At 43.7% G+C, this 288358-nt stretch overlaps 2 protein-coding genes across 4 annotated transcripts in view; one reads left to right on the top strand and one right to left on the bottom strand.

Moving 5' to 3' along the window:
* Adam10 (ADAM metallopeptidase domain 10) overlaps window positions 1-93709 on the top strand; it is a 95317-nt gene extending 1608 nt beyond the window's left edge. Inside the window, exons 2-16 of the mRNA XM_021657435.2 lie at window positions 21692-21842; window positions 36380-36498; window positions 40275-40433; window positions 57089-57189; window positions 57467-57616; window positions 59646-59738; window positions 63377-63560; window positions 70335-70498; window positions 76169-76352; window positions 81547-81697; window positions 82484-82667; window positions 83386-83494; window positions 84211-84431; window positions 89462-89588; window positions 91456-93709. Of these exons, the coding sequence (XP_021513110.1) occupies window positions 21692-21842; window positions 36380-36498; window positions 40275-40433; window positions 57089-57189; window positions 57467-57616; window positions 59646-59738; window positions 63377-63560; window positions 70335-70498; window positions 76169-76352; window positions 81547-81697; window positions 82484-82667; window positions 83386-83494; window positions 84211-84431; window positions 89462-89588; window positions 91456-91550 (2192 nt within the window). The 3' untranslated portion in view covers window positions 91551-93709. The remainder of the gene's footprint in view (window positions 1-21691; window positions 21843-36379; window positions 36499-40274; window positions 40434-57088; window positions 57190-57466; window positions 57617-59645; window positions 59739-63376; window positions 63561-70334; window positions 70499-76168; window positions 76353-81546; window positions 81698-82483; window positions 82668-83385; window positions 83495-84210; window positions 84432-89461; window positions 89589-91455) is intronic.
* A 17840-nt stretch (window positions 93710-111549) lies between these two features.
* Window positions 111550-255776, bottom strand: Lipc (lipase C, hepatic type). 3 transcript variants are annotated; one of them, XM_060384812.1, is made up of 11 exons: window positions 255758-255776; window positions 238328-238460; window positions 134002-134192; window positions 132154-132201; window positions 131673-131855; window positions 130126-130243; window positions 128718-128951; window positions 125588-125830; window positions 117770-117887; window positions 116169-116387; window positions 111550-111800 (listed from the first exon to the last, which is right to left on the bottom strand). In XM_060384812.1, the coding sequence occupies exons 2-11, from the start codon at window positions 238410-238412 to the stop codon at window positions 111689-111691; spliced, it is 1551 nt and encodes a 516-aa protein (XP_060240795.1). In that variant the 5' UTR covers window positions 238413-238460; window positions 255758-255776; the 3' UTR covers window positions 111550-111688. The 3 variants fall into 3 exon arrangements, with proteins under 3 accessions (XP_060240795.1, XP_060240794.1, XP_060240796.1); XM_060384811.1 differs by lacking the exon at window positions 255758-255776 and adding an exon at window positions 241490-241508; XM_060384813.1 differs by lacking the exons at window positions 132154-132201; window positions 255758-255776 and adding an exon at window positions 241490-241508.
* Between the last annotated feature and the right edge of the window lie 32582 nt (window positions 255777-288358).

Genomic DNA, 288358 nt, shown 5'->3' with positions numbered 1-288358 from the left:
GCTAAAAACAGCCCTCGCTGGCTGTTTTCACTTTTTGTGATTACAGTCAGGAATTAGACCCTGTTCTCTGTGAGGTGATAAAAAGTAAGACAGACATGAGACACTTTGATAAATAGTGATATTAAAGATAACTAAAACCAATGTAGCCTGATGTTTTGGGGAAAAATGTACATAAATTAACAGTATAATTATTGTAGATGAAGATTTTTATTCAGATCTCTGGATTCTTTTACTGCACCAAGTGATGGTTCAGAGGACAGTTTTCGTTGTGCTTCTGTTAAAAACTTAAAAGAAAAAACAAAAATCAAAGCCACTAAAGTTTTCACTTAAGCATTAATACAAAGATTGTAATACTTGAGTAGGTAGGTATGAGTTGCCTAGCAAGGCCCCATGCGAGGCTTTGGATTCAGCACCCCTAGTTTTAGGCAAAAAAGAAAAAAAAAAAACAACTATCCTGCATTTATTTGTAATTTATTGTTCTATATGTTTTATCTAATCTGAACCAAGTATAGCTAAGCCTGTCAATTTCTGTGATGCTTTGTAGGCTAGTGTGCTTTCAAGCTTAGTAGATGTTGGCTTTAGTGCATGGGAAAGTTGAATGTAAGTAAGGTTAGGGTAGGTTGTAGAAGTACAGAGAACTTTAAATCATGTTGAGGTGCAACTGAACTCTGTTGATTGCTTTCATCTTGCCTGTTTGTTAATCACTGTTGTGTGTGAATTTTTTTCTTACTCCACATATGTGAGGGGTGGAAAACTAGAAGGGGCCAAGGAAATGTTTAAACACATAAAACAAACTTTCCTAGTTTTCCCTTCTGCATTAGCATCTGTCTTATCCTGTGTTGTATTTGTGGAAAGATACCATGACAGTTTTAGAGTTTATGAATTGTCTGAATGGAAGTACTCAAACATACATTCAAAATGCTTCTAAAAACTTATTTGTGGTCTAGCAAAATGGCCCAGTGGGTGGGAGCAATTGCTTTGAAAACCTGACTACCTGAGTTCTAGCCCCCATCCCTTGGTTGAAGGAGAGAACCAATTCCCAGAAATTTTCCTTTGACTTTCCTGTGCATGCCATGGTTTCTTATGGCCTTACTCATGTACACCACTCACAACAATGAAATAAAGTAATTTGGAGACATGTTAGGAACTCATTGGCACTATCTTGATTAGCCAAAGAATTTTTATGTGTATATGTATGTGATTGGTTGACATGTGCACTGGCTGTGTCGCTAGGCTCTATAACTCCTAGGCTGAGGCGATCCTCCTGCCTTCCTAGTAGCTAGGACTACAGGTGCAGGCCTTTATGCAGTGCTGTTACTTTTAAGCACAGAAAGTGTGAAAGTTAAGGTTTTTGCTTACTTTTGAAAAATTATTTTGTGGGCGGTTGGTGGTGCAGCTTTTAATCACAGCATTCAGGATGCAGAGGCAGAGGCATCATTGAGTTCAAGGTCAGCCTGGTCTACAGAGTTCCAGAAACCCATGTTTCAAAAAAAAAAAAAAAAAAAAAGGAAAAGAAAAATTATTTTGTTTGCTTGAGAACTCAGAAAGTATTAGTTATAGCAACAAATTAATCCTATGTTTCGCTTGATGAAGTCATCCATGTAATGAACGTTGGTATGTGGTGTGTGTTTGTGTTTAAATCTAAAACGCTGGTGTAAATGCTTTGTATGATACACATTCTACAGAAACAAACTTCCTGGACACTGAGCCCAAAGAATTTAAAAGCTCAAGGCTTAAGCTTTAACTCTTTTTTTCTAACTTCTGCCAGCAAGTGGGAGTATGGGGAGATATTCTCTTTTTGTCTTTGACTCAAAGGAACTCGACTTTTTATCTTTTTAACTAGAGTTTGAGAGTCCAGTACACTCTGTCACCTAACCAAGGCCAATTAATTTCAAGTAGTCCCCAGCATTAGCAGTGTCTCTTGGGCTTGTGCACAGGACCTCTATTGGCAGGGTTGAGAGGAATAGCCATGGCACGCACTTCTTTGTTTCCAATGTGCTTTTAATAACTTGCTGTATATATTCTATATTATTGGATCTCTTTAACCCAAAGGGTTGGATGGAGGAGTGCAAAGGACATTCCTTTGATGTTCATCATTCAGCTAATACTGCTTAGGAATTTCTCCTTTAAATTTATAAAAATTAAACAAATGTAGGCTTAAAGGGATACTTATTCTAGTATTTGCTAAGTGGTGAAATACTCAAACACAAGCCAGTGTTGTTGATTTTTGTTTTTGTTTGTTTATTTGTTTTGTTTTGGGTACTGGGGATTAGATCTGGGGTCTCCCAAATGCTGGGCAAATACTGTACTACTAAATTACATTCCCAGTCTTCCCTGCCCCCAAACACACTTTTTTATTTTAGACAAGGCCTCACTAAGCTCCCAGGCTGACCTTGAGTTTGGGATCCTTCTGAGTAGATTACAGGTCTGTACCAATAGGCCTGATTTACCTCAAACAAGAGCACTCTGAAAGGTTAAAGTTTTAACCTACTACTCTCTGTACCTCCATACCTGCCTTTTGTTTTGGTTTTCTTTTCCTTCTTGAAACAGGGTCTCACTGTGTGGCCCACACTATTCTTGAATTTATAGTCTCCTGCTTCAGTTTACTGAGTGTTGGGATTACAGGTAAACTCCACCATGCCAGTCTACATAACAACTTTGTTTCTTCTCGGTGTGGTGGTACAACTTTAATTCCAGCACTCAGAGGCACATGGGTATCTGTGAGTTTGAGGCCAGCCTGGTCCCTATAGTGAGTTCCAGGACAGCCAGAGCTACTTAATGAGACCCTGTCTCAAAAAACCCAAAAGAACACAAAGGGAAAAAAACCCTACAACTTTCTGCTTTCTTTTTAGTTGAAAGAATGTCTTAAAAAAAAAAAAGATTTATGTGTATAGGTGTTTTGCCTGTATTTATGTCAGTGTGCCACATGTGTGCTTGGTGAGCACCAAATCCAGAAGTGGGTGTAGATTCTGTTGGAACTACAATTATAGACAGTTGTGAACCATCATGTTGGTGCTGGGAATCAAACCTGAGTCCTCTGAAAGAGCAGCCAGTGCTCTGAATCACTAAGCCAGCTATCTCTTCAGCCCCTAGATAATAGCTTTCTCAGCTGCATTACCTGTTTATTGTCTACAACAGGCTGAATTCAGTCTTTTTCAAATGAGAAAAATCTTTCGGGGTGGGGCTTTCTTGTAGTTTCTGTGTATTTTTCCAGAAAGTATTGAAGTGGCATGTTTACTATTCTATTAAATTTATTGTAATTGATGATGTTTTATAGTATTATATTTAGTTTTAATCATATATCCTTTTGGTTACGTTTCTTGTGAAACTTGAGGATGTTATATTTAGGGTTGGGGAGTAGGGGCCAGGCATGATCTTACCATGAAGCCCATTGCTGGCCTTGAATCACCTCATAGTCCAGGCTGGCCTGGGGCTCTTAATCCTTCTGCCTTTGCCTCTGGAATGTTGGTGTTACAGGTGTGTATACCTAGCCAGGCTATCATCTTAAATTAGTTTCTAACATTCCCCTTGCTCCCTCCCACCATGAGAAAACTAAATAAACATACTTAACACTTGCATTCAAAGTAGCAGTCCTGCTTCTGTGGGATAAAGTAGATGACCTGTTGGTAGCTTTATCTCTTGTAATGTATGTTTGGCTTTGTAGAGTTTAGTGCTGAGGCTACTTTGTTTAGTTTCTGAACAATTGATATATTGTACTAAATGTCTTAGTTAAAGTTAGGAGGGTAGAATGGGGAAAACAACAACAACCACCCATGAATAACCCAGAAGGCTTAGCAAATACAGTGCTCATTCATTTAGTTAGAGATAGATGGTATCCTCGGTCTGAATGGTGAGTACTGTAGCTTTAAATTAATTTACTAGATTACTGATAGGAAACACATACTTTAAAGTGTTTATTATAATATTCCCTGTAGTAATATTATAAACTGTAAATTGAGAAAATGTATTTTCTCTACTTAAAGGAAACTCAGTAAAAGCTAGATGGTAGAAGCTCCCATATTTGTTTTATTTATTTAATGTAAGAGCTGTGCTAAAGTAACAGTGTTATTTTAGTTTTGACTTTTTATTTGTATTAAAGTTGCATTTCTACTTTCCCTTTTATCCTTTTTTTTGTCAGTGTTGAGAATTGAATATCTTTGCCTCTGCTGGGAAAGCATTCTACTACTGCTGAGAACTATATCCCAAACTCTTTTTAGTATTTGAACTTTAAAAAGTGATTCATTTATTAACTTTGTGTGTGTACGTGTGTGTATGTATCCATACTTATTTGCATGTACATGTCATAGCACACATATGCATGTCAGAGGACCTTTTGGAAGTTCTTTCCTACTTTTGTGGGTTCTGGGAAGGGAGCTCAGATTGTCAGCTGGAGAGGGAATCATTTTCCTTTACTGGGTTGTGAGCCATTATGTGGTTGTTGGGAATTGAACTCAGGACCTCTGGAGGAGCAGCCAGTGCTCTTAACTGCTGAGTCATCTCTCTGCCCAATGGCCCTTCTTGATTATTAATTTTGAGACAAGGTCTTTCTCATTAAGTTAATCAGGCTGCCCTGAACTCTGTCTGTAGACCAGGCAAGGCTTGAACTTGTAGTCTTTCTCCCTCAGTACTGTGAGTAGGTAGGATTATAGTAGGCCCAGGTAAAGATAACTTATCATCCGCACTTTTTTTCTCTTTGGTGTTAGAAACTGGACCCAGGTCATTATTAATGTTCTACCACTGAGCTGTATCCACAACCCTGTGTTTTAATTAAAATGTTTAGAAAAATTTTGCTGAAGTTGGTTTTTTGTTTGTTTCTTTTTCTTTTTCTTTTTGTTGATACAGGTAGGGCATAATCACTCTGTTGCCCAAGGTGGCTTAAAACTGCTGGACTCAAGTAATCTCTTGGGACTATAGCAGTAGGACTTATAGGTATTTGCCATCGTGTGGACATATATTTTACAGTGGTCTAGCTTAAAACAAATCTGTGTGAATCCTAACAATATAGTTTGCCAAATGGAGACTGTTGGAGAGCAGGACAAAGGTACTTACTTGCCATCTTGACTGATGCCTTTCAGTGAGAAATTGTGTGAATACTAATTGGGGAGATAAATTATAAAATAAGAAAGCTTGTAGACAGAGAAATACACGGTGGTTTCAGGTTGGAGCCCAAAGCTCAGAATCAGGGAGGCAGAAACTTCAGACAGCAGGAACTGATTTGTATTTGGTCTGCTTTTCATGAAGGCAGCACCATGTGACAGAGTTGGGTTAGAGCCTCAGGATTGTTTAAAATGTTGTCGTTGTGTAAGGAAGAGTTAATTTATTTAATACTTACTACTACTTCTTCCACAACATTCTAAAAAGGTGGCTTGGGGCCAGCAAGGTGGCTCAGATGGATGAACAGTGCCTGCCAGCACGTCTGAGAACTTAGGTCAGATCCCCAGAACGTGCACAGTGGAAGGAAAGAACTGACTCCCGTAACTTGTACTCAGACTGTACATGTACAGAGTTGGCTTGTTCTGAAAAACAGCCTAGCAGTGGTGAGTCTGTCTAATCCAGATGTCAGTGTTTTTTTAAAGGGCTATTTTACTTATTTGTTTATTTATTTATTCATTCATTTACAATATGTGGTATTGATGTGATTATGTTGGTTTAAGCACCGTGTAGAGGCCAGAGAAGGCCCCCAGGTACCACCCTGTGTTGTGTTCCACCTTATTCCCTGGCATAGGGTCTCTCACTGAAGGAGAAGTTTGCTTTTCAGCTAGGCTGACTGACAGAGAGCTCCTGGGTTTGTATCAGGAGCTTGTCCTGTACCTATTAGTACAGGAATTACAGATATGATCATCACCCCCCAGATTTGTATCTGTCTGCTGGGGATTTAAGCTCAGGTTCTTATGTTTTGACTAGCACTCTTACCCACAGAGCCATTTCCCATCCCCCATCCCCAGTTGTCAATTTTTATACTAGGGACAATGCAGCAATGTCAATGAGAAGTGGAAAAGCTGAAATGTTTCCTATCAGTTGGATCCCTTCATGGTCAGAAATGTTATTCTCCAACAGTGAGACTGCCTTGAGATAGTACATAGGGCATTGTTCTGATCCAGGTAGGCTGCAGAAATAGTCTCAGATAATATGTGCTCTTCCTTTGCTACTGAAAGAATTCATCCTGAACCTACTATAGTTCTAGCTAAATAATGAGCAAAGTGTCCTGTGAGAACCAGGGAATTTTGGGTTTCTGTAATTGGTAGGAGTTGTGGAGCCGTAGTTTGAGTGAGAAGAAAAGTAAAATTTATCAGAGTGGACGAAATGCCAGCATGTAAATGTACAGTTCCAATTATGTGTTGTAGTTGCAAGTGAAACAAAAATTGATGAAGCTGTAGAAATGTCACCCAGCTAGCTGGGGCAGTTTGTGAGGTAAAAGAATGATGATACATGTAGATTTAGAACTTAAGTTTGAGGAAACAAACAATTGTTCTTAATTTTGTTAATTTAACATGTTGGAATTAATTTCTTTGGTTCTAGATTGCCTGGTACACCTGGTATATGCAAATTGTGAATTTACAGATTCAAGCACTAGTTGGGGAAAATAATCTGATCTTCGAGTTTTAAATGGCAGTTTGGAGAGATACTAACATAATGACCTGCACTTGCATTATTCATATTCTGGGCTATTACTAGCAGGTAGAATATTATGGAATGAAGTTGGTATCCATGTTGGGTGACTGGGATACAATGCAATGAGGAATAAGTTAGATGTTTGATAAATTGTGTGGCCTAGTCTCAGGTTAGTCTCAGGTCTAGTCAGCTTAGTCAGAGTAGTCATTGTAGAAATAAAGATTTAAAAAGTAATGAGGGCTGGTAAGGTGGCTCAGCAGGTAAAAGTACTTGCCACTAAACCTGACAACCTGAGTTTGATCCCTGGGACTTAAATAGAAGGTATGAACCAACTCCCATAAGTTGTCTTTTGACAATCACATATATTGCCCCACAACACACACGCACACACACGGTGCGTAAAACTTGTCGAATGTTTAATGTTAAGTTAACAAAATGTACTAGGGCTTACTGTTGAAATAAGAGCTTTTATATTGAATAGTGGCTTCGTAAACCTTTGAAGATCTTAGTCTTTGAAGTTGAAGTCTTGAGATTTCTGTTCTAGATAGAAGGTGGGGTGAGGATCACAGACTGGGACTTCATACTACCATGCTTCTTCCTGGGGACTGCTTAAAAGTTTGCATTGCTCCTTAGTTTTGTGTGGCTGATGATTTGGGAAGTAATGCTTTAGAGAGTTGGATGATACGAATCGAATCTAATGAATTGGAATAAAGGGGAGTGATTAGCTTTGAAGAAGCACTAACACATTTAAAAAAAAAGTGATGTATTTTTATTTTATATGTCTGAGTGTTTTGTCTGCATGTAGGTATGTATGTGTACCACATGCTTGTCTGGTGCCTGTGAGGACAGAAGAGGGTATCAGATCTCTTGAGATTGGAGTTCCAGATGGTTGTGAGCCACCTGGTTGGTGCTGAGAACTAAACCCAAATCCTCTGTTAGAGTAGCTAGTACTTTTAGCTGTGAATCCATCTCTGAACTATCTCTCTGGCCTCCATTTTTGTTACTGATTTCTTTTGTTGGAATTAGATTCTAGAATTTTAGACTATGTCTGGTACTCTTTGTTAAATGTGGATTGTGAACTTTATACTTCAGAAACAAGTGGGGAAAACAAGATTATCTTTAAATTTTAGGCAAATGGCTGTTAGTTTTTGTGAAACATCTTTCCATGTTTTTGCTTACATTGATAAGAAACACATAGTCACAAAATAGCTGAACTTCTGATTTAGCTTTTAGAATAATACATATATCAACCTAGAAGACCATCACCAGATGAATGGATAAAGAAATGTATTTGTACACAATGGAGTTCAGTTCAGCCATAATGAATAACCAATTTTTCAGGAAAATGGGTAGAACTGTAGATTGTCATGTTAAGCAAATAAGCCAGACTCAGATACATATTGAGTGTTTTCTGTCATTTACAAAATCTAGATTTGTTGATGTGTGTGTGTGTTTGTACATGTATGTATGTATGTATAAAACCTTACTGGGACTTGGGGCTTACTGAGCAGGCAAGGCTGGGTGTCTTAACTAGTGAGTCTCAGGGATTTGCTTCTCTCCACCTTCCTAACACTAAGCTTTCACGCATGCACCCCATCAGGTTTTTACATGTGTCTGGGATTCTGTTAGTGTGGCCAACATTTTATCAACTCAGCTAGCTACCCAGCCCATGACTTTATTTCTAGTTTGTTTTTTAGGACCTAGTACAAAGCCTAGCTCACATCAAGATTTATAGTAAATGTTTTATTAAAACCACAGAATTAGGGCTGGTGAAATGGCTCAGCAGGTTAAAAAGAAAAAAAAAGAGCCTGGTAAATTGTATTCTGAAATCCACAGCAGAAGGAAGTACCCAACTCCCCAAAGTTGTCTTCTAATATCTACCATGGCACATTAATATGTGCCTGCATTCATAACATCCTATACACACATCATACAGTATTAAGTAAAGTTAAAACCCCATAGTATTATTAACAACATTGCTTGGTGAGTGGACTGGATTTATGAGTTCATGATACATAGCCATTTTCATTAAGCAAGGTTGTATTTTAGTGAAACAACTTTGGATTTGCTGTCTGTCCACAGTGTTATGGAAATAGCTTCATTACGCAAAGCTAAATGTCATGATGATTTTGTTAAAATGGAATATTCTTGCAGTACATTAGAGATATACACTCCAATTGATACAGTATATTATCAGAATTCCAAGTGGAAAATAATAAGGATTAAGCATTTAATCCAGAACCATTTGGCTGCTAGCCTTGGAGGTAGGTAGTCATCTGTATTTAGAAATTGGCATGGAAAATGTACTTACAAAACTTAACTTTATTCTGGTTAAGATGTTTAATTTCCTTGATAACCTATAAAATCTGATTTTTTTTTCCAGGCAGTGGTACAGATCTCTTTTTGGTACAAGAGTCTTTTTCCTTCATGTATAGAATAAGCTATAGAATAGTGATTTCCAGCTAAGTGTGACATGAGTGGAAAGCGAGGTAATGGGTAAGGGTTTAGAGTGAAATGTAAGATAGATGTACAGCAGCAAATGGAAACAGTAGCTGGAACTTCTTATGTCTGTGTGGGAGAAAGATGTAGGTAGGTTGAAAGCTACAGTCTTTTATGTAGATTACCATCTGTACTACTGGTGGTATTTATTTGAAAGTATATAAAAAAATTCAGATATCTGCATAAAAATCTAAATGATATGTACACAGTTCCATTTTGGAATTTTAAAACCATTTCTTAAGTGAGTGGTAGAAACAGAATAGTCAGTAGATTTTAGTCATTCGTGTTCTGTGCCCCGTGTGATTAATTGATTTGTAATCTGTGAAAGGGTTACTTAGCTTTACCTCTGATGCAGCTATCTATTATTTTATTTATAAGAGTCTAGCTTACTTAAAAAATAGATATGTCGAAATATGCTTTTAATTATAGACATAACCTTTTTTGAAGTTTTGCTTGTAACTGTGAGGTATAGATTGTCAGTTCTAGGTGACCAGACTGATTTCTAGTGAAGAAATGGAAACTGGTTTTAGTTTGAAGTCATGGTGTAGAAATGGTTTGTCTAAGTGTTAAAATACTTCGCTATGTTGCTGAGGTATAGGACATAGTTCCTAGAAGGCTACTTTTGTCATACAAGAGAGCAGTTTTCTAAGTGCTGTGTAATATTTCAAGATCAGAGTGAATATATATGAGCATAAAGAACATTGATCATGGATGTTCCTTGAGGAACAGTTAATCGTTTGAAAAGAAAGAAAATCTGCTTTTATGTTGAAAAATGTTCTTGAAATCAATGTTGACCTTATTGTATATTTGCCTGAATTTGGACTCACCTGGGATACACAACTCTGGGTGTGTGTGTGTGAGGGTGTTTCCAGAGAGCTTAGCTGATGGGGGAAGATCTATCCTGAATGTGAGAACTGACCTTCTTATGGATTGGGGTCCTGGGCTAATTGAAAAGGAAACAAACCCAAAACCAAAACAAACAAACAGAAAAGAAAAGGAGACTGGACCAGAACTCCCTCTCTGCTTCCAGTCTGTGGATGTAGTGTGACCAGCTGCCTGACCTCCCTGCCGCACATTTTCCTCTCCATGGTGGACTACACTGCCAGGCCACAGCAGTGAGAAAAGTAACCAATAAATACAGTATTAAAATTTGAAATTAATGTAAGTGAAAAGTGTTGGAAATAACTTGATTGCAGGTAATTCTTTTGAGGCATTAGAGACATACCAGCTTTAATTTGTCCTTTATCCTTTCCTGTGTTGTTTTCTATATGTAATATTTATAATGTCAACAGTTTTGTAAATTTTCTTTTCCCATTTTTAAGATTGTGTAATCAACTTTTTTTTTATATAGATAGGAAAAAAAATGATAAGTAATGTTGCTTTTTGGTCCAAAAAGTGATGCTATTAACCCACCATCTGTAAGCTAAGTAGCCAGGGTTACAGGTGTGCACCATCACGCTTGGTTTACTTATTTATTTTCATAATGTTTTGCAGTACTTTGATTGAACCCGGGGCTTCCTCACACATGCTAGGCAGTGCTTTACTGCTGAACCAAATCTTGAGGCCCTAATACACTCATTAAGAATCCCTTGGTTGTGAGAGATAGCTTATTACAGTACACATCTATAATTGTGGTGGAGGATGGTTTTTTAAATTATTTTTTTACTTTTATTCCTTTATGTAGTTTGCATGCCATGGCAAGTATGTGGTAGGCAGAGATGGGGAAGATGGTTCTCCTCTTCCAGCCTGTGGGACCCAGTGGTTGAACTCAGTTTCTCAGGCTTGTTGATAAGTGCCATCCTACCATCCTTACTTGTGTGTGTGTGTTTTAAATGTGGGAATGTTTAAAATTACTGTTGGGCCTTTAAAGTGTTAGGCTCTGTGTGCATTTATTGAGTACTTCATAGAAGTTCACATTTCTGAAATCTGCGAGCGCAAGAAGGCAACCTGCTGCTAAAAGGCTTTCCTGTGTAGGTGAAGTAAAGTAGCAGAAGAGAAAGATACCTTTCTTTGCAACCAGAGTGCAGAGTAGAATGATGTAATACAGAAATAGTGCTGTGGTAAAATAGCCCTGAGATTATTGCTTCATTGCAGCCTCGCCTGCTGAGGATGTTGATAAAAGTGAGCCTGATCAAGATGTTAAATCATGGGGAGAAATTAGTAATAGTTCAAGTGGAAAGATATATATGCACACAGAAAAACTTGGGTTGTCTAGAAACTTTTGTTCACCAGAAGCAGTCATTTTTTATTGACTCTGCACTCCAGGTTAAATATGTTACTTGTGCCTCACACATGAATACCTTTAGTAGTCATCTCTGTGTTGGCAATAAAAGGAGTCTGGGGTTGGCAAGTTTTTCTTTTTATTTCTTTTTCAGTGTTGGGTATCAAACTCTAGGCTCTGTGGATGTTAGGCAAGTTTTCTGCCATTGAGCTCCATCCCTGGGCTCTGGTTGGCATCTTCTGAGCCCTTCCTGTTAACTTCCCGGTTGGTCGTTGGGCCTTGCATGGTAATGCATCAATAATGAAAAGAGATGCCCTAGCTCTGTGCCTGTTTGCTTTTGGTTTTACTCCTAGTCTTTAGAAGATTGTTCTTTTGTACAGATGCACTTGGTGTATTTAAAGGGTTTAGGACGGGAGATTTTCATTGTGGGCTATGACTCAAAATAGCAGCAAACTTTTGAAAGACATGCTTCTTTGCTGGTGCTTAGTAGGAACTTTTTTCATAGCCCAGAAAGGCTTTAAACTTGTTATTCTCCTGGGTACTTGATTTCAGTTGCCAGATCACTGCTGCTGCCTTACTGATTCAGGTTAAAGCCATCTTCATCAGTTTCTGTCCTATGTGCTCACTTTTCTCCCTGCATCTGTCCCACTAAATCTCTCTTCAGCCTAGAGTCAGCCATCATCTAAAGCATGGTCAAAACTAGCCAGTAACAGACTGTATACTTTATAATGGCTGATGTCATGACATTTATTGTGGGAGTTTTATCTCAATTAAAACTACGTCAATTGAACAATAACATACCTGTCAAGTAATTCACCATTATAAGTAAAAAAGTCAAATTTATAAAGACTCATATAAGTGCCTTTGTATCTCTAGTTCATTTCTGTTCCAGCCAGATTTCTGTATATAGTTGTATTGTCAGTTTTTTTTTTTTTTTTTTCTTTTCCCAAGACAGGGTTTCTCTGTGTAGCCTTGGCTGTTCTGGACTCACTTTGTAGACCAGGCTGGCCTTGAATTCAGAGATCCATCTTCCTGAGTGCTGGAAATACAAGCTGGCCACCTTTTTTTTTTTTTCCTTTCATCATTGAGTCTTTTTTTCCTATGTTAATAGTCCAGATTACTAAAGGAGCCCGTGTTTCACACCTTTAATCCCATTGCCCAGGAGAAGAAGCAGGCAGATGTCTGAGTTCTGAGTTCAAGGTCAGCCTTGTCTACAGAGCAAGTTCCAGGACAGCTAAGATTACACAGAAACCCTGTCTCAAAAAACAAAAAACAAAACAAACAAACAAACAACATGACAAAAAAAGATTTAGATTACCTTATATAAAAATACCAGCTTCTTCCTTGGAATTTTTTGGCCACCATTTTGCTATACTTTTCTTCCATTAATAACTTTCATATCTTTGTTTATTGTTCATCATTTTAGAGCAACGCTCCATGAGATCAGTAGCTATTTCAACTTTTTAATGTTTGTATTTTCAGCACCCAAAGTAAAGCCTAGCACATACACTATTAAATGTAGAAAAGAGCTTATGGAGATTCACATTTGTCCTTTTCCTTTAATTGATCCTCTTACTATTTTGAATGTTACTCAGTATCAAACTTAAGACTTTGGTGTGCTAGCTAAGCACTTTACCACAGCGCTGTGCCTTAGCATACTGTAATCAACTTTAAAATGGAACAGGGTTACCATTTTTGCTAATGTGTTCATTTTGCTCATTAAGTACTTTTACATGGCCCTGTAATTAAAGAGGTAGTATTAGTTAGATTTTTTCTATAAGAACCAAGTTGCTGTTTTTTTGTTTTGTTTTGTTTTTAAATCTGTGCCATACTGTCTGAAAGTATATTTTATTTTGTGTGTATGGGTGTATTTACTGGAATGTATGTCTATCCACTCGTGTGTCTAATGCCCATGGAGGCTAGGTGTCAGATCCCTTGGAACTAGAGTTACAGACATATAAAGCTGCCATGTAGGTACTTGGAATCTAACTTGGGACATTTGAAAGAGGAGCTGAGCCATCTCCATTTCCTGAAAGCATGTATTAGTTCACTGCAAAAATAGCCTAAAGAGATAAGTATGTAGTTGTATTGAGACAATTATAACCAAGGATGGTTTCAAACTCATCTTCCTCCCTCAGCCTTCTTTATACTGGGATTATAGGTATCTGTCATCATGTCCAACAGTAGTGTGTGCTGTACGCCATTCTAAAACACTTTATATACACATTTAATCCATATAATATCACTTTGAGGTATATGTACTGGTGGTATCCTAACCCTTTTTCAAATGGGGAAATGAGGCATAGTTAAGGAGGTAGTTGAGACAGTTATGACAGCTGCGTGGTTATTTCATATGGAAATTTCCTGAAATGTACCCATGACAGAAATTTGATAACCCTTCCTGTATCTTGCAAACAGATAGAGAAAATTTTAAAAGATTAGATTTTGTTCCAAGGCCAGGTTTCTTGAAATTCTGTTACTTAGTTCCATAGGTTCACAGGTTTTCCAGTGATTTGTTTATGGCTCTTAATCTCTAAAATATAGCTTCCATTTCTATGGAACATTTGAATAAATTCATTCATTAATTATTTACATTGTTGTTTATTGATTACCCTTTCTGTTCCCTTCTTTTCTTTTCCTTTTTTCCTCCCTTTGGGAGATAGCTACAGGCACCTATAATTAAAACTAGCTCGGAGACTTAGGTTCTGAACTAAGCAGACATGCTTTCTTGGTGAAGTTTTGGCATTAGTGTGCATCTTTTGGTACTTTTGGAAAGTGTTTTTCCCAGATTGCTTTTAAGTTAAGTTTTGGGCACTAGAAAGGCTGAGGGTGCAGCTCAGTGATAATGTGCTTGCCCCAGTACACATTAGGTCCCTGTGTTAAGTCCTCAGCACCACAAACAAATAAAGGTGACATTAGAAAAGCAGCACTTATAATATTATTACTTATTTTGATGGTAATTATGGTTCATGCTGCTTGCTTCTGGGAATTACCTGGGTAGTCTTGAGGATGCTAGTGGGGAGGTTTGATGCTGTTTTAAAAAGTGGAATTGTATGAGAAGTGTAGAGATTGAACAAAATCACATTGGGAAATGTTTTAGTATTTATGGAAACAGTTTGCTTGAGGATTTATAAGATGATTTGTAAGAAACACAAAACCTTGGATTTCTCGTTGAATGTGATATTGCTTTGCCTGATTGATGGTTTCTCCCTCTCTTGATTAGATTGATATTATAGGAAGGATAATATTGTTAGTCCCAAGGCATCTATGGACTGATAGAATCTGGACTGGAAGAATTGCATGTGACAAGGATTAGGACTAGAGTAGGTGGTAAAGAACTGGAATAGACAGTTGGCACATTGGCGTTGGGGACATGAAGAAAGCTATGCCAAGAAGGGCTGGATGCAAGTGAGAGGGCTAGAGGCTGTGCTCTGTTTACATAGAGACAGGTATTTAACATATGTCTGTGAGACCTGATGGCACTCTGTTGCTGACCAGTTGCTAAAGTGTAAGAACAAAGCTCAGTTGAGTCAGTTCAGACCCTGCATGTAGAAACAGGCAGTTCTGTGGTGTCTGACTGAGGTAAGTGGCACAAGGGTTGGGGATTGGCCTGGCTTCTTGTGGAGTAAAATCATGCCAGTTTCAATTACTAGCTGTGGAAATTAGGGTATACACATATATTTTTGATCTATAAAGGTACATTCCATTTCTCTTTAGTATTTCATCATATGTGGCTTTAAAAATATATCTTAAAGGTAGATAGTTTTGAAGGCCATGTGCTGCCACCCGATATTTTTTTTCATTTCAGTTTGTAGTCATATCAGCATCATGAATTGTGCCTGATTTTATGAAGATAATAGAACTGTTATATGTTATCATGAGCTCACTTAACCTCCTTCATATTACTCCTGATTTGCTCCATGCCCTTGGGCTTGTTATGTATCTCCTAAACCACCAGTTTCTTTAACATTGCCTTATAGTTTTTAATTAAATAGATCCATTTGGTGGATCAAATAGAAAAGTTCAGAGCAGTGCATTGCCTGGTAAATGGCACGTACTCAACAAATTTTAATTATTACATTCTACTTGTAAGTGCCATTATTGTGATGGTTAATCTTGTTTATCGTCTTGATGCCTAGATTAGTAGTCTGGAGAGGATTAATTAGGTATAGGGGGTTAATCTCTGCTGTGAATACAGGCAGTCTCTACAATCTGGTATGTTGAGGCCTGAGTGAAACAAAAGGGAAATAAATAAGAAGGAAACATTCTACTTCCTGGCCACTGGTGAGCCACTTTGCTCTGCCACACTGTCTCTGCTGTGGGACCAAACCTTCTTTAACATGTTGTCCTGAAAATGTTTTTGTAGCTGTCATTAACAAGCTTGCATAAGCATTTATTTTACTTAACCTATTTTTAAATTAAGTGCTAACTTATTTATTTAAAATTACATTTATTTATTTATTTATTTTTGGTGGTGGGGGAATAGGACTATGAGCCTGCTATGGTGTGCATGGGGGTCAGAGGACATTTGAGAGTTGAGAGTTATCTTTTTCTACCTCATGGGTTCTAGGGATTGAACTAAGGTCACTGGGGTTGGTAACAGGCAGTTTTATATACTAAGCCATCTTTTCTGTCACAATTCAACATTTAATTAAACAAAAAATTTGCCTAATCAGGATAGTCTCCCCTCTCTCTATATAGTAGGCTGTTAGTGTTCATTAAAAATAAATAAAACAAAAAACAAAACAAAAACAACTAAAGAACTTAAAAATAACTATAGTTTTGAGCTTTTAATTTTCCTCCGTAAGATGTAAAATTTTCACATTTATACATGTAAAATATACAAAAAAATTTTATAAGTATCTTCCAGCCAGATTTTCATGTGAATTTTAAAATACTAGATTTCTAAAATAGAAATTGGAGGAAAGCATTAGCATGATTTTATGAATATGCAATGAACTAAAAGGTATTCTCACTAAAGTTGAGGGGAAAGTAAAAATGCCCTCACTTCTTATATGGTGAATGGTTTGGGGTAATCCTAGTAAGTATAGTAAGTTAAATACATAAGGTTATAAGTAGAGAGAGATTTAAATAGAAACAGAAACAAAGCCAAGAAAGAAAATAAAAAATATTTTCAGAAGTTTTCGTGCATAATCATGGAATTCAAGGGTTTTCTTCAGAGGGCCTCAAGAGACATAAAACCAGTAAGAGACAGATAAATGGATCTGGATGATCTAGGTGTACGAGGAGGCGTTTATTAGAGGAATTGACTTGTGTTTATAGAGAATGAGAAGGCTCATGGTAGCCCATAAAAGAGAGAGAACTGGAGAAAAATGGAAATGCAGGATTGGTGATTTGGTCACTCACGTTAATTGGTTCCGAATGTTTTATGTTCCCCACTCACATCCCTAACTCACACGGCAGTCTCCTAGACACACCCAGAAATAACAGTTTGGCAGTTATTTTATTTTTTAAATTAAATACAAAAATAAAACATTTATCTATGTGTATGAGTACTTGCCTTCATGTATGAATGTGGATCACATGGGTGCCTGGTATCTCTGAAGGTCAGAAGAAGGCATCGGATGCCTTGGAGATAAAGTTACAGATAGTTGTGAACTGCCATGTGGGTGTTGGGAGTCAAATCCCACCCTCTGGAAGAACAGTCAGTGAACCGCTGAGCCATCTCTCCTGCCCTTTCTCTAGGTATTTGTTAATCTAGTCAGGAAGACACTAAGATTAGCTACACAGAGGTTTATTGATCTTAGGTTAGTGTTATTATTGCAGCAGAAGGAAGGATGCACTATAGTTAAATCAACACTAAAGGAATGTAGTGTCTTCACTGACTTCTGTAATGTTCCACCTGTCTCAGCCTCCTGAGTGTTAGGGTTACAAGTTTATTAGCTATGCTGCACAAAAACAGAGATAAAAGCCAAGTAAGTTAATGAGCTTATCTGTGTTAAAAAGCAGGTCCTGTTTGAAAACTGGCTTTTGGTTATAGGTTGTAGACTCCTTCATTGTTTGGTAAATTGTTTTAGCAGTTCTTTTACCTAGAAGCATTGGCTGGTCCCTAGCCTTGTTAATACTCTGTGGACGCTTAAAGTAGTCCTGTAGACATAAAAGGGAAGTAGAGCTGCTGCCTGGAGCCTGGAATGTCTTCATGAAGGAAAATTGCAATGCTTCCTTGAATGTGCGTATGGATGACTTTGGAAATCCAGTCTGGGCTTAGACTGTCTTTCTCTAGTTGTGACAGGTGCCTGAGAAAGTCAGCTTAAGGAAGGAATGGCTTTGTTTGGTGCATGATTTTAGAGGTTCAGGTCTATGGGCTGATGCTGCCATTGTTTCTGGGCCTGTGGTGAGGGAGGGCAGAACATTCTGATGGAACCAACCCAGTTGCTCATTTCACAGTAGCCAGTAAACAAGGAGGGGTAACAGGAGGTTGCAGGGCCATGGTAAATATACTTTTCAAAGGCGTCCATGCCCCTAATGACCAACTTCCTTAGAATAGAGCCTACCTTCCATGGCCCCGTCTCCTTCCTTAGTCTCCTCAATATTTTACATCTGTCGGTAGCTGAGAACATTGATTAGGTCAGAGCCCTGATGATCTTATGGTATCTGGAGATGCCCATAGATACCATACAGTTATATACCAATCTTCTGGATGTCTCTCAATCCAGTCCAGGCAACATTCAACATTACTTATCACACTGGGTTATTTGGGGTGCCAGTAGATATTGTGGGGTGCTCCAGAATCTACCCTGTTAACAGTTTCCCAGTGTGTACTCATGCTCTAGCCCTTGAAACAATTTAGACAGTGAGGTTTCTTGTGATAGAAAAATGCAAATTCTGCTCATGGAAAATTATGTATTTGCTTAGGATTAAAACATCCACAGAAGCATATTCTAGTCTTGGTGCTAAGAGTTAATAAGTTTATGCTGCTAGAAGCATATATCTTTCTGTGAGTACAAGGATAGCCTGATCTATAAAGAGAGTTCCAGGCCAGTCAGTGAGACCCTGTCTTAAAAAAAAGAAAGTTAAAAACAACATCATCAATCATCAACAACAACAAAAATCCAAAACAAAAAGAAAAAAAAAACATAAATAAATAAAATAAAAAAGTTAATGAATTCAGCGAGTGGTAAATAGTAGGTTTTCTGGTTTTTCATTTAGCTGTTTATCTTAAATTATCTTAAATGCAGAGTAAGAACTTCAGTGTTCTAAGAAGTTCTTGGTTGAGAGCAGAGAGGAACATAGGTTTTTGTTTGTTGGTTTGGTTTGGTTTTTTGTTGTTGAAAATGACCTAGTTGTTATGTTCTTACCTGATGCTTTCTCTTGAAGTTGTTTTCCTAAAAATGTTCTCTTCATAACTGGAATTGATTGCTACTTGGTCTTTTATTTTTGTTTATTTCTTGCTTTGTTTTGTTCAAAATGGAAGTATTTAGGAATGATAGATTATTAAGAGATGGGCATATAGTTTATTGGAATTGATTAGAATGATATTATTGAAATTTCTGAGAGAACAAATTGGAATATTTGCTTTTTGAGTTGTCTCTGATTTGTGTTTTTTATCTTGTACTTTTTAAAAATTATGAATAATTTAAAACATTTGAGATGGGCATGGTGGCATACTCCTGTCACCCCAGCACTTGGGGAGCCAGAGGCATTCGGATCTTTGTGAGTTTGAGGCCAACCTGGTCTACAAAGAGAGTTCAGGGCAGCCTACACAGAGAAACCCTGTCTTGAAAAACCAAACCAACTAACCAAACCAAACCAAACCAAACAAAACACCCCTCAAATAAAAAACAAATTTAAATTTTGTTTATTTTTATGTGTATGTCCATATTCCATGTGCATGTCTGGTGCTGTTGGAGGACAAAAGAATGATCAGGTCTGCAGGAGCTGGGGTTATAGACTTAGCTGCCATGTGAGTGCTGGGGACATATTATACAGTACACATATGTACATATTATATACATAGTACATAAATATGTATACAACGTAAATATGTGCACAGTAATTGTTGGATAAAGAACATTCTGATTTTTTTTATTGGGAGCTGTTTGTATCTTTTTCTAAAACATTCAGACTTTTCTGGCAGTTAAGCTACTTGGGATCAGTTAAATCCAATTTGTTATTTAAATTTGGTAGAGTGTTTATTTAAGATAGATCTAGAACAGCTGTTTGTCCGTGGCTATTTGTACCCTATTACTATGGAGTTACTTATTGGAGGATTAAATAAACTTCGTGCTTCATATACTTGTAGGACTTGCTTTTCTTGATGATATTAATATGCTTACTAGTCCTGTGTTAGATGTGTTCTGGCTGGCCATGGTAGTACATACCTTTGATTCCAGAACTGAGAAGGTAAATGCAGGCAGATCTCTGTAAGTTCAGGGCTGAACTAGTCTACAAAAGTGAATTCCAGGACAGCCAAGGCTATATAGAGAGACTTTGTTAAACAAACAAACAAACAAAACCCACAAAAAGAAAAAAAACAACCAAGAATTATTCTCCTTCTTGTAGTTCTCATTTTCTATAGTGGGATTTATTCTTTTACATTTAGATCATTAGTCCTCAAACACTCTTCTTCCTGGCAACTGTTCCACAGATCTTAAATGTTTGGCCTCACTGAGCTCAGCTGTTAGGTTGCCTCTTGGAAGTTGTGGACATTTGGAACAGAGCTCACCTCATTTGTTGCTTTGTCAGTTTTCTCATTATTAGGGTGGTTTGTTATATTCAGTTTGTCTTTTATTTCATCCTTGTTAGAACTGGATATTGGCTTAACCATTTGCTTATTTTTCTTTGTTCTGGTATCACTTCAGTGTAAATTATGGGTACCTTGCCATTTAACTCCCCAAATACTTCAAAAACTTGTCTTTGAAAATTCAAGACCTTCTGTTATGTAACCACAGTACTGTACTAAAGAAATGTAACAAGAAAGTCCTTAATGTCATTAAAGACTGATTCTGTTTTGTTCCAAATTATTTTCATACATCTTGGGTCAATTTTTTTTCCTTCTTTGATTTTGTTTCTTTTGTGATTTTGCCTTTATGTGATTATGCAAGGTTATATTTAAGTGCACTTGTAATGTTCGGAAGAGATTTTATTCTGGATTATGAAAGAAATTTCAGCTTATTTGAATGGATAGCCTACAACCTGTAGTCTTTGCCTGTATGAGAATTAAGCTAGAAGTCAATAACTGAAATAGATCCCAGGATGTGCTCGGTGGTAGAGTGCTTGTTTAGCATGTATGAGGCTCTGGGCTTGATCCCAAGCACCATAAAAGCAACAAATTAAATAATCAAAATACAGTTGAAAAATACTCAATATTTATAAACTAGATATTATTAGTATTAGTGTTTAAACTAGCATATGGATCAAAGAATAAATTAGAAAGAATGAAGAAGAGTGAAAATAGAAATAGACTATAACAGAATTTGTGAGTTAATTCTGAGGCAATACCGAGAGAACGCTTAACATGTACTGGATGCCTAGAAAGTTCATCCAGGACTAGTTTTTTTTTTTTTTTTTTTAAATCTATTTGTTGTTGTTTAAGACAGGGTCTCTTCACTATGTTGCTTTAGCTGTCCTGGTACTTGTTTTGTAGACCAGGTTGGTTTCTAACAATGAAATTGTAGTTAAGATGTCTCCCAAAACATTTTTAGGCCAAGATGATTTCATTGTTTAATTTTGATCAAATTTGAAGAGGAAAATGATGCTTATTTTCTTTTGATTTATCTAGAAAATTGAAGACATACTATTTTTTACTCATCTTTTACTCTGAAATTCTTAATAGATACTGAGTGGAATGGATGACAAAATTGGCTTCTATAGTGATAATTTTTATCAGCAAAAATGTGATTAATATAAATTTGTTCAACCTGATAAAGCATATCTAAGACAGGCCTACTGAAATGCAAAAGCTTTTGGTGTGGTTAATGTCATATTTATAATAATTTTTTGTTTGTTTTTGTTTTTTGTTTTTTTTTGAGACAGTGTTTCTCTGTGTAGCCCTTGCAGTCCTGAACTCACCAGGCTGGCCTCAAATTCAGAGGGATCTTCCTGCCTCTGCCCCCCAAATCCTGGGATTAAAAGTTTATGCCACATCTGGCTAATGTCATCCTAATAATAAGTTTAAAAGTGTGTGTGCAAAAATAATGTTAGTGGTTTAGATTAATCTGTCATAGTAGTTAATATGTTAATATTAATCCATCGTAGTAGTTTAAATTAATGAGATAGTTGTTATATACTTATTCATAGATATTTGAAAATAATGGATGAGTTAGGATTAATTAGAACTAGATGGGACCTTCAAACTTGATACTAATTCAGACTGTTACCTGTTTGCTTGTTTTATAGGTCAGTATGGAAATCCTCTAAATAAATACATTAGACATTATGAAGGATTGTCTTATAGTGTGGATTCATTACACCAAAAACACCAGCGTGCCAAACGAGCAGTCTCACATGAGGACCAGTTTTTACTTCTAGATTTCCATGCCCATGGAAGGTGAGTATATTCAGTGCTGACAGTGCCTGAAGTCTTTCCCTAATAGAAAGTTTCCCATTTGAAAAATCATCCTCCACTGGAATTTGGTATATATATTAAAAAAAATGCCATCTTTTAAAAATGGGTTCCCTTTTCATATATTTGAGTCACATGTGAATGTTTTTGAATTGTGAATGTGAGGTCCAAGCTTGGGTGCTTGTAAGGATATCCACAGGAGGTTGCAGAAAATGTGAGGAATCAGAGACAGGTAAGACATACTTTAATCACTAGCTTTCAAGTGGCTGGATAGTGAGATGCTGGCAAGTACCATACAGGGGACATACATATGCATGTACACACGCTGACCTGGCACATAGGCCACACAGAAGTAGGGACAGTGGCAGACACACAGGTTGCTAAAAGAGAAGGCATTTGCCTTTGATCTAAGGTCATATATCACACAAAAGTGGCAGTTTGCCAGGAATAGTTAAATAACAGATGACATCACTGTCTACTTTTGGGGTTCCTAGATATCTGTGTTAGCCATTTTGTGCCGACTCATAGCCCCTCAGATGTTGGGTGGCAGCTATGTTTCAGCTAACTCATAGCAGATATCCACAACAGCAACAAGTCTTCTAAACATAAGCCAACCCTTATGGCCCCCTGTTCTCTACAGTGAATCAGATATGATAACAGAATGATAATGCCTTTTAGAAAGATCTTGTTCTTGTCTTTCCACTTTCTGGATGTTTCATGTTTCTTTTCTGGTATCAACAAAGTAGCTAGTTGTTTCTATTGAATAAGTCACTTAATCTTTTTATTATTTTATTTTTTAAGACAGGGTTTCTCTGTGCCTTGGCTGTCCTGGAACTGGCTCTGTAGACCAGACTGGCCTCCAACTCACAGTGATCTGCCTGCCTCTGCCACCTTAAGTGCTGGGATTAAAGGCGTGTACCACCATGCCTGGCCACTTAATCTTTTATTAGCTCAATTTTATTAGTTCTGTAATAACAACCAATGGACAGATTACCAGCCAAACTGTTTAATTCTGAAACAGAATTTTGAAGGGATACAGAAAGGAGTGCTAGGAGAGAAAGTGAAAATAAATTAATTACTAAATAACTGTTCTACACTTGGTATTTTGTTTGCATTTCCTTAAGAAATGTTATTATTTGTTGTTGTGCATATGTGGGCGTGTACATACAGTGGTTAGAAGACGACTTTGTGGCATCATTTCTCCTTTCACCTTTATGTGGGGTCCAGGCATCAGGCTGTCAGTCTTCCACAGAAATTGCCTTTATCTGTGGAGTCAAAGGCCCTTTATGTGCATTTTATTGTTAGTCTTCTTAGCGCTGTTGAGTTTGATTCTCCCTCTCCCAGGGGTAAAACAAAAATGACCAAAAGCAACTGAAGGGAGAAAAGGTTTATTTTAGCTTACAGATCCAGGTCACAGTCCATCACTGAGGAAGGGCAAGGTAGGGAGGCCTGTTTGCTATTCCATACCTCCTTAACTCCAGCTAAGGACTCACTTCATAGGAAAGAAGTACAGCTGCAACCATGGAGGATGCTGCTTGCTAGGTGACTTGTAGTCTGGATTAGACTTTTTTAGACAGCTCAGGAACACCTGCCTAGGGGTGCTATCATCTACAGTGAGATGGGTGCTCTCATATCATGAATAATCCAGATAGTTCCCCACAGCCATGCCCACAGGCCAATCTCATTTAGATTTAGCCATTTCCTTAATTGAGGCTCTTCTCTTGAGGTGTTGTTCTCAGTTGTGGCAAGTTGACAGAAATAACCAATATACACTTAGACAAAGGTAACCATGTCTGTAAGCTGAGGAAACATAGGCTCAGGGAAGTTAAGTAACTTAGGCAGACTTGCCTAAAAATAACTTTTAACCAAACTTGGGATGGCTAAAAGCTGCATTTTTTTTTCTTTTGTGCTCTTGGTCAAGCATTCTATATTGCTTGCTATAATTACATTTTGAGCTTACTGTAATGCTGTAGCCTTGATTGAAACCCAAGTTACCTAATTCCTCCCAACCTGTTGTCATTAATATTATTCTGTATATAGCTACAATGTGGCTCTTAGCGAAATGCCACTGTCCTCTCCTTCCTGGTGAGGGTATAGCATCCAGAGTACCTTGTACCTGCTGACAAACACTCTGCTGAGCCCCTGATGTTTTCTTTTTCATGTCAGCTTTCTGCTTGCATGCTTTGAAACCTTCCATTCACAAGTTTTAGCCAGATTTTTAAATATGCCTCTGAACTTTTTCTGTAAACCAGTCATAGCCTGTTAGTCTAAGCTAGCCTCAAGGTTGTTTTCTTTTCTTTTTTTTTTTTTTTGTTTGTTTTTTCCCCAGTCACAATGGTCTTCTGTTTATCTGAGGTGCATATACAGTTTGTTCTTTGTGACATTTATCTTGCATTTGGATAATCTTTTAATGTGCAATTCAGTTTCTGCCTCTTAGAACTTTTAAGTTCCTCATGGTTTCATTGATATTTGATTTGTGCTCTCTTCCTTTTTATGTATTTCATGCCTATTTTTCTTTTCTTTTTAAAAATTATTTTATGTATATAGTTATTTGGCCTGCTTTTGTGTTTGTGCCTGGGACCCATGGAGGTCAGAACTAGGCATTGAATTCCTGGAACTGGAGTTACAGGCATTTGTGAACTGCTGTGTGGGTGCTGGGAATTGATCTGTGTTCTCTTCAAGAGTAGCCATTGCTCTTAACCACTGAGCTATCTCCTTAGTCCTGCCCGTTTTCTATATATGTGTTTTTTTTTTCTTCACAGGCAAGCACCTTGTTATTCAGTATTGCTCAGTACATTACATATATGATCTAGACGCTTTGGAAAGATGTTAATACTCTAATAAATTGATTTGTTTCTTTACATTAAAAAAATTAGGGCCAGCAGTTTACCACACTAAATAAAATTTTATGACTCAGTTTAAGGTATTATTAAAATTACCTATTCTTTATTAACACCATAAAATAATAATGTCATTAGCTTTTCTAACTTTAGTTACCTCTCAAAATTAAACTCACTACTTTGTCCCCAAATGTACTTACTATTGTATTCCTTACTATCAGAAGGTGAGGTGTCAGCTGCCTCTGGTTTGGACGCCACATTGTTGTATAGGTAGATTTTTATTATTTAAATTATGAATTTTATATTTGACAAATCAAATCCGTAGTTCTTTTATGTGCATGTGAATAAGAAAGAAGCACTTCATGAGTAACCATGTAGGTATACAGTCATTCACAAAATAATTTGGTTGTTGGCTGAGGGGGGAGCAGCCTTACCAGGCCACAGAGGAAGATAATGCAGACCTGATAGGCCAGGGTCAGATGGAAGGGGAGGAGGACTTCCCCTATCAGTGGACTGGGGGAGGGGCATGGGAGGAGAAGAGGGAGGTTAGGGTGGAATTGGGAGGGGATGAGGAAGGGAGCTCACAGCTAGGATACAAAGTGAATAAATTATAATAAATAAAAAATAAATTAATTAAAAAAGTGACCTCATTTAAGCCCAGGATGATAGAAACATAAACATAGAACTAAAAGAAACAGTAAGTGTTGGAAGTCATTGTGAAGAAGGAAAGCTTGCTGTGGTATTTTAGAGATGCGATACTATGGAAACTTATAGAGGGAGGGCTTCCTGTTGAGGTGATAGTTTGATGATGTTACTTCTCCCTCTGTTTGAAGTAGGAAATACAAAGTGATGAAATTGTCTAAGAAATTATAGATTTCTTACTAGAAATATTCCTCTGTCTTTAAAAAATACTAAACACAGATGTGATGGTGCATGACTATAATCCATCCCCAGTACTTGAGAGGCTCAGGCAGGAGGATCTCATGTTCTAGAACAATGTAGTCTACATAACAAGATCCTGTCTCAAGAAACAAATTGAAATACTAGCTAAGTATACCAATAGGACATGTATCTGTGTGTAGATTATTAATTCGGGGATTAAAGAATAACTTGCATTTAATTTTTACAAATGATACTTATTTATTTATTTATTTATTTTGGTTTTTCAAGACAGGGTTTCTTTGTGTAGCCTTGGCTGCCCTGGACTCGCTTTGTATACCAAGCTAGCCTCTATAACTCACAGAGATCCACCTGCCTCTGCCTCCCTGAGTGCTGGGATTAAAGGTGTGTGCCACTGTGCCTGGCTCACAAATGATTTCTTGTATATTTGTGTTTGTTAGTGAGTACACTATAATGAAAACTTTGGGTTACCCTTAACTATAGTCACATCTATAAAATTTGATTGTCATATGCATTGTGGTTAGAATACTTACCTATTTTTCAACCTTTTAAAAATATCAGTAAGAGTTTGTTTGTCTTATTCACAAACCAGGGCCCAGTCCCTCAAAACCAGCTAAATCTACTTAAGTCAGTTTTTGAACATGTTGAATACAGGAAAATTAGCTCAGAAACATAATGAATGTGCTTGTACAGCATTATAATTAGACAATTATGACTTAAATTTTGAGAAGTTTCCCAGACTCTGTGTGTTCAAGTATTAAAGTCCTCTTTGTATTTCTTTTATAACTAAGCAAGCATATGAATAAACTTTCAACTTTGTTCAATATTAAGGTTTCTTTTTTCAGGCCAAGCATAGGCATGGTGGTGCACTCTTTTAATCCCAGCACTCAGGAGGCAGAGGTAGGTGGGTCTCTGAGTTTGAGGCCAGCCTGGTCTACATAGGGAGTTCAATGACAGCCAGCGATATTTAGAGAGATCCTGTTCTAAAGAAAACAAACCAAAATAAAACACGTGTGTGTGTGTTTGTGTGTGTTTTCAAGCCTAAATCTATCTATCTTTTCTTTCTTTCTTTCTTTCTTTCTTTCTTTCTTTCTTTCTTTCTTTCTTTCCCTCCCTCCCTCCCTCCCTCCCTCCCTCCCTCCCTCCCTCCCTCCCTCCCTCTCTCCCTCCCTCCCTTCCTTCCTTCCTTCCGCCACCATGTCCCCATTGTTGGGTTACTCGAGTATAACACCATACCTGGTTTATGCAGTGTTGGAGCTTGAACCCAGGGCTTTGTGTATGCTAGGCAAACACTTTACCAACTGACTTATATACTCAGTCCACATCTTTGAGGTTTTTTGAGACTGGTCTCACTGCATCTCAGGGTGGCCTAGAACTGATGATGTAGACCATGCTGGCCTTCAGCTTATGGCAGTTCTCCTTCCTTAGCCTCCAAAGTGCAAGATTACAGGTGTGCTCTGCCTGGATTCTAAACCCAAATTTAAGAATTCTACAAAAAAGTATTGCTCTTGAAATAGAGTTAAAAGTTTGTAGAAAGTGTGATTTAAGCCAGTATTACAGTTCTTGAACAAGGTATTTTAAAAGAATATTTCAAATAGGTACTAAGGTAAAATATATCAAAAATAATTTGCTTAGAATAACACATTTTCTGGATTTCTGAAATAGCTTCATTTAGATAAGTGGGATTGCTTAATTAATTCTATATTTATATAAGTTATGATTTTTCTTTATTTGGTTACTTTTTTTTTATTATGTCCACATGTGTATGTCTTTCCTGTGAATTTGAGGTATAGATCCTAAATCTTACTTAGGTTTTTATGTGGATAATAGTTATACTGAGGCAACGAAGGTGGGGAGAAGAGGGAAGGAAGTAATACAGAAATATTCAGAATATACAGAAAGGGCAGATATATCATAAGACATAAGGTTTTTAAATAATTTCAGATAATTTGTGTTTCTCAATTCTTGTCTTCATGTAATACTGTATAATGTACCAGGAACTCTTTTCCTATATTCCTTTTAAATGCTAGCCAGTGACATGTTGCATCCTGCTATAACTATCATACAGCCCTGCCTTAAATATCATGTATCCATGACTTGACTACCGTGCATTTTAGGCTTCTATAATACCAATGTGCTATAATTTCCTGAGGAATTTAGTTGATGTGGTTTGTAAAATACAAGTTTAATCATTTTTAAAGTCTGGGTTCTGCTGTTCTGTATTCTGTGATGTAATATCTATAGCTTAGTTTGGATGTGTCTTGGACTCTATTTCTGCCTAATAAGGCACAATAGTGAGTTGGGTAGTAGAAGCCCCCTTCCTTTTAAAGCATTTATTTATGCGTTGTGTTTGTGTGTGTGTATGTGTGTGCACACAAGTGTGTCTGCACATGTATATGAAGGTAAGAGGACAACTCTTACGGAGTTCTTTTCCTTTCACTTTTATATTAGTTTTGAAGATCAAATTCAGGTTTTAGTAAGATTTGTGTTTTAAGAACCCTTACCTGTATATGAATCTTCTCACCAGCTCTTTTTAAAATTTATTTTTCTTCATTTACTTACTTATTTGTTCATTTTACATCCCAGTTGCAACCCCACTCTTTCCCCTCCTTCCAGTCCCATCTTCCCACCCTTTCCCCTCGTACCCCACCACTCCTAGTACCAACCAACCTTGGACATCAAGTCGCATCAGGGCTAAGTGCCTCTTCTTTTACTGAAGCAAGACAAGGCAGCCCTGCTAGGGAAACAGGATCCAGAAGCAGGCAACAGAGTCCAAATCAGAGATAGCCTTATCCAAGTGTTGGGGGACTCATATGAGGACCAAGTATAACCCATCAATTTCATATGTGTAGGGTCCTAGGACCAGTCCATGCATGTTCTTTGGTTGGTAGTTCAGTCTCTATGAACCCCCATGGACCAGGTTAGCTGGCTATGTAGGTCTTCTTGTGGTATTTTTGACCCCTTCAGCTCCCTCAGTCCTTCTCCTAACTTTCTCAAGACTACCTGAGTTCTACCTAATGTTTGGCTGTGGGTCTCTGCATCTGTTTCCATTATCTGCTGGATGAAGCTTCTCTAGATTCCTGTCAGCAAGGATAGTAGAGTATCATTAATAGGGTCAGGGATTGGGTCTCCTATGGATTGGGTGGGTGTCAAGTTGGCCATTCCTTTATTTTTATTTTTTTAAGAAACAAAGTTTGGCCTTGAACTACTGGTAATCCTTCTGCCTATGCCTCCTACCTGGAACTTACTATGTAGCATGAGCTGGTCTGGAACTCACCTTGTAGTCGAGGTTGCCCTTTAACAAGTGTAATATTATCTCAGTTTTCTAAGGGCTATACTTCTTTTGTGTTTGTGTGTTTGTTGGTGTACACATTTGTGTATCCATGTTTGTGAGCATCAATATAGAAGTGAGAAGACAGCCTTGGATTTTGTTCCTCAGGTGCAGCCTAAATCTTTTTCAAGGCATGTTACTTGCTGGTTTAGAACTTGCCAAGTAGGTTAAACTGGTTGACCAAGAATCCCAAGGGATTCTCCTGTCTCTGATTCCAGTGCTGGGATCATAAGCATGCATCATCAGGCCCAGCCTTTTCTTGTTATATAGATTCTGGGGGTCGAACTCAAGATTTGATTGTGCAAACCTAATGGGCCAGTGTAGGAGGAACTATCTCTATTAATTCTGTGGTGATTCAGGGACCCAGTTACTTTTGATTTGGATAATCTTCCTTATTGTATGGTGTAAAAAAAAAAAGTATTTAGCTTGCCTCTGGTAAAGGGGTTCTATGTATATATTTTATTGACCCTGAATATTTGTTTGTTTGTTTTTTGTTTGTTTTATAATTTCACAGAGAACATACTCTTACTTGTTTGAGTAGCTCTTCTATTTTCTTTATCTTGAAGGCCCTTGGTGGTTGATGGAATAAATGTGGTGAAGGTGGGGTACCTTTGACATGCCTTTGCCTGGGTATGCTGCTAAAAACTATGCACACAATAGTGTAAGGGGTTTATTGGGGAGAGCGAAAGGCTGTCTAGGAGGGGGACCAGAGACAGAGACAGAGACAGAGACAGATACAGATACACAGAGAGAGACAGAGAATGAATAAGACAACGAGGGATAGAGAGTGTGAGTGAGACAGACGGAGAGGAATGGGAGAGAGAGAGAGAGATCTGGGGTGGCCTGAGCCTTTTATGAGTTGCACCTGTCAGTTCCTGGAGGCGGTGGGTGATGACATAAGCTGCTGGCAGGTCCCTGAGAGCAGGCGGGTGGAAATGCCTGATTGCTAACATTGGTTTTTTTGCCCAGATTGACACTGAATGACATTCTAACATTCAATATTAATGACATTTTTTGATATGCTTCTTTTAGGTTCCCACCATTGGTTTTGCTTTTTCAGTCAGTCCTTTGATTTTGGTTTTTACCAGAAGGCCTACGTTCAACCATTTGGGCTTCTTCGTACATGCTAAGCAGGGGAGCTTGGTATGGTGAGGTCATTGGCTGGCTAGTTAAAGACTGATTCAGATTTAGACTTTGTTTTATTTATGTGATATTTATGTTACTCTTCTTTTTGACTTGTGAAACTATTAAACTTACATTTTTCTGTTTAATTTGTGGTTGTTTTTATCTTTTTCTTTTTTCTTCAGTCTGTAAAGCCCTAGAATTCTCATGGATGATGCCTGGGGTGCACAGAGCTGATTTTATCTTCCTCAAAACTCTTCTGCTTATTATTTGTTTGTGTGTGTATGTGTTATGCATATTGAGGTTCTAAAAGGTGACCTGAGAAAAGGACTTTTCTGTTTTTAAAAAATATGCTGGCATACTAGTAAGATGGCTCAGTAAAGACACTTGCTGCCAAGCCTGGTGGCCTGAGTTCAGTCTCTGGGACCCATATGGTATAGGGAGAGAACAGACTCTCAAAACTTTCTTCTGTGGTACATGTGTTCTTTCTCTCTCTCACATACGCAAATAAATGATATAAAGCAATAAAAAGCATACTAGTGAAAGCAAACTTTATAATCAACCCATAATACTTGATGCTCATATTGGCAACTTATCTTTTTTATTTTTGTTTTAAAATTAGCATGTAAAATTTTAAGCTAAAACCTTTACATATGCACATCATATGTGTTACTCATGTTCATTCTCACAATAGTAATGGGAAGAAAATGTAGATGGAGTGACTATTTCACACATCTTTGTAAGAAGAAAGAGGAAACGAACATCTGGAGATATCAGGCATCTCTCTTGAATTCGTTGTCGATTTAATGAGAAATGTCTTCCATAGGTTTATGTATTTGAATACTTGGTCCTAGTTGGTGGTTCTGTTTGGGGAGATTATGACTTTTTGTTTTCTTCTAGAAATTGCTTTGTTGGTCTAAGTCCTTTGCATTCCTATCAATGTTAGAGCTGCCTTGTTAGTATCTACAGCAAAACTTGCTATTTTGATAGAGGCTGCTGTATCTTTAGACGGTTTGAAAAGTTGATAGCTTTTTGGAAAGAGTGCTAGTCTTGAACTCAGGACCTCATGTCCTAAGCCTACTATGTGCTAAACACGAGTTCTACCACACTGTACACCCAGCCCAACAACAAACACTAGTCTTCAAATTTTGAACCTGGTACCTCCATTTATTTAAGTCTTCCTTGGTTTCTTTGAACATTTTTTTTCCTAAATAGCCTTTGTGTAGAGACATCATTTTGTTGAATTTGCTCCTAAGTACTTTTAAAAGTGTTATAGTACAAAGAGTGGAATGTCTGTCTTTGGGTTGTAGCATTTGTGGTGTTGACCTGGGAGTGAATTAAAATGTGTGATGTTGAAAAGGTCAAGGAGATTTTTGTTCAGAATTGTGCCCAGTGAGCCAGGAGCAGTGGTGCATGCCTGCAATTCCAGCACTTTGGGAGGCAGAGACTAGAGGATCTCTGTGAATTCGAGGTCAGCCTGGTCTACAAAGTGAGTCCAGGATAGCCAGGATTACACAGAGAAACCCTGTCTCAAAAAACAAAACAAAACAAGACAAAACAAAAAGAGTGCCAGTGCCATACTGTAGAAAAGGGAGGAAAGCATAAAATTGGACCATATCTTCATAGTCATTTTGGGTAGAAGACAGGTTATGCTGCGGGAGTCTCTTACACCGATGCCAGCAAGAACAGAGGCATCACCTTGGGAGAGGATACTCTGAGGGAGTATCCCAAAAGTACATCCCTGAAACAAAAATGATTTTCATGGGGATTAAGAAGGAGAAAGGGCAGAAACTACTAAATGAGTGATCCACTGCCTAAATGTTACAAAACAGATGACTCAGGCTTGTAATGTGTACCATAGTTAATGCTGCACCAAAATTCAGACCACTGTTTTTAGACTTAGATTTATATAACTGGCCGTAAGTATCTTTAAACACTGGTAGAATTCTATCACTGTCTCAGAAACAAGACTGACCTGTGTTTCAATTTGTGTTCTCTGGCCTGTTACAGGAAGCAACTGTCTATTCTTGACAATGCTGATTTAATTAGAATTTCCTATGTCAAGGACGCTGCCCTTTATTACTGAAAGGCTCTTACTGTGGTTTATATATGATATCAAATAAAGAGTATTTAACATTTTTTTTGAGTATTTAACATTTTAAAATGTACTATTTTAATTGAGAATGGTGACACATACATCTTGAATTCCTCAGCACTTGGGAGGGAGTGGCAAGTGAATTGCTTGATTTCAAGGCTAGCCGGGGCTATAATAATGAGACTAATAAAAACAAAACCTCCATTGAAAAAAAAAAGACAGATACACACACATACACATAATACACGCTAATTAGGATTGTTTCTTAAATTTCATCTTTCAGGTCCTTGCTGCTAGATATAAAAACAGGCTGGTGGAGTTTGTTTTGGTCTTTGTATGCTAGTTCTGTGTTCTGTGACTCTGGTATGTTCACTGTTTCTATTAGTGTCCAGCACTTTTTTTAGGATTTTCTACATAGATTTTATGTCATCTACAAATAAAGGCATGCTTATTTATTTGTTTATACATTGAGTTATTGTGCTAACACTGACTTTCATTCAATGTTGAAGAGAACTAGCAAGTGCAAATATCTTCTTATTCCTACCTTAGAGAAGAAATGATTGGTCTTTGATACTAAAATATATTGGAGATATTTTGTTAGGTTAAGGAAGTTCTGACTTCCTTGTTTGCTAAAAAAAATTTATCTTGATTGGGTGCTGAAAATTTCAGTTGCTTTTTCTGCAAGTAATATGATTGTGTGGTTTTTCTCCCCTTTGAATACGGTGGGTTAAAAATATAAATCTACCTTATTCTTGAATAAACCAAATTGATCATGAATTATTTTTATTAAGGTACTTCTCTGGTTGCTCAGAAACAGCTTAAGGGAGGAGGCTGTCTCTGGATTCATGGTTTGACAGCACAGTCCATCAGGTCAGGGAAGACACAGCAGTAAGAGTAGCACATGACAAGTGATGGCAGGAATGCCAGGTTGCTTGCTTATACCTCTGAAGACCAGGAAGCAGAGAGCTTGCCCCTCAATGACGATGCCCTACAACCCAAAGATTCCATTCCTCCAAAATAGTAGCACCACCATAGAAGTTGGGGGAAGGAGGCACATTTCTCATTGAAACCACATTATCAATGTTTTACATTGCCATTTTCTTCTTGTCCTTTTTCTTATAGCTTGTTTTCTCCTAATTATGCTAACACGATCTCACAAATTCAGTGGTTCTCAACCTGTGGGTCACAATCCCTTTAGGTGGGGGAAATGACCCTTTCCCAGTACTCACATATAGGGTATCCATATGTACTCACATATGTAGGGTATCCTACATATCGGATGTTTACATCACGATTTATAACTAGCAAAATTATAGTTATAAGGTAGCAATGAAATAATTTTATGGTTGGGGTCATCACAGCATAAGGAACTGTATTAAAGGGGCACAGCATTAGGAGGGTTGAGAACCACTGCTCTAATTCTTGAATGTGTTTATAATACATACACAGTAAAATTTTCTTCTAGTTTCAGCATCCCTTTCTCCTTTCTTTTTCTTCCTCTTTGTTTTTCTCTTTGTTCCTTTTTCTTTCTTTCCCCCTCCCTCTTTCTTTTCTTTCTTTCTTTCTTTCTTTCTTTCTTTCTTTCTTTCTTTCTTTCTTTCTTTCTCTTTCTTTCTTTTTTTTTTTTTCCTGATCGGTTTCACTGTGTGACACAGGCTGGCCTGGAACTTTATATGTAGATCAGGCTGTCCTTGCTATCACAGAGGTCTGCCTAATGTGCCTCCCAGGTGCTGGGATTAAAAGATATGTGCCACCACACCCAGCTGTCATCACTTGGAGTCTGGTCTGCCCTCCCAGCCTGCTTTGCTTCTGGGGATTAGACCAAAGGCTTTAGACATGCTGGACAAGTGCTCTACCACTATTGAGGTACTGGATCTTGACTGGACTTCTTCTCTTATTTAGTTCATGATTTTTACAGTTTGGAGGTAGGGGCACAGGTATGATGACATTTCTCTATATAGACCAAGCCTGGAACATGTTATACAGCCATCATGTCTGGTGCCTTGTGTCATTATTTCTTCTTTCACCACGCCCACCCCTACCACTACTTCTTCCTTCTTCTCCTCCTCCAATTCTTCTTTTTTTTTTTTCTGAGACAGTGTTTCTTTGTGTAGCCTTGGCTGTTGTGGACTCGCTTTGTAGACCAGGCTGGTCCCTAGCTCACAGACATCCACCTGCCTCTGCCTCTCCAAATGCTGGGATTATAGGTTTGGCTGCGCCTCTTTTTTAATTCCTATTCTTCCTACATTAGTTTGTGTTTACGGGTGTTTTGTCTGCATACCATATTCATGCAGTGCCCTCAGAGGCCAGAAAAGGAGCATCCCTTGGGACTGGAGTTACCGGTGGTTGTGAGCCGCCACGTGAGTGCTAGGGATTGAACCTAGGTCACTTGGAAGAGCAACCAGTGCTCTTGACCAGTAAACCATTGCTGCAGTCCCATTGTTATTTAAGCTTTTTGTTTACTTGTTTCTTCTTGTTGTTCCTTTTCTTGTTCTTGTTGCTCTTGTTCTTGTTTTTCTTCTTGTTCTTTTTCTTGTTGTTGTTGTTCTTCACATTTCTGTGGTGATGAGGATAAAATAGAGGGCCTTTTGGGCCCCCTTGGCCAATGTCTCAACAAGATGCTACCCATCCTGTCATTTTGAGGTTTTACTGGTGGCATTGTCTTGCTTATTATAAAGGATACAACTTGGGAACAGGAAAATGGAAGAAATGCAAAGGACAGATGGGAGCACCACGCTTCCATGCCCTTTCTTTCTTTCTTTCTTTCTTTCTTTCTTTCTTTCTTTCTTTCTTTCTTTCTTTCTTTCTTTCCTTTCTTTCTTTTCTTTCTTTTCTTTCTTTTCTTTCTTTTTCTTTTAAAGATTTAATTATACAACATTCTGCATTCACACCAGATCTTACTATAGATGGTTTTGAGCCACCATGTGGTTGCTGGGAATTGAGCTCAGGACCTTTGGAAGAACAGTGAATGTTCTTAACCTCTGAGCCATCTCTCCAGCCCCTCCATGCCCTTTCTTGATGTATCACCTTTGCAGTGCTTCCATGTGTTATACACCGGTGGATGCTCACCAAGTTCACTGTCTGTGACTGAAAACAGGACACCCCCCTCCCCCATAGTGACTGAGGGCTGGAATTCTAGCCCCAGAGATCAGGGATTGCAGAGTAGATATTAAACTCTATAAAAACATTAAATAGTCCCTGATTGGTTTACCCTGAGGCTGTGTGGGAGTTCCATGTTCCTTCACTTCTTCATAGATTTTGGTGTGATTGGTAGTGGACCATTGAATAGGGATGAGGACACTCCTGTCATTTAAGAGATCCCAGAGTTTTAAGGGCTTTGTTATAGGAATTAGAGACATAGGCCAGTTTATTGTAGTCTGTTGTACTGGCGGTCATTTCATTTTGTACAAGCATGGTAAGAATTCTAGAAGAGGAATTTTTGTACTAGAAGCCACTGCCACTGCCATTGAATCTTTTGATCAGTTTCCTAAGGTGATACTGTTCTAATTTATTCATGTCACAGATGAGTATAGTGACTTTGGTACAAATTTGTAATGTGTTTCAAACACATTCTGGTCTACTATTTAAAGCATGCTTGAGAAGACAAATTGTAACAGCATTTTTGTTGTTATATTTGTCATAAAGATAATGGAATAGAAATTCTATCATGTGCAGACTTCTGTAGCAATTATGGAAGCATAATATACTTATTTAGTATTTAATATAAATAATATACTTATTTAGAATTTAGTATGCCGGGTGGTGTTGGTGCACACCTTTGATCCCAGCAGGCAGAGGCAGGCAGATCTCTGTGAGTTCAAGGCCAACCTGGTCTACAGAGATAATCCTAGGACAGCCCTGGCTACATCATTGAGAAACCCTGTCTTGAAAAAAAAAAAAAAAAAAAAAAAAAAAGGGGAGGGGGGTTAGTAATGACAGGTTGTTGCCATTTATCCACATTTCCTGCAGGCCAAGCATTTATGTGCTGACTTTACATTATAATCTCTAATCCTTAAAACAATTCTACAAAATGGACAGAATTTATAATTTAATTGTTTTGCTTTGATACATGGTCTCTTTTTTTAATAGTCCTTCCTAGTTTGGAACTCACTGTATTCCCCAAATAGACAAATTGTGTGACACAGTCCTTGCTTTGTAAAAATTTTTTTTAACATTAAAAGAAATCATTTAAGATTTGGATCCTTTTAATTTCTTTTCCTGTCCCATTTTGCAGACAATTCAACCTACGAATGAAGAGGGACACTTCCCTTTTTAGTGATGAATTTAAAGTAGAAACATCAAATAAAGTACTTGATTATGATACCTCTCATATTTACACTGGACATATTTATGGTAAGTTGGACTTTCATATGACATTTTCTTTGATTTTTTTCTATTTCTACACAAGTGAGTGTATATAATAAATATAGGCAGATATTCCAGAAAAGATTTTGTAGATCCTGAGGAGAGGGAAGAAAGTAGCAGAGAAAGAATATCTTGTCATTTGACTGTCTAGAGTGTCAAGAATTCTAGAAGACTCTCTGATCCTTAATCAAGCCTGCCAATTGGCCCTTTTCCTTAGAGATCCATAAAGGATGGACAAAGCATTCTACTGGCTCTCTGGTCCCTGGTTCAAATTTGATTTGTTCCTGGTGATGAATTCTGGACAGAAGTCATGCACCTATGAGAAAGGGGAGAAGAGATTGGCATCTGATCCCAGATGGCTGTGACCGCAGTACTTCATCACAAGACATTCTAGGGAGAGCAACAGAACCAAAAAATCTGGGCACAGGGGTCTTTTCTGAGACTGATGCTTCAACCAAGGACCATTCATGGAGATACCCTTGAACCCCTGCACAGATGTAGTCCATGGCAGCTCAGGGTCCAAGCAGGTTCCCTAGTAAGGGGAACAGGGACTGTCTCTGACATGAACTCAGTGGCTGTCTCTTTGATTACCTCCACCTGAGGGACTCTGTTTCTTGAGAAGCCCATATCCATATTTGGGTTTCTACAGTCCTTTCCCTAATGTCCATTCCTCAAATAAAACCCTGTTAATGAATTTCCAACTTTTTAACACAAAAACAAAAGAAACTCAAGATGTGCCTAGCCGTTGGTGTACATTCTTCCTGCCCAGCCTTTCATAGCCTTGACCACCACATTCAGCAGAGGCAAAGGCCTGGAAGAGATGAGAGCTCTACATAGTCACCCATCTGCCTGTCTTTGAACCTGATAATCCTGTGCCCAAGGCATGTAGGGAATTTTGTGGGTTTTTTAATTTTTTAATTAACTAACTCAATTTTTTTTTTTTTCCAAAACAAAACCTGAGGAGATAGAGCAAGTCATTTCAGACAGTGATCTTTGAAAATGAAGTTATCTATGGAACTACTTTATATGATGTTTAATAGTGAATTATGCAATGTAGCACTTCTGAGATCTCTGGCACTTTGACTCTTGGTGCTTCCAAGTGTTAAGAGTTGCTAGTTGTTTTAGCCTCTTGTTTGTTTTTGAGACAATATCTTGCTATGTAGTCTAGGCTGGCCTGAAGCTACTCTCCCTCATACCCTCCCTCCTAAGTGATAGGACTGTAGGTATGTACCACCACATTCAGTCAGAGTTTTCAAAAACTTCTCAGTGATTTTTACCACTTTCCAATTTTCCAAGGAAGAAATTAGTGGTAACTTCTGCGTTTTACACAAACATAAAAGGAAACTGACAATAGAGATCACATTAGCTCAAAACAACATAATAAAGTCACCTAAGAAAAAATTCCCCAGGCCCTTTCTTCATAAAATTTATGTGTTTTTCTTGACACTTGGTAATATCTCTTACCAGTTAAAAAAGTTGCTGGAAGGCACAGCTTTTAAGACACATACTTAACCCAACAGGAAGTTCATCTGACAGCAAAGTGAGACAGACAGATAGGGAGGGAAGTCATAAAGAGGCTAACATAATTCAGTCTTCTAGGCTGTTATATCTTTGCATTAGTAATTACTAAAGACAGTCCTCAATTATTAAGCCAAACTATTCAAAAATTTCCTTTTTTTTTTGTAAATAAGATTTTTTTTTGCTCAATGTTATAACATTTTGAATATGCTTAAAGAAAAGCTTTTAATATTTTTATTATATTAGATAAATGAGGCGTTTTTATACTTAACTTACCTGGAAACCAACCCAAGTTACTAAATTTTAGGATTTTTTTTCATAGTCTTCTAATTGTAACCAAACGAAAGTATTTTTTCTGGCAGTTTATAGTGCTCTCTTACTTTCTTGATCACTTGTCTTGCCAGGCAAACTATGCCCTTTTGGGTAGGTGATGGTCATAAGAAGTAAAAGTATAAGTGAGTTTTTAGATAAAGTTGATGTCATATAAAATATACCATAAAATTACAGGTATGATGGCACATACCTGTAATTCTGGTACTCTGGAGGCATAGGCAGAAAAGCATGAGTTCAAGGCCAGCTAGGTCTACAAAGCAAGATAGTTGGGCAGTGTGGGGAAGCCAAAACAGGGGCTGGGGGGAACCAGAAAAAAAGATCTTATTTTCAGTTTGTGATTTATTGGAAAATCAACTAATATTAATCTGTAACTTAGAAACTGTAAGACACTGGGTCTGGAGTTATTTTACGTGGGTAGCATGTCTATATATAGCACACGTAAGGGCCACTGTTTGACCCCTTCCTCCTCACAAAATTAAGGAAAATCCTGTGAGTTGATTCCAATCTTATCTTCCCCTTTCCTCTCCTTCTTCTGTTCCTTTTTTCTTCTTTCATTCTTCTCTCTCCATTCTCTACTGCCTTCCCTTTTCTTCCTCTTCCCCTCCCCCTTCTTTCTTTTCTCTACCCTCACTTCTCTTTCCTTTCACCTGCTTTCTTCTGCTCTCCCTTACTTTTCTTTCCCCTCCATGTAATGCTTGTGATTGAGCCCATGAAAATTTATTTTTAGTCAGAGATGAATTTTTCAAAAGTAAAATTTTGGGTTGTGTTGTTGAAGACAAAAGCCTTGTTAATAGTGTTGAGGCTGATTTCAAGTCCTTCTGCCCTAGTCTTACGGCCAGCTTTGATAACTTTTTAAAGGCTGTGCCTGTGGTCTTGGCTGCTTGGGAAGTTGATGTGGGGAAGTTTGATGTCAGCTGTTTGAGGCCAGCCTGAGCAACTTAGCCAAGTGCAATATGTAAACAAAACCAGAATGGTTGGTGCTGCTATAGGCATGGCTCAGGGTTAGCATTCTTCCTGGCACATGGGTTCAGAACCTTCAGAGCAAACAAAGTGAAGCAAAGCCAAAATGCTGTGCCTCTATTATTTAATTTTGGTGCTTAGATTTTGTGACAATATTTAAATAGAACTGAAAGTACTCCCTTTTTTGCTGTTATTTTTCTCTTTAGAGAATAATGAGATAGTATTATAAATATGTCATATATATATATATTTTTTTTAATAAAGACTCATTTTTTTTTTAATTGATTTTTCTAGGCTGGCTTAATTCTCAGTATGCAGTTCATTCTCACCTTGAAATTGCAGGCTCATCTTGCCTCTAGTTCTTGAGCACTGGTATTATAGGATTGAGATACGACATCTAGCTTCTTTGTCCAGCATTTTAAACAAGAGTGTAGAAGTGCTTTGTTTAAGTTACATCTGAACTGTTTTGTCCTTTCCTATTTAAAAATACATTTATAAGATTTGTAGGTGGCAAGGAGCCCTAAAAACTGTACAATATCAAGTTAGAAAGAAGCTCTTCACTTGTGGTAAATTAGGAAAAGTTTCAAAAGGTACTTTGAGGATCTTTATTCTGGAAATACATAGTTTATTAGAGGATCTGTTTGCTTTTTAAAAGTTTAAGTTAATGTAATGATTATTGAATGACTGCTATCTGAATGTCAGGCACTGTGCTAGGCATATGATTGTCAGTAAGATAGATGTTCCATTTTTATTGTAAGTAATTTTATTTCTGTTTTAACTAAATACTGATTATTATTCATATCTCAAAATAACCTGATATATTTTATGTGAAAATTAATTTCCCAGTACATTTGTACTCAGAATATTTGAAAGAAAAAAAAGTAAGAATGGCTTTTTTAAAAAAGGAGAACATGCAAACTAAAACTTCAAGAATTTGTTCCTTTGATCAATAGGTGAAGAAGGAAGCTTTAGTCATGGGTCTGTCATTGATGGAAGATTTGAAGGTTTCATCCAGACTCGTGGTGGCACATTTTATATTGAGCCAGCAGAGAGATATATTAAAGACCGAATCCTGCCGTTTCACTCTGTCATTTATCATGAAGATGATATTAGTAAGTACTTGTGGTTTATATCAGGTGTTTTTTGCAAAGGCTTAGTAATCCTCCCAAATGTTTGGAAACAAACGTAGCCTTGCTGTTTTCTTTCCTAAGGTTATTCAGGTTAAACAACCAGAGTGTAATAAGCAAAGTCTTCATGTAGTAAATAATGGGTCTTTATGGTATGACAGTTGTCAACACAGACCGATCATCCTCTGTTGGTATAAAGCAACCAGTACTGTTTGAACTGTGAGTCAGCCAAATCCACTTGAACTGGAAGTCTTAAGTTCTGGTATCAGCCAGTCTGCTTAATTATAACATCTCATTTTTGTGGCTTGCTGAAGGCACAAAAATGTCATGTCTTTTTATATCCATTCTATGTGAAATACCATAGGATTTTTTTCTAACTTCTAAGTCCACTGAGTGCTTGCTTTTAGAATCTTGAAATAATGGCTTGACCATAGCCTTGTACGACTCTAGGCTTACCATGGATTTGTTGGGATAATTCTTTTTCTTTGTTTAAGGATAGGAAATTCATTTAGATTTTATATTTTAATTCCGTCATTGTCTGTGTTTCTGTGGTTATTCAATCCTAAGAATGTGCCGTTAAAATAACACAGAAACACATTCCTGTAATTTCTATGCATCTTGAATACTTTTCTTTCTTTTTAGTGTAGCTAGGTTAGTTCCTCTACTTTTGCCTATTTCCTGCCTTGGCAGCTTCCTCTTGGTTTCATTTTCTTTTCTACAGATAGGAATTATTATAATCTATATTTCATTCCCCTGCTTAGTAATATACTGGCACATGTGAACTATTTTGCTTTTTTGCTTCATTAGCTCTGACTTATTTCTGTACTCCCATTTACCCAACTGCTTGTTGATTCTGATGGTTAACTGCTATGGGAGAATAGCCCAAGTTTACTTGAGGATGTGTTTATGACTGTTGCTTGCTGTCTCATGGATTTATTAATGCTGCTTGCTTGTGGTTTTAGTCATCCTTATTTGATACTTTTCCCACTTCACTTCCTAGTATTTCAGGCATTTATTATTATTTTTTTAAATTTTTATTATTTTTATTATTATTATTATTATTTTGGGCTCTAAGCCACAGTCCTCCTCTATAAGTAGGAGTATAGATTCCTTTGCTTTCCTTTCTGCTAACAGAATTTTCCTTCAGTGGGTTTGTGCTTTTCCTTGGAATTTTCTTATTAATTTAGTCTTTTTGCAGTTTTATCTTCACTCTTAAAATGTGCTTTTCTATAAACACAGGTCCTGTGGCATTTGTTCCTTTAATATTCAAGTAATACTTACCTATCTGTGAAGTAGATCTTGATAAATTCCTAATAAAATGTTTAAATGTGTTCCCTAGCATGTGTCTTCATACTCAGACTAGGTCTTTCTGGACAAGTAAGTTGAGAAGAATGATTGGACAGGCTGCTTTTCCTCCCTGTGACACTGACAGCTGCTGCATGAGCCATTTCTTGCCATCAGCTCCCCTGTGTTTCGTGCTGCTTATGACTCTTGAGACCTCTTCCCTCTCCTGGTCTCTTCTATGGACCTCTCTCTCTCTCTCTCTCTCTCTCTCTCTCTCTCTCTCCATATATATATATATATATATATATATATATTTTTTTTTTAACATTACATTTCCCCCTTGTTAGGTACATCTCATTGTAACATCTGAATTTCTTCTTTATGTCAACATTTCTTATTAGACATCAGTAGTATTAATTTAATCAGTATTAAAATGCAAAATGTAATTATATTTAAGATGATTTTGTTTATAGCTTCTCTGTTAAGTGGAAATGTAGTGATATCAAGATGGGCATATAGGAAGCAACAGTTTATATATTTTTTATCGCTTTTGTTAGCATAAAATTAATAGGTTTGTTTTAACATTTCATACAATGTATTTTAAACTTTATTCATATTAAAAACAGAGTTGTTGTAGCAGGAGAGATGGTTCGGTGGATAAAAATATTGCAGCACAAGTGTGAAGGCTAGCCCATTACCCACATAAAATAGCAGCATTTGGGAAGGAGAGATAGAATCCCCAGAGCAAGCTTGCCAACTAGACTCTCCAGAATTGTTTACCAAGAGACTTTGCCTCATAAATAAAGTGCAGAGTGATCAGGAAGACACCCAGTATCCAGTTTTGGCTTTGATATGCACCTGCACCTGCCCCACCCCCCTCCACCACATGTGTATCACACACAATATAAAAACCATTCTAGCAAGCCTGCCAAACAACTATAGTTTACCTACTCCAATTATAGGGCATTGACAAGGAAATTTACTTTTAATTGACAATTTAAATTCTGTTTGGGTGTTGGCAATCCTAAAAACAACAACAAAAACAGCATTAGTAAGACGGGTAGTTGTTTAATGTTGCCCGGCACTAGATAAAATTCTTTATGTGTGTTAATTATTTCATCCTCAGTGGCTCTGTGAGGTATAGGCAAATGTATTATTCCTACTTTTTATAGATGAGGAAAGTAAGATTTGGAATCCTATCTGACTTGTGGATATCATCTTCTGTGCCATGTGCCCATGGGAAGAAACTGTAAATCTCATTATCTTTTACTATTGAGACATCTGGCTCTTTTCTGAAATCTGCACGCCTTCCTAAAATTACACATTTGTGTCTATTGTTGTGTTTAGACCAAATTCTATCCTTGGGTTTGTTTTTTTTTTTTTTTTTCTCAACTAATGAAAAAAAAAAGGTATGCACTTTAATGCACGTTACTATTTTTACATAGCTTGCTTAGTGCCAGTAATTTATTTCCACAACTGAAGAGTTATATGATTGTTTATATACTGTGGATATGTAGAAGTGAACTTACGTAAAGATTCTGATAATTTAGCTATGCTTTCTGAATACAGTTTTTGCAGCTATAAATCCATGTGGAAAACGATGTTGTTCTGGAGACCGTTAGGGGATGCTTTTTTAGCAGCCTCTCCAGGTGCTTTGATACAAACCTGGATGTGATGTTGCTCACTATATAGAGGTACTGTTTAAAAGTCATGTATGTTCAGTTCTTTATTGCAGCAGTAAAAATCACTCTCCTAGTATGACAGTTATGACAAGGTACAAATGCTACTTAGCTCTCTGCCTCCTCGCACAGTTTATTTTGAAGAAACAAAACCACTGTCTGGTAAACTCTACGAGTAGTTTTTATATGTGTAGATTTTAGAAATGCCTGACTATTTCCCCTTGGAACTGTCTATGTATCTGAGGCAAAGGTCTAAGTCATTTTTTCCCCCTGCTCTACTTTCATAAAAATTCTTAAACTTGAATTAAAAAAAAACTTTTAATTAAACATATATAGCTATATAGAATATACTTGATTTATTCTTTTTTCATGAACTTAAAAATTAAGACACGTAAAACTTTGTTTTACCATATCAAGATGGAAACCTTATATTGCTTTTTACCATTAAAATATCAGTTAGAAGCTGAATGTGGTGGTACACTGTTCCTGTCATCTGAGTAAACGCTAGACATAGGAGAATCAGAATTCAAAGTCATCTTCAACTGTGTAGCAAGTTCAAGACCAGCCCAGGCTACATGAAAACCTATCTCAAACAACAAGCAAACAATCTGGAAAGCAAGCAAACGAAAATTAGTTAATTCCATATAATTTTTGAAATTGTTGGCATAAAAGTTTTGATGGTTACTAAGGATTCCATATCTTTTGTATCACAATGAGATGGTGATATCAGTGGGAGAAAGAATTGAGTTGGGATTAATAGCACTGTTGATATCTTATGTTGTTAGATTGTAGTGTCGTTTTTATAACATGAAATTCTGAAGATTGCCTTTAAAATATTCTAGCCATGATTAGGGCTAGTGTGGAGTTTGGAAATCTACTTAACATAAATTGATTGTGACAAGCATAGGTAGACAGGGAAGGAAAACAATGATGTCTGAACTTTATGTGCCAGGGTACTAGTTACAGCTCTACAGTACAATTTAACTTAGAGCTTTTCTTTTGTGTTAGTTTTCAATATTGAATATAGGCACAATAAAAATATTTGAAGCAAATATAAAAATATAGATTTTTTTTAGCTTTCAAAAATATTTTTTTGCTTTCAGGTAAATATATATTATCATTGGCAGGTGTAGTAGTTAGTGTTATGTGTCGGCTTGACAGAGGCTCTTTTTTGCTGTGTTGGCCCACTCCTCCAGTTCACCTGTGGGAAGTATAAATTTCTCCAAAGAATTGGCAGTTATTTTTAAAATGATATCTAATTAGAAATCTAATATTCTTAAATAAGATAAGAGGAAGCCAGGAATATGAGGAACATCTGCAAAGTTATAAAGAGGCCAACTTTGAAATCCAACCTGTGTTTCATGGAAGTTCTGGCCAACCTGGGCAACAGAAACAAGACCTGTCTCGAAAAACTATAAACACAACAAACAAACTACAACACACAAGCAAAAATTAGGTAAAAAAAGACTTATTCAGTGGAAAACTATTAAGTAAGATTTGTTGGGAAATTTTAAATCAAGACCTTTTCTGATTTGTTGCTGTATATATCTATGTCTGTATATATATTTACCTTTATTATAAAATAAAGTATAGCTACAGTGAAATATAATACATCATTGCAGAATCACAAGATGATTTGAAAACATCAAAGATCTGTTGTAAAACAACTCTAGGAAGTAACATTGAAATTTTTGTTCTTCTGAGAATGTCTCATGATTCTGTTTTGAAAAGTATTTATTTTACAAAAAGATTAAATTAGCAGGGCATGGTGGCTCATGTGTGTAGACTCTCACTCAGAAGGCTGAGGCAGGAGGATTGTGAGTTTGAGGCTAGACTGGACTACGTAGTGAGTTCTAGGACAGTCTGGGTTATGTAATGTGTCCCTGTCTTAAATAAATAAACAACATCAACAAAAGAACAGAAATTATTTATTGTACAATCTAGATATTATAGTTGGGTGTTGTTAGTATTTATTTAAAAATAATGCATGCACACAACAGTTATTATATGAAAGAGATTTTTTGGATGGAGGTGGAGAGATAGAGAGAAAAGGAAAGCGATAGGCATGGTGAGGGACCCCCAGGAAAGAAAGCGAGGCAGAGAGAGCTAGAGAGGAGAGTAAGAGAGAGAAAAAGTGGTGGGTTGGTCCTTTATAGCTTGTGCATGCCCAACTGACCCACACCTGCCACACACCTGATGGACAACACATGATGACATCATAGGTTACCAGGCAACTCAGAAGCAGACTGCCTAAATGCCAACAGGTATAATTTCAAATACAGTTTCCAGTACAATGTGGTGAATGTTTGTGAACATTTGATTTGTTAATAAGAAGATGGAATTTAAAAGATCTTAAAATTTTACAACTGTTCATTTTAAAAATCAGTATTTTCAGGGCTGGAGAGATGGCTCAATGTTTAAGAGCATCCAAAGCACCTAGCACCCAAATGGAAGCTTGCAACTGTCTATAATGCCAATTTCAAGGGATCTGACACCTTTATACCAATGCACATTAAAAAAAAATAAATGAATTATTTGAAAAAAAAAAAAAAGGAAAATCAGTGTTTTCTTTTAGAGTATTGACACATAAGTTAGTACAACTCATGGTAATATTGACACATTAATTAAAGCATTCTGGCCTCTTTTTTTTTTTTTTTTTTTAAGAGTAGCTGCTGTATGTGTTCTAGACAAGTTTTATTGGACCACATTTCCAGCCCAGGCCTTAATTTTCAGTGTGTCTTTTGTAATAGTCTGTAAAACAGCTAGAAATTTAAAACACGTTTTGTGGAGAAGCAACTTAGAAATGGTAGGTAATTCCTAGTCATTGTTGGTGGAATGAACGCCAGCAGGAGGCTGTTGAAGCTGTGTTTTTGTTGTTACTGTTGTTTCTAATATATGTCTTAGCATGATACATGCCTTTGAGAAAGGGCCATAAAAACCAGCTGCTGGCTGAAGACTAAATTCAAATATTTTGGTTTATGAATGTACAGGAAAGATTACATCTTAAAAACATACACCTTGAGGGCAAATTCTCACTTGGTGAAAGAATGTGCTAAATGCTGTAACAAAGAGGGTGGAACAAATCCAGGAATCCTCACTTGGATATAGAAAGGCTTCTTGGGGATTGTGACATTGGATTTGAACCTTAAGACAAGAGGTCACCTCTAGACTGCCAGAGAAAAGAATCTATGATTAGCCAGGCACGGTGGCGCACACCTGTAATTCCAGCACTCAGCGAGGCAGAGGCAGGTGGATCTCTCTGTGAGTTCAAGGCCAGCCTTGTCTATAGAGCAAGTATAGAACAGCCAAGGGGCTACATAGAGAAACCCTGTCTTGAAAAACAAAAACAAAAATAGCTGTTGCCTGCTTGTAACAATATATAAATGTATGTGTGTAAAAATTTTTTAAATATATATTTATATTTAAGAAAAGAAAGGAAAAAACCAAAACAAAAAACCCCAAGAACCACATTGGCTTTGTCTTGGAGGCATCCATTGGCACCATGTGGACAGGTGCCGTCCAAGTAATATAGATGGACATAATCAACATGTTAAAGTATTCTTAACATTTCAGTTGTAAGTTTTACAATTCACAGCTTCTGTGTTAGTTTTGTGCTGCTACTTGGAATTTAGGGAATCAGTTTGTCTTATGTTCTGAGTTTGAGTCAATGTTTTTTGCTCTCTTGCTTTGGGCCTCTGGTGGCAACAGTGACTGCACCATTGTGGGGAGTCTGGTGAATATCATTATCTTCTGTCCTCTGAGAATCCAAAGTGACAGGAAAACACCTTTCCTGGTATCTTTTTCAGTGCTTGTTTCTAGTGAACTAATTCCTGCTAGGTTTGTTTCACTGCTTTTGAGCATAATAGGTGGTCAGGCCTTCAGCAAAAAGTTCATTAACAGGTTTAATGATTACTTTATTAATTGACATTATTTGAATGGCTCTTCCCCTCTAGTCCTTGTATACAGTGATGAATACTGCAAAAGTTTCATATTTTTGGACTTCAGAGTCTAGTGATTCTGTTTATAATTGGTCACAGTACAGCAAAATTTCCCCTGTTGCTTTGACTCTCGTGATCCCCTGCCTGCCAGCACTAAGCTTTTGTTCTCAAAAGCCAGGGTGAGGAAAGACATGTTTGAGTCAGCTCTTCTGTGTTTCCTGGAAGGTGAATGCTGTGTGTCTGCAGTTCTTGCCATCCTTCAATCCTTCCAAAACTGGGTTTGGGGTTGGGGATAGATCATGGGGAGAAGGGCCCCTCTCCACTGGAATTGCAGAGAATCATTTGGAGTCCTTCCTACCTCCACATTTTTCATCCCTTCTCTTGGTTCTTGTTATTTGGACAACTTTGGGATAAATGGAAATTTTCTTAGTTAAGGAACATGTCCTGTGATATGGCAACAGTTTTCATGTATTATCTGTCTGTGGAATTACTCAATTTTAAATTCAGTTCATATTAAGGATTGGATTATTTGAGTTTGTTGATCACATTACCATATTTTAGAACTGCTGTTGTCTACTAGCAAGCCATGGTGAAGACCCTAGACCTTAATTGTGTAGATGTGCTGCCCTCGTGGTGAAACTGCCAGAACTGGGTGTTTGGTGGCTGATGGTGCTGGGCAGATAATTCAGAGTATAAATATCCTGCTTTAGTAGAGTAGAGAATTGAGAGTCAACTACATACTTCTTGTCTGAGGTGGTGCTATATTGTAAGTGTGTATGTGTTATTTATATTTGTGTTTCCTACAGCAAAACAAAAGCAAGAGGTTTGTATGCAGAGGAACTGGAGGAAAGGCAGGAGCTCTAAAGAAGATCTTTGTTTTAAACTGGCTAATGTTCTCCACTCATTGCTCATTCTTTTGAAAGAATCACTGTTTGGCCTTTTCAGAGAACTGCAGTGCATCCTATGATTTTGCATCTCAATGAGGGCTTATTCATTAGTTGAACAAAGGCTTTTTCTAGAAATGGGGATTATATTGTCAGTAATTTTAGAGAGAAAATGTCATTGTTCTTTTTTTTTTTTTTTTTTTGTACTTAATGTAGTGGCCAGGGAAAATAGTCTCTTAGAATTTTGGAAGTATACAGAAAAAAAAAAGTTATATTTGGCCTGTCTTTTTTTTCTGTCATGAGAATTTTCTGCTGACAGGATTTGAAGCATATAATAGTGTTTTGTTGCTTTGGAATTTTTCTCTTACCCTAACAAGCTTTCAAAGTAATTTATGTCTTTAATTTATGTAAAATAATTAGCAAAGAGATAAAACACTACTTGTTTAAATATCAATCTTTGTTTATTATAAAATTACAGTATATTAAATAATAAGACTTTTATTGTTTTTCAGCCCCATATGCATTGGTATCATTAGAAAGTTTTAGTCTTTTGACAAAAGTCTAAACATTAGAACAGTTAAAAGTTTTTCAATTGATTATTGAGGTCATTTTGCAGAGTTTGAGAAGTTTGCAGGATCAGTTTTATGGCCTGTGCTACTGTACAAAATGAGGTCTCTGTGTTGCTGAGTATATGTAAGTAAAACTGAAAATGGACCTTGGAATAAGATGCAGGTTCCAGGCTATGTTAAGAGCTTAAGGTTTCAGGTCATGACTTTTGAATAAGAATAGTTCTTGTTACCAGGGCTGTAGGTAAAGAGTTGATTTTAAAAGGGATTTGGTTGGGAGTCAACAGAGTGGGATAGGGGACAAGGGAATTAAAGGTATATGTAGTGAGTAACTATGATCCTTGATGGCATATAAAGTGAATAAGTAGGAGGAAACTGTCCTATGAAAGTGCACAGGACAGTAGGCATTGGTGAATTAAAAGATTGTTGATTTTGAATGGCTGTTTGGTCTGGAAGGATTGGTGGTAGACAGGTAATGGTGGACAGAAGATAGCATGCTGAAAGTTGAGGTTGAAAGAGGCTTTTTAGTAATGGGTTCAAAAGTAGAACTGTGGACTAGAGAAAAGATATACAATATCCCAGAGGGATCATCAACATGAATGTTTTGGTTTCAAAGAATTATTGTAACTGGCCTCTTTTACTTTATGTTTTTTTTTCTTTCTTTCACCTTCTCCACCCCTTTTCTTCCACCCTTTAAACGCTCTAACACTTGGTAAGAGTGAAGAAAGGATAGAAGGAAAGGAAAGAGATTCCTGAATAAGGTCAGCGACCGGAAAGGGGGTGACATCTTTAGACTACTTCCTGCTGATTAGGGGCATCAAGTTCCTTTGGGCAAGTTTGATCTTCACCCCCAGAATATCTTAATTTCTTCTTGTTGTTTCTTCTTTTGACATGACTACTTAACAAACTACAACAAACAACAGTCGGCAACCAACCAACAACCCCCCCAATACCTCTTGGGGACCTCCCATTTATATACCCTCTGAAAAGGTCCCAGAATTCCAAAGGTCACACAATCACAGAAACTATCTGCACCTGGAAAAATCATACCTCTGCTGGAGCACAAAGCAAATCATAGTTAGCTGCTGTGAGCAACCCCATACCCCAACACCTGGGATTAAAACAAAAACATTTTTTTCTGTGTTTTTTAAAGAAATCAGTATTTCCAAATTGACACTATAAATTATCATGGGTGATGTGAGAGTGAGTCAAGATCTAAAAATAAGAAATAAAGGGAAGTGACTTTGAGGGTCTTCAAATTTCTGTGGTATAAGGGGTAGTCAGTGGTGTAGTCTAACAGCTATTGTTTTTATAATGCAAGTGGTAGATAGCCCTGAGTGCTTTATTGAAGTGAGGGGGAAGATGATATTTTTCTAACAATAGGTTACCCTTGACTTCATGATCAAGGTGAAGAGTCTCTTGACCTTTGACAGATGACTTTAGAGGAGCTGATTTTATAAAAACATATTCTTTTGATTATAGATAGTTGTAATCTTTTCACAGTCAAGAAGGGGCAAGACAGTTTTATTACTAAGTCTAGGTAACCTTTCACTCTGGGAAATGACAACCTGTTGGATATTGGTTCTGATAAGTTTCTATTGACTTCCTCTCAATTCCTGCCGATGTTAGCTCATATAGGCAATCTGATATACTCTGAACATTGGCACATACTTGACTACTATATGGAGACTAGAAATCCACTCTAATATCAAGGATATGTAATTGCACACAGTGTAACAAATAGATGTGTTTATGTGTATAAATGTTTTAACTTGAATCTTTTATCAATAGAGGAGAAGGTAAAATACCCAGTAGATATTATTTGTTCGATTATTTTAGAATTAATGATAAAATAACAGTGTATTGGTGAAAACTAGTGCTGACCATAATCTCAGATGACACAGTACCAAACACTGAAATATCCCTAAATATTAAAATCCTTAAATGGCAAAAAGTTATAAACAAGGCACAGTAACGTATAACAGGTAATCCTAATTGCTTTAAGAGATTCAGGTATGGGAGCCCAATTCAAGAGTTTGTGCAATATGGTGAGGCCCTGCCACTTCCTTCCAAAAGATTAAAATTTCAAATGTTGAAGTCTCAAAAGATGAAATCTCTAAAGCAAATATTCTTTTAAATGTGCATGCATGTGTGCGTGTGGTGTACAGGGAACTATGCGTGACGGGTAGAAGGGCAGACTCTAGGGAAGTGATTAGTCTTGCGCATGGCAGTCCCACAGGGTTCATCTTCAAACAGGTGTGATGGCTCGTGCCTGTAATCCTAGCACAAAACAGGCGGAGGCAAGGGTACTCATGAGTTTGAGGCCAGCCTGGACTATGCACTGAGTTTTAAATCAGCCTTAACTACATAGGAAGACCCTGCTTAAAACAACAAAGCAAAATAAGGCTGTTTTGTTTTTGTTTTTTTCCCTTCATCTGCATTCCTTTCAGCTGATTAAATCACCAGAGTTTTAAACGAATTAATGTCAGTGTTGTTATTGGAATGGGTTTGAAAATAATTATGTGCAGTGTAGGATGTGAAGACGTTTGTTGTACAGTGTTGCACTTTGAATCACCAGTATATCAGGTGCCAGTTTTGTTATTTGTGTATGAGTGTGTTTCAAATGGGTTTTCCAGTCCCAAAAAAGAGTGTTGGGGAGATGATTCAGTCAGTAAAGTGCTTGCTATGCAACCATCATGACCTTTGACTGAAAGAACAGACAACTTTCACGTCTATTTCCAGCACTAGGGAGGTGAGGCAGGAGGATCTTTGGAGTTTGTTGGATAGATGGTCTAACTGCAGTGAGTTCTGGGTTCAGCAAGAGACTCTTTCTCCAAAAAAACCAAGGTGTATGGTGGTGGTGGTGATGATGGTGATGGTGGTAGTGGTGGAGTCATCAAAAGAGATGATGACTCAGTGTTTAAGAACACTGGCTGCTTTTCCAGAGGACCTAGGCTTTATTCCAGTATTGACAAAACATCTCACAACTGCCTATAACTTTAGTTCTAGGAGAGCCAGTACTTTTTTCTGGCTTCAACAGGCACCAGACTTATAAGTGGTGCATAGACATATATGCAGTCAAAACACCCATACACATTAAAAAAGGAAGGAAGGATGGCCAGGTGGAAAACGATTGAAGAAGATTATTGACCTCTTGTCTTCACATGCAAACACACATACACACAAACCACCACTGCTACCATGAAACAACACAGAATCATGGCATAACAGTAGGTGCCGAAATCTAGTGGTCAATGCTCATGTCTACATATATAGATACAGAGGAATTTCAAAAGGAGTGGCACCACATAACCTAAAAGACAAACAGCTGTTCGTCCCTATGTCATACTTCAGCGTAAAGCTAATGCTGTGAAAGTCAGCCAGCTCTCATATACTTCCCCTGTACAGTTGCTAGTCTTTCTCTGTAGTGTACTTTTTCATGTGTTGAACTTTGAGTATTTTTTCCATTGCTTAAAATTTAACATTTTCTGTATTTTGCTATGCTATTTATTTCATCCTTGTGTTATTTATAATACTGAGAGTAAAAAAAGAGTTTTAGACTAGGTTCAGTTTTGTGTGATGGAGTTTTGCAAGTTTGACTCCATGAAAATACAGTATAAACCAAGCATGGTGGTTTAGTACCTTTAATCCAGGTGCTTGGTGGGCAGAGGCAAGCAGGTCTCTTGAGTTCTAGGCCAGCCATCTCTATATAGCAAGTTCTAGACCAAACAGAGACATGTTATGATCTTGTCTCAAAACTAACAAAACCCCCTAGCATTAACATATTATATGTAAACATTGTGTGTATGTCATTACATATATACATGTGTGTACATGTATATCATTGAACTATCATTTAGTAAAAATTTCTGCATTTGTGAGAACTTGGCTATTTGAGTAACTATATACATAATGTCTTAGTATGCTTTTTTTTTTAATTGATCTAATCAAAAGACTCAGGCTGTTTGTCACTGTATTAGATGCTTTGGCTTCTGAAGCTGTATACAGTTGCCAGACACAGGTATGAACTTATATATATTCTTCCTTCTGACATGCTTCTCTATAAATAATTCATCTGATTACCATTCTTAGACCTAGTGATTCTTATCAGTAATGCATGTTACCAGAATGCATTGAGTAAAATAGTTACTGCTTGTACATGTAAGTATTCTATTGCCTTTTTTTACTGTCCAAAGTAGCCTGTTTAATACTCTTTCATGTTTTTATGTTTCTTTAAAAAGTTCTCTTTTGAAAGTGTAAATAAGTGACCTAATGAATTAAAAAACATTTAGTGGCGTGTGTGTACATGGAATTTATATGTGTATGCATACATGTAGAGGCTTGAGGATGACCTCAGGCTCTGTCCATCCATCCATCCATCCATCCATCCATCCATCCATCCATCCATCCATCTCTATCTATCTGGCAGAGTCCAAAGTCTCTTAGATTATAACTTTCTTTTTTGAAAATATGTAAACTGTTTTTATATCTTTACAGTTGATAGTGAAGTCAATGACTGTTGACAAGTACAAGTCTTACCAATAGAAGCACAGCTAGAAAATTTTCCATTTAAAATTAGTTGGGTCATTACATGTTTCATAGCTTGGGAGTATTTTTTATTCAAACTATAGGATCATTCTGCTTTTCCAGGTTGGAATCTATTGGCCATTCAGGGGAAAAAGACCATGGAGAATCATGGCTGGTTACCTCGGCTAGAACTTGATTGTGTGGGATACCTTTCTTGAAGGGAAGCTACGTAGTTCAGTCTACAGACATTTTTCTAGAATAATGAGTAGTAGTTTGGTCAATAAGTTTCAAATTATTATCTTCAAAAAATAAATTGTGAAAGTTTAGTAACATTTAAAAGGTCTGAATAAATGATTGGTATGCTAATATAAAAGGGTCTTTAAGAAATGTGTATTTTGTTGAACAGATTTTTTCCTGCACAACTATAGTATATACTTTTTTGTTTTGATGGTAGGTGGTATTGAGTTATAAAGAAAGGAACTGGGTGTGAGGGACATTTGGAGAATGTTATTGTGAAACTTGCTGCAAGTGATTTAATTACAGGGATTGTCATTTGCAACTCTTAATTTTAGTAGTCATCTATGTGTTCCTGTGTCTGAGAGAGTAGTTTTGAATGTGGCTGAGGGTGGGGGCTAGGGGTGGGATATAACAATTTTAGAAACTTCATAAGAAAAGCTATAAGCATAGCTCCTTAGAAGAGAGATTCTAATTCAGTTCAGTAAGAATTGTATCAAATGTTGAATATTTTTCTTTGTTAAGCTTATAAGGTAATATTAAAATAGAATCTTAATAACTGAAGTATTGGTACTTTTATTCTTATAAATTTATATGGAATGTCACAAAGGAAAAATAAGAATATGGCATACTAATTGAATAATAATTTATTTGCTTCTCATAATGGAACAGAAATTAAAAATTTTAAATACCACAGTTTATGTGGAAAACCATTTAGTATGTCAGTACTCTTAGAACTTTTGTTTTTCAGTTGCTTCTATGGTCACCAGCTGTCATAGTTACTTTTCTATTGCTGTGAGGACACCATGACCAAGATAACTTATAGAAGAAAGAGGTTATTGGGGGCTTACAGTTTGAGGGTGAGTCCATGACCATGATGGCAGGGAGCACTGCAACAGACAGGCAGACATGTCTGGAGCAGCAGTCAAATGCTTACATATTGAGAAAACAGCCACAAGGCAGAGAGAGCTAACTGGGAATCTTAAGGGCTTTTGAAACCTCAAAGCCAACCCCCTAGTGACACACTTCCTCCAAATAAGGCCACACCTCCTAGTCCTTCCTAAACAGTTCTACTGACCGGGGACCAAGCATTCAAACATAAGAAGCTATGTGGATCATTTTTTTTATTCAAACCACTACATCAACTAAGTCACCAGCAGAATTCATCATCATCTATATTGTTTTCTTCTGAGAAATAGATTAATCTTTTTTTACTTATATTTTAATATTATAAATGCAACATTTTTCTCTTTCTTTTCCTCCCTCCAAATCTTCCTATATACCCCTCATTGTTCTTTCAAATTTATGACCTCTCTTTTCACTAACTGTTATTTCATGCATATACATGTGTATATAAATATACATTTCTAAATATAACCTGCTTTTTATATAATGTTATTTTTATGTATGTTTTCAGGACTAAGCATTTGGTACTGGATAACCAATTTGTGTTTTATTCCTTGGAGAAGACTGTTTCTTATGCTCTTAGCATTCCTTAGTTGCTTGTAGTTCCTTGCATAGGGCTGGGACCTTGTAAGCTTTTTCTCTGTCCACTTTAGCATATGTATTGGTGTTGTCCATGTTCAGCTCATATTTGGACAGTTGTGTTGTGAGACTATGAGTGTAGCTTCTGACATTACTAAGAGACACAGTCTCACAGCAAACTCCCTGATCTTCTGACTAATACACTCTTCCTGCCCCTCTTCCACAAGGTTCCCTGAGCTTTAGGTGTGGGAGTGTTTTGTAGATGTATTCATTGGCAGTGGGCTTCAGCTCTGCATTTTGATTGGTTGTGGTTTTTTTGTAATGGTCTCTGTTGCAAAAAGATGTGGGGTGAAGACTATACTTAAGGGTTTAAGGGTTTAAATTGTTGCTAGGAATTATACTGATTTAGTAAAGTAGTAGTTGTAGAGTTTCCTCAAATATCCATGAATTCACTAGCACTGAGTAGTTAGCTATAGCTGTCTTCAGTACTAGGCATGATTCCTTCTTGTTGAGCTGGTCTTAAGTCCAAGTAGAGAGCTTTTTAATACCTCCAAGGTATGTGTGCTCCTGCTACACCCTTAGCTCTGTGCCCCTGTCCTTTGGAAGCTGCATGTTGCATGAAAGCTAGTCCTTGCAGAAGAGACGTTCAGGTCAGTTGCAGTTTAGGGGTCTCTAGATCTTGTTTCTGAAGTGCACCGTATCTTCAGCAATAGGGGTTTTGTTTCCACCTTTGGAGCAACTAAGGGCAATAGCAATAGACTGTGTATGTGTTGGCAGTCTTTTGTACAACCCTGTCCAACAACTCAAAAGTGGGCTTCTTATGTCAGGTGTTAGGGTTTTTGTTAGGTGGTTTTGGCTCTTGAAGGGAGCACTGCCAGCCCAGAAGAGAAAAGTTCACTGAAACTATTTCAGTATATTTATACATGGAATTATATGTATTATGGGTAAGTAGTTAATAGTGTGATTCCTTATGGCATTTTCAGACATCCTTATTTTTATTTTACCTTTCTTCCTTCTTCTATATTTACCTCCCTCCTCATTTTCTAAAAGCCCCCCCCCCATTTTTGTCATTTCCCCATCAAATCTTTTGTATCCTGCCAGTCTGCTTTACAATCTTCCCACCTTCTATATTTATTTCCCTTTTCCTTCCTGATGAGACCCCTAGTCCGCGTCATTCCCATTTCCCTGATCAGACCACTATACTGTACTATTCCCTCTCTATTGTTTTCCAACCCCCCAACCTTGGCAACTGTCCCATTTCAATTTCCTAGTTTCTGCAGTTACTGCTCAGGCACTTTTCAGTGCATATTATCCTAACTGTGTCCTGATGTTTTATTTTGTCAGTTCTCCTATTGGATTGGATTGTTAAATATGTTCATGAACTAAGGAGACTCTTAATGAGAAAGAAAATTTTAGAATATTGAGAGAATAGAATAAGCATTTAAATGACTTGCCTAAATTAGTGTATTTGAAAACAAAACCAGCTTAACTGAGGATAAATTAATATATAAAGGGAAAAAATGATAAAATAGTTACTAGTTTGTATAGCATTCAGGTGAATTATACATGGGATAAATTTAAAATCAATCTGCTTTTTAAATACTATGAAATGTTTTTGAAAGCAACTTTATCTGAGGTCAGTTAGTATTTATAGAAGGACTTAAAGCCAAAGTCCTTATATATCGGCCTTACTGTGTTCAAATTGATGGAGTTTGTACATTGCAGTATAGGAAATTTAATGCACTGACGGGGAAGTAATAAATATAAAAGTGAGGAAAAAAATGATTATTACTCTGTGTTTGCATCATATTTGTGCCTGGTAGTCACAGAGGCCAGAAGAAGGCATTGGATCCCCTAGAACTGGAATTATAGATAATTGTGAGCTGTCATGTTGGTGCTGGGAATGGAGAACAGGTCTTCTTGGAAGAGCTACAAGTGCTGCTGCACCATCTCTCCAGCCCCAAGTTAGGATAGTTAATGTTTTATTGATAAGATGCTGGCTCTATCTAAGCATGTAACATTGATATTTCTTCTCTGCTTTAGACTATCCCCATAAATATGGCCCACAGGGGGGCTGTGCAGATCACTCCGTTTTTGAAAGGATGAGGAAGTACCAAATGACCGGTGTAGAGGAAGGAGCACAGGTAAGGATTTCAGTGTTTGTTAAATTTAAGAAATGGAAATGAACTTGGGCAGTCTGCTCTTCTAGGTTTTTTGTGTCCGCTAACCACCCCTCACATTCCTACCTTTCTCCTGAACTGGAGTGGCTCCTATTATGCTCTGAAGTGTTTTCTAATGACTTTAGAAATACTTGGGGTATTGCATAGTCACATGGTATGAAATTGTCTAACATGTGTTCTTGACTATAAAACTGTAATTGTAAAACAAACTAATTATCAGAAATGACACTTTGACATACAGGCACGTCAAGAGGAACATGCTAGAATTGGTCCCGAGCTCCTGAGGAAAAAGCGCACAACTCTGGCTGAAAGAAATACTTGTCAGCTCTATATCCAGACAGATCACCTGTTCTTTAAATACTACGGAACTCGAGAAGCTGTGATTGCCCAGGTACTTTAACTTTAAGGACCTCACTGTGTTATGAGTTCTTCTGTTGCTTAGTACATTATATTATTGTTTTAGTTGTGACATAGGAAGTCTGTAAACTAAATACAGAGGAGATGGAAAGATCAGTTTAGATTTTTGGATTGTCAATCAGAAGAGAGAGAAAGAAAACAATTTCCTAAATTTGCTTGTGACATTTAAACTTAGGCTTTTGTTATTGTTTGCTTTGTTTTGGGGGGAAAGTGTTTTGGACTTGGGCATGGTAAACAAGTATGACACTTATCTTTGAAAACAATTGTATTTTCATTTTGATTTTGAAAGAGAGGAAAGAATTTTCCAATTAGAAGTGTATAATTTCTGTTTTGTATAATTTTACATGTTCCAAATAAAATTATTGTTTATAGTTTATTATTTATAGTTTATTGTTTCCCTCTGAGAACAAGGTTTTACTTTGTGGCCCAGAGTGGCTTGAGCTCACTTTGTGCTGAGGCTATCCTTAAATTCCTGGTAATACTTCTGTTTCCTAAGTGTGCTGGGATTACAGGTTTACTCTACCACACCTACTACAGTGATATCTATTAATCTTTATGAAAATAGACATATTTTTAGGGTACTCTTTAAGATGTCTTTTTGTGTTGAAGATATCTAGAGAAAGTTTGTTAAATTTATTTTTGATGCAAAGAATTTGAGCCTGAGAAGATGGAGGTACTGTGTTATAAATGATGATTGCATTTTGGTGGGAATAGACTGAATATAAAGAATACAATAAGCTTTAATTTGGGAATAATAGAATAATAGGGCGCAATGGGCATATTCATAGGGCAGGAAACAGGGAAACAGCTCTGTAGAGAGAGACAGGATAAGCTGAGAGGGACGTGGGTATTCTTAAACATCCACAGTATCTTTCAGCGAGAAAGTGCTTTTAATAATCACTAAGGATTGGTGACATGAAGAAAAGTGACCCTTTAAGGAAGAAGAGTCATCATTTGAGGAAGGTAGTGATGGGTAGAGATAGGAAACTTAAAGGTAAAGAGGGAAGGACTCCAAGTAGAGGAGGTGATGTAATCATGCCTGGAGAAACATCTGAATCACTACAGGTGAGAGTATAGCAGAAACAGAAAACTGAATTAGGCATTGGGAGCCACCAAGGCCAGGCATGTGAGTTTAGGATGGACTCTTCAGAACTTCTGTCCTGTTCCTTGCAGTATTTGTCAGTGTAGAGCACTTTTGAAACGTTCTCATTAATGCTACTTCTTGAACAACTTTTATGCCTTCTCAACGAGTGTTGCATGTGCACACAGACATATATTTCCACTTAGGTGGTAATCAGGGTGCTCTTTTGTGGATGCAGTTGAAAGGTTGCGTGCAGAGTAGTTAGCTCCAGTCCTTAGTTGGTAGTCAGCTAAGGAAACAAACATTTCTTGTGTTCTTTTACTGTTTTTTTTTAAGAGTTTAAATAGATATAACCATATACTTTTTATATTCAGATTATCTCCCTCCCATATACAATAAACCTATTAACTTATAGGAAACTTCTGTATTTTATTCACCAGTTCATTCCTGACTCCTGAAACAGTGCCTCGTATATAGAAAGTAATCAAATCTTTTGGAATTCGTGTCAGTGCAGCAACAGAAGGACTATTGTTGCGGAAGGAATGCACGCCCTGATACTGTTATATTCTTGTAGAAAGTGTTTGAGTCTTAGGACAAATAAAGACATTCCAGGCATTAAGACATGTGAAAAGGAGAGGCATAGGACTCTGCAGGCTGGGTTGATGAAGCAGTTTTTAATAGGACTGAAGTAGCGGTGTACTTACTGGTTAATTGATTAGCCAGAGCCTGGGAAAGACAATATCCACTCTCTGCCCTAGCTCACTCACCTTTTCCATTCTGTTCAAAATATGGCATACACATCTTAAAATTTAAATGTGTAGCATAAATAACATTACGAAGAAAAATCAATAATCTTTTTCATATTTCAGCATTACTCCTAAAATGTTTTGTGTTTTTTTTTTTTTTTTTTTTTAATTACTAGATATCCAGTCATGTTAAAGCAATTGATACAATTTACCAGACTACAGACTTCTCCGGAATCCGTAACATCAGCTTCATGGTGAAACGCATAAGAGTAAGGAACTCCAGTAAAGACATTTTTAAAAGTCTTAAGAGGACTGGGAAGATGGGCTCAACAGTTAAAAGCACTCATGTTCTTCCAGGGGACTTGGGTTTGGTTTCCAGCACTCATATTGTGCTTCACAACTGTAACTCCTTTTCCAGAGGATCCAATGCTTTTTCTAGCTCCCATGGGCACCTGCATGCATGTGATATATTTACATACATGAAGGCAGAACACACATAAAATAAAAATAAATCTTAAAATTAAAAAGCTAGTAAGGATCAACTTTACAAAGAAAGAAAATACTCGCTTTTTTACTTCTTTAGAGCAGAGATAGGCTGATCCTTGAAGCTCATTGGCTAGGTTTGCTAGCTAATTAATGAGCTCCAGGATTAGGGTGCATCCATGTCTCAAAAACAGTGGAGAACATTTAGAGGAAGACACCCAGTGTCAACCTCTGATCTCCACATGACGTGGTGCATTCACATGCATGTACCCACATGAACATGCACACACACCACTACAAGGCTTTAATCTATACTACAGTAGAGGTCAGATGGTACTGCTTTTTTGTCTGATAAACATTGCTCGACTTTCTCCCTTTTGTTACTAGTTTCTTTTTTTATTAATTACACTTTAATCACTTTGTATCCGCCTGTGCCCTCCCCCATCCCACTTTCCTTCCCCCTTCTCCACCCATGCCCCTCCCCAAGTCCACTGATAGGGGAGGTCTTCCTTTCCTTCCTTCTGATCCTAGTCTATCAAGTCTTATCAGGAGTGGCTGCATTGTCTTCCTCTGTAGCCTGGTAAGGTTGCTCCCCCCTCAGGGGGAGGTGATCAAAGAGCAGGCCAATCAGTTCATGTCAGAGACAGTCCCTGTTCCCATTACTATGGAACCCACTTGGACACTGAACTGCCATGGGCAACATCTGTGCAGGGGTTCTAGGTTATCTCCATCAATGGTATTACTAGTTTCTTAAGGTTTGCTTTGTGTATGTTATTTTGGGTGTGCCCCACTTGCTATTCTAGGTCAGATGAAAAAAAAAATACAGTTGTCTAAATAAAATTAGAATTTACACGTTGTGATAATTCTGAAAATTCACAGCTTACAATGTCATATATCAGTTTTGAGAAAGAAGTCCTTCAAGAAAGAAAACCTCCAAATGTGGCCATGTAATTCTTTTCTGTGGTAACACTATTTGTAACATCTCAAAACTGTTAAACAGACTAACAGGGTACTGATTGCAATTTCTTGACATTTCTGTTATAATGGGTGTAACTAAAGACTGAACCTAAATTTTAGCTATATTAAAAATGGGCAGTTAATATTTAAGTGCTGTTGGTTTGAACTAAAGTTGCAATCTCAGTTAGCGATCTTTGAAGTTGCCTTGGTCTTCACTGACACATCTTCAGTACCAGTCGTCTACCAGATCCACCCTTCCCCAGAGCTGACAGGCATTACTTTCTGCTGTTAAATTTTATTGCTTTGGAAAATTATGTTATAATTTATATGCAAATGAATATCAAATCACTGATAATTACGCTAAGTAAAGAATTTTCTGAATTTTTAAAATATGTGCATATGTTAATATTCTAAATTCTAAAATATTCTAATATTCTGAATGTGTATATCTTCTAGTATTCTAAGTTTTTAGCTAGATATACTTGAGTTTTAAGAAATTCACCCTCAGCCGAGCATGGTGGCTCACACCTGTAATCCCAGCATTTGGGGAGGCAGAGGCAGGTGGATCTCTATCAGTTTGAGACTCTATGAGTTTTGGTCTACAAAACAAGTTCAGGACACCCAAGGCTACACAGAGAAACCCTGTCTCAAAAAAAAAAAAGAAAGAAAGAAAGAAAAATTCACCCTCTTACAAAAATATTTGCCTTAAGTTTTCTTTATTTTTCCTATTTTTCTTAAAATGACTCAACAAGAAATAAATATTTTATATATATATGTGCATATATATGCATACACACACACTAGACATTTTAGTACATATATAGTAAGTATATCTAAAATTATAGCTGGTGTTCCTTACCTTCACAGGTAGTGTAACTAGATCTTGCATTGATTTAGCTCAAGGTACAAAATAATTTACATTATAAGACTCCCTCATAAACAATAGGAATTCTTAAATGTGCAGGAAATTTGAAAAGTGGTTTGAGTATTGTATTTCCTGGCAAAGCAATAAAATGTAACATAATACAAATAGTGCATATCTAACAACCTCAGAGGAGAGGTAGAGTTTAGTAAGTGATTGATACTCTGAAGATGAGTGTATATCAGTAAGGAATATGGCAGCTTGGAAGATCATAACTGAGGTTAAAATTTTAGTTTAAATCAGTAACACTTAAATATTAACTACCCATTTTTTTTTCATAGAGCTGACTAAAATTTAGATGCAGTTTTTAGTTACAGTGAGTATGATAGTCATGTCGGGAAATTATTTCTATATGAAGTGGATAAAAGGTACTTCTATGCCTCTACGCATAGGTTGTTATAATATGTACTTGCCTGGTTTTGAATAGTTTTGTATTAGGTTACTATAACTGAATGTGTACAGGTAATAATTTGCCTCCGAGCCTCTTGGTTTCTGGAGGGTGTGGATCCTAGAAATCTATAGTTCTCACTGTATCAGTTATATCTGGCTTTTCAGATAGACTAAGTTTACCTTTTAGAAAAATACTATCATGTACATAATTTATATTCATAAGAACTGCCACCTTGCTCACACTGTGATTTCCTGGGAAAGGAAACTGCTCTGGGACTTAAGAGGATAGGTGGCATCTGTGGAAGAAGCAAGGTTGACACTTGAAAGTGCTGTCTAGTAAAGGTCTGCTGTTGATTGTTTTTCAGGTTATGAATAAGGGACTATGGAGGAGAACAGTAGCTAAGTATCAGATAAAAGATTTGCAGGAACTTAGCTTAAAATAGTAAGAGAAGTTGGGTGATGGTCGTGCATGCCTTCAATCCCAGTACTTGGGAGGTAGAGGCAGGCTGATTTCTTGAGTTCGAGGCCAGCATTCCAGGTCAGCCAGGGTTACACAGAGAGACCCTGACTCGAAAAAATAAAAAACAAAACTTAACAAACCACTTAGAGAAGTGAATTGAATGTAGAATTCAAAATTCTTATATACACCCAAGAAAACACTGAATTAAGAAGTTAGTTGGGTTTTACTCACCTGTTTTCTAGGCAAGATGAACCAGGAAAATCTGGCAAACTCAGTCTTGGAGTCCATATTTATTTTATGTTCTATTTATTAGCTAATGATAAGGTTTTGTATCTTTATACTTATCCCTATTTGCAGAGCTCCCATAGAGCCCTGCTCAGACGGTTAAGTTTGAGAAACTACACTTCCTTTATTTGACCTTGTAGAGTAGAGTGTCCTTTTGCCACAGCTTCTGTTCAGGAATCTGGCAGATCCTTGCTGAGAAATTTAATATTAGCAAGTCATTTTCCCTGCCCTGCTTTCCTTTTGTTCTTCTTGTTTGTGTACTATGGTTTCTGTGGCCAGTTCAGGACTGTGTGCAGTGAGAGCATCTCTAGAACCCACTCACGAGAATGTTGGCCAGGTCTATGTGGGAGGATGTGAATAGAGAACATCTAGCAGTAATTGCTTATTTGAATTACTGTTTTGGATTTTAGATTAATACAACTTCTGATGAAAAGGACCCTACAAATCCTTTCCGGTTCCCAAATATTGGTGTGGAGAAGTTCCTGGAGCTGAATTCTGAGCAGAATCATGACGACTACTGCTTGGCCTATGTCTTCACAGACCGGGATTTTGATGATGGCGTTCTTGGTCTGGCATGGGTTGGAGCACCTTCAGGTAGATTGTGTAACAGTGTCTTAAAGTCTGGAAGACAAAGTGAGATTACATTTTACTCATTATAGGAGAAAACAATACCTGTACATAACTTTAATCCACAGAACTGAGGTTAAGACCAGGTGCATAACATAGTGCAAATGGCAGAATAGATGAAGCAGCTTTTTATGTGAAAGGGCTGTAAGAGTTGACTGTGTGGGGCACACACCTGTAATCTCAGCCCTCAGCCTGAGTCAGGAGGCTTGGGAAGGTAAGTTCAGAGCCACCCTGGATTGTCTCAAAGAACTAAGGAAGGAAGTAAATAAATAAACAAATAATGTAAAAAGAAAAGAAAAATACAGGAAGTACCCTGATTTTGGGATTTCCAGAAGCTGACACGGTTTTGTGGGAAGAAGTAGTATGTGTGACACCTGGGAAACCTAAGTTTTCCTGCAAAAGCTAAATGCTACTAATTCCCCCACTCCTTGAATAGGGCCTGAAAGTCAAAAGGGGAAAACTGTGCTTTTGCTTTGTCAAAAGGAAAATAAAAAAACAAAATCACAACATAATCTTCTTTTCTGTTCTGCTGTGAGAGAAACAAACTCTGGTCAGGAGCAGCAGGTAGCAAAAAGGAAATGCATTTTCATTTTACTTTCCTCTGGTCTTTATTTTAACAGCAGAGATGTGCTACCTGAAAGGCAATCCAAGCAGCAGGGCAGTTGCCACATACAGCCCTGTTGGCATCCTCCATGCTCACTATGGAGACGGGGTCCAACATTGAGAAGGATGAGATGGGTAGTCCCCTTCCCATTGCAGTGGGTTTGAGGGAGCTGTTGACAAATACAAATTTATACACTGAAAGATGGGTAGAAAGGACCTCAGATTCTTTGGATATGAGTGTGGCCATGTGTAGCGTGAGTTGTCTGTAAACTTTGGACCCATAAACAATGATTTCCCCTTCTGGTGCCTCATTTTTATTTAAAAATTGACCATTCTTTACCTGCTATAAAGCACATTTTTTTGTCACCCTTTAGTTTTTCTATGATTTATTATGTATATTTTACATTTTTAAATACTCTATTTTATCTTACATTTCTTACTTTTTAGAAGAAGCTAACAGCAAATACTCTTATTTCAACTTTCAGTGCTTTTGTTTTTTAATTCATGTTGTAAAATGTGCTTGATTAATGTATCACTAAGTTACAAATTTATGTCATAGACTGCTTATCCTACTGTGGTATTGTTTTAGTCTCTGCTCATTGGTAGTCCTTTTTTTATGCCATGCATTTTGACAAGTTGTTCAGCTCTCTCTTTCCCAGGATGTTTCAAGTTTTATAAATTCTATTCTTTTTTCCCCCCCTCAAATTGCCGGAAATTTTTTTCCACAAAATTAATGATTCCTTTTTCCTATTATTATTATAAAAGCTCGGCCATTTATTTGGATTTCCTTTTCATATTTTCTAGATAGTCTAGGTAAGTAAATGGTTCATCCTGTGGACCATAGCCAGCTTGCAACACCTGGGACCTGAGAAAAATGTTATGGTTCATAGGCTCCACCTATGGTCCTTTGAATCAGGAACTTCTGGTATTAGTCTCAGCAGCCTTTGAACAAGCCTTCCAGATGACATTGCTGCTCACTAAAGTGTGAGACTAAGAACCACCAGACTGTTTTTGTCTCTAAGGCTTACTCACCAAATACCTCCAGATGATTTCAAACTGGGAACCTGCTACCATTTTGCATTTTCATTTACAGACTATTGTTCATTAAGAATGTGTGTAATCCTGGCAGGATTTTTAAATATGTGAGTTCAAGGTTAGACTTCATTACTTAGTAAGAGCTTGTCTCCAAAAGAAAGGAGTGGGAGTAGGTGGATACTATAGGAACTTGGCCAACTTTGTCAGAATCTTCAGATGCCCTCATGTTTTTTATACACGGGACTGCTTAATTTCCTTTTAAAGAAACTTTGTTGCTTTTTTAAAACAATTTTAGCGTTACAGAAAAATGAAGCAAATTCTATAGAGAGCCCTTTTCCGCCCCCACCCACACACAGGGGTTTTGAAGAGTGCTTTTTGGCTGTATTCTAGGATGGCTTGTGCTGAAGTCAGATGATTTTGTGGTTAGATGGGGCTGTGGGCTTAGTGACACGTAGTATTTATGTTTAGATTTAGGGATATCTGGGCCATTACTGCTCATGGTACTGCATTGAATTTCAGGTTGAAAAAAATGTGATATTTGACTTGTGTTTTTATTGTTAATTTTTTTTTTAAATATGTGAAACAGGACTCTACCTTGGATTTTTGTGAGCAAAGAAAAACGATTGAGCAGTCAGAGTGGAAAATATAACCTTCCCCTAACCCCCAACATCTTCTCTCATTTCCCCTTATTTCAGGTGTGAAATGCACTCTAACTTGACTCTTAAAGCCCCAACTCTGGGTCTTAGAAAACTTTTTCTAAAAGTTTTTATAGAGAGATTAGCGGCCAAAATAAGGGAAGGAAGAAGTCTTTTCTCTCTTGGCTTAGTTGCCTTCATACAAGAGTCCTGCCTTGCACCAGCAGCTTTGTTTTCAGTAGCTGAACTAATTTTGAGTTTGATATACATTTTCTATTGTAAGGGATGTTACATATGTAATCTACTTGATTATCCTAGAGTAATGATTCCTGCTTTCCAGTAGATGTTATCTTTTATTGACTGCATTTCCTTTATTTCTTTAAGAGGAAGGTGGACACAGGAACTTTGTTATCCCTCAGCATTATCAGTGGAGTAATTGTTGAGGCTCTGTGGGAGTTGCCCTCGGCTCTTACCTGCTTTTTAAAACACGTTCCAGTAAATTATATCAGATTAAAATTTATTATAATTTTTTTCTCTCCTTCCCTTGAGACTCCACCTTTCTGCTTATAAGTCTTAATTGTGTTTGCTGTTATCTTCTTCTTTTTAGATAACACTTCATAGCTGATTTATTGAGTTTTATAGTCTGTTAATATTTCTTAATCGTTCATTTTTATTTGGTCTAATTAATCTTCACTAATTCTTATCCTGCTGTATAATTTGCCCTAAATTTAATTCATTAAATTCTGAAGTTATTTCACTACTAAAAAATGTTTTAGTAGAATATTTTAGTAGAGAAAACTTTATTACATTATGCTTAATTATTACAGAATATATATGTAGATTATGAACTGTAGTCCTCTTTGCTGACCTAGTTGATGCAGGAAAAACAATGAAGGTTGAAATATCTTAATATTAAGGTTTTTTTGTCTTTCTGTCTTTTGTTTTTCTAATAATCTCTTTTTCTATTGTGCTGGAATTAGGACATCATGTACACTAGCCACGTACTCTGTTTCTTCTTTCTTAATACTTTGTAGTTGAATGCTGTTTCAGGTGTTTTTGATCAAGAAAAACAGTGTCTACCCAGTGAACTGAGTTGACTTGGAGATTTCCACGTAAAATTATACTGTGCCAATAGTGGAGTCATCTGAAAAGAGCCTGGTTCCCAAACAGATGTACAGGGTTGTGGCTCAGTGGCAGAGTACTGGCTTAGAATGTAGGCCTAGGGTTTGATCTACAACACAGAGGTGGTGGGAGGAGTAAAACAAAACTCAGGAAAGATTACTACTGTATAGTTTTCTTCAGCCTTAAACAGATAGCTTGTTATCATTTGATACAATGGTTTTGTAACAAAGTAAATGTTATTTTGAAAAGGAGGGCTCACTATATAAAGCTGACCTTGAATTTGTGTAGAACCTGGGACTTTCTTATTTCAAGTTCCCAAGCATTACAAATAAGGCTTTAGGTTACATAGCCATGGCCTTCATTCTGTCACATTTCACTTGTTGAATCTCTTTAACACACCTCTGAAATATATTTCTCTGGCTGGTTCAGGTATGTTCTGTTCTGTATTAACCTGTCTCAGTGTTATCAGCTAAGTGAACATAGTTGAAGCTTGCTCAGTTTACTATTGCTTTTGATTTGAATAAAAAATATTTCACTCTTCTCATTTTATTCACAAGTTTTATTTCTCTGTGATGGCTGACAGCAAAATCTTATATAATGTAAGGTAGTTACTAAGCTTGACTTACAGTGTCAAGCATTCTGTCATGCAGTGATTTTCTGGTATATCAAAACTAGTTACAGTATTTATAACCATAATTTGTAAAATAAATTTAGTATCATTTTTTTTCCTGTGTGATTTGAGTTGTTCCAATGTATGCAGTTAGGCTATAGTTATATTAAACTTAAAACTCAGAGCAGTTATTTAGGAGGTTAAGCAGTATATAGATCACAAAGACCATATTTAGGGAGAATAGTCATATGCCGTAAGTTAGCTAGACCTGAAAAATACAAAAATATGTCAGAATTTTTTTAATGTGCCTATTTACTCTTTTTTCTTTTTAACTGTTAAAGATGTGCAGTGTGGAATCTTCTGTGCCTGGTTCAAGTTTGACAGGACTTATTTTGGACCAGTTTCACATGACAAGTCTTCACCGAGGCAGGATATTCATTTACTACTTGCTTCAAATTAACATGTGCTATATAACTGTTACAGAGTACTTACTCATAGGTTTAATTTCCTAGTTCCTAGAGTGATTTAACCTTCAGAAAAGAACAGAAAATTAAACATTCATAAATCAGTTTCTATTTTTTTCTATTATTTTCTGTGTAGGAAAAGGAGTACGTAAAGGCTTGTGGGCTAAATCTGCATTTGGCTTAGTCTTTCCTTTTCCATGAAGTGCATTATGATTTCAGCTTGCTAAATCTAACAGTTTGTCAACTTTATGTTGCCATATATTTAATAGGAATAAAGCATGGGGGGGGCATCAGGACAAAACCAGGTCTTGCTATATAGACCAGGCTACTTTTGAATTTATGATTCTCTTGCTTCAGTTTCCTGAGTGCTAAGATTACAGGCGTGTTCTACTATGACTTGCTGTAATCATGCAGTTCTGTTTTCAATTGCTTTCTATTACAGGTTTTACCAGGAATTTCAAACATTAGACTTTTAAAATGGTTTCGTAAAGTGGCTATATCTTAGTGTGTTGAAACTAAAGTGAAATCTGATTTTTTAAAATCAGAGTATCTTAATTCATTTTAATTTGTCTTTGAAATATGAAATAAAAGAGAGAGGGGGAAAAGCAGAGAGTGTGTGTAAAGATAGCTGAGTGGTTAAAAATACTTACTGCTCTTGCAGAGGACTCAAGTTTGGTTCTCAGCACCCCACATCAGGTGTCTAACAGCCACCTTTTAATTGTAGCTTTAGGGGATCTGACACCCTTTTTTGGTTTCTGTGAGCACCCATAAGTACACATACCCACTCCTACACACATAATTAAAAATAAATCTTTAAAAATATATACTAAAAGCTGGGTGGTAGTGGCACATGCCTTTAGTGCCAGCACTCTGGAGGCAGGGACAGGTGAATTTCTGAGTTCAAGGCCAGCCTAGTATACAGAGCTGTTCCAAGACAGCCAGGGCTATACAGAGAAACCCTGCCTCAAAAAACCAATATACATATGTACCAAATAGGAAAAGCTGTTTATTAAATAGTAATTTTTTGTGATGCTAAGGGCCAGATCCAGGACCTTGGTTTCTAAAGCAAGTATTCTTCCACTGAGCTATGTTCTTTTAAAAATCTGAGAATATAAAGAATTTCTTCAGAAAAGTTTATAAAAGTAATTAAAAGAAAGAGTAGGCATGTTGACATATGCCTTTAACTACAATGGGAGTCTGAGATGAAGAATATGGCAAATGCTGGGAACTGAGCATTTTCTGGGAACTGAACAGACCCTCTCTTAAAGCATAAGACAAATACAAGGAACGTTCACTCTTATCAGTGCAGAAGTAGTTGGGATTTGACCAGCTAGTTGATTTTTTTGGTTGTCTATTATTGATTTTTTTTGTGATTGCCTTGGGCTGTGAAAGTGTTGTCATTTTGGTCTTGGACTCCAAAATTCTTTTTAATGAACAGAAAACTACAAAATAGTTTACTATACTTACTTTAAGTAAATTGGAAGTGATTTCAGGGCACATTCCAAAATCATAATTTAGTTGTTTTTTAAAAAAAAACTTTCACAGCTGCTAAAGAGTTGTATGAATAGTACAGCAAGCTCCTGCCAAACCAGATATTCAGGTTCTTCCATATTTGCATTCCTGCCCCTTCTCTCTTCCCGCCTTCTCTCCACTCTTCTTCTTATCATCTCTTTATCCCTTAAGTCCGTGTCGCTTGGTTGGTGTTTCACCAACACAGTGCATGATGTGTGCGTCTCAGGGCTGTACTCATGTGCTGAATGCTTATCACTGGAGAAGTGGCTTGTAGGATGTGAAATATGGAGGATATTTAAACTTTTATTTAATTCATAAGTTTTCCCTTTAAAAGATGAAGGGGTATAAGCTTTGATTAAATATACATGTGGAGTTACTCAAATTTAAAGGAAATAGAAATGTTTTGCTATGTTAATAACAGAAAAAAATGTGTTTTGTTTTTTGGGTTTTTTGTTTGTTTGTTTTTTTGTTGTTTTTTTTTTTTTTTTTTTTTTGATGCTGAAAACCTGTAAGGATTATGTACTCCATCCTATGTCTTCTTTGCAAGGACTATTAACATTTTATTTTAAATGATTTTCAAAATCTTGGACTAAATGAGTTTTGTAGTATTTCAGTCATTTAGGTACCAGTTGTATTTTAAATTGAAAAATTTAAATGTTTTAGCTCTGTGTAATGTTCATTTACTGTTTGCCTGTTATTTGGAGTGGAATAGATAACTAATTTAATCTTCTAATTTCATTATTTTTAAAATCTGAATTAGGAAGCTCTGGAGGAATATGTGAGAAAAGCAAGTTGTATTCAGATGGCAAGAAGAAGTCATTGAACACTGGCATCATTACTGTTCAGAACTATGGCTCTCATGTGCCTCCCAAAGTCTCTCATATTACTTTTGCTCATGAAGTTGGACATAATTTTGGATCTCCAGTGAGTACTGCCTAATTATTAAAAATTTAAAAAGTGATTAGCTTGATTTTTTTTTCTCCAGTGATATTTTGCAGTACAAGTAATGTGCGTATGAGTGTTTAGTGTTAATATATGAAAGTATTGTGATGCAATTGATTATACTGAAAATAAAAAGAATTCTGTGAAAGCACAGAATTAGATCTGGCTTCTTTGTGGGAGGATTGTTTTGAGATACAGTCTCATGTACCTAGTCAATTTTGAGTTTCTGGCCTTCCTGTCCCTGCTTCCCAAGTTCTGTGAATATCTGCATGACCAACCATGTCTGGCTCTGCCTGCTTATTTATGCAGAAGGCTATCTATCTGAATTTGCTGGTTCTGAAACAGTCACCGTTATATAATACCTTCAAATATTTTGAATGAGTCTCCTTTTAGTGATCTCATAAATTGTGTGATGGCTTTTTGGCCTTGTTTCTATTAGAGCAATGTTGTGACTTACTTGAATATATTTTTCTACTGTGGAAGTAGATTGATATTTTACATTTTTTTATAATAAATTTCTGACACACAGAAGAAAGTAAACATACAGGCCATGTTCCCATCACCTAGAACAGGAACTGGCAAGCTTTTTCCAAAGAGACCACTTGAACATTTTTGTTAGGGTTTGGAGAGCGACATTTGTTTCATGTTCCATGTTTTTTGGTTTTCAATTCTTCAAATATAGAAAGCCATTCTTACCTTAGGCTGTGAAATAGCAGCTTACATGTAATATGGGCTCATTTGCTGACCTCTGAGTCAGTTAGTTATTATCAAGGTTTTGCACTGTCTGCTTTTTCTATTCCTTTCTTTTTTTCTTTGTTAAGATGTTTAAATTAAAATATATGCTTTAGAAAAAAAGATTTCATATATAAGTACAAAGTGATTATTATACTTACACAGCTGTCTTTGGTATCCTCCAACACTTGGTCCATTCTGATGATTTTAAAGTGATCTAAACATCAGTTCAGTCCAGAAATAGGAATAGTGAAAGATTTTGTCTGCTTTTGGTGGAGCTTATCAAATATGTGTTTGGGAAAAATCTACTTGAAAACTGTGTAAATTCATCTTATTTGAACATTATTTGTAAGCATGGAAATGTTTATTATTTTAAGAGTAATTTGTGGGTGTTGAGGGTGTAGGTCAGTATAGTGTATAGGTTTCATGGTTTAATCTCCAGCACCAAAATAAATAAACTAATAAAAACATACATGAGCTTGTAGTATAAAATCTTAAAAGACACTTCTAAGTCTCTATCAGAAATTAAGAGGTTATTTTCATAGCTTCACATATTGACTTCTTTGGGCTTCCATGCAGGAACACCACTGATACACTCCTGGCCTTGGTGGCTTTCCTTAGTTGCAGAGGGAGATTCTATAACCCTTTTATTCAATGCTTGACTCTAAAGCCAGAACTGCATGGCTGAAGTAGCCAAGTTGTGCTGCTTACATGGCTCCCTTGTTTAGTTATAGCTCATTAACTTTCTGTTTTTGATGGTTTCTTTTATTGCTAAGTTTGGTTGTCCTGAAACTTTATTGCCCAGGCTGACCACCTTGAACTCAGAGATCTGCCTGCCTCTGCCCCTGGAGTGCTGGGATTAAAGGTGTGCACTATGTACCTGGCCCTGAGCTTTTAATTCCTTTTCATAAATTGGAAGCTTAACTGGGTGGGATCTTGCCCTGGGGTCTTCTACCTTTATCCATTTAACATCAGGCTTTCCTTTAATCTGTTTGTCTCCTTGAACACCGGACTTAGCTCCATTTCACTTGCTGGTGCCCCCTTTCTCCTTGAACTGTACATTTTGTATCTTTCCTTGCTCAGCTTTCTCCTTTTCTTCATAAATCTTCATAAGAGTGAACAGTAATAATCACACAACAGAGTCAATACTAGGCTGTTTTGAGATTTCCTCTGCCTGTATAATTAATCCAAAACTCTTCATTTTAGCCCTAGGCAGACTTTTGGACAGCAGCTAAAAGCAGCCACTTTCTTCGCCAAAATATCACAAAAATAGTCTCTAGGCCACAAATTAAAATTCCTGTCCTCTGAAACCCCTTGAGCCAAGCCCCCACAGTTAAAATCACCCTTAGTACCACTGTCTTCCTTGTTCCTACCAGAATGGCTCAGTAAGCCCCACCTAAAATGTTCAATTGCTTTTGTAATCCAAAGTTCCAATGTCCACATTCCTCCAAACAAAAGCATTATCAGGCCTATCACAGTAATACCCAAGTCTTTGGCACCAACTTCTGTTTTAGCTAGGGTTTTATTGCTGTGAAGAGACACCATCACCATGGCAACTCTTACAAAGGAAAACATTTAATTGGGGCTGGCTTACTGTCCCAGAGGTGTAGTCTATTATCATCATTGTGAGAAAGAAGGCAGACTTGGTGCTGGGGAAGATGCTGAGAGTTCTACATCTTCATCCATAGGCAGCAGGAAGTGTTGACATACCTGCTCCAACAAGGCTATATTTATAATAGTGTCACTCCCTGTTCGCCTATGAGGGTCATTTTCTATTTATACCACCACAGGTTTTCTCATTCTGTATTTAGGCCTTGCCATATTCAATTCAAAATATATATCTTCTGTCATCTCTCACCTTTCAAATCTTATGAATCTCTTGCTTCAGCCTAATTTGCTTTGAAATCTTTTTTTTTTTTTAATTATTTTTATATGTATGGGTGTTTTGTCTACAAATATATTAGTTCACAGAACAAAAGGTGTCAGAACCCTTGGGATTGGAATTTACAGATAGATGGTTGCGAGCTACCATGTGAGTACTAGGAACTGAACCTAAATCTTCTGCAAGAGCAACAAGTGCTTTTGACTGATACTATGGAATGCTCTTCAGCCATTTGAAAACTTAAGCTTTTCAGTGCTTATCTTACACAGGTAAGCTGAGATATCATAATACACATACCAGATTCCAAAGTTTATATTCAGATATGATACAGCCAATTATAGTCATAGGAAACAGACCAAAATGTCAATAGTTGTGGGCAGTAGATTATGATAGAATTTTAAAATACGTTCCTAAATTTTCTATAAATATTTGTTCCCATCTATGTTTCTTTTGTTGCCACCCCCTCCCTCTTTTTATTTCTTCTGTTCTCTTTGATAGGTTCACACTGGACAGCCTAAGCTGACCTCAAACTTTTTTTGTGTGTGTTCTGTATTTTTTTAAATTTTTTATTAATTACACTTTATTCACTTTGTATTACCCCTGTAGCTCCCTCCCTCCCGCCTCCCTTCCCAATCCCTTCCTTCTTCCCTGTTCTCCACCCATGCCCCTCCCCAAGTCCACTGATAGGGGAGGTTTTCTTTTCCTTCCTTCTGATCCTAGTCTATTAGGTCTCATCAGGAGTGACTTCATTGTCTTCCTCTGTGGCCTGGTAAGGCTGTTCCCCCCTCAAGGGGAGGTGACCTCAAACTTTTGTTCTCCCTGCTTCAGCCTTTTTAATGCTGGGATCTGTGATCCAAATGTATCATATTATGAACTTAGAAAGTAGTTTTTGTTGTTTTCTTATCTATCTAAAGTTATAGTATACTTGTGAGATTTTTCTCTTGAACTCTGGGTTCTTTTTGGCATCCAGTCGTGATAGTCCTTCATGTGTAAGTGTGTATTGGTGGGAGGGTGGTGGTTTTTTAATTTTTTTGTTTGCCTGTTTTGTTCCTGTATCTGAAATGGAAAATAGTAAGCATCCTTGTCTATAATCCGTTCCTCCTTCTATAACCATTGCTGAGATCTGTTATGCCATTCCTGAATAAATAAGACTAGGTAGATAGGTCATAATTTGCTATTTTTAAGAATATAACTCCATTGCCAAGTTTGGGACAATGCTTATTTAGTCTGTAAAGGTTTCTATATTTTAGTACTTCCATGTAGAACTGTCTACTCTAATATTTACAACTTTGAAAGACAGCAAGTGATTCTCTAATCACATTAAGAGTCATGCAATATTGGAACTTTTTTCTTTCTGATCCTAAATTTGAATGATGAGATTGTTGTTGGTACCCACACTTAAACAGAAACCAAATTGGGTATAAAGAGCAGAAATATATATCAAGGTAATACTGTGTACAGAGCAAGTAGTTGCCAGTGGCTGAAGCTGGGCTCAGGAGAAAAACAGGGCATTATCAGGAAGTATAAGATGTGAGTAGAGACCTCTGAGAAGGAAATATAAAATCAGAGTGACTTGGTATTTTTGTTTGTAGAGAGTAAAGCTGTTGAGTATTCAAATCAAGATTCAGTTAACTGTAACTGCCATTCTAGTACCTAACATTTTTGCTCCTCAAAATGATGGGTACCTTAATTACTTGAGGACATTATGTGTGAGGCTTCCATCAGGTGTGTGTTGTGTGTTAGAGATGTTGTGTATGTGTATAGAACATGTACCTGAGTATGCACCTTTGTGTGTACACACAGAAGTCAGAGGAGGATGTTGATTGTCTTCCTCAGTCACTCTTTGCTCTAGTGCCTAGAGACAGGCTCTCTGAATTAGAAGCTTGCCTTCTGGGCTAGACTGGCCGTCATCTAGTGAGCTCTTGGTATCTGTTTTCGTATTCCATTGATGGGGTTGGTGCAGAAAAGCACAGCCATGTCCAGCTTTAAAATATATTTTTTAAATTGTTTTTACGTTTTATCTATTTGTGTGTATGAGTGCGCTCTCTCTCTATGTGTGTGTTCATGTTCATTTGCATGCCACAGCAAGTGATTGGAGGTCAGAGGACAACTATTTGCATTTGGGTCCTGGGGATCAAATATAAGTTGTCAAGTTTGGTGGTAAGCATCTTTACCCACTGAGCCATCTCCCTGGTCCTGTGCCTGGCTTTTTTATGTGGGTCCTGGAGATTTGAACAGAGGTTGTCTTGCACGCACAGAAAGTGCTCTTTCCTACCAAGCCATCTACCAAACCCTGGCTTTGTTGTTTTAATGCATATGTGCCAGGAAGGCAAGTGCCGATTTATTCCAGCTTCATAAGTGTGTTTTCTTTGAGAAGGTTCAGAAAGCTCTTGCTTTAGTGCGTCTGATGCCTCTGGTTCCTGGGTAAATTACCAGAATCAAAACCACTTCTGTGCATGTGCTCATACACAGAACTCCTGTCTCCTTTTTATTCTGTAAAGCACTGTTTTGATTTCATGCCCTGAGTTTTCTTAATTTCATTTAAAAGTAAAACTTGCATTTCAGTCTCTGGTCAGCATTTTACTCAGCTGTCTTTTGCAGTGACTCATAAGGAAGCGCCACTGCTTTGAGTTCTTACTCTCTGCCTTCCCCAGCTCTGGTCTTGGGTTTCAGTTTCACTTTTGCCTTCCTGAACCAGTTTTAGCATGTAATTTACCATGTATTTTAATGAATGCTAAATAATCCATATTATTACTGCCAGCCTTAAAAGCTTTTCAATAATCTTTATGACAGTGTATGCTCAGTTCTAGTCCCTAATTACAAACCTCTACGATAGATTATGTTGTTTATGTTTAGACCTTCAGTTTTCCTCTGTGCTGCAGCAGTAGTCTTTGACAGAGCAAGTGGTTCTCCTAACTCCCCATTCTAAGCAGTATGTGACTTCCTGTGTTCTTCTGATGAGAAAATTCCACGTAAGCAGATGGTTGGGAAACCCTATTTTACTTCCTTTTAATGTAACATCATATTCTGTTTGGCAGCATGATTCTGGAACCGAGTGCACACCAGGAGAGTCTAAGAACTTAGGACAAAAAGAAAATGGCAATTACATCATGTATGCAAGAGCAACGTCTGGGGACAAACTTAACAATAACAAATTTTCACTCTGCAGTATTAGAAACATAAGCCAAGTGCTTGAGAAGAAGAGAAACAACTGTTTTGTTGGTATGTATATTTCCCCATATTTTAATTAACTTTTTCTTTTATGTGTGCACACAAGCCACAGCATGTATGTTGAGGTCATACATGCTGTATGAAGACAACTTGATGGAGTCAGTTCTTTCCTTTCATCATAGGGGTTCTGACAGTTGAACTCAGCTTGTCGAGCTTGGTGGTTAAGCACCTTTGCTTGATGAGTCCTCTTGCCAGCCCCAAATATTTTAACATCAGAACGCTTGAAAGAATCCACTCTGAGTACATCTCCCACTCACCTGTACTTCTAGTTAACACTTTGCTGTGTTTGCTTTATCAAGTACTTAGGAATTTATTTGCCTGTTTGAAACTAAGTTACAGATAGCAGAGTATTTTACTTCTAAACACCTTAGCTTATATCTCATTAGCTAGAGTTCAGTATTGTTTGAGGTTCTCTTCTTTTCCCTCTCTTCCTCCCTTCCTTCCTTTCTTCTGTAGGTGAATAAAGGATCAGTCAATCAATCAATCATACATACATACATACATTCATACACAAACACACTGGGGTTTGTTGGGGGGGGCATTTGCACTTAAATGAGCATATTCCCACACACTTCCTATCCTCCCTTTCTTACCCTGTCTTCTCTTGTTAGCTCTTCTTCTCCTAGGTAGTTTTGCTTCTACTTTCATGTCATATATATGTGTATGGTTTTATGGATCTGTATAAAATCTAGGAGCCAGAAATGAGAAGACAGCATGATACTTGTCTTTGTGACATTGACGTAATTGCACTCCTCATGTCTGAAACTAACTCCATTGTGTATGTGCTGCATGGGTGTAGTGATGCACATCTTTAATTCTAGCAGTTGGGAGGCAGAGGCAGCTTGGAAGGTTTGAGTTCAAGGCCAGCCTGGTCTATAGCAGGCTCCAGAACAGCCAGGGCTGCACAGCAAGCCTGTCTCCAACCAACCAACCAACCAGCCAGCCAGCCAGCCAGCCAGCCAAATAAAAAAAATAAACAAACAAACAGAAAAACAAAAATCCACAAACCAAAAGTGTATGTGTGTGAGGTTTCCTCAGCTGACCCTCTTGTTAGACACCTAGGTTAGTTCCAGCAGCTTGGCTGTTGTGGATAGTGCTGTAGTAAACATGGATGTGGGAAGTGCACAAGTCTTAATTGCACCATTTGATAAATTTGGCAAAATTACCTATGTAAACCAAGCAATTGTGAAGACATGGAACATTTCTGTCAGACCAGAAATCTCTTCATTCTGCTTCTCAGTCAGTCTACTGCAACTGCTAACTGATTTTTTAACCAGAGGTTGGTTTACCTGTTTTAAGATTTCAGACAAATGGAATTCATAGCTTTTTTCCTTTATGAAAGTTTACTTTTAACTCCACATAGTATTTTAAGATTCATTGCAGTGTTTTGTTTCTGTTGCTGAATAGCAGTGTGTTACAGGACTGAATGCAATTTACTCATTGCTTCTGTCACCGGCCGCAGGGGACTCATAATAGTATATGTTCCATTATGTCCAACTTGTTTTACTTAGCATAAGATTTTCAGTGTTCACCCATGTAATATCACAACTCCATTCCTTTGAAAGGATAAACAATATTCCACTGTGTAAGGATATCAGAGATTTTGGTCTTATATTCAGCTGTATATCTCTCTTGTGACATTTATCAGATTCCAAATAGTTTGCCTTATCTTAAAGTTGTTTTGTGCATCCTCTTTTCCCACAAGATTATAAAATACATAAATGCAAAATTGGGTCATGGTCACTTTTGTCTATAAAGAATATTCAAAGAAGGGTTGATAAATTGAGAAAGACTTCCAGATAAGCCTGTCCTTTTGTTTTTCATACAGCTTTTACTGGGATAATTGTAAATGTGCATACAGGTACGGCAAACAGTGGGAGCTCAGTATCTTCATTTAGTATCTCCATAGGTGATAGCATGCAGGCTGACAGCATCATCAGCATGATGCTGCCATCAATGCACACTCCATACTCCCTGCTCCTATTTTCTCAGAATGTTGGTTTCTTTTTATACAATCTAATTACATGTGTAGTTTTACATCTACCACCACAGACAAGACCCAGAACAGTCCACGAGGACAAGGATACTCAGTGCTATCTGCTGATAACCACACCTACCTGTTTCTTGCTCTTCCCTACTGCACTAATCTCCTCCTTTTCTAAAATACTGTCCTTTTGAGAGTGTACAGATGGAGTTGCACAGTGTATAACTTTTAGGGAATGCCTTTCTTAGCAGAATTCCCTGAAGATTCAGTTTTTATCAGTAGTTCATCCATTTTGTTGCTAAGAGATACTCCCTGATATATAATGGGTTGTTTAGTCATTCACCTGCTGAAAACAGCTTGGCTAGCTATTTGTAGGGTTTTGCTTTTATCAACTAAATATCTGTAAAATTCGTGTGTAGGGTTTTTTTTTATATGAACATAGTTTTTTTTTATTCTTTGAAAAAACACCCCAAGTCTAGTTAACAAAACATATAGTGATCACTTATTTTGTTTTCTACAAAACTCCCAAACTGCTTTCCAGGGTGGCTGTAATACTTTACCTTCTCATGATCTGGTTATGACCAGTCTCAGTCTCTTTATAATCATCAGAATGTAGCATATTCACTATTTTTGGGCTGAGCCATTCGGGCAGGCATGGCGCTATAGTTTCTTGTTTTATTTTATATTCCTCTGGTGACAGTGGTAACCTCTTTCACTGCTTATTTGTTTTTTTCTTCTCTGAGGAAATGTCCACTTACCTTTCTCAGCAGTTTTTAGTGTTTTTTGTTGTTATTGGATTTTTTGTTTATTAATTTTTGAGATTTATTCATATAATCACTGGTGATTTGTCAGATACCTTGGAGAGTTTTTGGTTGTTCTTGGTACAGCACACAGTCTTTCTGTGTTTGTGTTCTGAGTGCTGGATTATAGGCGTGCACCACTATGCTGGACTCAGATAATGGTTTGCAAATGTTTTCTCACAGCCCGAAGTATATTTCTTTCTCCCTGTCACCAAGTCTTTGGCTTTTTCTTTTAAAGCTTCCCACCATTGGTTAGATTGACATTACATTTATGCTATTACTTATGTTACTGTCCTCAGTTGTCATTTTTCTGTCACTTCTTAATGAAGAAATGCTCTGTGGATGGTAGAGTTCTCACAGTAAACTTAGAAGCTGATTGTAAAAATGAATAGAGCAGTCAGTTGGTAGCTGTTAGGGAGAAGATTGTGTGTCAGATGCTGCACATGCATTTTCAACCTCTTCTGGAATTACATGTCACAGGAATTAGGAAGTTATTACTAGCTGTTTAAAAGTCATTGTTTTACTTGAGTATGGATGTTCTAGTTGAAGAGTCAAAAGACATCTTATAAGATAGTGGGCTGGAATTTCAGTGACTGTTAAGATTTTCCTTAATGAATTAAGAACAAACTTGATAAATGTAAAGGCTTTCTTTCTGGTTTTCACTCATCTGTGCCATAAGTGATGTTTCTGTGCTGGACTTGTGTTCCCTTCTGTTTATTCAGTTCCCATTTTAAGGCATTAGAAAGATTCCTTAAAATGGGAACTGAATAAATATTTTATTTTGATGCATTAGAAAGAGAAAATCCTAAAATTTAAGACCCAAGAACCCCTGGCCTTCATCTGTTTGATCCTGTTGGGGTATATGGCCTCCAGCAAGTCATAGGCTCCTTGTAAGTTAGTTTTGCTTACTAGAAAATGAAGGCATTTGATTTTTTGTGATTCCCAATAAATGATAATCTCCTGAGGTCATTTTGTGATCTTACAAAGAATAGCATTCCTAGTCTTGATTTTTTCCCCCATCATTTAATTTAGTGATACTGGGGATTGAAGTAAACCCATTATTCCAATTTTGAGTTTCAATGAGAACTTTAGGAAGTTGAATAAGTATATTGAAATTATTCACCAATATTTAGACCAGACTTTCTAATTCTGTTTATCTTAGATATTTCCTTTTAGGAAATATTGTTAGGTTGCCTGGGACTATGAGGAGTGTATTAATAATTCATACATATTTCTTTTCTTAAGGAGCTTGCTCTAGCAAGAAATAGAATAAAGTACGTTAAAAGTCCTTATTGACACTATTATGATCACTTTTTAAAAGTGAGTTATTTATAGGACAAAATAATCACAAATAATTCACAAATAAATCATATAAAAATAAAAAGGTAGAGCAAACCTATTCTATAGTAAAATAGCTTAAGAGATATATCAACTAAAGCAACTGTGGTAGGTTAGGAGAATCTTTTTGGGAACTTAATTCAGTGACCAATTGAAGAAAGATAGTTCAGGAAATTTGAACATGGGTTGGCTAAAGATGGTTAATAATTAAGCATCTTGCTGATTTTATCAGCTGTGATAATGATACATAGTTAGGTTCATGAAAGGTACATCATTTAGACATGCAGCCTGAAGTTTTTACAAAAGAACATATTAGGCGTGGTGATTTTAAAATGTTAGAGAATTAAGAGTGGTTTGGAGTAAGTAAGAGAAGAGAAGTATACATCGGAAGTCATTGTGATTATCTTACTACTTTTGTGTATGTTTGAAATTTGCTATAACAGGTTTTCCTCTTTTCTCCTGGTTGAGAAACACTAACTTCATATGTGTGATATACATTTGTAGTCAACAAAGCTCAATTGTGATGTGGTTAAATAGCAAGCTACTAGTTCTATAAAGGAAATAAAAAAGATCCGTGAGGTCAGTCTTCTCACTGTGCAGAAACAGAGGTTCCCCAAAGGGAGTGGCATTCTGAAGTTGCAGTTATGGGTTAGTAGCTCTGCCCTTACTAAAAAAACAGGTCTTCTGTTTTTCAGATTCTGTTTTTTGCCTTACTTACTCATCAGAATTTCCTTTTTTTTTTTTTTTTTTTTTGTAAAGCTCTAAGTATTTGTGAATTTTATTTTATTTTTATATATATGGTGTTTTGTCTGCATGTACATCTGCAGCTGTGTAAGCCTGATTCCCCAAAGGCTGAAAGATAGTGTCAGCTATCCTAGATCTTTAGTTACAGACATTTGTGTGCTGCCGTGTGGGGTGCTGGGAACTGAAATCCGGGCCTCAGGAAGGGCAACAAGTGCTCCTAAATAAACTGTCAGGCCCTCTCTCCAGCCCTGAGTTTTTAAATTTTGACGAAAATTAATGTGTGCATACAGTGCTTACCTTGTCCTGTTACTTTCTTCAGAATCTGGCCAGCCTATATGTGGAAATGGGATGGTGGAACAAGGTGAAGAATGTGACTGTGGCTATAGTGACCAGTGTAAAGATGAGTGCTGCTTTGATGCCAACCAGCCAGAGGGGAAGAAATGCAAACTGAAGCCTGGGAAGCAGTGCAGGTACCTGCCTTGCCAACTCCAGTTAATGCCAACATGCCTGCAAGGTCACCCGCAGGCAGCTAGGACAGGTTTAATGTTGATATCAAGAGAGCCTTATAGCTGTGGAAGTTTGTCTTGCTTTGTTTTATTGTCATTTGTTTTTCTGGAATGACAGTATTTTGAGAATTAGAGCAATTTATAATTTAGTGATTTGGGTATTGAAAAAAAGATTGTGAAATGCTGATCCATAAAATACATATCATTTGTTCCTAACTTTGAAAACATGACCATCTTCTGTCCAAAAAGAATCTTAACTTTAAAATATTTAGGTAAAGTGGGGCATGTAGGCTTCTGTGACTAGTGTCATATAATTATCTCACTTGACAAATGCAGTTGTGATTACAAGTAATGAACTATAGTTTACACAGACTTTTTAAATGATTAGTCTGTGTATCCAAGTTTGATTTTAGTACAGAAATGTTTAAATTGATTAATGTGTTATATTGCTATGTAGAAAAAAAAAATAACACTGAAAAGTTCCCTAATCCTGAGTTCACTTCACAAAAGGCAGAGTAAGAATGCTGATTAGTAGTCTTTTTGACTGTGGAAACCAGATACTTAATCATCTTCTTAGACTTGCTAGAATGTTCAAATAGAGTAGCTTGTTACTAGTAATATTTGAAGTTATATTTCAGTAAGTCCTTACCATTTAAGAGATGAAGTTTGTGATGAAAATCAGGTTCATATCTAAGTATATAATAAGTAGCTGGTGATTTACTTTATCTGATCATTTAATGCTTCTCCTAGTCCGAGTCAAGGACCCTGCTGTACAGCACAGTGTACATTCAAGTCGAAGTCTGAGAAGTGTCGGGATGATTCTGACTGTGCAAAGGAAGGGATATGCAATGGTTTTACTGCACTCTGCCCAGCATCTGATCCCAAGCCCAACTTTACAGACTGTAACAGGCATACACAAGTGTGCATTAATGGGGTAAGCATTTGATTGAAGATGTTTTACAGAACATCCTTTTTCAAAATAATGGTTGATACTCTTGGGCTCCTGTTCAGTAATGTCCCTGTTTGTTCCCCCACAAAGCCACAAATGTGTATTGTGACACAGTTGTGCAGTGGCATATAGTTAGCTCCTGACTCACTTTTCATGCTGCCAACTATGTGTCTTTGGTTTTCCTGAGAGTACAACTAGGTGTGTGGTCTTATCTGTGCTGCCTTTAAGTTATATGAATTAATATTTCAGGAGCTGGAATAAAAGAGCTCATCTGCTCATTTTCTCTGAGTATGAAATCTTCTGACTTTCTATGGCTAAATGTCACTTCATTCTGCATGAGGAAGACTTTTTCTCTGCTTATAGAGAAACCATAACTTGCACAAATGTGGAACTGCTTTTTTTTTTTTTCTTTGTTTCATGGCTTTAAAAGTTGTACAAATTACTTTCATTTAACCTTAGATCTACTTATATGGTCTGATTGGCTCTAATATTCATCTATGTTTTTGTTTTGTGGTGCCGAGGATCAGACCCAGGGCCTTGCATATGCTAAGCTAGTGTTTGCCATGGAGGTGCATCTCCAGCCCCACAGTTTGTAACTTGTATTTCCACTTTCTTACTTGACACCAGAAGCTTATACCTGCCTATTACTGTGAACAATAGTCTTGACCACACAAAGATTAAATTAAGTTTGCTGTTTCCCTAGCAATGTGCAGGTTCTATCTGTGAGAAGTATGACTTGGAGGAGTGCACCTGTGCCAGCTCTGATGGCAAAGATGATAAGGAGTTATGCCATGTTTGCTGCATGAAGAAAAGTAAGGCTTTTCAATACCTCAGCCTAAAGTCTTCTTCCAAAATCTATTATTTGCCATTAATTGTTTGTTTGTTTGATTCTTTGGGAATGAAGTTTATGAGGAAAAAGGACATCAAGACCATGATTGAACCTTGAGTTGGAAGAGCATGAGAAAGAAACAGCAATATCAGAAATAGCTTAGCAGGGAAGCCTCTTTCCCTTTAAGACCTGGAGAGGAGCCTCTTGGAGTTGAGAGAGAGACAGAGACACATAGACAGAGTCAGAGAGAGAGACAGAGAGAGTTGCCATGAGAGTCATGGCAGGGGTGAGGTGGTATGGGGCAGAGAAGATCCCTGTCTTTAAGCTTTCATTGTTAAATTGATACACAGTTTGGACAGATACTTTATAGTTAAATTAGTTCTCTAGAGAAAAATTTAAGTGTTGCATTGCATTATGGTCTTTACAGTGTTGTTAAATGATACATTAGAGCAAATCTTGCCGCTTTAGGCAATAATTTATATAAACATAGTTCTGTGGTTTTAAAGCCATTGCAGACACTAAGTCAACCCTTGATGTTTGTTTATATTTTAGCATTTAAGGTAAAGGATTAATGAAGTTATTCCGACAAACTAGTATAGATCTGTGTAACATGGGAAGGAGTTTAGATCTTTCATTTTACTTCTAAGACCATCTCACCAGGTACTGACTTCTGTTTGTGTTTGGCACTGCTTTTTCCAGTGGTTCCAGCAACTTGTGCCAGTACAGGCTCTCTGCAGTGGAGTAAGCAGTTCAGTGGTCGGACGATCACTCTGCAGCCGGGCTCTCCATGTAATGACTTCAGAGGCTACTGTGATGTTTTCATGCGGTGCAGATTAGTAGATGCTGATGGCCCTCTAGCTAGGCTGAAAAAAGCAATTTTTAGTCCACAACTCTATGAAAACATTGCTGAGTGGATTGTGGTAAGTATAGTCTCCATTCATAAAAACCTTAGCTTAAAATGTTTGATCTTAATTTGGGGTGGGGGCAGGGTTCACTAATGTTGGGATACAAACACTTTGCCTGTTTATACTGGAATAACTTTACTCTATGTGTAGATTTTTAATGTTTAAAAGTATTCCTGGATCTCCACCTGAATGTATTCAGAGTTCTGCTAGGTGGTAGGTGTCATTCTTTTTCCCTCTGCTGCTGTGCTTACATTGTTTCTTGCAAGTGACTTCTGGTGGTACATATGTTAGTGTTTCCTCTGGGCTTTGGGGAAAGTACTGCTTGGTTTTTGTTATTTCTCTCTTGTTTCAGTACAACAGCTACAGGTCCTACCTTGCTCAGTAGTAAAATTGAGTAAGAGATTGATGATTTTCTAAGGCTTTTCATGGTTCTTCTTCTTTTTTTTTTCTTTTTCCTTCTTATCTTTCAGTATAATTTCCGGGTCTTAATCTTGCCTGTGATAGGAAATACTAAGCAATGTAAGAGCAGATACAGAGCCAGTTGCAGATCCTTAATGATGCTTATTTAGTGGAAGGCAGAGTCAAGCAGATCTAAGAGTTGGAGGCCAGCTCAGTCTACAAAGCAAGTTCAAGGATAACCAAGGCTACACAGAGAAATTCTGTCTTGAAAAAAGAAAGATCGAGAGAGAGAGAGAGAGAGAGAGAGAGAGAGAGAGAGAGAAATTTCATTTTGGAGGTTGAAGTAGGGCTGCTCTTAGATGGAGCTCAGTTTGGGCTACACAGAAAGTACCAGGTTTAGGCTATGACAAAAAATAGAGGAGTGTTTATATTTGGAGCCCAGCTACTCAGAAGCTGAGGGTAAAGGGACCCCTGAGCCTTCGGATTAGAGACCTGACACCATAGTGAGAAGGGCCATAAGAAAAGTTAATTCTTATCAAAATAATAATAATAATAATAATAACACAAGCTTTTGACAAACTTAAATAAAAAGTTACAACATAGTGGAGAATGAAAGGAAGGAGGCACATAATAAATCTGGGGGGGGGGAATTAAAATAATGGTTCTCTGCAATGTCAAACCTAGCACAAAAGATGAAAAGAGAAACAAGACCACATCAACTATAGCATAGTAGAAACTGGAAAAGAATTACTAATGTCCTCAACTCCCACTTAAAGAATAAGTGATAATGGCTTAGGATCTCAGCATATTTAATGTTGAGTGCTCTCAGTTTTCTCAAGAAACACATGATGCCTTCTAAAGCTATTGAGTGTTGATCAATGCCTCCTAGCTAGACAAACTCAGCAACAATATGGAACACATTCTGGAAAAACCTAAATATGGCTGTCAAAACAACTGTACCAAAAAAAAATCATCTCCATGAGAACAGTAGCCATAAAATATTGAAGTGTTAAGGTTTTTCAAACTCTACAGAACTGCATGAGAAGAAAAAGGGTCATAGAGCACTGTCAAAGGATGCCAGGAACACTGGAATAGATACAGTAAAGGCAGTCCTTGACTTCTTGCACAGCCTCTCACAGCACAGTACCCTAACAGCATACATGACCAAACAGAAAAACATCACCCTGACTGATAAGATGCCAAGACACAAACTATCATTACTATAAAAGAAACCTTTTTATGCAAGGAAACTGCACAAAATCAGATGAGACAAATAATGTCAAACAAACTCAGCATTTGCTGTCTTATCACCTGACATGGCCATTGCTCACTAAAGCATCTACAACCTGTTCTCCAGGCATTGTGGATGAGGCTAGCTGAAGATGCTACATCCATGCTGAAATTAATAAAATAAAAGGCATGTGTTACCTTCATTCACATATAGCAAATCTACATAAGTTCAGAAGTGTCTGATTAAAGCATTCCAGAACATAAGATAAGCATTCTCACTACTAATTCACAGAAAGGGATCAGGTATTAACTTGGAGGGGAGAGTCTGAGTTCTAAGTCTATTTATAAAGTAAACTATTCAGTTTTAGGTATCACATATTCTTAACCCTGCTACTTTCAAGTAAGTTTCATAAATTACTTGGAAAGCATGAACATTTAGGTTCAGCAATCCTTTAAGAAAACTACAGGAAAGACAATGTTTTAAGGTTTGTTTTATTTTGTTTTGAGACAGCACTGGCTGGCATCAAACTTGTTCTTCTGTTTTAAGGCGGGATCTTATGTAATCCAGACTGGCCTCAAACTCATTACATAGCTGAGGAAGACCTTAAACTTCTGATCTTCCTGTCTTTACTTTCCAAGTGCTAGAAATAACTGTTTTTGCCACCACATCCCATTTTATGAGGTATTGGTTCCAGCAACTCAGAGGCTCATGCCTAGCAGGCAAGTACTCTATTGAATTGCATTCTCAGTCCCCTAATTCATTTTTTTTTTCACAATATAGAGAAATGTGAGCTTAAAAATTAAATTCAGTGCAGGTATGAGAGAGCGGGGTGTGGGGAGGGGCCTGGGAGAGAGAATGGAAATCAGTAGGGAGGGCATCTCTAGAATGAGCCTGAGACCTGGGATTGGAGACGTTCCCAGGAGTCTGTGGGGGTGAACCTAGCTGAGACTCCTACCAGTGGGGCATGTGAAGTGGCCACCTCCCTTAGCCAGGTAGAACGCCAGTGGAGGGATGGGCACACCAACTCACCCATAAAACCTTTGACCCCCAATTTGTCCTGCCTAGAAAATGTGTAGAGGGTGTTGAGAATTGAACCTGGTGGGTCCTCTGGACAAACAGCCAGCACTATTAACCACCGAGCCTTCTCTCTAGCTCTTAAGCCAAGTTTTAACCACAGTTATCCAGACCTTAGTTATTCCAGTGTTGTAGCTGTTTATGGTGCTCCACTGTAGAGTATGTAGGACTATTAGTAGCACCAAAGGATCTCTATATTGTGTCTTTGTGAACAGATCCTTGTCCACATTATCAGTGAATGGCAAACTAGAAAAAAGTACATGTGTGTGCATGGTTCCTGCAGGGGTCAGAAGACAGTGTTATATTCCCTGGCACTGCAGTTACAGATGGTTGTAACTGCATCTGTAATTACAGATGGATGCGGAGAATCGAACCTAGGGAAGAGCAGCCAGTGCTCTTAACAACTGAACTATCTCTCCATCATCTTTACATTAAAAAAAAAAACAGCCCCAAAACAGTGTGTACGTGTGTGTGTGTGTGTGTGTGTGTGTGTGTGTGTGTGTGTGTGTGTAAGTGGAAATGGAAGTCAGAGGACAACTTTCTTGAATCTTTTTCTTGAACAGTTTGTTCCTAGGAGGCACTGGGTGATTCTAAGGGAGGAATCCATGCCAGGTGTGAATGGCTGCAGTAACATAGAAATGGATGGCTAATAGAGCCCTACCTGGTTAGGAGGATGTGGGGAAGAGTGTGGTGTTGGATGCCATAGCTCAGGGATTGAAAAGTGAGTGCCATGTCAGTGTTCAAGTGGAGTGAGGAGGATCTACAGAGTAGGAGAAAGATTGAAAGTAAGGCTTCCGGTCCATGTAGAAGACCATCTCAGTGTGCAAATAGGGTGAGGAGGGGTTGTTGTAGGAGAAAGACTAAAAGGAACCAGGGTTCAACAGCGACATGGATGGCCCAGTACTCAGGTAATGAAAGAACAATATGAACCTGGAACTTTTTGTGTAACAAAGTAAGTGCTTAAAGAATGAGGTGGTTAAAGTGTTAAATTTAAAAACCCCATGGTAATGATAATATTGGATTATAATACATTGTATAGAATAGGGAGCCCTAACAGGACAAAGTTTGTGGAGAATGGAACATTTACATAGTTCCAAATTACAACTCCATAAAATACTCATTGATTCCACAAAGGAAAAAACATCTTGTTGATTAAGTCTGGTGGATAACATCTCAATCAAATACTCAAGGTTAGCATCATAGTAATGAAGTCAGTCATGTGCTGCCTGTATGGAGGTGGTAAAAGAGTGCTAGATCCCTTCTGTGATGTATCTTAACAGATGCATGAGCAGAATCTATTTGATCATAAGAAACACTAGGGAATTCAAAATTGGTTGTTACAATCTTGTACTTAACAACCATCCTGAAAATTTCAAGTGTCGAAATCTTAAAGGGCAAGAGGGGAGCGGTGGGACCCCTCCAGACTTAAGGACAGAAGTGGGGCACAACAGCACATGATGCTGAAGGTGTGACGAGACAGATGGCAAAGCTTGCGTGGGTCTGTGATGGCCATGGCCTGCCTGTCTAGGAAAATACTCTTGTATAGTGTGTATGTGTGTGTGTGTGTATGTGTATGTGTGTGTACGTACACATCTGTCTGTCTTTCCACCCATCTGTCTGTGGTTTTGGGGGTGGGGGGGAAGTGCATGTGCACATGAAAGTGTGAGTCCAGAGATTGATGTCAGATGCTGCTTTCCTTCTTTCTTTGGTGTTGCTGAGACAGGGTCTCTCATTGAACCTGTAGATTTCTGCTTAGCTAATCTGGCTGGCCAGCAAGTCCAAGAGATCCACTTGTCTCTGCTCCCCAGTACTGGGATTATAGGTATATACTTTTACACCTGGCTTTTTTACAAAAGTTCTGAGGATCTGCACTTAGGTACTGATCTTGGTGACAAGCCAAGCCCTTTACCAATGGAGCTCTATGTTATAGGGAGTAGCATGGTGCATAAAGCTGACTCTGGGTCAGAGTTTTGGAAGTTCTTTGCACTGTGCTTGCAACTTTTTGTTAAGTTAGATATTCTTTTAAGGTGAAACAAAAGTTGTTTTAATGTGAGAGCTTATGCATGCAGAAAAAGTGGCTAGGAGTGTTTTGGCATAGCATGTATTTTTATTTTAGGATCTAGGTAAACAGTACAGACTTAGTAAGTTATATAAAGCCTCAGATGATAGAGGTGTTTTGAATGTTTCTTTTGCTAGAAATAATTAGTAGTGGTTGCGTAAGTGTTACAATAATCTACATTAAAGTCAATATGGATATTCAGAACTGAAAAGCTGTAAATATTTCATATAATGGATGTTAGTATCTGCTGTCTTTAAACTGTGTAATTCTGTTCCTATCCAGGCTCATTGGTGGGCAGTACTGCTTATGGGAATTGCCCTGATCATGTTAATGGCTGGATTCATCAAGATTTGCAGTGTTCACACTCCAAGTAGTAATCCAAAGTTGCCTCCTCCTAAACCACTTCCAGGTAAGGTACTGAGCAATGGGTACTGCTGCGAGCAAAGCAGAACTTCATGGCAGGAGGATGCAGCACCCACAAGGCTTTAGTAACTGAGTTTATGTGGCTTTGCTTTTGACAGATTACCTGATAAATGATTCACTGGCTCTGTACTTGTTTGTCAGTACAGTCTAGTTATTGACTACCATTGTAATGCTGATATCTTGAGTGTCAAAAAACATTTAACATTTTGATTTTTTGTTGGGTCTTCCCTCCTTGTTTTTGTCTCAGTCTGTTACCATACCTTGTTTTTTGTTGTTGTTGTTTTTTTTACAGTAGTTAAGATGCTTTTAAATTACGGTCTTTCTATTTAAATAGTTAATGGCTATGATACTATTTGTAATGTTTGTGTTCTTGAAATAGTTTCTGGCCCTCTGCTGCCCTGCAGGCAGAATACAGTATAAATAAAAATTAAAAAAAATTCTTGTAATACAATAATAAAATTGCGATGAACTTAAAAAAAAAAGAAAGAAATAGTTTCTGGTGGGGAAGCACATTTTCCTCTAGAAGAGGGTTACTGAGAAGTCTAAATCTGTGTATAGGGGGGTTTTAGTGTAGCAGCTTTAGATGTTAAGAACTGTCATATAGTCCCTCCCTCTTCCCTCAGGTGGGTACCACTACCAGGATAAATCAAGTCTGGGCATTTGAAGAAGGCGAGAGGAAGCAGCTGCTCTGTGTTACACTTTAGTCAGTTTTATCAGTCCTCCCTTCCCCTCTCCAAGGTGTGTGTGGCTAGTCATTATAGGTAGGGTAAGACACTGCCTAAGGACAGTGTCAGACATTAGGGTTGGATGCTAGCATGTCCCCGTCCTCCTCAGGAGAGGTCAACTATAATACCCTACACAGGCTGGCTTCTGCTTTGTATTTTCCCTCAGCTATCCCCTTGCATTTTCCTGTGTTGGGATGAGAGGACATTTGATTTGATACACTTGCTTTCTTAAGCTTCCTGAGGTAGCACCAAAGTGCTTGTGTCATGTGTCAGTTTAACACATTTCTGAGAGCTACAGGACATTTTTTTTAATTATTTATTTTATTAATCAAAGGTTATTTACTTTGTATCCTAGCTGTAGCCCCCTCCCACATTCCCTCCCAATCCTACCCTCCCTCCCTCATCTTCTCCCTGCCCTATTCCAAGTTCACTAACAGTGGAGGACCTCCTCCCCTTCTATCTGACCCTAGCTTATCAAGTCTCTTCAGGACTGGCTGCAATGTACAGGATACTTTTAGTCACAATTGCCATGGCACTCTCCTTCAGTAGAGCAGACATTTGACTTGTGTATTGATACCTCTGAAAACTGGTTGTCATTTGTTAAACCTTCATAAGGTGCTGAGCACTTGTTTACAGGACAGTCTCAAAGTCTTCATGATAGACTGGGTGAGTAAGTTGCCATCCTGCTGTGCAGACAGGCCTCAAATGTCTTGTCAGGGCTCAAGTCATGGTTGTGACCTCAAACCTATATTCGTTTAGACTAATCAGTCTAGTTCATAAGGCTGTCAAGTATGTGAAATGTGGCTTATCCACTGAGATGTGCTGTTAAATATGAATCAGACTTAAAGACTTAACATAAAATGGTGAAACATTTTAGTAATTTTTATATTAAGTACATGTTAAAGTTGGTATTTTTAACTTGAATTGGCCTAAAATTAAATAAGTATTAAAATTAACTTTATTATCTTATTATTTACTTATTCATTTAGGCCTCCAGAAAATTGGAAAGTATGTTACAGGGCACATATTTCTGCTGGTCAATGCCAAATAGCTTTTCTTGGTGAAAGAGCACTTCACTTTTGAAGATTAGGAGGTGGCACACAGTGAGCTGTTTTGCTTTCGTTGCAGGCACTTTAAAGAGGAGGAGACCGCCGCAGCCCATTCAGCAGCCCCCGCGTCAGAGGCCCCGAGAGAGTTATCAAATGGGACACATGCGACGCTGACTGCAGCTTTTGCCTTGGTTCTTCCTAGTGCCTACAGTGGGAAAACTTCACTCCAAAGAGAAACCTGTTAAGTCATCATCTCCAAATGAAACCCTCACAGTTAACAGTTGAAGAAAAAGAAATGGCAAGAGATCATGTCCTCAGACCAGGTGGAATTACTTAAAATTTAAAGCCTGAAAATTCCGATTTTTGGGGGGTGGGATGGAAAAGGAACCCAATTTTCTTATGGACAGATATTTTTAACCTAATGGCACAAAGTCTTACAATATTATTATGTGCCCCGTGTTCCCTGTTCTTCGTTGCTGCATTTTCTTCACTTGCAGACAGACTTGGCTCTCAATAAACTTTTATCACAAATTGAAATATATTTTTTTCAACTGCCAATCAAGGCTGGGAGGCTCGACCACCTCAACATTGGGTACATCACTTGCCAATGTACATACCTTCTTATATGCAGACATGTATTTCTTACGTACACTGTACTTCTCTGTGCAATTGTAAACAGAAATTGCAATATGGATGTTTCTTTGTATTATAAATTTTTCCGCTCTTAATGAAAAATTACTGTTTAATTGACATACTCAGGATAACAGAGAATGGTGGTGTTCAGTGGTCCAGGATTCTGTAATGCACACAGGCAGTTTTGAAATGAAAATCATTTTTCCTTTTTCTTATGATACATACATCTTTTTCCTTGTTACATGGCTGCTGTGAGCAGGAGGGGCTGTGCTAGCGAACACAGCTGATGGGGTGCAAACTGGACAGTAACCGCATTTGGCTTTAGAGTCTGTTCTTTATGTAGATGTCTGGTTTCTGCTTAGTATTTTACACTTCCTAAATCAATTCCATTTTTAAATTGCTAGGTGAAAGTTTTTCATGCCATGGTAGAAATTATGTCGGAAATAGTCATTTTCATTTACAGCCTGCTTATTACTTTGTGTGTTCTTATGCTTAAAGTCTGCTAATTCTGTTTTGATTTGATATGGAAAAGAAAATCAGTGTCTTCATTGAAATATCTGGACAGTTCTTCAGCACACCATCACTGATTGTTGGTAACCACTAGAGATGAGTAATTTGCTCAGCAGGTAGTTGAAATTGTAGATAGACTTTCTGACATTGTTTTTCCCCCAAGACATTTTAACAATGATGGTAGACAGCACAGTGTCCCATTACAAACTTTTTTAAAGTAGGTATAAATATTGGCATTTTTAAAGAAAGAGAAAGCAAAAGCATTTAATGTATTAACAGGCTTATTGTGCTATGCAGAAAATGGAGGGGGCATTAAAAAATGTAAGCTTGTGACATATTCATTGCTTCTGTTTTCCAGCTACATCACTTAAATTAGAAGTCAACAGCAGTGATTTTCCTAGCTTTAGATAGGAGGCAAATTTAGGGAAGGTTGACAAGATTACTGTGTTTGGCTTTTTTTTTTTTTTTTTTTCTCCTCCTTTTTTCTTAAGAGTCTAAGGTTTACACAATCACTCATAATGTGACGCGAGCCAGCAAGGCCAAAAACGCTAGAGAAACAATGGGATCTCTCCTTGTAAACTTGTACAGTACGTGGTGACTTTTTTCAAAACAGCTTTTTGTACATGATTTAGAGACAAATTTTGTACATGAAACCCCAGATAGACTATAAATAATTCTAATTCAACAAGTAGGTAGCTGTGTATGACACTGCTTTAAATCATTCAAATGCCTTTGTTTTTGGACTGTGCAAAGGTTGGAAGTGGGTTTGCATTTCTAAAATGGTGACTTTTATTCTGCAAGAGTTCTTAGTAACTTCTTGAGTGTGGTAGACTTTGGAACATGTACATTTTTTGCTTGTAATGTTATCCTGTGGTAGGGTTTTGGCAGTTACACGCTGCCCTATTTTATTTTGAGTCTAAGTTAAATGTTTTCTGAAGAGATACATGCACTGAACTGTTTCCACTACAAATCAAGATGTGGTAAAAAAAAAAAAAATGAAAGGATCAGGACCAGTGAGATCTAATACTACTGTCAGTTTAATGTCCACTGTGTTTTATACAGTATCTTTTTTGTTGTTGTTGTTCACTTTGGAAATTTTTACTAAAACCTGCAAAAAATAAAGTATTGTGCAAAGATGTAAGGTTTTTTGAAACTTGAAATGCATTAATAAATAGACTTGATGAAATCAACTTGCTGGGTGTATGCTCTTTGAACTCTGAGAACTGTTAGAAGCAGCTGCCATACTGAATGAAGGACTGACTGCTCAGCAGAAAGGTCTCTCCATGCAAGTGCAGGCATTGCTGCTCACAGTTGAGAGCCACAGTGAAGAGCTGGCTATCATTGTCATACACACAATGAATATTAAATGTCCCCCACACATCTGCTTATTGCTGTTTCTGCTCAGTGTCCAGGACTTGTCTTAATTAAGAGCGGAGTCTAACTGGAAACTTGCAGTCTTCTTTCTATGTTGTCAAAGTTCTGGGTGCTAAGTGCCTTATTAATGTCTAGTGTATGTGGGCATGGCAGTGCCCATCCAAAACCTCAGTCAGTGCTGCAGAGTCTAAGGGAGGAGTATTGGGGAAGTTAAAGGTCAACCTGGGCTATCAAGATTCCATCCCTAAACAATTCTGGTAAAGTAACTGCCTCACATGCACATGGACCTTGTCTTCCATTCATAGGGCCCCTGCCTGTGCTCACACACAAAAGAAGACCTGGGCTAGTGAAGATATATTTGAAACTTTGAACTACTATTTTCCTATCTTGTCAGATTTATTGCAAACAGAGAATTGACACTGTAGTATTACCTACAAAAGAAATTATTTTATACATAGAATAGTGCCCTTTATGGAACAATATGTCCCAAATTCCTCTTTTAAAATTAGGACTGGCTGTAAACATTCGCATCATTAAATAAGTAAATACTCAATAGTTTGTTTTTTGAAGTGCCGTGCAAATGCAAGTGCTGAAAGCAGGGGCTCTCATATCTGTGCCTAGCTTATAATACTTTTATAGTAAAGTTACCTAATAATTGCAGAGAAAAGGAAGAGGTTTTTGTTGTTGTTTTTGGGGTTTTTTGTTTGTTTGTTTGTTAATTGTTAATTCTTGTTAATTCTTGCCGTCAGATAATTATAAATTTATTGCTTTCTTTATTGCTGCTTGAATTTTATTTGGAATATATATATGTGTGTGTGTGTGTGTGTGTGTGTGTGTGTGTGTGTGTGTGTTGGGTTTTTTGAGGCAGGGTTTCTCTGTGTAGTCCTGGGTGTCCTAGACTAGCTATGTAGTCCAAGCTGGCCTTGAATTCACAGAGATAGGACTGCTTCTGCCTCCCAAGTGCTGGGATTACAGTCATGCACTACTTTTTGTTTGGAATTTCTTTTGTTGTCGTTTTCTAAATTTTAATACCAATTGACAAACAAACAAATCATCAGTCTCAGGATTTAGTGATTTCGTAGCACCAGGCAATATGCAGGTCAGGGAAAGATTTATTTAAGGAAAAGACAGCTTTATAAGAGTAGTCTTGGCTTTTCAATATCTTAAATACTTTGTTGTCTGTGTTCGTCGAAATTGGTGCATTCACAGTTGAATGTAAAACTGAAGATTTGCTGAAACTAAAAGCTTCAGTCTTGGGATTTTCTAAGTCCTGTCTTGGCCCACTATTGTATTTTAAGACCTAATTATTGCTCTCAACCTGGTGTCTTTGGCAGCCGGGAGGTATGCTATACTTGTACTTCAGAAAAACCTTCAAGTTGTCTTATAATATTTCTGATGAAAGATCTCAGAGCATCGATGTAGCAAATGTATTGTGAACCTAGGAACAAGGGATATAGTTATTCTTCATACTTGAAGGGTCAGGGTCTCCCAAAGCCAGGGAGCAGAGAGGATGCCAGTTTAAAGCAGTTGGTAAGGATAGATCATCTTTAGAGAAGTCACAAATGCTGTACGAAATTATAAGGAGAAACCTTTTTTGTTGTTTTTTTTTTTTTAAATCTCAGAAACAAATGATTATCACTTTGCCCAGAGTGTAGCTTTGATTTTAGCATTTTAGATTCTCAATTAAAAACTCTTAAGCCAGATGCAGTGCATATGCCAGGAGACCTAACTACTTAGGAGGCTGAGGCAGGATTGTTTGTATCCTAGAGACAAGCCAGGTTGGCCAACAGAGCAGACTAGTTTCAAAACAGGAAATCCACAACAGCGACAACAAAAACTACAAAGATTTCCACGCATTTTATCTCCCCATTTGTTACAAATTTAACATTTTCAGTATTGTTTCTGGAGCCAACTCTTTACTAAGACACAGATTAATTGTTTGTACTCCATATTTTTGTATTCTTTGTGTTTTAAGATATATACAAATGTGCTCTTTTCATTAGAAATTTGTGTATTTTATAATTGATAAGCTTTTCAGAATGTGTTTCCTATTAAGCAGCTGGACTATAGATAAGATGTAAGAAGATTGAGTACAATGTTTATTACCTCGGTGTCTTAAATCCCCAAGAAAATGACAGGGCTAGTCCAACAAAGGATAGGTGAAATGAAAAACATGGTAACAAGAACACAGTTTTTGGCAACTGGAAAACAAAAGTCCACTGGCTGGTTTGGCAGATCAGGGACGCCAGATTCTAAACCTGAAGTGAAGTGGGTGGCTGGGAGTGGGGTAGCAGATGTGGTTTGCACTGTCAGGATCTGAGGACACAGTGCACAGGTAAATACATGTGACTAAAAGTGTAATCTGTGGTCCACCTTTCCTCTTTAGCAAACCAATGATGTCTATTAATCGTCCTGATGGCTGTAACAGTCTTACCAAACTATGGAGGTATTGTATGCATTTTTACATTAATCACTTCCTCATAATTTGGATATTTAAGTTCCAGATTGTTCATTGTTTTAAACAGTCCTTCCTAAGCTTGTAATACATTCTTAAAACTGGAGTTTGAGATTAAAGGTGTTTGAAAGGTCATTGATTTAAAAAGGTAATAGTGTCTTTCACTGTTAAAAATGTAAGAATTTCTTTTTAAAGAAATATTAGGGGTTCATGCTTTGAAAATCTGTATATATGCAGCCACATAAATTTATTTTAAAAACAACAGAAAACTTTTTAATTGATTTCATGCAGGTGAAAATTCAGTGCGCCAGCTGTGGTCTTCAAATACTGTTTTCTTCAAAGGAGTCAGACTTCCTTGGACAAATAATTAATTCTGGTTATAGGGAAAGATACGTACCCCCCTCCCAAAAAAAGAAAAAAACCTATAGAAAATTCTGTCACACTAGAGGTCTAAACAATGATTCAGGAAAACACTTTGAAAATAATTTTAGCAACAGTGAAAATAATACCATCAAGACATCTAAACTCTGATTTTTTACAAATTCATAGTTACTTTTGGAATATGCAAAATTTAAAGTCATCCTGGCCAACAGACTGAAGAAATAAATAGAATTAAGGTGTTGCTGTTTTGCCCTACGGGGATTAAAGTGTGGACATGATCCTCTGCAGTCACTGCCAGCCTCAGGAAGAGCCAGCAGGCGACTGCACTTCTGCATCTCTTCAGGAGCAGGCTCACCACGTCGGACCAAATCCTGAGCACGCCTCTGACCTGACTCCACGTTCTAGAAGTAGAAGGAATAAAGAACAAATGAAAACACAGGGGAAGTCCACACAATCCGGACTTGGGAAAACTGCAGAACAACTGACCCATTTTGTTTGACCAAATAAAATTAATGCAATGATTAATTAAAAGGGACTTAGCTTGCCAAGACAATTGATGAACTTACTTGGATTCCACAATGGGCAAATTTAAAAGAGCACTAGGAATATGTGGAAACTGATTTGGTAATTGGTTATTGTAAGAAATTACAATTACTTTTAGTGTTTATGTTTTATTTTAATTTTTTATTACATGCTGGAGGTTGAACCCAGGACTTGATGTATGTTGGGCAAGTATCCTGCATTTTATTTTGATGTGATAATGCCATGTGGTTGCATTCTTAAAAGAAGCCTATATCACCTAGAGATGCAAACTGAATTGTTATAAAAGTTATGTTTAATGTTTCAACATTTTTTTTTAAATAACTGAGAAATTAGAATTGGCCAGTGTGTGGAAGCTATGTTGAAAAAAGATTGACTGTGAGTTGGTATTTGTTGAAGCTGGGGGATGGGATACTTAGCAACTCATTATACTATTTTCTCTACCTATATTTAAATGTTTTCATTAAAAGTATTTTAAATATGGATTAAGTTCATACAGAGATTTACTCAAGACTGTATTTATAACCTATATTCATGATGATTTTTATAATGATTTTTTAGTGGAATTAAGCTTGAACCAATCAAGCTAACATGATTAATTATATTCTGCTCCAGTTCCAATGAATGATTAATTTATTTTAAGTATGAGGGTAAAATTTGAAACTATCAGTCATTCGGGAGTCTTAGCAGCTGTTTGATCCCTGCTCACTTTCTCATTTCTGTGTGGCTTAAGGAAAAGAAGTCTTTTCTATTAAACCTCAGGAATGATGGTCAGGTTACCACAGTAAGCTTACAAATCCCACTTTGGGATAAATGTTAAGTAGCTTAGTGCGGTAAACGGCAGCCCTCATCTCTCTTATTTAAGTGATAATGCTCCCTGGAGCAAATGTATAGTAAAAAGTATCCTGGAATTGTCTTGTTTCCACTATAAAGGGGTTGGAATAATTTGGCATAATGTAGGTTGTCTTATATGAAAAGTGAAAGTTTTAAGAGACTGGTAGTGCTGATAGATTCAGTTATTGTATTTGTCATAGTGTGTTTTAGTGTTCTTTTTCCCACTGACTTGGGTGTAGAAGTTAACCTGTCTGTTTCTGAACACAGACTGTCATTTTTTAATATGTAAATTAAGATGTCATGTTATTTATTTTTTCCTAATTTAGTATGTGGTAACCCTTAGTTTTCATAACCCTTTCTTCCCCCTCTCACTTCATCAGAGCAGGGTTGGAATTCTGCATCCTATACTATACATACATGCTAAAATATGTGGACTGGTTACTCATCTCAGTTCATTCATTGGACAGATTGTATGGCACAGGACAACTTTAGGGAGTCAGTTCTCACCTTCCACGTTGTTGAGGTGAGGTGTTGCTTTTTTCTGCAGCTGTGATGAGTCTTCCAGGCTGGTCCATGAGCATCTGTGTAATTCTGTCTTTACCTCCCATCTTACCGTAGTACTGGAATTACACGTGGCCCCACATCTGGCTTCTTATATGGATTCCAGGAATCAAACTACAGAACATCTGTCTTGCATGGTAATCCCTTTAATCTGCTAAGCCAGCTCTCCTGGCCCTGGACAGGTATTTCTTAAGGTCTTGTGTGAGGTACTACTACCTAAGAACAAAGTAGTGAACTTAACTATGTCCTTATCCTAGGGGAGCTTGTGGCCAGTAGGCTAAGTAGGTGTTAATTAAGCACTTATACAGTTAAGGTGAAACCCCCAGGACACAGCTGAGGAATATGGAGGGTGGAGCACGGTGGCTTCTTAACATGCAAAGACAGTGATTCAGGTATGAAGGATGCTTTCAGCATGGCATCCAGGGGGTTAAAGTGTGAAGGGTGGTTTTGGTTGCTAATTGCAGTACTAGCTACATTTATAGAGGACAGAATCTCTAAGGAAGTAGCTGATGGTTCATTACCCGTGTGACCTTGTAAAGCTCTTGGTCTCTCGTCTGTGAAATAAGTATAATAATATTAACTGCCTCAGAGAAGTGTGCTGAAGAAAGAGAAGGCACCTTGCAGGTGGCAGATAGTCAAATACCAACCTTGTGTGGGTGTGTGTGATGAAAAACTGCTTATTGAGCTAAGGACATTCAAATTCCTGGGTTTAAGTCTCTTCTCAAATGGCCATGTGCTTAAAGGATGTGGCTCGTCCAAGTCTAGGAGTAGTCGTAAGTGTTAGGTGACTGTCATAATTTCTTTTTCTGTTGCCTAATGAAATGGCCTGACCAAGTCAGCTTAAGAGAGAAAACATGTACCATTGAGGCCCTAGTACATTATGGAGAGAAGTCTAAGCAGCAGGCACATGAATTGACTGATCATATTTCATTTACAGGGAGGAAACAGCTGCTCAATTCTCTTGCTCCATTGTATGTAGTCCAGAATCCCCTGCCCAGGGAATGGTTCCTCCCATAGTCAAATGGGTCTTCTCATGTCAATTAACATAAGAAATATAACCCCCACAGGCATGTCTAGAAGTCCATCTCCCAAAAGTGATTCTAGAATTTGTCACGTTGACAACAGGAACTATTATACCAACTTTCTGTTACCATAACAAAATGGTAACAGAACTACTTACAAAGAAGAAAAATTTATTATTTTCCCTTACAGGGTTTTTTTGTTTACTTTTCTGGACCAAAAGCATAATTTTGAGCTCTAAATTTTTAAGATATGAATTGGGAAAAGCAGTCACTGTTGATATACCAATAAGTTTGAGAAAAATAGAGATAGAAAACGGGAGCTATGGAAGGGCATGTGTAAGAGAAGAGATGGTGGAAAGTAAGGAGTTTCTGAGATGGAGAGGGACTTGTATCTGGAGTTCTAGGAAGCATCGATGGCAAGAGGATACACTCCTAAACATGGTGTATTTCTGAGCTACAAGAATGAGTCAAAGCATACAAGTTCTCTTAGAGGAGCAGGTTCTCCTAATGGAGAAAGAACTGGCTCAGCTTTAGTATGCTCACTAATCACACTGAACGACTATAGAAAACTGGCAAACAGGGAAAGAAAACAACAATGTAGAAATGGACCTGGACAGACAGACCTTTAGTTTGGCCCTCCTCTACCTCTCACTTATTGGGGCATTTAGTTGTTGTTTGGTGTTGTTTTGTTTTTTTATTTGTTTGTTTTTTGAGACAAGGTCTCACTATGTAACCTTGACTGGCCTGGAACTCATAGAGGTCTGCCTGCCTCTGCTCCCCAAGTGCTGGGATTAAATGCATGCACTCCCATGCCTAGTTGTTACTTGTTTCTGAGTTGGTGTGGTGTTGACCTCAAACTTACTATGAAGTTGACAATGTCTTTGAACGTCTAGTCCTCATGCTTTACCTTTCAAGTGCTGGGATGACAAGTGTGTACCACCACATTCGGTTTATGTAGTGTTGGGATGGAACCAGGGCTTTGTGCTTGCTAGGTAAGCCTTCTATCAACCCCAGCTTCTGTCTTACTAAGTTTTACACAAGCATCTAAGAATGTATTCTCATTTTCTTTTACTTGGTGGTGATTAAATAAATTCCATGTTTACAGAAAAGCTGGGAAGGTCCAAGAGAATATGAGATCTCAGAAGAATAACCAAAAAGATGACTGAGCTCAAATCAAGATGTATTCTAATACCTACTATTCAAAGACAAGAGAAACTTGTCCTTCTGTCTGTGAAAGGCCTTTGGCTTGCCACTCTGCAAAAGTCTCTTCCCTTCTTGAGTGGATCACATCACCATCTGCCTCGACAACTCTTCTACAGTCTGGTACTAAAAATAGTAAGCAAATCTCAGCAGATCTGGGGTTGGGGGTGGGTGGGAAGAAAAGAAACATCCAGTGTTCTCTCATGGAGCGAGGCTATGCAGCTGGAGGGGAAGTGAAAGCAGTCTTGAGATCTGGTGTGAAGAATGAAACAAGGGAAGAACAGAATATTTGGGTGGGAGGAAATATGTGTCTAGTTTTCATAACTTGGTAAAGAAATATTTGGTTGTGTAGCCAAATCTGTAAAAGAAGCCAGACTGAGATGGAAAGGGAAATTTGATCAGTGTGTTAAAAAAAAAAAAAAAAAAAAAGATAAGTGAAAGGAAATAATTAGTAAAGGAGGCCAATAAGAAAGATCATATACACCAAGTATGAATGGGCTAGATTCTCCCACTTAATTTAGAGGCAGTTAGTTGAGTTAAAATTTTAAATCAATTATATCTAGAACAAAAATATTTTTAAAAGTTCACATTTTAAAAATTGTGTGTGTGTTTGTGTGTGTGTATGTGTGTGATACATGCATATCATAGGAAAATGAGGTCAGATAGAAATTGCTGAAGTCATTTTCTCTTTCCATCTTGTGAATCCCAGGAACCAAACTAAGATCAGCAGCTTGGCAGCAAGTACCCTTACCTACTAAGCCATCTTGCCCATCCTAAAATGAAGTTGTAAAGAAGCTTTAAAGAAAAGTTGACAGTGAAGAGATAAAGACTTAAGTAAGACATAATGGAAGTCAGGATAATGCAGTGGTAGAGTAATTGTGAGGGCCCTAGGAGTTTGGGATTAAAAACTATGAAATGCATTATAAGGAACATTTTATGAATCAACATTAATAAACTCACAAGAATCAATGTAACTGCAAATACAGCTTAATAAAAATTGAGATTTAAAAAACCCTTTGAGGGTTGGTTCTAATATACAGTCAGCAAACTCATTTTATTTTTAAAAAGCCTCTTTTTTTTAAAGAAAGGCTGTCTTGTACCTAATTGGTCCTTCTGCCTCAGCTCTCAAGTGCTGGAATTATAGATGCATACCATCATATCCAACTATCAAACTTAACTTATTTCATATGTACATAGTAGTAAGAAAAAAAAACAGATTTTCTTTTCATATATACAGCAGAACATTGTAAGGACTTAAAATCTACTTGATTACAAATAAAGTCTTAAGACATTTAGAAATGATACGTCTTTCTAGCAACATTCAATAAAACTGGAAATGATTCTAAAAAGACCAAAATAGCTTTAACTGTAAATTAAGATAATGCATCCCTTCAGTGCAACGAAAATAAAGCAAAGCCTGTAGATTATTTAGAAAACAGGAAAAAGAAAACAATTTTCGTAAATACTGATACAGAAGAACATAATAGGCTTAGAAACCACTGTCATCAAAGAAGAATGATCAGGAGATGGCTCTATCAGAATATTTGCTTCACCAGTTACAGATTCCTAAGTTCAAGTCCTCAACACCCATGTAAAAATCTGGGCATGGCCTTGTGTACCTGTAACCTCAGTATTATGGGGTAGACAAAGATGGATCCCAGAATCTGAGTGGTGAGGCAGCCTAGCAGAAAAAGAGTTTCAGGTTGAATGACAGACCCTGTTTCAAGGCAAGAAGGCAGGGAAAAATAGAGAAAGACATCAGCCATCTTGTTCTGGCTTCCTCACGAGCACACTGCACACACTCACTTACTCTTGTTCTCGCAGCGTACACTCGCACACACACCACCAAATAATCAATGGGCTGAGGTTGAACCGGCCTTTTCTTATGCTAGGCAAGTGCTTTGAGCCACTCCAGTCTGTATTTGCACACATTCTTAAGAGTATCGCTAGGAATTCAGAGGAATGCCACCATCCACCTTAGTTTTTTCTTGACTGCTGACTGAGCTGTTTAACTCCAATCCGACACAAATTGCATACTGACTCTAAATTCAACACTGAAGAGAGTACTGTGTCTGTCCACAGTCAGTGCTTACGGCCATTCCAGCTACCTCAGATTTGTTAGAACTGCGGAGTTCTTGGTTCTTTCTGCTTTTATGGTAAGCATTTATTTTAGTCATTATTATGGTCATACGTCTCTCTGGATCTTTCTTGCCTGAAGGTGCTTCACAGCATTTTAAAAATAAATGTAATGTGTAATAGAAAGGCTGAGGTTCTAAGAGTGCTACATGCAAAAGCACAAAAATATATGGTTTTACAGCTAGCTTTTTCTTTAATTAACAATGATTAAGGGCCACCAAGACTGCTCAGTGGATAAAGGCACTTTCAAGCCTGATGACCTACCTACGTTTGGTCCCTACAACCCTCTTGATTCTTGAAACCAACTCTTAAAATCCTCTGACTTCTACTTGTGCCCCCCCCCAGTGCAAATAAAAAAAATGAACAATTTTTTTAAAAGTTATGTTTGTTGTAGTGGCTCATGACTGAAATTCCAACACTCAAGAGGCCAAGGCAAAACAATTACCTTGAATTCAAGGCTAGCTGGGACTACCCAGAAAGACCCTATATCAGAAAAACAAAGCAAAACAAAACAAAAAACCACTATAAAGGAAGGGCATGAAATTGAAGGGAACTGATAGGGCCAGGGAAGGAGGAAGGGAAGGAAGAAGAGGAATAAGATGGATAACTAGAGGATGAGGATATAGTATATGTAAGTATGAAATTCCTTGGTACAATTAATATATGCTAATCAAAAAATTTAAATATGAGCATTTTACCTAGAGCAAAGCCTCAGGTCATTGCTGTAGAATCAAAATATAAAATGTGAGCCAGTGTCATTTATGAAGATAACGGGGCTGGCTCAGTAGGCAAAGGTACTTGCCACCAAGCCTGATAGCCTGAGTCCCATCCCTAGAATCCATATAGGGAAGGAGAAGAGCCATTCCTGAAACTTGTCTGCTGGCCTGACACATGAGCTGTTAGCATGGAGACACACACCCATGTACACAATATAAATAATGCATACACAAGAGAAACAAGTACAAAATTTAAACCAAGATCTGAGCAAATGATGCCCACTCATGTGGAAGACAATGCAGCTGCAGCTGTGGGGGTCTTCATTCCAGGGATGCAAGGAGGGGCCAGCATTAGGAAATGAATGGATGTAATTTACATTATTTTTTAAATAATATTTTATTGTTATTTGTATGGGTGTTTTGCCTTCATGTATGTCTGTGTGCCACATGCTTGCCCTGTGTCCACAGAGGCCAGAGGAAGGCATCATATTCTCTAGGACTGGAGTCACAGAGGATTGTGAAACCACCATGTGGATTCTGGGACATGAGGATGGGTCCTCTGGATGAGCAGCCAGTACTGGGCCATCTGTTTGTTAAATTATTTTAAAGTGTGTGTCTCTGTGTGTGTGTGTGTGTATGTGTGTGTGTGTGTGCAGTGTGAGTGCAGGTACCCATGGAGCCCAGAAGAGGGTGTGGTGCCCTCTGAAGCTGAAGGTATGGTGGTTCTGAGCCATGTGACATGGGTGTGGGAGCTGAACTCAGATCCTCTGCAGAGTGGTGTATACTCTTTACTCCTGAGCCACCTCTCTAGCCCTTACATAATTAACAAAGAAGGAAAACATATATTCTCAAGGTGTTTCCTAAATGTTAGCGGCAGCAACTAATGAAAACAGAAAAGTCCTTAAATACAATAAGGTTTATTTGTCAAAAAGCCCTAAACAAAAAGTGAATCATGTGGCGGTACCCACTGTGAGCGTTACTAGTTAATGTCATCTAGGAGAGTCTGACAAACCCTGGAAGTGAGGAAATGGAATCGGCACAGTATGTGGTGTGAGTAAGGAGGTGGTAGCTCACCATGAGATCCTAGTTTAAAAAAAAGAAAAGCAAATGGAACCGGCATGTGTGTCACATGATTTGATAAAATGGATACAGAATCAACAAACTCAAAAGTCATTCCGTATATGAACCTCTGTCCCAGGAAATAGAAATAGAGCGACCTCACTCACAATAATGACCAAATACTTTTTTAAAAAATGAAAGTTTTAGAAAAGATATGTCATATCGTGTTGAGCATGAAGCAGTGTCTGAACAGATGCAAAACATACCTGTGTGTGTTTCTGAACAAGAATTCATGTAAGAAAAAAAATCGTTCTTCTGGATTTCTCTCTATACTTAGAAAATTAACAGAGATTACAGATAAATCAGGTAGTTCTCTAACATTCCACGGGAAAGGCTGTGTCTGTATGCACCAGCTAGGCATGGTGGCTCATGCCTGAAATCCCAGCACTGGGGAGGCTGACGTCAGAAGGGTTGCCATGAGTTTGAAGCCAACGTGGGCTACAGAGTGAGCTCCAGACCATCCTGGGCTACAGTGTATTCTGTGACAAAAACAAAACAAAAAAAACCCAACCAGAACAAAGAGAGTCGGAAATCGCTTGTGTGGGACTAGACCAGCAACAGCAGTGCTGAAAGATAAAATACGCTTTTGGTTTATGATATAAGATCATAGCTCTGCATTGAAAAGCAGAACTTTCATTTTTATCATGCACACAAGTTGGCTTTATTTTTATCCAGATAGAAGAAAATAAAGTTTGGCATTCTATCCTCACACCAAATACAAAAATACATTTCAGATGGATTAACAACTATTAGGGGATGGAATTTAAAAAAAAAAATCTCAGAAGAAAAATCTTTATTTGGTATAATTTGTAATTCAGTGGGAATGGAAGTGTTAACCAAGGCAGTAACCTACATAATAGAGATTTTCTAGAGTTCAGAAAGATGTCAACTATGTTTAGCAAATACTATAATTAAAACCAACAGTGGTAGGGCTGCAGAGATGGCTCAGCTGTTAAAGAACACTTGTATTCTTGCAGAGGACTGGAGTTTGGGTCCCAGCACCCACATTGTACAGTTTACAACTGCTGGTAACTCCAACTCCAGAGGTTCTTACAGAGGCACACACACACAGAAAGAGAGAGAGACAGGCAGAGAAAAGAGAGAGACAGAGACAGAGACATAAAGTAGAATAGGAGTAGATTTGGGAAATATTTACAAGGAGGCCAAACTATAGAGGATGAATGCATTTTATAAAATGGGTAGTTCTTGTAAACTAACAAGGCAGGTTTTAAGAAAGAATAGAATTGAACAAGTAACTCATGAATAAACACAGGAAGCCCCTCAAATTCGTCGGGAGGCGGGGAAATACACCAACAAGGTCTTTTGTTCATGCTTGCTAGGTTGCAAAATTTCAAATGAACCCCAAGTTTAGTTTTGCCTTGGGAGGAAGTCGTAAGCAGGAGTGAGTTCTTAGAGAGTGGCTGGTGTGACCGCAAAAGTGTTGAGGTGTTTGGGAAAGTGGGATGGTAACATCTGTGTGTGCGCGAGTATGTACGTGTGTGTGCCTGTGTATATTTCAGAAGAAGTCATTGGATCCTCTGGAGCTTGGTGCTGGACACCCTGTCTCTTACCTTGCTATGTCCCAGGTGCATGAGGCCAACAAAGCTTTTGTGCCATTTGCAATCAGCCTGCATCCTGTGCACACCAAATGTGGGATGTAGTTTTGCCCTGCCTCTCCTCACAGGCCCCAGGGCATTCCCCATCTCTTTTTCTCATGAGGGGAAGCACAGACAAGCTTTTGCTAGAATGGCAAGATGCCAGTGTGTCTCCTGAGTGGGCTTGTAAATCAGTGCAGTCTTTGGAGAGCTGCATGTGTGATCACTGCTTGAGCCAGTGTGTCACACGTGCAATGAACAGATGTGGCTGCATTATTCAGCTTCCTTCTTTGACTTCCCTGCTTGAGTGTATGTTTAAAAATGTGGTGTCGAGAGAGGGGATTAGGAGAAGAAGAGGCAGGGAGGATGGGATTGGGAAGGGAGGGGGAGGGGCTACAGCTGGCTACAAAGTGAATAAACTGTAATTAATAAATAAAATAAAAATTAAATAATATGTGGTGTCGATGAATGCTCCTCCCCCAGGGACTATAATCCACCACCATCAGGACTGGCTCCCAAATTTGGATGTTCCAAGAAGGAGTTTCAAATGCTTAGGTTAATCACTTGTTATGTTAGATTCCTGTGGAGTTCTCGGCCCAAAATGTTATGACGAATGTGTCGCTTCAAAATTTTCTTGCTAAAGATGAAATAATTGCTAATTATATCACTCGTGAAATTTACATAAATGTCAGAAGACAGGGTGCTGTAGTAGGAATGTGTTTGTTTAACTCAACTCTTTCTTTTTTTTTTTTTACCCATCGTGTGAAATGTGGTATTTATACGATGCGCACAAAGCCTTTCTGCGTGGTTTGTAGAAGGGCTGTCGCCATGAGCATCTGTATCACCACTACCTAGAGATGAAGCACAATAGTGCTGGCTCCTGGGGCTCTGTGGTGTCCTTCCTCCTTCCTGGAGTGTAACCTAGAGCAGTTGGCTCCTTTTGCTTAGAGTTTGCCTATGTGTATCCACTCCTGACAGTGTGTGTGTGTGGGGGGGGGCGTTGTATAAGAATGGCCACCAACAGCAGGGGCTGTCTCTGACATGGACTCTGTTGAATGCTCCTGGACCACTCCCCTCCCCCCCTGGCGGGGTGGCCTTCCGAGGCCACCGAGGAAGAGGATGCAGCCAGTCCTAATGAAACTTGATAAGGAGGGGTCAGTTGGTAGAGGAGGAGGGCTCCCCCTTTCTGAGGGAGGGGGGATCGTGAAAGAGGGAGCGAGGGTGGGACCGGGATGAGATGAGGGAGTGGGCTATGATTTGGATGTAAAGTGAATAAGTTAAAAAAATAAATAACCTCTTTGCCCCCTCTACCGCGAGAATGAAGACCATTCCCAGCAGTCAGACATCCCAGAAGAGGCAGGCATCACGCCAAAGGGGCGCGCAGGCATCGTGAAGGGCCCTGGGGAACCCTGCGCAGGGACTTCGTCAGTGCAGAGCTGAGTCTTCCCGGAAAGATGAAGAAGAGGCTCCGGGCTGACAGAGGGTGGGCGACAGGAGGAACTGGCCACCGTCAGAACCCTCTGCAGTCGCGTTCAGAACGTGATCGAGGGTGTTACTTCCGCTACAAGATGCGCTCTGTGTATGCTCGCTTTCCCTCAACGTCGTTATCCGGAGAATGGGTCTTCGGTTGAATTCAAAATTATCCGCAGGGTTCGCATGACGATGGGTGTGGCTTGTTCTGTCTTTCAAGCCTAGAAGGATGAATTAATCCTTGAAGGAAATGATTTGAACTCATCTCAGATTCAGCGGCCCTGATCCAGCAAGCCTCGGCAGTTGAAAGCAAGGGTATCAGAAAGTTTTTGGATGGTGTCTGTGTGTCTGAAAAGGGAACTGTGCAGCAGGCTGATGAATAAGACCTCAGTTACCCTGCTCCAGAAACAAGATCCTGAGTTATGAGTTTGATTTGGGCTGTCTTCTTTGGGGTGTCTTCAGTATAAGACTTATACTGAAAAAATAAATAGAGAAAAAATAATAATGGCCCCCAATAATAATGGCCCCCAACAATAATGGGAGTGGCATTAGGAGGTGTGGCCTTGTTGGGGAAAGCGTGTCGTGGGGACAGGCTTTAATATTTCAAGTCAGGTAAGGTAGGCCCAGTCTCAGTCTCTCTCCCTCTCTTCTTGCGGTGACATAGAACTCTCGGCTATCTCTCTAAAACACCATGTCTGTCTGCACAAGACTGTTCTTTCCTCCATGACTACAAGGGACTAAACCTCTGAACTACAAGCCTGCCCCAAATTAAATGTTTTTGTTGATAAGGGTCGCGGTGTCTCTTCACAGCCATAGAAACCCTAAGACACAGCACAGTTTAGCTCCATGTTTTATGTCCTACCATTTGCCTTTACATGTTATAATATATATGAAGTAAATGATAATACATTTTTATTTTATTTTTGAGACAGGCTCCCCTGTTGCCCTGGCTGGCCTTGAACTTAACGGTGTAGCTGAAGATGGTCAAATTGCTGGTCCTCCTGCCTCTACCTCCCAAGGGGTGGGATTACGGGTGTGTGCCACCATGCTCAGTCTAGGCGATGCTGGGGCTAAAACCCAGGCCTCCACGCATGCTGGGTGAACACACTGTGACATCTCAAGCCTTCATTTGAACTCTCTTACACATGCCTCTCGGGCTTCGTACACACAAACTCTACAGACAGCGTAGCAGAATGTTTTCTAAAAAGTGATGCTTTACCTTTATTTCGCCTTTAATCCCAGCACTTGAGAGGCAGAGATCTCTTTAAGTTTGAGGCCAGCCGGGTCTACAAAGTGATCTCTAGGATAGCCAGAGGTGTACATAGAAACTCTGTCTTGAAACCTCCCCTCCCACCCCCACTCCCCAAAAAAGGATGGCTCCATCTGGATACACTGAACCATTTGCTCTTTTCTTCCCCTTCCTGCCTCATCCTGTGTAGTTTTATAAAAGGAAATAAATAATTAAGAAAAAGTTGTTGAGTCACAGGCAGGTATTTCTTTGGGTTGTTTTTTCATTTGTTTGTTTGGTTTTGTTTTTGTTTTTTCTTTTCTGTTTTTTTTTTGAGACAGGGTTTCTCCGTGTAGTCCTGGCATTCTGGATTTGCTTTATAGACCAGGCTGGCCTCAAACTCACAGAGATCCACCTGTCTGCCTCCCGAGTGCTGGGATTAAAGATGTGGGTCAAGACGCCCGGACTGTTTTGTTTTGTTTTGTTGTTGTTGCTTCTTGGGCTGTGGCGGAGAGCAGGTAAGCTGTGAGCTGTGAGGAGCTGAGCCTCCGTCCACCTCAGGCTCCCTGTGTAACGAACAGAGCGTGCTTCTCTCTGGATTATTTTAGACCCTAACCCAGCTGATAGCCGTGCCTACCGCCCACTCCCACCATGTGCTATGTGGTAGAATTTGCTGCTTAGAACACAGTTTATTTATTAGACCATTTGAGGTTTGCTGTCTGACAGATTGTGTTCCGGCTACTATGGCAGATGGTCACGGTTTAAACATTCAAGTTTTTTTGGGGGGGGGCTCTGCCTCCGAGCTGCCTGGGTATCTGTGGTCTGCTAAGCGCACAGGTGCAGGTTCTCAAATAGGGAAGGGCTGAGAACCCAGGTCTCCCTGTCGCCTTCTAGAGCACTAACCCCAGCTAGGAGAGCTGAGTTATCCTGACTAATTGCTTTCCAAATAACACAGCAAAAAAGAAAATGCAGATTACTTTTGGTTGGTTTGTTGAGACCAATTAGCCTTCAGAATAAATCTGATTAGGGTAAAGAGTCTGGTGTCCAGGAGGCCATGATCAGGCCCTAAGGGAAGAGCATTTGGAGGGATGGTATGTCACACCAGAGGCAGCGTGATGGTGCCTTGAGCAGGGATTGGGGGAGGGAGGGACTCTAGGCATTCTGAGAAAGATCATCAGGAGAATGAGCTTAAAGTAACAGATGGATACCAAATCCCTTTTGCTTCAAATTTTAAAAATATGTTTATTTTTAATTTATATGTATGCGTGTCTGTATCTGTGTATATGAGCACAAAGTGTAGCGCCCACGGAGGCCAGAAGAAGGCATCAGAGTTTCTAAGTTGTAATTACAAATGGTTGTGAGTTGCCCAGCATGAGTGCTGGGAACCAAACTCAGGTGCTCTGCAGTATGTATGAGCTCTTAACCAGAGTCTGCAGAATCCCTTATACCATTTCCCCAGCGGGAGAGGAGCCCAGCCTTAGCTCAAAGGCATCAGAACTGTTCACTCTGAGAGGCAGAGGTAAGAAAGGACCTTAATTTACAAGTCCCGGCTACAGGCACAAGAGGCAGAGAGCAGGAGGGAAGAGAGAGAGAGGGAAAGGCAGGCAGGGGGTCTGCCTTCACCACATTGCTGCCTTAAGTATTAACACGTGAGCCCTGAGAGATGCAGACATTCAGTCCGTGGGAAACTCTCTGAGATAGTTCAAGTTTTCCATTTACATTTGCTGTGTGAGCGAAAGAACGGAATGGCATTTATTAGTTACTTATTTAAAAATTAAAATATCCACTATCTGGCTTTCACTGTTACTGTTTGTAGGGTAGCAGAATTCTTCTGTGTTTGGCTCGGTGAGACAGATGTGTGATGTGTGTGGCATAATTCCTTTCTACGATCTAGACTTCTTTTTAAAGGGAGCTGTACTGTCTTGGCCGACACTGCTACACATAAGTAGGGGCTAATTAGGATTGTCCCCTAATGAACGTCAATAATGTACTAAAGAAATGTTTTCCCTACATGGTTTTAAAATTGGTCGGATAAAAACAGCAAGGAAATATGGGGAAATGGATTTAACTGTAAAATATATTGTCAGCGAGAATAACACGTCTAAAATGGCTCTTACGTTTGAACTTATTTACATAGATTAACATCTGATCAGAGAAAATTAAGACAGTTTTAATGTACTAATATAAATACTAATACATAGTGTTTAAGCTCAGCTTTAAGGCAGTTTTTACATTTAGTGTGCGTGTCTGTGTGCATGTCCAAGTACCTGAGGTCAGAGGATAATTTGTTAGTCTGTTCCTTCCTTCGACCATGTGGGTCCCAGGGAGAGCAGAGTTGGAAGCTCCTTTACCTGCTGAGGCAATATAGTTCGAAAGCATAATTTATAACAGCAAAACACTTTCTCCTTCTCATATAAGCTTTATTTAAATTTATGCATGATCCTCTGTGTAATTTTGGCTTCCGAATAAGACGACCGTTACAGGTAAAGAAAAAGGTTTACTTTATTTATTTATTCATTTTGTGCGTGGGTCTCTGACTCATCTGCCCTTTCGCTTCAGTCTTTTAGAGGTCAGTTCGCATTTCACAAAGACTTTCTCCTGGGTGGGGTGAAGCTGTAGGTCCTCCACATTTTCAGGGCAAAATGTCATTCTGAATAGAAAACAAACAAACAAACATGGTGTTTTGATGGGGCTTATTGGAGTCTCATCTTTCATCAAATACTAGTCCAGCTGTATAATGCGTACGATATGATTTTTTTTTTTACATTGGATTCTTGGGTTTGAATATGTTTTTATAACTTCAGAGAAAAATAAAGCTGGAGTGGGTGAAAGCAATCCTCAGAGGGTTCTACACTGATACCCCAGGGGCTGGCTTCCTTGTTTTTTCTAGTAACAGCTCTTCAAAACCTTGAGGGTGAGGGTTGTTTCTCTCAGGACATTGCCTCTACTCCAGGACAGGCATCCACAGCTCCTCAACTTCCTGAGCAGGCCCAGTTTCCCAGGGTTCAGCCTTGCGAATTTGGCCCTGCAGCCCCTGCCTTCTGCCTACTGATGCTGACACTAGCCCTCTTAGGGTATGTCTGCAGGAAACCAAACATCTGGTGCTTTAACGTAAGAGTGCTGTGTATGCTAACTTCAAATCTGTCTGTCTATCTGTCTACCTATCTATCCTCTATCCTTTTACCTATTCATCTACCCACTTATCCTTCTATCTATCCATGCATCCATCCGTCCTCTGGTCTATCTATTGATCTACCTGTCTACCCATCTATTTATTATCCATCTAGCTATCTGTCCATCCATCTACCCATCTCTCATCTATCTATCTATCTATCTATCTATCTATCTATCTATCTATCTACTTATCTATCTATCTGATCTATTGTCACAGAGAATTTTTGGTTTTTTATTTTTTCTTTTGATTATATCTAAGATAGAGTAAATCAGTCAGACTTTTTAAGTTAAGAAAATGTAATTTAAGATTTTTTTCCCCCTAGGCCAGGATCTCATAGAGCTCAGGGTGCCCTCAAACTCACTATGGGACGAGGATGACCTTGAACTCTCGATTCTCCTACGGCCTCCTCCCAATTCCTGGGATCCACAGGCACGGGCCACCCATGCCAACTTTTCATGGTGCCTGGGATCAAGCTTAGCGCTTCATGCATACAAGGCAAGCACTTTACCCACGAGCTACAGCCCCAACCCCATTCGTTGTTTTTGAGGGTGTTCTTTTTCTATATTTCTACCAACCAGCTCTCATTACTCCTGTTTTTCTGTTCTTTCTCTTCATCTCACCACAAACCTCACTAGGATAGTTGGTTTGTTACTTGACACAAACCTAGACATATCTGGGAAGAGGGATTCTTAATTGAGAAAACGCCTCCATGAGTTTGGTGTGTGGGCAAGCCTGCGGGGCATTTTCTGTATTGATGATCCATATGTGGGGGCACAGATCATTTGGGACAGAACCACCCTTGAGCAGTTGATTGTGGACGGGACAGGGAAGCAGGGTGAGAAAGCCATGGGAAGAAAGCCAGTAGGTAGCACTCCTCTGCGGCCTCTGCTTCGGTGCCTGCCTCCAGAATTCTGCCTGGAGTTCCTGCCCTGGCTTCCCTTGTGAAGGAGCATACCCTTTCCTCCACCAGGTGCTTTCGGCCACGGTCTTTGTCACAGTGGTAGAGACCTAACTGAGACACGTCCCCTTGAGGCACAGGGCGAGTCACTTCACCTACTTTTTCTTTTATCCTTGGCATTTAGAAGAGTGTTTGAGAGTACAGGGCTTTGTGTTTGTATCTTGACTCTGGACTTTGGTTTACCAAAGGTACTAAACGTTGGTCCTGTGAGACAGGCAGTGTGATTTCCATTTGTCCTACGGACTCCGGTCTTTCAAAGGTGGAGTTATTACCTGAGGCTATACAGCCGGTGAGCTATGAAATAGGGCTGATCCAACACAGATTTTTTGAGTGACTCTGCCAGCCATGATGCTTAGCTCGCTGCCTGTCTCCTGGGGATGCCTATGGTCCCCTTAAAGCCTGCTGCAGCCAGTCCAGGTATCTACAACCAGAGTCACCCGTCTTTAGTTGTTCTATACCATGTGATATACCTGGGATCGTGGTATTCAAAGTCCACAGACTGACACAGTAGCACCTGGGAACTTGTTGGACATGAGGAATCTGGGGTCCCACTCGGGCCTGCTGAGGCAGGACTTGCATTCTGACAGATCTGGAGGTTCAAGAAGACTGAAGAGACCTTTGGATGGCGCACACCATCAGCAAAGTTAATTTATCTTGCTTTCCCAATGACGTCCTGGAGTCTATGCTGAAAGCCACAGCTCAGGAGCTTGGAGGCGACCCCCCCCCCAGGGTCATGTGGTACTGTGTAGACATATAGGGGTATTTACAACTTGGAAAACTATAGAGGCTGTAGCTCCTGGGTGCCTACCCTCTTTTTGTTCCTTTATGTGTGTGCCATTTGTTCGTACGTGTGCATGCTGGTATGAGTGCACATGTGGAGGACAGAGGAGAGCCTCGGGCATCATTCTTCAGACACTGTCCACCGCGTTCTTTTCAGAGTGTCTCATTAATCTGGGGATGACAAGTTCATGCCACTTATGTGGGTCTTTGTGGTTAAAGGGCTAGCAGGTGGTTGACTTGGCTATTTCCCGAGCTTCCTCCGCCCCTTTCAAGCATGTACATCCTATGACCCGGAGACAGGAACTGATGCTCTCCTATATTAATAAATCCTATTGCAGTTCTGCTAACCTAGGCTAGAGAAAGTCAGACTGATGGAGCCAAGACTAATGGAGGAAGGCACCGCTTAAGACACTATACCCCCAAGAGAGGGGCAGTGAATCTGACCCAAGCAAGGCAGATCTCAAACTCTCGGTAGGTCATGTGAGATTAATGTTAAGTTCACTCTGTCCCCTGTCCCTTGCAGTTTGGGAGTTCGCTAAGCCTTTTCTGTCTTCTCCCTCCTTCTTCAGTGCCAGGAGGTGTGCATCCGTGTAGACAGCAGTGTGGTGTTTTAGGGCAAGACACACAGACCGCCACAGTGAACGGCCACCTAAGTGAGCACTATCTCTAGCTAAGAGAATACCGAGAGGGGCAGTGCTCAGAAGGGCTGTGGGTCTAAGGGGTCCTCAAAGTCTTACAAGAATAGCGAAGGGTGTGAGAAGGAGAAGCAGTTTAATTTTCTCAGAGTGATCACGTGGAGGTCATTTGACAGCTGTGAAGGATGCTTTCAGCAACACTATGATTTTGCATTCCCGGGAGATAAGATCTCACAGCACAGTTGCATAAGGGACTGAGGCATACATCTGCCACGGGCAGGCTCCAGGCAGTGAAAACTGAAGCTGAGGGAGGCAGGGGGTTCAGAGGGGAGCAGCCTACTGTTTGCCATCTCTGCTAAGCCAAAAAGGAAGTGGATTTCCTAGAAGGAGGGTGGGAGATAAGAGGTGAATTTCTTGAATACGGAGGACAGAGCTAGGAAAGGGCCTTTAGAAGCACAGAAGTTTCCTGCCACGGAGAACACAAAGCTACAGGAAAGTGTGGTTGCCATGGCAAAGTGTGTTGAGCATCCTTCTTCTCTGCTAAGTCTGTAAGCACCACTGGACTATACTTTCTTTTCTTCTTTTCCTACTCCTACTTCTCAACCCTTTCTTGTCTCCAGAAACTTTGGGGCAAGGAGAGATGACACAAAATGTGGCATTTCTTAGGGGGTCACACTGTTCTTCTTAAGCTTCCTTGGGGTTCTAGGTCTCTTCCAAGACACTGGGTCAGAAACTCTGCATGTGGGTCCAAAGACTCTGCATGTTTATAATAAGCTTTCCCAGTGACTCTTTGACACCTAAGGCAAAAAAAAAAAAAAAAAAAAAAAAAAAAGGGGGGGGGGGATGGAGGGAGGGAGGAAGGGAGGGAGAGACAAAGAAGGAGAAAGGGAAGAACAGAGAGACAGAGAGACACAGAATGACAGAGACAGAGAAACAAAGAGAAACAGAAAATAAAAGAAGCAGACACAATTATACACAGAGAAAAAGAGACACACACACAGAGGTACATTAGTGTGACAGAGACAAAGAAAGAAACAAAGACACAGAAAAAGAGACACACAGAGAGACAGAGAGGGGGAGAGGGAAGGAGAGAGAGAGAAGAGATGAGAAAGAGCAAGGAGGAGGGAGATTTCGGGGTTGCAGTCTCTGAGGCCTTTAAGCAAAGCAGAATGCATAGCTCCAAGCAGTCGTTTCCCAGTACCCTGCCTGCACCCTGGACTCTGTGAAGCCACAGACTCCAGAGGAAGTAGCTCGTGATAGCCACAGATGGGAAGAAGCTGGCCAAGCCGTCAGAAGGCCTTAGTGTTCATCCTTGTCTTCCACCTTGGGCCAGGTGAACAAGGGAGGGCCCCACGTCTTCCCTGTGCCCCATCACTAGGGCATCATGGTACCCACTTCCTGTGACTGAGGGGAGGCTGAGTTGGGAAGCCGCTTGGAACCTGTAGGCACAGAGTAAGATGTTGCTGTCACCTTTGCTGTGTCTCTCCAGCTTTGACCCAGATGGTCTTCAGCATGAGGCCTGAGTAGTGAGGTTCCATGCCCCATGGCATGATGGTCTGCACTGTGTTCCAGACGTTGGCCCATACCGCACTGTTTTCCCACTTGAACTTGATCACTATCAACTGGCCAATGTCTTTGTCCAGCGTGATAAGGAAGGAATAGGTTTTATTGCTGGTAATTCCTTCGCCCCTTGAAAATACAAAGGAAAGCAGTTAACTCAGCTTAACTGTAGCACCCAAGTGACACTGAGGCACACTTCAGGATACCTGAGTCACTTTGGAGCATTTTTGTTGCATTTCCAATAGACAACATTGGCAGTAGGTATGACAGGCTAAAAATGGTTTCCCCCAAAATAAAATCAGGAAACCATACTATTTTTTATGCGATCACATCCAAAAGGATTTGGGATATTTTGCTGTCATCAATAAGAGTTAACATCTTTTAGCTTGGTGGGCTTGGGTGATGGATCTGTACAGTCTCTGTGGCTTATTCACACAGACGCCTCATACCACACTTTTTTTTTTCTCCCAAGGAGAAGGACTCACTCAGTATAAACAAAACCTTCCATTAACAGGAAAGGAAAAAAAAAATAGGCAAGGATTCCACTGACTCACTGCAAGACTGAAGTGCTGCTGTGAGGAACCATTACTGGTTTTGCTTACTGGTCTCCAAAACCACACAGTACCCTACCATCGAAAGAGAGAAGCCAGCTCAGTGCCCTTTCTATGACCCAGAACAATCTCTCAGGAGAAATTATTCACAATACAGAAGTAACACTGGGTCTCGGGGAGGCAAATTGCATGGAGAGTCCTGTGTTGCTCATCTCAGCGCCTTCTGCCAAGCGTAGTAAACATGGCATGACCCAGCTGCGGGGCTGTCAGCATCTGCCCCAAGGGTAGATCCCATAGCAGGCCCTCCCCAAACAGCATGGCAGTGAAAAGTGTCAAGATGGGGACAATCTTTAGGAAGCCAAGAGTTGTTCCTGGTCAGCTCACATCCCTTCCCGAGCGAGTCCATGAGGAGGGCTGAGATGCCAAAAAGAGTCATAGTTGTTTTCTGGCTGTGAAAGCTAGTGAGTCTCTGACTGAGGCATTGTGGGTCTGCTGGTGTGAGCAACTATGCTATGGGGCAGAGGTGAAAGTTGGAATGGTACTTCTGGATGACTGAGTTTGCATACCTGTCATGAGGGGAATCATTTCGGTTCTGCTTCTGGGCATGTTTTCCTGAACTCACCGGAAATGTGCTCAGGAGTCTTTGTGAGGACCCCTGTCCTCTCTCACACCTCCTCCCCCTCCCAGGGCCTTGTCTGCATTGCACACCTGAGTGGAGTGACCTCTGGCTTCTCTCTGCTCACAGGGCAATAGCCCCATCACAGTCACAGAGTCCCTGCCCTGAGCTGGGTGAGCCTGAGCCTCCATGCGAATGACAGGATCGTGTAAGTGTCCTGTTGACCAGCAGGTTTGGGGCAGCCACAGTGGGCCATGCCCATTGAGAAGTGGAGTCTGTCTGGAGCCTGTGACACAGAGAAACCAATGTGCTGTCACCACAGATGGGGCCACAGCGCTACTTACAGTGTGATGGGAATTTTCTTCATGTCTCCTTTGGTTCCCAGCAGAGACATGGTAAAAGTGGGCTCCCCTGGCTTCTCAATTTGATTGATGAACTGGATCTTGAACTGGTAATGATAAACTAGAGGCAGAGGAGGGAAGAAAGGGGCAGAGATGGGGAGGAGAAAAAAATTAAGTAAGACTTTTTTTTTTTTCCGATCTTATTTTGAGACAAGGGTCTCATGTAGCCCAGGCTGGCCTTGAACTGGCTGTAGCTGAGGATGACCTTGAACTTCTGATCCTTCTGCTTCCCTTCCCTGAGTGCTAGGATCATAGGTATGCTCCACCACACCTGGCTTGTTCGGTGCTGGGGATCCAACCCAGGACTTTGTACATGCTGGGCTGGCACTCTACCAACTAAGTACATGTTTCAAATGAAACACGATCTTGTTCTATAGCCCGGGCTGGACTCAGACTCATGATCTTCCTGCTTCGGTCTTCGTGGTACAATCCCCTGCCCAACTATTTATATCGGGATTACAAATTTAAATTCTTACTCTTTTTAAAAATTAAAAATGCAGAGGGAGAAGTTTGAATGGGATGTGGACAAAGCAAGAGGCAGGGGGTTGGCCTCTTGTGCTGCTCCAAGATGGAGTTGGGCATATCCCTGAGCACTCATGGATTTCCCAGAGCTATAGATTTTCAGTTGAGCCTTCCACTATAGGGACTACTTGGCGTTGGCTGCATGTTCTGCCCCATGGTATGGTATTGGGGATAGTGAGCAGAACCGTGGGTGTGTCACCAGGTGCCTTGCAGATATATCTCATTTAGCCCTCACAACCGTTGATACTCTTAGTATTTCATTTTATGGAGGAATGTTCGGCACACAGGTTCGGTGACTTTCTGAATGTCACACAGCGAGCGGCAAGTAGCATCTCAGAGATGTGAGCCCAGATGGCCTAGCTCCAGCAGCTGAACTTTTAAGTGCTTATACTCCGGGAACGATAGCTCTTCTCTCAATAGCTGCGATACATCCCAAGAAAAAAGGTGAAATGTAAAAAGAGATTTAAATTTTTAAAAAGTCAGAATAATTACTTAACTAATAATATACCACGGCAGGATGTGATGGTACAGTCCTTTAATCCCAGCACTAGGGAGGCAGCGGAAGGAGGATCTCTGTGAGTGTGAGGCCAACCTGGTCTACATAGCAAGCTCCAGGATAGCCAGGACTACACAGAGAGCTCTTTTCTCGAAAAAAAAAAAAAAAAAAAAATAACATAAATAAAAAGAAATCAGGAACACCTTAAGCAGTCAACACTGGCAAATGATAACTCATTTCTGAGATGGGCTTTTTTTATGTTAGCCAGTCTAGTCTTGGGCTTCTGGACTCAGGTGATCCTCCTGCCTCAGCCTCCTGAGTAGCTGGGGAGACAGGAGCAGGTTGCTGTGCCCTGCCATTACAGTCTTGGTAACTGCCCAGGCTTTGCTGAATCACAGAGGCCAGGCTTCTCATGCAATGGCCTTAGTTGTCTTCACATGGTTTCTCCAGTGCTGGCTTTATCTTCCTTGCACTGTCATCTTCTGAAGGAAGAAACTGAGGCTTCTAGGAAGTGGTGGGCATTGCTCACCTTCTTGTGACCAATGACTGAAGCTGGATAGTTGACTCTGAGATCTTGTGCCCAACCATGTGATTTACTCTTAGAAGCCATTAAAAGATACATTTTTTTTTTTCAAGAGCCAGCGAGAGAGCTGGAGAGATGGCTCAGGAGTTAAGAGCACGCATTGCTCTTGTAGAGGACCCAAGTTTGATTCTCAGTGCTCACAGCTGCCTGTAACTCCAGGGATCCCCACCCTCTTCTGACCTCCATGGGAACCTGTAGGGGTACCCGTATGGGTGCTCACATACACACCTGCGCTTCCCCCCCCCAAGTTAAAAATAAAACAAACACTTTAAAAGACATTTTCTCAAGCAATTTCACTTGATGAAAGAATGAAAAGAAAGGAAAGCAAAAGTTAGAATCACAGTGCATGAAACTGTCAATGGTCTAAAAGAGCAAACTGTCTTCAACAGGATGCGCGGGCATCCACATATTCCCAGAGGTCACAGGAGTCAGGATATTGCCAGAACTTGTACCCACTTCCCCTGGAGAGGGCGGGGAGGCGGAGTTGATGCTTTGCTCCAAGATCCACACCTCCCACAGCAGTCTTTTAAGTATTCTCTTACTGGGGAAAGTTGCTTTTCAGAACGTTTAAAAAGCAACCAAGAGACCAAGAAGCTACAGAGCCCTGGCCTTGAAGGAACTGGCGCTGAGACCTGCCACCGTCTGCCATGTCTGGTGGGCTTCGGGGTGTGTATCCTAGCTCCCTGAGCACAGACTCAGGGGAGGGAACCTTGTCAGAGTAAAACCGCCATGAGAGGACGGAACTCATCCATGGCTGTGTAGTGGGTTCTTTGTCAGAGAGCCATAAAGAGGCACATAGCACTGAAGGCCCTTTCCCCCAGCTGTGAGAGGAAGAAGAGAGCAAGCTTCTCTGGCATGGCCCATCAGGCTACCCCCCAATGCTACACACTAACTACTCAACCTAAGGGTCTTACCCACCTACCGCCTTGTTTTTTTGGTTCTCTTTTTCAATTTTGGTTTTCTGAGACAGGGTCTCATGTAGCCAGGCAGGTTTGAACTTGCTTTGTATCAGAGGTTGGCCTTGAGCTTCTGATCCTCTTGCCTCTGCCTCCCAAGTTCTGGGATTACAGGTGTGTACCAACACATCAAGTTTATGCAGTACAGGGCCTCGAACCCAGGGGCTAGGTAAGCTCTCTTCCAACTAAGCCACATCCCCAACCCTCATCTTTGGTTCTCTTAGTGCTAGTTGGCTTGGGGCACCGGGGTGAAGCCAGGGACCTTCCTCTGCCCCTGCATGACCTGAAGCTGATTCAGCAGCAGCTGCATCATCACAATCAGCGTCAGCCATTCCTCCCCTCCTCATAGCTCTTTGGGAATCTCCCAAGGTTCTTTCCTCTGCACGACCTCCCCCCACCCCACATCGTGTTCAGGTCATGCTGCAGTCACTGCTGACTTCCTCTCTACTGGCCTGCTCTTCGAAGATGCCCACCTGCTTCCCTCCCCCACCCCCCACAGAGCAGACAGCAAGGTCCTGTTTCTCAGGTGAGCCCTCCACTGATGATCCTGACCAATTTCAGACTCGGGCACCAGGGCTTAGAGATCTACAGTCATCTAGACAGTGAAATGCGAAGCAGAACTCCAAGCCGGGAGTTCTGGTTACAGAAGACCCTTCTCCTGTCACCCAGCGTTGGTGTCCTGCAAGCTGTGTGTACCCTTTGAAATAAACCAATGGTGAACGCTTGACCCTGAAGCAGCCAGAGCAAAAGCGCTTGTCCCTCCTGGTGACATCCATCTCAGGCTGACCCTAAAGCAGAGGCCTCCTTCTTGTCTCCTGAAGGTCCAGCCCTGACTAGGTGTGAGAATTTCTTATCCCTAAATTGGATATGTGCTTTTGTCTCTTATTTTCCTAAGTGCTCAATGGAAGGAGATGGAATGCGTCTGGGAGGCTGCAGTTTGGGGATCTCTGTCTGACGTGATTATCAAGGTATCTTGAGCTCACACAGCCTTCCAGGGCGAGCTGAATGGCTACCGGGAGTGGGACAGGTCAAGAGGCAAGTGTGCAAAGGCAGAAAGCCAGGAGGTCCCAGGACTTGGAAGGCTGAGGCAGAAGGACTACAACCAGCTTAAAAATCCCAAACAGTTAAATTAAAATAATGTAATACAATGAAGTGATAACAAAAGCTGGCAAGCGTGTGTGTGTGTGTGTGTGTGTGTGTGTGTGTGTGTGTGCGCGCGGATGGGCCCACCAGTGTTCAGAGAGCATTCCTGCCAACCCCATGTCTACACTGGGACTCTGTATGGATTTGGCCACCTTTTGGAGAAATCTTGAAGTCAAATGAACTCAACATGAAAAAGCCTTTCAGGTGGAGTTGTGGCTCAGCAGGGAGAGGGCCTGGCTAGCATGTGCAGGTCTCTGGGTTCAGCCCTAGCCAAGAACTAATTATTGGCTCTTATTTGAATGTGTATAAGCATTTTTCTTAGATGCTGATAGAATTACAAAGATTAAAGGGGGAAGCATGGCTGCTTTGCTTGCTTACCTTATGATGTGTTTAATTGGGTTGCTAATAAAATGATGTGGCCCCAAAAAAATAAAATTACCCTGTGACTTCAAAAAGTCCAGATAAGCCTGTGTTCTGACAGGAAATGATTTCCTGTCTTGTAGATAAAAGGCCTGAAGGGGTCTGCTGACCTGGAATGGGATGAGGTGACTCCCTTCAGAGCAGAAGCCTGGGTTGAGTCCACACCATGAAAAATCCTGGATCCTCTCATTCCTGTGCACTCTATTAGCGCCATTTATTAAAACAAACCAACCTCCAAATGTTTCTCCTCATGGTGACCATCATGAACACAGGTCTAGAATTTGTGAAAAGAAAATGATTTGTTTCCTGTCTTTTTTTGTCCACTGTGAACTGTTACTGTCTCCATGAGTCTTACAACCCTCTCTGCAAATACCACAAAAGGCTTTACTATTTGGGTATGGGTTTCACCACAGTGAGATGTAGAAACGAGCTCTCCAGTGCTTTCCTGACAAGCCAAGGACTTGTTTCTATACTTCAGGGAAGCTGACCATCGGAGGACTGAAGGCACAAGGATTATGTGGTCCTGAGTACTGAGGCTGAGGACAGCCCAGAGGGATGGGAGTCACTGACCCAGAGCAGGGCAAGGGAAGAAAAGAGGGGCAAGGGACGTTGTGAGTGTGTGTGTGTGTGTGTGTGTGTGTGTGGATGAGGGGGCGGTATGTGCTTGTTCTGGAAGCCGTATCTAAGGTCAGCTCTTAGGGCCCCATTGCTTGATGCCCAGACACAACAAGACTGGACACCTGCCCTTCTCTGGGTGGCTTCTCTGTGTGTCGTTAACGGCCTAAGAAAGGAGAGGGATGCAGGAGTGAGTGCATGTCTGTGTGTACGTGTATGCATTTATGCATTTGTGTGTCGGGCATCTGAGTATAAGTGTAGATGTATGCATGTCTCTTTGTCTTCATGTATGTAGTCACATGCATGCATATACATGTATCTGAATATATATAAGTAAATGTGTATATGCATGTGTATATATATATATATGTGCATGTATGAACTTGTGTATCAACATATATGGTATGTTTGTGTGTGTGCTTGTATATTCATGTGCATGAATGTCTCTGCATCTGTGCACATGTATGTATTTGTGTGTGTATGTATATTTGTGTATGTGTATACACATGTCTTTATGTGTGCACTTAAATGTGTTAATGGCTACATTCATGTGTTTCTGTATACAGATGCACGTTCATTCACGTATACCTGTGTGTTTGTAAATGTATGTATGGTTATAAGTTTATGCATGTATATGTCTGTATGCATATAAATGTGTATGTGTGTGGAGGTATGAATAAGCATGTATGAATGTTTGTGTATGCTTGTGAATGTGTATGTATGTATGAGTGTGTGTGTGTGTGTGTGTGTGTGTGTGTATACCTGTGAGATATTGTGTTGGCTAGCCTCCTCTTTTCAACTCCTAGTGCTGCGGGCTCTTCATGGTATGGTGGTAATAAGTCTCACCTGGGAGGCAGAGCCCAGAACTTGGGTTCTCTTTGCTACCAACATCCTGCACCCTCTTTGGAACTCACTGCCCTGCCTTTGAGATGGAACACGCCTCATAGCAATCCTCAAAGGGATGGCTATCCCTGACTTCTAGAAAGTGTCACTCCATGTTGCCTTCTCCAGCGCCCTCTCTGCCGGACTGGCCAGGCAGGCGAGGCCCAAGGGAAAGACCCACACTCGTGCACACTTCGTGGCTAAAAATCTACACTCCTTATGATAATCTCCAGGTTCTTACTGTTTCTTCTGGATCTCACCCTGGAATACAGTGAAACCTTCCAAAGAATTAGCTGAGAAAAGCCAAAGACAGATGGCTCTCTCAAGGGGCAGTTTGTCAAGTCACCTCAAAGAAAGAGGTCCGGGAAGGATGGAGAGTCAGGAAGGAGGCCATTACTGGAATGAGTCAGGAGTGTGAGGTCACTCTGGTCTGGGTTATCCACTTTGGGGGGTGTGGGAAGTGAAAGGAGCGAGGACTCAAAGCCAGGCACACTGCAACTAAAAACAGTCCTCCCCACTCACAAATGGCGTGCCCTCTCTGATCTCCAAGTGTTTGTTTATAGGAAATCTCAGCGAAACGCATCCCACAAATTGCAGCATTTTCTGTCTCTGTCTCCTCTGCCCCCTTTCTGTTGCTATGATAGTAACTCCAGCACGATGCCAGGCAGAGTACCCGCCGCTCCGTAAAAGTGTCACTCTCCCTCCGTCCCGGTACTCCCCTAACTGTTAGAGGGGGACACTAAGCAAGCACTAGCTAAGCTACCACTAGCCTTTAAGAACAGCCTCCCGACTGGAGATGTTTCCTCCTGAGAGAGGGGGCACAGAAGTGGCAGGTAATCTGCCTGGATCCATGGTCGGCCAGTTCCCAGCTCTCCTCTGCCAAAGCTGCACTCACTAGTGCTTCCCCAAGTTCTGGCACTCGGGGGAGGGGGATGCAGCGAAATAGAACCTTCGATGGTTTCATCAAATACCCCAGGAGCCAGGGGAAGGAGGGCCAAGTTAGCAACACTACAGTCAGGAGGTGACATTGATCTTGCCACATCAGACCCTGACCAACAATGTACAGCACTATTACCCGCCCTAGAAAAATATGGATTGTGGCTTCTCTGTACACGGAGGTTCGGCAAACATGTTCTTTTCAAGGCTCTACACGCGGTTTTGGAAATGCTGGTGGTGGCCAGGAGTCCACCTCAGAGACGACCGTGTCTGTCAGAGAAGGGGTAGTTATGTGGCCTTGTACTGGCACCATCAATGGAACTGTCCATTTCTGTGCTGTCTGATTTAGCAGCCATGTATTTATCCCAGCGCTTGAGTGAGGGCTGGCCTGAGGAACCGCATTCTGTGTTTTGTTTTGGTTTTATTCCTGAAGTATTTAAGTCAGGGTTTAGAATGTGGCTCAGGAGGCAAGGGAGCTTGCCAAGGAGCCCAATAACCTGAGTGCAATCCCTGAAGCCCACAGGGTGGGCAGACAAAACTGATTTCTGCGGGTTGTGGTCTGACACCCATAGGTGTGCCATGGCGCATCCCTCCCTCCTCATATATTCTGTAATAAACACAGGTAGTAAAAAGTGTCCAGATAGCCGCATAGTGCGAGTGGGTGGCTGCCCTTACTGGACAATGATATATTGGTAATAGGGTTGAACAGGTAAATCTCACAGGGTGTCATCTCCAGCTTCCCCAGGGCAAGCTGATGTGGCCACAGGCACCCTGACTCCCATCGGGGGTGATGTTAGCTTGGATCCATGAGAACCTTGCTCATTGGAAGGATGAAGAGCAACCGGGAGATGCAGGCCCCAGCTTTCCCCCTGACTGGCTTCAGGCAGTCCTGATGATTCCCCCTCCATGATACTGGCGATATGAAACTCTCCTCCCTAGTTGTCTTTGGAGCAAGACAATTTGTTAAAAATAAAGAGAGACAACTGCTTCCAAGGGACTTGGACCTGCTGGACTGCAATGAGCCCCTGAGCTGGGCTCTGTCACTGGACAAGGGCACTAGCTGGGTCACCGACCGTGAACGCTCAGAGCAGCGAGCATTGACTGGTCCCTACAGTTTCCCCCACGCCTGCAGCTCTTCTTCCCTGGCTTCCGTTTCCTGGCACCGCCCCCCGGAAGAAGCCCCCGAGCCTCTCAGGTGGCGCACTCACCTCTGAAGGGGGACTGGGCTCGGGTGATGAGGAAGAGCCTCCTGCTCTTGCCCGAGCGGTTCCTGCGGATGTCGTAGCCCATGGTGTTGCAGCGGCCCCTCTTGCAGTTCAGACATAGGCCCTGGCTGAAGCTGTCCATGTCGCTGCACTGGAAGCCGGTGCTCTGCAGGCCACTGTGCAGCAAGGAGTCGACGAAGAGGTGCACCGAGCGCTCGTGGGCACACTTGATGGTCTGGGTGATGGCTGAGACGCGGGACAAGGAGACCATTAGCACTCTGAGCCCCAAGTGTCTCCAACAGAAAGACTCATGGTTACAGTAGGCAGATGTGTGTGTGTGTGTGTGTGTGTCTGTAGCAGGATTGTTGAGTCCTCACAGACAACGAGCATCTGTTGCAACAGAAAGAAGAAGGTAGACCTCTGTGGGTCCCACCCTGAGCTCACCCTGCTCTGGTAGAATGGATTAAGTGTTTTTATAAGCACCGCATATTACCAGGGAAGAGGCAAGTGTTTAATAAAGCAAGAGGGCGCAGCTCACTTCTAGGTATCCCTACTGGCTAGCAAAGGCCCAGTGCTGACGTCCAGATGGGGGGTTACTTGGATGGGACTGTGGGCTTCTGCTTTTCTTATCACAGCCAGGTCAGCCAAGTCTGGGCCCCAGTCCCCAAGGCAAAATGTTTATGTGTTTAATATTCTGAGGTAGTGGGGGGTTGGGAAGATGACCTGCTAAAGAAAGGGGTTTGGCTTGCTACCAGACCTGAAGACCTGAGTATGGCTCTGTGACTGTGATGTGGGCGTGCACTTACACACACACACACACACACACACACACACACACACACACACATCACAGTGCAAACGCTGAAGCCAGAAGACAATTTTTAGGAGTCGACGCCTTCCATCCTCCTTTATGTGGTTCTGGGAATCCAACTCAGATCGGCAAGTTTGCGTGACAAATGCTCCCAAACACTGAACCGTCTTCTGGGCCCGTTAACCTTTTTCTTTTAAGATGGGGTCTCATGTTGCCCAGGCTGGCCTTGAACTCCTGGTTTCCTCTGCATCTCGAGTGCTGAGGTTACTCCATGCCTGGTGTTATGCAGAGCAGGGGCTGGAAGCCAGGTTGTCCTGTGCAAGCACCCTGCCTAGGAAGCTATGTACCGTCCTCCCATCATGAGATTTGACCTTTTTAAAGAACACCTTCCAATTTCTAATCTAATCTCTTAGCCGGTTATTCTAAAGGAATGTCAGGGAACTACCAGAAGACACAGAAACACCTAAAGCAAAGGTCAGGCATGGCTCATCTCGCCTGGACCAATGAGGCATCGGCCCTCTCCGTCACCAGCAGCTCTGCTTGCTGAGTGTCTCTTAGGAGGGTTACACTGCTTGCTGTCCATGCAACCATTCCGATGGCTCGCAGCATCGCCTGGAGGCAGCTGCTGTAACAAATGAGAACACAGCCTCAAAGACGTTCACAGGCTCCAGGAACTCACTGGGGAGGGGAAACGATGGTGCTGGAATTCTGTTACCAAGCTGCCTTCTGCACAGGTGTGGCTGGGGGAGAGCACCTTAAACAAAGGGTGGAAGGCTTGGAGTTCCTCCTCACCCCCGCTTAGGCAGGCAGGGTACATCCAGTTAGCTACGCCATTTTAAGTTTAGCCTTGAAGTGGAAATGGCAGTGAATGGCCAACATGTGTCCACCAGGCAAGTGGGGACCAAACACTATCCTGGGGTCTGGGTTGAGCTTTGCAAGGATGGGGTGTGGCTCTGAGGAAAGAGTGGGTGAACCAGCTGGGCGGCCAGAGGGGTGGTGACCCTGGAGGATGTAAAGGAAGATGAGCGGAAATTCACAGAAGGCTCTGGGGTGAAGGTCTTTCTGAGACTGGAGAGGTGATGGAATCCCCAGGGAGTGCTCAGCCTGGGTTTGGATGAAAGGGGTGGGAAGCTTGTGGGGAAGCTGAGGTCTCCAGCTGTCATAGAGTGACCCGGCATGCTCTCCTCAGGTGGCATCCAACAATGAGAAACCTGGAGTGTCTGCGGTTTCCATGTGTCTGGGAGGCATGGTTGCTGCTGGCTTGCATGCTCTTTCATTCCTTTTTCTCCAACCTTACAGCACTGATATATTTAATCAGTGTGCATGTCGCTGGATCTGCAACTGGACGTCACATGGGGAAATCTCAGTCATGCTACCCGGGATCAGCTGATACGGCCTTCTGGGCATGGGGAAGAGTGAGAACAGTGGCCGGGATGCCAAGGCCTGGACTCAGGAGATAGGTCAGTAAGTAAAGCAGCGGACACACAAGCACAAGGACCAGACTTCCATCCCCAGAACTCACATGCAAGAGCCAAGGATAGTGGTGTGCTCACAATCCCCATGCTGGGAGCAGAGGCCAGCAGATCCTGGGGCCAGCCACCCTAGCCGAATCATCTCACCCTAGCCGGTGAGATGCCTTGCCTCGAAAAACAAGATGGAGGTTGTCTTCTAGCTTCAGTATCCACCCCCACATGAATGCACAGAACATGTGCCCCTACACACACACACACACACACACACACACACACACACACACACACACACGAGGCCAACACACACACACACGAGGCCAAGGTATATTACATATACCCTCCTAAAGGAAAGGACAACATGAGGACTCAGCTCTCACAAGGGCTAGTGTCCCTGGAGTAGCTTCCTGTGTCACTCTGGGTAGGGATGGGAAGTGATGGCTCCTGATAGTGCTCCTTCACTTGGCCTCCAAGACACTCTGCACTGTCAAAGTCTATGTTTTCATTCATTTATTTATTTTTTACCTTTTTTAAAAAGTCTATGTGCATTGGTGTTTTGACATCATGTATGTCTATGTGAGAGTGTCAGGTCTTGGAGTTACAGACAGTTGTGAGCTGCCATGTGGGTGCTGGGATTTGAACCTTTGTTCTCTGGAAGAGCAGTCTGTGCCCTTAACCACTGAGCCATTTCTCCAGCCCCTGACCCTCCGCACTGTCCTGGGGAGCAGCTGCCTGAGAACCACCAGCCCCCCAAGAGACCTCTGAGGTCCTACATCAGGGTCTCTGGCTTTGCTGATGGTACCGATGGCCTCAGGAGAGAGTGAGAACCAGGCTAAGGCTATGACTTTCTTACCATTCAAGCCATGTTCTGCAATGTGTTTGTAGAGCTCCAGGAAGTGGCAGCCAGGTTGGAAGGAGCCCCCATTGGGGTAGAAGTCATAGTGGGCAACGGGCTGTTTGATGCCCACACTCAGGCCCATGTGCTCCCGGGTGAAGGTATGAATGGCATCCACAAAATAAGCATCGTCTGGAGAAAGACGGTCGTTGGGGGAAGCTCCCTCAAACAGAGGGCCTGCGGGGTCCAGCCCTGGTAGGAAAGATGAAAGCCAGGATAGATGAGCGTGGGGAAGGTATCAGAAGACTTTGCTGTGAGCTCTGTGGCCGTTTCACATTTCCGAGCAGGCAGGAAGAGAAAGACAAGGGCTTGGTGCCTTTCTAGAAGCTCTGACTGTAACCTTTTGGCTTTAAAGCTGTAGAAATTCATGGCACTGAAAATTACCCAGGCCAGACGCTATTCTAAGGGGAAAGGTTTACAGAGAGGATCAGGAGGTAAGAGCCAGGTTAGGAGTGAACGCTTGATTTATTTAAGCAAATCAATTTTAAGTGCCTCCCCTGGTACTTTCTACGGCATCTGTTTGCATAAAAAAGCAGCAGCCCAAGGTGCTCATTATATCCAGTTCTGACTTCTTGTTTGCCTGTGTGTTGTCAGCAGTCTCGAGCAAGCTGGCTTCCTACACTCAGGTCGTCTTACCAAACATCCAGAACAACCTTAGGAAGGGGTCAAAATGTGACCTCGTAGGGCCTTCGGAAGCCCAGGCTCCAAGGCACAGATGTGCTTTCAGCAGCAAGCACGGCTCCTGGCTGACTGCTTGGGGAGGGTATGTATGCACCTCTGAGTTGTCTGAAGGGACCATTTGGTGGCGGGCCTGGCTGCCATCCTTGCTGCAGCCAAGAGAGCAACTGGCAGTGAGTGGTGAGGTCATCTGCTCTCCACCCCCTCCCACCCCCATAGCCTTGGTGTGATCGATCTATAGTTCTTTCCTTCCTTCCTTCCTTCCTTCTTTCTTTCCTTCTTTCCTTCCTTCCTTTTTTCTTTCCTTCCTTCCTTCCTTCCTTCCTTCCTTCCTTCCTTTCTTTCTTTCTTTCTTTCCTTCTTTCCTTCTTTCTTTCTTTCTTTCGGCTGACAGAAAGATGACTACAGGGTAAGAAGCTCTCCTGTGTGGGTGGCCTGGCTATAATGCTGGGATGTGGCAATGACAGCTGGAATAGGGAGACTGAGGCCTCAGGCCTAACAATATCTCTCTTTGTGAAATTCTTTGTTTTTTCTTTTTCCAACGTGAGTGTTTGGTGTGCATGTTTACAAGTGTGTGGGCACCCGTGCGTGCGTGCGTGCGTGCGTGCGTGCGTGCGTGCGTGCGTGCGTGTGCTTCCTGCACTCTGAAGCCCGGAGCTTGCCGTGGGTTAGCTGTCGTCAGGGCTACCTGTGATTCTTCCGATCTTGTGCTTTCCACCCATGGCGCTGCCTGCGAATCCCGAGACGTGAGCTCCCAGGCTGTACCCGATTAGGTGAACTTTGCTTCGAGAAAACCTCACAGATTCCTGGAAGACAGGGCAAGAGGGTCGGAGGAAGGGGTGGTGGTGGGCTTCCACGGTGGGCTTCCATCCATGCTTGGTGCAACCCACAAATCAGATGTTTATATTGGGAGACTGGCCGGCCACCTCACTGACTGTCGCTTAGGTGACGGGCTTGGGGTTAAGGGTGGCCTTTCTCCAGGATGTCCTGGTGACTGCTGCCTCCTGCCTGCTTGGCTTCACCTGGCCATTGGCATCCTGCAGAAACTGGGGATGCCTTAGTCTTTGCCTTTTGGGGCTGTAATTACAGGTGGGAGGCCACACTTGTGTGGGCATTGACGGCTTCCAAGTGTGTTGGGACTCCTTTGGGCAGATGTTTCTAAACTTTGTCTTCTCTGAGCCACACTGGATGAAGTACAGTTGTCAAAGGCCACAGTGGGGCACCCTAACAGGGACCTACGGGTTTCAAGAGCACGGATGGATTTATTTTGTATGACACCGCGGCAGAACATTGTCATTTAAAAAGTCCGTAGCAGATAATTGCGCGTTTAAAGTTTAAATATCTTGAGGGAAGAAAAAAAAATCTCAATTTTCTTTTCCCAATGTTTTAAAAATATTACAGCACATGCGTGTGAGGCCAGGGGAAAACTTGAGGGAGTCAGTTCAGTTCTCTCTTTCTGCTGTGGGAGTCTTTGGGGATTGAACGCTGGTCCTCGGGTTTTGCAGCAAGGTCCTTAACCTGCTGCGCCAGCTCACCAGTCTCTCATAACGTTTTGTGATTTTGCACTGGACTGCATTCATCATAGCTATCCGTATGTCCCAGGCTGCTCTCTGTTGCTGTGATAAAACACTGACCCAAAGCAACTTTGGGAGGGAAGGGATTATTTTAGTCTACAGCCTACAGTCAATCATGAAGGGAAGACAGGGTAGGAGTTAAGCAAGTAGGAAGAACGCTGCTTTCTGCCTTGCTCCTCATGCCCCCCATATAGCCTGCTTTCTTGTGTAACTCAGTACAACCTGCTCAGGGGTGGCACTATCCACAATGGGCTAGGCCTTCCCACTTCAATAATTAATAACAACAACAATAATAAACAATGATAATAATAAATGCCCCTCAGGCTTATCTACTGGCCAATTTGATGGAGGCATTTTCTCAATTGAGTTTCCTCTTCCTAGATGACCCTAGCTTGTGTCAAGTTGACAGTCCACTAGCCAGCAAGCCGCCGATTCATGGGACACCCTGGGAAGTGACTGGACACTGATGCTCTGGATTCATGGAGGGGTATGCGAACAGAAGCGGGGCTGGGGAGTAAGGAGATCATGGCTTAAGGGGAGGCCTCATATCTGGCCCCAGACTTGCCAGCTGAGCGCCGAGGCCTCCTGGGGTTTCAGGGAGATCTCCTGGAGACCAGCTTACACCTCCCCTACCGCCAGAGGGACGGGTGGGTGAGCTTACCTCCAGCCACAGGAGCAGAGCAGCCACCTCCTGGCCCACAATTCGGGTGTTGCGAACGGCGACGGCATAGTGTTGGTATGCCAGGGAGATCCAGTACACTAAACCCACGTTCACTGGTTGGGACTGTTGGGACTTCAGCGCGCCCACCATCTTCCAGATCCAGCTTTCTAGCAAGCCATCCACCTGAGGGTGGGCCACAGGTAGTCAGCCCCACTGGGAGGGGAGGTGGCCCGTGCCAGGTCCTGGGGTCCCTAAGCACACAGCCCTCTTCTTTCTCAGTCTTAAGGACAGTGCTAGACCTTTCTTCCCAACAGAGAGGCAATGGCCTGGTGCTGAGGACATTTGGGCTTGAAGAGTTCCCGCCCAGCTGTCCTATCCATCGCTCGGCCCATCTCTAGCTCCACCCACGTGGTGTCAACCCCACGTCCAGCCCCAGATTCTGAAAACACAGCGTGCCCGGACTTTGCCACATTCTCCCCACCTGAGATTCACTGTCTGAATTTTTCCCCAGGGTAGCACTTTCTGAGCCCTAAAACAATGGAAAAATGTGTGAAAATTAGGTCCAAGAGTTGACTTCAGAAGGTCAGCTCTGCCAGGCCTGGGGTCCCACAGCATCTGTCTTGACCTCTTCTACCTTGGGTTGGAAGAGCCTGAGACCTGGAGACATGCTCTGTGTGGCCCCTCCTCGAGAGAACACGTTTGGGGCTGAGTGATCGTGCTGTGCCGCGGAGGAGAAGCAGAGGTCAGGAAGGAGGGAGAGGACAGGCAGGAAGGTGGTCATAGCTGGGTCTGGGGCACTCCAGGCAGTCTTGCAGAGGCAGAAAGGGAGCAGTGTGGTATGGACCAGAGATTTTGGGAGAGTTTAAGGTCAAGCTGCAGAAAGGAAAATAGTAACGCTCCCTCCCCATCCCTCAGTTCCATCCCACCCCGTTAGCCACCCTCTCTTCCTTCCAAGGGGCCGAGCTGTGCTTATTGAGGAGAGACTTACCGAGAGCCAGCTACCCCAGCTGAGCTACCTTGCATGTATACTAGTTAACCCAGGTGCCTCCTCGTTTACGGCTCTTGTTGCTGTCTGCATTAGTATTTCTAGTGTAAATGCTGGGTGGTGGTGGTGGTGGTGGTGTTTGTGGTGGTAGAGGCTGCAGAAGTTGCATACTCCGACGTAACAAGATTTTGAGGCCAAAGAGCACATTTTGCTATAGAAACCTGCAGCTTTGTGTTGCATTTCAAAACCGAACTCACTCATTCGATTTTTAACCAAGTTAACAAACATTTGGAGCACCTAACTTGTGGTGGGTATTGGCTTGCAATGTCACACAAGAATAGGGCAGACCCCTTCCAGGGAAGAGCTCACAGCCTAGTGGGTCAGAGAAACCGAGTGAGAAAGCCCAGCAGAAGGAGGGTCCGTGGGTTGCTGGGGCCTGGGAACTCAGCGAACCATGCGCCACACCCCGGAAAAGGCTGGGCTGTGGCAGGGCTGGCCTGCAGGATGCTATATGGAGACTAGGCCTACAGGAAAAGGAGAGGTAACCCCGAGAAGAGAACGAGAAAGGAGGCGACAAATGAAGGCGACAGAGTGCATAAGCCAGTTAATTCTCTAGACAGGCAAGGTGGGGTTTTCAAGAATCTTTTGTTTTTATGTCTGGGGATATAGCTTGGTCAGGGGAGCAATGGCCTAGCATCCATGGTTCTATCCCTAGCGCTGCATAAACTAGACACAGAGACACACACCTGTTATCCCAGCCCTTGGAGGTGGAGCCAGGAGAAACAAGAGTTCAAAGTCGTCCTTGGCTACATGATGGATTTGAGGCCAGCTCTTCAGAAAATGATTTTCAAGTAGATGACAGAAAATAAATTTCAACTCGTTAGGTGTAGGAGAATGGCTCCATTGGTAAGGCATCCACCATATAAACCCAGGCCCCATCTTTGATCTTTAGGACCCACATAAAGTTTTTTGATGTGGTGCTGGAGAGATAGGTCAAGGTTAAGAGTATGTACTCCTTTTGCAGAGGACCTGAGTTCTGCTCCCAGCACCCATGCCTGGCACCACACAATTACCTGTAACTCCAGATCCAGGGGATCCAGCACCCTCTTCTGGCCTTGGTGGGTACCTGCACTCTCATGCATATACACAGAGAGGACACGGACACACACACACACACACACACACACACTTGCAGGACTCTGCTCACTCCTGGAACTGAGAAAACTGGGTGTTTTACCAGCGGCACGTGTGAGTTTATCATCAGCATTATTAAAATCCAACGCACTAGGCAGAAAAACCGCGGGCAGGGACACACAAAGAACACAGCATGTGAGCGCTTCCTACCGACCACCCGTGGATGACCATGACCAGCGGCTGGGAGGAGTTGAAGCCACACTCCTGCAGCGTTTCTGGGCTCTGGAGTCGGAGCTGACAGCCCTGGCGATCGTCTTTGTCTTTGAAGAGCAGGAATCTGGTCTCTGACTCCTGGGATGGTTTCCTTGCTTTAGTAGTTCCCTGGCTTCTCCCAAATGGCTCTGAAATACAAAGTCAGGATGGTGGGCCAAGCCTGGCATGTGTCCCATCAGTGCTGGCCCTGCGACCACCAGTGGTTCTGAGCTCCATCTGGTAGTTACTGGAAGGTGCTGGGAACCTGCATGAACCCCATCTTTGAGAAAACAAATGATATGTGTTGTGGGATGGCCACATGACATCAGGGAACCCGGGAAGACCCCACACCAGCTAAAGGACCTGACCCTCCACCTGGTAAGCATTCAGCAGTGCTCTAGAGGCCTGACTCCATAGCTTGAGGAATGTAGCTAAGGCCATTTGTAATGAGGCTTGTAGACAGTAAGCCTTACTACAGATCACCATTCCAGGAAGAGGCAGAGTCAGGATCTGAACCAGGATCATCTCCAGGGATGGAGAGACAGCAGAGAGAGAGAGAGAGAGAGCATGTCACTACATGTCACCCTTCCAAGCTCATCCTATTCATTCTCACTGTAGGTATAGTTTGCAGAATAAACCCTGAAGGGACTCATTGGGTGTGTGTTGGGGGGTGGGTAGGATGGGAAGAGTCTCAAAAAGGGTTATGGGTTGTCTTTGAATGTTAAGCATGGCCTGGAAGGCTTATGGGGGCTGTGTGTGTTTGGGATGAGGAGGGGGGCCTTCCAGCTAAGGGAACAGCATGAAGAATGGCTCTGAGGCATGAGAGCTCATGACACATAGAGAAGTTAACATGATAGAGCATGGATGCTAAAGACCTTGGGCTTTATCTGGAGGGGGGAGGGGCTTGGAGGAGCGGTAATGTACTTGCCTTGCAAGCATCAGGGCCTGAGTTCAATCCTCAGCACCTGCCTATAAAATGGGACACGCAATGTGTGCTTGGCATTCCAGGTTGTCCTAACTTCATTTCTGCCCCTGTGATAAGATGTCCTGACAAAAAGCAGCTCAGGGAACAAAGGCTTCATTGCTTTACAGCTCCAGATTACAGTCATAGGTCTGGGGAAGTCAAGACAGGAACTTGAAGCAGCTAGTCACGTGACAATCAAAAGCAGAGCGTGAATGAATGCACGCAAGCTTAGCACGCACCTAGCTTCCTCTAATCCAGGCCAGGGCCCCAAACTATCCACCATCACGGTAGCTCTTCTCAACCCAATGAAGGTAATCAGGACAATCTTCACAGAAATGCCACAGGCCACCCTGACTGACATAGAGATTCCCTCACAGAAATTCTTTTCCTGGTGAGTCTGGGTGTCAAGTTGACCATTAAAATTAATCATCGCACAAGGTTGTCCGCTGACATATGCCGTGGTGTGCGGTGGGGTGTGCCCATGTTCTGTAACATACAAATGCCCCTCCCCCCACAAACACACAGACACATGCCCCATACATATACATTTAAAAAAATGAGGATTTAAAATAGTAGGCATCTCCCGGGGTGGTTATAAGATTAAATAAGCCTTTCAAGTGCTTAGAGCAATGCCTAACGCAGACTTAGCACCTAGGTAAGGGCGTTACTGTGAAACTGAGCTCAGATCCAGCCCTGGCACGCAGCGCTTTTCATTTATGAATCTTGTCTTTCCATGAAAATTTACCCCTGCTGGCCTCCCACGGCCAAGTCCTTCTTGTGTATATTGATTCTGGATTTAGCTCTGAGAACATGCTCCAGCCCTGGGGCCCAGGGCCTGCCAGCTGTGAGGAGATGATGGAAATGAGTTTTCAGATAGAAGGCACAAGGAGAACCAAGCGAACGGCTCTCTCCTTCTGCCTCCGGATTCCTTTCGCTCGTGTGGGCCAACAATGTTACAGGACTGAGTCTGTTCATTCCTTCCCCCTCTTCGCTAAGGCCTGCTGGCCACCTCTGATGTGCCAGCCTGGCTGGGTCTGAGCAGGTGGGAAAGCAGGTTTGAGCGTGGCTGCCTAGGGCTGCAGTGAGGTTGTCCCCGGGAGGGTTGGGAAGGCGCCCAGAGAGGAAGCTGCAGTCCAGCCCAGGTTAAAGATTTTCAAACTCCTGTCCATAAGAAACGATGGAAAGAAAGGGACTCTGGCGCCTAAGTTAGTGAGGTTCAGTGGAAGGGAACAAGTGGGAGGGATCTGTGAGGAGGGTTTAGTGCTGCTTCACACAGCTCCAGGAGTTAGACACGGGATCCATGGGAGGGCACGATAAAGAATAAAAAACAAAACAAAAACTTGACTTCAGTTCACAAAAATTCATAGCTGAAGAGACTGGCACAGAGACACAATAACGGCAGTAAACCAAGACAGGTTAGGAAATTTTAAAATTGTATTTTCTTTATTTGTGTCTGTGTGTCTGTGCGTGTGGGGGGGGCATGCTTGTGCCTCAGTACATATGTGGAGGTCAGAAGACAACTTTTGGGAGTTTGTTCTCCTCCACCACGTGGGTCCCAAGACTTGACCTCAGGCCATCGGGCTTGGCTGCAAGTGCTTTCACCACTGAACTACCCCACAAGCCCCTAGAAAGATGCTTCACAAGAACACCCTAAAACATCCATTATGAGGTCCTAGCAGGCTGCCAAGAGCGGCCTCAGGTAGCCAAGTAACATTTGGGTATTTCCTTTTGGGGTTGTTTTCCCACCAGGGACATTTGTCACGCAGACTTAAAGGGGGGGTATTTTTATTGGTATGAAATTGTGTGCATCTGTTTATGGGATCCTGCACATGAGGGCAGGTGTCCACAGAACTCTCTGGACATCTGGGTCCCCACGAGCTGGAGTGACAGGCAGTTGTGAGCCACCAACATGGATTTTGGGGACCCGAATTCAAGTCCTTTGCAAGAGCAGTGTGCGCTCTTAACCACAGGGCCACCTCTCCAGTCACTCTCTGTGTATTTATCTGGCCTTTCTCTGGGATCAGATGCGAATGGTTTCATATGCCTTTTCACCTGCCATGGCAGTTCCTCACAGCAGTAAAAATTCTTCACAAACGTGATTTCAAATGTTTTATTTTTATTTAGTAATTTTCCAGATATTTTTCTGTGTTCAGAACAATGCTTCTGATGGCCATTGTTATGTTTAAATCTTTGACCAAATCTATGTGACCTCTACTACATATTTCTAAGATCAGTCTTGTCAGATCTCAGGGATTAGCCCATTTACATCTCTGTAAAATTCATACACATTGACATTGGTTTCAGCATGTTTTTCTAGGAATCACACCTGGGACTTTACACATGTTGGCAAGCACTCTGCTGATAAGCTACATCTACAGTCTGTGTTTCCAGAATGTGTGTGTGCGTGTGTCGGTATGGGTATGGGTGTTGCGTGTGTGTGTGTGTGTGTGTGTGTGTGTACACACAAAGTCAGAAGAGGGTATTAGATTTTACCGAGCTTGAGTCACAGGTGGTTGTGAGTAGCCTGTTGTAGGTGATGGGAACCAAACTCAGGTTCTCTGCAAGAGCAGCAAATGCTCTTAATCACCAAGCCATTTCTTTAGCCTCTCACGTGTTCTTGGGAGACAAAGATTCCAGTGATATGAAGCTAGATGGTACTGAGGTGTTTTTTTTTTTTTAAGATTTGTTTATTTCTTAGCATACAACGTTCTGCCTGCACACCAGAAAAGGGCACCAGATCTCATTATAGGTGGCTCATTATAGTGAGCCACCGTGTGGTTGCTGGGAATTCCACTCAGGACCTCTGGAAGAGCAGCTTAACCTCTGAGCCATCTCTTCGGCCTCAGCCCTGAGCTTTTGAGAGAGGCCATATCTCCTGAGGTCATTAGTCAGCTTCTTCGGGAGAATCTGCTCCTTTACCCTGGAAATGGAGATGGTGGGCCTATGGGTGTCTTCTGTGTGGCAAGTTTCCAAGGATACCAAACGCCTCCTTTAGTCAGGAGGATTTGGGATATTATTCCTTGCAGTGGTTTCTGCATTCGAAAGCCAACTCCTGGTTGGAAGATCCTTAAAAATTCAGACTAGAACAAACTACATTTTTCTCTTGGGCAAAGACATCCTCAGGTGGGCGACTTAGGGCAACTGAGCTAAGCCATCCGGCCTAGGAGGAAGCCAGTTGAAGGCTCTGCGTGGCCTTCCTGCCTTCTGCCCACAATGCCTGTGCAGGAGGCTTCTGCTCTACTGAGCGCATGTCAGGTGCTTGCCAGGTACTAGATGAAGTTAATGAAGCAAGCGCATGAGACAGAGGCCTCGGGTGCTAATGTGCGCCCGCAGAGCTGTTTGCAAAACAGCTCCACGAATTCATCATTTAATTGTGCTCCAGCGTGTGTGCACGCGCAATCGTGTGTGTGTGTGTGTGTGTGTGTGCATATGCTCACCACCACTCTTGCTCTGTAAACAGGTACTGCTGAAAATACTCCTAGACATGGCAGGAGTCCCCGGAAGACCATAACTCCTCACTGTCCCTGAAAATTCTCCAACCACATCCTCCGCCCAGGAGGGAACATTCCAATGAAATAAACGTAGCTGCCACACTGTGGCTGCTGGCATCAAGCCAGTGACTTCAGGCTGGGCCGGGTTGACATTGGAATTTTTTTGTATGGGGTTGGCATTGTAGCTCAGTTGGTAGAGCAACTGCCTAGCATGCCTGGGGCTGTTAGTTCATTTCCACCATTGCATAAACCCAAGGCGGTAGCACAAACCTGTAATCCCAGCGATTGGACGCTGGAGGCAGGAGGATTAGAAGTTCAAGGTCATCCTCAGCTATACAAGGAGTATGAGGCCAGCCTGGGCTACAGGAGACCCTGTCTCAAAAATGGGGAGACAGCTGAAGAGATGCTTCAAAGGTCAAGGTTGCAAACTGCACCTAGGTGTGGCGGCACATGCCTTTAGTCCCAGCAGTCAGGAGGCGAAGGCAGGAACTGTGAGTTCCAGGGCAGCCAGGGTTACACAGAGAAACCCTGTCTCAACAAACAAACAAAAGATTACAAACTGCTCTTGCAGGAGACCTGAACTGGGTTGCTAGCATCCGCTCCAGGTGACTCACGACCACCTGTAACTCCAGCTCAGGAGATCTCATGCCTCTGGCCTTCTCGGGGGGCAACTGTACTCAGGTGTGACATACCCACACAGAGATACACCTGTACTCGTAATTAAAAAAGAATAAAAACAAATCTTTGGAGAAGAACATGGATCGGGAGCTCCATTCTGGCTCCTCTTTCCTATCTGGCCCTGTTTTTAACGGGGTTCGTTAGGGGCCCTGCTCTGCTCAGAGCTTGTTGATGCCCTGAGGTGCGCAGTGCTGGGAAAATTGCCTCGCTTGTGTCCCCTTCCTGCTGCTAGGGCTTCGTGGCTGCGACCTCCCCGTCTGCTCTGTCACGGCAGACTAACAGAAACACCCCCAGTGGGATTATTGTAAGTCGGAGGTGAAAACGCATTGTCTTCCAGGGATGCGCAACCTTTTGGTTCCTCTGGGCCACACTGTATGAACAAGAATCATCTTGGGACACACAGGGCTGTCCGGCTCATGGTTTTTGAGAGAGTATATCTGTTTATCTTTTCTGACACTGGGGCATGAGGTTCATGCAGGAGACCGCAGAGTTCAGTTATAAAACCACAAAACCTGGACACTCCCCCCTCCAGCCTCATAATGTTTTAAGTAAGTTGACAGTTTTGTCTTGGGTAGCATCCATAGACAATGCTGAGCTTCGTGTGGGGCTCACCTGCTTGAAACTAAATGGAAGGAAAGATTTAAGTGTCCTTTCCTCTAGACCACATGAAGGCATGATCTTCCAGCTTTCACTTCTACCGTGTCTAGGATTACAGACTTGTGCGAATGTGTGTGTGTGTGTGTGTGTGTGTGTGTGTGTGTGTGTGTGTGTTTGAGAGTGCAAGCATTTTGCCTCTACCACCCTATTTTAGGCAGTGGTGGGGAATGAATCACAAACCACTTATAATGAAAAGAGAGGCTGGATTTAATCAGGGCCTGAGTGGCTCAGTTTACTTTTGGGAAGGACACAGATACAGCCAACGGTTCCACTTGCCAAGCAGCTACCATGAGACATGGAGAATGGCTTCGACTGTTAAGAGTTAGCCACAGCCAGATCTCTGGGAACCTTCTAGGCAGAACCCTGCTGGGAATCCATATGGTAGGTGAAAGCCAGATCTCCCTACTTAGCTGCTCTTCCTCACTCTCCGTGCTCCACCTCAATACTTCCTTTTTTTTTTCCCAGATTTTTAAATTTTTTTTGCATGTGTATAATTAGTTGCATGTATGGTGTGTGCACCACATGGGTGCAGTGCCCGAGAATATCAGACGAGGGTATTGGATATCCTGAGACTGGAGTTATAGATTGTTGTGAGCCACCATGTGAGTGCTTGGAATTGAACCCAAGCCCTCTGCAGGGGCAGCTCGTTCTCTTAACCACTGAGCCATCTCTCCAGCCCTGCCATGGTTCTTTGAAACTGGCTGCAGGGGAGTATTTACACTTTGGAAACTGGTAAAGCCTAAAACTCAGATTTGAGTTTAATTTCTTTTTACAGTTTCCTTAGAGTGTGGGTAGAAATGCGTATCCATTGGGTATGTATGGTGGTCAGGGAACAGCCTATGGGAAGTGGCACCTTCCCATTCTGTGGTTTTGAGGGCTGGCGCTCAGGTGATCAGGCTGGGCATGGAACATCTTTACATGGAAGCCAGTTTGCAGGTACAGGCTGCAGACAATTGTTTTGATGAGTTTAGGCTTGCACAAAAGATGGAGAAATCTACTGGTTCATATAGCTTCTGCTTCCAAACCTGAAAACCCCTCAGAGCTAAAGAACAGTGGGAATGAAAAGATAAATCCTGAGTAATATCTCAACAAATGGTTGTTTTATGCGAGGGTGTGGGATCTGAGCCACCTACTGGAGCTCACACAGTTGGTTACCCTTGAGGAGAGAATCAGGATACGGGCTTCTGCCCAAGTGCAGCCTTCTTCCCTGTGGTCATGGGGGTAGTTGACCTTTGGTCAAAGGTTTGCCGCCTGCGGACAAACTACTGAGTGGTGAAGAGGTTGGATTTGAATTTGCGCCTGCGGGGCCCTGTGCGGTGGGTGTTTTCTGTTCGCTTGTCTGCTCAATCATTTCCTCTTCATCTTTCCATCCGTCTACACTTGAGTGGGCTCCCCGTTTTCCCACAGCAGAAGTCTGCCTTTCAGCTAAACAGATTCTGGAGCACGCTAAGGGTTTTTGTATATTTTTTTCCATTAAAAATTGTTTCGGTTGCATAAAAATGGAGTTAACAGTTGAAAATGGAACTTTAAAAACACCTTACAAGTTTATCTCCTTAATGGCTTGCCTTCTTGCTTTTCTGTGTTCCTCTTCTGCACACAGAAGTAAATATAGATTTTTATGTAACTGTGCAGATGACCTTTTTATTTCTTCAATACAATCAACATTGGCCCATGTTTCTGTGGCATTCATGTTTACTTTTAAGGGCTGAGTAGCATTTCATGCAGGGAGGGTTTGGTAGTGTGGGTACCCTCTTCCCTGCCACGGGGTAAGCTATTTATTTCTGACTGTTCACTTTTATAAACTCAGCCTCACGGAGACTGTTTCTTCTCAGAGAATTACTCCCACTAGGAATGGACCGCTGCTGTGAGATTACTTGATTAACTGGCATTGCTTTTTTGATATGACGGTACAGAATCTTACAGCTAAACCCTCCCCAGGAGGCAGCTGTACTTAACTCCAGCCCAAGGAACTCATGCAGAAACCAAGAGGTCTCATTAAAGATGATGATGGGGGCTGGAGACAGGGCTCGACCATTGAGGTACTTGCCATGCAAACGTGAGAACTTGACACTGGGTCTCTAGCACACGTGGAAAAAACTAGGCATGGTAGCACAGGCCTGCAAACCCACTGCCGGAGAGGCAGACATGGGAGCAAAGCAGAGGCCTGGTGACCAGCTAGTCCAGCTGACTCTGTAGGTCCCAGGTTTAGGGAGAGGCCCTGTGTTCCAGTTTGTTTTCTGTTGTGATAAACACCGTTATAAAGACGATTTGGGGAGGAAAGGGTTTATCTCAACTTGTATTTCCAGGTCACAGTCCATCACTTGAGGGAAGCCAGGGTAGGCACCCAAGCAGAACCTGTGGAGGAATGCTGCTTTACTGGTTCTCTCGCTGGCTCTCTGGCTTGCTCAGCTGCCTTTCTTATACAGCCCAGTCGCACCTGCCTAGCGATGGCACCCACCACCCACTGTGGGCTCTGGCACATCGATCACCAACCAAGACAGTCTTTCATGGACATGCCGCAGGCCAGTCTGATGGAGGCAATTCTTCAGTTGAGGGGGGTCCCTCTTCCTAGGTGAGTTTAGGTTGTGTCAAACTGACAATAAAAACTCACCAGTACACCCTATCTCAGAAAATAAGGTATAGAATAATCCAGGAAGATGTATGACCTCTGACCTCTACAGCATGCACACAGCAGAGCATATGAACCCACCCATATATATGTGTATATGGGTAGACACATACACAAACATGTATGTACACATACACATATACACAGTAAATAAAACTGATGATGGAGTGGGTAGGTAGGATGGAGGACACAGAGCTTGATATAAAATAATGTAAAATATTTTAATACATAAATAAAGGTATGCTTGCTGGACTGTCACATCCTCTTCACTGGATGTCTGTTCTCTTATTCGAGCCTCAAAACATCCCTATAAGGAAAAAGCTATCCAAACTCAGAGTGGTTAAATGTCTTGACCAAGGTCACACAGGAAGGAGATGTTCTGGATCTCATGCTTGGGCAGTCTGGCCTCTCTTTCCGCTGTGAGCTCCTGGCACTGAAGCTGGGTTCTCAGGCTTACATGGCATGCACTTCTACCCACTGAGATAAACTGCCAGCGCAGCTCTCCCTCCAACCAGTGACTCTGCTGCCGTACCCTAAATGACCTGCACAGATAGCCATTTCAGCCTCACAGGGCTGGGAGGGAGGTGCTGTTATGATTCTTGCAAAGGTTAAATAACTGGAGGGGACGCTCAGCAGCAGGTTCAAAACCAAGTAGCAGTTCCCGTGTGTGCTCCAATGGGAGCTGACAGTAGCTCCTTCAGAGTTCCGGAAGTGAAGTCACCCCTGGGACAGACCCATACACCTGCTTGGCCAGGCCCGCAGGAAGCACTCTGACCATGAAGTCTGCTAGTTTTGACGGCTGTTCTCCCGTGGTAGGAAATGTGACCCTTTCATGACAGGTAGAGTGACCACATAGAGGACCAGCCCCCAGGAGAAGGCATTTCCAACATGCAAATGCTGTGTGTGTGTGTGTATGTGTGTGTGTGTGTGTGTGTGAGATGAATGACTTTGTGGAGTCAGTTTTACTCCTTCCCCCTCTTTGCTTTCTAAAGATGAATGCTTGTACCGTGCATTAGACATTAACTTGGCCGAATACCCCCAGGGTTGTGCTTCACAGCAGAAGACAGTCAAGGATGGGGAGTATGTGCTGAAGCATGAGGGATGTGCCTGGGGAGGAACTGGGCCTGCTTCATCCCTGACCCTCACTAGGGCGTTCCTGTAGAAAGGCCTGGGCTGAGAGCATTGGCTGTGGTACGCTTCTAGACACAGAGGGCTCAACTCCATCACGTTCTTTTTTTTAAAAAACAGGGTCACATGTAGCCCAGGCTGTCCTTAAACTCCCTGTGTGGCTGAGGATGACCTGACACTCTATCCTCATGCCTCCACCTTCCCAGAGCCAGGATTACAGGAGTGCACCGCTACACTGAATACACGCATAACCGGGGATTGAACCCGGGGTTAGGCAAGCAGTCCACCAACTGACCTGTGCCTACAACCCTCCATTCAGTCTCCTGGGTGCTGGGATTACAGGCACGAACCGCCGTGCCCGGCTGGGGCTCGGCATCCAATGCAATGCTCCTAATTTTTTTCAGAGCGTCTGTCGGATCTCTTCTCCGTGGTGATCTACAGTTCCTTCCAAAGACTCCTCATCTTTACCCACGAAGGTCATCACCATTCTGCTTAGCACCTTTCTGTCTGTGAGTTTCAGGATTCTGTGTTCTGCAAGCAGCTGTGGATATTGGCTGGGTTCTTCCATGCCAGGAAAAGCAAGCTCCTCTTTGGCGGGAGGGATTCCTGCTTTCTAGTTCCCATTTGTCTGTTTCTTTAGGGCGATGGAGCCTGCAGCCAGTTTGAAGTCTACTGAGCTGAGAGTCCCTTCTCCTATCACTGTCGGGGCCCTCTATCCAAAGGAGGAAGTTAAGCCGCCAGGCTAGACTTTCAGCCTCCTTTCCAACGGGGAAGTAGACACACCCAGCCAGCTTGCTGCGCTTACGCTTGCATTGAGTGTACACTGCCCTTTCAGGCTTTGTAGCCTTTACCCAGTTTACCTCCGTGGGCTTAGCACGCCGACTCCTTGGCACCATGCCCAGGGAAGCTGACTCAGGAGTTCTTGGGAGGCCTTGAAACCTGCATTATCATCGAACGGCAGGTCCTTTAGGGCTAAGAACTTGAGCCTGGGCCAGTGAGATGGCTCATTGGGTATAGGCACTTGCTGCCAAGCCTGATGGCCCGAGTTTAATCTTGAAACTCACAGGGTGGAAGCTGAGAACTTCTGACTCTTGAAAGTTGTCCTCTAGCAGGGCGGTGGTGCACGCCTTTAATCCCGGCATTTGGGAAGCAGAGGCAGGAGGATTTCTGTGAGTTCGAGGACAGCCTGGCCTACGGAGCAAGTTCCAGGACAGCCAGGACTACCCAGAGAAACCCTGTGTCAGAAGGAGAAAAGAAGGAAGGAAGGAAGGAAGGAAGGAAGGAAGGAAGGAAGGAAGGAGAGTTGACCTCTGACCTACACACACACACACACACACACACACACACACACACACACGCATGCCCAGTGCGCCTGGGGCTAGTTTACAGACAGCTCTGCACGGCACTCTAAGTAAAGGAGAAAGACATGGAAGACACCTCCTGCAGAGCCTGGTATAGCAGACACTTGGTCCATAGGACACAGAGACGTTTCTTAGAAAAAGGAGCACAGATGGTCTCTAACATGTGGGAAGAGCCAACCCTCAGTCCTCAGACGAAAACCACCAATGGAAGTACGCCGCTGCAATCCCCCTGTCAGAGGGGTAAGCATTCAGACTTGGCCACACACCTGCCTGACAGGCTGGCAGTGAGCAACTGTGCAACTCCCAAGGAGAGGAAGGCAAGTCACGAGAGCTATGAATGCCTTTGCTTTCCGCCTCATTTTCCAGAGCTGTGGGTTGAGCCCAAGGTCTTGCTCATACTACACAAGTGCTCTGCCATTGAGTTATATCTCCAACCTGTAAATACATTGACTTAGAAAATGAAATTATTTATTTGAGAGTTGGCGCGTGCTCTGTCATTCCTGTGCAGGACAATTTGCAGAATCGGTTCTCTCTTTTCACATGTGTGTCCTGGGGACTGAACTCAGGTCCTCAGATTTGGCAGCAAGCACCTTTACCTGCTGAGCCATCTTAGAGATCCCTGAACCTATTTGCTCTTCACCCATTATTCACTTTCTGGGAACCCACCCTGAAGATCTGCTTGTACATTTATGAAATGAAATGAATACAAATCATTTTCTGTCTGTAATGATAAAATACTGAAAATATTCCTGGTGCCCATGATCACTAATCAGAAACAAATCCCTTGGTACCAGTCTGGAAAGATTTCAAGGATGTATTGCTAGGTGATAAACATTACTATCAAATATCAGCTAGCCTATAATGCCTTTTACAGGGGATAGGGGCGGTTGACAGTAAGTATATTCAGATTTGCTTTTATCTGTGGAAAGAGAGACTGAAAATATGGAAATCTGGAGTGGGTGAAGAGATGGTGGGGTGTAGAGAGGGAAGAGGAGACTGAAAATCTATTCTGTTTTGTATTCTTTAAACTCACAAGCCATATTTACTTCTTATTTTGTTTGGCTGGGTTTTCTTCCATTTTTGAAACACAGTCTCGTTGTATCTCAGGCTGGCATCAAGCTGGTCATTCTCCTGCCTTAGCTCCCAAGTAGCTTGCAGGCATAAGCTACCAAGCATGCTGGAATATTCATCTTTCTAAAATATGCTTATCAGGAACTTAAGTAAAAGCTGCTGGTCTGTTGTTTCCTGCATTAACTGTCCATCATGGCTGTTCAGATTTTGCTTAGTTGCTCAAGAAGCTCCTTCCTTTCATGCAAAGGACTCTGGGAGCTGACCCCTCCCTGCCTGACTGTGAAGCCCAAGAGTCTTCTTAGATTCCCATCCAAATAGATGCCTGGATATTGTATCTGATACCAGACACCGTGATACAACACATACCGTGGCCACCCTCTCTGAGACCGGACTAAGAGAGCAGTGTGACCCAATACTGTAAAGATGGCCCCACAGGGGTAACTTCCTCCTGGTCAGAGCTGCTCCTGGGAGACGGCAAAGCGCTTAGGGCCAAGGAGCAGAGCGTGCCAGGGACAAGCAGGGTATAGCTTTGGAAGGGATATGAGAAAACAGACCTTCTGAAAACACCCTCACCCTGCCCTGGACCTTTCCTTCTTTGTTCTGAAGCCTTTGAGAGACTGCTGGCAGTCAGCCCACAGGGGATGGTGCTCATGGAGTCCTGGCAACAAACGTATCTTAAACATGACAATGTGATGGATGTTTCAAAGAAGCAACAGCATCTCTGGGAACTTACAGTTCAAACTGGCAGCAGAGATAAGCTGAGATCTTTGGGAGAAAGAGAATTCAGGTAGGAGACGAGAGTCTTTAATCCAGGCAGCTGCTAACCGTGTACCTCAGATATGATCAGCAATGCTGAGGGGTTCTGTGGGAGGGACAACGGACCACGGGGTCAGTGAAGATGGAGGGAGGGCGGGGGATGAGGTCTTCACAGAAGGAGGTGACCTACCAGGAGGTCAACCTAGCAGGAAGGTGAAAGAGTATCAGAACAGAAGCGGGTAAGCAGGGCTGTGAGGCTGGAGCCAGAAGGTCAGGGCCTGCCGAGGGCTGGCCTCTAGGGCCTGTCATGGGGCTGCAATGAAGCCAGTACAAGGCTTGGGAGAGCCTAGGGCCTTGGCCCACACTGACACACAAATCCTCCATGTCTGCATTTGAAAACACACCAGGGAACATATTACAAGATCTTGGCATCTTCCCTGACGGTAGCAGGTCCTCAGGGGGGCCTAACCCGGAGCTCGGAGCTCGGTTTTCAGCCCAGCCTCGTGCTGCCTGGAGCGTTCCTGATTCTTTGCCTCTGTGGGGAGACGGCTCAGGCCTGGCTATTTAGAGGAGGCAAGTCAGGTAGGATGTGTGTGAGCTTAGGTGAATCACTGGGAATGAAGAGCGTCAAGGACCCTTCATATGGACCACAGACGTTTTAGGGGTGGGGTACTATGGAACCCAGTGAGACCAGCAGAGCCAGTGTCAAAGGAAGTAGCAGAAGTATCAGATACTTGCGAAGTAGCAGAGCTAGATGGAGGAGCCAGGATCATGCTAGGGCCCTGCTGCAGAAAGTATGACAACTTCTGATCACTATCCCACATCCCTCTGGAAGGAAGGGAAAGACAGCAGAACTCATCATCATGATGACCCCAGTGACTGTCTCCTGTGCCCAAGCTTCCTAAACAGCATGCCGCTCAGAACCCCCTCCAGGCACCCAGGCACCCCCACTGAGTCATCTCCCACTCCTCCTTCCTCTTCCTTCCCCTCCCAAACCAGTCAATGGCAATCACCGTGGGAGAGACAGTGTCCTCCGTTCCCACAGCCTCATCCCCCAACACCAGGTTGTCCCACTGCCTGAGCTTCCTACCCACAGGCCTTTACCTAGCTGCCTCTCACCTTGTTGTACCCCAGCCCTCAACCTTGAGGGGCCATGGGCAGCTCATTTGTTGTCTGATGGTGGTAAATTTCCTGTGCCCCTCAGATGTCTTGTGCAGACCTTCAAGGTAGACTTAGTCCTTTGTAGGGTGTTGGCCTCATCTCCGAACTGTGCATGTGTTATGAATTCATGGGTCCTGGCACCCAACTCACAGCCTGAGCATTGGTAAGCGAAGGAGATGAAACTAAATTGACATAATAATTCTATTTTTTTTTCCTTTTCTTTCTAGGGAAATATTTGTCACAATGAGTCCATACCAGGAGGACAGGAAGACCAGAGTCAGGGACCTACCTGTTTCTTCTCCTAACTTTCTTTCCTGGAGTTAGGAGCTATAGGCCCATTACCACCACTGCCTCTTCCTCTGTACCTTCCAAGCATAGCCTGGGGAGAAGGCATTGTAGGTAAGAAGAAAGTTCTGGGCATTCTCTGGAATCATGGGTAGTCCTTGTTTGGTTTACTTGTTAAAGCCCTCTAGACCTCACCCCATTTTCCTTTCCTCCTTCTCTGCCTTTGTCCTCTGATCTTCCTTTACTTTAAGCTAATTAATTAACTGATTGTCATTAATTAATTTTTGAGACGGGGTCTCTCTATGGAGTCCTGGCTGGCCTGTAGCTCACTGTGTCAAGCAGGCTGTCCTCAGACTCACCCAGTCCCTCCTGCTGCTGCTTCTGCTGGGACTAAAGGTGTGCCACCGCACCTGGCTTTATTTTAAGCTTCTCCATCACATTTTAAAAATTGTCTTTATGGGAAAAAAATTGTCTTTATGAAGTCTTTTCTGATTCCAAACCGTTTCTGGAGATATTAATAGGGGTTATGTGGAGTAAGGAGCTTTGTGACTTTGGGGCTTTGTTAGGCGACTTTAATGGGGCTTCCTGCCGACTGGAGACAAACTTTAAGAAGCTGCTTTAGGGGTAATCTTTCCTGGGGACCAACGCCAGGCAGGGACTCCGAGACACAATGTTTTTGGTGTAAACTGCCCCAGGTCTCTGCATTCCATTATTTGTCTGGTTTTTTTTCTGGGAGAAAGTTCTGCCGGTGAGTAGTTTCCTCTGTGTCCTCATCCCACAGAGCCTCTTGAAAACTTTGCTGTCCGTGTTTGATCCAGGATGGCAGGAGCTGCTTAGCCTGTTGCCCTCACCCCGCCTCCCTCCCAGTACTGCTGCATCCTAGATGTGATGGCTCTTGACTTGACATGTATTTCCTTCCAGTACTTCTGGGCAAATGTATGTCAGCTACTGAGGGTCTTTGATTAAAATCTGTGGAATGAGTGGGAATTGAGCACTTGAAAGCAGTGACTTAGGTGGCTGGGAACTAACTGGGTAAGTGGTCAGATACAGTGGTTTACAATTACTAGGTTAGTGCCCAGGCCTAAGAAGGAGCCTTTGGAAGAAGCTTTGGGCCTGCTGTGGGAATGAGAAGGGGATGCCCGAGTGAGAGGGCAAGTTCCCAAACTGCCCGCTTCTTCTTTCGCCCAAGTATCATCCCTTTTGGACACTAGCATTTTCTCCTGGAGAGTCTGCACGCAGAAAGACTTCCATGGCTGACGTCGGTTCAAAACCGCAAACCTACACCAGCTGCTTCCTTTACATAGGTAAAATAAGATAACCAAAGGGGGCAGAGTAAGGTGACTGGGGCGCTTGCTTGCCACCAAGGCTGAACCTGAGTGTGATCCCTGGGAGGAGGAAGCCGACCCTTGGCAGTTGTGCTCTGATCTCCACATAGGCTCTGTGTGGTACAAGCATGCTGTGAAACAAACCCAACCCACAGCCTGCTCCAAACTGAGAGGCGGGAAGGTGAAAAACAAGTCCATCAACCCTGTTACCCAACACTGGACCTAGAATCCACGCTCCTGCATCTGCTTGTTTGTTTCAGAATCAGCCGGTTTCCAAAGAGAAGAGTCAAAAAAGACAAAGGGACAAGGCGGGGGGAGGGGGCGTTGACGACACCATAACCAGTCCATCCAGAAGCAGTGTTGGAGAGAGGTAAAGAGAAAACGTGTTCTCATTTGCTCTGTGTCACTGAGGTTCTCGAGCGGGGCCTTCAGATGGAAAGAAATGCATGCTGGGAGCAAGGGCTGCCGTGCCAAGAATAACTCCGGAGGAGACAGTGCGATCCCCCCGTCTCCAGTAAAATGAACTAACTGTGTAATCAACACTGCTGTGCTCTGTGAATATTCTATCTGCCGATAAAGAGCTCTGCAAATCGAGGCAGCGCCTGCGCGCGGCTCCCAAAGCAGGAGAAAGTAGAGGACAGAGAGGGAGGCCAATGGCTTGGCACGCCTGTCTCTGTAGCTGGGGTGACAAACAAGCCTCCACTGAGACACGATGCGGCTCACCCGCACACTCAGCAAGCACTCGGTGAAAGTGGCAGGTGAGCTCAAGGGGCAACAGGCCAGGCCGCTCAGTGGTTCCTGTGCCCGGCAGTGCGGTTTCTTTAATTATAGGGCAATTTGTACTAACTGTGCCATTTCCTGTCTGGCCTGCCCTGGTCATTGGCCTCTCACAAAAATGCTCTGACCCAGCCAGAATCACCTCACCTGCAGGACTGGAGTTCACGCCCGCTTGGTTCCAGAGTCAACTTCCATTTTTAAAGGGGTAGAGCTTATTTAGAGAAGTTTATGGGAAGACAGGACCATCGTAAATGTATGGGTGTGTGTGTGCTTGTACCTGTTTACATCGAGATGGCCCCCTTCAGGATCACGGCAGAGGTTGTTTCCATGCACAGAAGGCCCACAGAAGTCGTCGCTAGCAATGGCCGCCGCTGCCTTCTGTCAGTGGGTGTGCATTTCTCCTCGTCTTCAACTGTGTGTCAATAAATTTGCACAGTAGGTCCTCTTTTGTGTCTGGCTACTTTGCCTTACACTTTGTGAGGTTCGTTTAAGGAGCTGTGTGTACAGAGCCTGAATCTTGCCACACTGGTGAGTCTCATGCTGCCTTCCAGCAGCGACTCCCTCATAGTGTCTTGGGTGGGGCGGTGGGCTGAGCCGTTGCAGGCAGAGTGAGGACACCTCCAGCTGAGGTCAGAGGTGGGCTGAGAAGAGAGAGGGCTTTTTGGATCGTGTCCCGGGCTCTACAATTCTTCCTCTCTGACTGCTGAGTTCCCTGGACCCAGACCCGGGGGCAGAAGACAGGTTCCTCTTCTGGTTGTCTGTGCACAGAGCCAGCTTCTTCACTGCCGCTTTCTCAGCTGCGTGGACAGCTTTCTCCAGGATCAACCTCTGCTAGGCCTGGCAGTGAGGTTCCTTTAATCGTACACTTCCTGTCTGCTAAGGCCAGGTCATTAACCTCTCACCAAATGCTCCAACAGAACTAGAATCATGTCTAAGGCCGGAGGTCATACCCCAGACAGTTTCAACCAGATGGGGGAGTTTGTTTCTTCCTTACTATCCTGGGGAAGCTTGGTTTCATGGCATTAACTGGAGATTTAAAAACTATCATCGTCATCATTATTATTATTTTGGAGGCAGGATTTAAGTATACTAGGCTGGCTTTGAACTTGTAGAGCTGAGGGTGACATCACCTTCTGATTCTCCTGCTTCTACCTCTTGACAGTGCTGGCTTACGGGTTGCAACAGCACATCCCGTTTATACAGTTCTGGAGCTAGAACCTGGGGCATTGTGAATGCTAGGCGAGCACTCTAACTGCTGAGCCGCACCACCAGCCACACCTGGAAGTATTTGTAGTTGTTAAACCCTGGGGGCAAGTGGAGTGCTTCTGGTGAGCCAAGGTCTGGGGTCCTGCTAAGAGCAGCAGACCTTGCCTTCCAGTAAGGAGTTACGCAAACATGCACCTCAGTCACCCTGGGCATGAGTCAACGTCAGGCAGCTGGTGTCCGTTTCTTTCCCTGATGCCGAAAGAGAAGAAGCGGGCACAGCGAGGGAGCTCTCGTCCTGGAGTCAGAGGACCTGGGTTCAGGACACGCTTGCTATCATCTGATCTCATTCAAGTCACCCAACCTCTGCAAGCCCGTTTCCCCCTCTGTTGCCGGGAGCTGAGATGCTCGCCTCTCAGACTGCAGGTTCCCCACCTGGCTCTCTTGGGGATCCTTCTGCACCCTTTTTCACGCGACGGCATCAGAAAACAGTGGCCGGGGTGTTTCCGTGTGAAATGGCAGTGGAAGGACACTTTCAGTGGGGTTTTTTTTTCCCTGCATGCTCCTTCCAGGGCTATATATAGCCGCACTCTTCCATCTGTGTGGGAAAGGAGCTCACACACACACAGTGTTTCCTGAACGGCAGGACTTCAAACGCCTACAATTCCCATCGGCTGCAGTTCTCAACGCTGGAACTTTTGGCCTGAAAATTAAATTCTTGTGTGATCTGTAAAAGGATTTGCTAAAACTTTGTGCGTGCGTGTGTGTGTGTGTGTGTGTGTGTGTGTGTGCCCAGTCATTTAAGAGGCTTAGGGCTTTTGGCCCTCCAGGGTAAGGGTATGGGAGGCCGTGATAAGACTAGACTAACAGAACATGGCTGAGCTTAGCATGCAGTGCTACGCAGGGTAGAGAGGGGACGGAGCTCTGTAAGCACCAAGAGCTCTGCTGTGCTCAGCAGGCAGAAAAGAAAGGGAAGAGACCTGGAGAGATGGCTCAGTGGTTCAGAGCGCTGGATGCTTTTGCTGAGGACCCAGGTTTGGTTCCCAGCACCCACCATGGGGGCTCACTACACATCTGTAACGGCAGCTTAAGGTGTCAGATGCCCTCTTCTGGCTTCTGTGGACACTGCATTCATGTGGTGCACATCTACACATGCAGGCAAACACTCAGATACATAAAATAAAATAAAAAATTGGGGACATTTACTTAGCGAGTCATTAAGAATGTGACAAGGCAGAAAGAAGTAAGGTCTATAAATACAGGGCTGGGGAGATGGCTCGGCGGGTAAGGCTTGGCTCACTATGCAAGCATTAGGGCCTGGATTTGAGGTCCCAGTACTCACCATCATGCAGTGCACCCGTAACCCCAGCACTAGGACAGAAGAGACGAACAGATACCCAAAGCTTGCTGGACACCTGGTCGAGCAGCATCAATGAGCTGCCGGTCCAACGAGAGACCTCGTTTCAAAAAAAAATCAAGCGGCGGGTAAGATGAGGAAGACACCTGGTGTTGACCCCTGACCTCCACACACATGTGAACTTACATCTGTGGGCATACCTGCACATGCGCTTGTGGACATGCAGCACAGTTATGGACAATGTTGGGCTCCGATGGCTGGCTGTCATGCTGCATTCATAACGGATGGTGTAAACACTGCTGTTCAGAATGTGGGCGCAAACTAACTCTAGATGGATGGCAGTTCCCGACTCCCAGAACAGCATTTTAACGGGAGCCTCAAGATGACCACGTTGCTCTTAAGTTTATTAACAGGTTGTTTTTTTTTGGGGGGGTGGCATTAATCTTTTTCAGTCAATTCTGCCCCCAAGTCTATAATTCAAAGCTGTTTCATAGATGGAGAGACGGTGCCCATGTATTTATTTTCTCACGTACGTAACAGCACAATGTCTCAATTAAAATGTATATTTGAGACTCTTTTTCTGGGTTTCTTTTATGTTATGTGGCTTTTTTACATTGGTTTGCTTTAAGATTTGTGTGTGTGTGTGTGTGTGTGTGTGTGTGTGTGTGTGTATGTGTGTGTGTAACTCCTGTCAGGCAATTTGCTTGTGTTGTGACTTGGTTTATTTATTCATTTTTATTGATTGATTGATATTTCCCATGCTTGGGAATCATTAAGGTTCTTGGGTTTCTGCAGCTTTTTTTAAAGAATCATATTTAGACATTTTTTTAGTTACATTTTTTTTCCAATCATATTTCTGTCCCTACCCTTTCTTTTCTAGTTAATACACAGGAGACCTCTTAAAACTGCCCTCGGGTGACTGTGTTGCTATTGGTTCATACCCAGGCTTTCTCCTTTGTATTTCACTGGATATTTTCTGCTGTGAGGACACCCAGTCCACTAATCTATTTTCTACTGATCTGTTGTTAATCCTCTCAGTATATTGTTCTCCAGGAGCACTACTTTGGTTTTTGAAGTTGCTCTCACATTCCTGCTTAGCATCCGTACACATCCTCCTCACAGGTTCTTGTTCTTGAATGTATGGAAAATAGTTCCTGGAGCTCTTGGCCTGTGGCAGTAGCTCAGTTGCTAGAGAACATGCCTAACACCAGTGAGGTCCTCAATTCCATCCGCAGGACCACATGAAAGCAGACAAGGTGGCACATGCTTGTAACCCCATCGTCTGGGAGGCCGAGGCAGGGGGTCAGAAGTCCGCTGTTGATCACTAATTCTGTCATTAGTATCATTCTAGCTTTGTTCAGGATGACTGAGTTTTACTTTTAATTGTGGGGTTTTGGCCTTCTTTTTATGTAATTACTGGTTAGATGCCGCACTCTGAATTTTATCCTCATGGTATGGGACAGTGTTGAATGTTCTAAATATTATTGAGCTGTGTTCTGGGTATAGTTACTTTAGTTGGCCATGATCAGAACCTTTTGAGGCTTTCAAACTTTGTTAAGTGGGACCAGAATGACTTTAGCTTGGGGCTAATTGTCCCCAGCCCTGAGGTGACGACCATGGGATAAGTCAGGTCTATCTATCCGCTTTGCACCACTTCCTCAGTGATCTCTACTGGACTTACGTCCCCTTGGCCACCCTGCATCTCTCTGGAACTTCCTCCTCTGTCAGCTCTGGCTGCCTTCTGTCTGAACTCTAAACTCTGCCTCTCTTTCCAAAGGGAGAGGCTGGTGAGCTGGGAACGCCTTCCAGGCATCGAATTGAAAAATCACAAAGCGTTTTGCCATTATTTCTTATCTCTCAAGGTCGCTGTCCAATGCTGCTTGTTGCCCAGGACTTGAAAACACTTCCCCAGAAATAATAAAAGCTGGAAGACAGACAGCGCAGGAGCATCTTTAAAGTTCAGACAAAGATGTGCCGCAAACCCCATTGCCTTGGAGTCAGGTGTCGGATGGCGGGTGCTGAGACTCACTACTCACTCTTAAAGCCTAGCAATGTCAGCAAGGCACGAACAGCACTGACAAGGGGCAGTCAAAGAAGATAGAAGCCCCACAATGGCACTTGTGAAAGCAGCAGAAGCGAGAGGCATGAAAATACTGGAACATCCACAGCAAAGCCAGCTCGCTCTACAAAAAGGGCCCAGAGCCCCTGACATACTATATTTTCTCCTGAGGTCACTGCCTCCTGCTGTCTCTCTACAGCTCAGTGATGGACACCTGCAGCCATGAACTATGGGTATCCTTGACCCTATGTCTCCCTTACCCTACTCTGATTCAGTTTTCGAGACCCACTGTTTTTTCTCTCCAGAATGTGCCCCCCCCATTTGACCCTGCCTCCCCATTCCAATTCACACTAGGAAAGGCATATTGCCTCTCCGGTCCTGAATTTTCCCTTTATAGACTATATTTATATAGTATGTAGAGATCACGCTTACTTCACACTGCTACAGTTTGATTCTGATGAAGCTCTACCCAGAGAGGTCATGTTGAAGGGATGAGTATGTCCTGACATGGCAGCTAGTGTGCAGTATCTGCCGGGGAAATGGGGCCCAGGGAGATGGCTCCACGGTTAAGAGCACTTGGTCTTTCAGAGGACCTGGGTTTGATTCCCAGCATGCACATGGTGGCTCACAACCAGGCGCAACTCTAGTCCCACGGACTCTACTGCCTTCGTTTGCACTCCACAGACACATTCAACATCAAATAAAACGGACAACGCTGATAAAACTTTAGAACAGGAAAACAGGAAACGCACAAGAACCCAATCTTTCCATAGTTAGCTCCCGCAAAGCATCTCAGCCCCAAGCGTTGCTTCTGGTTTTAATTTGCATTTTGTTACAGAGACATTAGAGATGAACACACAGCCCCTGTCCCACCCATTAACTTCTTATGTTTACTGAGCCAGATAGTTGCTGTCCCTAGACCTCTGTTTACCCCTTGTACTAGAAGTGAGGGCAAAATGGAACAGAATGTAACACGTGGTAAAACTATAGACAATTCTGCTTCTAGGGCTGGGGATGGAACTCGGCTGGTAGAACCCTTGACTAGAATGCACAATGCCCTGCGTTCCATCCCCAGCACCACATAAAACCGGACACGGTGGCTCACACTTGCCATTGAACCACTCAGAAGGTGGTGGCAGGGGGATCAGAAGTTCAAGGTGGTTCTTGGCAACATAATGAGTTTAAGGCCAGCCTTGGCTACAGAAGACCTGGTCTCAGAACAAATCAAATCAAAACAAAACAAAAACCCCAACCAACAAATGAACAAGTGACTCAGTTGACCAGCTAACTAAATAAAGCAAATAACCAAACAACTAAACAAACAGAGCCATAAAAGCACTTCTTACAGCATTGTCACTATTTCTACTTATACTCCTAGTGTTTTCAGTGTTGTGGAAGCTGCTCATATTTGTTTGTTTGTTAGGAGACAGCTCTGGCTGTCTCAGAACTTGATATGTTGCTCCAGGCTGACCTCAAACTCACAGAGATCCACCTGCCTCTGCCTCTGCCTCTGCCTCTGCCTCTGCCTCTGCCTCTGCCTCTGCCTCTGCCTCTGCCTCTGCCTCTGCCTCTGCCTCTGCCTCTGCCTCTGCCTCTGCCTCTGCCTCTGCCTCTGCCTCTGCCTCTGCCTCTGCCTCTGCCTCTGCCTCTGCCTCTGCCTCTGCCTCTGAGATCCTGGCACTAAAGGCATGCTCCGTCACACTGGTCTCACATCGGCCTCTTATTGGTTTTATTAAAAGTTGTAAATAATACAACAAAACGGAGGCCCTCCAGCTTTAACAGCTCCATAGCAGAGGCTCAGAAGGTCAAGCTGCTTGCTCCGGCCACAAACAGGTGCCAAACTCCTTCAGTTCCGCTGGCACAACCGTGATTGCCGAGCCCTTCTGTAACTATCCTCTCCTCCTGCCTCCTTCCCATAACAGCATCTGATTGCCTCACTCACCCTCTCTCAGTCTGTCACCAGCCTGTCACAGACGTGATTGAAACCTTACTAATTTAGTTAGCAGGATGACTCTCTGGCTGGGTGAGGTTGGCAAAGCTAGAGGAGATGTTTGTTTACTCAAGAGAAAATGACTCGAGGTTTGGAAACGGAAAGCCCCACCTGCCACGCCCGACAGCCAAGTCAGCTTTGCATACGGAATTCCATCCCATGCAGCCATTTGTGAGTGGAGCCAAGACTCCACTAGGGCTCCAGCTGCCTTGGGGAGGTCTTTATGATTTTTCAGCTGCCCTGGAGTGAATTAAGGGGGGTTTCTTTCAGGGTGCTGAAGAACCTCATTCTTTTATTGTTTTCAAGAGGCTCATGCTGATTGCAGTGGGTTTTTCTAGTTCTTATTTCTCTTTTCCATTTATCTGCTTGCTTTTCCTTTTTCTTTCTTCACCTTTGGTTTTTAGCACTTCCCTCCATTGTTCTGAGGGCTGTTTGTTTTTTCAGGGGGTTGGCTTGTCTAATAGGAGACAGGGCAAAAGAGGCCACCTCTGAGTGAGCGTGCCTCCCAGGGAACATGGAGGAACAGCCTGCTTTGAAGGTTGTTGGGACTATTTGGATTAATAACATTTGCTCTAGTATTGTTTCTGATCATCAAAGAGCTCAGAAAGGTTGGAGCCAGCGCAGTCTCTGCCAGCTTGTCCTTGGGAGCAAGTGTCTGGAACAGGGTTGATCTAAAATTGTTTTCTCAGTGAAGTGGGCGGGCTGCAGATTCACATCAAGGGAGTGTCAGCTTTCAAAACAGCTCCTTGGCAGAAAGGGATGTGGGATTTCAGAGGAAGTGGAATCTATTCAGTGCCCGTTAAACGAACTCCTTGATTCCAGAGTGTGGTGTGTGGAATCTGGGCCTGTGCCCAGTGAACAATTGCCCTCCTCTGAGGCAGGGCACCTCAGAAAGTGGGGCAGCCTTTGGGACGAGAGTCTTGCTTTTCTCATGCTGCCTCTGTGTGTCCCTTCCTCCGCACTTTTATTTTACTTGCTGATTTATTTTTTCGTGTTTTGCTTACTGTAAGGGAGCTGAAAGGTGGAGTGCTGTGTCACGGTCTGGGGGGATGTTTGTGAAGTGACCATCGCTGTGGCAGGGCATCTTGTCAAGACTGTCTAGCTTCCTTACACTGACTGTGAGGGCAGGGACCAGGCCCCCCTTCCCCTGCCAGGAGACTCCAGCGAATAATCAGAGCCAGGGAACAGGGTGCTCATCCTGCTAATGGGTCAGTTGCAACACCAGAAAGAGGCCACTTCAAGATGGGCACCACAAGTCTGGGACTCCATCTGTCGCCTTAAAGACGGGCCTAGAGATGTCATTTCCTGGGCTATGATTCCTGGGAGTTGTCCGAACAGATTCACACAAGCAGTTTGCCCTGCTCTTTCCTTCCTAACATAGCTTGTTTTTCACATGTGTCCTTGCTTCTGACTCCATAGATTTTTTTTTCTCTTAGAGAGCAAATAAAACAAGTCAAAACTGGAAACCACAACAACAAAATTTAAGCTTTAATTTTAAAAAGGACTAAAGATTTATTGTAGAAAACTTAAAAATGGGCGGGGGAGGGGGGAACTTCTTTACAACAGAAGGAGGAAAAAAAACCACCAAATTATCTGCAGTCTCATAGAGAATATCATTACTAATAATTTCTTTTTGGTTTAAAAAGGTACAGGGTGTGGTGGTCACATTTCAATCCCAGGATCTGGGTGTGTTTACTGCTTTTGCAGAGGACCCGGGATTGGGTTCCCAGCAGCCACGTCAGGGGCTCACAGCTACCTATGACTCCAATTCCAGATCTGCTGCCCCTGGCCTTCTCAGTCACCTGCACCATCTCGGTGCCAACAGATGCACGCAGGTACACATGCACACACATGGAATTTAAAAACTAAAAAAATGTGTCTGCCTGTGTTTATATGACCTTAGTGTACGTACATAAAGACACACGTATTTACGCTAGGATTCTGATCTTGAAACACACTGGTGTGGACACTTCCTCTTGACATTCATCCTTTTCTTGATGGCCACAGGGAGTTTCCTTGTAACCGTTGTTGCAGTAACGTTGTGACCAGATGTAAACAAAACCCTGACGCAATCGTGTCTCTCTCTCTCTCATTTTTGTCTTGCTGGGCAGCCTGTGCTGGGCTCAGACTCATGGCCCTCCTGCCTCAGGGACCTGAATACCAGGATCACAGTGTGCGCTGGATCACAAGCCTTTCTCTACCTCTCAGGATAATATGTTCCTGAAGGCCTTCCTGAAAGCGGGATTTCTAGATGACCCGGGCTTTGAAATCACGTCAGACATGATGTCAGTTGTCTGTTGGCTCCGATCTATCTTTAACTAAAGCAATGATGCCCTTGTCCTTCTGGATACATGGGACCTGCCAGCTAGACCTCTGTCTCTCCTACTAGAACCTTCCTGGAACCCAACCCCTGGGGTCATGGTGTTTATCATTCACAGCTGGGCAGCATCTCCCCCCATGGTAGAACCCGGGGATGCATCATTGTTCCAATTGCTTTGAGTCAGGGCCTGGGATTAGCAAAGAAGCAATAACTCTCCTTTCCCCAGCGGGGGAAGGGAAACTGACAAGGAATGGATACCTCATAATTATGCAAAATCACAGGTGACCACTCAATTTGCATTTTATACCATTTCCTGTAAAGCAGAGGAAGTTTGTGGAGTCTGGAGACTTTCCCGGGCACTGCCTCAGTGACCTTGGGGAGTCTCTGAAGCTATCTGTGCCCCAGATGAATGCAGTGATAATGCCTCCCAGGTGTAGCTATTGAGAAGAAGAAATGAGGTGTGGCCTACCAGTGCGGGCACACTGAAGCACAGCTCCTGTGTTGCTTAGCGACGGGGATATGAACCGAACAACGGCATCGTTAGGTGATTCTTCAGTGTGGACAGAGCTCTCAGGCACATAGATGGATGCACAGAACAAGTTAAGATTAAATCCCACCAAGAGAAGATGATGCCATCAAGAGGCATGGTGAACAAGAAGTGTAAGAGGCGACCGCACAGTATGGCTGTGTCTTACAGCACTTCCTTCCTAACTAGAAGTGTGCTAGGGGCAACAAAATATGGCTCCGGCAGCCATACAGTCACGTGTCATCATTATCAAGTGTGTGCCAGTCTGTGGTCTATACCACTGTTGGTGCAGTGGGGTCTGTTTACTCCAGCAGCACTGGAGGCAGGTAAGTAATGTGTATGACGTCACTAGGCTCCAGTGCAGCATCTGCTGGCGTGTGTGAGGTCTGTGAGGTCTGCTATTGGCTAAAATGTCCTTTGACGCCATGTGTGTCAGAGGAAGTGCACGTATCCTGTCCTACGCCTCCTGCACTGACACGGGTCCTTTATTTGGCAATACGTCTCTCTTGCTACGTTTCAGAATGTCACCATGGGCCTTCCTTTTGGCCTTTTGAGTTTGCATGTCCTTATCACAGGTCATCAGACACGGGGCCCAGGGTTAAATGGCTGGATACAGTGTTGTATACCTATAGTCCTAGTACTCAGGAGGCTGAGGCAGGAGGATCTCCTGAGACAAGAAATTTGAGACTCGACCGGGCAACATAGTGAGACCCTATGTCAGAAACACAAAGCAAAACAACAACAATGGAAACCAAACCAGGTTTGGGAGATGGCTCAGCGGTTAAGGTGCCTGCCAGGCAAGCATGAGGAGCAGTGTTTGGATCTCCAGAACCTAAGTAAATGCCCAGGGAGCATAATGGCACGCCTGTGATTCTAGCCTGGGGAGGTGGAGGCAGGCGATCTCCAGAGCAAGCCTGCTAGTGAGACTGGGCTTGATTGAGAGACCCTGCTCAGTGCATCAGGGAGAAGAGCAAGTGAGGATTATTCTCAGCGTCAGACTTGGGCCCCCACACACAAGTGCACACACATGCATGTACACCCACTCACACACATGCCCACCTCATGTACATGCACACATCCACACCACACACAGGAACAGAAAAATAAACATACAACAACAACGAACATTGTACTAAAGTGCAGATATTCAACGCACAGTCAGCTCTGTAGACTTTGAGCTGTCTGGGAAGGCAGATGCGGTTTTAAGCAGTCGCCTGGTGTAGACTTACAACCTCAGCCAAATCATTCACCTAAGTGATTGACTCAGCCTCTGTTTCCTCTGTCCTGAAGGAGAGTGCGAAAGGGAGAGTGAGTGGGGTCTCTGCATTCTGGAGGATATTGCCAGGTTCCCTGCAAAGGCAGGAGAAGGTAGAAACCCAAGAAATTGTATCAGTCACCTCTCAATTGCTGTGATAAAACACCATGGTCAAGGCAACTTGTAGACGGAGGGGTTTATTTTGGCTTATGGTTCCAGAGGGATGAGAGTCCATCAGGGCAGGGAGCAGGAAGTTGAGAAATCCTGGCTTTTAACGGCAAGCATCAAGCCTAGAGAGCAAGCTAGGGCATAGGTCAAGGTCTTAAATTCTCAAATCCCACCTCCAGTGGCTTACTTCCTCCAGCACACACCTCCTAAACCTTCAGAAACAGTTTCACCAACTTGGGACTAAGTGTTTAAATAGCAGAACCTATGGGGACATTTCTCATTTAGACACCCCCCCCCAATGAATTGATGGGAAAAAGCCTATCATGTGCCTAGGACTCTACAAAACACACTCAGTCCTTTCATGGCATAAATTCTAATATATCTGCACATGTGCATGTGGCATTTGTTTTTCTTTTTAAAAACTTACTACGTTCTGGGCTAATTGCTAAGAATAGAATGAGAGTTTAGGCAAGGAGCATTTACAGCAATAGAGCAATGTTCTCCGTTAAATGAAATGAAATCTGCTAACAAAGTGCGTGGTGCGGGGAGGGTTCTGTTTCCTACCACATTGTACACTGTGGACTGCAGGAGCTGACGCTGGGTTTTCTCCAGGTGGGACAATGGTGTGTGTGTGCACGTGTGTGTGTGTGCGCATGTGCGTGCGTGTGTGTGTGTGTGTGTGTGTGTGTGTGTGTGTGTGTGTGTAGAGAAAGCTGTGTGTGTGTTGGGGGGGTGTTTATCTTTCTCTGATGAGAATGTGGCCAGGGGAGAAGTGAGCCTTCCTATGAAAGGGGTTCACTGGGCTATCAAAGCCTGTGAGCGCATCAGAGAAGACGAGAGTGGGATCATAGCTGAATAGTGAAGACCCCGTGGGCCTTTTACTCAAACGGAGCATCTTCTGTTTCTCAAACGTCCATCTCAGGCTGGGTTTTTGTGCACAGGCAATGGGCACATCTTTGTGGCTCTTGGCTGTTGCAGATTTGGCCGGGGAACAATTTGGAGAGCCAGCAAAGGCTCTTGTTGAAAAGCTGCAGAAGCTTGTGAGCCAAGGGGAGTGGCCCCCATCCTCCATACGGCATGATGGTGTTGTTGATGGAGGCAGAGCGAGGCTGGAAGGCAGAGAGATAATAAAGTACCCATTCAATGATGGCTGCTGAGTGCCAGGCGTGCTTCAGGGTAATTTCACCCAGTCCTCAACAACTTCACAGAGAAAGCACCAATGCTTCATGATAATAGATGGTTGAATGGAGGGTTGGATGTGTTCAGCATTCCGTAGCCAGCCAGGAAGAGAACCTAGGATTCAGATGCAGGCCAGGATTCAGACGCAGGCCTGTCTGATTCTAACCTGGGGGTGGAAGCTTTCACAGTGAGCACCCTTAGGTCTGGTTGGCTCTTCCCTCTGTTCTTGACTTCTGGTGGTTCATTTCCACCACATAAACCTCCTCCTACCTTCTGTCTTGACACCTGCCTTCTGGGGGACGTGAACGGCATCATGTGTTAAAGAAGACCTATGGCCTGGAGGTAGAGCTCAGTTGGAGAAGTGTTTGCCTTGCAAGCATGAAAAGCTGAGCATGGTGGCGCCTGCCTATAATCCTAGAGCTGGGGACATGGAGATGCGTGAATCACTGAAGAGCATTGGCCAGTCAGCCTGGCTGAATTGGTGAGCTCCAGGTGCCCGGAGAGATTTTGCCTCAAAAAATAAGCTAGAGTGGGACTGAGTGGATATCTGACTCCAAGCTCTGGCTTCCACATACATGTGTACACACCAACACACACACACACACACACACACAAACGGAAAGAGAGAGTGTGTGTGTGAGAGAGAGAGACGGTAGCCACTAACTAGGGTGATTTTGAAGTAACATGAATACAAATGATATTTAGAAACATCTGTAACAACTCTATTGAAACTTCCTGCCCTGGGCTGCCCCTGTTCATAATGGAAAGCAACCCTCCCTAAAAGTTAAAGGTTAAAGGTTAAGTGTTAAATGTTAGTGGAGAGCTTGTTTTCCCCTTCACTTTCATGATCTTCTCTGGGATCTACTCATAGACACTCAAAAGGTTCAAGTCTTGGTACAAGGTCGGGAGTTCTTGATTTAGAGGACATTTGGAAGATAAAAGACAGGCAACTACAAAGACGGATCCGAGGGCGTAGAATGGTGGAAAGAGGCAGGACCTACAGCCATGAAGGGGTGGCCAGCTCTAGCAAACCAAGGGTGGGGCCCCAGTTAGACTTGAATTTCAGGTAAAGACACTTAAAAAAAGAGTAAAAATATGTCGATGACAGATTTGGGAACAATGCAAACAACAGTCAGCCAGGCAATGACAGCGCACATCTTTAATCCCAGCACTCGGGAAGGAGGCAGATGCAGGCAGATTTCTAAGTTCCAGGCCAACCTGGTCTACAGAGTGCGTTCCAGGACAGCCAGGGCTACACAGAGAAACCCTGTCTCAAAACCAAAAACAAACAAACAAAGAAACAGAATTTGCCATTTCCCTTTAACGGGGGCAGCAAGGGACTGAAGACAGGTCAGACACACGGACACATGGATGCAGAAAAGCTGGGGGCAGGTGGGTCGTGTGCACTCTGATGGAGCTGTGCCAACCACGGCACCAACCGGAAACCTCAACGCTTTTATTACATACAGCTCAGTGGTGAGGACTTAAGTGGTCCTGGTGGAGGGCCCTAGGCAGCAGCCTGAGGGCGTCAGCATCTGGGAAGAGGAAGCTGCAGTTTGTGTTTGCACAAACAGGTCCATCTCGGTAAGCACTCACATCTGGACTAGTATGGGGAGGCTTTGCCATTTTCCCATGGGTCTGAGGTTTTGGCCTGGACATGGCCAGCTCATCTCAAACAATACACATTCACTCAAGACTTCACCCACTCCATATAATTATTCAGAAAAATTATTCATTGGTTTGAAGGACTTAATGACATTTTGGCCCAATGTGTGTTGTAAAGGACACGAGGATGGGGGCCCGTGACAACTTCAGAGAACAGCAACAACCATCTGAGCTGGAGAGAGGGAGATGTGGGATTTGCTGCTTTCCATGGTTGATTTTTAAGTGAGTGGTGTCTTAGTTTCATTTCTGTTGCTCTGATAAAATACCCTGAACAGAAGCAACTAATGGGAGAAGGGTTTCTTTTAGCTTACAGTTCCAGGTTACAGTCCATTTCAGGGGAGTCAGGGCAGGAACCCAAAGCAGCTAGTCATACAGCAGTCAAGAGCAGCCAGAATGAATGCATGCACACTCACACGCAATTTACCTTCTCCACCCTTACACAGTCCAGTACCCCAAGCCAGGGGCAGCATGGGCTGGGCCTCACTGCATCAATTAAAGTACTCATGACAATTTTCCCAAAGGCCAGCGTCATCCACACCAGCGGTTCTCAACCTCCCTAGTACTGTGACCCCTTAATACAGACCTTACGTTGTGGGGAGCCCAGCCATAAAACTATTTTTGTTGCTATTTCATAGCTGTAATTTCTCTACTATTGTGAGCTGTAATGTAAATATCTGTGTTTTCTGATGGTCTTAGGTGACCCCTGTAAAAGGGTCATTTGACACCCTCCCCCCAAAGGGGTCTAGACCCACAGGTTGAGAACTGTTGATCTAGAAACTCCCTCATTGATAGGTCATGAAACTAAGTTAGGTCAAGTTGACAGCTATCACAGTTGGTGATCTCCATTGAGCTTGCCGTTAGCAGAGTAACCAGAATATTTTTGAGTTCATACATTTGTTTAGAATGAGGTATATAAAATATGTTATTAAACAGAATTTTTTTCTTATACCATTTCCTATTAATTAGCTCTGGCCAGAATTGGTATGTACCTCGTGGTATGTCATCTTCACTTTTCAGCAAGCTCTGGCTTTATATTTTATAAGAAAATCTTTTCAGAAGAATCTTGGCTACTTCCAGTCCCTTGCAGTTGTGGTTTTCTTTGCCAGCTGGGAATGTTCCACTGACTCATTGTAAGGCTGGTTCCTCCTTGGCTTTACTTTCTCAGGAAGAGCTATCCTGGCACCTCTGAATTCATTAGTCTCCTCCTCTCTCTCTGTCTCTCTGTCACCCTCCGTCCCTGGCTGTCTTGTCTGTCTGTCTGTCTGTCTCTCTCTTTCTCTCTCTCTCTAGGTGTGTGTGTAAGACAGATGTCAACATTGGATGTCTTCCTGTCCTGTATTGTTCTCAACCTTAGTTTTTCTGATGTAGGGTCTCTCGCTGAACCTGACACTTACCCACTGGTCTGTGAGCTCTGGGGATCTTCCTTTCTCCACCCCACTAGCACTAGGGTCTCAGATAGGTTGTCACCACACTCAGATTTTTTTTCTTAATTTTAATATGTGTGCTAGGGATTTGAATTGAAGTCCTTAAGCTTCTCTGATAAGCATTTTATTGATAGGCATTCCTCCCGCCCAGATTAGGTTTTTTTGTTACTATTCATTTTCACGGTATCTTGTTTAATGCTTTTTTTTTTCTTGCTGTTTTTGTTTTGCTTTATGATAGTTTCAGGACTTGCAATGATTTCATGTTCTGCCTTCTTGCTTATTACAGTATTTTTCAGAATCTAATATACCCTGGACAGTACACTATACCATTGCTATCTATTCTACTGAAGAAGAAAAAGAAAGCCACAAATTAAACAGTGACATGATGCCTTAATGATAGCTTGGCGCCATGCATGGATGGGTTGCAGTGACCCCTTCACTGACTGTGGAATTTGTTCATTTCCTGCAAGTGTTTCCTCCCCCCGGGTGCTCTGCTCAGAGCGTGATGGACAATCCCTTTACACACGCACCAGTTAGCTCAGCCTCTGCTGTGAGCATCTTTCCGTAAAACACTTGTTACTTTACAGGAAGATACTAGATGATGGTCATTCCTACAGTGATCATATTTATGGTTTTCCTTCATCTCTAGCTTTTTGTGTGCAAATCTTGGGTGGTCTTTTCAGAAACATTTGATCTGGCAATTAAGCCTAAGTTGTTGGGCCAGCGAGATGGCTCAGCTGGTAAAGGGCGCTGACTTTCAAGCCAGATAACATGAGTTATCTGACTACAACCTACATGATGGAAAGAGAGAACTGATGCCCAAAAGTGGTGTCCTCTGACTTCCACCCACGCTGAGCCATATGTACATACAGAAATAAGGAAGTAAATGTAAAAAAAAAATCAAGCTTAACTTGTGCCATACTACTGAAAAATGAACAAGTCAGTTGAAATGACAGCCAATGAGGATTTTTTTTTGATTGATGTTGCCACCAAGGCCTAGCAAAAGAGCATTTGTAAGATGCATTCAATTTCAAAGACATTAAATATGAATGAAGATATGCTGAGGGCCTGACGACGTTTTGTGCCAGGGAACTGAGTCCTCATCGCTTGTGACTGCCAGTGTGTTCTCTGCACCTCACACATTCAGAGGGCACTCAGTGCACACATGTTAAATAAGCGGAGGAGTTACTGTGATCCTGTACCTGGGCATTTTGTTAGCTACAGAGTTGATTAGAGTCTTACAGAAATGTAGTACATGGAGAGCTTCTGCTTTTTCTTATTTTTTTTAATTATTCATTTATTTATATTAGATGCGTGTGTGTGTGTGTGTGTGTGTGTGTGTGCACATGTGTCTGAGTGCATATATGTGCATCACATGTGTGCAGTCCCTGAAGGAGCCAAAAGAGAGAGTCAGATCTCCTGGGACTGGAGTCATGGGTGGTCATGAGTTACCCATCATGGATGCTATGAATGGAAGTCCCATCTTCCACAAGAGCAGCCACACAATGAACCATAAAGCCATCTCACCAGCTTCACTTCAGCTATTTCCAAAAATTTCTCTTATTCTGCATTAATTTAATTGGCCATACCAATTACAAGAATGAGAAATTTGGCTGGTAAATACAGTGACAGAGTCCCTGAGGACAGAGGTCTCATCGTATCATGAAATCTTTTGGGTAACACATTTATGTTTCCAGACAGAGCCTCAGTATCAGCTGCTGACAGTGACCGAGGCGACTCTAGGTCACCTAACAGTACAGATTTGGAAGGACGGGAAACAGAATCACATCCATGTTAGTTATGTGGTAATGCCCTGGCCTGTTTAAAAACCAGCAAGTGCTATTGTGGTCATTGTTTATTTGTGAGTGTGTGTGTAGAGGTTAGAGGACAACTTGTTTCTCTTTCTGCCATGTGGGTTCTGCCAATTAAATTTACGACATCAGGCTTGGCAGTAAGTGCCTTTACCTGGACCATCTTGCTGGCCCTAATGTGACCACTATACTTTAAAAAAAAAAAAAAAAAAAGCATGAAGCCGGCCGGTGGGTTTAATCCCAGAATTTGGGAGGCAGAGGCAGGAGGCTCTCTGAGTTCAAGGACAGCCTGGTCTACACAGTGAGTTTCAGGACAGCCAGGGCTACACAGAAAAAAACCATCTTGAGAAAAACCAATTGCAAAAGAAAGAAAGAAAGAAAGAAAGAAAGAAAGAAAGAAAGAAAGAAAGAAGGGAGGGAGGGAGGGAAGGAAGGAAGGAAGGAAGGGAGGAAGAAAGGGCACAGAAGAACAGGGATTGTGCCAGGCATTGTGGAAAACTGAATAATCTGTGAGACTAGGAAATAACTACTCAGCAAACACCTGCTACCTTCGCACTTTGCCTCATCTGCACAGTAGGCCCATGTTAGAGGGTATTCCCAGGCGTGGATATGAGAAGCTGAGACATGGAGCTCAGATCCCAGCCCTAGTCTTCTTGGCTCTTCACTCACAGCTGTTCTAACCACTCCCTGTGGACTCAGAGGTCCTAGGAGCTGGAAAGGAGTCACAGTGGTGAAACTAGAGGCTGGAACTCATTGCAGAGAGAAGCCTTCCAGGCAGGTTAGGTGGATTTCACTCTCGGGACATCTGCAGCAACTGACGTACTTTCTGGGCCACACTGAGAACTCGAGGACTTGGGTAAAATAAGAGACGATTATGACGCACTGTCCTCCACCATCCCTGAATGTCCTCCTGAGTCACTTTCATGGACTCATTTTAATTCCTACATTCTTTAACAGCTTCTGAGGAAGCTGCCGTGCCAGATCTGCTCTGACACGGGTCAAGCACATGGGGATGGTGAGATGGAAGGAGGCTCCATCACAAGTGACACTTGAAAGAGCCTGAGATGAGAAGGAGGAGGAAGCTCAGAAGAAAGCCAAGAAAGAAGAGGCAGGAGCGAGAGTTCTAAACACCCACTGTGCCTGCGCATGGTGATCAGCATCTCTGAGGATGCTATCACGAGACAAATCATTTTAGGATCTTTGCCGAGGTCGGGTTGAGTGGCTGATTTTTTTATTTTTAAATTATTATTATTATTATTTGTCTACTTGACGTAAGTCGTAGTCATCTAGGAAGAGGTAACCTCCATTGTAAAAATGCCTCCATCAGATTGGCCTGTAGGTAAGTCTGTGGGGGTGTTTTCTTAATTACTGACCGCACAGGCCACTGTGGGTAGTGCCATATCCCTGGGCAAGTGGTCCTAGATTGTACAGAAAAGCAAGCTCAGCAAGCCGTGGAGGACAGGGCAGTAAGCAGTGCCTCTCGCTGGTTCCTCTTTAGGTTGCTTTTGGTCGTCCTGTTTAGCATAGCAATAGAAAGCAAACTCGGACAAGACCCAAGGATGAATGGAGAGACGAGGAGCTGGGACTATGGAGAACCTGGCTGGGATGACGTCAGTGTTCCAGGCCTTTCCCTCAGCACTGGGCTTGTGGATGGGTATATCTTTGTTTTAGGGCAGGGACGTGCCAAACATTCCCATATCACTGTTCACTTAGCTCAGTACTAGCCAGTTGGGCGTTGATTTGCCTTTGGGGGAAGGCATGGAGGCTCCGACGGCTTCCTTTGTTTTATCCGAGCAGAGGTTTAAGGCTGTCTTCCTTTCCTAGTGACCACTGCGTATCAGCAAACCTCTCTGGAACCCTGGGCTCAGGCAGGACTAAGTAATGCCTTGGGCAGCGAGCAGCTTCCTTCTACTACAGAGCGGCTGTGCCGGCTGGAGTTTGGATTGCAAATCTCCTGGCCAATGACCTTTTCTCCCAGGACTATGAGAGATGAAATGTGTCTTAAAGACCGCTTTCCCTTTGAGGAAGGACCACTTTAGGGAGCCCTTTGGTTATGCAAACTAAGGAAACTATCAACAGCAAAGAGGCTTTGAATTAAAGTAACTCAGACATAGACGGGCTGGTCCTTATACAGGCTCCTGTGTTCCTAGGACCCCAGTGATACTTTTCCCACTTTAACATCAGAGCGAAGTTGGTGTGGTTTGTACTGGTTTCTTTCTTTTAAAGTGAGGACAAAAGAAAACCTATTTTTTTTCTACCCACCCCCACCCTGTTTTTTCTCTCAAGAGATTACAGGCAGAAGGAACTGCAAACAATTCAGCCATTGTGAAAGCCAATTTCACTTCCTGACAGCGGCAGAACTAGAAAGCGTTCTGGTGCCTGCTGATGGTCCGGCACACCTGTGGCTTCTTCCCTTGGCAGGAGTGGAAGGCGGGGAGAAGAGAAGAGGAGGGGTGTAGGGTAGGAATGTGGGGGTGGCCTTGAGGAAGCAAAGGGTGCTTCAGGGAACAGAGGCGGCTTTGAGCAGAGCACAATTTGAGCCTGTGTCCCCAGGGAGAACAGTAAGGCTTTATTGCAGGCTCGCCTGTGAGGCGGAGGGAAAATATTGCTGCCGGGATGGATTCCTCAGAATTAACAGAGAATGAAGAGAGAAGGGGCTGGGTCGCTTCTGCTGTGCCTTTCTGGCAGTCCTTTCTCTGCTCTCAGGGGCTCTCCCTGGGCCGTGGTGTCCCTGGAGCAGCTGGCCTGGAGCCTTCTGTGGGAGAGTGTCCATTCCAGGGCAGCTGCACCCAAGCAGCCTGGGTGTGGCTGCGATTTCCCCAGAAGGACTGTTGCTTTTTAGTGGTGGGCAAAGGTCAAAGCAGAGACTCATAACTTGTCAGAGTGTTGAGAATAAAGGACTGCCAAGCTGTTCTAAATGGGGGCATCTTCTGTCATCATTCCCGGACCCAGGGAACTTCAAAGAAGAGGGAATAGAAAGTCAATATGTCGCCACTTCCTGTTTGTGTGTAGTGGTACTACTCCCTCTGTAAGCCAAGAGTCTGGTAACTCTTCTAGCTTTGCAGAGATGTGTCTACCTTATAGATCTGTGGCCTCTCCCAGTGTTGTGATATCAAGATAGAAAACTGGGGTCCCTCAATGTCCATTTTCTTTGCTGCAGTGTTTTCCCCCTGGCCTCCCCTTCTGCATGACTCAGAAATAGAACCACACATGTGAGTCCTCTTCTTTCTCTCTGGCTGTCTTGCTCTCCCCAGCCATAGAAGAAAGGAGAGAGATCATTTCTTTGTCACCAGAAGCACGTCAGCCTTATGAAATGGCACAGACCCGCCTGGCTCTCCTCAGGTTCAGATAATGGGGTCGTTTGGATTCATGGCTCTGGGTAGTACTTAGCCGTCTGTGACTTCCCTATGTGTGGCCTTCTGGCGAAAAGAACATTAGCATTTGATGGTGGCATGTTATTTCAGTCTCGTTTCTGACAATAACGGCACAAATTTCCCTTCTTCTGACACTTTTGAGATTGCTGGGGGGAGAAGCAGAAATCTAAATTTATTCTTAACAACTGAAAGAGCTAGAAAATGAGATGTTAAAAGTGGCGAGAGGGCCAGCCAAGCCAGGGCTGCAAGCTGAGTGAGAGCCATGTTCTCTAACTGTTCTGATTTGCCTTGGCAAATCTGGACCCTGTTCTACCACCTAGAAGACTCCCCTGAGGGGTGATAACCTCAGAAACATGAACATTTTCTACAGCTCTCTATCGCTCTCTCTCTCTCTCTTTTAAACTTTATGGCGTTAGTGTTATTGATTTGACAGGATCTAGAATCACTTAGATGATAAGCCTCTGTGGGCATCTGGATTACATTAGACCCATCTTAATTGTGGGTGTCATCTTTCCATGAGCAGGGCACCCTGGAATTCATGTGGAGAAAGCAAGCTGAATATTAGCATCCTTTCATCCTCTGCCCGCTTCCCAACTACATGTGACATGAGCGGCTACTTCCAGCTCTGCCGCCATGACTTCCCTGCCACGGTGGACTGACTACACCCTGGAACTGTGAGCCAGATCAACCCTTCTCCAGTAAGCTGCTTCTGTCAGGAGATGTTTTCACAGCATTGGAAAAAAGATACTAAGGCAGAAAGGGTGTCATGTATTCCCAGACTGACTTGAACAGGGATACGTGACCAGAGATAGCCTTGAACTCCCAGTCCTCCTGCCTCTTCCTCTTGAGGGCTAGGAGTATAGGTGTGTCTCATCATGCTGGTTGTAAGCACTGTTAGGGAGCCAGCCCTGGGCTGCCAGGCATGTTCTGCAAGCATTCTCTCAGTGGAGCTGCACTCCTAGCCCTCACTTGTAGCTTTTATTTAAGAACTGCCTGTTTGGGAGGCACAAACTATCTCTTGTATTTGAGGTCTACAGGGGAATATATATATATATATATATAATTATTCCTGCCTTGGGGTGTCTGGCAATGGCATATTTATTTCCCTCTGCCCCGAGAGGTTACCACAGGCATGTTCTGCAAGCATTCTCTCAGTGGAGCTGCACTCCTAGCCCTCACTTGTAGCTTTTATTTAAGAACTGCCTGTTTGGGAGGCACAAACTATCTCTTGTATTTGAGGTCTACAGGGGAATATATATATATATATATAATTATTCCTGCCTTGGGGTGTCTGGCAATGGCATATTTATTTCCCTCTGCCCCGAGAGGTTACCACCCCAAATGGGCTAGAATGACCCCGCCATTAAGCAGGCTTTTATGACTATAGAAACAGAGTTTTGATGGAGCCCCAAGGGACCCGGTTCACCCCAGCCAGGATGCCCGAGCTCTGCCCTCTGATACTCTGCAATAAGATTTTAAAGTGCTATATGGAGTTCTGCTGCAAACAGGGCTTTCGGGGGTTCCTCTTGTTCTCTACTTGAACATTATGTACTGTCATCTGAAAACAGTTCATTAGATTGGCAGTGTGGCTCACTGGTTTTCCCCTCTCTCTCTCTCTCTCCCTCTGTGTGTGTGTGTGTGTGTGTGTGTCACAAGCAGACACATGTGTACATATGGAGGCTAGGGGACCACCTGGGGTTCTTTCCTTTAGTGCTGTTCAATGTCTTATTTTTTCCTCTGTTTTTGAGGCAGGGTCTCTCATTCATCTGAAACTTACAAGGTAGGCTAGGCTGGATGGCCAGTGAGCTCCAGGGATCCACTTGTCTCTACCTCCTCAGTGCAGGACTTAATCAAGGCAGGCACTGTTACGATGGAGCCATCCCCTCAGTCCATCACTGTGTTTCTTATGGACCCAGATAAATAGTACTGTTCCCTCGTATTCTCTCTCTCCCTTCTCCCCCCGCCCCGTGTATGTATAAAAGCTTATCCACCGTTCTTTGTGGGTCCTTGTGCCCAGAGGACCTGAATATGCGCTCGCTGACTTTGGTTTCTGCTACTTCCTCCTGCTCATCTGCCCCACACTCAGATGTTGGGTGTGTGCTTTGTCTCTGGCAGACAAAACGTCTCAGCACCTTCCAGGCTCATTAAATGCTGTCGAGTGATTGGCAGCCTCAGTCTACAGGGTTTCTTGGGAATGGTGGGAACCATATATTATTCATGTTTGTGCTCTCGAAGCTCAGCAGGCTACTTGGCTTATGGAGGAGCCCACATATCGACTATTGACTTCGTAAGTGATGGATGAATATGCCTGTCCATTCTGCACCTTCTCTTCAGGATTGCCCGCCTTCAGTTAGAAAACTTATTTCTCATTTGGGAGCACTTCACCCTAGTTCTTATACATTAGTGACAGAGTTAGACACTCTGAAATCTGTGACATCAAAGGAAGTGCGATACAAAGTAAATGAGAATGCTTTGAGAATGAAAAAAAGATGGGGGGGTGTGTGTGGGAAAATGACATGAGGTTCCATGCAAAATCTGCAAACCCAGCTTGGGGAGCTAAGCAGTAATAAGACAAGAAGTTTTCTTATTTTAGTGGAATATCTACTTAGTTCCTGGGTGTTCCAGGTACAGTGCAGGCTAGGAATCTGTCCAAAATGCCCAGTCTCGTGTCTAAGCATAAAGGACAGCATAAAGGCAAGTTAGCCTATGGTGCCATGCACAGGTGAGAACTAAGGTGGGCTGAACTGAGCAAAGATGGATGGGAGGCAGGGATGAGTGGCTGCCACGCAGGGGTGTGAGGGAGGCAGAGTGTGAGGAGGAAGGAGCATGAAGGAGGGAGACTGTGGAGGGGGCTGAGCATGAAGGGGTCATAGGATCTGCACACAGAGACTTGCTTCAGTGGAGGGAAGGGGCCGGTGGTTTCCGGATGTCAGGGAAGGTGTCTGTACTAATTCCTTTCTTGTTGCTGTGTTAAAACACCCTGGCAAAAGCAACTTAAAAGGAGGAAGGGTTTATTTCGGCTTGTGTCCCAGTGTGAGAGTCCATCATATGGGGGAAGACAGCATGAGCGTGAGGCCGTCTGTCACATCTCATTGGCAGCGCAGAAGCAGAAGTGGAACAGCAAATGGGAGCAGGCTAAAAAAGCTCCAAGCCTAGTGAGGGGCCTCTCTCAGTAAGGCTCCACCTCCTCAAGGCTCCATAACCTTCTCAACCAGCACCGCCAATGACTGGGACCGGGTGTTCAAGCAGGAGCCTACCTAGGAGGGACTTGTTACATTCACATCACAACAGTATCCAAAGTGTATCAACAAAAGACAGAAAACTTAAGAACAGCGGTGTGTCAGCCTCTGCTTGATGCATTCCTGGAGCCATATTGTCCAGGCCTCACTGGTCTTGCCCTTCAGTTACTCAGCCCTCTGGTCCAGCCTTGAGCAGCCTCAGTTTCTGCCTTGCTCACTCTCAGCCTGTGTGTCTCAAAGGTCCCCTCACATTCTAGCCTACTCAAGAGTGGGGCGGCTGGGGTTTCACTCACATCAAGACTAACATCAAGACTCATAACAGATGTCTGATTATTTCTTTTTTTATACCCTCATTTTTCCCTACCCATTTGAGGCTACAGAAAATTCCTCAAGTGTGGAGAGCCAGCAGCTCCAAGATGGCACTGTGCTCAGAATCACAGCCTTAGAGCCAGATGTACTGATTTAGGTTAAGGAAGAAATTTTGGACTTCTTTCTTCTAAAAAAAAAAAAAAATCTTGGTAAATTTATTTTCTCATAAGGAAATTGGCTTCTGCAGAGAGTTTTAAAAACAGCATTGTAAAAACTAGCAGATGTATTCATGACAATTTAACCCAGCCTTCCCTTCTTGTGACTAGACCTGACCAGATGTCACAGCCAAGTTCATCCAGCCTTGGTGGAAACTCTTCATACCGATAGGAAAAAGCCAAGTTTTATGGGGCCTGAATCTTCCCTACAATTTGAAGGTCCTGTTTAAGAAAAGGAACCCAATGTCACAGAGTCTTTGAGGAGACAGATAGGAGGCCTTGGAAGGGGCTTACAGGGTGAAGGGCCCTCAAACTATATATGCAGTTTAGCCTAGGTGCCAAGCACAGATGAGAACTTAGTGGGCTGAGCAACTGTCACCTAGGGGTGTGAAGGAGGCACAGTGTGAGGAGGGAGGAGCATCAAAGAGGCAGACTGTGGAGGGGAGCTGAGCATGGAGGAGCCAGAGGGGGGGAGGGAGCTGAGCACAGAAGGGTGGGTGTGACCAATACCCCTGATGGGAGCAGCTGGGTCATACAGGGTGCGGTGAGGCTCCTGACCTAGAGCCTGGAGACATGTCTCCTGAAAGGCTGAGGGCTTTGGAAAGGATATGGTGAATGACAGGTAAGGGCTCTTTAGGGTATGAGCTGTGGGGATAACCTCCACCTGACCATTATCGAGCTGGAGGAAAATCCACCGAAAACCACCGATACTCTTTGACTGGCCATGAAGGGCAGGGAAGTCCCTGGCTCAGAGACCTCATGCTCCTTGCCAAGAGACAGCCTCTCCCCTGTCTTTCCCTCTCCCCATCCATTGCTGAGAGCTGGTGGCTGCTGACAGACTGGCTTCCCCGGGAGTGGAGTCGGGGTGGGGGACCAGACCGTTTCCCATAGTTCACTCTGACAGGGGAGTCATTTGTCATTTAGTAGGGGACTGGAGCCCGAGTCTGTTGCATATTTGGATTTATAGCCTGCCTGGTGGGAGGGAGGATAACCTTTTGTGGCTTCATGGCCTTGGAATGAGCTATCTCAGTGGCAGCTGTAACTACAGCAGTTTCCCCGGTGGGCCCTTGTAAGGAACTAGGTATTTTCAGAAAGGGCAGTTCTCATGGTGGCTTACTAGACGAGGGCTGGGTGCTCTCTTTAATCACCTGGGTTAGTACTGGCCTAAGTTACACTGACGTGTGCTTGAGGTGTTCCCAGTGCCATCTCTGTGAAGGTGTGTAAATACTGAGTCCAAAAGTCAACTTTCCTGTTTTAAACAATCTTGTTTATTTTTGTTTTGTTTACTTATTTTTGAGGCAAGGTTTCAAGTAATTCCAGGCTGGTGAACTCCCCATATTGATGAGGATAACCTTGAACTCTTCATCCTCTTGTCTCCACATCCCACATGTTGGGATTACATGCGTGCCCCACCACACCTGGCTTGTGGGTCTTGTTTATAATGCTGGATTGTCTCACAGGAAAACCCCAATGCCTTTCTGCCCCTCTCCCTCTTCACGTTTTCTCCTCTTCATTCCCACATCTCTTCTTCCTCCTTTTCTCATTCATGGAACTCTGGCTCCATACCAGGTTCTTTGGTGGGCACTGGGACCAAAGACGAGTCAGAAAGGTCACCCAGCCATGGGTGAGCACACTTGGATACACAGCAACAAAGAGCCTTAAGGAACAGGCAAGTCCCAGGGGACCAACCTCCCCACCTGGGAGCTATTACCATTTTGGGCTGACAGCTGTATGTGACAAAATTGGTCCTGCACATCCTGGGAGGCTTAGCATGATCCTGGTCTCTCCTGCTGGAAGCAGGCAGTCCCCCTTTCCCAGTTGTGACAACCTCAAATGCTCTCAGACTGGCAAATGTCTTGAGGGAAAACAAAAATACTCTAAAGAGTGGCTGGGAACTGTCACCTGGATGGAAGCCCTAACAAGGTCCCAGATGCTGCCTCTGGATGCGCTTCCCTGAAGTGTACTGTGAGAATTTCCTTAGGCCTCTCTCTGTCTCTCTCTTTCTCTCTCTCTCTCTCTCTTTTTTGTCTGAAAAAGCATTGTGCAAGCGACTGTGCGCATGTATGCGTGTCTTTGCATATGCTTGTGGCGGCCAGAGGCTGTCTTTTTTTTTCTTTTTTTTTGTCACCCTTACCTTACTATTATTTTAATTTTAGAAAACATTTGTTTGTTTATTGTGTGCGTGTGCCCACCCTGTGAGACAGGGTCTTTGCCTGAACCTGGGGCTCACCGTTTTGTCTAGACGGACTGGCCAACAAGCTCCAGGGAGTCTTGTCTCTGCCCTTCCCTACTCCCTGGCACTAACGCTGCAGGCACATGTCACCAAGCCTGGATTTTATGTGGGTGCTGGGGCCTTATGCTTGCTTGGAAAGTGCTTCCCTGACTGAGACGGATTGAGCTATTTTCTCAGCCCCCTTGAATGAATTTTGGGTGTGTCTGCTACATCGTATTGGATGACGTTCTCTGGAAAGGTGAGGACAGTTTATGCTTTACCACGTGCTGAAAGAGTCTAGGGCAGAAGCCTGCCGTCAGCCAACAGGTACGAACAAATGGTTGTATGATCGCTTAGTTTACATGGCTCGTGGGGGAGGACATCCTAGTCTCATGAAAGCCTGTCCTTGTGTTTGAATCCTGGTTCTGCCTTCCCACAGCCTGGGAGGCATGGCTGGGTTGCCTACCCTCTCTGAGCCTCAGTTGCTCCATCTGTAACGTGGAGCTAATGATGACTGTGACCTCAGGGCTGTTGTCAAGGTTTGGCGGGGCAGGGTAGTGCCTGGCAAGTGACTTCTAAGGATTAGCAATGGCGATAACGCAGGTGAGGGTGCTAACTTTCCGGGCCTAGTGTGTGACACCCAGTGGGAATGGTCTTACCCTTTATCACAAGGAGAGAAAACCCACAGAAAAAGAAACAGAAATGGGAGGATCTCAGAAAGTTACAGGACTGGCAGGTAAGGGAGGGTTCCCTGGAGGCGGTCTGGAGTTACTGGTGACTAAGAGGTGGATTCATGGAGGCACTGACAAACAGACACACACTGCTCAGAGCCATGGGATGACCTTGCTCACGCCATTCTGAAGACAAGGTCAAGCGCTGAGATTCACTCTTGGCTCTAAGTCTAGTGCTAGTCTGAACAGCACTATGGGAACCCCAGGAATAAATGTCCACATCCCAGTGCCTAGTTTTAAGACTGTTTTCAGGGTTATTAGGGAAGAAGAAGGTTTTGAGAAGGGAGGGCCTTGATTGGAGTCAATGACACCAGGGCATAGATATTTGGTGATTACAAATATCTGGTATCCCAGATTGGGCTGGTGCATACTTTTGCATTGTCTATGAAAACTAGAGCTGGTAAGCAAATCTGAAGGGAAGACATTCAAATGTCTAGACCAGATCATTTCCAAGCAGGAGCTAGCAAGAACAGCAGAGGCCTTGTTTTGCATTCAGGTGAAAGTCTAATTATAAATCAGCTCTACTAGGCCAGTAGAGAAAAGAAGTCCTGTCCAAGCTATCTTTTGCAGCCCTTAATTACCCGATAGTTGGTATTGGCAATTGGAAACACACACTGGGTGACTTATACAGGAAGGTCAGCCAGAGCTCAATAGGGGAGGAGTCTGCAGAATTGTGGGCCGCTCTTGCTAGTGCTACCAATCAGAACACTGATGCCATCCATCTGCGGAACACTTCCCCTTGCTCTGTTGCCTCCCAAGACGCTAGAGCCCTGGCAGCTCTACTAGGCTCTTGTTCCATAGGTCCAGACTAAGCGCCATTGGCTTAGGAAAACTGCCAAAGGGGACATGGTCTGGATACTTCAACTGCAGACCTCACAGAGAAATGTCGCCTCCTAAAGAAGCCACCCTCTGTGATGGCACTCCCACATCCCAGGACCATGACCTTCTGTGATCAATTACCACGTTGTGCAGGGTTGGTCTCTGTGACCGTAGCAGACGGTAGCATTGACAGTATGCCATGGCCAGGATTAGGCTGTGGACAATGGACTCTCCATCTTGGATTCTCTCTTTTATCTGTTCCTCTGTCTGTCTCTCTCTCACAAGCGCTCTCTCTCTCTCTCTCTCTCTCTCTCTCTCTCTCTGAATGTTTCTCCCGGTGAGGAAGCTGGCTGCCATATGAGCAGCTCTCTGGAGAGAGCCTTGTGGCCTGTGAAAAACCCAAGCTTGCCAGCAGTTCCCGGAGTCAGCTCTTAGGTGGCTTTTCTAGTCTTGGTCAAGCGTTGAGATGTACCGACCCAGTATCCTTGAAAGCTCTTAGAGGTCTCGAGCCAGATCCACTTGGCTAACCTCTTCCCGGGTTTCTGCCCATTGTGAACTTGAAGGCAAGATATGTTTGTCATTTTAAGCTCCTAAATCTGGAGCCTGTTTGTTGTGAGGCAGTGGCTAACTGTACCAGGAGGTGTTGGGTATGACAATCTCCGGCTGCCTCTCCAAACTTTCCTACCCTGGGCCATTCTAGGGTGCAGAGTTCCACCTTAAGGACACCATCTCTTCAGGTTTATCATCAGCATCCCCACGGGCCTCTTATAAGGAAAACACCCTGCCAAGATGAAGCCGCTGCTAAGAGCTCCAGGGAGCTGCTCTGTGTGGTCACATTTATCTACACCTACACACGGAACTGTGAGAACAGAGAACCACACAGTGCCACAGTGTATGCGTGCCAGATCTGATACAAACACATCACATGTATCCTGAACCTTTCTTGCATGTCTGCTTTCCTAAGGTCCCCCCATGGTGTCTTAATTGTGGGACATTATTCTAGTAAGCTAAAGTCGAGCAGGAGCACTGAAGAACCCACAATGAGAGGTGCTGGTCCATGCAAGCAGACAGGAAGCAAGCTGGAGCCCTAGGGGCAGAGAGAACCTTGCCTCACTGGCCACACAAAGCTTTTCTTGCTCATACAAAGCTTAATTACTTTGCTAAAAAGGCTCTGATAAGGTTACAGACACTTTAGGTCCAATGAAGAAATGGGACAGTATGGGGGTTGGGGCAGGAAACATACTTACTGAGTTTATGAAGTCTGTTTTCTTTTTAATTCTTTAAGTTATATTTTATGCAAGGCCAGTACTAATCCCAGTACTTGGGAGGCAGAAGCAAGTGGATCTCTGTGAATTTAAGGCCAGCCTGGTCTACACAGGGAGTTCTAGGGTAGCCAAGGCTACATAGTGAAACATTATCTCATTAAAAACAATTAAAAGGGGGCATACTATTTGCCGGAGGAGGGGCTCACATACTTTGGTGCATACATGGAAAAAAGAGGACAATTTATGGGAGTAATTTCCCTCCTTTCACTGTGTGTGTCCCAGGGACCAAACTTAGGCCCTTAGGCTTGACAGCAAGTATCTTTACACGCTGAGCCATTTTGCTTGCCCAAATCCGCATTTTATAGTTATGTATTGAGTGTGTGTTTGTGTGTGCATGCCATGGTGCCTGTGCGGAGCTCGCAGGGCAGTTTTTGAGAGTAGAGCCTTTCCTTCCACCTTGTAGGTCCTCGGGATCACAGCCCGGTGCTCAGGCTTGGTGGCAAGCACCTTTGCCTACCGAGCCATCTCCTCAGCCAGTTTTCTTTCTGACAACATGAAAGTTCAGGGCCAAAGAGACAAGCACCCAGAAAAGAGAGGGCACAAGAAGAAACCCTGATGTACCTTTTTTTTTTTTTTTTTTTTTTTAGGTCCCCTCCTGCTTGGAGGAAAAGATGGTGTTCATGGATTTTGCTCAGGCATCAGATTGGATTTCTCTTCACAGGAGAAGGGAAGTTTGACTTTCTAGAAGAGTTGATAAGCCAAAACCAAAGAGCACACAGAGAGGAAATTCATGCTCAGAGCGAGGGCGAAGCAGGCTATGTGAGGAAGAGCAGATAATCTGACCGGGGCCTCAGGTCTGATCTTTTTAGATTCTGCCACCAGTGTAATGAGCGTGTGGGTGGCCACATTTATGGAACTGAGAGAACAGGGCCGAGGGCCCACTCCTCTGAGGAGGAACGTGGGCTTTAATGGAAAGCCTGGCTTTGGGCAAGTCATGCAACCTCTTTGATTTGTCCTCATCTGTAAATGGGACTGAATGATATAGTTGCCACTTAATGTTTATCTGAGGTTAAGAATGGGCTACTGAGTAGGACAGGATAGTCATATGGCAAGAGTAAAGGCTAGATGTTATAGTGTAAAGTACACCTGTACTATGTACTGTGGGGAGTGCTCAGTGGTTAAGAGGGCTTGCTGCTCTTTCACAGGACCCAAGTTCAATTCCCAGTTACTATACAACCTAGAATCCAGTGGCCCACAACGTATAGTAACTCCAGCTCCAGGGGATCTGATGTCATCTCCTCACCTTCCCAGGCACCTGAATGCATGTGCACATACATATATAAATAAAACAAATATTTTAAAACATGCTTATATTATAGTTGTGTATATAGTATTACTAGTTACAATAAAATTAATGTAGTGACATGTATGTTTTTCCATTGCCATTAGTGGAGAACTTGGCTTAGATTTTAAACACTTACTGTCCTCTCCTGTCTGCTCTCCCCAAGAATAAGTGAGGGCCAAGTGGGCTCCAAGCCACAGGGGAGAGGGTGAGGCACCTCTCCCTGCTGCCCGAATCTGGGTAGCACTTGGGCGGTTGGCAAGGTGATTCATGTCTGTAGCCAGAGAAGTTTGAACAGTGGGTGCCCTGTTGCTTTCTGGGACTGTGTCAAGGTATCCAACTAGGTCAGAAAGGCAGGACAAGAACAATGCCTCTATCCCATGTCACATGTGAAAGCATTAGCAGAGAGCCCCCCCGTGCCCCCTCCCCCAGCCTCTAGACCTGTTAGGATCCTGGAAAGACCAAGTAGAATCTTGTAGCAGGTGGGTATTTCAGGCACCAAAGAGCTGTCACAGGATCAATAGTGCCATGGTGTGACAGCCCTCCTAAGAAGCAGCCTGCAGCCAGGCCCAGGGTGGAGGAGGGTCAGTGCTAGGCCCAGGGTGGAAGAGGGACACAGGTATCGGCTTCTGCTCATGGCAGAACACGACCGCAATGACACTATTGTGAGCCCTTGTGTTTGGCAGACTATCACCCCACGAGATGCCAGCTTCTGGGCATCTAGCTTTGGGGCAGGTCTGTGTAGCAGGATGTTTGTCTTCCTGCAGCCATGACTGTCAGGGCCTGGGGATCAGGATAGAGTTTCCTTCATGGATTTTTCAAGGGCTCTTTTGTTCCTTCACCCCCAGAGTGCAGGAGGTAAATCTGAGAACGACTTTTTGAGGCAGCAACCTGGAAATTCAATTCCCTGTGAACTCCACTCCTGCTAGGCTGTGTAATGGGATCACTCTTGCTTAGCAGCTGTGCTAGAGTCGGGCTTCCACCTGCTGTAATTACAAGTCCTCCACACTTCCTCAGTTCCGGGCTCTCTGAGCCCTGGCATTTTTGCAAGTGTGTCTCCCATCCTTAATAACTGGTTGGCAGCCATTCATCAGCACCGTAAGCAATTGGGTAACGCCCCTCCTTGCCACCTCTCCTTTCTCGTGTGAGAGACAGATCAAGGGCTCTACCTACTTAAAGACCCTGTGTTCAGAGAGCAGGAGATGGCGACAGGGATGAAACGTGTCTCTGCATTCCCTTCTTGGGTTTTAATTTATATTCTCCTGGAGAGCTTCAGATTAGAGCTTGCGAAACTCTCGGGGCAAAACAATTTCTAAAAATACAGGTGTTGTGAGTGTAACCGGCAGGCTTTGGAGAGAGGGCGCTTTGCATTTTTCCTGGGTTGAGACGGTGGAAGGGGAGTTTATCTGGGCTGGAGCTGGTTCCCAGAGGAGCCAGGGTCTTGTCTGTGGCAGCTGAGTGCCCGCACACAATACTTGGAGCTTGCTGGACAGAGCTCACTCACTGCAACAGGAACTGGGTCAATGTTCTTTCTTCCTTTCTTGATGGGAATCCTAGTTGTTGCTGTGGGGCATTTGAAGAGCAGGGCTGGAAGCTGATAACCAGGCTGGCGCACACACAGCTCTCCTGTAGACATTTCCTCCCTGGCCAGTTCCCACGAGCTATCACCATCTCCAGGCAACGTGTGTTATTTAAGTCCTGACTCTACTGGCCCCTTTAGCAAGTTTCCTAAACCCCATGAGTCTTAGTTTTCTGGTTTTAATACACTGGATCATAAACCCTCTCTCATAGACTGGTTTGGGATGAAAAATGAATTTAATGTTATAAAGGGTCTGAAACAACTCAAGGGCCCAGTGAACGCAGTTTTTCTTCATAATATTAGTGGATCCCAGCTGGTAAAACTCCTTGAGAGACATCTCCCGACCATGAAGCCTGCAAGGCCTTCTTCCCTAGCAATCACAAACAGCTAAGTTTTGAACCACAGGGATAACATGTTTGGAGAAATGAACCTTCTGGTATTCAACTTTTATTACGAAGGTGGCTGTCTCTTCAGGATGTTTGGAATGATCAGTTCGCTATGGCCATGTGACTGAAGGCCAAAAGAGAGCCCCAGCTGTTGTCTTTTTCACTTACTAAGCCTTTCACCCCTCAAAAGTTTTGTCAAGTAGCCACCAAAGGTCTACAAAGTGAGTCCAGGACAGCCAAGGCTACAACAGGGAAAGCCTGTCTTGAAAGAAAGAAAAAAAAATAAAAAGATTGAGTTTTCTATTCAAATGGTGGAACCAAGACTCCTAAATCTTGCCCTTTTCCCACGGGGATGTAACAGGGAATGCGTCCCTAGATTATTAGAAGACACTGGGGCACATGCTCCTGGACACAGTCCCTGGGTGCTCACAAGCGGAATATTGAAAAGGAGGAACTTGCTCTTCTTTGGAATCATTTTGCTATAACCCTGGACCCTGGGATTCCAGTATGCCTTCACTCCTAACCTTCTTCCTCTCCCAAGATAGTTCCTCTGAGTGTGGGGTCCCAAGCCAGGGCTTGGCTCCTCTGATAGATTTCAGGGAACGGGGCATGTTGTGGAGGTGACAGTCCCTATTGATTCCAGGCAGAGATGGGCAAGACCCCAGTTTGGAACCAAGCGCTTCATGACAAGCTGACGCTAAAAGTGAAGGCATTCTTACAGGTTTGCTGAGCAAGGGTGGACACGAGGGACACTATTCCAAACACCCAGCATGGCACCTCAAACCTTCAAGGAGCCGAACAGATAGCTGGTGGCTGAATAGCAGAGCCCTGGTTAGCATGAACTGCCAGCCTGACTTAGCCTAGGATCACCAGAAGGTAGCAAAAGTCTCAAGTGAGTGTCTTTGTCTGGTGGGTCTGTGGACAGGTCTATGTGGGATTATCTTGTCTTAACAGATGTAGGAAAGTCCATCCCTGCGTGAGCAACACTATGCCTCAGCGGGTGGTCCTGGACTTCATGAGGAAGCAAGCCTAGAATCTTCTGAGAGCGAGCTTGTAAGCAGCATCCCTCCATGAGTCCTCGTGATGACTTTCATCAATAATGGGCTGTGGTCTGGAAGCATAAGCCAAGTAAACTTTTCCTTCCCCATCTTGCTTTTGGTCAGAGTAGTTTTAATCACAGCAACAGACAGGAGAGCTAGACATGTGGCAATAAGGAAACTGAGGCACATACCTTCATGTAATTTGGCACCAACCCCTGTATGATTTCTGACCTCTAAGAACCATCTTGTTCTGGAGTAGGAAGTAGCCTTAGGGATGGATTGACCTAACTTCCTTACTCTATATCTTCAAGGTAATTGACGCTAGAGCCGAGGAGAGACCAGCTCTAGGCCACGTGGCTGCTGGTAGCAGGAATTCATGGTAAACACAGGATTGGTATTAACACCATTTGTAGCTCAGCTGAATGCCCTTAAAAATAGTTGTGATAAGCTTAATGTGTCACAGGCATTGAAGGAGGGGTGGAGGAAAATATTCAGCAAAACCTGCTAATTGCCTATCTATTTCAGTCCCAGCTCCCGAGAAAGCTGCTTCTGATGGATTCCATGAGCTCTACAAATGTTAGACAGCTTGTTTGGGCCAGAACCTTCCAGAGCAAGACCATCAGATAGGAAATAAAATGACTGATAAGCAAGAACCAAAGAGACAGTCAGCTTTCAACAACAAGCCTTCCGGAAGCTACTCATTAAGGGGCCATCTTTTGCTTCAGAGAGCTGGTAGGATACCCAGACGGGCTCCACAACTTCCAGTGCCAAAGTGATGTCACTGCTGACACTAAATATACCAGCTTTGCTTTACTGAGCACTTACTGTGTCCCGGCATGCCATTCAGGCACACCATGCCTTCATTTAGCCCTCACAATATGCCTTCAGGGACAGAGCTTCTCCTGGTTCACATATGAGGACCAAAGGCTTGCAAGGTTAGGCTGTTAGTTTTCAAGCTGCATGGCTGGGACTTGGATCCAGTGTTTAGGGCTCTGTGTGCCACTCATGAAGTTGAGTTCTATCATCTTTGAACATCTTGCAAGCACACATCAAGCATGAGTTCTTGTAGCTTGTGTCTGCATCAGTTGCGCACCAGCTGAAGCCTTCTCTCTAACTTCAGGGATTGCACTGTGTAGAAAGTAAATGCCATCCTAAACCAGATACACTCAACTGACTCTCTGTCATGTGGATGGTCATCTATCCCCCATCTGTGCTTGCTTGCCAGTCACCTGTGTTTGAGTTCTTTTGAGTGAAATGCATCTGTTGGCGGGGAGTGGGGAGAACTCATTGCATCGTTGTCCTCCAAGCTTCTGTGGGCAGATAAAACCAACAAGAAAGCGAACAACTGCTTCCACACCACAGGCCAGGGTTCTGCTGGTCACAGATGATGAGCTTTGCATGTGGGCTTCTTGCCATGGTGGCCTCTATCTGCCTGCTTCCTCTTCCCAACCCGGGAGCCATTTTCTACCAATCACTTGGAGTCTATGTTCATATTACACATTCACTTTAACATCCATGGCACACCCAGCCTGAACCAGACAAAGTGCCCTCAGTGGCACAAAGCGACACAGGCCCTCACCTGGAGGAGTCATACTGACATTAATGAAGGAGAGAGGTGAACAAGCAGATAGGACCCTTGTTGATCTTGCAGCAGAAGGAAGCGATTTATGAGCCTAACTAGGGTGAACCACTCTGCTGTGTGGGGTACTTTGGTCAGATTGATCCTGGGAGTTGGGGTCTTTCCAGAAAAATCCAAGAGAGTTGAAGGAAGAAAAAAGTCTTGGGCACAAGCAAAAGGGAGGGGCACAGGGAGAGAAGATTGTTTGTGTTAGGGTGCTGCAGGAGAAAAGGTAAAATGGACTCAGTAAGGAAACTGAGTCACGTAATTTGTGTTGTGATCTGTAATGATGATGGGGGGGCATGACAGGCCCCTGGCAAGGTGTACCCACCTGAGGAAGGGAGAGGAGGGCATGGAGAAGGGGTAGAAGCCTCGAGTGAGCCATGAGGACAGAGAGAGGAAGGGCAGGGAGGGAGAGAAAGGAGTCACCTAGAACACAGAGAGGCAACTGGAAGAGGGAAGAGACGCTGGAACACACACACAGACACATGGTGGCGGGGTCATTATATCCCACGCACACCTGGTGCACCTGGCCGCTAGAAGGTGATGATGTAAGGCAATTGCCAGGCCCCTGAAGGCAGGCCAGCTGAATCGCCCGGACGCTAACAGTTTTTTATTGTCTAACTTCTGGGCAGAAACTGAAACCCCGCGTACCAGATGTTGGGAGATGTTTTAACAGATGGATCCCTGAGAGGAAGCAATGGGATGTCTGGGGCTTCCCACTCACTTCTGGATGATTGGGCTATCCCAGGAACTTCTCTGGTCTGATCTATACAATGGTGGAGGCCATCTAGTCTTTGTAGGGATCTTGTGAGGTCCCAATAAGACAACTGGCAACACACATTCTCACCACACTACCATCTCAGGGCATGTGTCTGCAGAAAGAGACTGCAGGCTGGAGATTATTGCTTGGAGGAGGCCTTCGGGCTAGGAGCTGTCGGAGGTATCATAGCGGATGAGGACACGGGACCCTGCAGGGATGTGAGGTTGGACAGAGGGGATTACTAGGTGTGCTTATGGGATGGGACCCTTTCCTCTCATTCCATCTACCCATTCACCCCCTCTCCCTAACCCTCTGAGTACCTAGACTCTTCAGAGCTATCTCTGATGTCTCCAGCTCCTCTCTCAGCATGGGCAGTCACCATTACATGCTGGTTCTACGTGTGAGCAAGTTTTCTCTTGAGTTCACATCTCTCTACCATAGCCCAATCTGCGGGAGCCACATGTCTCTTCCAGATTCTGTTCCCCACTGGTCTACCCTATCCAGTCTATTCTGCTAGCCCAAGGGACCAAATTAAAAGCTGGTGTGACCTCTTCTTGCCCAAGCAGTCGAGCAGCTTTCTTTCATTGTTGGGAAAGCCAACCACAAAATAGCCCTTAGCGTGTGAACACTGCAAGATAAGGTCCAGCTCACGTCGGGGCTGTTTTCTTCCTTTACCCTTCTCTCACGGAAGGCTTGCTTTAGTTCCTAGAACACACCTCACTCCTTACTGACCCAGACCCACACCTTGCAACCTACTTCCTCCCTGGTTGGCTGAGTTAACTCCTGTTAGTCATCCATGTTTTCCAGTGAACGCCCCTTCCTTGGCATGTTCTGTAGCCTTGGTCTCCCTATCCTTGACTTGAGTAAGAAGCTTTCCAATTTGGGTTGCTCAATGGCAAGAGCATGAGCCTAGAGCTGGAGGGCTTGGGTTCAGCGCCCAGTGCCCCCCACTGACCAGCTGCAGAACCGTAGGCAAGTCACTTCCCAGCTCTGTGCCTCAGTTTCTCCACTAATACCAATGGGAAAAAGAAGTATCCATCTAAGAGGATGGTCGTGACGATTAAAAGGGTTGAAAGTGACAAAGCCCTCACTGACACCATTTGTGGCTCCTAGTGAGTCCTAGACAAGCATTGGCTACCCTCAAGGTGTGGCACCCATGCTGCTTTGTTAGGCAAGCTTTCTGGTATGTTGATCCTATGTGATGTGGAGGCCAGAGGTAGACATTGGGTGCCCTCCCCAGTCACTCTCCACCTTCATCTCTGAGACGGGGTAACTTACGGAACCAGAGCACCCTGATTCAGCCAAACTCTGGGATCCACCTGTCTCTGCCACCCCGGCCCTGGGGCTGCTGTTATGGCTGTCTTCTTTACATTGGTGCTAGGGATTGAACTCAGATCTGTATACTCATGCGGCGAGCACTTTCCTGGCTATGCCAGCTCTCCAGCCTTAGTGGGGCACTTCAGGGGACGGGGACTCATGCTTCAGCGTCTCCCTGGCACTGACCTCAGGGAAGATTGGAATGTGGTGGATCAGCCACCCAGAGAGATGGAAGAGAGGGATGGAGTAAGTGGAAAGAGGTGCCTTGGTGGAATCAGGTGCCAGCAGTCGCCTGCTATCGCTGAAAAACAGCCAAGAGGCAGAAACCTCCTGCTCCGGGCCCATGTTCATGAACCGCTTTCTTCAGAAGTGGGACACTATCGGATAGTCACCCCAAATTTCCACTGGGATTTTTGGGAAAACTCCATCCCCCACAGCACATATTTGATACAAAAAAAAAAAAAAAAAAAAAAAGAACTACAAGGAATGACCTGGAATGGTGGAAGATGTCGCTTCAAAATGCCCCTTTAGGAATGGCAGGAATTAAGACCTTTGACTACCAGATAACTCTCCCAGGGAACAAATTAGAAAATACTCAGTTTTCTTGCCTCTGTAGCACTTCCTCGGAGCTCTTAAATCACCAACACTGAGTTAGAGAGAAGTGGACTCATTAGGAAAAAAATGGATTGAGGACAGCTCGCGAGGAGATATTTTTACTTAGTGAGTGTGGCCTTATCAGAGCAGCTGTGCTCTTCAACGCCCTAGATACGCTTAAAACAGATGGGGAGCCAGCTCTCTCCTTCCCATTTGCTGTTAAATTTGGGGAATAGGGCTCGAACCCTGAATAAGGTGGTGGCAGAAACATGACAGAAGGGGCGCAGGGCACCCCTTCTTTTCTAACAGCAGGCATCACCTGACCTCATCTATGCGCTTGAGTGACTGTGTATGTATTCATACGTTTACATGTATATATTTGTTTATATATCTATACCTAGTGCACAGGTCCATATTTGTGTACGTATGTGTACGTGTATATAAGTGCATGTCTATGTATGTGTGTGATGTATGTTTCTATGTATATATGTGACTTATACGTACATACTTGTCTTGTGTGTACATACATGTGTTTATGTTTACATATATGTATATAAAGGCACATATGTGTGCATACGTACACTTGCGTGTGCATGCTTACATGTGTATATGCATGCGTATTGTTCCAGAGAGGCCTGTCGTGTGCAAAGCATCTGCCTCCAGGGTCATAGGAGTCGCACTGCAAATTGCCAGCTGCATATGAAGTTGCCGGCTTATAAACTCAAGCCTGCTGGCATCGAGGGCACCCATGGACCGTCTCTGCCTACCTGCCACTTGACTGCACCGCAGTGGTGACTTTTGATATGAACGGCCGCTTCTTGAACTCTGTGATTTTAGTAACTCGGCATTTGACAGGCAGCGGGCTGTGCTGCAGTGACTTTCAGTAAGGGTAAACGGAGTTACCCCCAAACCATTTACTTCCTTTTTAAAGAATCTAAGTTTGCTTAGGAAACTGTGTTTCCCTGTGTACACCTAAATCCATGCCAGAGATATCCTGTTTGGGGTTGTAAATAACACTTACTGCTTCATCACCTACTCAGCCACCTTCTCTTTGAGTAAAGAGCTCCAAAACATTAGCCTCAAAGGTGGGGCTGTGAGGCTGGCCAGGGCCTGATGCTGTGACAGTCCCCGGGGAGGCACAGTGAGAGCAGAAAGGCCAGGGATGCCTTACCATCAGCTCTCCTGTGGTCAACCCTGGACCCTTTCAAAGGCTCTGGACTACAGTGAGGAGAGCCTGAGCTTGGGAACTTAGTCACTGGCTGTAGGCAGAAACACTGTCTCAGAAATTCGGGATGTGCTGATGGACTTGCGGGCTTGGCCAGAGGTACTGTGGCATCCTGCTCTTTTCAGGAACTCTTCTCAGGGTGGTTGGGTCCAAGGTAGAGGGAGCTGGTCCTCAGATCTTCAGAATGGCAGTGGGCCTCTTCTGAGCTGTTTTTACCTTCATTCCAACCCAAGAGCTGGACATTAATTGTCCATTTTGTCAATGAAGCAGCAAGGCCCACAAGGGTTAGGTGACTTAGTGCAGAATTGGATCTGTCTGGCTCCAAGGAAATGCTTTGCTTTGCTCTGTACATGCAGACAGCACTGTGTAAAGGCTGGCCATAGCTAGAGGTGCCTCCCCCCTTCATTTCACGGTAGCTATTTTTCTTAAGAACATTTAAGTGCAGGGGCCATATTTAAAAGAAGCGGAAGGATCTCACTGACTGCCTCCAAAGTGGGACCTCGATGGCTGGAGACAGGGCCAGGAGGGGGACTTATCACCTCACACTGTTTCATGTAACTTATAATTGTGTGCACCCGGATGGTTTACCCTACAAAAAGAAGTGAGATTAAAAGCCAGTACAGGAAAAGGAGAGGGAGCTAACGCATGTTTTCATTAATGAGTTTATTCCACACAGGTGGGGACACAACACAGGACCATCTCCACTATTTTGTAGCCCGGTCTCCTGCCTGCTCCCTAACTCAGCCACTGTTCTCGTCTAGAGAGAAGACACTTGACACATGCACACACAGGCATATGCACGCGCATCAGCCCACACTGCTTGGAGGAGGCAGGCGTTCTTGCTGACACCTTGATTTTTCATTTAGAAATGATTCCACGTGCTCATGCATGCACACATGCGTATCGTTCTTTCTAAAGGTGGTGCGGCATTTTCTGCATGGATGAGTCGTGACCTGTTTGCCCTGTTCCTTGCTAACAGACGCTTAAGTTGTCTCTAGTCTTTAAGAATGTTCTTTTAAAATTGTGCTTAGTCATTTCTACCTTACGTGTCAGTGTCTTGCTTTCATGTGTGTATGTGCGTCATGTGTCTATTCTGGTGCCCAAGGAGTGTGTCCCAGGTGTCCAACCTCACATCATCAGGAGTGGTAAAATGAGCCTTTACCTGCTAAGCTACCCTCCAATCCCTTATGTCATCTTCTTAACCAGAAACTCTGGAGTTACCAGGAATCATGGACCTGGAATTATCCCCAAGAAACCTGAGATCTGCCTGGACCTCTGAGAGATCCCCTATGAGAAGAGAAGCAATGTTAAAAGGCCCAGAGTTCTAAGATCTCAGGGAGTCATACCGACTGGAAATGTCAAATGTCCAGGTATCAAGTCCTTTCATAGTTGGTATGGTCTTGTAAATGTTTCTCAGACAAAAAAAAAAAAAAAAAGATGATGAGAGCTATTTAAAAAATGCTTAAGATTTTTCTAGGCCAGGCATGCAGGGATGGTTCAACATACAAAAATCCATCAATGTAATCCACCATACAAACAAACTCAAAGAAAAAAAAAAACAAAACACATGATCATCTCCTTAGATGCCGAAAAGCATTGAAAAAATTCAACACCTGTTCATGTTTAAAGTTTTGGAGATATCAGGAATACAAAGCACATACCTAAATATAATAAAAGCAATATACATCAAGCCTATAGCCTACATTAAACCAAATGGAGAGAAACTTAAATCAATCCCACTGAACTGGGACAAGGCAAGGCTGTCCATTCTCTCATCTCTTCAACCTAGTTCTGGAAGTCCTTGCTAGAGCAATAAGACAACTAAAGGAGATCAAAGGGATACAAATTAGAAAGGAAGAAAAGTATCACTATTCACAGATGATATGATAGTATACATGAGTGACCCCAAAAATTCTACCAGAGAACTCCTTCAGCGGATAAACACCTTCAGTGTATCCCAGTGGCTGGATACAAAATTAACTAAAAAAAAAAATAAAAAATAAAATAAAAATCTGAAGTCCCCCTGTATACCAAAGACAAATGGGCTGAGAAAGAAATTAGGGAAACAACACCCTTTACAATAGCCACAAATAACATAAAGTACCTTGGTCTAACTCTAACCAATCAAGTGAAAGACCTATATGAAAAAAACTTCCAGTCTCTGAAGAAAGAAATTGAAAAAGATATCAGAAGATGGAAAGATCTCCCATGCTCATGGACAGGTAGGATTAACATACTGAAAATGGCTATCCTACCAGAAGCAATCTACAGATTCAGTGCAATTCCCATCAAAATACCAACACAATTTTTCACAGACATTGAAAGAACAACTCTCAGTTTCATATGAAAAAAACAAAACAAAACAAAACAAAAAAACCCAGAACAGCTAAAACAATCCTGTACAGTCAAAGATCTTTTGGAGGTATCTCCATCCCAGATCTCAAGCTGTGCTATAGAGCAACAGTAATAAAAACTGCATGATACTGGCATAGAAACAGACTGGTGGGCCAATGGAATCAAATCAAAGACCCAGAAAAAACAAAAAAACAAAAACAAAAACAAAAAAAACCCCACACACCTATGGAAACTTATTTTTTTGACAAAGAAGCCAAAATCATACAATGGAAAAAAAGATAGCATCTTCAACAAATGGTACTGGTCTAACTGGATGTCTACATGTAGAAAAATGAAAATAGACCCATATTTATCACCCTGCACAAAGTTGAAGTCAAGTGGATCAAAGACCTCAACATAGAACCAGACACACTAAACCTGTTAGAAGAAAAATTGGGGAAAAGCCTTGATCTCATTGGCACAGGAGACAATTTCCTGAACAGAACAGCACAGGCTCTAAGATCAACAATAAATGGGACCTCATGAAACTGAAAGACTTCTGTAAAGCAAAGGACACTGCCATCAGAACAAAACGACAGCCTACAGACTGGGAAAAGATCTTCACCAATCCTACATCTGATAAAGAGCTAATATCCAGAATATAGAAAGAACTAAAGAAGTTAAACACCAACAAACCAAGTAATACAATTAAAACTTGGGTATGGAGCTAAACAGAGAATTCTCAACAGAGGAATATCGAATGTCAGAGAAACACTTAAAGAAATGTTCAACATCTGTACTCATCCAGGAAATGTAAGTCAAAACGACCCTGACATTCTACCTCACACCCATCACAATGGCTAAGATCAAAAACTCAAGGGATGATGCATGCTGGAGAGGATGTGGAGAAAGGGGAACCCTCCTCCATTGCTGGTGGGAATGTAACCTTGTGCAACCACTTTGGAAATCAATCTAGCACTTCCTCAGAAAATTAGGCATAGTACTACCTCAAGATCCAGCTATACCTTCCTAGGCATATACCCAAAAGATATCCCACCATTCAATAAGGACATTTGCTCAACCATGTTCATAGCAGCTCTATTCGTAATAGCCAGAATCTGGAAACAACCAGAGTATGTCCCTCAACGGAGGAATGGATACAGAAAGTATGGTACATTTACATGATGGAATACTACTCAGCAATTAAAAACAAGGAAATCATGAAATTTGCAGGCAAATGGTGGGAACTAGAAAAGATCATCCTGAGTAAGGTAACCCTGAAGCAGAAAGACACACATGGTATATACTCACTTATAAGTGGTTATTAGGCATATAATATAGGATAAACAAATAAAACCTATAACCCTTGTTGTTTAGCTTCTTTAGGGCTATAGTTTTTAGTATGTTTATCCTAGGGAAGATGCTTAATCCTCATTCAGATGGGCAAACAGGATACTCAACATCAGAAGTAGAAGACAAGGAACAGGACAGGAGCCTTCCACAAAGGACCTCTGAAAGCCTCTACCCACCAGGGTATCGAAGGAGATACCGAGACTCATAGCCAAACTTTGGGCAGAGTGTCAGAATCCTTATGGAAGAAGAGGGAGATAGAAAGACCTGGAGGAAATAGGAACTCCACGAGGAGAACAAGAGCCAAAATACCTGGGCCCAGGGGGGCCTGCAGAGATGTTATTCCAACTAAGGAACATGCATGGAGAGGACCTAGATCCCCTGCTCAGAGGAAGCCCATTGGCTGCTCAGTTTCCAAGTGGGTTCCCTAGTAAGGGGTACAGGAGCTGTCTTTGACATGAACTTAGTGACTGGCTCTTTGATCGCCTCCCCCTGGGGGGTTCAGCCTTGCCAGGCCACACAGGAAGATGATGTAGCCAGCCTTGGTGAGACCTGATATAGAGTCAGATAGAAGGAGAGGAGGTCCTCCCCTATCAGGTGATTAGGGACAGGGCATAGGGGGAAAAGAGGGATTGTGGGTGGGACTGGGAGAAGACAAGGGAGGGAGCTGCAGTGGGGGATACAAAGTGAATAAATCGTAATAAATAAAATTAAGCAAAAAATTTAAAAAAAGATTTTGCTGGACCAAGAAGAAGGTGGACATTAAGATGAAGGGCAGCTCACTAACATTTAAGTGACAATTAATCGGTGGTGACACGCACCAGCTTCACGGTAAGAGGCTCATTTTAGCTCAAGCCTCTTGGCTAAGTGCCTTCAAAACTTAGATTTCAAACATTTTCACCTTGGCTTGCCTCGTTTACAGAAAAGCTCATAGGTTAAATGTCTAGAGAGTGAGTGACCAAGTTGGGAGGGGGTGGTCAGTGTTGGTTTTCCAGCCATAATTGTACCTTCCTTCGGTAGTCACTGAAATATTCTCAAGGAAAAGAATGCAGGTCAGCCTATGACAGATAAGAGGGCACCGGTCTTGAGGTCTGTTTTAATTGCCCAAGGCATGTATGTGCCCTTGTAAGAAAACAACTCTGTAAGAAAAGATGACATTTCTGTGGTCTGAAAGCTCATGCATCATGCAAGCAGTATTTATTTATTTATTTTTCCTCCCCTGAAAATTACAATCTGCCTTGACATTGTTAAGGAAATCACATGGACCCAGAAGAAAATGAAGAACTCAATTGATTGTTTTTATTACCTCGGAAGTCCTTTGTTGGCAGGCTGGGCAGAGACCCAATTTCATTTGCTTGTAAGAGTGCAAACACTGTTAATTGCCTGTCTTTAGTAAAGGATGGAGACACAGGCAGGATGGGAAGGATTTATGAGAAACTCTGTTTGGACAGTTTGACATTCCAGAGGCCTTCACAGCCGTGCAGCACACCTGAACTCTGTCCGTTCATAAATGGCAGTCACGCCGTCACCTCTCCTGTATTTGCACAGTCGTTTCTAGTGACATCTCTAGTACTATTACCCTGACCATTTTCCAGCTGATTTTTTTTTCCCTACAGAGGTTGGGTTATCAGTAGATTGCCAGTCAATTCAGTTTAGTAGTTAGGGCAGCTGGAATAACTACATTGCATCTTAATGTGCATTTCTCGTGCATAAATCACATTGTTTGCCAAGCAATAATGAGCAGAGAAGCTGCTAAGAGAGTAAAAATCAGCTCTTAGGAGAAGGCTGGTCTCCTAGGTTGTAAAATAGGAATTCGCGAAACTTCTGAATGCCCAGGTGACCCTGAATTCACGTATGGGAGTCCTAGAGCCTTGCAGAACAGGGGGCTCATGGTTGACATTTCATGGATTCTTGCTGACATGTTTTCTAACTAATGTTTATAAAGGTTACCATAATCTTATGGGTCTAAAAGGCATTTTCCCATTCATTCATTCATTCATTCATTCACTCATTTCTGAGGGTTCAGTGCTGTTGGAAACATTAAGAATCATGCATGGTTTTGGGACGCTAGATGATAGTTCAGGAAAGGATACAAAAATGCACAGTAATTCTAGCAGTGCATGATGGGGAATGTGAAAGCAACCTCATTGGGAAAAGCTGCATGGTGTGGACTTACAATCAACTTGGAGCTCTCAACTCTGAACTAAAACTACAGTCCTGGACGCATTTCATAATGTTCTGCCATCCTGTTGTTCCGTAGGGGATAGTCACTGTATGATTCATGTTAACTGGCAGCTTGACAGTATCTGGATTCGCTTGGGAGATGGGCTTCTGGCTATGTTATCTTTATTACGCTATTTGAGGTGGAACACTTGGCCTCTATGGGTAGCACCGTCCCATGGCCGGGATCCTAGACCATAAAAATGGATAAAGAGAACTGAGCAGCAGAATGCCATGTGACTAGCTGCCTCCTGCTTTTCCCACAATGCCTTTTTCCTACCACGATGTACTGTATCCCTGGAAGCTATGAGCCAAATAAAGCCATCCTCTTTTAAATGGCTTCTTGTCAGGTATTTTATCACGGACATGGGAAAAGTAATAAGGGGCCCAATTATTTCATTCCATCAATAAAATTCAATTAGTGCTTGGCCAGACAATTTCCCAAATGAAAGCAGCCAGAACATGGATGTTTTCTAAAGTTCCCCTCACTTTTTTTCTAAGACTTTGTGGGGGTTGGTGTTCCATAGAGAACAGTCTTGGTGAAGGGGGGCGGGGGAGACAGAGCAGCTATAAGCAAAAAAGAGAGAAGCGTCATGATGGGGGGGGGTGTCCAGTAGGAAGCAGTCTTGGTGAAGGGGGGGGCATGACAGTTACAAGCATAAAGGAAGAAGCACAGTCCTGATTTTCTAACTCTTTTTTCGTCCTGTGTTGAGTTTTGTGCCCTTTAAAGATGACACTGGGTGCTTCCCATCCAAATGATTACTCCAAATGTGTTTGGCCCATCACGGTCCATCCTACCACAGGGACGCTTGTATGTCCATGTTTATGGCCACTCTGTTAGAAACCATCCAGATGTCCATCAACAGATGGAGAGTGAAAATGAGGTTTGTATATACAACGGAATTCTATTAGCTGTAAAAAAAAAGAAACTGTAACATTTACAGGAAAATAGGTAGGATTGGAACATATCGAATTGAGCTAAGCCGCGCCCAGATAGACAAATACTGAGTAGTCTCTCTCATCCGAGGCTTCTAGCTTCTAATTAAGCATGCCAGCAAATGTGGGTAGAGGCCAGGAAACTATAAAGAGGCCCATGAGATGGGGGGGAAAAGAGGCTTTAAGGGAGGGATTTGGGAGGGCATGGTAGGCAGGTGCTATCAAAGCATAAGGGGGGACGCTGGAGGACTATAATGGTACAGTGGGATGTCGGAGAGGAAAAGAAACCAAAACTAGGTGTGTATAAAAATGCCAGGAGTTAGGTTGTTACTTCACGAAATAATTAAAGAAAAATTAATGAATAAGAGAAAAGTCTTTGGCCCACAGAATGCCCTTGGACTCTATTCACATTTCTTCTTTCTGCTCTTTCAAGTTTTGTCCCCAAGTTCCTGGCCCACCGGGACACGCTCTAGTCAGGCTTTCTAGGAGGCTGAAGTGCGCCCCACCCCCAAGCATGTCCACCCCTCCCCCACTTCCTTCTTTCCCTTCTCTCTTTGCCTATAATCTTAGAAGCAACATCTTCCCAGCAAAGATATACCTTAGGAGAGAGAAGCAAGTTGGCCTCTGTTTAAGAAGACGTGAGAGAGGACAGGGACGCTCTCTGCCCTGGGAGAAAATCTATACCCAACTTGCTGGCTTTACCCGGGGCCTGTGAGCCACAGCTGAAGGAAGGAGCGCCTTCAAAAGGAAACAGCTGGTGGGATAACCTCACTGGGCTCAGTCCAGGCTGGCTGAACAGGAACTCAGCCGGATGCCACTGTGTGACAGGTTAGACTGGTCTGGAGACCGGTTCACTCCCACTGCCATGCAGGTTGGAATGAACTCAGTTGTCACGGGACCTGGGCCACCCTGGGCACAGTGAAACTTCCCAGAAACAGACTGTCACTGTTTCCGATCAAATAAACTCTCCTGAGTTCTCTGCTGACAGGTGGCGGCTTGCTCTCCAGCTCTCTAAGTGTGGAAACACAGCCAGCTTCTTGATTCCGACCAGAGCTCTGGGAGGAATGAGGGTCTCAGCCTTGTTTCATTAGTGAGACAAGCGAAATGGCTTTTCCAGAGTCCCCAGAGCAAGGCCCAGGAATAACGGGACTTCTGGGGATTCTAAGAGCAAGTCCCACGGCCTCCTGTGGTCCCGTGGTGCCGTCATTTGGAGCATGTCACTGATGACCGCCCCATGGCGGAGCTCCATGTGAGTGGCTATCACCCGGTTGGCTTCAGTTTGCTCAGCTGTGTAAAGAAGCAGATTGACTCCACCTGCCTCCTTCCCAGGACGAGAGCCTAACGAGATATGGATGACTCCAAAAGGAACCAGCTTACATGGCTTCCTGTAAAGGCCGCCCCTTTGAGGGCGGTGTGCAAAGCAGGATATTGGACCACACAGGGCAGGAAAGGAAGCCCTCTAGTGTGGTGTTGTTTTACCGGACATGCCATCTGGCTCTGAAAAACTGTGGGCTGCTTTCTTCTCAGCTGGGCTTTGGGGATGGTCACTCAAGGTCAGCGGAGACCAGTGTCCACTCCTCCTGAGCTAAGGACCCTGAGCAGGTTTCTGATCAGCTGCAGCCTAGTATCTCTCTGTGAAGTGGGCGCAGGGGTGTGGCAAGGAAGGGATGATGTACTAGGCTGAGAAAGGACTGTCTCAGAAATGGTCTGTCACTTTTTTGTCATTGCCATGTGGCCCAGGCTGGCCTTGATCTGATAATCTTCCTACCTCATCCTCCTTAGGGCTGGGATTGTAGGCGTGTAACAGTACAACCGACTTGATCTATCATAATCTCCCTCTGTCTCTTGTGTGTGTGTGTAATCTGTGTGTTTGTGTGAGATGAATGTAAAGTATTTGCCTTTACATTCATACATGTGTGCATGCATTATGTATGTGTGTGTGTGTATGCATTATGTATGTATGTGTGTGTGTATGTATGTATGGTCTGGGTCCACCTCCTAGCTCATACATATGGATATCAGAGAACAACTTGCAGGGGTTGGTTTTCTCCTTCCGCCAAGTGGACTCTGAGGATTGAACTCAGTTGGCATTCTTAGTGGTAGTTGCCTTTACTCACTGAACCATATTGCCTGCCTCTTATTTGCCTCTAGGTTGAAAACTGTGGAAAAAAGAATTCCTCTCCCTTGAGTCTCATCATGGGGGTTGCCTGTCACTACAGAGAAGAGGGCTCAGGTGGTCCGATGCCCAGACAGACTCTGTGTCCAGTCATCATTGGTACATTCATTTTTCTCTCCTGATCATCACCCTCACTCAGAGAATGCTTTTACTAGCTTCCTTCTAAATCTTACTGGGCCTTGAAGTACTCTTTCTTTTCTGGGATGGCTCTGTGTGCGGCAGAAATCTGTACGCCTTTTGTTTTTCTGTCTCCCATCAGTTTACTTCATAGATTCAATTATCAGAACTTCAGAGGGCAGACAGTGTTAGCCTTCTCTTACAAAGGAGATAGATTCGAGCTCCAGGTAAAAGGTACCTTTGTTTTGGATGAATCGCCTGTGCTGAGGGTGGTGGAGGGCCAAGCAAGATCAACATGGAGCCTTCACGGTCCTCTGAAGAGGGCATGCATTCCTCAAAGGCTGGATGCTTCTCAAGGAACCGTCCCTCTCCCTCCATCTGCTGTTCCCATGTTTCCTGCTTCAGCCTCTGATCATTTCGGCAGAAGCAGGTCATTCGTGTTACATCTGCTGCCTCCCTACCTCAAGGCAGACCTTGAGGTTATCCCGTTTGTCTCACGGAGCCGCAGCACGTGTGGCCGACAAGTCACTCATAAAACCCAGCAAGTTTCTTTTACCAGATTTACTTCAAACAAAAGGAGACAAAGAATGCAAACCTGGGCTGGGGAGATGCCTCCATGGTCGAGAACACGTATTCTGCCATCAGGAGGGTCCCAGCACCCACCTAACAAGCTAGAGGTCCTTGCTAACAGCAGGAATCCCAGATCCATGTAAGGAGAAGACAAGAGGATAACTGGGCTTGCTGGCTTCCGGAGCGGCAAAGAAAACTCAGGCGTATGGTTTGGGGAGAGACTCTGCCTCAGAGGTGGAAACTAATAGCAGAGACACTCAACACTCCACGTGCACATATGTGCATACACAAATGGACACACATAGATGAACACATGCTAACAAGTAAATAAATCTGTCTTTTAAAAAGAATTTAAATTGGATTAAAAAAAAAAAACCAACAGAATGTAAAATCGCCATAACCTGCTTGGAAAATTGAAATGAATGGCCTTGACCTTCATGGTTGAGGACAGTCAGGCCTCTTGATCTTGCTGGTGTAGTTAGGTCTGACAGCCTTGGTGTGAGGTTAGGAGTCAAGGAATCTAGGGTAGGGTCGGGTCGTTTGTCCCTTAGCAATTGTGTGGCTTTGGACAAGCCACTCAACCCTACAGGTCCCTTTTCTCCCTCCCCGTCATTGGAAGGCTTGTAAACAAGGCGTGTAGTCAGTACACAGGAAATGTTAGCCGAATCCGTAGCTGGACTAGCTGACGTGAGAAAAATGTATTAACTGGAACAGCTCTTCCCCTCCCACCTCCCTGCTGCGTCTTCCAACGCTGTCCTCAGACACTTCCCCTGGAGCGCTGTCTGTGGGTTGTCATTTTGTCTGCTTGCCTGGCTAATCGCACAGGAAGTGGGTGGGTAATGGGTCCCTCTGTTGTTCCACTGGCCTCCTCGTGAATCTCACTGTTTTGCTTCCCTCACCACGGGGGCTCCTCACACCCTCTAATGACTGTTTTCCTTTCAGAAACGGCATATTTTTAGAGAACGCATTTCCTGAGGCTCCTTTTGGTTTCCTGGCAGATCTCTGATTTCTCTTCAGTTTCCTCCTGCCTCTCTCTGGCCACGAAGACACCCCAGCAGCATGGGCACAGGAAACAGAGGAAGCACAGATTTTACACCTTCCTGCATCTATGCTGATCATCGCTCAGGGGCCAGGCCTGGTCTGGGTGGTCTGTGAAGAAGACCCTTCCGTTTGCCCTTCTGCCTTTCTCTGTTCCCTAGCACCCTCTGTTAGACAAGGAAGTGGTTTCAAAGTTCTCAGAAACAATTACCCTATAGTCACACCCACACTGAAAGTACACCCTGATACTCAAACATACCTGGGTTCCTCTCCGATAGGAAGCTAAATATTGACCATTCGTTTGATGGGGTGTAGAATCACCCAGGAGACACACCTAGCAGACATGTCTGTGAGGAAGTTCCTACCCAGGGTTAACGGAGGTGGGAAGACCCACCCACCCGATGGGGTCCTGACTGAAACAAAAGGAAGGAACCTGGGCAACAGTATCCATCTCTCTGCTGCCTGGCTGTGGATACAAGGTGACCATCTGCGTTAGGCTCCTGCCACCACTACCTCAACTGTGAGGCAAAACAGGCCCTTCCTCCCTCAAGCTGCTTTTGTCAGACACTTTCTCACAGCAAAAAGAGTTACTAATTCACCCACTGACTAGTAAGTAACTAAAAGGCTTTAAGCCTCAGTTTCTTTCATTGTAAATCCCACAGAATGGTTGCAACAAGGACAGGGGATACATACATGTAAGTAAAAAGGCAAATACATTAAAAAAAAAAAAAAGCCCAAACAAATAAATAATACAGCCCTGTGCCTGTCACTTCAGTTGCTTATATTTTTAGAATTTAAGTAATTGCGAGGGTCTATTTATATCTTGGATAGATGGCTTTTATATGTCTCACCTCTAAGTCAGATGTAGTCAGCAAAAGGGCTAAAAGCTGGGGGTGGGGCGTGGAGCTTTATCCTCAGGGTTCAAAGAGCTTAAAGGCACTGCACTCTGCAAGCCTGGATGCTCAGAGCCTGCGTGGGAGGCTTGATTCCGTCAGGCCTCCGGGTTCTGGATTTCTCTGTTCCGGGAAGAGCTCTGGAGCAACTCCTGCCCCTCCCTGCCTGTCTTGCTTCTTCCCTAGAAGCCTCATTCCCACTAACCAGAATAAACTGATCATATTCTTCCTTGGGGGCAAGGCCACCTCCTCCATGGAGTCTGTCAAAGGTCTCTACTGTGGGCTTTTAGCTTTGGGGCCGGGACAGGGACAGACCTGGAAATCCCCTGATGCCTCCTCTATCCATCTGCCTGGTGAGTGGCGAATGAAGCAGCCCCAGCTTCTCAGCCTCATTCCCTGGGCCTGTTGGGGTGCCATTTTCCAGAAATCAACGTGACCTTAGTTTAAAGGCTGGACACATTGGTGCACGCTTGTAATCCCAGCAGGTGGAAGGCAGAGTTGGGGGAAGCATGAGTTCAAGGTCAGCCTGAATTAGCTAACTAGTGAGGCCCTGTCACCAAAAAAACCCAATCCCAAACCAAACCAAACAAAGAAATGACCCTAGGCTAAGAGAGCTGGCAACATTCATTCTTTGTCAATCAGCACTCCATGGATAATTGTTCCTTGGTGGGCCGTGGGGGCGAGTGTGGGATGTCATTACTCTAACATGTTCATAAAACAAGAATGACGGTGCCTCAGTGTTGATGTTTACTGTCCCTCCTCCTCAGTCTAGATCAAGCATGGTAACTCTGGGCAGGCACGCTGAACTGCATTGGGTGACCACATTTGCATGAACACTCACAGCTGTGGAAATGAGTGGGCATGAGGTGAAGGCCTGACCGGAGAGTCCAGGGTTCACAGGAGGAGAAGCCAGTTTACAGGAACTGGCTTGAAAAGCACATGAACCGTAGAAAGGTAGAAAGACACCAGCCTAACAGGGGTCCCTGGAGTGTGGGGTGGCCCTGCAGGTCTGGGGCTATCAGTCTGGGCCATCTTTACAACTAAACATTGACTGGGCTGTCGGGGCGTCTGTGTGATTTTGAAAGGGTTAGGCTAACTTTGTTACCTATATGTCTTTTAAAGCCTATAGTTTTGAGTTTTAGGTCCAGGTAAAGCTAAAGCCTCTTAGTACCTTTCCAGAGAGTAAAGAAATGTGACCCTATCCGTGAGGACAGATATAAAAAAAGGGCAAGCAAGCAATGACCTTCACTCAGCAAAAGAAGGACCAGACCCTTGTCCTTGAGATAGCGTTTCTTAACAACGAACCTAGACTTCTTCTGATTAGCTTTTGACCTCCAGCCAAGAGTCCGCAGCCCCTAATCTTCAAGGATGAGCTAACCACCCCCACCTTAAAGTGCAGCTGCATCCACACTTGGCAGGACTGGCCAAGCTTGAGCACCTAAGACTAACCAATTATCTTACTTTATAGCTTCCTCATCCAATCCTAAATTGCCAAAACTAAAACTTCAAATTTCCCGCAATTTTTCTTTTAAAAACCTAAAGGCCTTTGTCTCCCGGTGCCACTCTTTGCTGACCAGCGGGGGTGACCCCATTGTACAATGGTAAATAAACCTCTTGCTTTTGCAACGAGTCTGGTCTGGGGGAGTTTCTGGGAAGGGCGCAATTAAACTCCTGAGCTGTGAGACCCCAGGTCTTACAATTTCAACCTTCTGCCCCAGTGATCCAATGCACAGTCACGGTTAAATGGAATCGGGATGGTTTATTGACCAGCAATCCCCTGTGCCAGACTCCAAGGCTGGAGAAGTAAATTACCTTGAGCTCTCCAGACTCGGTTCCTCAGGAAAGGCCGGTTACCACCCTAGTGCTTCTTACTCAAAGAGTGGCCTCTCAGAGTCTCATACGGGCTTGCTGTAAGGAACTGCTGAATCCCTGCTCCTGTAGGTTGGGGTGAGAGCCAGAACTGACAAGTCTAACGTGTTCCAGGCGCTGCCGCTGCTGGTCATGCTGGGGCTTCTGTGGTGGAAAACACAGGTCTGGACTCTGAGAAGAGAGCTGAGAGTGTAGGAGGTTTCAGGGGACCTGGGTTCGGCTCCAGGCTTTCTGGGGCTGCTCCTGTGTGGGCAGTGCAGAAAGCAGGAGCCTGGTCGCTTCCTCCAGAAGGCAGTGTGATGTGGACTGCTCAGCCTTTCCTCAAGGATAATCGCTGATGACTCTCACTGGCCTCACAGCGTAGATGCTACATCCTACGCGCGTCCTTTCAGCAGATCTGTTCAACATTTCAAGGACTTGGATCTTACTTGTTTTGTTTCACGTTCTTAGAAACCTGAGTTCAGGGGCCCATGAGATGGCTTAGGCGGGAAAGATGACCTGTATTTGAACCCTGGAACCCATGTGTTGGAAAGAGACAATTGACTCCTAAACGTTGTTTCTTCACCTCATGTATGCTATAGCATTCCTGCTACACACACACATGCACCACAAATATAAATAAAAATACTAAATAAAATGCAATGAAAAGAAGACAGATGAAGAAAGAAGAAAGAAAGAAAAACCCCGGAGTTTAGCAACTTCTCACTTTATTAGAAGAGGTCCCTGTGTCAAAGGCTGGTATCCAGGCACGCAGACCTTAGTGAGATAAAAAGGTGAGCAGTCTAGCCGAGCCCAGGGGCTTGGTTGGTATCCCTGTAGGTCTGAGGCTGTTAGTCCAGGCTATCTTCAGGTCCAAACACTGACTGGTATGGGTAGTTACCCTGAGAAGCACCCCATGACTGTCCGGTCTCTGACTGTCAGGAAGACAGCCTGTGAACACTGAGACCGGCCAGACACGTAGCAGTGGTTTTGCTAAGCGGTGGGAAGGATTCAACATAAAAGCATGCTTGGAGGGCAAATCCCCGAGCAACGGTGAGCAAACCCCAATTATTCAGGTCTGGGCAGAATGGCAGGTTTCAGAAGAAAACACAACATACCCATGACTCAGTTTCTCTGTCCAAGAATGGGCCACTCTGATAAGATGTGGGCATTAATTAGGAGGGGAAAGAAGCAAACCTCCCTCAGGCAGACCGAGGGGCCCTGTATCAGCCTGCCCAGAGGCCAGGGCACTCAGAGAGCCTGGAACCAGATCACAAGCTCTGCAGCTGACTCACCAATGAAGTGAATGTGGTCATCTTGGGGCAAGGGCAGCTTAGAAGAAACAAGGCTCACGTGAGGGGCAGAGCGCAGGCAACTGCACCAGTTACTTTCCTCTCCCTTGTGACAAAATACCTGACAGAAGCAATTCAAGGATGAAACGGTTTTTTCTGACCCATGCTCTGAGAGTGTAGGTGGTCATGGCAGGGAGGCCACGGCAGCAGGGACCTGAGGAAGCTGCTTACATTATATCCACAGCCAGGAAACAGAGAGAGAGAGAGAGAGAGAGAGAGAGAGAGAGAGATGCTTTTAATTCACTCAAGGATTCTAGCCCAGGGAATGAGGCTGCCATATTTAGGGTTTCCTACCCCAGTTAACCCGGACTAGAAACTCCCCTTTAGCCGTGCGAGGAGGTGGGCTTCTACTTGCTCTAAATCCCACCGAGTTTACAAAGGCTCACCGTTGTATCGGGGAGCTGATATGGTCAAATCAGACATTGGGAATTCAAGAGCAACTCAGCTGAGCTTGCAGACCCTGTGAGCAAAGGCTTTGCTCCTCAAGCCGGGGAGCTCCTGGGACACATGTACGGTTCTGTGGTCAGGGGTCCCGGAACCGATGACCATGGAAGCATATTTCGGCTCTTAGTTTTGATTTCTTCTATGGTCATGCATTAGTGCGATGCCAGATTTATTTTTCAAGGTAAGTAAACATGTGAATAAAAATGAAATAGATGAAAAAAATATTTGAGAGAATTTGATAAACTTTCATGTCGAGATTCATTAGGAAGGAGAGATGGCTACTAATGTTACATAGGCAGGAATGTTGGAGAACAAATTGCCTTGTAGAAGCTGGGCTGTGAGGGGAAGACAAGACAATAAACGTTTAAAACGTGCTTTAAAATTTAGAATTTCTCTTAGAATAAACAGATATACACAATGGTGTATATTTATTGTCTAGATGAAAATATAGGGAAAATTACCTATTGGCTGTAATAGCCACCATGGCTGAGTTTTGTGTAACAGAAGAGGAGAAACAGTTCTTGTGCATTTCAGAAATTGCAGTGGGGGATGGAGAGATGGCCCAGCAGCTAAGAGCCCTGCTCTTCCAGAGGACCGGGGCTCTGTTCTAAGCGCCCACACCGGGCAGCTCACACCCACCTGTAATCACCATGTCAGGGGATCTGACCATCTCTTCTGCCCTCATTTTTGTGTGCTTTTGTGTGCGTACACACAGACACCCATACGCACTGACTCCCCTGGATCTGAGGGAGACGGGAGGAAGGGACTGGAAGGAGAAGAGGGAGGTGAAACTGTAGTCGGGATGAAACATAATGAGAGAAGAATAAATAAAAAGAAAGAAAAGAAAATGACCTTCAAGGTAAAGTCACCAGGCGGTGGGACAAGGAACCCAAACCACAGTTATCACGGTAGCTCTGACCCCATGAGTATAAACCAGAAGAGAATGTTGGCCTTTGTTTCTTGCCCACGATGTTAGCTTAATCAAGAGAGCTAATCAAATACTTAAGATAACTCTGCAGCTGTATAGCACAGGGAGCCATAGCGAGCACAGAGCCTGCTGGTCACTTGGGTTGTTATTGACAAGAGAATAGAAGTTCAGAGAATAGAATAGAAGTTCAGAGAGCTATCTGTTCTTGGAGACTGGCAACAGTCTCCAAGATGCAGCCAGAGCCAGTTAATCTATCTACCTTTCCGACTGTGACTACAAAGTGTATCACTATGTCCTTTGACGCTGGGGGCTTCACACATGCTGGGCACAAACCTCCCAACCAAGTCACAGTGCAGCTGCCTCCTCCTAGCTAACCTCCTTGGCTCTGGCACAGAGGTCGGCTGCTCCCTCCAACACCATTTTTCTGCTGTAGTTTGAATATTTGTTCTTTATCTCCTGCCCAGACCAGATCTGTGTGTCAGTAAGTGTCTGTAATTGTTATTTAATTGGTTGATCTGGTTTACAATTTATATCCTTTTCCATTTTTCATCTGAAGTTTCCTTGAATCCTCCATAGGTGTGATTAAAAAACAAACAAACAAACAAACAAACAAAACTCTTCAGTTTTCATGTTGTCTCAGAAGGCGAGTATATATATATATATATATCACTGGCCTTCATAAATGATACCAAGTGGGGTAAATACTGATCATTCAATAGACATCCTGTTCCAAAGGTCAGACAGCTGGGGTCAGTGAGGCAGCAAAAAGGGAAGATGACCTCTCCTGACCAAAAGAGCAGGAGTGTGGGAGGTTTGTGCAACTGTGCCCTTTTCTTCCTCTGGTCCCTGGAGGGATGATCTGTGAGATCCCAAGCTCCCACAGAGTGACTGGACCACAGTGATGGCTTTTCCTCATTTCAGTGCTATCTAGTCCCACTGGCATGTGAACTCAAAAGGTAAAGTACATGTCTTGATAAATGGTGAAGTCATGGAAATTTCTAGAAAAGGAAGAAGGCTGGGAAGCAGTGACCCCAGGAAGTGGAAGGTGAGTTAGAAACTGTATCGTATTCCTGAGCCTCCCCTCCCTAAAGTAGATTAAGCTGTGATAAAGAGCAACTGAAAAACTCCAGCCGTCCTGATGATTACACTCATATGTCCTATATCTTGCTCTAAGTAAAATATTTGTATCGGTGAAGTGCTTTCCATGACATGTTATTTTAATGCTGAAAGACCTGCCAGGCTCTGGCTGCGTGTGGGAAGCCTGCCGGACTGTATTGACCACAGGGACAAGGCCTTTGGGGAGCTTGGTTCGGTCATTTCACCTGTCTACAGGTGTCGTCAACTTGTGCTTGTTCCAGGTGAAGCTGGAGAGAGGCAGGCAGGCTGTGGCCCCGCAGCCTGGGGAGCTGAGGCCAGTGTGGTCACCACAAAGGCTGCAGAACTTAAGGACGGGGAGGAGAAGCAGGTAGGGACGCAAACTCTAGCAGTGACAAGGGCTCGTTCCTTTCATCATGATCTTCTTAACAAAAGATAGTGCTTTCGGGCATTTTTTTTTTCTTTTTAATGAAAAGTGTTGGATTTTCAAACAGGGTTATTTGCCTTTCATCTCTGTTTTTTTTTTTTTTTTTTAACTGTTCTATTTTCTGATCCATTACTTTCATCTTTAGAACCTGTCATTGTGACTCCCATATCAATGCACCAGTCACTTAAAAGGCCTTTTGCTTTTTTGGGTTAGAAATATTTGATATCGGGCAATTTAGATGATCTTATTTGTATTGACCTTATATCTGAGAGCCACGAAAGAAGTTCTGTAAGAATCAAATGTTCTAAGATATTGAGTTGTTTTCCCCCCACTCCTCAGAGAAGCACAGCGGTTGAGGGACCCCAAGAGAGTGAAAACCTTTGGGGAGCTGGTTGGTAGCCAGTGTTTAGGACCCTGAGGGGTGGGGTGGGGCACCTAAGAAGTCCTCTTGCTGTTTCTGATGTGTTGGGGGGAGGGCACACAGCTGTGCTAGGGTACAAAAGATCAGATGGAACAGAGCATTTGAGAGCATGGGGTGAGTCCTGTGGAAATGGCCAGAGGCCAGGCAACTGGTCAGCCTGGCAGGTGCCTTATAGATCCACCATGGTGAGAAAAGGCTGTGGAGGGGCAGTGGGGAGGAAGAGGCAGCTGTCCCCGCCCCCACCTCACCCCCCCAAGGCTTGGTTCGATTCAAAGCACAAACTCCTGTAGCAGCAAAGGCATTTTGGAGAACCTGCTGTACAAGACTTCAGATCTCTGTTACCTCATTTATGCATCTCCCCTGGAGAACCTGTCTAGGTTGTAGAACCCGATAGGCCATGAGCTTTGAACTAGTCAGGGTACTCCGACTTTGCATGGAGAAAGTCTTGTACAATGAGGAGAGAACAAGGCTTTCGAGTGTTAAAACTGAGACACGTGTTTTACTGGGACGTTCCTTGAACCCCAGGCACAAGCTGGCGCAGTTCGGTCTTGAGGAGTTCGGAGTATTAGGATTTCCCCAGACTGTGCAAAGCAGACTGAATTCAGGCTCAGAGGTGGCGCCAAAGGCCATGGCCTTTGCATCTCATGGTACTGGTCTCCGAGCCAGAAACCTCGAGCTTAAATCCTGCTCATTAGTTACTAGCTATGTAGTTCTGGGTCATTATGTAACCTATTTGGAAAAATTACTTCGAATTATGGGTGTGCCTACATGTCTGTGCGTATAAGGGCCTGTGGAGGCCAGGGCTATCACAGCCCCTGGAGCTGGGTTACAGATGGCCATGAACTGGCAGACATGATGTGAGGGACAAAACTCGGGTTCTCTGCACGGGTTGTATGTGATCCTAGATGCTGAACTGTCTCCGAAGCTGTGAAATTGCTTTAGTGTTAGTTTCCCCAGCTGATGAAAAGGAGCCATGGGATTGCAGGGAAGATGGAAGAAGATGGCTCATGTATGGAGTCCGGCACAATGCCTGCCGCTGTCAGTGGCCAGTGCGAGTTGGCTGCAAGTGGCGTGTTGTTGTGAGCGGGTGGAGGGAGAAGATCACAAGTCTCCATGGGAGGGGCTGGCACCTGATCTCTGTAAGTGGGGAATGTCAACTAAAATAAGGCAGAAGAGGAGCACGGGAGAGTCAGCCGCGTGAAGCAAGTTCGTCAGGTGGAGTCGGGAGGAAGGCTGGGGCAGGCAGAAGAAAGCATTGGTTTTGTTTGCTTAGACTCATCCTCGGGCCAAATAGAGTCACGAGGGTAGTTGCAGAAACCTGGAACTGCTCTCTTGGGAAGATGAAGGTGGGCCGCTGAGGAACTTAGTTCACATGGCCTCTGAGAATCGTAGAAGAGAAGGTGGAGGGCTAGGGGATGGAGATCAGGCCCTGGTGTGTGTGTGTGTGTGTGTGTGTGTGTGTGTGTGTCTGCTTGCCTGCATGACTGCTTGTGTCTGTGTGCTGTGTGTGCATGTGTGTGTTGATACATGCATGTATTCATGTGTGTACATGTATGTAACTGTAATAACCAAAGAAGAAGAGAGCTGTGTTTGCCTGCAGGATCATGTTTCTAACCTGTGTGAGACCCCAGGTCTTACATTTTTCACACCTGCAGGTCTCATTAAATTAGGAACTTATTGACTGGCTCTCCTGACTTTCTCACACAAACAGGTTGGCAGAGGTCTGGCCAGGTATATGAAAAACAAGCCAGTGGCTTAGGGTATTTTCAATGGCCTGGTTTGTTGGTTTGGTTTGACTATGAAGGAATGTTGACGGTCTCAAGATATGACCCTTTCCTTTCTTCTTCCCCTAAGTCCCTTCAAACCCACGTGTGAGGTAGTCCAGTTAAGGATTCCTACTAAGGGCCGCAGAGACCCGCCTCAGAAGGCTGCCCCTCAGTATCTGTCATCTATGGCTAACGCATCTGGGAAGTAGCACAAACCCAACTTTTGGGAGCTGCCTGGAAAACCAGCAGTGGGGAGAGAGAGAGAGAGAGAGAGAGAGAGAGAGAGAGAGAGAGAGAGGGAGGGAGGGAGAGAGAGAGAGAGAATGTGTGTCTGATTTCAGTTCTTCTCTTCAGAGCTTTGCTAAAATGTAGTGACAGCTCAGAGAGTTTTCTGTGACACTCCCCACCACACATTACATGGATGCATCTCTTTTCTGAGTCTCTTTTCTGAGGCCACATTGCTTATGGAACCCAGAGGACCCTGCTTATCTTCTATGCCCTAGCAAACAGCTGTCAGCACGCTGGAGTAAATAACTGTTCTTCCTCCACTTTGGTGAGCATCGCGGACAAAGGCAACGCCGTCAGGATGCGCACAGCCCTGTCCTCCCACAGGTGCTGGCCCTGCATGCCGCTCTCTTTGCGCCCAGCTACTGGAATAGCCTTGGAAGCCCCTAAGGGGAGGAAAGAGTTGGCACCAACGACTCAGATTCTCTACAACATCAGAAGCTGGGTTGAGTGTTCAGCCTTCTGGGGCCCCTTAGAAGTGCAGCAATAATTCAGCAGTTTGTGCTAATGAGCGCCAAGAATAACTGACTCGCCTCAGCAAGCAGGGCCTAGTTGAGGAAACAGAGCCCAGCTGGTCCTGGTAGGGCTTCCTTGGGCCTTCAGGGGCCAAAGCTCAGCCCCAGGGTATCATCAGAATCCCCAGGAGGAGCATGTGACCTGGGGCTGCCTCTGAGCCACTGCTGAGCTGTCACACTGGAGGGATTCGTAGAGAGATGCCTTTCGGGTGAGCAAACTGCTTTAGGACTTTTCTTGCTTCCGGGAAACTTGCACTCAAGATCTGGCTCAGGCTGAGTGCAACCTGTCCTGCCAGGCTTCAGTCCTCTGGCTTTCAAGAATAACTTCCCTAAAGAAATAACCAGAATAGGAGAAGTGACAGGTATTTATTTGGCCTAGATTCCAGTCAGAGAGGTGCGTGCATGCTTGTGTGCGTGAGCTTGAGCCCAGGCCTGCCCTTACTAGCTGGGTGTCCTTGAACAAATTCATCCCAGTGTGATTTTCTCAGCCAGCGAAAAAGAAGTAGAAAAAAAGAACGCTTGGTGGGTAGGAGTGAGGGTAAGAGATGCAAACCCAAAATCTGGCCTTCAGCATGGAGGCTTTGGGATGAGAAGCCTCTTGATTCTTGGCCAGGTGGGTGGCTGCATCGCAAGAGCCAGCCATGACTGTTTGCCCAACCCGCCTCTTATCCAGGCCCTTCTGGTTCTGGTTCACACATACACATCCCAAAGGACTTCAGCTAGCTTCCCCAGCTCCTTCCCCACCACTTCGAGAATGCTCACCATCAGTCTTCATCACTTTCTTTACAGAGTCAGGAATCCAAGAAGAGCCAAAACCTCATTTCAGAACTACCATTTGACAGTCTTTAAGAACAAGGGGCAGAGGCTTGCAGAATTGACAGGTTGTGGGCACTTACGAACTGGGGTTCGTCAGGAGCCTACCCTTGCATTGTAAGCTTAGAAACAGGCAAGCAGGACCCACACAGCCTTGTCTGAGAGATTCCAGGGAGAACCAGGAATTGCTCTTTCTTCTTAGCGCCTGGGACTGGCTGGCTGTCCCTCTGACCTTTGGGAATCTCAGTGGCCACAGGGGACTGACTGTATGACAATGAGTGACTGACTCCATCCAGCTCAAAGGACAAAGGAATGTGTTCCAGTCCCCATATCCTTGGCGAGGGCTGGGATCCCTCTCTGCCACAGCCGTGGAAGCAACAAGAACACAGCACAGAGAGTTCAGGATAAGTTAAGTGAGGACGTGTGGATTTGAGGGATGCTTGCTTGCTTTTTCACAGGGGAAAAGCTATGCATGCAAGTAACAAAACACAAAACCACCAAGCACTTGTTTTCTGGTAGGCTCGCATCTTGTTTACTTCATCTGATTCCAGGAATGGGAGGAACTTCCCCCAGAAGCTACCAGTTTCCTGAAACCTGGAGCAAGCCTGGGCTTTTGATGTATTTTTAGCTTCTAATTTGATTTATGTAGCTATGGTTAACTCTTTAAAAGGGACCCTCCAACGGAAGGGGGAAATGAAGCCATTTTTTCTGAAGGTGAGGCCAAGATTGAGTCATCTGAAGTTAGCAAAAGATTAAAATACAATGTCATGGGCAAGTGGCAAACCCCAGCTCCATGCACGCAGAGACTGAGCCCCTTTCTGCTCTCTGGTGAATGGTTAGGTGTAAGGCGCAGGGACAGAAGTCCTGCAGGGACCAGGGCAGGTGGCAGGGTGTGAAAAGCCTCTGGGCCTGGGAAAGTTCAGCTGGGTCTGCTGGGAAGCAGGAAGGACTCACAGGCTGGGAGCTCTGTCACTGGGAAAGGGGCTGTAGGCTGTTGCTTTACACTGCTGGGAAGCTGGCCTCAAGCTCAATGTACCCAAGATGGGACGGGGTGGGAGCTCAGGGGAGGCTTGAAGGCAGGAAGCTACCTAGGAGACATCTTTCTGACAGTGTTGTCCTGGATGTTTTCACTTGGGGGAAAGAGCCAGGATGACGATGACACCTCTGTTATAGATGGCAACATCAGCGGAGGCACACACAGGAAGATCTTCCCGGCTCATCCTTTAACTGCGGGAGACAGAAGGCACGGTGAGGGTGCTCAGCTGTTGCTCTAACTGTAGCCCACGCCGACCTTGCTCAGTCTAGTCCCAAACTTGGAAGGTCAGTTTGTGAACTTCACATTTAGTGAGCACTTTCTGATGACCACACTTAAGTTTTTACTCATCCTGCAAGAGGCACAACTCAGAATATATGGATGTAGTTTTTTCTAAAATAGGTTCCGTGAATCTGTGGGAGATTTAAAAAAAAAAAAATCACAGCAGAAACAAGTGCTCATTTATTGTGTTTGTAAAGCTCTTTGGTTATTGGGGTGAGTGAAGACTACCAGCCTTTAAGTTTTTGTTATTATCTAGCTCGTGAAAATACATTTCTTAAATCTCTTACTTCCCGTGTCCCTGAGCAGAGAAAGCACAAGCCGGTCTACCCTCACTATTCCAGGAGCATATAACTTTAAGACTGGCAACATGGCCTTCGCACAGAAAATGCTGGAAGAGCTAGCATTGGTGTCAGGGCGGCACCCGGGGCCCAGGACACAGAGGAAAAGTGCTGGTGTAAATCACAAGGCAGTGAGATGCTCATGCTTGCAACGCATATAGCTTCCATATAGCTTACTCAAGTGCCTGTGGCGGAAGTGACTTAAGACCCCACATCTGACACCCTTTGTTTACCAGATGGGATCAGCTGTCTGGTTTAGGGGAAGAGAAGATAGACCAATGAGGGTGTCTGGTGTTGAGTGATATGTTCTAAGTCTGCCAAGGCTTTGTGGAGAAGACAGCATTGGATGGCCTCCACCCGCCAATAGGAAGTAGTCTAGAAGTGACGGTATGCATGGAGATATTTTAGGTGTGGGACACAGAGAAAAATAAGTTCCTCTCTGGGGACAGCACAGGTGCCTTGTAGGCATTGGTGATTTTCAGGGTTGGATTTGAGGAAGAATTAGAACCGACCGTTTCTCTGCGCAGCCTGCCACACGATCCGAATGCTGAGAAGAGAAGGACCCCAGCACAGGGGCTCCTCTCTGTTGGGAATCAGTTTTCACTCAGCTCTGCGTCCTTGGGCATGCCTCTCGATGACGTCATTTGTTTCCATTTTCTTATTTGTAAAATCAGTGAGTTGGGTAACACACTCCCTAGATCCATTGCAATGCTCCGGCTCTATGCACAGTACTTGGTACCAGATCCAAAACAAAACAAAAACAACCAAAACCAAACCAACCAAACAAACAAAAACAAGCAAACCAACCAATCAATCAAACACTGTGCTTCTCCAGGTGCTAGCAGCGATGCAAAGCCATAAAGACACAGCACCTCCTGCCTTTCCTGATGTATGCTGCCTTTGTGAACGTGGAAGGAAACTCTTTTACAAACTAGAGTCAGGGAAGAAGGAAAGAGACATCTACCTGAGTTATGGGGTGAATGGCAGATGGGGGGGGTCATGAGCAGCACTGTACTTTGTGCTTCTGCAGTCCTTCCAGAAGGTGCTATCACTGCCATCCCTCTCCCCCCTCCCACTCCTTCCCTCCAGGGCCCTCTGGGCTGCATCTGCCCAGATGTACCTGCCCGTTAGCTTTGGCCTCACTCAGGTTTGCCTTAGTGCTCAGCACCCTCCATACTAAAAAATGTATCTTTTTTATGATTATCAAATGAATATACACCACTTCAGAACAATAGGAACGTACAGAAAGCTTTAAGAAGCATAAAAACAACCTCAGCTATAATTTTTACTACCCAGAGCAATCGATATTTAAGTACATTTTCTTCTAGAACATTTAAATTTTTCCTCTTAATGTGAATGTACATTTTGTAACTTGTTTTTTGTCTTGGATCAACTTCATAGCATGCTTCCATATCACTCACCACATCTGGTCATACTTTATTCCTCGCTGCCTCCCTGCGCTTGCCTGGAGCTGGTCGTGTCTCTGAATTCCAACCTATACTCCCTTGCCTGAAGTGCATCTGACCCTCCATTGGTTTCTGCAAATAAAGTTTTATTAGAACATAGCCATGCCCACTTCTTTGTTTATCTATTGCCTAAGGCTGGCTATGTGCTGCAGTGGAAGAGTGGACCACCAAGACAGAGCTCAGGTCCTACAGAAGGAAAAGTTCTAACAGTCAATCAATAGTAAATGAAACCTAGATCTGTGATGCTTCAGTTTCCATGTAATAGATACCACTGTTGTCCTGGCTGCAGCAGTACATCTCAGTGCTAGAAGATGCTAAGGAAGAACTTTAAGTTCACAGCCAGGCTGGGGAACAGTGTAATCTCTCCCAAAAAAACAAATAACAGCACCAACCAAAATCCCACCACAGTTACATTAATGGTGTAATGCCAGACAAAATACTTTTATTTGGGGGAGACAGGGTCTTACTATGTAACCCACACTGGCTGTGGCCTTTCAGTCCTCCCACTCTCAGCGTCTCCAAGCGCTGGGATCACAAGTGTGTGCCACCACACCTGGCTTGAGAAAAGACGAGTTTCAGCATCTGTTCTAGAATGTCTCAACTACACGGTATAATAGCAAAGTGCAGAACAATGATAAGAAACAGGGCTCTGGGAGCATTCACTTCTGCTTCTTTTAGCATAGCTTAATTTATTTTAAGCTTTATAACTTGCTATGTTTAAACCAGCCCATGGAGTTCTTGTAATTTTAGCTGCTGGCTGTGTGAAGGAAGTAGACTTTGAGCATGGATGGAGAGGGGAGAATACAGACCTAGCGTCAGGTGGTGGGCTGGCTTGCTGCAGTCATGGAGGAGGGCAGGGGGCCTTGGGCTCTCCTTTAGTCTCAGGCTGGAAGAGGGAGGTGCTGAGTACTGGGGGCCCTGTTCCCCAGGAAAGAGCTGGAGAGCCACACACTGTGGAGAAAGATAACCGTGGCCCTCCACCCACCACACATAAGAACTGAGTCATTCTTGAGGCGTTGCCAGAGGCGCAGATGGAGGCCTGCCCTCTGCTAACCTGGGTGGGGCACACCAGAGTGGGAGTGCAAGGCCTGGCCTGCCAGCTGTTCACTCAGAAAGCCCAGCGTTCTGCTCTGGAAGTGCCAACGTACAGCCCCATTCTGATCTTCCCTGGAATGGGCCTGGCCAGCAGAAGCCACCTGGGGCTTCCTGGGCCCATCTGACTTCGGCCCTGGGAAGGCAGCAGTCAGGCTGCATATGGTGTCTCTGAAGATGACTGACTTGAGCCAGGTGGCATTTTCACTGAGGGAACCATATGCCCTGAACCCTTCCCTTCAGTGGGCTTGGAAAAGGGCATTCCTGTGGCTGGAGGCTACAGGCTCGTGCCCAGCTGGGAGGAGACAAATGTGACTGAGGCATCTGCCTCCAGCAGCAGGGAAAGACAGGTGCTCAGGCCCACATGGGCTGGGTTCCCCTCCTGATGTTACTTCTTGTGTGCGTGACTTTGGCCTTGCCCTTAACCTCTCTAAGGCTGTCTCCTCACGGGCTAAGTGTCTCATAGGATCATCACGAGGGTGATGGGATTGATGACCACGGCAGCATGTTACAGATACTAAGTGTGAGCATGTGAGTGTGCTTCAGTGGTATAAACGGGTAGTGAAAACTGATTATACATAGTCTCTCTCTACAAAGGGCTGCCAGCAATTGAAACCAGATCCTCCCAACCCCAGGACTCCTAAAGCAGTGACAACAGCTTGTCCCATGGAGGTTGGAAAGTGGGAGAAGAGGGAGGAGGAGTCACAGGGGTAACAGTTTACGTCTTTCCTTCTTGTGGTAACTTGGCTCTTGAGGGCTAGCTCAGAGAACTATCAGGCTGGGTTTCCCTGGGGGGAGGCAGAAAGTGGCCAATGGCCCTGAGCTGGATGTTTGCGGAGGTGTTTAAACTTCCTTGAAAGCAAATTTTATTTTTATCTTGGTTTTGTGTATGAATGAATGTGTGTCTTTGTGTAGGTCTCTACATGTGGATGCAGGTGCCTGTGGAAGTCAGAGGTGCTGTGTCCCCTGGAGCTAAAGTTCCAGGCAGTTGTGAGCCACCCAGTGTGGACGCTGGGAGCCAAACTTGGGTCCTCTTCAAGAACAGTGAAAACGCTTAGCTACTGAGCCATCTCTTCAGCCTGAAGTAACTTAAACCACTTGGTAGTGGGGTTTGGGGGCATTTGTGTACACGTGGGGTATGAGGCTACTTTAGCCATCTGAAGATGGAGGCTGAGCCAAGGAAGAAGAGGATCATGGTGTGACTTGTGTCACATCCCAGCCCTCTTATGAAGGAGGGCAGAAGACATTTCACCAGGTGTGAGGTGAAGGCTTTAGGAGAAAACCAAGGTTCTCTTGCCTTTCTCTGCCTCTTGGGTGCTGGGGTCACAGGGGTAGCACCATGTCTCGATTATGTGGTGCTGGGGATCAAATCCAGGGCTATTCTACCATATGAATGACATTTCCAGCCCTTGAGGGTTGATGATAGTCTTTTCCTTGGGTGTCAGATTGCTAGCAACCTCAATGCTCCTCCTCTAGTTCTAAGAAGGTCCTCAGATAGGATCTAGGGCCTTATAGCATCAGTGGCCTTATAGCGTATAACAATAGTGTCTAGGACCTTGCTGGAAACATTCCATTTCTGACTCAGCAGTTCTGCACAGGGCCTAGCAACCCGGACTATATACATATTTGTCAGGGATTCAGACACATGCTTCTTTGGGACCCAGTGGCCAGAATAATCCAGAGCCTGCCTCAGTTTCTGCACTCTGTACAGCACGAAGGCTGAGACGCATTTACGAAGGAGCCAGCTGTTGCTCCTCCAGGGAGCTCCTTGGGAGCCTCATCCCAGATCAGGACTGACCTGTCTTATGTCCAAGAGTCAATGTTGCTTGCTAAGGTGTGTGCTGTGGTTTGAGTGTGAAATGTGACAGAGGCCCAGGTGTTCCAACCCTCGATCCCCACCTGGTAATGCTGTTTGGAAAGGACGTGGAACCTTTGGCACACAGAGCCTTCCTGGAAAAAGTGGGTCACTAAGGTAGCCTTAAAGGCTTTCTAGCCCGGCCTCACTTCCTGTCTCCTGTGTGTCTCCTGGAAGTGGATACAACGTGAGCAGCTCTCTCATGCTCCTGTCCCCATGCAGTCCCCTTTGTGAAGAATTGTGTCCCTTCTTAAACTCTGAGCCAAAACACAGCCTCCTTTAAGTTGCTTCTGGCAAGGTTTTGGGAAACAAGAGAAGACTCAGAGAGTGTGGAGGGACCTCTTCACATGGTCACAGTGGTCACCCTGGACTAAGGAGGGACTGGCTTCCCCTACATTGTTCCGGAGAACACTGGGATGTCTAGCAGGCTGGGGCTTCTACCAACAGCAAAAGCAGAGTGAAAGAATAAAAACATTTCCAGGAGAGGAGTGCCAAGACCCCTCCTCCCTAGAAGCCCATGTGGATTAGAAAACCACAATTTATCTTTCAAAGTAAATAGCGATCAGTCCCAAGGAACAAGGGGACTTTCGAATAATGGCTAGCATGCGCTGATATTGACAGTGGACCATAAATCTCAATTTCTCTAGGAGAGAATGCTGGGTGGCATTTTAATTCCAAGCCATGGAACAAGGAAGGAGAGAGATTTACCTCTGCTCTGGGTCTTTGTGGGACACGCTTAGAAATACAGCCCAGTGAGTGTGGAGTTAGGCACTAATGGATGGCCTCCAACATGCTTCACAACACCCCATTATCCAGACGAGGAGCACGACAGCTGAGCCCGGAGCACTCAAGATGGGCTTCTGAGCAGCCACCTAGGAAAGACCAGGGCCCCGAGGAGCCGTCCAGCATGGCTAATTGTCACTGTTCCCCGGGTCCCTGTCCCTTGCTAGCACACCTACTGTCTCTCTCTCTTTCTATGTGTGTGTGTGTGCTGTGTGAGGGCTTTCACGCAGCAGCCTCACTCTCTAGGGAGATCTCTGCTTCTCTCCCTCTGCAGTTCTCTGGAGTGGACAAGAAGCCTCTTCGCCTAATAGTTCATGCCTGCGCTGCAGATAACGGACGCTTCCCCTGGTCTGCCGCTGGAAAAGACATTTGGTTTCTACTTATTTACTGGCGCCAGGCACCCTGCGGAGCGCCCCTGCGTACATCATCTCAATAACCCGAATTTACTGCGTGACTCTGGATGGCTCGTCCTCCCTCCGTCAGCCTGACTCTCTCCTCCCCGCAGCCTCTCTGGAGCCTGAGAACCTGCGGCCAAGGCTTGGTCTCCGCTCCAGGGGAGGCGGGTTTATTATCTTACCTCCCACGGTTCAGGGTCTACTCATCAATGTTTAGGCAGTTAGGAGAAAATGAGAGGAGTCCAGAGAGCGAGCACCAGGTACCTGGTCTGGACTGAGAAAATGGGGCGGAAGTTCTGAAAGTGTGCTGTGTGTATGTATAAGAGTGTATGTGTGTGTACATAGATATGAATGTGCGTGTATGCACATATGTGTGTGTGAAATGAGTGCTTTTCACTGGCTCAATGGACGTTGGAAGGGGGCTTTGGGGATTTGTGGCAGTGAGGAGAGCTGTGAGGAGCCCCTGGCTCTCTAAATCCAGCAAGGACGGCGAGCCACCCAGGGTCTTCTGGTGTTCTGGTGACAATCTCTGAGCCATAGCTCGTAGCTGAAACTGGCTAGCATGGGCAGTGATAGTGTCGCACATGAGGGACTTGTTACAAAGGGCTTAGACCTGACGGGGTAAAAGCCATCACCGGGAAAAGGCAACAGGCCTCAGGGAAGGCAACTGCTTAGGCCCTGCTTCCCCTCTGGCGGCTTCCAGAGCCTCCTGCTTGCTTGTAGCCCCTGCTGGATAGGCTTCAAAGGTTGGCCAGCTCTGTCCTGGTCTTTCTCAGTGCCCAGGAGGACTTAATAAGAAGCTTATGAAGTGTGGCCAACAACAGTACAGAGCTCAAGTCAGACAGACCTCAAGTCAGACTTCACTGTGACAGTTCACCAGTCGATGCTTGGCAATTAGGCTGTGTCAGCTCCAGCTTCCTCACAGTTAAACACGAGAGGACGTGAGGTGGGAAGGGGAAGTTTAAGGGTATCTGGGGGCAGCAACGGGGAGGCATTGGGGTGCACCTGATTAAGGTACTTTGTCTACATGCACAAATTTGTCAAAGAACAAGTAAAAGACATTTAAAATTGTCACTTGCAATTGCTGGGGTTTACCAGTGGCCAGCTAACTCTAGGTTCGGATACCATGTCTTGAGGGCGTAAGTCAGAGAGTAGAAAGGCAGGACATGTGATATCCTCCTCTAGACTCCAAATGCACAGGCACACAAACCTGAGCACCCACATGAACCCGTGCACACACACATGTGCATGCACACACACAAGCGCATGGCCACAAACAGGCACACACACAAATCTTTTACAGATTCTAGGTTGTTGGAAGAGTGAAGCTGATTCAGGTGATGTCCTAGCTGTAAAAAAAGCCTTTGCAAGGGGCTTTGAGTCAGGGGATTGCGTTTTATTAATCTTCGTATTTCTTCCTTGTCCTTGATTCCTCCCAGGCTCACAGGCTGCCTAGTGTCCACTAGTGGGTCCAATTACTGATTCACAATGGGAGCCAGCTAGCTGTCTCTTTGTTACCAAACCTGAGGTCAAACTCTGTACCTCCCCAAAGCCAAATGCAGCCATCTATCTCTGAGAAATCAATTTAAACAGACAAATTAATAGTAAACAGAAAAAGGAGATTTGTTCAACGGGGACCCATTGGGAAGAGGGACAAAGAGATCCAGTGACCCCACTCCAGGTCCATACGTGTAATGAGATTGAGGCTTAATAGCCAGCTAAGGATACACACAATTAGCAGTCCTGGTAAAGCTGTGGCCCAGCCACCCTTGAGCCATCATTGTCTGAGCTTCTGTCTCATCCTGTAAGACAGTCTGACAAGTTGTAAGTCTCTGTCTTGGAGATAAGTTTGCCCTTCTATCTGGTGCCCTTTCCTTCTCCCAGTGTGAGATTTCTGGTGGGGGGTAAGGCATTTCTATTTCTTGAGGTCCATTGTTTCAGCAGTCTGACAGATGAAGAGACACACATGTCGCCTTAGAAGGTCTTCATCTCTGCCAGGCTAACTGCACCCTGAGTGCTGTTTTTCAAACTGTCACCTGGACACCCACAACATTAGCAGACACTTGTGAGATGCGCAGGCTCTCGGAGCCCACTGCAGATCTGGTGGGAAAGCTTACTGGCTCGGAGCCCACTGCAGATCTGGTGGGAAAGCTTACTGGCTGCACGCTCCCTCGGCGATTCACAGGCGTGGCAGCCTTTGAGAGGTGCTGCTTCGAGGGCAGTGCCTGAAGCTGGGGGAAGCGTTGAACTCCCATTACAGTAGTGGGCGCTGTGGCCATGAACAGGCAGATAACACGGTCTAGGAGAACATCCCTCTTTCCGCTTTTGCTCATCTGGAAGTGGTTTCCTGGCTCCCCAGAAACCCAAAGGACTGAGAATCACGTCTGTAAGATCCATAACAGGACCACAGCCAGCTGCTCATAGGCTCCTTGTGTGAATGGTGGCAGAGACTTGTGGCCTGGATGGACCCCTCTTTTTCAGTCACTAGCTAGCTCAGGTATACGGTCCAGACTGAAGCAGGAATCCAGGTGAAAACTGATTCTACGTGGGAAAGGAAGACCATACCTCTGCGGGGTCTTCTGTGGCTCTTGGGTGTTTGCACGGCTTCTAGCATGAGTGTGGGATTTACCAATGAAATAACATGACGCTCACTTGCTTTTAAAATTCTATATAGACCCTCACCCTTTGAGGAGGCAAGCAGTCATTTGCCTCCAGTTTCCCGTGCACTGGGCCTGCAAGTCTTGGGGATTAAGACAGGCCCTACTCTGGTGATGCTCCCAATCCAGGGAGAGACACACAGGTAGGTAATGAAGGAGCAAGGAGTCAGGTGCTGCGGAGAGACAGCAACGGCACATTTGTGTGCCACTGTGGGCACCAAGCCCTTAAGTGGGTGCCAAGTACACCAGAGACTCAAGAGGTGACAGGAGACTCCTGGTTGGATCTGGAAAATGCCACAGATAAGATTCTTTTTTGTTTGTTTTTTCTTTTTTTTTGTTTTTTTTTTTTTTGTTTGTTTGTTTTTGTTTTTTGTGACAGGGTTTCCCTGTGTAGCCTTGCCTGTCCTGGACTTGCTTTGTAGACCAGGCTGGCCTTGAACTCACACAGATCTGCCCGCCTCTGCTTCCCCGAGTACTGGGATTGCAGGCGTGTGCCACCGCACCCAGCACAGCTAAGATTCTTGAGATGAATGGAGAGATTTGAGTGAGGACTAGATATTGGATAATGTAAAATCATTAGATGAAGAGTTTGCCTCCCAAGCTTGAGGACCACAGTTTAGAACCCCAGGACCCATGTAAAAGCCAGGCGTGACAGCTCACCTGTTACCCCAATAGAGACAGGAGACCCTCAGAACAAACTGGCTGGGTGGACTAGTCAAGTGAGCACTGGCTTCAGTAAGAAGAACCCACCTCAATATATAAGGTGCAGAATAATCTAGAAGAGCCTTGATGTCAAGCTTGAGCCTCTGCATGCATTTGCACAGATGTGCACAGTGTCTACACACATGCAAGCATATGCACATATATGCATACCACACAAGTAGACATACTGATTTTTTAAAATATTGTGATGTCCCCAACTTTGAGGTGTGTGTCCCTGCTGTCCTGTGTGTCCTGTGTCAGTCCGCTGCTACTCTCAGTTGGTTTTACAATTCTCTGTCTTTGTCTCTTTCTGTCTCTCTTTTCTCACGTATATCAGTAGAGAAAGAGAAAGCAAATACGAGAAAATGTTAACAATTACTGACTGTCTGGAGGGGATATGCTAATTCAGCGTCCTTTAAACTCCTTTATCTATTTCAACATTTTCACAGTAAAAGGAGAGAAGCACCTTGGGGGAATGGCACACGAGTCAGGGGAGTTCTTCAGTTCAGACTACTTGGTAAACACACTTGCAAATATTTGTTTCACAGCCATCGAGGGATAACTGAAAGTGTTTCATCTTATTTCCTCGTCAGACCTGCCTAGGCAGGTCTCACTGGCCACCTCAGGATGAATGAGCGTGAATGAGCATGAATGAGCGTGAGGTCTAAGGACCCAGAATCGAGCAGCCCAGGGCCACCTGTGTAAGCTGACACAGCTGTCTAAGGCAGACCCAGGTCTGTAGACCCCACACCTTGGGTTCTCTTGGGCTGTCCAGGAGCTTCTTCAGGACAATACACTTTTTTTCTTTTTATTATGTCTCCTCTGTGTGTGTGTGTTTGCATGTGAGCATGTGTATATATGAATGTGTATGTATCTGAGCATGTGTATGTGTTTGAGCACCTGTGTGAGCATGTGTATGCATGTAAGCATGTGTATGTGTGTGAGAACATGTATGTGCGTCATTGTATGCATATGACTATGTGTATGTACACGCATGTGGACGCATGAGGACAGTCTTGGTTGTCATCCTTAGAAACACTGTCCTCCTCCTTTGAGACAGGTTCTTTCATGGGCCTGGAGCTTGATAACAAGGCTAGGCTTGCTGGCCATTGCTTCTGCCAGGCGTGCTTGGGTTTTCCTCTCCATCTGTGAGATTGCAGGCGTGCACCACCCCACTGCCTTCTTTCATGGGTTCTGGGGACGGGACCCATACCCACAGGCTCATGAGACAAGCACATTACTGACAGAGCTGTTTCCCCAGACTCCAGGTTTTATTTCTGTTGGGTTGGTTGCCCCGACAGACCAGGAACCCAGAGCACAGGCAAAGGTTTCCAGGGTGTGGAAGGGTGCCCTTCCGACCCCTGCTCTGTTCTTGGGCACTGGGTATCCCAGTACCCTCCTTTTGAGCTTGGTAGGAGTGGGAGGAGGGAGGCCAGGCATGCCGGGAGAGGGTGGCAACTAGCCTTTGGGGCCTTTTTCCTTGGCCTGCAGACAGGCTATATGGGAGGCACACCTTTCAGGGTGGAGAAGAGTACATTTTTGGGTTCATACCATGCACATCCTTGCTTAGATGATATTTCCTTAGATGATCCTTCCTTCTGGGTTTGAGCCGGAGGGTGAGTTTTATTGCTTACCCTCAATGTGGGCACTCCTTCCAGGGTTCCTGCCAGTTACTGCTGCAGCTGCCAGAAAGTCTTAATCACTTTTCTGGAAGGGCAGCTGCCCCCCTACCACATGCCTTGATCCCTCTAGCTGCCAGCTGGCTCCTGTGTGCCTTAGCTGGGCTATCACTTCCCACACTGCCAGGAAAGGACCTTATTTGGGCCTGGTATGGGCCTCTACTGCTCTCTTTCCAATGTTACGTATATTTCTAAGCCCCTTTTCTCCCCAGAAGTTGTTGCAGCTCCAAAACAAATAAAGTCATACTTATGATGTCCATAGGACCCCCAGTTTGCAGCTTGGGACCCTGCTCAGAGGGCTTGTGTTGCCTCAGATGACTCAAAGCACCTCGGACTGTGAAGACTGTAAAGAGGTAGATAGGGTCTTTCAAGTGCTTCTTCCGGCTAAATGAAGTCATTGATATAGACCCTAATCCAATGTGATCCCTGAGAAGAAGAAACTAGGGTGAAAGAGCTCGCTCAGATGGTAAAGTGCCAGCCAGGCACACACGAGGACCGGGCTTTGATTCCAGGACCTACATGAAAAAAGAAACCAGGCATACAACGTCAGCAGAAACTGGCCAGTCAATTCTGGAGAGCGGGGGAGGTGTCTCTGGTCAGCCAGCCTGAACCTACTTGGTGGGTTCCAGGCCAGTGAGAGGCCTTTTCTCAAGAACAGCAAAAAGGGTGGGTGGCATCTGTGGAATGACGCCTGGGGTTGCCCTTTGGCCTCTGTGCGTCTCAGTGCTCAAGCATGCGTGCATGCGCATGCACATGCACAGGTAGGAGGTGAGGGGAGAAGAGACGTTGAACTGTGGCACAGGGATGAGGGGTGGGGCTCAGATGAAGTCGACAGAAAGCTGAGGAGGCAGCTCTGGAAAAGCGGACCCCGTGGGCCTCTTGATCAGGAGTGAACCACAAGATAACCACTTTCTTTGTGCAAGCCACCCAGACTGTGACTCCGTGTTCTGGCAGTTCCGATAGAATGCTAGAGTGAATGTTCAAGGAACGCGCTGGCCTCCAGCGTAAGACCTGACCCACACACCATGGGCGGCGACGTCTCTGGAGAAGCCGATAGCCCGTAGTCATCCTGAGTGTGGACTTCCCTATCTCACTAGCCATTTGCTTATCCAGCTGTGGTGGGTTCCCGAGAGGGTTCTTGGAGTTCTTTCCTGCTTGGGCAGCTCCCTTCCTGGTTAATATCAACGTTCAACTCTGGGTCTGTCTGGGATGATGGTTTTTATGGTAGGGTTAATTTGACGTGTGAAGACACACCACTGACGTCATGCCTTGGGCTGGGATCCTGGTCTGTGTAGAAAGGAAAATGTGAGCTGGGTTCAAGCATTCACATCTCTCTGCTTCTTGACAGTGTGTGACCAGCTGCCTGCTCAAGTTCCTGCCACCGTGACCACCGCCTTCCCCATCCTAAGGGGCTGTAATGTCAAATTGTGAGCCCTAACGAACCCGTTCTCTTTTAAGGTGTGTGTGTGTGTGTGTGTGTGTCAGACATTTTATCACATACTGTGCAAGGTAACTAAGATACTGATTACTCTTAATCTGCTTGTGACAGGACGGCAGTGGCTGGGGTCACTGAGTTATGGGACAGTTGTGAGAGTTGTCGCACTGGCAAGAAAGACATTGTCCGAGAAGATGGCTCTGTGTTGCATGGATAATGTTAAGTCGCAGAGGCCATGAGGACACAGCTCAGTTCAGAAAACTGAACCTGAGGATTCTTGGGTGGCGCCTTCTAGAGAGCTCTTTGGTTGCTGTAACACCGGCCTACGATGCCCAGCTTTGGCCCACAGCTGCCTCTTCCTTGGAGATTAGTGCTCACACCTTATTGTGGTTTGGCTCTGGGGAGCTGCAGGCTGGGTTGGAGTTTGGGGTGAGGGAGGACTGGGACTTTGTGTATGTGAGGCTCTGCTCCTGGGCCACTTAGGTTGTTTTTGCTTGTCAGCCCTGAGTGGCTAAGGGTCAGAATATGCCCCTTGGCACTGATGTACTCGATAGGATGAGCTGCAGGCTAAGGTGCTTTCACAGGGACCCCAGGAAACTCCTCCTGTCCCACCATCTTTCAGGAAAGTCTACGATGAAGCAGAATCAGGGCGGCAATTCTTAGGCTTGCTGGAAGGTTGAGAGGCTGACTCAGACAATTCTGGCTGTGACTAGAGGCTTGGCCACTCATTAGCTGAGCTGTTCACAGACAATGACATCATGACTCGAAGCTACCGTGCCCCCATCTGTAAAACAGGGACAGTAAATACCTACTTCCCAACACAGTTCCATAACATTAGCTGAATAGGCACAGCCTTTGGATTCTTAAAAATAGTAGCTGCCAGGGCTGGGGAGATGGCTCAGCAGTAAAGAGCATGGGCAGCCCTTCCAGAGCCCCCGAGTTCACTTCCTAATATCCACACGGCAGTTAACAGCCATCTCTAACTCCAGTTCCAGGGTATTGGAGTCCTCTTCTGTCTTCCTTGGGCCCTGCACACATGTGGGGCACAAACAGACAAAACACCCATACACATAAAATAAAAATGAATCTTAAAAAAAAAAAAACAACAACTCAGCACTCCCATTTTACACATCTCTACTTCATTAAAGCTATTTAAGAGCTCCCTCCCCAAAAGCATCAAATAGGAATTTTCCTCGTCTGCACTCGATCAAACACTGATACGTGTCTAGTCCAGAGAGTATCGAGAAATGGTGTAATGGTCAGTGAGTGCTTGCACATCTCCTACAGAATCGTGCCTTTGTCCTCTGAGTCTGGGACTCTGGAGCCCTCGGGCGTCTGAGTCATGGAAGGCTAAGTCAGGGCACAAGGTCTCATGTTAGACACAGAACTCTGCTTCCATGCTCCCCTTTCCCAGTCACGTGCGAGTACTGTGTCAGGGGAGGTGAGCCCTGTGGGTTTCCTGGCACCATGACAACCGCCCAGTCACCCGGAGCACACCTAGGATGGCACGACAGAAGGGAACCAATGGCTCGTTTCTCATGGAGCATTAGAGGTAAAGGGAGGCCCACAGGCTGTGCAATGAGTGAAGAGACATTAAAGGCTCCAGAGACACTATCTGGAGTCATAGCAAAATTCACTTTACCTGCAGCCAGACCTTGAGACTCCAGCTGGGTATAACCAGAATGTAAGAATCCTCCATCCCTGGGTCAGGACAGAGAGAGGATGAGGAGGCCACAAATGTCATAAGACTGTTCCCTCTCCTGACTGTGGGAATGTGTGACAGGTGCTCCTGTATCAACCTCAGCTCAGGACTTGGGAGTGTAGCTCAGTGGTAGAGGGTTGACCAGCAAGCCTCAGGCCCTGGGTTCTGTCTTTCAGGCTGCAAATCTTTACTCAGCCTCCTTTTCATCTTCCCTCCTCACCTATGAGATTATGCTTGACTTACTTTAGCAATTAGTCAATGATTACCTGGCCTTGGACTTTGTGGAATCCTCTGCTTACCATGCCCTCCTTAGACTTATTGACACAAGCCCAGTTCTCATAAGCAGCCCCAAGCCCTCCCACCAGGCAGTCCTAGGGCTCCCCTTTTCTTGCTGAAGTAAGCCAAAGAAACCTCCCTTGTACATAATACCAGTTTCATCCCTAGAGGCCTTCCTTGTTGTGATGGTTAAGACTGTCAATTTGATAGGATCTAGAATCACCTAGACAAACCTCTGGGCATGGCTGTGAGGGAGTTTTAGACCCGGATAATTGAGGTAGGGATACCAACCCTAAATATGGGCAGCGTCATCCCGTAGCCTTGGGTCCCAGACTGACCAAAAAAAGAGCAATCAAAATGGAGTCATGTACCAGCATTCACCCCTCTCTCCTTCCTGACTGTGGGAAACTCTAAGTGTTAATGCAGGCCTCTCAACGTGAAATTGCTGTTGGTCAGTAAGCTAGTTTGGTGTGGAATCTGCACATAGTTCTCTTTTCCCAGCAAACAAATTTTAAGATGGAAGATTCCTCATGTGATGCGGGTTAAGTTTCATGGGAATCCCCTGACTTGGGAGAGCAATGAGCAAGAGTGCTTCAGAGATCTGTCCAAAGCTGGGGCTTGCTTTGAAGGAAGAGCCAAAAATGTGTGCGAGAGCCCAATGAGATTGCAAAACTGCTGGGTAGAGGACCACACCCCTGCACTTTCACGGTGATATGGGTGCTCCCCTGAAGGGAGTGGCCAGGGTTTCAGGCAGGCTGGGAGATAAGGCTCTCCGGCAGCCTGAGGCGGCGGCTAGCAAGCTGTACCTCCCCCTTCTCAAATGCCAACCTGCATCTAGTCAACACAGCCTCAGGGTCAGGGTTCAGCTCTTGAGGGTCCTTGATTCTGCTCGCTTCTTTTACCGTGTCTTACTCTGGGCCATACCTAAGTCTCACAGAGTCTCAATTTCATTCTCATTTTTTCAACCCTTCAAATCAAGACTGGTTCATACTTTTTCCTTATAATATTCTTCCACCTCTTTTCCATCATGACTAGAACCAGGGGGCTGGAGAGATGGCTCAGTGGCTAGGAGCACTGGCTGTTCTTGCAGAGGACCTGGGTTCAGTTCCCAGAACCTACGAGGCAGCTCACATCTGTCTGCATTGCCAGTTCCAGGGGATCTGATGCCATCTTCTGGCCTTCTTGGGCACTGTCTGCACATGGTACACAGGGATACAAGCAGGCAAATACTACAAACACACACACACACAGATACAAACACACACACACAGATACACACACACTCACACACACACACTGCTACACACGTAGCAGAATACGTCTCTAAAATGCCTTCTTAGCTGAAAGGTTCTTCCCTCAGAACTCTCCTCACAACATAAATTTATACACTTATCACACTGAATTGAAAGTGTCGCACACAGACTCTTCTAAGAGCCGGAGTCTCTGTTAAACTGAAGCTCTGTGGTAAATGAAATGGCGATTTTTGTCCTGACCTTGGAACTTGGAGTGCAGTGAGTGGTTGATAATGCTATTTGATGCTGTCGATTTTATGTTTCAATATCAATTAGTAGATTTTTTTTCTTTCACCATGTTGATTCCTTTTAGAACTAGGGAGTTGGAACATCTGACATCAGAAAGTTTTGTACAATTATGCAGGCCATTCCTTCTCCTGGGCCCTGCCCGGCTCTGCTAATGCCCAGCTCATGTGAAAAGAATGCCCTCAAGTGTATTTGCAGAGCTGGAAAGGAGTGGCTTAGAGTTGTGACAGTTTCTCTGCTCATCACCAGTGAGCCTCAGCCCTGAAGCGTCTCTTCAAGAAATACTTTCTTTTCAGCTTGCAGATGCTTTAGTTTGGAAGAACACATTTTCATGAATACTTTGGATTTAATATATGTATATGAAAAATTGGGCCTATTCACCATTCTTTCATGGAGATAGGAGTGGACCTCATGATGTCTAGCATTCTATGAGGATTTATAGGTAGTTGGTGGTTTCTGGGTGAAGGAGAGATGTTATTTTTCAGTGGTATAGCCACTAACAAATTGACCATGATCCTGTAAGTAACTTCTCACCCTTGCTGCTGTTGGCAAGCTAATGAAATTCAACCTAATAAATCACACACACACACACACATACAAACAAGCTCAAATGTCAATAAAGGACTAGTTGGGAAGATGACAGGGAATCAGGAGGGCTGGAAGAAGGATAAGAAAAGAGAAAATGTATTGGGGATGAAATATGATCAAAATATCTTATGCACATGCATAAGACATCATGAAGAAGCCAGTATAAATAGAAGCCACCTGTGTGACAGCTACTGGGGTGGGAGGCCAGTAGACAGAAGCAATGCATACGGGTTCCAAGCTTTTCAGGTTGGAGTTAGGGGTGAAGCCAGGTTTGCCTTGGGGTTCTGTGGGAAGTATTCATCGTGGAAGGCTGGAGATAGGGGCCCATGGCAGCTCCTCCACTGACTGGGTTTTTCTAGTGGGTCTCGGTTGCCTTTAACTGTGACGGTTAGTTTTTTAAGTGTCAACTTGACGCAATCTGGGATCACCAGGAAAGAGAATCCTGACTGAGAAATTGTCTAGAGCAGGTTGGCCGGCGGGTATATCTGTTGGAGACTGTCTTGATGGTTAAACGACATGGGAAGATCCATCCCACCGTGGGCGGCACTGTTCCTTAGTAGAGGGTCCTGTGCCGTGTAAGAGCAGAGAAAGCAAGCAGGTGGGCCAGCAGCATGGGCGCACTGATTTCTTTGTGCTTTCAGCAGTGGTGCAATGTGATTGGCTGCTCTGAGCTGCACAACACAACATGTAATTATGGAGACAAACCTTGAGTTATATGCTGAGTAAACATCTTTCTTCCATACGATGCTTTTATCAGGATATTTGATTGTAGCAAGAGAAATGGAATCAGGACAGCACCCTAGTGTCATCTCTTGGAACATCATCAAAATGCCGATTTCCAGCTGTACTCCAGGCCATTGAGTTCAGAGCTTTGCAGATAAGACCAGGGTTTTTGTTTGTTTGTTTGTTTGTTTGTTTTTTTAAAGCATCTCTTCTCGCATACACGACATCCTGAGAGTAGGGTCCACAGGGGTAAGGACATCATGAGCACATTGCTCACAGTACCAACTAAGCAGGCCTCCTGGGATTGCACAGAGACTGAAGTGACAAACTCAGACCCTGTGTGGGTCCGAGCTGGGTCCTCTGCATGCACGCATGCACACATGAGGAGTGCCTAAAAGAGGCCAGAAGGGGGTGTTAACCCCCTAGAACTGGTTATAGGCACTTTTGAGTGATACAGTGTGTGTGCTGGGAACCTTCCTCGGGTCTTTGAGAGAGCAGTGAGTGCTGCGAACCTCTGCTCCATCTCTCCAGCCTCCAGGGATCTTATTTTAACTAATTCCCCAGGTATTTCCAGAGTCCCACAGTTATGTTCAAACCCCTCATTCTACCTGGTGAAGCTGATGTAATTTTAAGTCATTCGGATCATTAAGGTAGCTGTACTATATAGCACATAAAAAATTGGAATAGATAAAATTCAGATATAAACGCACTGGAAGTAGGGCTACTTCTGTGCCTTTTTCTTCCAATGTTTTCTCTTTCAACCCTTCAAACAAATATAATCTCACACAATTATAATGACAGGAAACATTGAGTTAAGCATACTGGCCTTTTCTTGCTCAGTGTGGGAACTTAAGCATGGCTTGTGTTGTCACCTACATGTTTTCCTAAACCCATGCCACTCTCCTGGGTAGCGGATCCTGTATGTGAGCTGGTGTGCGTGGATATGAAAGTGGGTGAAAAAATGTATGCAAGAAGGCCACCCCTTCTTCCTTTTGAGTCTCTTTATTTCCTCCTCCGTCTCCCTCCCCAGTCCCACTGGGAAAAATAAAAGTTGTGTTTCCGGAAGTAGATCTGTAAACAGAGAATGGTAGCTTGATCTAATAGCTTTGCTTTTTTCAGAGACCAAGGAGACGTCACCGCGCCCCCTAGTGGCAGTGACCGAGAGCTGCACCTTTTTTGGAGCAGTCCCGCAGGTACCCTGAGATCCCTTCAGTTGGCTCTTCAATGACTAGTTTTCCTCTTGGCCCCACCCCTGTGCCTGAGAGTGACCCCGACAGTTACTGGGGCTCCTCTGCCCCATGCAGGATTGGATCTCTCACTGTGGCTGAAGCCCCTTTGGCAGGAGTCCGGATGTCCTGCCCTCCGCTTGCTAACTCTATTTTCTGGCAGGCTGGACCCAGTTAATATTACTGGGAAGGCTCCACTCTAAAATGGACACCCTCCTTGGAGCTGGTGGCCAGCCACCTTCCTGGCAGTGAGAACGGTTGGCCCCTTTGCCCTGTGTAGGCTCCGTCCGTACCGGAAATATGATCTTGGAGGATGTATTTGAGACCGCTCTGCTCTGTCTGTGGACCAGGCCTAAATCAGGGCAGCCTGTCTTCCTGCTGAGTCGTCTGTAGTGCCCAGCATGGCAGCTGGTGTGTTAAATAGGGCAGAGGGAGGGGAAGACCGGAGGGAGAATCTAGATACCCAATTTTGGCATTTGGCTGGGCTCTCTCTGGGTGATTTGTGTTTTTAGGTCAGTTTGCAGACCCAAGGCCTTCAGTGGCTCTTCAGTTTCGGCCTGTACAGTGCTAGGTGTCCGTGGAAGGCGGGCAGGGTGAAAGTCCTCCGTCCTCCACCTGTCCCATCTAGATGACACCCATCAGCAGGGTTCTGGTCCCACTGGGCTGCAAGGCCAGGGCGTTTGCCAGCACGAAGAAGAGTCTCTTGCAGAGGAAGGGGGATTTCTGTAGAATGCTGGGGGCTGGTCCCCGGATACTGTGGAACTGTGGGTATGTTCATCTGGGCCCTGAGCTGCATTTTTGCCTACCTCCTCTAACAGTGTTACAAGTGGGGAATTATAATCAGCAAAACTCCTGGGGCAGTAATCTGAGGCTGGCTGGGCCTGCCAAGATGGGTGAAGGTGACAGGTCTCAATTGTCAGTGCAAGGTCCCTCTGTTTCAGTGGCTCTCATGTCAGGACAAACCAAACACTAACTTACCTCCTCCCCAGTTGGGGATCAGACATGATGATATGCTAGGCAACCACTGAGACACCTCCCAGACTTGGGCTTAGGCTAATTGTAGGTAATCAGCCCGCCTGCCTGCCAGCCTGCCTCTCTCCCTCCCTCCCACTTCTTTCTCTTTTCTTCCCCTCCTTCTTTCCTTTCTTCTTATGCACTAAAATCTCTCTCCTGCCCAAAGAGCACACCATGGCTTTAAAACGCCGTGTACTTTTAAACAAACTTCCAACCTCTGGTAAAATACATAGAATGATTCATCATGTTAGATATTCCATCCTATTTTCCTGCCCTGCTATTTCATGTCAGATTTCTTTACGCTTATTTTTAAAAGCAGCAAGATAAATTATCCTTGAGCTTTCTTTTTGAGGTCCTAGGTCCCTTTCACAGTTTATCGAGAGGTAACCTTTACCAAGCGGTAAAGAACCTCTCTCTATCCCCCGCTCAAAACACAATCCACACACAGCCGTGGTGTTACCTTGGGCAGAGTTGGGACTCTGAAACCCATTTCCTGGGCTGAATAAAGATCCCTCATGCTGAGCTGTGAGGATCTCAGGGTTAATAATAAGCCATTTATTCCCAAACACCATCAAAACCAACCCCAAAACTGTCTGCAACTTTCGGTAGTCAGCCTTTGAACTTAAAGACGGACTTAGCAATTGCTGCGATCCTGTCACTGGTGGGTCATTCCAGTGTGTTTCAGGTTAACTGGCCCTGTGTGTGTGTGTGCTCACACATGATCTCCCTCTACCTACATCATCTTCTCCTCCATCTCTATTTCTTCCTCCATCTTCTTTTCTCATCCCCTTCATCTCCATCTTCTCTTTTCCCTCCTCTTTGTCCTCCATCTCCTCCATCTTCATCTCTATCTTTGCCCCTTCCTCCTCCTACCTAGATAATTTACTCTCAGAAGATATTCAGACTTGAAAGACACATGCAGACTACCAGCTCTGACCTGTGCTTCTGCACAGGAAATGCCTTGTTTTCTCCTCCCCCCCCATGCCAGCCTGCAAGACTCCACTCAGACACAACCCCTCCAGGTGCCTTCTTTGCACGGGCAGTTGAGTTGGGAATGAGCTCCTCCACACTTCCTTTTCTACAGGGGGCTGCATTGTATGCCACGCTGTGGTGAAGAAAAATGAACACCCATGAGAGATCATCTTCATTGCACTCAGCTGGCTGCCTAAAGCATTGGACTTGACACATAGAAAGAAAGATCATTTTAATTCGCTTCTCTCCATAATATAAAAATATTCTCAGTAATATTTATGCAAAAGTAGTAAGTATGTTCTCAACTCACTCTTTAGTTTTAATGCATAGTTTTTTTAAAAAAAGATTAACTTTCAACTTAAAAATATTCAAATACAATAAAAATACTCTGGTGTAAACTTAAATTTTTTATTTCTTTTTTATTATTATCATTTATTGCAATTTGTTCAATTTATATCCTGGCTGTGGCCCCCTTCCTCATCTCTTCCCCACCCCACCTTCCTCCCTCTTCTCCCCTTATATCCCTCCTCTAGTCCACCAATAGGGGAGGTCCTCCTCCCCTTCTATTTGACCTTAACCCATGGATACAGAAATTGTGGTACATTTACACAATGGAATACTTCTCAGCTATTAAAAACAAGGAAATAATGAAATTTGCAGGCAAATGGTGGGAACTAGAAAAACATCATCCTGAGTGAGGTATCCCAGAAGCAGAAAGACACACATGGTATGTACTCACTTGCAAGTGGATATTAGACATATAATACAGGATAAACGTACTAAAATCTATAGTCCTAAAGAAGCTAAACAACAAGACCCTAGGGAGGCTGCTCAATCCTCATTCAGAAGGACAAACGTGATAGACATTGGAAGCAGGAGAAGACAGAAACAGGACAAGAGCCTACCACAGACGGCCTCTCAAAGACGCTATTGATTAAGGTATCGAAGCAGAAGCTGAGACTCATAGCCAAACCTTGGGCAGAGGGCATGGAATTTTACGAATGAAAGGGAAGATAGAAAGACCTGGAGGGGTCAGGAGCTCCAAAAGGAGACCAACAGAGCCAAAAAACAAACAAACAAAAAACAAAAACAAAAAACCTGAGCCCTGGAGGCCCTGAAGAGAATGATAACCCAGCCAAGGACCACACATGGAGAAGACCTAAAACCCCAGCTCAGTTGTAACTCACGAACTCAGTCTCTAAGTGGGTTCCCTAGTAAGGGGAGCAGGGGCTGTCTCTGGCATGAACTCAGTGACAGGCTCTCTGATCACCTTCTCCTGGGGGGTGCAGCCTTGCCAGGCCACAGAGAAAGACAATGCAACCAGTCCTGGTGAACTTATATTTTTACTTGCCAAGCAAATTCTTAAACTTTATAGTTCACAATCTGTTTTATTCATAAATTTTAAACACAAACAAAAAAAGTCTTAGTGGATGGGTATCACATAAGAAAAGAGACTTGAGGTAATTTGAATCCTGTAATTTCATCTTTACCATCGCCATCCTGTCACTTTTATTTTTAGCTTCCTGTTTAAGTGTGGGGACGGGTATTAAGCACCAGGAGGGTTGGAGACAGGAAGTGTGCCTGAGAGAGATAGAAGGGTTCTGAGCCACTGCGTGCTCACTCCCACGAGGAACACAAACCACTTGTTTCTGAGCTCCAAGACTGCATAAGTAGCATGTGCATGAGTGTGGGAGCACATGGGCCACCGCACATGCGTGTCGTGTTGGTCAGGGTGCCACCTCAGGGGTAGGCTTGGGACAGGTTCTCCTTGTTGCTCACCATTTTACATGTCGTGTTAGCTGGTCTCTGAACTTGTGGAGATCTCCTGTCTCTCCTGCTCATCTCACTGCAGGAGAGCTGCAGGTACAGATATGTGCTACCGTGACCAGCTCTATGTGGACTCTGTCCTTAGGTCTTATGTGATAAATGCTTTATCCACTGAGCTTGATGATGTTGATATCAGCTCCTTGCTCCCAGCATTGTTGGTCCCATGATGCATTGCTGTGGGACCTTCCTGTGAAATAGGATGATTGTAGCACCCCTGGCCTCTGCCTTCCAGGTGCTGGAGGAGAAGTGCTTTCTCCATGATGTACAATGAAGAATGCTTATGGACACTGCTAGATGTTCCCAGGAGGGCAAAGTCATGCCACTGAGAGACGCTGGTAGAAGACAATCATTTGCTAGAAGGATGCTGGTGGCCTCGCAGTTTCCCCAGAAACTGTACCAGCCTCACACCAACAGAAGGCTTTACCTTCTACAAAGAGAAATCTGCCTTTCCTGAGACCAGAGGCCACCTGACTCTCACCCTCTCTCCTGAGGTCCCCCACTGCTAGTCCATGCTACTTCCCTAGCTTTTAGATAAACAGGACCTGGGCATACAGCAAGATGAGGAGATTGTTGAGAAAAATCCAGATAGTGCCAAGACATGAGGGAGAGGTTGAGGTGGTGTGGGCGGTGGCGGACAGACCTCTCTGGCACGGATCACTTCCAAGCCTTGGGGGCAAGAGCAGTCTGCACCTGATGGTGGAATGAGCAAATGATGTCACTGTAGCCACACAGTGACATCAGCAAAACCAGTGGCTCAGCTACAGCATGGATGTACGGATGGCCCTCAGCTCTACATGACAGGAGGTTGGCACGGGAGAGCTTGAGAGCTTTCTCACAAAGGAAAGGTCCGCAGTAGGCAAAGTGACACATTAAGGACTAAGGGGTTCCCAAGGGAGACCATGAGGGTGCGAGTTCAGTTTGTGAAAATTCTTTGAGGACTTAGAATATAGGCTCTTTCTTCCCTCCTCACCTTCTTCCTTCTCTCCCTTTCCCACCCTCCTTTTGTGAGAACAGGGTCTCACTCTAAAGCTCAAGTTGGTCTCAAGCTCACATTAATCCTGCTTCAGCTTCTCCAGTGTTGCAACTACAGATATGATATTTTGCTATTATATGTATATATATATGCTATTATATATATATTATATAATATATATTTCAGTAAAATAGACCCAAATACAGGCAGGGAAAGCCTGATCCACTGTGAACCTAGGGAATAAAGGTCAGCATTTTCGTCAGGTGGGGCCTTCCTAGCCACGTGTGGTTTTGCACTCCCGAGTCTGCTTTCTCCCCAGCACCCCCTCCCCAATCCAGACTTAGCTTCAGTGTTTAGCTTAAAGAGCACCTCCCCCAGAAAATTCTGTAAGCTTCCGTCTACTGTAGGTTAGATGTGGGCTGCCTCTGCTCATCGCGTCTGACTGTACCCTGGCCTCCATGACGTCTGCAGCCACACTGTAATTACATAATGAGCCGCGCAAGTTTCATACATCTTTCTGAGCAGATTGGTCCTACATCAACTTGCACACTTCCCGATTCCCAGTAAATTTCCAAAAAAAAAAAAGTTAACTGAATATATGAGTGATTAACACTTTCTTTCTGTCTTTTAACTTCTTTCTCCGACTTGTCTTATATAGATTTCCATCTTCTATAGATAATTCTGCCTGAAAAGTGGAAACAACATTGATTATGTTTTGGTTCCTAGTCTTAACCCTTTGTCCCCCCCTTCCCCATTTTTGTACAAAGAGGGACCAAGGAATTGACAAAACTATCCATGCATTCTATAATTCCCCCATTGCTTCCACAAGAATTTAACTGGTGTCACATCATCACCAGGCTGACTCTCTACAGAGGACAATGTCATGTACTCTGTGACTCCATGTTTATTCTCCCCTGACAGACACGGTGAACAACAAGAAAGAGACAGTGCTGTTGCTACAAGCTGATCTGAGTCATCCGACCATTAGTACGTTAACATTTTAATCCAAGTGTAGAAGTCAATAAAAACACAGAGCAAAAATTATCAGAATCTTATTGGTGTAGATCTAAATTATGATGTAAGAAGTATTTTTAGACAGGGCATTAGGAATAAGATGATCTAAGCAAAATTCTAGCTACTAGCATTGTACATGGCACATAAAATGATCAGTAAGTAGAAGCAATTCATATGAAATTAATAACTGACCTAGGCTATGAAATAATAAATTCAAAAGAACAGCCATTTTTCATAAGGGAAAAAACTTTCCGGAATTTTCAGGTACATACCCTACTAGTAAGTCATTGCTTCTCAAAATCTTTGGTGCTCTCTTCAAGCATAGATTTTTTTTTTTTTTTTAAGATTTGGTGTGTGTGTGTGTGCTAGTTTTGTCAACTTGACACAAGCTACCGTCATTTGTGATGAGGGAACGTCAGCTGGGAAAATGCTACCATCAGAATGACCTGCGGGCAAGCCTTGGTTCATTTTATGATTGACAGTTGATGTGAGAGAGCGTGGTTCTCCCTGGGTGGTGTCGCTTCTGGGCTGGTGGTCTTTGATGCTGTAAGAAAGCAGGTTCTGTGAGCGAGTGGGAACAAGTCGTTCAGCCTGCTCCTCCCAAGCCTTGCCTCATAAAGTCCCTGCCTCTAGGATCCTGCCCTGTCTTCCCCTCGTGATGAACTGTGAGTGGGACATATAAGCTAAAATAAGCCCTTTCCTCCACAGGTTCGTTTTGGTCATGGTGTTTTTATCACAGTAATAGAAACCCTAAGACTGCCTTACCACATGGGTGCCAGAGTCTGCAGAGACTAGAAGAGAGTGCCGGATCCCTTGGAGCTGGGGTTACGGGCAGTTGTGACTAAGCTACCTGATGTGACTGCTGGGAGCTGAATGTGGGTCCCCGGGAAGAGCTGCAATTGCACCAAAACCCCTGAGCCATCCTTCCAGCCCCAAGCACAGCCTTTGGGGAAAGAACAGTCTGAGTGTCTGGTAGATGCGGAAGCTCAAGCCTGACCTCAGTGCTTAGGAGAGCCTTGAGGTTGAGGCCAACCTGAGCTTCATAGACCCTGTCTCCAAATCCATCCATCTATCCGTTCATCCATTCATGCATGCATGCATACATCCATCCATCCATGCATCCATCCATCCATCCATGCATGCATGCATCAATCCATCAATCCAAATTTTAAAACAATCTAGGTCACCAGCTCTTGATGACAAAGGGCACAAAAGCAAGATTCCAAACCCCTGTCTAATTTGGTCAAATGGTTTAGTTATTTCAGTCTCACCATTTGATGACCTAACACACACCGTTCAGGCCAGAAACCCGGACTCTATCTGCCTGACGGAGCATAACAGTCTGTCCTTGGCCATCAGTCTAGTTTATGAAGTTGCAGACTACACAGATAGACTGCTGGTGGCTCCTTCAGCCCAGGAGAAAAGCTTTGGGAGAAAATTTAAAGACTAGAAAACATGCAATGATACCTCTGCTTTAGACAGGACTACAGATAGGACTCACATTCCCCTCTCTTCAGAGAGAGCAAAGGCGATTGATTCCACAAGCCCAATGAGACAGAGCTTCTGATTGCACACGGAGCTCCCAGGTGGCAAATTGGAATGCAAGCACACCCTTAGTAAGATCCCGCTCTTCCAGATGCCTGCCTGCTGAGGAACTCGTCCACAGGGTCCACATCACACCCGCAAGGGACTGCCGGTCCACATCACACTGCCGGCTACACGGGCTTTTTACGACATCTACCCTCAGCGCAGTGTTCTGAAACTCCAGCCCCTTGTAGAAAGCGCTGCACAGCTCTGGGTACCCTGGGTGGCACTAACAGAACCACTTCATGTGCTCTGCAGCAGATACCACCCACATCGCTAATCTCTGCAACACATTCGACAAAGAGTAATTTCTAGAGAAAAGATAAACTCTTACCGGTTCCCACGTCTTGTCCACAGGCACTTGACTGGATAAAGATGCACAGAACCAGGAGAACAGGGATGCGGAGCGAACTCCCCATGTCGCTTGTCTCACCCAGGGTCCGAGATCTTCTTGCTAATGTCTGGAACTAAAGAGACCAGAATGCTTCTTGGTACTCAGTTGGGGAAGGCCCCCATTAATGATTAACTTTAAAACATGTTACCCAGTGTTTGAACACTTTCTGTGCCTCCCCCAATCCAAATCTAGCAAGATTTAGTACCAAAAAGATTGACCCACAGAAGCACTTCTTGTTTGAGACCTCTCACGAGGCCTTTTTTCCCCTTGAGCCAAGCTCATGGCTCAGAATCAGTCAATGGCGAGTTAGTGTGTTGTTGTCTTTGGACATTTTGTCAAAGGTGGGCTAGGTGACCTCTTCATCGTTGATGCACTACTCTCTAAAGCACTTGAAGGGGAGGTGGTGTCATGGACACGGTCTTACAGATGGCAGGCCTACCCCAAAGAGAGATATAAGCATCCCTCCCCAGGGACTCTGCAGTGTAAATGAGTGGGACAGCATTTCTGCAGCTAAAAAAGGGGCTGGAACCTGGTGAGCTCAGGCTAAGAAGGAACACCCACGAGAAACAAAGATCAGTCTTCCCGGGGCCCTGTGGAGAGATGCCCCAGGATAAACTCACTCACCAGGTTAATTACTGCTCGGGAGCAGAGGGTTATGAAGCAAGGTCATTCAGCAAAGGCATGCAGGGAAGATACTGTGGTGGGCAGTTCTTGGCTGTCTGGTGTGATTTAAATTTTACCTATTTATTTTGTATGTACACGCACTGCACAAATTAGTGCTGTATGTCGAATTACCACTGCGTACCAGGCACTGTTCTTGGCTTTTGAGATAGTTAAGAGGAGCGCTGTGGTCCTTGCAGAGTGTATGTACCCTGGGGTGGGGAGAATTATATGATGGAAGGTAGACATAGTAAAGCAGAGAGACCCGTGTGAGAACTTTTTGGCTGGGCATGTAGCACAGCACTTGCCTAGCAGGCACAAATCCTTGAGCTGGATCGCTAATGCAGTGGATACAGTGGCACCTGCCTATAGCACTCAGGAGGAGGAGGAGGCAGAAGCATCAGAAGTTCAAGGTCACCTCTGGCTACACTGTGAGCTCAAAGTCAGCCTACGCTAGATGACGCCTTGTCTCAAAAAATAAAGCAAAAAATAAATAATTAAAGAAAACAACAGGGATAATGGGAGAGGCCAGTGATTTTAAACAGAGTGGTCAGTGAACCTTGCCCAGAAATTGACCTTGAAGCAAAGGATTGAGGGAAGTGAAGGGGTCATTCTGCAGGGAAGAAGAGTTTCAGACAGTTGGGGCAAAGGTCCCGAGGTTGGAACACATTTGGTGTGTTCTAAGGATAGAAGGATGGGCTAGTGAGCAGGGGGGCTCCTCTGTGGCTTTCACATACATTCAGAGCGAAGGAGTAAATAATATGATCTGTGCTGTGTTGCTTGGCATTTGCATGAGGGCGAAGAGGGGAGCTGATGTAAGAGACCATGGTGACTGAGCGAGGGAGCTTTGATGGTGGCTGGTGTGATGTCCCAGCTGGATGGGGGCTGGATGGGGGTTGGGTTGTCTTTTGCAAGTGGATCTAGTAGACTCCTTGGTTTGCTGGGAGGAAGGAGGTGGGAAAAGAATGAAGAATGACTCCAAGGCTTGCCATCAACTGAGAGAGGGAAGCCGTGAAGGAGATGGGTCTGGTTGAAGGTGATGGACAATTCAGATTTTGTGCTGTGGCATCTGAGTTGGCTCTCAGACACCCCACTGGATGGTGGGAATGGTTAGCTGGCAGTTAGATAAAGTACCAGTTGTTGTCTGCTAATGACTGACTTAGCTGCTCTCTGAAGGGGCTGGGGAGACAGCTCAGCCAGGACACTGAATTAAATCCCCTGAACCCACATGTAGAGAAAGAGCCAGACATGAACATGTCCTTGCAATCCCAGTGCTGGAGAGGCAGAGCCAGGCTGGTCATTGGTGCCTGCTGGCCAGCCAGCCATGGACAAGGCGGGAGTGGGGTAGAGGGAGACGCCTAGTAAGACAAATGGCTCCTGATTCCTGAGCAAGGGTTGGGTTTCTGGATTTGGGGGTCTCTCCTTCCTGTTTAGCATGGTTAAGCTGGATCTGAAACTTCCACTTTTTTTACACTCAGCATTCCAACCCCTAAAACCATTTGGCCTTGGGTCCCTCTTCCACCACCTCGCTCTCCTCTCTTTTCTGGACATCGAAGCAGCCACTCCCAACCTCCACCTCACCCTCCAGGCAAACTTACCAAACACAGTGAGTCCTCCCGCCTCCCGCCTCTGCTCTCTGTGCGGGATATTACATAGCACCAGAGTCCTCTATTATCATATCTTTAAAGTGGGAATCGCACGGCCTGAGATCATATTTTTAAGATATACCCACTCGCTTTCCCCTAACTTGTCCTCTCTCCCATGTAAAAAGATAAGGTAAAACAAGCCCACACGGTGCTTGTCTTCCCTAAAACATGAGATCCCAAAGCAGGGCACCCCTAACCAACCAAGACCAGCAAAGGCTAAATTTCTTTTTAACGGTTTGAATCTCATGCAGACAATGACATACATATAATGACATGCATATACACACCTATAACACAAATAAAGCATCTTGATCATACGCTCCCCTTCCCCTTCCCTCCAGGACCTCCCCTATCACCACAGCCGCCATTACTGTATAACTGCATGTGCTCTTTAAAAAGCCCAGAGTCCATTCAATGTTGCCCCCATCCGCACAGATGTTAGAGATCCTGCTGGAGCAAGGATGCTCATGGGGCTGCATCCCTCAAGAAAACCAACGCCCCCGCCCTTGGCAGCCATCAGACATTACTGGCTGCTGCCATTGCTCTCGGTTAACCTCCAGAACCTGACAGTAAGATCCTGTTACTGAAGGCACCACATCCCTGAGTCATAGGACATGGACAAACCAAGCCGGGCTGAAATGTTTTAAAGGGTCACGGAGGGAGAAGTAATGTTCCAGCTTCCCATCATTGGAAAGAGGGTCTCCCAAACAGTCTCGTTAGGGTTTTATTGCTGTGAGGGGACACCGTGACCAAGGCAGCTCTCATAAAGGAAAGCATTTAACTGGGGCTGGCTTACAGTTTCAGAGGTTTAGTCCATTGGCATCATGGCGGGCAGCATGGCAGCAGGCAGGCACACATGGTGCTGGAGGAGCCCAGAGGGCTACATCTTGATCTGCGGGCAACAGAAGGGACTGTGTAGGTCACTGAGGGTAGCTTGAGCATAGATAACCTCAAAGCCCGCCTCCACAGTGACACACTTCCTTCCACAAGGCCACTCCCACTCCAATGAGGCCACACCTCCTGAGAGCACTGCTCCCTATGGGCCAAGCATTCAAACCCAAGAGTCTATGGGGGCCATTCCTATTCAAACCACTACACAAACTTAGAGGTGTGGGGAAAGGGGAGACTTGCCTTGGAGTTGAAAGCAGAAGGGATGGTCCCTTGCTTTGTGGAAACTCTGGGATGGGGTGAGGCCCCACATAGAAAATGTTCTACATGTGCCAGCATGCAGGAGGACATTCCTGGCTTGGTATTGGAGCCACGCTGAGACTTCCAAGTTAACAGGTCAAGACGACAACAGAACAGAGAGATACTCAGTGTCCATCTATGTGAGCAAATTATGGGGGACCAGATCCTTGCCCCTCAGGTCATACAGGAGTGCTGTGCCTGCTGTGCTGGGGGTGGGGTAGAGACAAAGAATCCAAGGATGCCTGTAAACAAGCATTCGGAGTCATGGATGCAGATGAGCTATAGACAACAAAGGTGCTTGCATGTCAGAATCTGTAGACTAAGAGTCACGCCTCTATAGCCACAAGTCCACAATAATATCCATGTGTGGGGCCAGCACCCTGTCCATAAAAGCTATAGCAAATCACAGTGACTTATCTGGGAGGCAGCATGATTCACAGTCAAGAGTCAAGGATGAGAGTCAGGTCTGCGTTCAACTGCCTGGTCTGGTCCTTACTGGCTGAGCGCCCTTGGGTAGCGTTGTGAACTTCAGTTATCTTCAACTTTAGAGTCTCTGCCATGTGACTAAATGATGAAGGGTACTCAGCAACCCTGATGATGACAGTGACGACGGCGTCATTATGTGTGTACGTGTTGGTGTGAGTGCAGATAGCACTCAATGGTGCATAGGCAAATAAATGTCCTCAGGCTGGGGAGGGTGTGTGTGCTCGAAATAATCTAAAGACAGACCGGCCTGCCCTTTTTCCCTCCCTCCCTCCCTCCCTCCCTCCCTCCCTCCCTTCCTTCCTTCCTTCCTCACTCTCTCCCTCCCTCCTTTATTTCTTCCTCCTTCCCTCCCCTCTCCTCTCCTCCTCCTCCTCTTCCCCAGGTCTTAGTTGTCTAGGCTACAAGCAGGGATGACTTGAGCCTCTGATCTTCCTGCCTCCACCTCCCAAGCTCCAGGGTTACAGGAGAGCTGGACTGGACGGTGCCAAGCTTATGTCTCACTGGAGCTAGACGCGGGGGGGGGGGGGGGGGGGGAGGTCGCGAGTTCTCCACCAGGTCTCTCCAGCCCTCTGTGGCAGTGGCAGGCCCAGGCCCCTCCGAGGCTACCATCACCACAGCTTTAACACAGCTTCCCGCGACTCTGCACTCCAGTTGGTAGAATAATGTTTTTATCCTTAGGTTTTTAGAATGTTCCCGGTTCTCGCTGTCTTTTAATTTCAAGAGCTTCTTAAGGAAATGCTAATTTTAAGAGTGCTGTTTGGTGACCTGAAATTAATCTTTTCCTTTAGAGTCACAGTGATAAGAAAACTAATCAGGAGGCAAGAAATAAATACTCTGTGAGGCTGAAGAGGAGCAAATCCCGGGGGTGGGGGTGGGGGGAGGCAGGTACTGAGAGGAGGTTCAACTAGGAGGGAAACAGTGTACTGTAGCCACATGTGTGCAGGTGTGTGTGTGTGCATGGGTGTGAGTTTGTGTGTATGTGCGTGTGTATATATGTGTGTGTGACAGTGTGTATATGTATGTGTGTGCATATGTGTGTCTGAGTCAGTGTGTGTGTGTGTATATATGTGTGAATATGAGTGTGTATATGTGTATGTGATTGTGTGTATGAGTATATGTGTGTGAGCGTGTCGGTGTGTGAGCGTGTGTATGTGTGTGTGTGTGTATGTGATTGTGTGTGTGAATGTATATGTGTGTATGTGATTGTGTATATGTGTGTGTGTGATTGTGTATATGAGTGTATGTGTGTGTGTATGTGATTGTGTATATGAGTGTGTGTGTATGTGATTATGTATATGAGTGTGTGTATGTATGTGTGTGTGTATGTGATTGTGTGTGTGTGTGAATGTATATATGTGTATGTGATTGTGTATATGTGTGTGTGTGTGATTGTGTATATGAGTGTGTGTGTGTGTGTGTGTGTGTGTGTGTGTGTGGTCAACCTGAGGTGTGGCTCCTCTGCACCGCCCATTGCATTTTGACCCAGAGTCGCTCACGAATCTGGAATCTTTGAGCAAGCTGGACTGGTTAGTCAGAGAGCTCCAGGGGTCCTCCTGCCTCTGCTTCTCTGGCTCTGGGGTCACAGACATGGATCACCACCCTGGCGTTTTTATGTGTGCTGTTGGGGTTGAGCTCACGTCCTTGTGTTATGAGCCAGCCACTTTACGGACTGAGCCATCCTCGCAGCCTGACCTTCCCTTTCCTGTCTGTCTGGCTCCAGGTTGCCTGGAGTGATCTTAGGAGCAAAGGACTAACCTTTTATTTGGTCACTGATTGATCTGGGTGGACGTTCTTATATTGTGTGAGCAAAAACAAGCAGAGCACAGCCAAGCACACAGGAAAACCTTGTTGGTGTGCATTGGCAGGGGACATGTTCTCACTTGGAAAAGAACTGGAATGGAATTTGCCCCTTCCCTTATCAATGTTAGGAAACAACCAAAAAAAAAAAAAGGTGAACAAATAAATGAAGGGGAAAGCAGCAAGAATGCACAGCCATTTAAAAAAAATGAGGTGTGAGCATTAAATCTTTTTAAATATTTGTTAATTTGTAAGCACGTGTATACATGTGGGTTACCATGGCACATGTGTAGAGGTCAGAGGTCAACTTGTGGGAGTCAGTTCTCCCCTTCCACCCTTTGGGTTCTGTTGATTGAACTCAGGTCACCAGGCTTGGCGCCCAGTTACCTTTGCCCTCTGAGCCATCTCATCATTTTGAGCATTTCAAGCAGCCATTTATTTGTCCAAGGGAATCATGCTGGTGACTAGGTGTGTCTTTGTGTCAGCTTTCCTCTAACCGGCTGTGTGAGCTGAGGTGAATTCTGTAACCTCACTGCCTTAGCACTGGGGGAGGGGAGGGCTGATTTCCCTCCCCGAGCTCATTTGCACACTTCCCTGGGTCTGCCCACTGACTCCTCCTCACAGGATTCTAGCCATGGATGTGAAACAACAAGAAAATAAAACAGAGCAACAGCCCCAAACCGCAAAGCTCCAGCAGTTTGTTTTTTGTGTCTAGATCAGTGGTTCTCAGTGTAGGTCACGACCCCTGAAGGGTCACATCTTAGATATCCTGCATATCAGATATTTACATTATGATTCATATCAGCAGCAAAATCACAGTTACGAAAGTAGCAACGAAAATATTTTTATGGCTGGGCATCACCACAACATGAGGGAGGGACGTATGTATTAAAGGGTCACAGCATTGGGAATGCTGGGACCCACTGCCGTAGAATTTTATGGTTTCAGCAGCCGCAGGAGAATGAAAGCTTTTCCCCCTCTTTGTGCTACCCTTGGAAGCAATGGAGAGTAGATAGTTTCCTCCCTGCTTTGGACAGTGAGACTGCTGCTCCCTTCGGGATTTGCTGACTTCTTTTTCTTCTCCGGGGAGGGGGGAGGGGGGACGCTGTGTAGAATTTGTGACATGCCTTCCCTGCCTGCCTTTTTCATGCTGCTGGTGCCTGTGGTGCTGGGTCCTTCAGAGACCAGCTGAGGCACCAGTTGCCGTGGCTGATGGCGGCGAACCAAGGGTATAGCTTGAGCAGGAAGCCAGCACAGAGCCGCTAGCTCTCTTTCTGGGCTCCAGTGCCCCTGACCACAAGCCGTCTTCACCCTGGGTGTCTAACTGAAATGACCCAGGCCTTTCTGTGACAGCTGGTCTTCACGCCATGTGACTCAGACTCTCACAAAGGCCTCTCAGGATTAGCACCTGCAGTTCATGACTGCAAGAAGGCGGGAATTAGCTCCCATTTATCCCCTTTATTCTCAACAATCGATTTCAAGTTAGCAGTTCATCTCCGGGGAGGCTTAGTACCAGGGTCTAACGATCTAGGGGGCCATGTCTGAGTTGTCTGCACAATGCCGAGCTCTCTGTGTGACTGCGTCTGGGCTGCAGGGAGAGTTCCTGGCTGCAGGCACACTTACCCTTTTATGCTCGGGCAAGAATGAGAGGCAAACAGATTACAGAATCGCCCAAATCCTCGCTGTATGAAGGGGCAGAAAGGGATTTGAACCACGTAGGTTTGATTCCAAAGTTTATACAATAAAAACACTTTTAAAAAAGAGTAGGAATTATTTGTGAGGTTTTCAGACATCTAAGGTCTTAGGAAATGGAATTGTGTAGTTTATATTCTATGCACACGCTTGCGCACACACACATACACACATATACATATAGCAGACACATTCTTATAAAAACAAAGTTCTTCAGCCTTTTGCCAACTATTTAAGAGAGACAAGTCCTGTAACAGCACAGGAGATAGCTGAGGGTAGAAAAATACGCAGATATTGCAGTGGGATGGAATCACATAAGTTAAAAAATTTATAATTTATATAAAGACCAGCCACGGTGTGTGTCGGGGGAGGGTATGGTGACTCAGAACAAAGGCCCATGAAACTTTATGCTTAACAGGCAGTAAGTGGAATGAGGCTGGACTGCGAAATGCCTGCTCCAGTGCCATCATTTGGCTTCGATTTCCTGTGAGACGGCTGGGAGAAATCATGCCTGGGGACCTTGGGGAAGCAAGGGCTGGCTTAGTAGGGGGAAGGCACTTGCTGTTAAGCCTATGACACTGAGTTTATCTCCCAGGACCCATATGGTAGAAGGAGACAACTAACTCCTACAGCTTGTTCCTTGACCTACACACACAGGCTGTGCTTTACTCCCTTGAGCTTAGCTTGAGTTTAGCTGGCTTTCTTAAAAGGGTCAGGGACTATCTGCCCAGGGGTGGGGCTGCCCAGAGTTGGCTGAGCCCTCCTGTGTCAAGAAATCAAGACAGTCCTCCGTACACCCCACAGGCCAATCTGTTGTTGGCAGTTCCTTTTTTTACTTAATTTTAATTTGTTCATTTTACATCCTGGTCGTGGGCCCCTCCCTACTCTCCTCCTGGTCCCCACCTTCTCTCCCTGTTTCCCCTGTGCCCCCCTCCCCTACTCCTCAGAGAAGAGGAGTCCTGCCCCACCCACCCAGGCCATTTCTTAATGGAGGCTCTCCTCTCAGACAGTTTTCGGCTGTTTTGTGTTGACTACTGAAGCTAACCAGGCAATCCTAACCTCTCATGTTTGCATTTTCATTTTGGGGTAATTCTCATCAACTATCATCAGCCAGCTAACTCTAAATTTAAATGAGTCATTTGCTTGTGTTCTATAGTTAATGGTCTGAGAAAACAAATTGCTAGAGTTGGGAAATGCCCTCAGGCTTCTTCCCAGTGTTGCTAGGACAGGACATGCTTGTGGGTGAAATCCGGGACTTCCCTGCAGGTCCATTCCTGGTCTCTCAGACACGGGGTACTGGGTCCCATACATGCCCCAGAGTGTGGCACGTATGTGCGCCGTTGCTATCATGTTTCCGACATTAGAGAGGCCTGTTTGCTAGACCATACCAGGGGAGTAGGAGTCAGAGCCCCTTCCCAGGAGGTGCTGGCATGAAGCTGGTTGTGATGATTCACCTTGACTGTCGACCTGACTGGGTGGAGCAGCACCTAGGGCATTAGTAAGGCCCACTTCTGGGTGTCTGCGAGGACATTTTCTGAGGCTGTTTAAACTAAAGGGGAAGACCCACCCTGCATGTAGGCACAGCGGGAGGCACAGAGAAAGTGGATAGAAGAGAAGAGGAACACTTGCCAACGCAGGCTTTCCCCACGCTGTTTCCTGGACATCGTTTGACAAACAACTCTGCCCCTCCACCCCTTTCACAGGGATGCTCTGCCCCAGTCCCAAGAACAAGAGAACAGGTGCCAAAACTCTGAAAGCTATGAGCCAAGTCAAACATTTTCTCCTTTTAAGTTGTTTCTCTTAGTTACCCCCCCCCCCCCAATGTCAAAAATCTAACAGCTTTGGGAAAGTTTGCGTTTTTCTCTTTGGGTTGGGGGAATTCTTAGCAGCGTGTCTACAAGGATTGACCCATCAGACTCAGTTTCAGTGTGGACATCCCGAGGAACTGGGAGATGACTCCTGCTGTGGGGGAGGGGAAGGCATCCAGCAAGCCTGAGCAGGGAGAGGGGAGAGGCTAGCTCCAGGCGGTTCACAGAGATAAGTGGACAGAAGTATTGCTGTCACCGAACTATTCCAGGTTCCAGGCCATCTTTGAGGGGACGTCAAGGCTGGAACTCAAGCAGCTACTCACTCATGGCACATCCACAGTAGGGAGCAGAGAGTAGACACATGTCCCAGCCATGCGCTTGCTAGCTGTCTTCATGCTCATACAGTTCAGGGAACCCTGCCTAGGGAATGGTGCTGCCCACCGTGGGCTGAGTCTTCCCACGTGAATCAGCTCTTAAGATACCCCAAGACACGACCATAGGCTAGCCCTCAACTGAAACCCCTCTTCAGGAGGTTCTATGTGGTGGTGGTACACTGACATTTAATACTAACCGGAACACAAAGCATGAAAGTGTGCCTGTGACATTCCCCCCTGTGTCTGAGGCGACAAGGGTCTCCAGTCTGACCCTGTGGCTGCTCACCCCAGACTCTGAAACGTTTGTGGCTTCTCTTTGCCAGGTCGCCCCTCTCCCTGATCTAATGTCCCCTCCAGATTCCTTACTTCTACTTTGGCTTGCCTTCTCCTGCCAGACTCATGAGGACAGAGGTCTGGCGTGGAGGTGGGATTGCTACAGAGAACACTTTAGCATTCAGATGTCAAGGAGATGCTGAGGGACCTTCCTGATTTTGCACATTCGTTTTTGAGGGTAAACTTTTAGTGGTGACATTTTTGGTGAATGTGTGAGAATAGTAGGGCTTAAAAATGAATATTGGGTAACTTCTGTCTTGGGAGATGTTAGCATTTGGAATTTCCTGTTGTTCTTCTAGAATATGTAAACCATCATCTTCAAAAGCTCTCATTTACATGCCCCTGATTTTTACTGAGCGTTCATATTTTTTTCACTATGTTTGTTAGTAATTGTATTTAATTGTATTTCCCTTATGGGAATGGTCCTGTTTTTTTTTTTTGTTTGTTTTGTTTTGTTTTTTGTTTTTTCTTTCCCATTTGTCTTTTGTGATTTTGACATTTATTCTACAGACCTGAATTAGCTATTTATGATAGATCTTTATAATGTTTGATAGAAATATCTTCCCTCTTTTGAAAATAAGGTCTTTAGTAATGCTAATTTTGGTAGTACCACCATTTCAATTACTTCCAAGATTAGAAAATTAAAATCCCCATAAGGGCTGATAAACAATTTTTTTCCAGTTTTTGTGTAACTTCTCTAATGATTTGTGTGTGTGTTTACATAAATCTTTTGTCAATCAATTCATATATATAGCTGCATTGGTGGCATCTGGGGAAGGGAGAGTTAATTCTGAGAGTATGGTCCCTGATGATTCAGCCACACCCTAGTGGATGGCCTCATACCCATGAGCATATGGGCATCACACACTGGACGTAGTGGATTATTTGAAAAAAATATAGGTCATTAAATTAGTTTAAGAAGACATGAAGGTGAAAAGGCTGCTGGGAGAGTGGGGGTGTCTCTAGGAGGAGTTTAGGGGAAGAGTGGGAGTGAATATGATCAAAATACCTTCTATGCATATATGGCATTCTAAAGAATCGTGCCAGTGTATAAGTTGAGCACATCCCCCCAGCTCTCCCTACCCTCCTTCACTCACTCATCTCTCCCACTATTCCACCTCCCATTTTCCCAGACACTTTCATTCTGTTTTCATGTAGCAACCTCCATTTTCAATAAGTGAAAAAAAAAGTCACGTTAAAAACTTGTTTAAAGTATTAGAAATACTCAGAAGTACCAGCACTCTCTTAAAATATTTAGCTAAAGGAATAAAACTGCATAACAGTGTATAAACTTGCTAGCATCGCTGCATATTGACAATTTATTAATAAGTTTCATTGACATCACATTAAAAATTATTTTATGTACATAGGTGTTTTACCTGTATCTATGTTTGTGTACCACATGCGTGACAGGGGCCTGTGGAGGCCAGAAGGTGTCAGACCATCTGGGAACTGGTGATTATAGATGGTTGTGGGCCATCATGTGGGTGCTGGGAATTGAACTCAGGACCTCTGGAAGAGCAGACGGTGCTCTTTAATTACTGAGCCATGTCTCCAGCTCTAGCACAATACTTTAAAAAATATTTTTTGAACAACTAGAGACTATTGGATTCTATAGATGTACCACAAATCACTCAACTCCTTACTGTCTTCATTAGATTTAATGCATCAAGATACCACTGTTGTGAACAAAGGTGCTATACGCACAAAGGGTGGCCTCTATTTCAAGTTAATTCTTTCATGTAGATTCTTTAAAAACAACAACAACAACAACAAAAAACAACTCTATTGCTGATGCAAAATTTTCACACCTATGTATCTATATTTATTATACTTTTCACATCGAGTGATGCCCAGAGTGCCTTGGGCCTCCGTCTCTCCCTTCTTTTTGCGTAAAACCATGCTACCATTTCTTTCTTTCTTTCTTTCTTTCTTTTTTTTTTTTTTTTTTTTTTTTTTAGAAACGACAGTCTGGGAGTGTAAGAATTAACATTAGAATCCAGCTGTCACAGCTCACCCTCTGACAGGACAGGCTTCTTCTGAGACACTGTCTGTGAATCTCTAGCTAACAGACTGCCAAGGGCCAGGGTCTCTCACCTGGGGAAGTGAGTTTACATTAAATGGAGTACTTCTGCCCACACATCCTGCTCCCAACCCCTTCCCAGAATTCAGCACAGGAATCAAGAAAGCCTGGATCCAGGTTTGTGCTGTGAAACCACCTCATCTTGAAAAGACATGACTCCCATTTCTACCATGTGGGCCCCAATTTCCACTCTCCAAAGCTCCTGCGGTACTGTTGTTCGTCTGTCTATGATGTTCATAACTTCTGTAATAAACTCTTTACTCCCTGGAAATCTAACAGTCCATCTCAGTGTCCCTCATGAATCCACACCCTGAGACCTTTCACATGTAAACTGTCAGATTAATTAAATTTTCTTTAAGTTCCCATTAACAGTGAGTGATTGTTCTCCTGTTCCACACTTCACTCATGTTGACATCAGCTAAATTAATTAAGCAAAAATAACGTATACACACTTTGCGTTTTTCCCCAAGCAGGTTAATATTGAATTTACTACAGCCCTCAGATTTTATTGAAAATTGAACTTACCTCAGCCCTTACGTTTTACATACTCATTTGTGTTTCTTGGGGACAAATTTTTTTAAAGAATTGAATGACCAAACACATCCCTAAGGATAATGAATATTCATGAAAATTATCTGCTTCTCAGCTCATCAACCCCTAACATCCCCCCATCTGCTCCCTCATTTTGTAAGTGAAATACTTGTATATCCTGTATTTCTTCCCAGACCTGGTCTGTTTTCCCCTCAGAGCCATCTCTATCCTAAGGTGGACTTTCGCTGTTCTCATCCGTGTCTGAACGTGTTTACCATTATTTTGTATGCCTTCAAACTTTCATACTCCACATGTCTTCTGTGCATGAAACGTCCCTCACAGGCTCACGTGTTTAAACCTTCCATCCCCCACTGCTGGTGCTGTTTTAGGAGTTTGCACTACTTTCAAAAGGTGTGGAGGAGCAGGAAGCTGTGAGTCATTGGAGAGCGGGCCTTGGTGTGGGTGGGGTCATAGCCCCGCCTACTTCCGGTCCAAGCACTCTGCTTCGAGTCTCACCTTGGTGTGAATCAGCCTCCAGCTGTTACAGCCGCAGGCCAGCCTGCTTCACCCGTGGGCCTTCCCCTACACAAAACTCCCGCGGGGATGAAGGTGTCCTTCCTTCAGGTGTGTCTGTCCCATATTCTGTCCCAGTGACTGGAAAAATAACTGATAGGACGTTTGTGTCCCTCTCCACTTAGCGTTTTGTTTTTGAGATTGCTCTAAACTAGCGGCTGTGGTGAACGGCTCCACCGCGTAAGCGTACGCCGTTTGCTCCTTGCGTTGATGGATGCCTGCGCTGTTAATTCATTTTGTTGTTGTGCTGCCGTGAACAGTGTGGCACTGGACATTCATTACCCACGAGAGAGAGCTTCCAGGATGCGCTCGCAGGAATAAAATTCCTGAGCTGTGAGATATGCCTCCCTTAACGTTCCTAGATGTTGACAGTTTATTCTCCAAAGTGGTTATCGTAATGAACGCATCGTTAATAAGATGTGTGTGCTTCCAATTTTTCCACATGATCGCCCCACTTCCTGGTGCCAGATTATACCGCTTCCATCGGTTTGATGGGTATAAAATGGTAGCCCGTTTTTGTTTTCAGTTTTCTGATTAGTGGTGGGGTTGGACGTCTTTATACGTGGATCACTGGCCATTCAAATTCCCTGTGCTGTAAACAACTCACCTAGTCTCTGTATTTTTCTGTGGGCAGGCTGGTATTTTCTTACCAACTTTAGGCTCTAGCTGCAGGTTAGGTATCTCTCCCAGCGTCACAGTTTAGATCATCATGTTGCCTCCAGTACTTTTGTTGGACAGTTTTAATTTTTTTTTTCTCTTGTAGGCAGATTACAGTCTTTTCCTTTAGGGATATCCTTGGTGTCTCTACCTCTTCAATTTTTTTTTTTTTAAAGTCTCACACAAGAAGCGGTTCTTGAATCAAAGCTATTCTTCCAGTGGTTTTGATCTTGGCATTACTAGAATTTACCTTCGCCAGCCATCACACGCTGCCGTTTAATTTAAAGATGCATGCTACACATGCAGGTAAAAGTGAATTTTGTGCCTATGTGTGAGCAGGCTGCTCTTGCCTTCTATGTCCTTAGCAGAGGCTGGTAATTTCTCTCTCTCTATTTTTTATTTTTTATTTTCATATCCATATGTTAATGTAGTCACCTGTTCAATAACTCTTTTGGGAAAATCTCCTTAAGTTTGTTTTTTTTTTTTTTCCCTTATTTTTGGAATTGTCATTGTGCCTTTTTGTCATTGTATGTCTGGGCATGTGTGTACCTGTGTGAGCGTGTCTGTGTGGTTTGTGCATGAGGATGAGACTTTTCGAGAATGGATTAGACATCAGGTCATATTTTCTAATAATCTGGGCCTGATTCACAAATATGTAGAGATACTGTTGAGTAAATTTTTAAAATTTTATCTTGAATTTCTCTCTTTGTGTGTGTGCGTGCGCCTGCGCGTGCACGTGTGAGTGTGTGTGTAGGGGTACGCTCCTGTGAGTGCAGGTACCTGTGGAAGCCAGAAGGGAGCATCACATGCCCTGTTCCTGGAGGTATAAGTGAGCCTCCGGACACCGAGAGCAGGAGCAGCAAGTGCTCCTGACCACGTAGCTACCTCCAGTCTAAGTGAATTTATTTGCATCACACTATTCCTTTTAGCAGATGGAATATTTAGTATTGGCCATGTTTGCAACATTGTGATAAATACATCCAGCAGAGAGAACTGAAGGAAGGAGGATTCGATTTTGCTCACTGTTTCAAAGAGCTCAGCCTGTGACTGATTTTCCCTCAGGCTTGAGCAAGAGATTGTGGGGAGGGAGCTTGTGTGGAGGTGGGCTATTCAGATCATACAGGGGAAAACATAGTTGCAATGGCCTGCCAGGGACCTATTTTTTCCCGTTAGCCTGCAGCTTCCAGAGTGCCTAGACTCTCCCAAAACAGTGTCATCAGATTAGGACCAAACACGAGTCCGTGTGGGGCATTTCATCTTGCAAATGTATGTATTTCTTTAGTGCGGTTCTCTTCAGTCTTATTCCCATGTTTTCCCGCATCTCTCCAACTTTTCATTTTGTGTTGTGCATCTGGCTGAAAACATTTTAAATTGATTATCATAAACTGTACAGTGCAATCATACTTAAGAAAACCTTATATGAATGTTTTCAGTTTTGTCATTTATATCCTTTCACGTCTCATATTTTATAAAGATTTTCTCTTTTTTTTTGAGATTTATCTCATTTTTATGTGTATGTGTGTGCCTCTGTGTGGCTATGTGCTCATGAGTGTAAGTATCTCAAGAGGCTGGAAATGAGTGTCAGATCCCAAGGAGCAGGAGTTATAGGCAATTGTAGGTCACCCAATATGGGTGCTGGGAATCTAACCTGGCTCCTCTGTAAGAGCAGTACCTGCTCTTAAACACTGCATTAAACATTAGCCCCTTCCTAATCAGAGATATTCCAATCTATTCAGGGAATGAACATTTAAACTTATGTCTTTACACTAATTTTATTTTTATAGATTATTTCTGCTCTTATTCTCTATTATTTTCTACCTTGATGTTGACTTTTCTTCATGAGATTTTAAGTCCAAATTTTAGTTGATTTTTTTTTCAAATGTCTTAGACACAGCTTTCGGATCGGCATCTTTACCTCCTATCTCTGCCCTGCCCCACCCTTTGCTTTTAACACATGCTGGTGTTCATTTTGCCCTTATGTTCCTTAGTCCCACTGCTTAGAGTTTTTGTTATAATTATTGGCAGTGGATACCCATCTGTTGCTTTTTCGCATGGAGTTTACCCTTTAATCAACGTAAACATATAGAAACATTAAAAGATTAAAGTGAAGAAACCCTCACCCTCTGGATCACCACTTACCTTTGCTCCCCCTGATTGCTTTACTGTTCACCCTGCCTCTACGCATGGCACATATGAAAATGTCCAAACCATTTAAGTTCCATATGTACATCTCTAAGTAATTCAACGTGTATATCCCATGACAGTCATTTTCTATATGTACAGATCAAGAAATTTGGTGGTTAGCAGGACTGGAGAGATGGCTCGGTGGTTAAGAACACACTGCTTTGGCAGGAGACCTGAGCTCAGTTCCCAGCGCCCATGCCACAGCCACCTGTAACTTCAGCTCCAGGGCATGTGATACCACCTTCTGGCCTCGTCACAGTTAGGCTCTCTATTGCTCTACCAAACACCATGACCAAAAGCAACTTGTGGAGAAAAGGGTTCAGCCCATAGTTCCACGTCACAATCTATCATTGAAGGGTGTTAGGGCAAGAATTCAAGGCAGGAACTTGGAGTCAGGAACTGAAGAGAGGCCACAGAGGAATGCTGATTACAGATCTGTTTCCCACAGCTTGTTCAGTCTGCTTTCGTATACCACCCAGAACTACCTGCTGAGGGGTGACAGCACTTACAGCATGGTGGGTCCCCCTACAATAATCACTAATCAAGAAAATGTTCAATACATTTGGCTATAGGCAAACCTTATGGAGCATTTTCTCAATTGTTTCCTCTTACCAAATGACTCTAGCTTGTGTCAAGTTGGCATAAAGCTAAGCCAAACAGGCCTGTACGGGCACCTGTACTCACGCGTGCATGCCCACAAAAATAAAAATAAAAACCTTAAAAAAAAAAAACCACCTCTTTTATAGGATAGCAGGCATATCAACTCTTTTCTTTTCACAGTGGGGCCTTATATATTAGAGGATTCGTTGAGGTGTGGCTACCTCAATGTGATAAGCAAATGTGGTACCGAATTTGCTTATCACCCAGAAGTTTGACCCCAACACATCAAAATAAAGGAAAGTGAATAGGATTTAACACGATGAACCAGTTTCTGGAGGGTGACTGTAGGGAGTCCCCCGGGAGACAGTTGGTGTAGTGATACCAGATAACCTCTCAGCTATTTAGCTGTGGACTTTCTAAGCCTCTCAATGATTCTGCAAGCAAACTTCCGGTTCCCTCCTCGGTAAAATCATGTCAGCACCCATGCTGGCCTCTCAGAGATTTCGCAAAGGCTAAAGGAAAGCAAGAACACTCTAGAGTGGAAGTAGAGGGGAGCCAAGCAAGCCAGCTCTTTGTAAGACGCCACGGTCACTACCCAGTCCCACAGACTTCACTGGAATATCTCGCAGACCAGGTGTCTTGGCGGTGACACATAAAGCAAGCAGGTCACACAAAGATCCAAGTTCGACATGAGGGCAGTAAGCTCTATACTTGGATCGTATCTCCACCTTCTCTGTGAGATTATGGGAATGACTTACAATAGAGGCTGATGGGAAGCAGGGATCCAAGGCCCCTTGTATGTTCTCTGGGTCCAGGTCAATCTGTCATTTCTCTCTGGTTGCGGCACAGTTTGACTGGAATCCAGCTGTGCCAGGAATTCCTGCTTTGAGCTTGCATTTAGTGAGCTAAATGCCTAAGTTGTACAAAATGGGCCATTTGCATTGGACATTGAAGCTGCTGGCTACAGGCCGCCTCAGTTCTTGTCCTCAGGCAAGGAAAAAGAGAAAAAAAAAATGCCTTGATTGGTATTCTACTTCCTGATTCTGAGTGGTGGAACTCACTCAGCCAATGAGAAGTTACGTGGAATGACACAGAGACGTGGACTTCTTCACAGCACTTCCTGTGGGCAACATTCCTGGGATTGTTGCTTCCGTTCAAACTGTAGTTCAGACCTGACCTGATATGTAGTCACTGCTACTTCTCAGGGTCAAATGAGGCAGAGAAGAAAACTTTAAAAAAAAAAAATAATCTGAGGTTTAAATTACAGTCCATTTTTAACTTTCCAAAATGTTCTTGGTATTTTAGAGTCCGGATAACCTTCAATCAGACAACGCAACATCGCCAACTTCAGAACCACATGTATTATTTTCGGTTGTACAAACTTAGAGTCTCTCGTTAGCTTCATTCCATCACCCAGAAGAAGATACGGGTCTGCTTGCTACCAGGTGCCATCAGGCAATTATCTTAAATGTCTCAAAGATAAACTATTCATCCAGTCTCTTGTTACACACATTTCCAAGTCTCTCTCGGGGAGTTTGGAGGAAGGAGAAATCTGGAATGGGCCTTGAACCTGTGTCCTCAACATGAGCTTTGGAAATGTCATGGCGATGGAGAAAAGAATCTGCTTTCAGCAGCAGACAACCCTGGGCTAACATCCTGGCTCTTTCACTTCCTAGTCATGTGGTCCTGCTCAAATGACTTGACCTTTCTCAGCCTCGTCTGCAAGAAGCGGTGGTAGAAACGTCTTCCTGAAAGTACCGAGAGGATCGAAATGACAAGAAAAAAAGCCCTTTGCAAACCTGTTTTTCTCCATGCTGTGAAACCGTTGCTTCCTGTCTGGGCTGACTTGGTGATCAGTTTCAGAAGTGCTTAGCACAAGGGCAGACCACTTCTTACCCGCCCCCTGACACACACGTGGGGCAGTGTGGAGAAATTTGATCATTTGGAGGACACGGGGCTTTTCAGAGCCTGTGGGAGACCTCCCCGCTAGAGCGGTGCGTGTGGTGGTCACATTTCTTTTGTGTGTGACTTCGTCTAGTTTCGCTCCTCTTCCTGGCTTCCTATTGGACCACTTAATTATCACTTACTTGTACCAGAAATTCCAGTTTTCTTTCTTTTTCTATGTGTGTGTAGTGTGTGTGCACACAGAAGGCCAGGACTCTTTCCATAGACACTGCCCAACTAAGTTTTCTGAGACAGGGTCTTTGACTCGGCCTGAAGTTCCCCAGCGAGGCTGTGCTGGCTGGAAGGAAGCCTCGGGGAGCCTTCTGTTTCCGCCTCCCCAGCGCTGGGATTACACCGAGTCCCTGCACTCCCAGCCCTTTCATGTGACTGCTGCGCACAAATTCAGGTTCTCACACTTGCTGACGCTTTCTTGCCAGAGCTGTTTCCCAGCCTCAGAAACTCCAGGTTTCTTAAAACCACCCCTGCCTTTATGTTCTTCTTCAGCAGAAATATGCAGTAAAATTATTCTACTTGATTTTGCACAGAATATGTCCTAAATTCTTTGTGTTATGCAAATTTCCCTTCCTGAACTCCCAAATCCCTCATGCTTATTTTCTTCCCATCCTAATAGAAGTCAATAGAATTTTTTTTATAAAAGCGCTTACATTTTCTTTTATATACGAGCGCTCTTCAAGAGACTGTAAAACACACTTTAAAGATACAAGCTATGTAAGGCATGTTAAAATAAACTCTAGAGAGTGAAAATAAAGGTGAGAAAAACAAAGTCTCTTCATAAATGACACTGGATATCAAACACATATTGTATAGTTCTGGATAGTCCCCAGAACTATACAATATGTGTTTGATGGTAGTGAGTCAGATAGTTGGCTCAGAACGTTTCCGCTTCATCGCAAATCCTCTGCGATCAAAAGATGAACTTGATGAGGCTCAAGTCACCAGCTAGGATGATTACCTACCCAATCTTAAACACTGTTTTAACTTTTACCACTGGTCCAGAAGGTCAGGTTCCCATCAACACCATAATTGTTAAAGATTGATGAAGAGCTCTGACACCCACAGAAAACTGTGCTCTGATCTAACACTGTGGATGAAAGGACAAGAGGGCCTCATCCCGCAGAGGGCATGAGAGCTGGGCACAAGAGCTGGGCCAAGGACAAGCTGATGCTCGGGTCCAAAGCGGTAGCCATGGTAACAGAAGTGATGGCAGCTCCACTCCTTCCAGCAATGATGCCTGCAAGAGGCATTGGCAGAGGGGAGCCTGTTGTGCTCCTGAACTAAACTCTTGCCAAGGGAAGCTTATGCAACTTTTAAGCATAATCAGTGGGGAAAATTTTTTTGTAAACCTCTTCCATGTTATCCTCAGAGATCCAAATCCTTATCGAGACAGCAAATGTCCCGCTGTCTGGGCTGGCAGGGTCCAGGTGTGAGTCTCCTGCACAGGTAACCTGTAGCCTGCTCCAGAGTGTCCCTTTTCTCTTCTCTACTTTCTCAGTGACAGTGTTGTGAAGGACAGGAGGAGCCCGGAGGAGCATGTGTGCTTTTGAAGCCGCCATTCATTTCAAGCAGGCGCTTCGCTCTTCAAAGAGATGGAGCTGTGCACGAATAACAACACCCGCTGGGTCCTCCTGCCATCAGCCCCGGTGCGAGGTGGCTTTTGATTCAGACACTGACTGATGGTTCTTCTGAATGAAGGAGACAGCGAGAACAAATGAGCAGAGCCGCTGCGAAGGCAAGGGACTGGAAGAGGGTGAGCTCAAACGCATTTAACGCAGAGGTAAACACAGCAGCCACAGGACTAAAGGACTCCGAAAGACAGCGACGAGCCGACTCCACTTGATAATTCATACTTACGGATTTCCGGGCTGTTTGTACAAGTGCGTGTAAGCTCCTTGGAGACTACAGGCCTGGTTTGCTAGACTTTTCTGTGAAAGGAAGAAGAAAGAGCCAAATAAATGCCATGAAGGAGGGAGGGCTGAGTGAAACAGTGCAGGAGAACGGATGGGTGGGGAAGAGGAGACCTTGTGGGAAAGGAGAGAGTATGGGCTTTCACACTGTTGGGGTGATCATATTGTTTCAAGGTAGAAAGCCTGTAAAATTGTAGACGCTGTGGATCACGTTAGGGTCTCCTTGAGTTCGGAGGGGTGCATTCCTCACTTCCTGAGAACCTTCGCCTTCCCTTTAGGTAGTGTTCTGCTTCTCCTTCCTATAATTTAAAAAGATTCATAAATTGGGCATGAAGACATGTCTGTAATCCCAGAAACTGTAAGGCAGAGACAGGAGGACACACATACGCGCGCGCGAGCACACACACACACACACACACACACACACACACTTGCGTGCGCGGATCCTCTATTTTCAGGGTGTTTCAAAGTAACATTTGTACTGTTTCCCATGATGGCTGTATTAATTTACACCCCTACCAAAAACATATAAGAGTTTCCCTTTGTTCACATCCTTATCAATATAAACACCAAGAGGGTTGTATTCCTGTTCAGGAAGAATTCATTTTTGGTTCTGATCTTAAACAGAAAGCAGACAGTTATGTAAGCAGGCTCTATAGAGTGACCCTCCACGAGGCATTCTAAATTTTCCCGTGTGCACCCTTACTCCCCACTGGAAGGGTCAATATGAGATTCCCGTCTTTCCCACTGTCCTTGCGGCCGGGATGGTCATGTGACTAGGCCCTAACTTCAGCCAAAGCTCAGTGAGGATATGAAATGAGACCTGAAGAGGCTTCTTGCAGCCCTGAGGTGACATGCCTGAAGATGGTAGAGAAAAAGAAAGCTCCTGTCCTGGGAGCTGGGGAGTCGGCTGTCGTGCAAGCATGAGGACCTGGGTTCAGTCCCTCAGAACATAGCTGATTTTTCTTTTGGCTTTTGGTTTTTCGAGACAAGGTTTCTCTGTGTAGACTTTGCTGTTCTGGACCCGCTTTGTAGACCAGACTGGCCTCAAACTCACAGAGATCTGCCTGCCTCTGCCTCCCTGAGTGCTGGGATTATAGGCATGGACCACTGTGCCTGGCTCACTTTTTTGTTTTTTTTTTTTTAAACTGATGTGCTGGCATTCTCTTGTAAATCTAATGCTGGGGAGGCAGAGCTGGCCTTGAAGGCCAGCACAGCCTAATTGGCAGGCTCCAGATGGATGAAAGACCTTGTCTCCAAAAAACATGACATAGAGGCTGACCTCTGGCCTCCAAATGTGCTTAGATACACACACAAACACACACATATACAGGCACATAGACACAGACTCAAACAGACAAAACAGATCCACGCAGACACATACCTAGACAAACACAGATAGACACACACACAGAGATACACACAGATACGCAAACACAAACACAGATAGACATATACACACAGACACATAGACACAGACACATACACACATAGACACACAGATGCACACACAGGCACACACAGAGAGACACACAGACAAACACAGAACACACATACATAGACACACACAGACACAGATAGACACAGAGGCACACACATATACACACACATATACACACCACTCCCCAGAGATCTTGTCTCTTTTATGGCCATTTTGAGTTGGGCAACAATTTGGAATTGCTTATATTCACATCTCTTGTTGCATATACAAATTAAATGGTTCTATTGCTTAAGTTTGTACTATTTGGGCTGTCTGCTGCTTAAACCTGTGTATAAACTAGGCACAGTGGCTTATGCCTATTCTCCCAGCACTTGGGAAGCTGAGGCTAGGGAATCACGTTGTTGAGGACAGCCTGGACTAGTCTACAGAGTGAAACTCTAGACCAACAAAGCCAAACACATCCTTACAAATGTGACCTCCCTGGCCAAAGTGAGAAAGATGAAGTGTGGAGATGCCTGAGACAGAAAGAAGGTAGAGACCCGGGCCACGTTTTTGTCACAGGCAGGAAAGAATTCACATATACCGAGGGATGAGAAGACAAATCGCCCTTGGGTGACACCTGGAACTGTAAACAAACGTGGCCCACGAGCCTTTGATTTCAAGCCGTTCTCTGGCTCTCTGTCTTCTATCACGTGAGATCCAGCAGGAAGGTTTACGTGGTTATATGCAAACACTGCACTAAGTTCCGGTTTGATGACTTCGGGACTCAGGAAGAGCCTGGGCTATCGTCCGTTTATGCAGGGTGTAACAGCATCTTACGACACTTGGTTTTATAAGGATCAGGGTTTTGTGTGTGTGTATGTAGCATCAGAACCTAGCATAGTGCCTGGAGGTGTACTAAAAAGGCCTTTACTGGACCATATGCCGTCGCTGCCCACTTTAGGGTGCTTTGTGCATGAGCCTGCGGGTTGAGTTTCTGTTTCACGACTCCGCAGAGCACCTGCTCCAGGTCAAGTGAGCAGAATTTACTCAGCGCTGTCTCCTCAGTGGCGATGTGTTAGGGACTGAGACGTGGGTGGAAAGTCAGCGTTTGTTTCCCACGTGTTTCCCACTGAACAGGCTGCGGCCGGGTGTCTGTCTTGATCAGCGAGGCTGTGGGCGATTTCCCTCTGATCTCGACTTTCTGTGATGTCGGCTGTGAAGATGTCTGTCGGTGTTAGCCCACCTCTGTTGTGTGATATGCGCTGGGTCTGCTCATCACGATTCTGTCCAAGGCGGACTGCCCCTTGTGAATTCCCCAGCTGCCCGCTTAGTCATCTGCCAAGGGACAGGTGGTGCTTGGAAGGCATTTCAGAGTGTCATGCCTGGGCCTATAAACACTTCCGTGGGCCACACAAACCAGGAAGTGATTTACTGCCAGGAGCCTTGCCCCTGTGAGACCACCTGCTTTACCATCTCCTCACTGGATCAGTGACTTTTCCCCTTGTTGGGAGCAAACACCCGACAAAAGCAACTCAAGGAAGGGTTCATTGTTGCCTCACAGCTGGAGGATGCCGGCCCTGTGACAGGAGGGTCATAGCGCAGTGTGGCAGCTTGTGCTGCACTTGTTGTCAGGAAGCAGAGAGGGATTCGGGTGCTGCTCAGCACTCTCTCCCTGTCCATGACCCCATGGACCATAAAATGGAGCGGCTTGCCTTCCAGGTGGGTTTTCCCCATTTACTTAAACCTTCCTGGAATCACCTTGATAGCAGCACCCTCCAGTCAGCTTGACAATGACTGTCAGCCACCTCACTCATCCTTGGCTCTCTTTCAGGGCTTCCGCTCAGGGCCATCCAGATTTTTGACCTTTCTAATTGGCATCCTTGGGCTGTTGCTTGCTGCTGCTGCTGGCCTGACCTAAGATCTCCCTGGACATGCTTCAGGTTCCTCCCTAAAGATAATTATCTTGCAGGATGGTCCATCACCCAGGAGTTCAAAGTCATCAGACATCAGACCACAAGCCCCAAGACCCTGTGGCCTTACATGGCCATGCACACATGACTTTCCCTAGGACAGGTACTCCCGTCCCTGTCTGAGTGAAGCCGGAGCTGCCTAGCATTCAACCCACCTCAGGCACATTTTCTTTCCTTCTTCTTCTGCACTGGCATAAAATATTGTGACTTTTACATGTTATTTCGTGTCTGTTTTGTACCGTGCGTGATGTGACGTGAAACATGTGTATTCGGAGACCACTCAGTGCCAAATGTCTTCCTCGATCACCCTCCACCTTATGCTTTGAGACAGGCTCCCTCACTGAGCCTAGACCTCACTGAGCCTAGACCTCACTGTTTGGGCTAGACTAGCTGGCCAGCCAGTCCCAGGGATCCTCCTGTCTCTACCTCCCCAGGACTGGGATGGTGGCTGTGTGTCGCCACGCCCCCTTTTAATTAATTAATTTGATGTTGGCGCTAGGATCTGGGCTCGGGTCTTGATGTTTGTGTGTCACACACTGGACTGAGTGAGCTAGTCCCTAGCCCCATTACTTGGTTTTTAAACATGGGAAAGATCAACAAACAAAAGGAGATGCTGAAAGCTGGGTGGGGTTTCAGAGGAGCCAATGAGGTTCCAGAGGTTAAACAACCTTCTAAAAGCTCAAACCAGTTCAGTATTGAGGATAGCCGCATATCCAGGTACGCCCCATGCTTTCTGCCCCTCCCGCAACCTGCCCCTACAGCATTCAGTTGGGCTATTTCTGTGGCTGCCGTGCACAGGGCAACCCCCCCCCCACACACACCCAGATGGTAGCCTTGAGGGGCGGCAATGCCTCATTACCCATGCCGTGTGCTGATCTGAGCATCACATTTTAAGCAGGGTCTTCACAGGCACAGTGATGGATTGGGCAGTTACTTTCTTTCTGAACAGCCTCTCAGCCTTGCCATCTGGTGAATCTCATAGCCAGGTGGTGAACGCCAATAACCTCGTTTCCACCCAGGTAGAAGAGACCCTGGTTGGTTCTGATTTGCCATCTGCGGCCTCCTCCTCTCAGAGAGCCGTATCCTGAAACTCAGAGTTGGGTTATTTCTTAATCAAGTCACAGCCGCACCACTGTTAGCTGAGCTCTGACCGTACCAAAGTCTCCAAAGCAGAATACCCCCCTAAGGGCAGAGTAGAAAGGGACTCATTCAGGGCTATCATATGCGTGTGACCGTCTTGGTGAGAAGGCCAGGTACCATGTGCCTTTGTCCTAGAAGAGCTTCCTCCACCTTTGGCTTAGAGAACATGTGACAGGGTCTGGTTGACTCCCAGGGGTCCAGAACGCTAGAAGCCACAGCTCAGAGAGAAAGAACCAGAGTAGAGCCACAGATGCTTTGACGAATGAGACACGAGACTGAAGACTGATCCAGCATCTGAGAATGAAAGATCAGCAAACTGGGGTCACTTGATAAGGAACAAAGAGCGCTATAGTTTGACCATGCTTCCAGAAGCATGTGTATTGTCAGCAGTGCTCAGAAGGAGAGGCCGTCCAAGGAGCAGAGAACTCCAGACACTGTGTCCCTCTCTAGATGCTTAAAGTAATAGGAGGACAAACACTTGATTTTTGAAGAGAAATCAGATATACCTGGGCAGTGTGAATTTAAATTAAAAAAAAAAATATTACGTAGAACTTTTAAAGACAGCTGGAAAAATGGCTCAGTGTATAAAGTGCGTGCTATGCAGGTGTGAGGACCTGAGTTCAAATCCCCAGCCTCTACATGAAAAGACAGACATGGTGGCAAACACGAGTAAAACCAGCACTGGGGAGGTGGAAACAGGAGGACTCTGTAGGCTCACTGGACAGGACAGTCTAGCTGACTTAGCAAGATCCAGGTTCAGTGAGAGATCCTGCCTCAAAAAGTTAGGTGGTGAGTTAAATGCCACCCCCGAGTAGTCCCTGTCTCTTGTGTTGTTTGCCCAAGGGTAGAGCACCCCCATCTCTGCCCACAGGGATGAGGGACACTATGAAACGAGCAGGGCTTATCACTGGAGGTGGAGAGGGGGCGGTGAGATGGCTCAGCGAATAAAGGCACTTGCAACCAAGCCTGAAGATCTGAGTTTGATCCCCAGAACCTACATGACAGAAGGAGAGAATCAACTCTCTGTAGTTGTCCTCTGACCTCCACACGCATCCTGGGGCACGCCACACATGCATACACTCACTACACAAATTGTTTTGATATTAATTAATTAATTAATTAATCCAAAATGTGTTTATTGGGATGGTTCCCACCCATCTTGAAGCAGCTGCTTTCAGTGCTGCTTCCTCCTGAGAGACTATCCTTCCGTCACCCTTGCCTTTCTGCCTGGAGGCTGACAGAGAGCAGCGGAACAGCCAACACACTAATAACGTCTAGTTGCTTCTGTGAAATTTGTCACCTTTTGTTAAAATGGAACACAAGGACTGAGTGTGTGCTCTTCCTGTGGCCTGTCGAGGCAGTCCTGCCAGGGGAAGTGATCTAAAAGCTAGCAAGTGAGTCCATGTCCAATGCACTTCCCTTACTAGAGTACCTCGGGTGGGTAGGAAAGGGAGCCCCCCTTTTCCAAAGAAAAGGGGAGCGGGAGGGAGAGAAGATGGGACTGGGAGGGGAAGAAAGAAGGGGCTACAAGTGAATAAAATAAATAAATGAGAAAAAGAGAAGAAAAAGATTTTTTTAACTTTTTTTATTTTTTATTAATTACACTTTATTCATTTTGTATCCCCCCATAAGTCCCTCCCTCCTCACCTCCCGATCCCACCCTTCCCCCCTCTTTCTGCATGCATGCCCCTCCCTAAGTCCACTGATAGGGGAGGTTCTCCTCTCCTTTCTGATCTTAGTCTATCAGTTCTCATCAAAAGTGGCTGCATTGTCATCTTCTGTGGCCTGGTAAGGCTGCTCCCCCCTCAGGGGGAGGTGATCAAAGAACAGGCCAATCAGATTATGTCAGAGGCAGTCTTCCCATTACTATGTAACCCACTTGGGACACTGAACTGCCATGGGCTACATCTGTGCAGGGGTTCTAGGTTATCTCCATGAATAGTCCTTGGTTGGAGTATGAGTCTCTGGGAAGTTCCCTGTGTTCAAATTTTCTTGTTCTGTTGCTCTCCTTGTGGAGTTCCTGTCCTTTCCAGCTCTTACTATTTCCCACTTCTTACATAAAATTCCATTCACTCTGCCCAACAGTTGGCCATCAGGCTCAGCATCTGCTTTGATAGTCTGCAGGGCAGAGGCTTTCAGAGGCCCTCTGTGGTAGGTTCCTAGTTTGTTTCCTGTTTTCTTCTTCTGGCTTTCAGAGACCCTCTGTAGCAGGTTCCTAGGTTGTTTCCTGTTTTCTTCTTCTGATGTCCATCCTCTTTGCCTTTCAGGATGGGGATTGAGTGTTTAAGTCCTCTCTCTTGCTTAGTTTCTTTAAATGCACAGAATTTAGTGGGTTTGTCCTATGTTGTATGTCTATATGAGTGAGTATATACCGTGTGTGTCTTTTTGCTTCTGGGACAACTCACTCAGGATGATCTTTTCCAGGTCCCACCATTTACCTGCAAATTTCATGATTTCCTTATTTTTCATTGCTGAGTAATATTCCATTGTGTAGATGTACCACAATTTCTGCATCCATTCTTCAGTTGAGGGGCATCTGGGTTGTTTCCAGCTTCTGGCTATTACAAATAAAGCTGCTACAAACATGGTTGAGCAAATGTCCTTTTTGTGTACTTAAGCCTCTTTTGGATATATGCCTAGGAGTGGTATGGCTGGATCTTGAGGAAGCGTTATTCCTAGTTGTCTGAGAAAGTGCCAGGTTGATTTCCAGAGTGGTTGTACAAGTTTACATTCCCACCAGTAGTGGAGAAGGGTTCCCCTTTCTCCACAACCTCTCCAGCATGTGTTGTCATTTGAGGTTTTGATCTTGGCCATTCTCATGGGTGTAAGGTGAAATCTCAGGGTTGTTTTGATTTGCATTTCCCTAATGGCTAATGAGGTTGAGCATTTCTTTAAGCGCTTCTCTGCGATTCGATATTCCTCTATCGAGAATTCTCTGTTTAGCTCTGTTCCCCATTTTTTAAGTGGATTATTTGGTTTGCTGCTTTTCAGCTTCTTTAGTTCTTTATATATACTGGATATGAGTCCTCTGTCAGATAAAGGGTTGGTGAAGATTCTTTCCCAATCTGTAGGCAGTCGCTTTGTTTTGATGACAGTGTCCTTTGCTTTACAGAAGCTTTTCAGTTTCATGAGGTCCCATTTATTGATTGTTGCTCTTAGAGCCTGTGCTGTTGGTGTTTTGTTCAGGAAGTTGTCTCCTGTACCAATGAGTTCTAGGGTATTCCCCACTTTTTTTCCTAGCCGATTTAATGTGTCTGGTTTTATGTTGAGGTCTTTGATCCACTTGGACTTCAGTTTTGTGCAGGGTGATAAGTATGGATCTATTTTCATTTTTCTGCATGTAGACATCCAGTTGGACCAGCACCATTTGTTGAAGATGCTATATCTTTTCCATTGTATGGTTTTGGTATCTTTGTCAAAGATCAGGTGTCCATAGTGTGTGGGTTTATTTCTGGGTCCTCTGTTCGGTTGCATTGATCCACCATTCTGTTTCTATGCCAGTACCATGCAGTTTTTATAACTGTTGCTCTATAGTACAACTTAAGATCAGGGATGGAGATACTCCCAGAAGATCTTTTATTGTAGAGGATTGTTTTAGCAATTCTGGGTTTCTTGTTATTCCATATGAAGTTGAGAATTTTTCTTTCCAGGTCTGTAAAGAATTGTGTTGATAATTTGATGGGAATTGCTTTGAATCTGTAGATTGCTTTTGTAAGATGGCCATTTTTACTATGTTAATCCTGCCAAGCCATGAATATGGGAGATCTTTCCATCTTCTGATATCTTCTTCTAATTCTTTCTTCAGAGACTTGAAATTTTTTTCATACAAGTCTTTGACTTCCTTGGTTAGGGTTACTCTGAGGTACCTTATGTCATTTGTGGCTATTGTGAAGGCTGTTGTTTCCCTAATTTCTTTCTCAGCCCTTTTGTCTTTTGTATACAGGAGGGCTATTGATTTTTTTGAGTTAATTTTGTATCCAGCCACTTTGCTAAAGGTGTTTATCAGCTGTAGGAGTTCCCTGGTAGAGTTTTTGGGGTCACTCACATATACTATGATATCATCTGCAAATAGTGATAATTTGACTTCTTTCTTTCCAATTTTTATCCCCTTGATCTCCTTTAACTGTCTTATTCCTCTAGCAAGAACTTCCAGAACTATGTTGAAGAGTTATGGAGAGAGTGGGCAGCCTTGTCTTGTCCTTGATTTCAGTGGGATTGCTTTAAGTTTCTCTCCATTCAGTTTGATGTTGGCTATAGGCTTGCTGTATATCGCCTTTACTATGTTTAGATATGTGCCTTGTATCCCTGATCTCTCCAATGCATGAATAAATGTTGGATTTTGTTAAATGCTTTTTCAGCATCTAGGGAGATTATCATGTGGTTTTTTTCTTTCAGTTTGTTAATATGGTGGATCACATTGATGGATTTCTGTATATTGAACCACCCCTGCAAACCTGGGATGAAGCCTACTTGGTCATGGTGGATGATATCTTTGATGTGTTCTTGTATTCGGTTTTCGAGCATTTGGTTGAGTATTTTTGCATCAATGCTTATAAGGGAGATTGGCCTGAAGTTCTCTTTTTTTGTTGGGTCTTTGTGAGGTTTAGGTAGCAAGGTGATTGTGGCTTCATAGAATGAGTTTGGTAATGTTCCTTCTGTTTCTATTTTGTGGAATAGTTTGAAGAGAACTGGAGTTAGTTCTTTTTTGAATGTCTGGTAAAATTCTGCACCAAAACAATCAGGTCCTGGGGTTTTTTTGGATGGGAGACTTTTGATGACTGCTTCTATTTCCTTGGGGGATATAGGAGTATTTAATTGATTTACCTGGTCCTGATTTAGCTTTGGTAAGTGGAATCGATCAAGAAAATTGTCCATTTCATTTAGATTTTCAAATTTTGTTGCGTATAGCCTTTTGAAGTAAGTCCTAATTATTGTTTGGGTTTCCTCAGTGTCTGTAGTTATGTCCCCCTTTTCATTTCTGATTTTGTTTATTTGGATGGTGTCTCTCTGCCTTTTAGTTAGCTTGGCTAAGGGTTTGTCTATCTTGTTGATCTTCTCAAAGAACCAGCTCTTGGTTTCATTGATTCTTTGAATTGTTTTATTTGTTTCTAATTGATTGATTTCAGCCCTGAGTTTGATTATTTCCAGCCGTCTACTCCTTTTTGGTGTGTCTGCTTCTTCTTTTTCTAGGGTTTTTAAGTGAGCCATTAAGTTGCTTGAATGCGCTGTCTCAAATTTCTTCTTGAAGGCGCTTAGTGCTATGAACTTTCCTCTTAGCACTGCCTTCATTGTGTCCCACAAGTTTGGGTATGTTGTGTCTTCATTTTCATTGAGTTCTAGGAAGACTTTCATTTTTTTTTCTTTATTTCTTCCCTGACCCAGCTGTCATTTAGTAACAAGTTGTTCAGTTTCCATGTATGTGTAGGCTTTTTGCTATTTCTGTTGTTATTGAGGTCCAGCTTTATTCCATGGTGATCAGACAGGATACAAGGGATTATTTCAATCTTCTTGTATCTGTTAAGGCTTGCTTTGTAACCAACTATGTGGTCTATTTTGGAGAAGGTTCCATGAGGTGCTGAGAAGAAGGTAAATTCTTTTGTGTTTGGGTGTAAGGTTCTGTAAATGTCTGTTAGGTACATTTGATTCATGACCTCTGTTAGAGATATTGTTTCTTTGTTTAATTTCTGTTTAGTTGACTTGTCCTTTGTTGAGAGTGGGGTGTTGAAGTCTCCCACTATTAGTGTGTGGGGATCTATGTGTGGTTTAAGTTTTATCAATGTTTCTTTCACAAATGTGGGTGCCCTTGTATTTGGGGCATAGATGTTCAGGATTGTGATGTATGATGTGTCCTTCCCCATCTCTTTTGATTAATTTTGGTTGAAAGTCTATTTTATCAGATATTAGAATGGCTGCTCCTGCTTGCTTCTTGCATCCATTTGCTTGGAAAGTCGCCTTTCATCCCTTTACCCTCAGGTAATGTCTATCTTTGTGACTTAGATGTGTTTCTTGTATACAACAGATTGCTGGGTTTTGTTTACTCATCTATTCTGTTAGTCTGTGTCTTTTTATTGGAGAATTAAGTCCATTGATGCTGAGAGAGATTAATGAGCAGTGGCTGTTAGATCCTTTGAATTTGATGTTGACTGTGGTCATACTGTTGTGTGCTTGGTTGCTTTTTGTTTTACTGTAGTGGGGTTATTTATTTCCTGTGTTTTCTTGAATGTAGCTAGTTTTCTTGGGTTGTATTTTCCCTTCCAGTTTCTTCTGTAATGCTGGATTTGTTTGTAGGTATTGTTGAAATTTGTTTTTGTCATTCAATATCTTGTTTTCTCCATCTATGAGGACTGAGAGTTTTGCAGGGTATAGTAGCCTGGGCTGACATCTGTGTTCTCTTAGGGTCTGCATGATATCCGTCCAGGTCCTTGTGGCTTTCATAGTCTCTGTTGAGAAGTCAGGTGTGATTCTAATGGGTTTGCCATTATATGTTACTTGACCTTTTTCTCTTGCAGCTTTTAGTACTTTTTCTTTGTTCTGTATACTTATGGTTTTGATTATTATGTGGTGGGAGGATTTTCTTTTCTGGTCTAATTTATTGGGTGTTCTGTAGGCCTCTTGTATTCTTATTGGCCTCTCCTTTAAGTTGGGGAAATTTTCTTCAATGATTTTGTTGAAAATATTTTCTGGGCCTTGGTGCAGGGAATCTTCTTTTTCCTCTATTCCTATTATTCTTAGGTTTTGTCTTTTTATATTGTCTTGAATTTCTTGGACGGTCTGTGTCAGGAATTTTTTAGATTTAACATTTTCTTTGACAGATACATCTATTTCTTCCATTCTTTCACACCTGAGATTCTTTCTTCCATTTCTTGTAGCCTATTAGTTATGCTAACCTCTGTAGTTCCTGCTTTCTTCCCTAAGTTCTTTCTCTCCACAATTTCTTCCATGTGTTTTTTGTTTGTTTGTTTGTTTGTTTGTTTTTCCAATTCTATCTTCAGGTCTTGAGCCATTTTGTTGGTTTCCTTCACCTGTCTGACTGTATTTTCATGTTTTTCCATCAATTCCTTCAGCTGTTTGTTTGAACAATTTTCTGTTTTTTTATTTCATTCAGTGATTTAAGCATTTCCTCTCTAAAGGCCACAAACTGTTTGGCTGCAGCTTCCTCTATTTCTTTTCGTATTTTATTTGTTTCCTCTGTTATCTTCTTCATGAGCATAGATGTTAGGTCATCTTCTTAAATTTCAATTATGCTGGGGTGTCTAGGGCTATTTGCCCCTGGATAACTGGGTTCTGGAGATGCCATATTGCTCTGGCTTTTGTTGGTTGAACTTTTACACTGTCCTCTACCCATTGGGCTATCTTAGGTGTTTCAAGTTAGTTTCTGGTTGTTCCTGGACTCCTGTGGTGGAAAGAATCCCTTTGGCAGGAAGATGGTTTTTCCTGAAGGAAGCATACTCAGCTTTTTGGGTATAGTCACTGGATGGCTGGTGTTTTTCAGGAGTTGCTACAGGTCACCTCAGGCATAGAGACCTGGGTGGTAACTGTGGTCCTGATTAGTCGAGAGGGCTCTCTTCTCACTGGGAAAAGTCCTGGAGACAGCTGCCCTCCTTCTGGGTTTCTTGCTGTAAATTTAGTGATCAGCTGCTGTAACCTGTGTGTCCCGTGGTTTGGTTGGTTTTGTTAGGGATAACTGGTTGCCCCTTGGAGCAGTATCTGGGGGTTGATCTCAGGGTTCCCGGTCTTTTGTAGGTCTGAGGTTGGGGCTCTGTGCCCCAGAACCCAAGAGGTAATCTGTGGCGGGTGAGTACTGCTCTCCTGGTAACAGTAGGCTATCTGGGGCACAGCAGTTCCCTGGGTTAGGCCAGTCTGTGGGACCTTTTCCAGGGATATACTGGGTTGCCTAAGTCCATCCCCTTTGCTTCGTTCCTTGTTCCTTGTGAGGGTTTCTCCAGACAGTGACTCTAAGACTCTGGTGTCTTGGGGCACACAGTTCTGTCTGTAAGGAGTAGTTGGTACAAAGTAGGCCTCTGGGCTGGCGGAGCGTGCGCCCGCCTGCTAGTCTGCGGAAGCTGGGTTCCCAATAACTCTGTGCTCCCTGCTTGGGCCCTGATCCGTGATGGCTGGGCATACTCGCCTGTTTGCGATCTGCGGTCTGCGAGACTTTCCCCAAGCAAAGCCTAGGTGACCCAAGCAGCCCCGTTTCTTCCTTCCCTGTGGGGCCCTCTCCGGACAGGGATTCCCAGTCTCTGTTGCACTGGGGTGCGCAGCTCATCTATACCGGTGAACTGGGCGCGCAGCTCATCTATACCGGTGAACTGGGCGCGCAGCCCACTCTCTGCGCGGCGGGAGCTCAGTTGTGATGGCAGTGGGTACCTGCGGTCAGCGAGACCTTCCAGGGAAAGACTGGGTGACCCATGATCAGACTCGCAACTTTGCTTCCCCGTGGGGACCCCCCGCGACTGGGACTCCCAGTCTCTGGCACCCTTGTGCCCACCGATCAGCCTGGGAAAGGGATCGGGACACGCAGGCGTGTGGCTCTGGCCTGAGACCCAAAGCCCGCGTTACCCGGGATCTCTTCCGGGTTCTGGCCGGGCAGCCGAGAGTGGACCCGACCGATTCCCACGCTGTGGGAGCCTCCCCTCACTTGGGAAACACGATCGCTGCAGTTTTAGGGCCCAGAGTTCAGTCTCCCGGTCGCTGCATGGAGAGTGCTGTCCCGCTTCTCAGACACAGTGCTCTCCCGGCGCCGCCATCTTGGCTCACGAAGAAAAAGATTTTTAAAAAATGGAACCCAAGGGCCTGGAGAGGTGGCTCAGCGGTTAGGAGCACTGGCTGTTCTGGCGGAGGACCCAAGTTTGGTTCCCAGCATCCACAGGGCAGCTCGCAAGCCTCTGTAACTCCAGTTTAGGGCACCTGTCACTCTCTTCTGGCCTCCTCAGGCACTCGTGCACAAGGTGCACATAAGCTCATGCAGGCAAACCCTTATATACATCAAATATGAATAAGATCGTTTTAAAAATGGTGTGCAAGTCTCTGCATCTAATGACTTCCGTGGATATATATATTTTTTAATCTTCTTTCCCACGGAATTAAAATTACTAATAACTTTTGGAGCCTTTCCTCCTGTTTAATTGTGCAGCACCTCCTATTCCTCCTCCCTTTCCCTGGGCTTCAAATAGGAGTAAAGTTATCCTGTGTCAAAGACCAAGTGTTGGCATTTGACAATGAAGTATCGCTTCCTAAACCCTGAGAAAGCAGCTCACCTGGACACTCAGCACAGGCCGTGCGAGCCTGAGAGGCTGTTTCCAGTCAGCTCCCAGCTAAAGCCGATGTTCTAGATAGAGATCCACACTAAGAGGTGGGACTTCAGAATAGAACTTAGTGACTCCTGGGGACCTCCTAAGGCCCAGTTTGCTGAGTCCTTCACCGAGTCTGGGCAGGTCCTAGGAATGTGCATTCACCAAGTTCCACCTGAGACACTCAGGCTGCTGGCCCGGGGGACCCACTTTGAGAATTATTGCTTAGAGATCATTCGGTGGAACCAGGCAAAGTAGCTTTGTCCTCAGAGTCCCGCTTTGTCCCTCACCCTCAGCAGTGGCTCATCCCCTGCACAGCACTTTGTTTAGCTATAAACTAAAGACAGAGGCCAGAGAGATGGTTCAGTGGTTTAGAGTGCTTGCTGCTCTTCCAAGGGACCTGTATTTGGTTCCCAGCACTCCAGTTGGTCGGCTCACAACCTCCTAGAACACAGTTAAAAAAGAAATACAGTATTTATAAGACCTGAAGGGGACAGGAGCTCTACAAAGAGAGAAAAAAAAATCTGGGCCCAGGGATCTTTTCTGAGATTGATATGCCAACCACGGACCATTCATGGAGATAACTTAGAACCCCTGCATAGATGTAGCCCATGGCAGCTCAGTCTCCAAGTGGGTTCCCTAGTAAGGGGAACAGGGGCTGCCTCTGACATGAACCCAGTGGCCGGCTCTTTGATTACCTCTCCCTCAAGGGGATGCAGCCTTGCCAGGCCACAGAGGAAGACAATGCAGCCAGTCCTGATGAGACCTGATAGACTAGGGTCAGATTGAAGAGGAGGAGGACCTCCCCTATCAGTGGAGTGGGGAAGGGGCATGGGAGGAGATGAGGGAGAGAGGATGGGATATGGAGGGAATGAGGGAGAGGGCTACAGCTGGGATACAAAGTGAATAAACTGTAATTAATATAAAAAATTTAAAAAAGAGAGAAATATCACTGTCATTGAAGTCAGTAGGCTTTCGTGATCCCCGAGCACTGTAAACCAGCCATAGCTGCTGTTCCTTTCAGCCAGGGGCAGGATTGACTGTGCCCATCTGCTGCTCTTCAGAAAACCTCTAGTGTTGGGGGAGGGAGTTATTCCTCCGGGCATATCAGAGGCACTCTTTTCTTGCACATGTTGTCCCCTTTAAGGCAGAACGTCCCCAGCTCTACTTTTTCCCCAGTGCTGCTACTCCTCATTAAGCAAAGGGATGCTGGGCACAGCCTGCCTTTAACCTAGATGCTCAGGAAATCCTTATAAATAAAGGATGCAGGCAGGCCTAATGAGAGCTACATCATCTCGGGCTGCAGCGGCTGGCTCCCTCAGATTCCCAGGAGGGTGGGACGCTCAAAGCCAGTTCTGGCTAGTGTGGATTAGAGTGTTCCCAGCATCCTAGCATCCCAGGCACTGCTCTCTGGGAGTGCTTTAATCATGTGCAAGGGCACAGCTAAAGGGTGGCTGGGGATGGGTGGGTGGGTGAGGAGTGGGGGACATGAGGAGGGTTGGGGGTTGGTGTGGAGGGGCTGCCTGGGGCGGGGGGTGTGGGTATGCAGGCTCCTGCAGCCGGGATTTTCCCCTGCCTGTGACTGGGGAGGGAGCTGAGTGGGCAGGCTGGCATTTCAGGCAGACAGCAAGCCCAGAGACAAGGGGCTGCCTGGTAAGGCAAGGTGGGCACTGCCAGGTAGGGTCGGTGGGGTCGTTGATGAATACGGGGAGGGAAGGCAGGTTCTGGGGGGGCCATGCCACATGAGGTGTGCTGTGGGATGGAGAAACACCCCTGTCAGCAATGCACTTGCTTTGCAAATGCAAGGACCAGAATCTGACTTTCAGAATCCACATTAAAGTAAGTAAATAAATAAAAAGCCCAGTGTGATGGCTTATAACCCCAGCTCTGGGTGGTGGGTAGATATAGGTGAATATTTGGGGCTCACTGAACAGTCAGGCTAGCCTCTTAATCAAGTTCCAGGCCAGTGGGAGAACCTCTCTTAATAAAATCAGTGGGGTGGGGCATCTGAGGAATGAGAGTGAAGATTGTCCTCTACACACACACACACACACACACACACACACACACACACACACGTTTGTACACTTGTGCACACACACCCCTGTTATGGCATGGTGTAAATTTCCAGCTGAGGGAAGACCATAAGGAGGCTTTAGATCGCAAAGATCAGAAACCACTATGCCTTAGTTTGAGTTGAAGTGTTTAAACTGTTACAGGACCCAAGGTCAGGAGCCAACAGCCCTGTAGGCAGAGGCCAACTCATGAAACAAGATGGCATCCAGGCTCGTTCTGTTTTTACTGACTCCCCATCTGAGCTTTCTGTGCCTTAATGGTCCACATGGATAAGGGAAAAAAATCCTTATTCCGTAGCACATGGCCAACATGTTTAGGATTTTGCTACCTGGAGAGAAATTACTTTAGCCTTAAAGTTCTGAGAAAGAGACTCTGGTTGGCCATGCCAATGGAGTCATGCGCCATTCAAATCTTGCTATGATGGGAAGCTGAGCCACAGTATTCAGCACGGGTCCCGGGATCCTCAGATGTAGATGGGGAGGTGAAGGGGTTTCATTTTGAAACAGACACTTCAAATGTTCTATGTGCATGCAGGGGTGACACAGACTCCTCCTGAGGGGTTTGCTTTTTGTGTATAGATCCTGGTTTTGGTTTGTTTGTTGGTTGGTTCATTGGTTGGTTTCAAGATAGGATTTCCCTGTGTAGCGGTGGCTTTATTGGAACTTACTCTGTAGACCAGGCTGGCCTCAAACTCAGAGATCCACCTTCCCAAGTGCTGGGAGTAAAGGCATGCAGGGCCACACCCAGCTCCACCTGTTCTTTCTCAACCAACAAAGGAGACAGAGCCAAACTTGAAGTCTGTGGTGGTGGTTATAGGTTTTGACACCTGGAACATAAGCCTTGTGGCAATTTTGGAAGCAATCTTGAGTTCTGGAAGGCGACACCATCTATAAATAGCAGCAAGATCAACCTGGCTAACACCCATCGGGAATGAAAATAGATGACAGGTTAGCAGACAGCTCTCCCATATGCCATGAAGAAATGGTTCCTTGAGAATGTAGTTTTAAAACATCAGACAGATAGCTAATTAGTGGCAATCAAAGCACAGGGAAATGCCACCCATCCATGATGTAACTTCTTTCTTTCCCCCCTTTTCCTTCCAGCTTTTTCCAGTGCGGAGGCTCACCCAGTTTTCGAGCATAAACAGCACTTGGTGTTCCATGTTATATAATGAGTAACTTCCACGGTGCCTTTTCATCATCTTAAGCATCTTTATCAGCACTCTGTTTTTTGGATTAAATATGTTGTACTCTCCTTTAGCACATAATTAAGATCTGATTTTAAAGCGTGAGACTGCGGTGTGAGTCATAGAAAATGACTGAGTCCAAGCAAGATTAACTTAAAGTTTTATTGCTTATTTTTGTTTATGTGTGTTTGTGTTTGTGTGTGTGTGTGCACATGAGTGCAGAGCGTGTGGAGGGCAGAAGATGGTGTTGGACCCCTAGAGCTGCAATTACGTTTAGTTATGGTTGTAAGTTTTGCTCCACGTGGGTGCTGGGCAGTGAACTTGGGGTCCTCTGGAAGAGCACGTTGGGCTCTAAACCACCGAGTCATCTCTCCATCCCTCTCAGAGGAACTTAGAATAGAAAATGTCGCCTCCAAGTCACAAAGCCGGAAATCTAAGGTGCAAGGCTAGTTGCCGCTAGTTTCCTTTGTTCAGACAGATGCTTGTAATTCCCCACCTGATGTCAGATCCCGGCCGAGTTTCTGAAACTTCTGAACCCTCACCCGTACCACAAGACTTGCATGGACGTTTGTCAGACAGGAGCCATCTCTTATTTTTTTGTAATGGAGGCGAGAGGGATTCCCCTCAGCCCCTTTCAGTTCACTGTCATGAAAATAAAGCTGAAGTGAATTCTGGCAATGTTAAATCGGGCCGATTTCGGGACTGGTAGGTAAGTCAGCACGCAGAGGCATTTACATTTCCCAGGCTTGGCTGGCTTTCTCGGTGCCCTTTGCAGGCTGCACAGGGATTGGAGCTGTAAGTCTGGTTATAAGCTTATGCAAGCTGTTAGCCACCTTTTTCGATGAAAAGCACCCCAGGCTCAGGCCTGCACGCTCTGTCCTTTTATATGGATCTCTCTGGAGTAATTCAGCTAGCCTATGATTTTTATTTTTTTTTGGAGGGAGAAGTGATTGAGCAGATTTATTTCAAAGCACATTTACATTTGAAAACAGGGGTTTATCAGCTAAAAGAGCTATTCTTGAAAGGAGCACATGCAGAGCAAATTTAGAACAAGCAGACCATTTAGACATGATAGCCATGAGTGGCCCCAGACCTTAATGCACTGTGGGGGACAGGTCACCGGAGGTGCAGACTGACTCTTGATCACCCTGGAAAGCCTAAGGAAAGGAGCCCAGTCATCCCCGTGTGTCCACAGAACGTTCTGGAACACCCTAGGCTGCCAGCGGCAGGATTATAAACACACTTGACCAGAAGCGAACCTGCGGAGAAGCCTGAGCTCTGGGTGTTGCAGGAGGGTAGGATGGGGTCCAGGTTGTGGGTTGGTCTCCGGCTTCTACCAGTTACCAATATTTGAACTTGGCTGGGCCTCATCTTCCTTGCCTGGAGAATGGGAGCAAATTCTGAAACGTCTGGAATTGCTGGGTGCGTTGACTGCGTTCGGTTATGTAGTGTGACGGTTCTTGGGCTCCATCTGCATGCAGATCACGGGGGATTAAATCCCCATACAGCTGCTTATGTTGCAGGTCTTGGGTTTTGCGTTACGTGCTGAATTTGTGGTGTGCATGCATGTACCCACAAACACACACACAGAGACATGCACAAGTATATATTAGTGCAACTATGTGCACGCCCTGGCGTGAGGCTAGAAGCCAGAGAACAACCCTGAGTGCTGTTCTTCATCTTCCACCTTGTTTGAGATGTGGCCTCTTGCTGCTCGCTGCAGCGACTGCCAGGCTAGCTGGCCCTCAAGCTTCTGGAGATGCTCTTCTCTCTGCCTCCCATCTTCCCACGGGCGTTACAGGCATGTGCTATTGTGCCCAGTTCTGTGAGGGTTCTGGGACTCTGAACTCTTCATGCTTTTTCAGCCAGCTCTCTATCCACAGGGCTGTCTCCTTAACCCTTCATACCGTGGCCTTTCGGATATTTAACGGCAGCCATGAGAGCTGCCTTTTCTTCTCTGGCTTCAGTCTACCTAGTCCATTTGTATAAAAGCCCCTAGCCCACTGATGAGACAAGGAGATGACTTTGGTGGGTGCTCTGGTTTGGATAAGTGTCCCCCCGAAAGGGCCAAGTATGAAAACTTATGGCAGTGTTAGCAGGAAACATTTGTTCTGGCTCATGGCTGGCAGGGATTATAGGTCCATGATCAACTGGATCTGTAGCTTCTGGACCTGTGGTGAAACGGAACATCGTTGTAGAGGGTGGTGGGAGACAGAGCTGCCCAATTTATTATGGCAAGGGAGAGAGAGAGAGAGAATATTCAGGATACTCCAGTGACCCGTTTTTTTCCAAGTAGACCCTCCTTGTGAAGTTTTCTATCACTTCTAAATAATGCCACAAAATTACAAGCTCCTTATTGAATTAACCTGTTGGTTGGAGCAGAGCTCTCATGATCAGATTGTGTCTCGGTGATCTGATCCACCAGCTTAGAGCCTTCCATTCATGATCCTTTTAGGGGTGCCCCTCATATCCAAACTGCAACCATGGTTCCACATGGCGGGAGATGTTCTGAGAGCTGTGAGTATTGATCCATCCCTATCCTGGCTTCCACCCCCTTGATGCCACCAGCACCTACCGCATGCCAGTCGTGACAATCTGACCATTCCAGGTGCTTTCGAATGTCTTCTGGCAGCCAATGTTGCCCTGGCGGAGAAACACTGCTCCAGATCTATGGACAGCCCCGGCCTCTGAGGCATGTGTGCACCCAGGGAACATTTCTCTACTTGGGAATCATGACCCGGTTGTGATCAATTAGATTCTAAACTAGGAAGTTTGCATGTTCAGCAGTCTATAATTTTTCAGCGTCATTTTGCTTTCTGTTTGGCTGGGGATTGAGCCACAGAGAAATTGAAGCCAACTTTATTAGCAAACGAGGTAGACCTCCCATTGGAGGAGGTGTATGATAGGGAAGAGAAAGTGCAGCCACTCTGTCCTTTGTCCCAGAGAAGTGAACTTCATGAGAGATTATTACTTTTCAAGTATGGAAAGGTTCAGTAAGGGAGGAAAATCAGCCGCATGTCTCGCTCGGCTCTATAGACTCACTCCGGCTAGCAACAAATCCTCAGGCCAATTCCGCTTCCAAATCCCACCTGAGTCCTTGAGAGTGTTGATGAATTAAATGGTTCTCCAAATTAATCCATAATCTGTTGTTGCCCTGGACATGGTTAACAGCAGATACTAGAAGTGTGAGAGTCAGAGACACATGGTCTGTGTTCTCCCAGTTTTATTACTGAGACGATTCACGCGTCGGGAGTCACAGGCGGCTGATCACAGGCGACTGATGATCACAGGCAGCAGATGTCCCTGGAGGCAGGTGCTTCTGAAGAGCGTCCTCTTAGTTCTTCAACAGCGGAGGCCAATGAAAGCTGGCAGTTCCTCACCGAAGGATTTGTTCGATTCTTGAAGAAGCTCGCGTTCCCGAAAACATTCTGAAGCCTGCAGGGAGTCGAGGGGCCACTTTTTATGCTGGCTTCAGTCCCTGCTGTGTGGCTGGCTGGATAATGCAATAAAACACAAGGCGATGACAGTCGATAGCAGTTCAATGCATACTGAATCTGAGAGTCAATGTTAGCTTAGTTGTAACAAGAGGCAAGATGTCAACTCAGGGAGGGAAGAACTGGGTTGGGGGTGTCCCACTGTCACCACCTAGAACTGGCCGCTGTAGCTGGCCTGTGGGCTTGAGGTTAAATTCGAAATCAGCCCCAGCCCTTCATTTCCTAGTGTCCACTGTCGTTTGTGTAGTAAAGCTGGCACAAATTAAAAGAATGTTCTTCCGTTCTAGTAAGTTCAAGTAAGCGTTGGACTGGAAGTGAGAAGAGGGCGTTAGAATCCAGCTCCTCATTTTATAGGTGAAGAATCGAAGATCAAGTGGATATAACAATCATAATAATAATAATCCAATATGAGATGTTCATTTCCTGTCAGACGCAAATGCACTTTCAGACATCGGCGGCTTCTCCTCCCGTGAGCCAGACGCTCTAATTATCCCATCGCCAGAGATAAAGACACAACGGATGGATCCAAAAATCTATTGCTTGTGGTAAGTCATGCTGAAAGGTGGGAGCTACTAGAACTCACTCTACACAGAGTGGATGGTCTCCTCTGTGAACTCACCCTTTCCTGCCCTCTTCCTCATTGTACAAGGGCACCGGGCACCTCTGGTTGATCCAGGCCTGGGAAAGCAGTTTGCTGAATTCCGAGGACAGTAGCCCAGGAGGGCAGCGAGTACAGGAGAGAGGAGTGTGGAGGTGCTGCAGTCTTTCCTCAGAGCAATGTATGATGGAGGCTTGGGGCAACCATGGGGCACTAAGCGCCCTTTCTGAGCAGGGTAAGGAAAGGGCCAGCCAGGCTGGCCATCAGTGCTACGCCTATGAAGTTAACCCTTTCGAAGATTTGTTTTTAATTGTATGTGTGTGTGTGTATGTTTTATGTATACATATGTGTGTATACATATATATACACAAGTTCCATACACATGTACATATTCATTTATACCCAGATAAATACTCATATATATGTATATATATGTATTTGTATGTAGCAACTGATTTTATATACATAGATACACATATATACTACTCTAAACTAACACTTACATAATTTATACATTTTTGTCATGCATATTAAGTATTCATGATAATGTGTCTCATTGTAATGTTTTCATAAAAACATATGATATACTATCATTATATCTCCTTTTACTCTCTCTTATCTCCCTCCTCCCCTTGATTCTGGACTTTTTTCCTTCTGGTTCCCTTCTTTGATATCTCCCCCTCCACAGGATTCTACAAATGAGAGGAAACACTTGATATTTTCTTTCTCAAGTCTAGCTTATTTCTCTTAACATGATGACTTCAAGTTCCTTGCTTTTATCTTCAGACAACATGATTTTGTTCTTTCTGGATTCTTAACACAGTTTCCTTATCCATTCATCTACCAATGGGCACCTAAGGCTGATTATACAATTTTGTTAACAAAAATGATGCCATTACAAACACAGGTAATCAGATATCTCCATTACATGCCTTGACTGGTTTGATTTTTAAATAATTCCTTGTAAGGTGGAAACCTGGAAGCTAATCTAGAATATAGCCTGAGCGTGTAAGTCTGAAAAAGAGTAGCTGCTGAGAGCAACATGTAAGCTGCTGGAGCACTCAGTTTCCTGTGTGCCACAGACTAACCTCTCCTGGGTGGAAGAGGCGGACTGAGGCCGAGAATGGTGCCTTGTCGGCAACACCTTTAACCCTCCCAGTGCTCGGGCAGCCATCATCTTTGCACAGAGGCTTCATCTTGGTGTGGAGTTAGTTGGTAATTCTACTGTAATGACTGAGGGCACCCAACACCTTTGGGGCTCTGTCTGGGCTGAGTTGTCAAAACACCTTTAAGGCTCCATCTCATTCCATTCTCCTAAGAGTCCTAGAAGGACCACACACTTTCCTTTCCACGGCGGCTGAAGAAATACCGCGACACATGGGAGGTTATGAGGCCCAACAGTGACGGGGGCAGAATTGGATCGGTGTGGTCCAGGCTCTGAGGCCCTGTCCTTAAGCATCATGCTATCCTCAGTACTCTATGAGAGCGCTGAGCACATCTCATTGGTGTTTATTTATATCACTCCCTTTCAGTAGATGAAAGGGGTTTGAGAGCAGAAATACTGATTACGCGAAGAAGGAAGAAAAGCAACATGGGCCTTCATGATGATATTCATAAGGATATGGAAATATTGGGTTCAAATGCTCATATTCTGTGTTATCAGGGTTATCCAGAAGAGCAGAATTTATGGAATGAATATATTTATAACACAAATTATGTTAATATATAATATAAATATGTAATAAATCCTATGTAGGATTTATTAGAATGGCTTACAGGCTATGGCCCAGCTAGTAAAACAATGGCTGTCTATCAATGGAAAAATCCAATAATCTTATTGTTGTTCAGTTCATGAGACTGGATGTCTCAGCTGGTCTTCAGTATACCTCAGAATCCTTAAGAAGTAGGCTCTAATGCAGTGAAGGAATAGGCTTATAAGTGAGAGCAAGCAAATTCAAAACTTCCTTTGTCCGCAGCCTTTTTATAGATTGCCAGCAGAAGGTGTGGTGGATCTTCCCATCTCAAAAGATCTGGATTAAAGGTGCGTCTTCCTGTTCCAAATGATTTAATTAAGAAAAAAAATATTCCTCCCAGGCATGCCCAGCCACTTGCGTTTTTGTTATTTGCAGACGTAGTCGAGTTGACAACCAAGAATAACCATCACACTTCTAATGGGGAGAACAGGCTGAAGCTAGCAGAGCTTAAAGGGAAGGTGTTATTTCATGAATATTGGGATGTTTTGCCAATGGAAGTTTAAACACACAAACACACACACACACACACACACACACACACACACACACACACAAGTTATGTTCCAAGAAAGTTTAGGCCTGGGTTGGATCAATTAAAAATATTTTAAAATTAAAGAACTGATCACATTCATTAGTAAAAAAATAAAATAAAAATGTAGTCTCAAGCTAGGTGTAGTGGCACATGTCTTTAGTCCCAACACTCGGGAGGCAGAGGTGGGCAGATCTCTGTGATGTCAAGGCTAGCTTGGTCTGTGTAGAAACTTTCAGGTCAGCCGAGGCTATGCAGTGGAACTCTGTCGAAGCAGCAGCAGCAACAGCAACAAAACAGAAGAATAGAATTGTCATTATAATGAATTCATTGTATTCATTATATTATAAACTTGGTCCATGGAGGTACAATTAGGAAGATATGTGTGGAGTCTCATAATGGAGCAGAACAAATGTCTGACTTCAGCACAATTCACAGTGAACCCGAGGTGACCACTGACTCATTTTACAAGCTGGAAAAACTGGTAGATTCTTTCACTATGAAAATACACACATATGTTCCAGAAAATGACTAATGGTTCTAAGTATTTCCTATTCTCCAAGTTCAGGAAGCAGCTGTGGCAAACCTGAGCCTCTGGCTTCTGTGGAGTTGGATAACCCTGGGTTTTGTGTGTCAGACCTCCTGAGGCCTCTTTCCCTAGTACTGTTCAGGCAGGCTTGCCTGTCATGACAGGAAACATTGAAAGAAACTTCACTGGGATTCCATCTCACCCCAGTCAAAATGACTGCCATGTAGAAAGCAAATAACAAATGTTGGCAAGAATATGGGGGAAAAGTAAGAGAACTAATTACCTTGTGACTAGCTGTACACTTGAGGGGATGGGACTGGAGGAAACGATCAGCCAGTGTTCCACAGACACACACTTACACATGTATTTATAGCTTCTGTATTTACAAAAGCCAGAAGATGGAACAGGGTCTAGATGCCCATCCACTGGTGAATGGGTAGGAAAAACATGGTATGTCTACACAATGGATTTTCATTCGGCAGAAGAAAAACTGAACTCATGGCAACTGCTGAAATCATTATGTTAAGTGAAATAAGCCAGACTTGGGAAGCAAGAACCACATTTTCTCTAATATGTTCATCTCTTTCTCTTTCCCTCTTCCATATGTGTGTGCATCCGTGTGTGTGTGTGTGTGTGTGTGTGTGTGAGAGAGAGAGAGAGAGAGAGAGAGAGAGAGAGAGAGAGAGAGAGATGAAGCAAGGAAGGGATCAGGAGAGGTGAGGAACAAATCATACAGGATCTAGGAAATAGAGATGGTGATGGAACAGACATAATAGGAAACAGAGAAGAAAGGGAATCAGCTGGAGGGGAAGGGGCCACAGTGAAGGGCAGGAGAGAAAAGGAACAAATAAGAACAAATCATAATAACACATATGTGAAGGAGAGAGATCCTTATATCCAAATAAAGTCATAGTTTGGATATAGGAGAAGATGACTCAAAAAAATGTGAGTTTTAGGGAGGGCGCACTCAGATCACAACACTGCCACAGTTCTATTTGCTGACTCAATTCTTCCCTACCCTATCACCAACACATTCACAAGTTCTGGAAATTGGGATGGAGACATCTTTGGGGAGTGGAGACATTATTCTCCTACCTTACAGTGAGCCATGCTGACCTGGAGAGGACTCCGTGGCTGAGGTACATCGAGAGATTGCTGAAGGTTCATGTGACGCACAGCCAGAAGGGAAGTGACCGTGAGGCCGGGACAGTGAGAAAGGTACGAGATAAAGCCAACAGGGTTACATCAAGATCCCCAACTTCTTAGCGCATTTCCAGGGCATCATGACCCGGCTCTTCCTGGGTGCTGAGATACTAGATGACATGGGCTGAGGTAGGAGGGGACTAATTAGGTGATAACCCAAGAGGAAGGATACGGGCTTAGTCAAGGAGACAGCAGAAGAGGATGGGACAGGGCTGGATTCTTCCTTGGACTGACATGGATGAATGATGAGAGTCAAGAGTGACTTTGAGATTTTTGTCACTGTTGTTCTGTATAATGAAAAATGAGGTTGGCATTTACTGACATGAGAAGACAAGGTTGACAAACAGCTTTCTGTGTCTCTGTCCCTGGTGCCGCTCACTGAACACTGAGTTCAAGCACGCAAGGCTAGCTTTCTTTATGCATTTAAACTCAACACTCCATTCTTCTATCTGTACATCTCATGGTTTTTGTTAGAGAAGTAACACTTTCACTTGTTCATTGATCTTCAATTAACCCATAGGCACAAATTAAAATTAGTTTCCCACACTTAAAGATTCTCAACTACAGTTACAAATTAATATGCTAACCTTTTAAATACTGCATATGCCTGGCAGGGCAAATTTACAACATTACTAAGCATTTAAATTACTCTTGTGCTTAACAGATGAATAATTGTACTAAATTAATTTCCCTTCATCGTGTTACAACTATTTGTAAATCTGAAATAATAAAATTAGAATAATCAAAACAGAAAATCCCAGTGTCTTCATCTTTTTTCTAAAGAGTTAGGGTATTTATTTTTATTAAATAGCTAATTTGCTTTACAAGCTCAGCTTTCCCTCCCAGTCCTTCCCTCTCACCTCCTATCCCCCCATTCTCCTGTCTTCTCCTTTTCCTCAGAAAAAGGGAGGCCTGCCATGGGTACCTACCCACTCTGTCACAGCAAGTTGCAGCAGGACTAGGTGTATCTTATCCTGTGTGGAAGTTAGGGGAAAGGGATCCAAAGGCAGGCAACAGAGTCAGAGACAGCTGCTGCTCCTGCTGTTAGGAATCCCACGTGAAGACTGAGCTGCACAACTGTTACATACGTGCAGAGGACCTAGGTCCTTGCCATCCACCATCTCTGTTCTGTGGTTCAATCTCTGTGGACCCCTATGGGCCAAGGGCAGTTGATTCTGTGGTTTTCTTGTAGTGCCCTTGACCTCTCGTGACTCCTTAACTCCTCCCCACCTCTTCCATAGGACTCCCCAAGCTCTGCCTAATGTTTGGCTGTGGGTCTCTGCATCTGTTTCTGTCATAAAGCCTCTGAGATGAGGGTTATGCTAGGTTTCTGTCTGCAAATAAAGCAGAAGATTGTTAATAGTGTCGGGGTGGGGACCCTCTCATGGCGTAGGTCTAAGCTGGGCGAGTCAGTGGTAGGCCACTCTCTAAATTTTGCTTCCTCTTTTACCCCTGCACATCTCGTAGGTGGGACAAATTGTAGGTTGAAGGTTTTGTGGCTGGTTTGGTGTCCCAGTCTCTCCATTTGAAGTCTTTTCTGGCTATAGGAGATGGCTGTTTCATGTTCCAGATCCCTCATTGCTAGGAGTCTTAGCTAGGGTCACCCTCATAGATTCCTGGGAGTTTCCATTGTCCTAAGGTTCTAACTCCTCCCAGAGATGCCCCTCTCCCACCCATACCTCCCCAATGTCTATTCTCTTTCTCCTTCTCGGTCAGATTCTCGCCCTCCTTGTTACTTAGCTTCTTTGGGTCTGTGAATTATACTATGGTTATACTGTACTTTATGGCTAATATCCTCTTACAAGTGAGTACATACCATGTTTGTTTCTCCAGGTCTGTGTTACCTCGTTCAGCCTGATCTTTTCTAGTTCTATAAATTTGCCTGCAAATTTCATGATGTCCTTGTTTTTAATAGCTGAGTAATACTCCATTGTGTAAATGTGCCACATTTTCTTTATCCATTCTACGGTCGAGGAACAACTAGGTTGTTTCCAGTTTCTGCCTATTATGAATAAAGCTGCTATGAACATAGCTGAGCAAGTGTCCTTGTAGTATGGTGGAGCATCTTTCGGGTATATGCCCAGGAGCATATAGCTGGGTCTTGAGGTAGAACTATTCCAAGTTTTCTGAGAAACCACAATTGATTTCCAAAGGGTTGTGCAAGTTTGCACTCCCAGCAGCAATGGAGGAGGGTTCTGCTTGCTCCACATCCTATCCAGCATGTGCTATCAGTAGACTTTTTGATATTAACCATTCTGACAGGTGTAAGATGAAATCTCAAGAGTCATTTTGATTTGCATTTCTCTGATGACTAAGGATGTTGAACATTTCTGTAAGTGTTTCTCTGCTATTAGGGATTCCTCTGTTGAGAATTCTCTGTATAGATATGTACCCTATACCCTATTTTTAAATTAGGTTATTTGGTTTCTTGTTGTTGCGTTGGTTTTTTTTGTGTTTATTTTCTTGAGTTCTTTATGTATTTTGGATATTAGCCCTCTGTCGGTTGGTGAAGACCTTTTCCCATTCTGTAGGCTGATGTTTTGTCCTTTTGATGGTGTCCTTTGCCTTACAGAAGCTTTTCAGTTTAACGAGGTCCCATTTATTACTTGTTGATCTTAGAGCCTGAGCTGTTGGTGTTCTGTTTAGGAAGCTGTCTCCTATGACAATGCATTCAGAGCTGTTCCCCATTTTTCTTTTCTGTCAGATTTAGTGTGTCCAGTTTTATGTTGAGATCTTTGATCCACTTGAGTTTTGAGCAGGGTGGTAGATATGGATCTACTTGCATTCTTCTACATGCAGACATCCAGTTAGTCCAACACTCTTTGTTGAAGATGTTTTCTATTTTCCATGGTATAGTTTTGGCTTCTTTGTAAAAATAATAATAATTAAGTGTCTGTAGGTGTGTGGGTTTATTTCCAAGTCTTCAATTTGATCCTATTGATCAACCTGTCTGCTTTTTGTGTGGATATAATGCTGTTTTTATTACTATTGCTCTGTACTACAGCTGGAAATCAGGGATGGTGAAACCTCCAGAAGTTCTTTTATTGCACAGTATTATTTTAGCTAGCCTGGATTTTTTGTTTTTCCATATGATGTTGTGTATTGTTCTTTTAAGATCTGCAAAGAATTGTGTTGAATTTTGATGAGAATTGCTTTGAATGTGTAGATTGCTATTGATAAGATGGCCATTGTTATTATATTAATCCTACTGATCCATGAGCAAGTGAAATCTTTCTATTTTCTGCTGTCTTTCTTTTCTTTCTTCAGAGAGTTGAAGTTCTTGTCATATAGGTCTTTCACTTACACCAAGGTATTTTATGTTATTTGTGGCTATTGTAAAGGGTGTTTTTTTTTTTTCCCTAACTCCTATCTATCTCAGCCTGTTTATCATTTGTACATAAGAGGGCTGCTGAGTTTTTTATTTTGTATACAGCCACTTTGGTGAAGATGTTTATCAGCTGTAGGAGTTTCCTGATATAATTTTTGTAATCACTTATGTATATTATCATTACTTGAAAATAGTGATGCTTTGACTTCTTTCTTTCCAGTTTGTATCCTCTTGATCTCCTTTAGTTATTAGTCTAGATAAAACTTCAAGTACTATATCAAATAGATATGGAAAGAGGAGGCAGCCTTGAGTTTAGTGAAATTGCTTTAAGTTTCTGTTTAATTTGATGTTGGCTATAGGCTTGCTGTATTTTGCCTTTACTGAGTTTAGGTATGTGCCTTGTGTCCCTGATCTCTCCAAGACTTTGTATCCCTGATCTCTCCAAGGGATGTTGGATTTTCCCAAAGGCTTTTTCAGTATCTAATGAGATGATCATGTGGGTTTTTTTTTTCATTCAGTTTGTTTATATGGTGAATTACATTGATGGGTTTTTATATGTTGAACCACCTGCATTTCTGGGATGAAGCCTATTTGATCATGGTAGATGATGTTTTTGGATTTGGTTTGCAAGTATTTTACTGAGTATTTTGCATCAGTATTCAGAAGAGAGATTGATCTGAAATTCCCTTTCTTGGTTGAGTCTTTGTCATAGGTATCAGGGTGACTATGGCCTCATAAAATGAATTGGACAGGGTTCCTTTTTTTTCTTTTTTTGTGAACTAGTTTGAGGAGTATTGGCATTATCTCTTCTTTGAACGTCTGGTAGAAATGTGCATCTGGCCCAGAGCTTTTTTTGGTTGGAAGACTTTTAATGACTGCTTCTTTTTCCTTAAAGGTTATAGGTCTATTTATATTGTTTACCTGACTTTATTTAACTTTGGTAAGTGGTATCTATCATGAAAATTGCCTG

Source organism: Meriones unguiculatus, chromosome 6, assembly GCF_030254825.1.
Source record: "Meriones unguiculatus strain TT.TT164.6M chromosome 6, Bangor_MerUng_6.1, whole genome shotgun sequence".
NCBI lineage: Eukaryota > Metazoa > Chordata > Mammalia > Rodentia > Muridae > Meriones > Meriones unguiculatus.
This window is presented reverse-complemented; position numbering and strand designations above follow the sequence as displayed.

Excerpts from the sequence above, each read along its gene's own strand:
- Lipc (XM_060384812.1), bottom strand. The coding sequence starts at position 238,412 with ATGGGGAGTTCGCTCCGCATCCCTGTTCTCCTGGTTCTGTGCATCTTT. Across the intron at positions 130,244-131,672 it reads CTCTGCTCCTGTGGCTGGAG|GAATCTGTGAGGTTTTCTCG; the intron begins GTAAGCTCACCC and ends CCTGTCTTCCAG. Across the intron at positions 125,831-128,717 it reads TGCAGAACATGGCTTGAATG|CCATCACCCAGACCATCAAG; the intron begins GTAAGAAAGTCA and ends CCCGCGTCTCAG.